At 41.9% G+C, this 288,358-nt stretch overlaps 9 protein-coding genes, 1 long non-coding RNA gene and 1 pseudogene across 26 annotated transcripts in view; 5 read left to right on the plus strand and 6 right to left on the minus strand.

Moving 5' to 3' along the window:
• The window catches only part of trip4 (thyroid hormone receptor interactor 4), a 55,975-nt gene extending 51,403 nt beyond the window's left edge, over nt 1-4,572 (minus strand). For all 3 annotated transcript variants that reach the window (XM_030377101.1, XM_030377102.1, XM_030377103.1), the window contains exons 1-11: nt 4,397-4,572; nt 3,930-4,114; nt 3,665-3,792; nt 2,761-2,979; nt 2,412-2,487; nt 1,767-1,872; nt 1,313-1,528; nt 1,049-1,178; nt 455-642; nt 235-359; nt 1-61 (exon numbers count right to left, since the gene is read on the minus strand). The exon at nt 1-61 is cut by the window's left edge and continues 31 nt beyond it. In XM_030377101.1, coding sequence (XP_030232961.1) covers nt 1-61; nt 235-359; nt 455-642; nt 1,049-1,178; nt 1,313-1,528; nt 1,767-1,872; nt 2,412-2,487; nt 2,761-2,979; nt 3,665-3,792; nt 3,930-4,114; nt 4,397-4,476 — 1,514 coding nt within the window. In that variant the 5' untranslated portion in view covers nt 4,477-4,572. The remainder of the gene's footprint in view (nt 62-234; nt 360-454; nt 643-1,048; nt 1,179-1,312; nt 1,529-1,766; nt 1,873-2,411; nt 2,488-2,760; nt 2,980-3,664; nt 3,793-3,929; nt 4,115-4,396) is intronic.
• Nucleotides 4,573-4,936: 364 nt separating this feature from the next.
• On the minus strand, nt 4,937-10,145 carry LOC115558939 (neuronal acetylcholine receptor subunit alpha-7-like; annotated as a pseudogene).
• Nucleotides 10,146-22,387: 12,242 nt separating this feature from the next.
• LOC115558327 (uncharacterized) lies at nt 22,388-27,009 on the minus strand. Its single transcript, XR_003979314.1, has 3 exons — nt 26,038-27,009; nt 23,011-23,179; nt 22,388-22,830 (listed from the first exon to the last, which is right to left on the minus strand). It is a non-coding gene; the product is annotated as an uncharacterized LOC115558327 (long non-coding RNA).
• On the plus strand, nt 25,539-32,891 carry cln6a (CLN6 transmembrane ER protein a). 3 transcript variants are annotated; one of them, XM_030376335.1, is made up of 8 exons: nt 25,583-25,723; nt 26,961-27,001; nt 28,734-28,851; nt 28,950-29,048; nt 29,213-29,401; nt 29,949-30,004; nt 31,424-31,546; nt 32,048-32,891. In XM_030376335.1, the coding sequence occupies exons 3-8, from the start codon at nt 28,849-28,851 to the stop codon at nt 32,316-32,318; spliced, it is 741 nt and encodes a 246-aa protein (XP_030232195.1). In that variant the 5' UTR covers nt 25,583-25,723; nt 26,961-27,001; nt 28,734-28,848; the 3' UTR covers nt 32,319-32,891. The 3 variants fall into 3 exon arrangements, with proteins under 3 accessions (XP_030232193.1, XP_030232195.1, XP_030232194.1); XM_030376333.1 differs by lacking the exon at nt 26,961-27,001 and having other exon boundaries at nt 25,539-25,723; XM_030376334.1 differs by lacking the exons at nt 25,583-25,723; nt 26,961-27,001 and adding an exon at nt 27,054-27,273.
• A 161-nt stretch (nt 32,892-33,052) lies between these two features.
• Nucleotides 33,053-35,012, plus strand: calml4a (calmodulin-like 4a). Its single transcript, XM_030376336.1, has 5 exons — nt 33,053-33,155; nt 33,281-33,311; nt 33,454-33,594; nt 33,939-34,127; nt 34,610-35,012. The coding sequence occupies exons 1-5, from the start codon at nt 33,153-33,155 to the stop codon at nt 34,705-34,707; spliced, it is 462 nt and encodes a 153-aa protein (XP_030232196.1). The 5' UTR covers nt 33,053-33,152; the 3' UTR covers nt 34,708-35,012.
• adamts7 (a disintegrin-like and metallopeptidase (reprolysin type) with thrombospondin type 1 motif, 7) lies at nt 34,961-124,144 on the minus strand. 3 transcript variants are annotated; one of them, XM_030376330.1, is made up of 24 exons: nt 123,737-124,142; nt 121,779-122,146; nt 111,140-111,326; nt 110,354-110,556; nt 108,793-108,876; nt 105,542-105,666; nt 99,743-99,892; nt 96,984-97,127; nt 91,209-91,353; nt 84,727-84,819; nt 84,054-84,199; nt 81,533-81,702; nt 81,180-81,313; nt 79,008-79,128; nt 78,335-78,579; nt 75,070-75,211; nt 61,120-61,246; nt 60,009-60,222; nt 57,848-59,647; nt 56,121-56,273; nt 55,350-55,523; nt 51,665-51,811; nt 50,237-50,399; nt 34,961-39,562 (listed from the first exon to the last, which is right to left on the minus strand). In XM_030376330.1, the coding sequence occupies exons 1-24, from the start codon at nt 123,843-123,845 to the stop codon at nt 39,414-39,416; spliced, it is 5,493 nt and encodes a 1,830-aa protein (XP_030232190.1). In that variant the 5' UTR covers nt 123,846-124,142; the 3' UTR covers nt 34,961-39,413. The 3 variants fall into 3 exon arrangements, with proteins under 3 accessions (XP_030232190.1, XP_030232189.1, XP_030232191.1); XM_030376329.1 differs by lacking the exon at nt 34,961-39,562 and adding an exon at nt 48,329-49,191 and having other exon boundaries at nt 123,737-124,144; XM_030376331.1 differs by lacking the exon at nt 34,961-39,562 and adding an exon at nt 49,407-49,978 and having other exon boundaries at nt 123,737-124,144.
• Nucleotides 124,145-124,477: 333 nt separating this feature from the next.
• Nucleotides 124,478-127,010, plus strand: LOC115558323 (relaxin-3 receptor 1-like). The gene has a single exon (XM_030376332.1). It carries the CDS (start codon nt 125,014-125,016, stop codon nt 126,172-126,174), a length of 1,161 nt encoding a protein of 386 aa, XP_030232192.1. The 5' UTR covers nt 124,478-125,013; the 3' UTR covers nt 126,175-127,010.
• Nucleotides 127,011-128,872: 1,862 nt separating this feature from the next.
• On the minus strand, nt 128,873-177,920 carry itga11a (integrin, alpha 11a). 5 transcript variants are annotated; one of them, XM_030377627.1, is made up of 30 exons: nt 177,607-177,919; nt 171,262-171,376; nt 163,699-163,811; nt 163,070-163,161; nt 161,640-161,754; nt 161,388-161,515; nt 161,015-161,163; nt 160,360-160,504; nt 159,673-159,838; nt 159,392-159,462; nt 156,230-156,374; nt 152,993-153,141; nt 150,642-150,785; nt 145,905-146,108; nt 145,413-145,543; nt 144,326-144,492; nt 140,353-140,492; nt 139,179-139,289; nt 138,956-139,041; nt 138,506-138,716; nt 137,527-137,625; nt 134,811-134,887; nt 134,258-134,341; nt 133,881-133,971; nt 133,673-133,786; nt 133,129-133,212; nt 132,828-132,941; nt 132,349-132,444; nt 130,879-130,992; nt 128,873-130,431 (listed from the first exon to the last, which is right to left on the minus strand). In XM_030377627.1, the coding sequence occupies exons 1-30, from the start codon at nt 177,653-177,655 to the stop codon at nt 130,369-130,371; spliced, it is 3,567 nt and encodes a 1,188-aa protein (XP_030233487.1). In that variant the 5' UTR covers nt 177,656-177,919; the 3' UTR covers nt 128,873-130,368. The 5 variants fall into 5 exon arrangements, 3 of the variants coding, with proteins under 3 accessions (XP_030233487.1, XP_030233486.1, XP_030233485.1); XM_030377626.1 differs by having other exon boundaries at nt 128,873-130,446; nt 132,828-132,938; nt 177,607-177,918; XM_030377625.1 differs by having other exon boundaries at nt 128,873-130,446; nt 177,607-177,918.
• A 16,168-nt stretch (nt 177,921-194,088) lies between these two features.
• Nucleotides 194,089-228,343, plus strand: coro2ba (coronin, actin binding protein, 2Ba). 2 transcript variants are annotated; one of them, XM_030376870.1, is made up of 12 exons: nt 194,089-194,372; nt 214,120-214,320; nt 221,844-221,960; nt 222,473-222,622; nt 223,295-223,459; nt 223,754-223,870; nt 223,976-224,080; nt 224,215-224,311; nt 224,735-224,847; nt 225,107-225,197; nt 226,295-226,434; nt 226,668-228,343. In XM_030376870.1, the coding sequence occupies exons 1-12, from the start codon at nt 194,358-194,360 to the stop codon at nt 226,800-226,802; spliced, it is 1,446 nt and encodes a 481-aa protein (XP_030232730.1). In that variant the 5' UTR covers nt 194,089-194,357; the 3' UTR covers nt 226,803-228,343. The 2 variants fall into 2 exon arrangements, with proteins under 2 accessions (XP_030232730.1, XP_030232731.1); XM_030376871.1 differs by lacking the exon at nt 194,089-194,372 and adding an exon at nt 212,118-212,340.
• Nucleotides 228,344-228,598: 255 nt separating this feature from the next.
• Nucleotides 228,599-234,718, minus strand: anp32a (acidic (leucine-rich) nuclear phosphoprotein 32 family, member A). 6 transcript variants are annotated; one of them, XM_030376873.1, is made up of 8 exons: nt 233,617-234,187; nt 232,140-232,289; nt 231,919-232,041; nt 231,137-231,335; nt 230,871-230,995; nt 229,611-229,671; nt 229,293-229,469; nt 228,599-229,248 (listed from the first exon to the last, which is right to left on the minus strand). In XM_030376873.1, the coding sequence occupies exons 1-7, from the start codon at nt 233,668-233,670 to the stop codon at nt 229,408-229,410; spliced, it is 774 nt and encodes a 257-aa protein (XP_030232733.1). In that variant the 5' UTR covers nt 233,671-234,187; the 3' UTR covers nt 228,599-229,248; nt 229,293-229,407. The 6 variants fall into 6 exon arrangements, with proteins under 6 accessions (XP_030232733.1, XP_030232732.1, XP_030232736.1 ...); XM_030376872.1 differs by having other exon boundaries at nt 228,599-229,256; nt 229,293-229,472; nt 233,617-234,178; XM_030376876.1 differs by lacking the exons at nt 228,599-229,248; nt 233,617-234,187 and adding an exon at nt 234,373-234,718 and having other exon boundaries at nt 229,351-229,472.
• Nucleotides 234,719-249,674: 14,956 nt separating this feature from the next.
• Nucleotides 249,675-288,358, plus strand: part of glceb (glucuronic acid epimerase b) — a 43,501-nt gene continuing 4,817 nt past the window's right edge. The window contains exons 1-4 of the mRNA XM_030376847.1: nt 249,675-249,834; nt 268,036-268,162; nt 275,817-276,357; nt 284,885-285,148. Coding sequence (XP_030232707.1) covers nt 275,832-276,357; nt 284,885-285,148 — 790 coding nt within the window. The 5' untranslated portion in view covers nt 249,675-249,834; nt 268,036-268,162; nt 275,817-275,831. The remainder of the gene's footprint in view (nt 249,835-268,035; nt 268,163-275,816; nt 276,358-284,884; nt 285,149-288,358) is intronic.

A 288,358-nucleotide genomic window follows, 5' to 3' on the forward strand; every position in this document is an offset into this window, starting at 1 on the left:
TCGGAGACGTTGACACAGCCCAGCAGGCAGCCAGTAGGGTAGTCTTTGGGAAACCTGGGCTCTGCAGTGATGACAAACAGACAGTGGTCAACAGCTTTACACAGCATCACCTCTGGAGAAACGGTCCCAGTAGCCACACATTGACACCCACATCCTCAGGGCGCTTAAGATTGAGCTAGCTCAAAGTAAAAACGCTAGAACTAGAGCGTCTGTAGTGAGCACGAGCCAGCGTACCTTTCTTGTAGAGCTGGCAGTACATGGACTCCACCTCAGCTATTTCCTGAGGAGTTGGCTTCTTGGCCGCAGCGGAAATCCATAGGCGGCCCCTGTGGGACGTGTACCAAGTTCGCCCCTCCATTCTAAAATGAAAAATGTGGCACATTTGGTACCCATAAGCACATTTGACTGTCCTATGGCATGTGTTGGTATTTGGATAGGTTGCGGTTCCGCTCACCTCTTGATGCCCTTGACCAGCAGCGAAGCCCACGGCTGGTGCATGCTTAGGCACCAGCCTCCATCAGAGATCTCCTGCAGCTCTCGGTCCTGGAGCCTCAGCCTGGATCGCTCTGGCCCAGCCTTGTCTTCCGGTAAAGCCACACCTTTCTCTGGTTGCCGCATGGAGCTGCCCCCTACGTCCACCCACTGGGAAAACACAAACTTTGTTTCAGTGGAAATATCGCTTGTGAAAGCTTATCATAATGATGAAAGTAAATACAAATTGTGGAGGGTCAAGTGCATCAATTTGGTTGGTTTGCATTAAAACATCTCTTTAAAAGGCCTCCAGGTGTGTCTAGGTGGACACACCCACTTGTGATGTCACTATGAAAACCATTCCTTCCCTGTGCCAAACGGCGTGTACCAGCTAATCACACCCACACCTGGAGCCATGACATGAGCCCTTTAAGCAAAGGCAATACGAAGCATTGGTGGATGTATTTAGAAAAGTAAGGACTTTTTTCCCAAATGTCTTCCACGGTTCAAAAACATTTTAAAGTAAATGCAACAGATAATGAATCCAACCCTGTAACCAAGGTGACTGGACACTCACTCGGGGAGCCGCCTGTACAATGTTAGGGTTGACCAACCCTCCGAGGGGCTGCTGCCCGCCGTGGTCCCCAGAGCGCCGTGGGGACTTCAAGAAAGAGTCAGTGCTTATTGCCTTTACAGCCTCATCCAGCCTGCAATCATTACACTTTGTCAGAGGAGAGTCTACCTGTCTTTCTTAATAATTGTATTTGTCCAGAAAAGCAGATAAATAATATAAATAAATCATGATCACAAAATCAAAAGAAAGATGGATGTCTATACTCACTTATTGTAGTACTGGCCAAAGTTCTCTCCCTCATCAAGAACTTGTCTACCAGCAAAGTCCAGGGTGATCTTCCTGTCTTTTCGCGAAGCATGGCGCAGTTCCCGTAGCTCCTCGTCCTGCTTCCTCAGCTTCTCCCGTTCACTTGGTGACAACCACTGGTTGGAATCGGTGGCAAAGTAGTCCGACTCATCGTCCAGGACCTGGGTTCTCCTCACACTGTAAACACATGAAAAACACATCAAGACCATGATGATGAACGAATGAACATAAACAATTTGATTCTTTGTAAAAGGTTTAACACCACCGTATCTTTACGATCCCCAACATGTTGTTTTAAATGTATGACAAAGGCATTGTAGCCAAGCCATTCTTCTGATTCTATAACCCCCACAATTGTTGCTATTACAGAAGAAAAATGGTGGTGATATTAATAGCACTATGGATTCCATAATACCTGTTCTTATCATACTCCAGAAGTTTGTCTTTATGTTGGAGCGCCTTTTCTAAGCCTGCGTTCATCCGAGCTTCCTGGTGTGGGAGATAATCTCTGTCTGAGGACTCTAAAAGACACAGCCCAGCACCATGAGACAAACATAAAGGAAAACATCAGCCCTTTAAAGTGTAATTCCGGCAAATATTTAACCCAGGGTCTTTTTCGGCATGAAAACACTTAAAATAAGCCCTCCAGACCCTTTTATCATTGATTAATGAGTATAGAGCTCCCCTGCAACAACACTGACAGCCAAAATGGATTCCAGGTTAAAAACAACAAAGTTGTTGAAGCTTTGTTTTATGTGTAGGGACCCTAGTCATGCTACTGCAGTGGTATTTTGCTATTTTGAGCAATATTTGTGGTTTAAAAAAATGCAGTTTTGAAGCGTTCGCTGTGCCCCTAGCCAATAGCATGGAGCCATTTGGGCTGTTAGCGTCGCTCCGGGCAAGCTCTATACTCATTGGTCAACCAAAAAAGTGTCAGGAGGGCTTATTTTACGTGTTTTCATGCCGAAAAGGACCCTGGGTTCAATTTTTGCTGGAATTACAATTTAAACTTTTTAGGTTTGTCCTCCTCAATTGAGCTCCTGCTTGTGTTTTCACCCACCCATGAGTTTCTTTCGCAATTTGAGGCTTTTGTTGGAGTCCCGCTGAAGAATCTCTTGCTCGTCTCTGGTGCACACCTTTATTTGTGGGTGAGTGAAGGTGTAATCAAATCAACTGTATTTAAATAAACAGAATAACATTCACAATAATACCATTACAATATAATATTGATATATCAATTTGGTGAAGTACATTTTGGGTACAAAAACAACAACAATACAATCATGTTGCTAATAAAAACCATGCATGGTGACTAGATTACTATTGTTATTACTTTTCTTTTCACTCTCTCGTTCTCCCACTAGGTTTCTCTAATTTTCTCTCTGCCTACCCCCGGGCCTCTCACTCACCAGGTTTCCACAGAAGAGACAAGGGCCTGAGCCCTCCTGCTCACACACGATGCGCCCGCAGCTGAGGCAGTTGTTGATGAGGTTGTGCTTCTGAGCAAGGCACTCGCAGCCATGGCGCCCCGGGAGCATGACGGTCAGCTTGCCCTCACCCTCTTTAGCGTAGAGATTGACAAACTTGTTCTTCTTCTTGGAGGAGGTTGTTAGGCTGCCTTCTTGGGCCTGTGGATGGAAGCAATGGCGGAGAGGAGAAGTGTCAGCAAGTGTTTGTATGTATTGAAGCTGGCAGCCTCCTTAAAACCATTTGCAGATAGATTGATATCTCTCTCCTCTGGAGCAGGCTAGATCTAATATATATACACACACACACACACACACACACACACACACACACACACACACACACACACACACACACACACACACACACACACACACACACACACACACACACACTTTGTATTTCAGTTAAGGAAAATACTTTGAATCAGATGTTGTATTTGAGTGTTGATAACTACAAAATAAGAAGAACTATTTCATTATAAAACTAGCACTTCTTAGTTATTATAGAATAGGGCCCTCAGGAACACGCCAAAACGTGACTTGGTGAATTGATGGATTAAAACGTCAGTGACTGGGTTTTACTAGTTGTACTTTCCTTGAACAGTGAACTATATAGTCCTTGCCATGTTCAAATCTCTTTCAACACATATGACTGACAGTGAAAAGGGCTTCTTAAGTAAGGATCAAAGCTACAACAACATTTTATGCGGCTATGGATGCAAACATTGTGAATGGACAATTCTTCCATTGTTGTGTCCCGTTGTTGTAATCCATTATTAATGTAGGTGAAACAATATTGTAATTTTTCAAGGAAGGATGATTTATATATGTGAGCTGTACTTACCTTTATGAGGTCAATGGGGGTCCTGACAGCCTCTGGTTCAGGTTCCGCTGGGCTCAAAGTTATGACCTCCTGCTTGTTCCGGCCCTTTCTCTTCTTTTTCTGAGAGTCTTTGGTTACGTCAAAAACATCTGGGCAAAAATAACTCGTGTCAGTACTAGTGTGTAGAACATAAAACGTGTCAGTGAATGTTAAATTGCCTTAATGTGAATAATCATTAAAACATTTAAATGTCAACGTTAGGTTAGTATTCATGGATACTACTAACCATCTCCCATTCCTGATTCCTTTGGAAGAAAATGAGCAGGGTTGTTGTCCGTGACGAGCCTCTGGGTCCTCTGCCATCGGATCAGGAGCTCATCAATAAAATGTCTCTTTCTCCCGTCTGTTCCTTGGAGCAGGTCTCCCACATATTCCTCTATCTCTTCCGCAGTCTCAATGTCTAAAATATATCTGAAAAGCACAATGATACGATTTATGGACGGTTGTAAACAATCAAAGTATTGCCAATGAGCTACACTGTATATATCAGTTCTGACAGCTAACACAATTAATCTAAAGTAGTATAAACATTTATAGTATGCAAGAAATCTTTAAATAGTGGGTAAGCTATTTACCTGACAGACAATACAGCTGTTTAAACTGAAGCGTTACCATTGCATATTTATAAAAACACGTTACTGCTGCTAACTAGCTAGCAGACAACAAGCAGCCAGCTTCTTATATTTCACTTACCGGACAATGTCGTCACATGCCTCAAGCCCGAACTTGTGGTGTAACTGGTCGACACACCAGCTAAGCAAAGCATCGGACATTTCAATAATCAGTAGAACCAAATGTAAAATATCTATATATTTCTTCACAACCGGCAAATGATACCACGTCGCAACACAAAAAGTCTTCCTGCCTAATCAGAGTAGTGATCGAAAGTTCCGCCCCGAACAGACACTCTCCCAAAATAAAACTGTAATAATAAAATTAAATATTCTGGAAAATATAAGATAATATATATGTATAGAATAAATATTAGACTTAATATTAAAACGTCCAATAAATACCTCAAATGTGCTAGTAATGTACGTTGGGGAATATGTACCTATTCCATATGGTCACTGGGTGGCAGCTCCACATTCTTAAGAAAGTTAGTTTCAGGTTTTTCTAGCATTTGCAGATATCCTGAATATGGTGAATATTGCTTTTGTCAGGCTATTGAATATAATGCTCAGTATTACTGAACAGATTTTGTTATCTCACTATTCACAGAAAATAGCGACGGTATTTTATTTTACATAATAAAAACGGAAACATTAAATGGGACATTTGTTGAAAAATGAAAAAATAAACCATACAAAGAAAGTCTTTACGAAGTTTAAAACGCATTATGTATTTGGTATTTTTAATCAGAAAAGATCTAACTTAAAATGATTATGCCTCAAGAAAATAAGTCCATAATGGGTGATGTTTCTTTAGTTAGTTAATTATTTATATGGTTATATTGTCTTTGATGAGATAATTACCATATTGGTAAAGCGATACATTCTTTATAGAGGCTATGTGAAGATATGCTCATGTGCTCACACAAACAAACACATTAATTAAATGTGCAACATATGACTCACTAAATTCAACATGAGCATTAAAAGGTTAGTACAGGACGATGGGTAATAATGGATGATGAAAACAACAACAACCAAATGTCTGCAATTCATTCTCCATACACAAAAACGTAATTGATAAGCAGTTTGTGTTCTGTATCTCTGTCTATAATACGTAACTGGATTGTGTTTTGTATTTCTGGATATAGGTAATGCAAAACTGAAATTTCATTTCGTATATATCATAGAGGATGTAGTTCTCATAGTAAATGATGCAATACAGAATTATACTTTATAGCATCATATTGTGGGCCTGGATACATGTTATACAGTTGACCCGTCTAAGACATACACTTGCTGGTAATCCATACATAATGATTATTAGACTGACTGGTATCCTACATCAAAAAAGGAAAGTTATCCATAACAATAAAAACATTTGATTGGTTTCACGATTGAATGTCTTGACCAGAAATCCCATTTTCAGAAACAGCCACTTCAGTTGAAGAACTCCTTAGAAATGGCCTCCACAAAGTTAGGCGCTGGCATGAGGAGGTCGAGGGTGCCGAGGAGGGTAAATAAATAGTAAGACGGTAGCGGTCTATGACAGACGCAGCAAACTTCCACTCGTTGCACAAAGGAAAAACCACTCGTTGCTCAGCATCTCCTCCTCGTCTTGGTCTCGGAAGCGCTTGCCGACGTAGTGCCCCCCCTTTCAGGATCTTTCCCCAAATCTTGCTCCAGGCTGCCCAGGAGGGACCTCTTGCCGACCTGGCCGGCGCCGCGTTCACAGCCCATCCCCGAGTCGGGGGGTGTGGTGGTGGTGGAGAGAGGCATGGTCTCCAGGCCCCTGAAGCCGATGTAGAGCGGGTTGCTGGTGGCCAGGTGGGAGGATGAGGAGCTGGCATTGAGGTCCACGCTGAACGGACTACTGCACGTGGTCTTGTTGTGGCGGCCCGGGTGCACCCTGGCCTCCCGGGGCGCTTCATACGCAGGAACCAGGCACACCAATTCAGCAGGACCACACAGGTCTGGGGAGGATCAGAATAAGTGTGTCTGTATGCTGATCTAAATTTGTCTGCATGCTGACCTCAATCTATGCTGAAGAGTTTACACTTTACAGCATAGAATAACCTCTAGGCTGTTAACTTGTTCTTATCATTAAGTACAAATGATTCAATTCTAAGTTTAAACTTTTCAAATTTCCACTTGCGTAATGTCACTTTCCTTCTGCAGCCAATTACTCCATTAAAAGAAAATTAATATCTGAACTACGAAATTCTCAAGTAAGTAAGTAAGTTGCTGAAGGGTGGTTGTCAGAAAGTAACTCACAAAAGACTGCCAGTAAGAACATTCATTATGTCTTATATATTTAAACATCGAATTTAATAAATGGAATAAGGGCTTTTTATTCGGTCTATTCTCTAGCATTTAGTTTCCATCACATTCATCTACCAGACATGATGGCATCTTTCTATAGCACAATAGGAGTGAACTTTACCTATTAAAGGGACTGAGTCGGAGGTGGCAGGCATGATCTCTGCCATGAGCAGCATGAAGACGGTGAGGGAGAGAGGAACCGTGATCCCTGAGAAAGATTGATCAAGAAGCAGTCATGCTCTCATAGTCCTTTGATGGCTGTTGAACTCATCACCATTGCCATGGAAACTGGTGTCGGGGAAAAGGCTTGAGCTGTTATGACTGGAGCAAATTAGTGGAACATAGACCACAGTGCTTGAAACAACACAACGCAAAGTTTCGAAATAGAAACTTCTCCTGCTCCTGATCAATCAGGAGCAGAATAATGAACATTACACATCCCTACCACAGCCCAACCTCAAGATAAAATAACAACATGCTGCTGCATACAGAAGAAACTTGTCGTTCCTGGGGATTTTGACCAATTTGTACTGTGCTACTTTGGTCTATGAATATTAATATGTCTTGTATATTTACATACAGGGCCGTAGCACCAAATCCTGGGCCCCTATACTATAGGTACTAATGGGCCCCCCTGCGCTAAGTTGTTGACGGGGGACGGGGGACGGGGGACGGGGGACGGGGGGGGGGGGGAGACGTGGCCGATAAGTAATTTATTTATTTATTTTTTTCATGGGCCCCCCCACTGCCTTTGGCCCCCCCACAAATGTCCCCTTTGTCCCCGCAGTCCATCGGCCCTATGTACATATAATATATAAATAAATAAATCAACCACTGTGCTCTATCAAGGAGGAGTAAGAGGAGAGGTTTGTTAAACGATTGCCAGTGGGGTGTACATCCTCCAAGGCCATGTTTATTATTCACCCGGCATCTGGCTGACAATGTCTCCGTGGGGTCTGTTGGATTACAAATTTGGTTTAACCTTGGGTAATGCTTCAAATTTGCTCCAAGCCACTTACCCATTTTTGCATCTTGCCTCCAGGCATTGTTGCTATGACTGAAAGCCCAACGATGACCATGGTGGTGGCAAAAATACTCAGCTACAAAATGGAGGGAGATAAGAGTATGAGAGTATATTAGACCTCCGTAGGGTCTGTTGGATTTATCAAATCATAAAAAAATATTAATCATTCATGACAACACACATCCACAAAAACACACACACACACACACACACACACACACACACACACACACACACACACACACACACACACACACACACACACACACACACACACAGATGACATGCAGACACAGGTGTGCACAAACACACCAAGATGTGCACACACGTATACAGACAGACAGACAGACAGACAGACAGATGCATGCACACACACACGTGCACACACACAAACACACAAATATGTGCACACAAACACACACAGACAGACAGACAGACAGACAGACAGACAGATGCGTGCACATATACACACACAGAGATGCATGCACCCAAACCCACACATGGTGTTTACCCAGGGAGATCTTCTCGCCGGAGGCTGAGGGCACCAGGAAGACCAGCGATGCCAGCGTGGAGATGGGCACGCAGGGGATGAGCAGGTTCAAGCTGTAGTAGAGCGTGCTCCTCCCCATCACCACAGCGGAGGTTATGTCCAGGTAGGGCTCCTTGCAGCAGCCATAGAAACGCTCGCTCTTACGGCCCGAAATCTCTGGGGGGGTGGGGTGGTGGTGGTGCGACCAATGAACGACCAGTCAAGAGATATGTACGATATAATGTGTTGCTGACCCAGTTACAGCCAAACTGCCCCTGTGTCTAAAATACTTTATGTTGCATGATAATTAGCATATACTAATTATTCATTAATAATTCTACTCTATTAAAAGATATACATATACTAGTTTGTATATTTTTCTTATCTGTTTATTATCTGAAATTTTGAAAATACTGGATGGACTGGACTATGGCCTTATGCCGCCAAAGAAATGTAGAGGTAGAAATCAACCAGGTGGGGTGTGGTTGGAGTTCTTTGCGTATGTTATGTAAGGATTTCTCTATTAGCTGGACTCCCTCATAAACAAGATGGTTCCTCTAAAGGGGCTCTCCTTTTAATAATCTTGTTTCTTATAAGTTGTACATAATGGATGAATATTGATGTGGTCCAGGGCCTTGCCCTTTGATGTGGTATGGTGTTCTTGGTTATGGGTGGGGAGTGGGAGGTGGATCCACCCGAGCCTCACAACCTGGGCTGCTTGCCTGTGCTACATACTCTATTTACTGACCCATCAATGTTTCATCACCAACGATATTGGTATTAAATATCAGTAAAACCAATTACAAAATGTATGTGTTTTTGTGTGGCGAGTGGTGGATTTTTGATTATTTTTGTAGCCTGTGAATCTTTTTATCATGTTTAGCTTTTATATGAAATTGTGGGAAAAGTATACATTTTCAGGCTTTTATAAATGCGTCTGATTCTAGAGATTACTATTCTGAAAGAATTTTGAGTCCAGGTCAATCTGGTGAGGAGAAATAAGCCTAATTCATGATTTTTTACAATATTGCACCTTTGGGTGCAGTACCACAAATTTGGGTTTATGGGTAGAGGGGTTATTGGTAACTGTACCTGAACATTTCAAGAGTTTTTGACTTATGGTATAGGCTGCAGTATGACTTTTACAGAATTTTAGAAAAAAAAAAAACGTCACAGAAACAATAGGGGCCAAGCAGCTTTGCTGCTCGGACCCCTAAAAACATCCTTGGATATAATATATCAGGATGTTTTCAGTGGGTTTCCTACCAATGTGCATGTGGCCTGTATCTAAAATGACACCTTAGTGTGAGGAAAGATCATGCTGTGCAATGGTCCCAGCCCGGTGTTTATGTTGTTATATTGATGAGTGAGAAAATCGTACTGATGCTGGAAATTCAAATTAACCAATCTGCTAACGGTAGCGTGAATTTAAACACATAGATTGGCGAGGTTCCCAGTCCAGACTGTTTGTGTCTGTTTGCAAACGTTCGCAGTGAACGCAAAGCAAATGGAAAACGATTTGAAAATGTTTTCCCTTTGTTTGGTAATTTGACCGCACCTCTGATTGGAATGAATGAGACATCTGCGTCTTTGGCATAGGCTCATCGTCTGGATTTTCCGAACATCTCCCAATCCCTATTTTAACTGAATATGGTATCCAAAGCATCAGACTCCAGCCATTCAGGTGGGCCACTTCCCACCCACTCTCCATTGGAAATGTAGCCTGTGTCCGCGTCCATCATTTGCAGGTCCAGAAACCAGCCCCATAGGTCCAGGAGCCAAACTTCGGATCACATCTCTTGACATCGAAAGGGAAACAGCGAAAATCAATATAGAACGTGCTCTAGAAGATATCCAGCCTCAAAGGAGGCGCATAACAAATTAGTTCCTCTCTTGGATCCAAACATCCAGCTCCCTACTGAGCTCCACACAAGTATATTACCAAACCAGATGCATGATGGGTTAAATATGTATAATGTGGTACAGGTGGCGCCCTGTTTTCTTCCAACTCTTCCCTGACATTTGTGACATTTGTGGTTGAGAAGAAACAGAGAGACAGAGAGAGAGAGAGAGAGAGAGAGAGAGAGAGAGAGAGAGAGAGAGAGAGAGAGAGAGAGAGAGAGAGAGAGAGAGAGAGAGAGAGAGAGAGAGAGAGAGAAAAGCTTAAGAGTATTCAAGCCCAAGTATCAGGGGGGCAGATTGCACACACACACACACACACACACACACACACACACACACACACACACACACACACACACACACACACACACACACACACACACACACACACACACACACACACACACACACACTCACTCACACACACAAAAAGAAAATACAATGCAGAATCCAATATACCAATAAGATGAAAGTGGGGAAAGAAATCCTTTGGGAGAGACAATAAAAAATTATGCTTTGAGATATAGCCAGAAGGAGTATGTTTGCTAATCTCTGTCACTCTTTATCGGTCTTGTTCTACATCTCCACCACTCTCACACTCAAATTAAGGTCTATTCTATCCCCGACCCCAACCCCCCCAAAGCCAATCTATTGGACACATTCACAACATTCAACTCATGTAAAACCACCAATCTGGTCTGGTAACATGGTGGGGAGCCCAATTACTGATGGCTTCATGCTGCCAGTAGCTTCAATTGACTCTGCAATCTTTCATTGAAACAAAGGCAATCAATAGACAAGGAATCTAGTGATGAAGCAGTTTAGCCCTTTATCGATTGAGATGGCGAGCAAGGGAAGGGAATGCAAGAGAAGAAGCAAATGGAAGGTAAGTCATTCAAAAGAATAAGAGGCACAGTGTTCACTACTGGTGTCTGGATTACTGCTTCATTCATTGTATTCTTCATTCTTGTGTTTATTTAAATAACTACATCAAAAGCAAAGCAGCGTGTATCCCGGCCTCTAGTTGGTGAGTTTGTGTGTATTGTGTGCATGCATGCGTGTGTATGTTTGTGTGCGCACATGCCTGTTTACATGTGTGTTCATGTAAAGTTATGTGGGTGAAGGAGAGGTCAGGTCTCCTGTAGATGAGTTGCCATTAAAAAGACGAAGGATGCAATTGCCTTTGCTACACTGAAAGAGACAGCTGAGGAATATGAGCAGGAAGTGAGAGGATTGATCTCCTCCTATGGTTTTCATGCAACATACACAAATGGCAATATGTGCTTTAATTTTTACTGTCTAAAATGGAATTCGACCCAATTTGAATAAATAAATCTTTAACCTTGAATAACTTATACGATTCATTGGGGGATTTAGTTCCATTCATGGTGAATCAAAAATATGTGTTATGGTAATCGTGGAGGAGAAGTGAACGTGCCAGGTAGACAAAGCAAAGTACAACTACAATAACAAAGCTGAAGGAAAATTATGTACAACTTTTGGAAACACAATTTGTGTGTTCCCCAGTGACCTGACACCTGGCGAGTGATCTGGTGGATCTCCGCTTGGAATTCTCAAACTCTTTTTGATAGTGAGAGCTGGTGCAGTCGCTATAGCAACTGCAATTCCAGTTGGTAAACTGTCAATAACTATACAGAGGGAACTTGGTCTAGTTATGGTTGCACTATTAAAAAAACTGAATACAAATAGAGTAATTAGTATCTTAAGTTACCGTGAATAGAAGCCGATTTTCTGTTAGCAACTTCCAAATGTTGTGGCTAAAGCATAGCCTAAGCTCAGGGCTCTACTTGAGCTAGTGAACATAAAATGTCACCTTGAATGAGGAATCAAAAGATTTAGGCCCCAACCCCTTAACATCGGAAGAAATAGTATTGGAATAGAAAGAAGAAATTGTTTTGGTTTTTGAGTAAAATGATTGCTTAAACATAAAAACTTCTCTCTATGGATCCGGTGCCCGAAAAACACACTTTTCTTAAACCAGGTCCCAGGGTGGATTCAAATAAAACGGACCTATGCGGCTTCGTGATACGCCTCTTTCGCACTAAATGCGTCCGTCGACGGTTTGACCGAGGGCATGTCTGACGTATAGGGGACTAGTCTTTGTAGACGCAGCCTAGCCAATCAAATTGCTTCCTGCTACAAAGCCGATTTGTGGATAGAAATACAAAAGATGACGCAAACAGGTGGCTAAAAACAATCCTATTGATTCCACATTTCTTTAGAAAAATCAGTAGTCGCGTGGAGTGTATTTGTATAACTGCGATCTGATTGCCTGACGGATCTGTCGCTGCCTGAAAAGTTGAAATTTTCTCAAGTTTTTGATGCAGGTCACCGAGCCGAATGGACGGACAGACCCACAATGCATTTCGCGAGCGCCCCATGCCAATTAAATGAGATCCGTCGACGGACGGAGGTAGTCTATTAGCCCGAGAGAGGCTAGTCGCCACGCACATCAAGCCCTGCCTCCCACCATCATTCGACCCTCACCAGTTTGCCTACAGGGCAAACCGCTCCACTGAGGATGCTATTGCCATCGGCCACCACTCAACACTGAGCCACCTCGAACACTCAGGTAACTATGTAAGACTACTCTTCATAGATTTCAGCTCAGCCTTCAACACAATAATCCTGGACATTCTAATCAATAAACTCTGGACTTCCTGTGCGACAGACCAAAGCACGTTGGATTCGGCCCCAATCTCTCCTCCCCCTCACACTCAGCACTGGCTCTTCCAAGGGCTAAGCGCTGAGCCCACTTCTGTAAGCATTATATACATCTGATTGCTCCCCCTCTCACCCCTTCAAACCTCATTATAAATCATCTCAGGTGGAGATGAGACGCAGTATAGAGAAGAGGTCCAGCAGCTGTCTACATGGTGTGCCTCCAACAACCTGCTACTGAACACAAGAAAAACCAGGGAGATCATTATAGGCTTCAGACGCAACAGTCCAGCCCCTGTAACACTCCACCTGAACGGCAAATGCGTGGAGAGGGTTCAATCATACCTCAGAAGAAATCTCATGGCCCACAAACACAAAAGCAATAACAAAGAAGGCCCAGCAGCGACTACACTTCTTGAGAATTCTCATTAAAATCCACCTCGAACAGAAGCTGCTGGTGTCCTTCTAACAGAAGTCATTCATTAAAGCTTACTCACTTATTGAATCACGTATGCAGGGAGTACGGAGCAGACAGGAGGATTCTGCAGAGGGTCATAGGCAGAGCCCAGAAGATCGTAGGCTGCCCTCTGCCCTCCCTGGAAGAGATTGCTAACTGCCTAAATAGGAACAGATCCATCCTCAAAGACGCTGCCCACCCTGCTCACTACCTGTTTAACCTGCTTCCCTCTGGTAGGCGCTAGAGGTCGATGAAAGCACACACCACCAGACTAACAAACAGTTTTTACCCCTGGGCTAAAAGATCATTTAACCAACAGTAGTCAATACTGCCCACATCCCACATCTCCGTCCCCCCGGGATGAAGAATCACACTACCTCTGAACATTATTTTTCTAATAGGATGTAACCTGCTGCTATTTTAAACATTTGTGCATTTGTGTGCAGGAGGGTTTGTTTTGTCAGGGAGGGATGGGTAGATGTTAGACAGTCTTTGTCTGTGTCCCGCGTTGCATACCCTGTATGAATTTTAATTTTAATGATTTTTTTTATCATTATTGTGTAGTGCATTAGCATGCCCATTCCATCCTGACATCATTGCTCCAAAATATTTCAGGGTTTTGAGAAAACAGTTAATTTACAAAAGGTACTCTTAGTTCATCATAGAAGGGACAGTATTAAAGAAAATGAGATTCATTCTCCACTTCTTGTAAATCACTAAGTTCACAAAGTCTCTGTTCCTCTGGGATATTCTTAAGTCTGCCGACCTCAAGTGCCAGGGGAAGGATTCCCATTCTTAATGGGCAATCAAGGATCTCTGATTTCTTGGTAAATTTGTTTTAACATATAATTCTGTTTCATAATTATGCTTGATTTGTACATATGTCTGTAATTTCGGTTTTAACATTAAATCATTTATCCATTTTTCATTGAACCGGACAAGTAACTTTTTTCTAATTTTGTCTATGCTGCATGATAAATTATTTCTATAGATATACTGAAAATCAGCTTCTTCAACAACAGCATGAATCTCTGCGGCCCATGGAGGGTCCTGGACTTTATTCCAAAGGAAAACTTTCTTAATTATCCTGTCATCTGACATATTAATTAAACTATACCACAGTCTAATCATATCACACTTTCTTCTTATTGTACCAGGAATCCAACCCATGTCACCCTGAGCAGCCAAAGAGAGAACATATTTATGAATACCCAGAAAACAACCTATAGCTCTGTTTTGCATTGCATCTGAAATCCTTCTTTCTTTAAATCCCCATACCCCAGCAGCATATACACAATAGGGGAAACAGATGCATCATAAAAATTGAGAGTAAGTAGAATAACCAAGGTCTTTACATATTTCTTACTTGTTTACAACAGAACCGAAAGCTCTGCCAGCTGAATCCGCCAGGAGCTTAATTCCATTTTCACAATTCATAAATTCATCAAGTGGAAATCCTAAATATTTATAAACAGATGCATTTTCCATTGGCATATCAGAAAAAAGATTTCTCACCTCTTAGGACGCCTTTTTTTCTTACTATGCATTGTTTTCCCAGATTATAGATTTTTGAAGAAGAATTTTTTCATCACATTAAATAGATTAGGGTTCAAATTGACACTATAACATTCATGTGGGCTATGTGGGGTAGATAACAACCAATCCAGTCTCTTTTATCAGCTGTAATACGTTATAAAGGGAAAATATGACACATTGGAGTCCTTTTCCTCCTGCCAGAAAATTATCTCAAGCCCTCTCTTGGTACTGAAATGTTTTATTTGCCTTAAAATGAGTTGAGAACATTCATGAGTATCAAATGACATAGATTATATCCCATCCAGTGTCTATTACCAGCTGAAACACATTGACATGGGTAAATATAAGACATTTCAGTCGTTTCCCTCCTGCCAGAAAATGATCTGAAGCCGAATCTTGGTACTGAAATGTTTTATATGCCTTAAAATGAGTTGAGAACATTCATGAGTATGAAATGACATAGATTATATCCCATCCAGTGTCTATTACCAGCTGAAACACCTTCACATGGGCAAATATAAGACATTTCAGTCGTTTCCCTCCTGCCAGAAAATGATCTCAAGCCGAATCTTGGTACTGAAATGTTTTATATGCCTTAAAATGAGTTGAGAACATTCTTGAGTATCAAATTACATAGATTATATCCCATCCAGTGTCTATCACCAGCTGAAACACCTTCGCATGGGCAAATATAAGACATTTCAGACGTTTCCCTCCTGCCAGAAAATGATGTCAAGCCGAATCTTGTAGATAAAATGATATTTCTGCTCCAAACTGACACTATAACATTCCTGTGGGCTATATGGGGTAGATAAGAACAAATCCTGTCTCTTTTATCAGCTGTAATACGTTTTAAAGCGAAAATATGACACATTGGGGTCCTTTTCCTCCTGCCAGAAAATGATGATACTGAAAAGTTGTGTATGCTTTAAAATGTGTTCATAATAATCATGAGCATCACCTGGCAGAAAATGATCTGCAGCTGAATCTTTTAGTTAAAATGGTATAATATATACAGCTTTTTATTTCATCACACTAATAATCAGTTTTTGTAGGAATCCAAACTTTTGGTATAATTACAAGGAAAAATCTCTGAACTTTAGAAAATATTAAATACAGGGACAAGTGAAGCTCTCATGTGATTTGCTGAAAATGAGGAAGACATTTGATTGGCTAAATAGCTCCCTGTTAAAAAGAAATGTATTTGTTAATCAAACAATATCAAGGGAGTCTGATGAACCACTTATTAATGCAGAGTCCACACCACAGACAACACATTGTTGTCTTGTTCTGTCTTGTTTTTTTAGCCACTCCCTCCTTCGCTGTGAACTAATTTCCCCTCTTGGGACATTTAATAAAAAACCTTGAAGCCTGAACACGAGACATGCTTTCAAAATTGAAAATCAGTGGATTAGCACAATATCTTTTATTTTATAATAGCTCCCTTGTTTTTAAAGATAAACACCAAACCGATGTGTTCAGAAACTCACCTTGAAGATTTCACAGCTTCTTGCTTCCCTGTAAAACACTTTTTCAAGATTCTTAGACAGAATAATAACAGTGAGCGTAATTTACAAACTGTAGCAGGTCAGAGAGCGTGCGGAGACCACAGTTCGTCTTCCCTCACTGGGAGCTTCTTTATTGGATGGATATAAACACTGTAGGAGCCATTCCATTGAAAGAACTACAGGCGTCGCACTTTCGTTTTTCTTTCTGTTCGATGACGCAATCACTGCGTGTCCCGTGCCTATATATAGTAATTGAACGCAGGTGCGCGGCTCACAGGAGACGCCGACAGAAATCGTTTTCAACCGCTCGGTACCACGCCGCATCTATACACACACAATATGAAAAGATAGGAACGTTTGAGGCAAATAAGCAACGCCGTTTTATTTTGAACCGAAGGAATAGTGTAGGTGCATGCATCGTCTTTAAGTTATTAATTTGTTACTTTGAATGGCACGCACGCACCCACCGCAACCAGCCGATCTCCAAACAAACTGTAACAGTAAGTGATGCCGCAGCGCGTTGAAATCCGTCCCAAGGCGTCCGTAAGGCTTCAATAATTTGCATGCTTGAAAGCCGTGACAAACACAAATATAAGCAAACTCCCCATCACATGCCATTTATCCTGCTCCCTCCATGTTGGTGGATGGGGCATGGCCAGAGTAACGAATAAAATAAAATGTATAATTAATAATAATAATAATAATAATAATAATAATAATAACTTTCTTTGAAGAAGTTACTCTACAGTACTAATTGTTATTATCATTGTTCATTCTACAAACCAGAGCACTGCAGTATGGTTTTTGCCATGGTGATCCTCAGGTCCTTTCAAGTCCTTTAGGGATGTGGGTATTTCGATTCCCTGGGGGACAACGGGAAAAGCCTCCACCACGTCTGTAGCCATCTGTTTTATTATAGAAATACAAAGTAGAAATGTTAGGTGATAAAATTAAGGATGCCATTATTATTATGGCCTTCCTGCCTCTTAGTTTGATAGTGTAAAGTTAGGTCCATGTTCTACCAAGCTCATACTTTTGTTATGATGCTCAGAGGTCCAGCCAGACATCTGCCACTCAGCTACCCCTGCCTAGACACTTCACCATTTTGATCTTACCCCTGCTACAGCCCGTGCCAGCCATTTCCACTTCACTGCCCAGGATTTTTCTAACAATAAATCAGTTTAACTTCATCCATTTTTATTGTCTGTGTTCTGCACTCAGGACAACCCCATAGCAGTCATGTTTTTACAACAAACAAGCCTAAACAAACAAATGTTTTCATATTCAAACTATTTATCAGGGGATGAAGACATTACCTTCATGACGAAAACACCACAGTTACAACCATCCTTTTGAATGCTGTGTTCGATTGAGGCTTGCTGCCACTTTACATCCACCCAATCCGTCTTCTGATAGCAGTTCTGCCACATCCTGAAGAACTGGCTGTAGTGATGGTTGAAAGATTCAAAACATCGTGATTGTAATTTCAATTCAATGAGGGCCTACTTTGCTACAAACAAACAAAAAAACGATGTTACATTACATCATTCTTAATGTTAAATAAAAAATAACACAAAATTGCAAGAGATTCACAATTCTTTTTGTAGTTAACTGATAACATTTATTAAAAAGTAATCTACATTATTATTAGCGGACCCTACCGAAACCGTTCCGCAGCAACGCCTGACTCTTTCACCTCATCTTGACCCAAGGGATCCATGACAAACACTTTTTTGTTCAACTTGTTGAGATACTGCAAGGAGAAATTACATTTCATTAGAATTTCACTATTGGCAGATTATTATTATTGAGGATATATTTTGTAATATGTTCATTAAGGTTATTACCAGGAATTTCCAGTGGTTCTTTGCAACATTCATGAATCCTATGACTCCATCGTAGTAGTCAAAAATAAGCTGTAACAGCAATTATTAACAAACATATTTTAGAGAGATTTTCATCTTCTAAATGTTTAATAATGTTAGCTTTGATACAATTTTAGCATTTTTACCTTGCGTAATGAGTGATTGGCCATGGCAGACCGTGCTCCAAAGACTATGACTCCGGCAGAATAGTGGTTGAGGATACATATTCTTTTCCCTAACCCTTTCACATTCAGCATGGCTCTGAGGTAGCACTCAATTGTCTGAAAAAAATTATTACATTAGTAGTAATTTCTCAGACTGTACAAAATCTAAATGAATACAAATGTGATGGTTGCTGCGTAAAATAAAAGTTTACCTCGCCCAGCAGCCACTTGTGTGGTGCTAGAGAATTGAATTCACTCTGGCGAAGAATTAACTTGTCAGTCTTGTCAGGTGATTCAATGACTGCAATGACCACTTCACTGTTCTTTTTGAAGGAGGGCACAGTTGAGGTGGAGCGGGGAACAGTGGAGGGGAGCACAGTTGAGATGGAGCGGGGCACAGTTGAGATGGAGGGGGGCAGGCCCGGTTCCAGAACAGAATGCCTTGGGGTGCATCTGAGATTAAAGGGGGTGCACCAGTACTATAGGCCTACTAAAACCAGCTATCCAGCTTCAGTTCAGACTTCGATTTTTTACACACAGGCCTTTCCTACCATAGACAAGCACTTCTGCGTAGTTCTACTGACATGTTGGGACAACAAACAATTACTGCTTAAAAGATGGTATCATATCACGTCTTGTGATGTGGAGAACATTTCAGCTGCAACATTAGCTTATTGATATCTTAGATAGCTTTGAATATGAGATAGGTTTTTGATATGTGTGATGTGTGAGGTGTAAAAAAGAACAGAATTCTCTAAAAAAATATGTGACTGCAATTCAAAAATAACGTTTATTTTTTATAAATTGTGGCAGGATATTTGACATAACAAATAATTGTACATTGCCACTTAAAAATAAAACAGATTTTAGCTGAACAAGGAAAGAACACTTTCAGACTTTGAACTTTGAACAAAAAGTAATCAGTATAATAAAGTTAACACGATTGTAAATAAATACAATAAAAAGAAATATTGGTTCTCATGAACATAATACATTTAATACATGTATTGGATATCCAACGGATATCCAACGGATATATAACTGTTGCTGCCGAAGAAGTTCAACGTCACTACCTTGCGCACCATAGATATACTATATGGGTGCGTGCATTTTGCACACGACGCCGGCATGACACACGATGCCGGCCAGCGGCCAATCACAGCAGCGCTGATATAGAGCGACAACATTGCGACCTCGAGTGTGATATTGCTTTATACAACAGTTATACTAGTAAAATTTACTGTTAATAATAATAATTGACAATAGATTGTGATTTGTTTGGTACGGAAGAGGATTAGGGCCACACATGTAAAAAAAAATTAAGTTCTGACTTTATTCTCAGAATTCTGAGAAAAAAGTCAGAATTCTGACTTTAATCTCAGAATTCTGAGAATAAAGTCAGAATTCTGACATTAATCTCAGAATTCCGAGAAAAAAAGTCAGAATTCTGACTTTAATCTCAGAATTCTGACTTTTTTCTCAGAATTCTGAGATTAAAGTCAGAATTCTGACATTAATCTCAGAATTCTGAGAAAAAAGTCAGAATTCTGACTTTAAAGTCAGAACTACGGGTATTTGTAAGGACCAACTTCCGTGGGAGAGACACTTTGCTTTATGCAGTAGGAGGAAACCTATGGAAAGACAAGAAGGCCACAATCCGGCCCTAGAATGGCGCGGTAAAAGTGCAAAACCTGTGCGGTTTGGCAAGAATTCCGTACGGTTTTGAATGACTAATAGCCGCGGCTATTAGTCATTCACTCCGGCTATTAGTTATTAACTCCGGCTATTAGTTATTCACTCCGGCTATTAGGTATGCAGAACGAGCCCTCCCTCTTCTTAGCTTGACCACTAAGTTTGAAGGCTGTCTAACCAATCAGTGAAGAGAAATACCAGACTAAAGTAACGCATTGTCGAGACTAGAGCTGCAGTGCCTCCATGTTTCGCCGTAACATAAAGCTGTGTTGTCTTTACTAGTTTCACTACAATGTAATGACCACCATTAGCTAGTGGAAAATACATTTGTGTCTAGTACACTGATATATTTGTATATGTTAGGCTATATATTGAGATGGCAGTGTTCGAAATACCCGTCAATATTCGGGGATGCCCTCATCCCCAGATTGTTCTCGATATGCAGTAGCCAGCTAGGCCATAACATTACAATATTTCATGGATGCAAGCAAGCCAAGACAATAAATCTATATCTATAGCCTACATGACAACACACACACACACACACACACACACACACACACACACACACACACACACACACACACACACACACACACACACACACACACACACACACACACACACACACACACACACACACACGTTAAACACACTGGTATAGCAATAGGAGCCTGCATTGGCTAAAGTTGTTGGGATGCACGTTATTTTATAACAGGGAGGGGCAAAGTTGTGCATTACAATGCAAACACGACAATAATTGGCACAGTTCTTGCGCACTCAGAAGAACATGAACTGAATAAATGCCAGGTATATAGCATATCGGAGACAGGCACACAATCAGTGCATTTGCAAATAAGAGCTTGCAGTATGACCGTTCTTGTGACATTATTTAACCATCCATCTACAGCTAATACGATCAGACAGATACATCATTGATCACATATAAGCCAACAACAAGCCCAACATCGCCACGGCAGGTGCGCTCTCTCTCGCACATTCACACAATCACTCCAACTTCTCCAACTCCAAGGCAAAGCTGTTTCACTAAGACCACAAACAACCACAACTAACCAGCCTACATATCCACAACAATGCACAACAATCAGTTCTATACATTGCGTCTATCTTCTGTATGGCGCACATGGCTAATGTGCATACTTGCACAGGACTGTCGGCTCCGCTTGTCAAAAAAATAGAACGTATTTGTGAATAAATGCTTTGAATTCTGAATACTGGACTTGGTGAGCTTGGTGAGTTGGCTATGGGACGTGCACTTTTACCGCGCCATTCTAGGGCCGGATTGTGGCTTTCTTGGACTTCCATAGGTTTCCTCCTACTGCATAAAGCAAAGTGTCTCTCCCACGGAGGTTGGTCCTTACAGATACCCGTAGTTCTGACTTTAAAGTCAGAATTCTGACTTTTTTCTCAGAATTCTGAGATTAATGTCAGAATTCTGACTTTTTTCTCAGAATTCTGAGATTAAAGTCAGAATTCTGACTTTAATCTCAGAATTCTGAGATTAATGTCAGAATTCTGACTTTTTATCTCAGAATTCTGAGATTAAAGTCAGAATTCTGACTTTAATCTCAGAATTCTGAGATTAATGTCAGAATTCTGACTTTTTATCTCAGAATTCTGAGATTAATGTCAGAATTCTGAGATTAATGTCAGAATTCTGACTTTATTCTCAGAATTCTGAGATTAAAGTCAGTATTCTGACTTTTTTCTCAGAATTCTGAGAATAAAGTCAGAACTTAATTTTTTTTTACATGTGTGGCCCTAATCCTCTTCCGTAGTTTGGTATTTAATCATATAAACGAATGAAATTGCTTCCGGCAACAAAAATAGATCACCACTGAGCGGTCAGAGTGATGTTGGATGCTCATATCTCAACGGTATTTAATGGAAATTGTCACAAGTTTCATTACAATTTGTTTTGTGAGCAAGTATTTTATTATTTTTATCATATTTATCTAATTTTTTTTTTTTTTCAATTGAGGGTGCAAACATTTTTTTGGGGGGTGCAATGCATGCTTATGCACCCCCGTAGAACCGGGCCTGGAGGGGGGCACAGTGGAAGTGGAGGGGGGCACAGTGGAAGTGGAGGCGGGCACAGTGGAAGTGGAGGGGGGCACAGTGGAAGTGCAGGGGGGCACAGTTGAGATGGAGGGGGGCACAGTGGAGGTGGAGGGGGGCACAGTGGAAGTGGAGGGGGGCACAGTGGAAGTGCAGGGGGGGCACAGGGGAAGTGGAGGGGGGCACAGTGGAAGTGCAGGGGGGCACAGTGGAAGTGCAGGGGGGCACAGGGGAAGTGGAGGGGGGCACAGTGGAAGTGGAGGGGGGCACAGGGGAAGTGGGCACAATTGAGGTGGAGGGGGGCACAGGGGAAGTGGGCACAATTGAGGTGGAGGGGGGCACAGGGGAAGTGGGCACAGTTGAGGTGGAGGGGGGCACAGTGGAGGATGGAACAGCGCACTTATGTGGAACCCTAGGCTTCTCCTCTATGTACCGAGCTAGGTGATCAGAATTGATTTTGGGGAACACCACTCCCCGGCTGTCCACAAGATCAACATTTTTTCCCTGGATAGTGGAGATTATGTAAGGTCCAAGGAGTTGTGGATCCAATTTCCCCCCTTTCCTCTGCTGGCTCCTCACATTTAACCTCCACACTTTCATCCCTATCTTGAAGATGTTGGTGGCCTTCTCTTTATTTTTTAATTGTCTTTGTTTGAGGTCACTGTTTTTGATTGCATTTTGAAGGACGTCTCACAGCTTCAGTGCCTCTTCAGTGACCTCTTCCACAGACATGGTTTGTTCAACACTGCTGTCAACCTATAACATGATTCTGATTCTAGAAGCCTTGTAGTGTTTTGATATATCCTTTGTGTTCCTATCGCATTGAACTTGTTGTTTTTTCTTTTTTCTTCAAACATTACAACACAACACAATGTTTTTCATTATAGCAGAAATTTACAATTTTATGAATTCAAATAATTTTCAGGTGAAACTCACCCTGTATTCAGCAGGTACTTGACATGGGTACCTCGCCTCCCTGCCAAACATTAAAAAATATGGCGAAAATTTGGTAGTCAACTGGCGCTTGGTTCTTAAGCCGAACATGACAGCGTCCAAATGCTTGTCCCAATCTTGGGGTTTGTCCTTGACCAACTTAGACAGTGCTCTGGAAAAAAATTAGCATGTTTTTTAAGACATTAATTATTATTTTTTCGATTGCATAAAAACTAAAATCAAAAATGTCACACAATTATCAAAACCGTACACTCAAGGAGCAAAACAATGGCCCAGATTTGCAACTCTATAAGCACAATTATTTTCATTAAACTTTGTTTATTAGTGTTTATTAACGTTTATTCCCGTAAGTGCTGTCAGTTAAACGCGTTATTATCGGCGTTAACGCAAACCAATTTTAACAGAGTTAATTTTTTTATCGCGCGATTAACGCAATCTTTTTATTGATTAAAAAAATAATAATAATCTTTTGTTATCCAAAGTTGTTATCCATAAAAAAACATTTGCACAAGGCAAGCCGATGCACTTCTCCATGTTGATAAGAGCATTAAAATGAGAAAAATTAATGGGACAAAGAAATCAAGGGATATTTAGCCTATAAAAGATATTGCGATTAATCGCCATTACTCGCGATTAATCATGAGTTAACAATAAATATTGAATCGCTTGAAAATCTCCCTTTCAACTGAGTCCTTGCAAAGCAACCATTATGAAAATATAAATATTTGATCGTGAATATTCAAATATTCGTGGATGTTTGTTTCACAACAAAAATCCACGAGAGACACGTGTGGGAATGTCGACCCGAAAAACGTCGATGTCTTGTCACCTTAAAATACATATCTGTGTTAATACAGCGGACAATAGTCCTGTAGTGTTATTGACTAGTATGACTGATCACTTTGCTGCCGCACACACGTTTCGAGGCGATATAGCCTAGCTTTAACATTTCAGTACCAAGATTCGTCTTGAGATCATTTTCTGGCAGGAGGGAAACGACTGAAATGTCTTATATTTGCCCATGTGAAGGTGTTTCAGCTGGTAATAGACACTGGAGGAGATATAATCTATGTAATTTGATACTCATGAATGTTCTCAACTCAATTTAAGGCATATAAAACATTTCAGTACCAAGAATCGGCTTGAGATCATTTTCTGGCAGGAGGGAAACGACTGAAATGTCTTATATTTGCCCATGTGAAGGTGTTTCAGCTGGTAATAGACACTGGATGGGATATAATCTATGTAATTTGATATTCATGAATGTTCTCAACTCATTTTAAGACATATAAAACATTTCAGTACCAATATTCGGCTTCAGATCATTTTCTGGCAGGAGGGAAACGTCTGAAATGTCTTATATTTTCCCATGTGAAGGTGTTTCAGATGGTAATAGACATTGGATGGGATATAATCTATGTAATGTGTAATGTGATACTCATGAATGTTATCAACTCATTTTAAGGCATATAAAACATTTCAGTACCAAGATTCGGCTTCAGATAATTTTCTGGCAGGAGGGAAACGTCTGAAATGTCTTATATTTTCCCATGTGAAGGTGTTCCAGCTGGTAATAGACACTGGATGGGATATAATCTATGTAATGGGATACTCATGAATGTTATCAACTCATTTTAAGGCATATAAAACATTTCAGTACCAAGATTCGGCTTGAGATCATTTTCTGGCAGGAGGGAAACGCCTGAAATGTCTTATATTTGCCCATGTGAAGGTGTTTCAGCTGGTAATAGACACTGGATGAGATATAATCTATGTAATTTGATACTCATGAATGTTCTCAACTCATTTTAAGGCATATAAAACATTTCAGTACCAAGAGAGGGCTTGAGATAATTTTCTGGCAGGAGGAAAAGGTCTCCAATGTGTCATATTTTCGCTTTATAACGTATTACAGCTGACAAAAGAGACTGGATTTGTTCTTATCTACCCCACATAGCCCACATGAATGTCATAGTGTCAGTTTGAACCCTAATCTATTTAATGTGATAGGACCTACTCATGAATGTTTTCAATTCATTTTGAGAAGAAAAAAAAATCTTCTTCAAAAATCTATAATCTGGGAAAACAATGCATAGTAAGAAAATACATGTTTTATTGTATAAAATAGACACACAGAAATAATTACGATTACAGTGGTTTAGAAACATTAAGAAGGATAAGTGACTCACGGACAATAGTGCTATTGATAATAGTAGCCTATGACTGATCAGACGTCGATCCCCGTACAACGTCGATGACTTGTCACCTTAAAATACATATCTGTGTTAATACAGCGGACAATAGTCCTGTAGTGCTATTGACTAGTATGATTGATCTGACTTTGCTGCCGCACACACGTTTCGAGGCGATATAGCCTGGCTTTAACAGGCTGTGCTCGCTCCCGCGGCTGAAATCACTTTCTGGCAGCTGATCTCTTTTAGGCACAACAACGGCACTCATGGCTTAAATGTTCGACTGCTGCCGCTAGCGCAAAAAGAGATCCCGTGATTGGATGCACGTGATTGTAGGGGGCGGTGCCGGTACTGCAACACGGAAGTGAAAGATAACAACATTTAATGGTTCATATTTAATCGTCTACAAGGATAATACGTAAGCAAAGGTAGAATACGGTTACAACAATGCAAGCTACTCGAAAACGCCAAACCAATAATATCCAGACTTCAACGCAAAATAGGTATGTGCTTGCAGACAGTTTTTCCGAACAAACCATGTAATAGGGGAAGTTAGTAAGTCTTATTATCCGTATATCTCTATTTCTAAAATGTGTCAATTAAATTGATGATCAATAGACGAACCCTTTACGGGTCCACCATCACCCTCCTTAAACTAGCCCCTAACTGTCCTACCCATGTATTCAAGATTGACATCAATAACAATGAACGTAAACTTCATGAATTTGTAGGTTGAACTCAATTAGGTTATTTAATTCAATAAATAACCTAATAATACTGTGCGCGTCTATTTCAACATCTGGCAAGGGCACCATACCCGTTATGTTGGTCGTTGTCAATCCAGATGTTCTGTTTGCCAACCATACCATAGCAGCAGAATGCATGCATCACACAGTGGAATTGCATTGCACCCCCTTTTGGTTGGTTATCTGACCTACAGCAGCAAAGAGGGTCTACTACCCCACAGGAATCCCCCTGCAAAAGTTGTAGAGTCCAGAAACAAACCCTGGGATATTTCTTGAACCGGAAAGCTCACTAGTCTGTGCTATGCACACATATAAATATTGTCATTAAAAATTTCGGGTTGCGAATAAAAATGAATAACTTGACCACAGCGGGTAAAAGAAAAACACAATATTGAAACATGTGCGTTACTGTATTGGAAATATATATTGAAAATAAATTCAGTTGATAGGTGTTAGGACCCATAACAACCATTCAAAAGACAATTTATGTTTATGTTGGTTCGTATTATTGTCGCCAATGTTATTTATTTGAAAACGTTCAAATAGTGTAGTGTTTTTCTAGGTATTGAAAGTCACCTCACATTAAACACACAGGATAAAATCATATAATGGGTACCTGTAAGAATAAAAGACATTTAGGTCGTTTAACGAGTTGAATTTTGAAACGGAGGGAGGGGAGTGAAGGGAACGGTGCACGCAAGCTTGAAAAGCTGGGTTCTGATGGTCAGTTTGAATGATGGCAGGTTTCGAGCCTGTCGGGTGAGGTAGGGGAGGGCATGCAGAAAGAGGGTGTGGTCGCTGCAAAGGAACTGTCGCCCGAGGTCCGGTGCTTTGTCCTGATCATTTGTAGTGTAGGAGCGTCCAGATTTGAGGAATCGGTTAGGGGTTTGGTGGGGGAGAGGAGGAGAGGGGAGGGGCGAGTTTATTAATGGCTTTGTTGGTGGTGAATAGTATTTTAAAGGGAATCCTGTATTTAACCATTGGGCCAGTGCAGGTTTTGAAGAACGGGTGATGTGATCTCAGCAGCCAGTCGAGGTGAGTATGTGAGCAGCGTGGATCTGGACGTATTGAAATTTAGGTTTGTATTTGGTGAACCGCAGAGGATGCCGTCGCAATAATCAAGCCTGGGAAGTTATGCAGGCATGGATGAATGTTTCTGCAGCGGCAAAGGACCGGGGACACTAGAGGCAGGCAGTGATCCTAAGGTGGAAGAATGGTTCCTGGTTGACGAGAGGACGGAACAAGAGGCTGGGGTTCATGATTCCAAGGTTGCGGACCTGGGTTGAAGGGATCTCATTTAATATTAAGTGAGTAGGCCTGGCAAGTGTTTGTTAGGGAATTTGGGCAGAAGATGAGGATTCCATGTATTGTAGTTCGGTGGCATCATGATTGTACGTCTGTACGGTAGACGGTGAAGTTAGTGGCTGAGCTTATGGTCTTGGAGGGGAGGTAAAGGTGACGGTCCTCTGCATAGCAGTTGAAACTGAGGATCTGTCCAAGAGGATAGATATACAAGATGAAGAGAAGGGGACCAAGCACTGAACCAAGGGCGAAACCATGGGGAGGAGTGGAGGATTCGTAGTTGTTTACAGGGTGTATTGTCTGTCAGAGATAAGAGTTACACCAGAGGACGATGGCGAAGAATGCAACGTTGACAGATGTTTGAATTACTTGACACCGACGTGGAGAGGCACTTAGTCCAGGGTATAATGTGCATTTCACGATTACACCTGTTCCAAGAATTTCTAGGAGGGAAAAGTAATGGCTATACTTCCATTTAAGGAAGACTATTTTTAGTTTATTTGGGTTCGCCATTCCTTTTTCTTGTTGACTCACTTGTGTCGTTGTGTGTCCGACACCTCACCCATTCCTAATCATTAATGCGATTGTCAAGACCTCTGAAGAATAAGTACCGCCTCCGAGGCTCCTGGTTCCCTCTTTCAAATGTCTATGGGAAATAACACCTACACTCTGTAGGTGGCGAAGAAGTAAAAGCTGCGTCACGTTTTGAACTACACACTTTTTCCATCTAGTTTCCACTCTAGTTTTGGATGGTCTGTGCCATTAAAGTAGCATTAATAATCGTTTACTACTTAAACGGCACCTACAATCCAAAAACCCAGTCGAAACAAGACGGAAAAAGTTCTTCAGAGGAAGATCTGTAAAGAGAGATAGAGAGAGAGATCAGTTCTTCTGATGAAAAAACTGCTACAACTATAGTAACGTGCAGCATTTTTTGGAAGTAACAGTAACGGCGTTATAATGATGGAGGAATAATCTATTAGAATACTCGTTACTGATAAAAGTAACACCGTTATTTCCATCACTGATCAAGAGAGAGAGAGTGAGAGAAGCGAGTGAGAGAAGCTTGCAAAACTGAACATTAATCAGGCATATTTTATTTGTGTATGCCTATGTAGTTTTCTATTATTCGTGGGAGCTACAGGGAGAGTCTCGAGGATCTACCAGTCGTACGCGATCGACGGTTTGGCGACCACAGAGGATAAAAATGTATGATTCACAAAAGTTTACAATATAGAAAAGGACAACACAGAATGCTACTCAAACATTGGGACTTTTCTTTTCAGGTCAATTTAAACCTCTCGAAGCAATTTCACAGTGGCTGACACTGTCAAATGAACTGCATTATTCAAGACAACTGAACTACACAGAGTTGTGGTCAATGGGATGCAGAATAATATTGCCTGTTGCATTTTTGTTCACCACAGAAAATAATACTAATGCTAATAATAAAATATTTTGACAGAAAAATTGTTTCCAGAGAAAATGCGTCGTCAGAAAAGAGTCCAAAGTTCCATTTGGACCTATGGCTATGGCTTACCCTGGAGAACTGGATCTTAGACTTCGGAAGGCCTATTATCATGGTAAAATATAAAACATACTGCCATGTCTTATCGCCATGATAACGCTTTTGTGTTTCTTCCCCTTATATTACTTCGTTAACATAAATGTTATGTCGTAGATTGTCCTTCCACTAGAATGGTTTCCCCTGAACAAGCCCAGTGCTGGAGACTACTTCCACATGGCCTACAATGTAATCACTCCCATCCTCTTGCTTAAGGTATGTCCTTTCACTATTATACGCAGTCCTTCTACACAACATATAACAAACCATAAATAAAACATCCAACATTCATCCAGTGATTTACAGATTTGAAACCCTGCCAGCACGGCTTTGGATCTCTTGTTAAACTGGACCACAATAACATACTGGTGTTTGTTCAGCTGGTGGAGCGCAGTCCTAAGGTGCTGTCTCGTTCGGCGGTCTACCTCTGCATCATCACACTCGTCATGGGGGCCAGCATCCACCTTGTGGGGGACTCCATCAACCACAGGCTGCTCCTGAGTGGGTATCAGCTCCACCTGTCCGTCAGGGAGAACCCAATCATCAAAGACCTGAAGCCTGCATCACTGGTATGCCGCCTCTCCTTTTCATGAAACTGTTGATTGCTCTGCTCAGTCGGAAACGATGCAGCTTTTATTTGTACAGTGATGGAACCCAGAACCAAAGAGTGAAAAAAATAAATTATAGGAATGAAGAAGGAAGCAAGGAAAACATAGATGTACTAAGAGTAAATTATGCTGCCGAAAAAAGTTTTTGCCAGTTCATGAGTTTATGGGATACAGCCAGGCACATGATAGATTGAAATCCTTGCCAGTGCATGAGGAGCCCAGATGTAGTACGAGTACATATCCCATAATCTCTTGAAAAGCTTGATTGTCAAGTGGTTTACGCTTGTTACAAGGTGGAGAGATGATTCAAAACATTGAGAAGAGTGCCATTGCAACCCTAGGTGGCACTATTGGATAAGACAGAGAAAATGGGCGATACCTAATTGACAACAGAAAATCTTCAGCTACTTACAGCTTATTGATTATTATTGTATTTGTTTTCGAATTGATTGCCACTTGGCTGTCCATGCTGTTATGATTCAATCTAATTATTATAATTTTTCCCTAGATTGATTCATTTGAGCTACTGTACTACTATGACGAGCAGCTGGGACATTTAATGTGGTAGGTGATGTCTGACCATGATTCCATTGAAGAACACCACTGTCAGATGAAATTAGATGATTCATTCTGTAGAAATGGTACGGCTTTCCTTTCCAGTAATCCTAAATAAATACTCTGCTGTGGGCCGTTCATTTTAGACTCTGAAATAAGGCAGCAAATCAAAGACCATTATTTCAATCCGTTGTATAATTTCATCAAAGTACATACACATGCGTGTTCACGATGAGGAGAATCCTGCTATTACGGAGGTCTTAGTAGCAGTGACCGCATACCCCACCACATTCATATACCATTCAAGCCTAACCTCCATTCATTACGCTGATGAGAAGAACGTCTCTATAAACAACTTTGAATCTGTAATGATGAAACAAAGGATTGCAAAATCTAAAAGATTACACTTTAATATTTTGTTGCCCGAATGAAAGTCTCTTTGAGTTATAAAAGGGCTGTCACTATCCATTGTTCCATTTATTTTATAAGCAGCTTACAGTGCTTGAGGGCAGCTCAGACAATGCAGTGAATACCTTGTGGGAGTAGCCCTGCTAGGCTGTGATTCCCTTTTGTTACCATTGTCTCAATTAGCATGTTGGATATGCAAATTCGAGAATGTGCGCATAACCCGCTAAGGATATGATTTGTCTTGTTTCAAGCCAGTTAACACTACAAACTAATTACGGGTAATTGTTCTTTTGTTCTAAATTGGCATTTTTTCAACCTGAGACATTGGTTATAATATATATAACTGTGAAATGCAACAACCAAGAATATTTTATATCAGAGCTAGAGGCTGAAGTTAAGGCTAGATCAAGCCTCATTGTGATTTTGTTTAAGTTTGGCCAGTATTAAAACGCTTTCCAGATGATGGCCTTAAATGTGAACTCCATAAGTTGTAAATACTTTTAAAAAGTAAGAGCCAGGCTTTGTATAAGTCAAGTCTAGAGAGCAGAGTTAATCTTACATGTGTGCTTTGCGGGGGAGATTTTGTCATGCGTTAGGCAGCTTTGCCTTTTGAAATAGCTGTGCGAATTAAAAAAAACAACAGAAGTTTAACACTGATGAACGACCAACTGAACATCCTAAGATCATATTATGTTCACCTTAAATACATTGGCCGATCATAAAAAGAGGAGGAAGTGACATTTGAAAGATAAAGTAATAAAAAGGCTTTGCCGAGAAGGCTGGACATTCTGTATTGGACTTTAGCTCTTTGCTCTACTGTAGCTACAGAAGATAGTGTTATACTGTGGTCGACATTGGTTTCTTTGAATCTGGTGACAATTTTATAGAACAATATGAAAAAGATTTATAGGAATAAAGAAATGTATTCAATTTGGTGTTTTATAAAGGGGCATAAACAGCTATACTATATATATCATCGTTCAACAATGTAGTCTCTAATCAATCCAATATGTTTTCTAGGTATATTCCCTACTTTCTTATTTTCTTCCTCTATTTCACTGGATGTTTTACGAAAACCAAAGAACAAAACGTCATCCCCCTCTCTGGTTGGCTGTTACTGGGACCCAGTGCGCTGTACTATTGGTCAGTCTGATAATGTTTCATGCTTTCCACACTGTTATTTTTCAAGTTGAGTTTAGAAATAAATCTTCACCTGACAAAAGGACAGATATTATGTTCATGACGAACGGTATTGGCTGCAGGTCTTAGTTGAATAATCGAGTTCATGGCCTCATGTCTAATCCCCCTCCTTTTTATTGGTATGGGCTTGTTTGGATATCATCCTCCTATCAAATGGAATGGCCTTGATGTTTTGATATTGGCCTACACTAATACACAAAAACCTTATGGACATATCTTTACCGACGGGAATCAGCAGGTTCCTGATAATATAATGAAATATTGCCTATTCTATAAATATTGTGATACAATATGACGATTAGTTTTGAGAGATTCCATGTTTTGAGTGAACTGTCCTGACGATGCAAGTGCTGTGGAAACAAAGAATTGTGATACTTCCATGAATCGATAATGAATTATTTTTCACCATCCCTAATACAATACGTTTCTCTTTACCCACAACAGGTACTTGGTGACTGAAGGACAGATCTTTGAACTCTTTCTGCTCATATTCGTGGCCATGGTCGCCATGGTAATGCTGCAACAGCGTAAAGGCTTAAGGCCAGACATCAATGGGCTGTTTTTGTTGGGGAGTTTTACTGGTACCATGGTACTGGTTGTTGTCTGGGTGACCTATCTGTGGAACGACCCAGATTTACGAAAAAAGTATCCAGGACTCCTTTACGTCCCAGAACCCTGGTCTTACTACTCATTGCATGTCAAAGATAGCCACTGATGGTCAGTTTTACAGTTTAATTACTGGTGAAACTTTTAATCTCACCAATGTTTGGATAGGCATCCACACATTGAAGTGGTTACTGTACCCGCTTTGTGCTGTTCTTCGTTAACATTTTTAATGGACTCTAAATGGTCTTCTGTGCAGGCTTTTTATTGGTGTCAATCTCAATCAAAGTCGTGAAGCATAATGCTTGACAGGAAGATATTCTTTGAAGGGAGTGGCAAAGATAAAGATTCCACCAGGATATTGCTGCCCCCCCATTTGGTTTGAGATGTCTGGGGTTTTGAGAAGAGGTTGTGAAATTGAAAGTTCAGGGCTTCTCACCTGGATTTTTTTAAATCTTGTTAGATAAATAAATGTTGTCTCTTAAAATCAATTGACTGTTTTAATATTTGTAATACTAACATTTAACGAAGCAACGTCATCAGACACTGGAAATTTAGGCTAACAATTTAATCATAGTTTGTTTTTTGGTTAGAAAACAGTGAATATTGGGACAAGTTTGTTTGCCTATAAAGCTGTTGAACGATTTTTGTAACCGTTGTAAATAAATTCACGTTTCAGAATTCATTTATTTTCTTATTCTTTGCAGAGTGGTGGTGATTTTACGGTGGTAATTAGATTATGTAAAGTAGAAGCAAGTAGTTCTTATCGTGTTAATACAGCTTTAAGGGCAGAACGGAGAAGGGCTGTAAACTTTGGGTAGATCTCCGTTACCACAGCAACGGCTATTGAATTACACGACGGCATACAGCTAGTGGACTTTGGAGCACAGGTGGAGACAGGTGAGTCACGGTTCACTGTAAGGAAACGCAGCCTTCGGCAGCAAAAATGGTAAGAGGAATAGGTTGTTTCTATCAAAAGTTAATTGTTTTTATGCTCATGCAATTTAAATGAACACTTTCAATTTAAAACACTTACCGGTGAAATGATTAGGTCATCTTTACCCCCCCTCCTAGGCAAAATTTTTCACTCCAGCTCAAATCAATGGTAAGCCAGATATATTATTTTGCTCTAAATGTCCGACATCTGTGCTTTGAATGTCATTGTTTTTTGTTTCCTATCGGGACAATCATTTGGATGACTTTCATTCAAGGCTAGAAATTCATCCGTCATTCTTTCTCATCTGTAGAGTTCAAGGAATGTTTCTCGTTGTATGACAAGAAACAGAAGGGCAAGATTGAGGCCGGGGAACTTATCACAGTGATGCGCAGCCTCGGGACAAGCCCTACTTTCAGTGAAATCGACAGACATCTCCAAGTTCACAAAATTGGTAAAGGATTGGTGCCAAACATTACACAAGCGACAATTACTCATGTACTCCCTATATGACGAGGCAGACGTCCAAGCATAGAAGTGTTCAAAGGGGTTCATAAGAAACTTCAGTTGTGCTTCGTCCTGATTTAATCTAATGTAATACTGTAAATACCTGCCAGAAATAAAAACCCATACATTGATTGAATAAATAATATCATTCAACAATGAGAAATTGTTGGTGTCAGCAGCATGGAAATGTTTGACCTGGACCCTATAATGTATCTAACCTATGCAATGGCGCAGACTTTAATACTGAATCAAAGATTTTTAGACTGTGTATTGTGTTGTGTCCTTGCTTAGCTAAGCAGGGCGAGCTGGACTTCTCTACGTTCCTGACCATGATGCACAGACAGATGCAGCAGGAGGACCCTAAGACAGAGATCCTGGAGGCCTTGAAGATGGCCGACAAGCAGAATAAAGGCTACATCCAGGCGGCTGAGTTGCGGGCCAAACTCACCAAACTAGGAGAGAAACTCACAAACAAAGAAGGTGGGTGCCCCAGTATTGTTTAGCTTTAATTGTGTTCATTGTTTCGAGACTTGGGTAAAACAAACCCATGGAAAACCATCGATAATAGAGATGGGACAATTTTTTTTCTGTCTGCAGTAGCGCTGAATTGGTCATCAGCAAAATAAAAATCTCCCCCAATAGAAAGTTACAACGAAAGTCAACTTACTGATTGAACTCACACACTCATTGCCAAAAAGTTAGGACTTGTCTACACAATGAATGGGGCCATGTGGAGAATTTTGTTTGTGAAAGAGCTTTGGAAGTGAACTTAATGAATTGTATTCAAGATCAGATATTCATTTGGGGTTCTTCTATGCTCAGAGATAACCATTTGATTGTGGGAAATTGACGTTTAGAAGCAAGCCATTGCCGTGTTTTTAATGAAAGTCTATGCCATCCATGTTTATAGGCACAATCAGTTGTACTTAATTCATTTTATGTTTTATTTATCTTGCTTTTAGTGGATGATTTGTTCAAGGAAGCAAATGTCAAATCAAATGGAACGGTCAACTATGAAGAGTTCACCCGGATGATGACTCTTCCACCTGTTGACTACTGAGTTGAGTTCTGTTCTTGTGGAGCACAGGCTCCATGTTCCAGCTGTGAGTTTTACCATGTAACACAACTTGTATTAGATATCATGTGTAATATGATTTGCTTCATGACTTGTACCATGTAACACAGGGATCCAAACATCCAAAAGTTGCAATTATTTATAATCGAAAAAAATTGATAGTGGCATGTTAAAACAAGTTATGTGAATAAATGAAAAGTTCAATAAAAGTGAAACTGAGAGACAAGTCAAACTGCTGTATAATAATATGCATATGATTGTCGTTTTAATAAAACATTGAAATTATTCCATGCTTTATTACCAAACATTTCATTTTGCTTTATTAAGAGTTGTATAAACATGGCTAGTGCAATGCTGAAAAAAAAATTAAACATAACTGATAAAGAAACATTAACGTCACCCATTACTGCATGGCTTACCACACGGTAAGCCTTTTGTCTCACAGTATACTTCACCTGTTAATAAGCACTGTACAAGCCTTTTACATTGTCTTTACACCTCAGTGCAAGCCAAATGACTAGCTTCTATTAGAAAAAGTACAATAGAGAAAACGAAAAAAACATTTGAAGAGGCTATAGGTTACAGGCAAATTCAGGTTGAGTGAATGTGAATCTGCTTTGTAATGTTCTCTATTGTTTACTTTGGTAGAATCACCACAACTGTGAATTAAGATGAACCTGTACAAAATCTGGAAGCTCATTAGGACTATTTCTACTTAAAGGTCCCATGGCATTAACATTTCACTTTATGAGGTTCTCTAACATTAATATGAGTTCCCCTAGCCTGCCTATGGTTCCCCAGTATAGAAATGGCGTTAGGTGTAAAACGAGCACTAGGTATCCTGCTCCCGCCGATTTGGACATTTCCCTGAATGTCGTTATCCGGGGACATGTTAACTCCCCTTTCTCTGCTTTGGCCGCCCAGAGAATTTGGCCTGCCAATGAGACAATGAGCTACGACCGTGCGAGCGCCACATGTGTGTGTGCGTGGGGGAACACTGTAATGCAACACTTCTTTGTTATATGGATTACTGTTCTGCTGTTGGAGCATAACATGTCGGGTTCAGTGACGTATCTTGTATTTCCACAACGAGACTCGTAGTGGGGGTTATCTCAGCCATGGTTGAGAAGGAATTGGGGGAAAGGAACTTTGGCTTTGTCTCCCTGAAGTAACCTACATGAACCGCGACATGGAGGAGAAAGGGTTTGTTGCCCGCGATTGTCTCCCGCCGGAGCCTCACTGCCCTCTGCCGAGGCGGTGACACCTCGGCAACAATGCCTTCCTCCATTGTCAATGGTGAGACACAGATCTTGTTGTAGCGATTTTATAAAGGCTACATGTTCTACTTATATTATAACTAAATAATTTTATATTTATATAAATATTTATACCACGGTATGGAGGAATGCTCGATTCTGATTGGCTGCAGGGTGTGCATTAACTCCTGATATACGGACACCTGCTAAGTAGTTCCAGTCAAATTGTCTGTTCACCGTTCTCAATTAATGTGCGAGCTGGCGTATCGTATCAGCCCGTCTCAAAAATGACTAACCGTAGCAACAAGAACGCAGTCAAAGCCGACGGACTAGAATACCTCCCGTTGCCAAGTCGTAGCTAATGTCCGTCCTAATTAGTGGAGTAGTGAACCACGATCAGTTGCATATGATCCTTACGTGAGGGTAATGGTTGTTGCAGGAATTAGTCAAACCCTCAGGCGTTGCCAGGGAAACAAAGTTATGGCTTGTGAAAAACGTTATATTTGGATTGTATTGTGGTCTTAATTTATTTTCTTTGGCAAGTGACCGTGGTATAAGGGGGTAATGCCCTTCGAGGTGTCCATTATCAGGAATTAATGGACTTCGCGCTGCGCGTCGGACGGTTCACGCCTCCGCGGCGTCCATAATTCCTGATAATGGACACCTCGTCGGGCAATATCCCATACATATATAATAGATATTCCAATATCTAACTAATTCAATATTAAACCAATGCATTTCAATCTGGAGATTTCTTTCGACTTAAGACGGGGGGGGCGGGCTGCACAATGCAGTAGTAGTGGATTCGTCAAAACAATAATCAGAATGATCAGATCTTTGCAGCAGATCCCCTCACAAACTCAAACTAAACACGTCCCTTAAACCCAGTGTCACACCAGAATGTAGTATAACTACGTAATATGATATCCGCCGGTACTCCAGCGAAGGGGCCCAGACAGAGGGGCCCCGACGGAGGGGCCTCTGCAGAGGAGCCCCTGCAGAGGAGCCCCGGCGGGAGACAATCCGGGCAACTATCCCTTTCTCGTCCATGTTGCGGTTCAATGTGGACTTCAGGGAGTCAAAGCCAACGTTCCTTTCCCCCCATTCCTTCTCAACAATGGCCGAGATAACCCCCACTACGAGCCTCGTTGTGGAAGTACCGGGAGTCCACACACGGCAACAATCCCTTTCTCCTCCACGTCGCGGTTCAGTCTGTACTTCAGATTGATGGGGAAGAACCAGACCCAGTCGTTTGCGATTCATAATATCGTCTGGAGGCGCACACAGCTTTTGGCCGCGATGATAATATATATTCTATGATATAGATATCTATGTATAAAATGATATTATTTAGATATAGAGCTCCAGGACACCTGCCGGAGCACCCAGAGTGTTCAAGAATATTTACATAAGGCCAAAAGCTGTGTGCGCCTCGCCATTGCGATCCATCCACTGTAAACAGAGCGCATGGTACCGTGGCCACAAGCTGCACAGGGCCACACCCCCACCCTCCTCCTTGACCCGCCTCTAAAAAACGGTACGTTTGAAGGAAAGCTCAATGTGGGACTGGCTCGTAGAGGCTGTAATTTTGCACCAAGGCTGAAATTCTTGAATGTCTTCAAGTACTGTATTAGGGGCCCACTAATAGCTATATAAAAGCATTCATAAAATAGCATGCCATGGAATTTTTAAGGAAAAAATAAAGTTAGTTAGATCCACTAAAGGTGATTTATTTTGAGTTTTTCAAGACAGTTTTGAGAACTGTAAATTTGTGCAGAGAGAACCCTTTAATGTGTTTATAAAAGATCTGTGGCAAGTATATGGCAAAAGGCCTCACTCTCCATATTAGGCATGACATAAAATAACCACAAAAAAGTGTGTTTTTTGTCCAAATACCTGAGAAAAGATTTTGCATTATCTGTTAAAAAAAATGTTTTCATAATACTAAACTACTGATTGTCTATATTTTTACCAAATGTAAAAGTGTGTCAGATTTGTAGTGTATTTTCTACAAACTTTATCCTTTTCCCTAGTGGCTTCAAGGTCACAACAAATGCAGCTGCATACAAAAAAAAAATCATTCGGGTTCCAATCCTCAAATAGGCAGATATTGAACTCTAAGGTTATTGATGCTGTTTTTTTTTGTGCTCTTGTCATCATAGAAGCAGATTAATATTAAGTGTGAATTAACCACTGGCAACCACATGCATAATTGACCCATTTAGATGAATGTCAACATGTTAAATTATCATGTTGCTATTAAATATCAATCTCCAGTTGTTTCTAAGTTGTTAAATATTAATAACTCAGTAACACAAATCAACAACACAATTAAATTACTCAATATAATAAATGATAATTTACCTGTAGTTATTCACAATTAAGTGGGTTATTGGTGGGAACCAAGGTTACCCAATGATTGTTATGAATGAATGATGATTATTTGATGGACATGAAACAAAAAAATTGTGCTGATTGTAATTACCTCGTTTTAAAGAGCTCCATAAATAAAAAGTAAAATGACTAAATTAAACGTGTTGATTGAGTCGGCAATTTGATTTGAGGCTTTTGTAAAAACTGAGAACATAACGCATATTTTGGATAGTGACAGCGTTTTGATATTGTATTGTTATTCTTATATTTATTTTGTAATTGCTTCCGAATAATCAATATCCTATTAAGGTTGGACAGTTAGTAACAATTGAATAGTAAAAGACAAAAATATTCAAGTAGATGAAAGGCCAAACCAAGGCTTAGTACTCTTTAGCACCAAAATGGTATTATGCAGCACCATTTTTCCATTTCCATTTAGGAAAACCATGCAAAGAAAAAAACCTATAAGTCATTAAGTCAAACATATGGAGCCGCTTCTTGAAGGCTTCGAAAATACATTAGAGACATCTGTGGGCTGTGCCGTAAGACCTGTACCACATATTGTGTAGAACCACTTTGCTGAATAACCCAGGTTGAGTTGCTTACTCCAACTGCTCACTGCAATAATGAGATGGCTACATTAGTTCCAATGCTGTAATGCAGAAAATAGAGTCAAATATAATTATTTGAAATACCCAGAGAGCAAACCTTTCAAACGTCAATGCTGCGAAATACACAAACAACTGCATTCATGTCGTTTTTATGTAATCTGTCTCCACAGCTTGTTATTCCACTGTTAAGCATTGGTACAGAAAGCACCTGATTGGGCCCTTCGAGGCGACCATACACTACTATTCTTAAACAGGACTCACAAAAAGCCACGGAGTAAACATGGTACACAGTAATTGCACACCTATCACGTGTGCCTGAACAACTTCATGCCTAATGCATGAGGCTGTAGACGAAGCCTCGAGAGGTCTGGGGGTCAGAGAACAGATGGAGTCTGTGGAATTCAGCTTGGTGCTCCGGGAGACCCTAGTCCACGTGCTTTAACATCTTGCCTCAACGGTGAGACGTGCGGCCTTGGCCACGGGAACGCTGGCCACAGGTCCTGCAGCATTGTGCCTGTACAGTTGGCAGGCGACAACGGCCCAGCCAATGCAGAGTCTGGCAGAAACGGAAGGTCAGCTGATCGCCAAGACAGACTACACCTGATGTATAAAGAGACAAGAGAGAGAGCGAAAGAGGTTACATAACCCACTAACAGAACTGAACCTTAATGTACCGTACATATGCAGCCGTAAATATACATATGCAGAAATAGAGAGAAAGAGAGCGAGAGAGAGACATATCCCTGCAACACAAATAAATATACTTAAGAAAAAAAATGTAGACAGAATGGAACGAATAAAGAAAGAAAGAGCGAGAGCGAGACAGACAGGTAAATAGATATTCATTTCACACATGGTGAAAGACGGTGTCAGACGTTGAAACCTGTGATGAAACCAATTAGTGGTGATGAGTTGTTTGAGTCCCACAAAGCCCAGCCAGCCATGCTGCAGCCAGGGGCGGACTGGCCATCGGGAATACCGGGGACATCCCCGGTGGGCCGATGGCCGAAAATATAATTCCACCGGCCCATCACTTTCATGTACCGGCCCATCATCGCATCAGCCGAAATGATTAACACACCGGCACAAGCATAATTTTCTCCAAGAGCTATACCTATCTTAATCTGACTGACTGACTGACTGACTGACTGACTGACTGACTGAGTTTTACTCAGTCAGTCAGTACTGCTACTCGCAATCGGTCTTCACACTCATGGTGACTATTTTTCGATTTTTTTTTAAGTGTCTTCTAATATGTGTTTTACAGACTTCGGAAGTCCAAAGTAAGAAAAGATCTCCACCTTATTAATAAACACCTCTAAATTGGTTCTTACACAGCCGAAGTGTTCTCAACTGTGCGGATTGAGGTAGAGAATTTGGATTTGCATACATACACGCAACGCAGCACCCAGTTCTACGCATGCGCTCAACCCATGAGGCCCAGTGATGCTGGTGGCGATACGATACAACGACCTACGGTAAGCTTACTGATCATGAATTAAAACGTCTCTAAAATATGTTTGACTTAGGACCTATGTTCTATGGCAAAGTTCGTTTGCATTGTAAATACAAGACAAGTCTGTAGCTGTTGCTAGCCCTCAGCCTACTCTACTCTGAAACAGCCAGCCGTTAGCCTACACCAGGGGTACTCAAGTAGAAATGATGAGGGGCCACAAAAATTTTTTTCAGTGACTCAAGGGGCCGGTCGGTATACGTGTGACTGAGGCCGATATATGCTCAGTTTTAGACGTAACGCGTAAGCACGTAAGATACATAACCCCCCCTTGCGCGGTAAAATATCCCCCTTACTTGCTTAAGTGCGTCGGCCAAAATTCCTGACAATGCGACTGAAACACACCCTACGCAGCTCGCAAAGACTGTGATTGGCCAGCTAACCACATCCTTTCAGGAGTCTCACATTTCCGGTTTTACAGCATAATAGCGCCATTTTTAAAAGGCCGTGACAGAAGCGAATGAAGAATTTTGAAGAAGGAGAAGAAGAAAACACAAGAACGAATTATGATAATTATAAATATAAACAAGCCAGCGATTTCCACTTCCACGCCCACAGATTCGTTCGTTGCTCCCCCTACTGTTCTGGCGGAGAATCCCCTTGCAACACGCGCAATCCTTAAGGAACCTTAAAGGAACCGTAAATCAAAACTTGTCTAAAACAAGTCCCTTGTGTAAATTACGTGCTTACGTCTCTGCGTCTAAAACGACCCTAAATCGGCCTTGACTGCTGCTGAGATGGACTGTCTGCCTCGAGTTTGGGAGGGCTGGAGCGGTCTGTGGGCTGGAGTGCTATCTGTTTATCGTTGCAACCCCCAGCCTCGTATTGAGATCGCGGCGCGCGGTTTCAAAATAAGAGCGCCCAACACGATATTTTTTTTTTTTTTTTTTTTTTTTTTTTAATAATTAAAAAAACTTTTCAAAACAGCTCGAGGGCCATTAATAGACACCCCGCGGGCCACAAAAGGCCCGCGGGCCGCTACTTGAGTATGACTGGCCTACACTCTAATGTTGTGTTTGAGTGGTGGGCTAGCCGGCTAGCCCATTGGTGCGCGGTCCAGATACCGAATTATGATAGCCCTATACTCCGACAACAAGAAAGTCATTAGTTCGACAGCCCACCGCCCAGGATAGGGTGGTGTCATTTATGTGCCATGGTGTACTGTATGATGATGTTATGATGTTCATTTATGAAGACGTGAAAACAGTGGTAGCACTGGCGTGCGAAGTGCTGCAAGATGCGGCGGGAACCACACCACCTCCACCACAAAAAATGAATTCAGTTCACAATTTAGTGGGTACTACTCTTGATACAGTAGAGTAACATCTGATTCATCATTTATTCTCTTTTCTATTCTTTGTCTTCTATTTTTTGTCTTTCTCTTCTATTAAACGCAGGTACACACCCAGTCGGATGAACTCTACCCATTACTGTGATGGACGTGGAGTATACTTTTTTTGTTAATAAATAACACCTTTTGGAAGTGTATAATGCGTCCACTCTCACTGATTGCTATTAACTCATTGCATGGCTTAAGAGGTATGTGGAAAATAGTTGCACAGTTGGAGTCAGGCTTTTAGCTAGGATTTTTTGTACAGCACTTGATCGTTTTTAGGTAATATTGCAATTACACTGATTTATTTATATGTTTAGTAATTTAGTTCATAATAACAGTGAGTGTAACTGAAACTAGGTAACAAGGTCAAAATTCAAGTAACAACTTTAACAAAGTTAAAGTTGTCCCATTTCTTCTTATTTTTTAGTAGACTATAGGGCAGACGCCCTGCTAGCTAAAAGCCTGGTTGGTGTAGACATTCGAGAGACCAAAAAGACTGAAAAGGTGTGTTATCGAATTTAGTGGGCCGGTCTGGTTCAAAATGCCCGGGCCGATAATTTTGTCCCAGTCCGCCCCTGGCTGCAGCCACACAGCTGTGATTCATTAGGCCACTGCTGTATTTTTTTTTACAACAAATGTATATTTCAACAGTCGCTGACGATGACCCGGGGATAACAAATGAAGAGGTGGAAGTACAATAAGGCATCACTCTCTAGAGCGTCTGACATTCAAGCAAGGTTGTGTTATTTCTTGAAAAGAGAAAAAGGAAGAGATCAACAGCGCGTGGAGAATGGCTGGATAATTCTGTAGCCCGATAAAAGAGTTCAAAGTGTCTACTCTAGCCTGCTATTAGCCAGCTCTTCTCCTGACGGGCAGTATATGTGAACGACATATCCGGAAATGTTAATTACCTTATATGTGAATGAGGAGTAGAAAGTTGGCATTTCACACCATTTGAGTGGAAGTGTTGATGACGTTTGATGTTTCTGTCTACATTTGCATGTCGTTATGTGTCCACCTAAATGATAATCAGCCTGTTTCCTTTTGTTCGCTGAATGGTAGACAAAATATTTAATTGTTGGCACTGCTTTTGAGTCATTCGTGGTGAACGCTAAATGATATTTCTTATCGTAACCCTAAAAGTACAAATCATTCAATAAATTACAATAAATTAGTTCAGAGCTGCAAGCGCATATAGAAAAAGTTTTTTTAAATTATTATTATTTACAACAAGTAGCTGAACATTATAGGGTCCCGGCTTTCAACTCCCTGTTCTCTCAGTTAAACACAGAAATCACCTACATTTGTCCCAGTGTTTGTTATATGTGAAATGAAGCAGAAAAATACTTTCTCTTTATCCGGTAACGCAGTCGTTCGCGACGCCTTTCTTCTTCGTCGTTTCTTCTTGTTGTCCCTACGCATGCTCCGATCTTTCATTGATCAATGCCGATGTTGTCAATGCAACGGAATACATGATGCATCGCTGCAGCAACATTTAAGATGATCCTGATGAGTTTGCCAGTTCTGCCTCAATGCTTTCTGTGGTCAAACCAAAACAAACTAGAGCAAAAGCGGCTGCACTTATATGCCTCTTGCGAACCTTGACCCTACGTCATATCCCGACCCCCCTAAACCCCCCATTGATTCTATTGATTTGCACATTTCAGTCATTAAACCCCTAGAGACCCCTGAGGGATATGCTATTGAGTGCTTTCTTTGCAAAACCTGTTGCTTATTTATTGTCCAGATTAAGCTAGTTCATTACAAACAGGATAAATATTACTTAATTTTTTCCTGTTTGTCTTTATTGCACTGTGGTTCGGAAATCAACGTAATTTTGATTCCTCTGTTTGTCTGGCACATATTTTGAATTTTACAATAAAGCTGACTTTGACTTGAAAAAATGAGCCCCTCTAGAACTACTACACAGTGATATCCAAAACAAGCATGTCAGATAATTGCAGAGAACACACAAACATGACGCCTGCATGCACCAACGAGAAAAAGAATCAAAGCATCTTTATGCATATTCAACAATGGCTTCTGCTCTATTCACATTGAGCTATTTCTGCATCCCTGAATTATTACTACTAGACTAGTATGGTTGACAGTACAATCGATGAGTGGATTTGGTTTCACAAATGAGAAAAATACGACATCAATACTGATTATATTACTATTGTGTTTTTTGAGAATGTTGATTGATTGGTGTTGGAATGTGGATAGAATTTTGTTTCCTGTTTGTTACTGGAGTGAAGTGATATTTCTTGCCGAAACAAAAAACATTGACTGAGAACAATACATATTCTGTATAGATGGGCAAATGGATGAATGGACCAGAAACCTTGGTTGTTACAATACTCAATGTACTAGGCAAGAGCAAGGCAGAAGCAGCTCTGCCATACAAAAGATTTCTATTTTCTGCAGTGCGCAAGGAGCAGTTGTATCTGTCGCGTGGAAACCAACCATATGCACTGGCCACTTTTAAATATGACTCCCACCCTTGGGGTTGTGACTCAAGCAGCAGGAAGGATGAGGGCCTTATGGGAAAGCCTTGTGGGAGCAGAGAGAAAAGGTTTATACATAAGTCTCACAGACACACACACTCACAAACCCAAACACTCACACAAACAAACACATAAACTACAAGATTGACTATCCTTGAATGTCAATCGTCAACAAAACTTAAATTGGTCCTCGTTCCCTGCATTGTCTTTTTTTCCCTCTGACAACTGGAATACAAGTTAATTCAAATATCAGTACCTTGCAAACAATGACTGGGAGGGACCGGAAAAAGTAAGAAGACGTAAGACCATCAATTGTAACCCCCCCCCCCCCCCCCCCCCCCCCTTTGTTGTGAGGCTTACTTCCTCTGTTATGTTCATGTTAATAATAGTTGTTGGAATGCAATATGGCCCATCCGCTTTCGCTGCAACCACAAAGAGGTTTGGCCTAGGTTACATTTTGGGGATGTTTTGGTACATCCGTCAAATTGTTTTATCCTATGTATCAACAGGTTACAAACTAAATTATAAGATACATGGCTTCTGTACATTTGGGGAATTTCTTGAAGAAATGTATTAAATTATTCTTTGCAGACGGGAAATTCAAGAGCCACTTCATGTTTGTGCATGAATGGAAGTGCATGAAAGAATGCGTGCGGGGCCAAAAGGGTCAAAACTCTGAATACTTGCCTACAATGAGGCTTATGCTGTGTTTGCAATTGCGCACTTACGTAAGTGCACTTAATAAGTGCACTTCATTGTCCCTACAGTACACCTACTTATAGGCGCAGTATGTACTCATTGCTACAGTGCACTGTCAAAACAACTGGAAATGAATTTGCAGTTTGACGGTTCTTCTTCGGTGGTATTTTTTTTCTGCTTTATCATTTCCATAATTCTAATACCTATCAATATCAATCAATTTCTATCGAATTTATCTGTATTTGTTTTAGAGCTGTGTAGCACTAATCAACTCAAACTGTAAAATTGAAATTTTATTGTTTTTCTTAAAAAAGTAAGTGCAAGTATAGAAGTGCGCAATTTCAGACACAGCATTAGTTTTGACCCTTTTGGTCTTCCATACCATGTGTGCATGCAAGCATGCATGCCTGCAGGTTAATTTTAAGTAGCAGCAGGTAGCTGTGCTCCAGCCATAACTGCCTGTCTCTACTGGTGTTTTCCAGCTTGATTCCCGATCCCTACTGAAACCTCAGTCTGCATTAGATAGATACAGTGCCACAGCAGCTTTAAGACAGACATGACACCACACATTTCCTCATATAGCTTCCATACTTAATAAGTGGAAATACAATAAATAAATAAAAAAGTGCAAAGTTATTTTTGTGCATTGTAAAACCTTATGTCCGCCTTACAACCATTGTGCCAACGTATCCCATCCCAGCAGCACGGCTCCCGGAGCGGAAGCCAACAGGATGCTCAGTATCGGGGGACGTGGTAACAAGGCCTGAAATAGCACAGTAGACAGAGGAGCTTGCAGGAAACAAGAGGCAAAATCCATACGACTTAGCTGTTCTTTGGTGTTTATCCTGGAGCCCTTGTTGTTAAGCTTTGTTTGGACATCGTTACCAGGCTTTTCACTGCAAATGAAAAGGCCCAGAACCTCCAATGGGTTAACTGTTGACCACTTTTCACCGGATTCCTGAACATAAACTCTAACAGTGATATGTTTGGGATATTTTGGGATAATTACAAAATATTTATTTTATGATTTCCTAATCCATTTGGAGCACCATGTCTTTTGTATAAATCATCAGATTTATACACCACTGAGCAGCTTGCGGCCACGATACCATGCACTAATGTTTACAGTGGATGTATCGCAGCGGCTCTGATTCATAATATCATCCGGAGGCGAACACAGCTTTTGGCCGTGTTCTGTAATATATTCTAGTACACTCCGGGTGCTCCGGCGGGAATCCTGGAGCTCTATATCTAAATAATATAGTATAATATATAGATATCTTTATATTATAAAATATATTATCATGGCCAAAAGCTGTGTGCGCCTCCGGATGATATTATGAATCTCAAACGACTTTTTTAAGCCTTTATCAAGTCTACCCGTTCAGCCTTTTCTGATGCCCTCTTATGGACAGTCCAACATTCAGCGCCACCACCATCCATGATCCCATCACTTCTCCCATTTCTCTGCCCTCTTTCCTCGCCAACTAAAATCACAATTCCTTAAATTTCTCCCCTAATTAAGTTAAGCTACACATTAAACAATTTTCATGGCCGATTTGGGAACAAATTTGAAGTCGGGGCGATTCCAGAAGATTCACAGCTCAAGTCAGGCAGTCTGCCCTGTAATGTGTTCAGAAAATACATACTAAAATACAGTTTTTTGCCAGGATCCAGATTTAGTTAGACAAGTTATTTTATCAGGGCAAGTCTTTCATGACTGGGCTGTGTGTGCAGTAGAAAGACGCAAATCACTGGGGGAATTTTTAACAGCCAATGAAAAGTCTGTATTTGAAAGAAGGTCCCGGAGAAAAGCAGGAAGTTTGTGCATCGCACCAAAGCAACAGCATTGTGCATGATGCGAATACGGTAATATTAGGGACAAGTGAGCAGATGTGGACTTAACAGAAGGAGGTTGACACAATTTTCTTAGTTTCCTTTTACGGTTTATTTTATTGCAGATCACTGCAAAAATAACCGCAGTAGTAAACTCAATGATATCCACTTCGATTTATATACTTGAATGGTGTCAAAATATGGTTTTGACACCATTCAAGTATATGGTTTTGACCCCATTCTTGTCTTATCTTGTTCTTTAGCTGCGGGTTGCCTAAAAACTACAGTTATGAGTGTGTGCAGACGAGACTGGAAAATTTGTTATTAAATCTGACCTGTAACAATATGTTTATTGTGTATTCGGTCAACATTTTTAATTCACTTGTTTTTATTCAGTTTGGGTAGTCTGTATCTGCCTGCTAATCAGTCAGTCAGTGAGTGTGGTCAAGGTGATAGGTTTTCCTTCTGCTTATTTTAGTATTTTCTGTTTTGAGCTCTTCCCCTGTTCAGTTTGAAGTTGCCTTTTGATCAATTTTAAACATGCCTCAGAGTGACTGCATTTTGAACTTCAGCGTATCCAACAAATGTGTTTTTTTTCATTTCATCCCATGAATGTTTTACATTCACTGGACATGGGCTGGAATGTCCTTCAAGGGGAAAGGTTCTGTGTTTGAACCCCGATGGTCCTGCGTTTTAACTCCAATGGTCCCTGTCTACCTGTAGAACTCCATAAGCAAGATGAGTTGTCACTTTTTGGAAAAGAGGGTCTGCTAAATAACCAAAAAGGGAAAGGCACATTAGTTCGTTCTCTTTTCTGCTAGCGCACCATTGAGCTAATTGCTAGCCATGTAGCAATCAAGTCATGCAAGCAAGGAGTGGACTTTATGTCAGGTTTACAATAAATCTCATGCATGTACAACATAATATTTTGTCCAAAGGAGCACTTTGTTTTGTTTTGTCTTGTTTTTGTTTTATTTATTTCTTATTGCTTATGTTTATTTATTTTTACACAATGTCTTGTTTTTTAAATAATGTATGATGACTATATACTCTGTAAGGTGACCTTGGGTGTCTTGAAAGGCGCCTCTAAATTAAATGTATTATTATTTATTTATTTTATTATTTGTCAGCTATTAGTGAGAGAAATGAACTGTGACAATAACTTATGAGTTGTAACTTATGAGTTGACTGCGCCTGCCTCCTTATGGGAGGATGTTGTTTTGGTTGTTTAGTTTCAAAGACTGGCCTTCTTCTACACTCTTTCCAATTATTGAATCTTAAGCCATTGGATAGAGGGTGACCTGAAGCCAATACATTCGATTTCACAAAGGCTTGCGATTAACCCAGTAGGGGGTTAGTTATTCATTATCTTAGCAATGACCTCCGGTTTAGCATCACTTTAAGACTTGTCACATTACATTTGCACAGTGATTCCATGGGAATTATTCTTTGTATCCATTTTCAGAAGGAGCGTATAAAAGTAAATGTTTATTCATTATAAATGAGCAGTATTATACAAGTTCGTCATGTCCAAGTTAACTTTTTAATTCATACTACTAAACTGCATACATTTAAAAGACTTACAGCACCAAACCAGATCAATACAGAAATGTGAACAGAGGTTATAGAATATTATGTATACAGGCAGTATAAATGTATATGAATGAGATGCAAGTATGTAGTGTGCATGTAGAACCCAGTATTGATTGAAGTTCAAAGCCGAGATTATTTCTACAAAATAACTGTGGCATCAGGGTTGACCACTGGCTATGCTGGAGAGAAGCCTCAAAGCTAGCCCGAGGGCTTCATTTACCCTCTGTGCCATGTGGCTTTCATTCATCTGCAATACAAATTACACGGCTGCACTGTCTACGGTTTTTCTGATGTCTGGAAACCGCTTTAATGACAACCTCTTATTTTCTAGCTGTGAACACACAGGTAAAATGCAGAAGCCTTGTTTGTTTATTTTTCTTTGAAGAGTAGTTTGAGAACTAATTTAATGGTCTTGCCCTGTACAAACAAATGTAAAGAAGACTAAAGAGCACTATGCTCCAATGATCCCATAAGCCAGCCTTCCATGCTCCAACGATGAAGAAAATACACGGCTCAGGCTGTCATAGCACCCTATTCCCTAAGGCGAGAATAGAGTAATCGTATTTGACCCACCAGACCATAGCATGGTTGTTCAAAAACACACTCACCCACCCACACACACTGTTATGCACTTCATTATTTGACAGTTTGACAGACAGAGTAGGGTTGACCCCTCTTACAAACCTGGATATACGAGGCGTGTGCAGGTTCACCCCATGGGAAGAGGTTGATAGTTTTACAATTTCTGCAAATGAATACTTTTGTTTTTAGGCTGCAGCTTGATATTCACTGAGGGTCGCTTTAATAACAGGTACGAGCCTCAATTGAAATTGATCAAAACTGGAAGCATCCACAAATTCTTCAACAGGAATTGAGTGAGTGTTTGGATCCAAAATGTAATACAATCAATTAAAGTAAGATGAAATACTCATAGACAAAGGGTTTTACCCGCACCCGATCTATATTTTTTGTTGGTGGTTTTATTCAGCGTTTAAAAAAGAATTACGTCTTGCAAAATGCATATTTTCTGTTACGCAGACTCCAAACTTTTATGGTTAACACTACTTCTGTCACAAAGAGTTTCATGAATAAACAGAAATTAATAGTGCTAGTATTATCTATTATCAAGGGATTTCCCTTGGTTAACAGAGTAATATTCAGAATTCAATCAAAAACATTTTATTCTTCAGCTAGAACATCACTTTCATAATGTTCTTCATTCTTCTGAATAGAATACTCATCCCGGCCCAGACAGAAATGTCATCCATTTCATTCATATTGCAGTAAGGCAGATAGCTGGTTCTTTGTTAATAGATATAATGGCCATGTCTGTGAGGACTATGAAAGAATCTTTTGTGCAAGCGTATTCAACTGTGCTGGATCAATCCTGGTAGGGGATTTTCTCTTAGTAGCCACAAAAATGACTTGAAGGCAGTGCTGTTTGTCGTCAAACAAAGACAATTAACTAGGGTTTCTATGGTGATTAGGGAGTTCTTGAATGCTCAGCAAGGTTTTTGGCTCTAGCTGAGCAACTGTAACAAATAATTTACGCAAGGATCAATAAATCATATTCATCTGAATCTGAAGCTCCTCAGGCATGTTTTGAAAGGTAGAAAATAAAATGCTTTGAGTTGACGTCAATGCAAATACGAAAGCAAGAAATACATAAAGGCAGTAGGAAAATCCTTAAAAAAAAAATTAACTGTGCAAAAAGTTGCATTGGCATTCTGTCCAATGACGAAGTAATCCCTGTAAGAACATTTTTTTCAAGTGTAGGGCACGTCACCTACCAGAAGAGGCACTCTCGCACTCGTGCAAGTTACACTTCTTGGTGCTTTGGGGCATGGGCTGAGGCTCACACTGTGCCTGGTCCATTTCGTCCTCCATCTCTGCCCTTGTGTCAACGCACTTGATGAGGCGATGCTGCACTCCACCCCCACATAGCAAAGAGCACTGCAAAAACATGATGCCTTTAATAAGTAGACCTTCATCACAGACGGTAGGGGTTTCGTGTCTGGGTCAAACACACATCACTTAATTTATATAAAGGGCGGGAGAGAGAGAGAGAAAGGGAGAGGGGGAGAGAGAGAGATAGACCATCAGGAACCGGACCAGAACAGATCCGTGTCTCATGTCTTATATCTGAGACTGTGTGGTGACGAGGATTTCAATCAGGGATTGTAAATTAGGTTTCAGTTTTAAGATTGCTGGATAAGAAACGTTTGGCTCTCAAATCAAGAGTAGGAGCAAGGTGATTTTCTGTGTCCCTTTGAAATTACATAATGTGAGAAATGGCTGCCGGCTGAATATGATGAATCAAATTACAAAGCATCAAATAAGGTGAATATTGGTGTATATGAAATCTTCCAAATTAAATGTCACTTTTACGTTGAAGCTCAACCTTATTGATAATTTTCCCTGTTTTATGTTCAAATCAATGCTGGATGTCTTGATATGCTCCATATGCTGCTAGAGTCTATATAACAATATGAATGAATGACATTGGCAGTTTATGAGGAGTCATAGCCCTTCCCCCTAAATAGATGCAATGACTTATAAGTCTGAAGCTTATTCATGTCTTTGATCCTATTTTTTAATAATTTCCTGTGATTGACAGTCACTGGATTTATTAATTACTTATTTATTTAATTCTATTTAATTCCATCTCATTCTTTTATGACCAATTCACCCATACATAATATAAGCTATATAAATTGTATAAATATAATATAAGCTATATAAATATAATCTGTAGCGTCCTCAGAAAAAAATAACCTTTGTAAACCATTGAACCATCCCTTTGAACCATTATTCACAACCATGTACTGAGAGCCTTTTTGTGTGCGCCAAGCCAGCTGTCATCCGACAGAATTTCTGAATAATTGTCCTTAGTGATACAACTAAATTGTGTGTGTGTGTGTCTGTTTATGTGTGGCTAACCCCATAGAGTTTGGGAAAATATTAATTGGCTTAAAAGCTGCTAATCACTGCACAGAGATGACCACTGTCGTAAAATGATCTTTTTAGGTAGGCCCTAACATAGGCCTACTTTTATGGGTAATATGCACCTTGTATAGGAGAATGTGTTGGTTGAGTGTACTTGCTTATGCGTGTGCATGCATGAATGTGTGTGTGTTGAGACCTGCCTGCCTGCTGGTGTGTGTTTGTGTGTGCTTGTGTATGCGCGTGTGTTTGTGCATGTGTCCTATGCTGTTTACCTGTCCCCAGGATCCAGTCAGCCACTGTGCACAAGGCTGGCTGTTGCAGGACTGGATGTGAGCAAGCTTCAGGTCCTGGTCACACTGCCCCTCCTCTGGACACGTCACCATGCGCTGCTGTTCCCCCCCACCACAGACCTCTGAGCACTACCCCCCCCCCCCCCCACACACACACACAAACACACACACACACACACACACACACACTTAGACATGCTGCTAGAGTGCTAACACAACATGGTGTCCGGTAAGCACATATCTATGCAAATTGAACATGCTAGATACGCTTTCCTTTGAGAGCTTGATTGGAACCTAAATTACAATCTTTATGGCGAATGAGAAAATAAACGTTGCAATTCTTTCCACTGAGGTTTCATTGTAGGATCCACCCTAGTGTCAGTCATATCCATTCTTATTGGTCAAGGTTGGATTCAAATCATGGACTTCCTGCACAGCACTCATGCGGCTTTCAACCGTTAGGGGCAGGAATTATGTGTGATCCCTTTAAAGCCTGGCCAGCATTTGGGAGAGGCTGCGGTCTTGATAGGCAGACTTCAAACGAATGCATCCATTTTGAGTTACTGTGTATACTGCTATATCTCATATCTTTTAGCAATCTTAGACAGCCGAACCTTCGTCAACGTGATAACAAGTTATAACCGTTTATGCGTTGCAAATATGCATATATTTATAGCTTCACCATATTTGATTATCGTAAAAAGGGATGAAAACATACATTTAATTAAAAGCCTGCTCGAATAAATACGTCTTCAGTTGGTTCTTAAAAATGTCAACAGAGCATGAATATCTAATGTAACTGGGCCAGGTGTTCCACAGTCTTGGAGCTACAGTAAGCTCCCCATCTCTTTGTTGGCTACTTCAGGAACAGCCAAAATACCTAAGGCCTCTTGTTGGTTGATAAGGGGTTATCAAGTCTGAAATGTTTACTTTATTAGACAATATTATGTATTAGTATGCGGGTAAAAGGACCTTAAAATAAAGGGGGAGCCACTGCAGGAGCCTTAAACATGAGTAATGTGCTCTCTTTTCCCCATCTTGTTCAAAGTCTGGCAGTAGAGTTCAAAATCATCTGAAGGTTACTATCAACCAATGAAGAGGGCATAGAATTGTCAAACTTGCTAGTAATGCAAATTGTATCTTGGCATACTGTTTTGTAATAAACAGCCTTACTTTGGCAATATTTCTCAAGTAGACTTATAGACTTATCTTCCCTAGTTTAGTTTACGACCATGCCGTGGTACATAAAAGTAGCAGTCACATAATTAGTGTTATGAATGTTTTTTTATCCTATGATGATGCCTCTTTGAAAAAGGTCTATGAGCATTGAGTTGGGTCTTAACAAGTCATGACCCTTCCAGCAGAGAGGCGTGGTAGTCAGACCTCATTTGAAAATATGCCCTAGCTTGACTTCAATGCTTGTGCTTTGTATAAAGCAATCCAGCTGGATGTGTCACCAACAGCCAGTGCATCTCTCTGTTGCCATTGCAACAGCAGAATAAAAATGACACAAAAATCTAACTGAATTTCTTAAAAAAAAAAAAAGATCTTAACTTCTTGTCATCAAACCAAACCTCTCATATGTAGATTGACAAATAAATATCAATGATAACACTGCATTTCAACGCTTTCCCCTGAATGCTGAAGGAAGGTTATTCATTCAGCCACATTTGAATGTCAGAAGATTTATGCCAAATGTATATCCATATTGCCTTTTAGTCGCAGCAAGACTACAAACTTAATCCTCAGCGATTGGTTATTATTTCCCACATACCCAACATAACAAACAGAGCAACAGAGAAACACTCTGTTGTATATATTAGACCTATATTAGACCTTCAGTTTGAAGAAATCTTGCTCTTAAATCACATTTGAGATAACAAATAAAACACCCATCCATGCACTCACCCTCACTCACACCCACACACGACAACCTTGGGTGTCAGAATTGACATCAGATGTGTACAACATCTGATTTTAATGGTGCAGTTAATGGTGCAGTGTGTAGAATTTAGTGGCATCAAGCTGAACAGACATGGCAGAAATCTAATAATCATGAATATGTTTCAATTACTTTATAATCCCTTTAAAATAAGAATCGTTGTGTATTTGTTACTTTAGCCCTTTATATTTACATATGGAGCGGGCGGGGGTTGGGTTATGCTCATGGTAACGGCAGCTTTGAGTTACTATTTTTTTTGTACTGGCGTTGTGTCTGAGCATCATAGAATTAAGCAATAGATCACGCCAGGCTGTGGTATGTGCTCATTATACCACTGTTAAGGGGCGTTGTCCGGCCCCGACGCGCAGCGGAGGGCCGGCGACCCCCTTCACAGTGGTATAATGAGCACATGCCACTGACTGAAGTGGCATTTAAAAAATAGTAACTCAAAGCTGCCGTTACCATGAGCATAACCCAACCCCCGCCCGCTCCATATACCACTGTGAAGGGGGTCGCCGGCCCTCCGCTGCGCGTCGGGGCCGGACAACGCCCCTTAACAGTGGTATAATGAGCACATGCCACTGACTGAAGTGATCTATTGCTTTTATACAACGGTTACTGTTATGGCGAAACGAAAGTCATAGACACACTACATTTAAAAAGAAACCAAGAAAGTCAAAATAGCCGTTTTTATTAAAGAATACCAAAAAGTAGTCCCTCCTGGCTGCCGCTATGCATCGACGGTCGCTATGCAACACACTTTAGCGTCCCTCCGAGAGTAGGCTCCGATAGAGCGGTTCGCCGGCAATTTATCCTATGGAGCAGTTCACTCGCCGTGTGCCTAAGTTTTCGATAGTCTCTCCATCGCCTTGCTCACTCCCGGAGTAACAACATTTACGCCCTCTCCATCATCCAACATATGTTTTACTTTGTAACCGTTTCTACTTCCAGGCGCGGAGTGATATGCACACTTTCACAAAATGATCGGGCGTCATAGCAGTTATGTATACGCTCATTATACAACAGTTGGGAACCAATCAGATCGCTGGATTTAGGTCCCCCGTTGTATAAGTGGAATTATACTACAGGTCCAATAAGCTAAAGACATCAACATTAACTGTGTAAGTGTCCGCAAAGCTTAACCCTCTCTCAGATGTGGCCATCAATCAGATGTGGTTACAAATCAAATACACATTCAAACTAACATTTTCTTCTATACTATTGACTTTAATTTCTAAGAGCTTTACGGATGGTCAGCAATAGTTGTCATTTTCAAGAAGAAATGAGCAAGGACCCTGGCAGGGACGCATGCTGGTTGTGGGGGAGAAGTCCCGTTAACACATGCCAACACACTCCTGCCCACGATCTCGGATGCCTTGTGCGACACTACGCACAAGACAAGATGTCAGCGGATGACTCTCGGTTTAATCAATAGAAAGGTCAAAAAAGTGCACTGTTGTAACCCGGCCTTAAACAAAATATATTAAAACAAAATTCATACTGCTCTTCTGTGAGTTCCCTTTACCTTAAACCTGCTATTCAAATAATTTTGCTTGGATTGCTTTGATTGCTATTGCAGTGAAGTAAAGCACATGGACTACCATGAGCTTTTCTTCCCTCATTTCTTCCCATGCAGCTCAGAACAGGACATGACTCTAGGGATTGGGGCCTACCATCCAGAATGCTGTTTACTGCTCGTACGCCGTGCAGGCGGTGCCGACTCACCTGGCCCCAGGATGAGGTGTACCACTCCAGGCATGGCTGCACATTACAGGGCATGTGTGTGCGGGGCCTTTGGGAGATGGCCTGGCAGTGGAATGGCCGGAGAGGCCTGGGGTCGCGCATGTCGAAACACTGGACCTCTCGGAGGGTCACGCCTCCTCCACAGCTCGCAGAGCACTGGGGTTTATGAGACATTTCAGGATACATCGTTAAGGCAGAACAGGGTTCCACCATTACTGAACCCAAGTCCATTTGTTAATCATCTTACAATGGCCCTTGTTCTGAGATCTTTTAATCAAAACGTTTTTACCGGGAAGAAAATCAATAAGACAACCTTGAATAATTTTCCAATTTTCCTGCCCTACAAGCAAAACATCTTTAATGTTTCAATGCCTGCCTTCAACCCAAGCCAGGAACAGCATCTTGTGTATAAAATTAGTCTTCAAGGCGCAGTTAATAGTTATTTTAGTCATTGCAAACATGGGAAGGAGCTGCTGAACAGCCACTCCTAGATCCTTGGCAGTTTTACTGTTGTGCACTAAAATCACTTTAAAATTGCTGCACCTTACAGAGTCCTTTTATGGTCTCATTTATTTTGTGCATCTTATATACACAAAACTATATACAGTATATATTTATACAGCACCTTATTTCCTGTTGAGGTTGGCTGTCCTGTTCAATGTGTGCACCTGGATGGAAACTTGACATATGTGCAATTAAAGCTTCCAGATTCTGACATTTCGATCTGTGCCAAAGAGGCCAAAAACAGCTGACCTTGCTCCATTCCCCTGTCCTCCAGGCAGAGCAGGGGCGCAGGTAGCAACGCCTGGCGGGCGCCGGCCTCTTGGCTGGGTCACAATCCAAGTCTATACCCGTGCTGCAGGCCAGTCGTCTCCAGATAGCCCCAAGGCCACAGCTGGTGGAGCACTAGCAGAGAACCAGGGGAACACATCACAATTCATGCATCCAGCATAAAAACAAACAAAGACTCCAAGATACAAGTCGTAAACATCAAGCATCGGGACGACAATATATGCTTAGGGAATGACACTTGGAGTCACCTTTACTCCGAACATCTCAGGGTCTTATCACGATTGATGACAAAACGTCAAATGTTCTAATGTTTTTCATTCAAAGACAAAACAGAGAAAGAAAAAAGGGATAAGCAACACATAAAATAGAGTGATAGATAGAGCTGTGGTGTGCGTGTGTGCAGGCACGTGCACAGATAGACCCCAAGTGGTGCTCAAGCACCAGCCCTTGTGCCCTGGTTGAGAAAAAGTGCCCTTTTTTTTCTTGAGCCCAATTTTTTTTTTTTTTTTTTTTTTTGAGTGGGTGATGAGATTGACTCTTTGGAGTCATACTACAGGAAGAATGTGTACTACACATTTATTGATACCTTGACTTCAGAGCTCAACAGGAGATTCCATAGGAGCATCACTGGAAGTCCAACTGGCTCAATCATACGGTCCTTCCACTCTCTAACAGTGTGTGCCAACTGGACAAGCACCCCAAACCCAGAGGCAGAGGAAGCTGTCCATGTTCTTTGTGACTTCTATGAGGAAAATGAGGACCAGCTGAAGACAGAGGTAAAGGTGTTCCACTCCAGCTATCCCTCGAAGAACCTGCAAGAAATCCTTGCCATTGTGGAGGAGAACTCTGGCCAGCTCATCTTTCCAACATTTGTGAAGATGGTAAGGATCTATGCAACACTGCCAGTGACAACAGCTTCAGTGGAAAGATCCTTTTCAAAACTGAAGATTATAAAGAACAGGCTCAGGAGTCTCTGTGGGGAAGAAAGACTCTCTGACCTTCTCCTGCTTGCCATTGAGCAAGACATTGAAATAAATCACAGTGAAGTGATACAAATCTTCCAAGACATGGCACCAAGGAGGATGCTCCTGTGAAGATCCTTTTATTTATCCAGAGCAGAGTTTTGATAAGTTTTAAGTTAGAATATTGTTTGATTATTTAACATACTATTTGCTTATACAATATGGCCTTGTTTTGTCTGTTTATGCCTGTTATTCATTTATTTATTCAATTTGATCATTTGATCTAGTTTGTTAACACAAATAAATATATAAGTTGAAAACCTCCTGTGTTTTTTTTATTTATCATTATTATTTTTAATTTCATAAATAATTTTGGCGATGGGTGCCCTTTTTTTTTTTTTGAGCACCTGCCCCCCAAAATTTCTGTGCACGTGCCTGCGTATGTATATATACATACATACATACATACATACAAATATACAAATATACATACATACACACATACATACATACATACATACATACATACATACATACATACATACATACATACATACGTGTCTACTTAAATTTCACGACAGAATATATATTTATCGGGCCAAGTCTGTTGCCATAATAAAGGCAAATAGGGAACTAGGGAAACAATAAAGAATAGGACCACTCTGATTAGTCCGCGCCTCGACCACAGATATGTGTGGAATCCCGTGGAGTAAGGGTGGAACTTACTGAGCTCCAGTTGCCGACGACCCAGTAGGCAGCTGCGGTGGCCTGGTTGGAGGCCGGAATTGGGAGCTTTGTTGGCCCCGGAACGGACCCTGAGGAAAGGTCGGACAGAGCGGACCCAGCAGGTCCTTGGGACGGCAGGGTCATTGTTTCTGCCTGGGTGAGTGAAACAGAGGTGGCTGGGGTGATCTCTGGAGGTTGGGTTTCACTTTTGCCCCTCGGTATCTCCAGAGGTACATTCATCTCATTGTCGTCGCCGTATGAGGAGGACGGTTCAAGGTGGGTACGAAGAGGGCTCCCGTCTGGCGCGGTTCTTTCAATCAGTGTGGGCCGGGTTGGCAGTTCCTCTGTGGACCCTGGCCAGGTAGAATGTGTTAGCTTGGACAGTGCCGGAAGCAGAGGGCCTCCATTTGGTGGTAAGGGCGTTTCAATAACTGGTAAGGTGTCGGCAGAGGTCTCCTGGTGTCCTGAGATTGAATGAGCCGTAACAGACTCCTGAGAGGAAGGGTACGCAGTGACCTTAAAGGAACAGTTGGTGAGCCTGGGATTTGCCTGGCCAGTGGAGTTTGACTCCCGCAGACGTTTATCATAGTCTGTATACTGCGACATAACGGCAGTCGGGAAAGTTGCTGACAAATCAAACCAGCGACTAGCAGCTGTGGGGATTTCTGCCGCGCCCTTATCTGGTCCCTCTGGAGAAGCTGGTGCGCTTTCCGTTTGAAATCGAACAGCAATTTCTTCAGAGGTTGAAGGTAACGGTGGCTCCGTGTTATCATTCGCAACCTGTGAGTCATCAATGGTAGTTTCGTCAGAGGATTGATGTTCAAAATAATCAGCATCCTCAATCTCCTCAGCACTGGCCAGGGACCCATCCGTATAACCTTGAGTGGCAGTTACAGGTTTCAACGTCCCGGGCGTGTTCCCATCCTCCTCCGCATTAAGACCCCCTTTTGAATGTATAAATTCCTCTTGCGGTGTCTCTGACTGTGCAGGTTCCTGCTTGTTCACGTCGAATCCAGGTAAGGTGCTCGGATCTTCGGGACTGCCTCGCCTTACTTGCCACTCTTTCGGTGAATGTGGATGCCTGGTTGGAGATAGCGGCACTGGCGGCCTTGCAGTCATCGTAGAGACTGGCAAGAAGTAGTCATCCTCGGGAAAGACTATGTTTTCCAGATCTAGTGAAATCTTTTCAGGCGTGTCGCTTTGCTTCTCTTTAATGTTTCCCGTGTGACCCTGTGTTGTTTCAATAGTAGCGGCTGAGGTAGTTGTTGCCGGTTGCCTCCTTGCAATGTTTTCCTCTGTTGTGGGTTCCGGCACGTGTTCTTGCTGAATGGGTAAACTCTCCTGCTCCTCCGTTACACTGTTCTCAGTGTCAACAACGTCATACGCCAGGTCTTCGTGGAAATTAATAAAATTATAGTCATAGTAGAAATCGTCAACTTTTACGTTTTTCTCGATGGGTTGGTTGCCCTTATCAACGTGATGGCGTGGCGGGAACTCTGCCTCGATCACGTTGTCCAGCTCATTGTGGGCCCTGGGCTGAGCTCGGGTGCTGGGTGTTTGCTTTGGTGCACTATGACCAACTTCAGGTATGGAGTTGATCTCGTTTACCCCCTGATTGCTTGTCCATCCACTCCCGGACCAGTCGTCTTCTCTCCCAAAGTTGTCGGCAACGACTTGACAGTCCCGAACATGGCAGGAAGAGGTGACGGGGGGTCTCCTGTGTGAATCACAGGCCACACCCGTGTTCCAGGAACAGGTCACGTTACGCTGGTGCACGCCTGTGCCACACGTCAGCGAACACTGGAAACACAACAAAACATAAGGCGATGAGCAAAGGCAGTGCTGAAAACAGCATCCATTTATTGTATCTTTCTATCTTCAAATGAAATAATGCTGACAGAATAATGAAGACGAGGCTGGATGGATTATTTTCAGTTTACCTTTAACAGAAGAGAATATAAATAAATATGAAAATGATTCAGCGAGCAGAGTTTGACATATCCTGGTTACAAGCGATGAGTGAGATGAGGTATAAAGAGCGACAATTAACTCAAATGATTCCATTTCCTTCACATACACTTCCTCATTACTAGAGCTGGAACAAACCCTCACCAGGGGAACTAAGTGATATGGCAGCAGAGGTAACTTAATTTGGCCTTACGTCTGCCCAGCTGCCTGAGATCCAGTCTGCCGGGCAGGGGACGTGTGTGTTGCAGGAGGTGACAGACTCAGGCTTTGCCATGTGTTTGCACTCAGTGTGCTGCAACGCTTGGCGTTCCTCCAAATCCACTGCTTGGATGCAGAGCACTGTGCGTTTAGTCAAGCCTGACAGCCCGCAGCTTGACGAACACTTCTGCCACTCCCCCGCCCACCAGCTACGCATCGGGGAGAGAAACAGATATTCACTGAAGCAGAGAGAGAGAGAGAGAGAGAGAGAGAGAGAGAGAGAGAGAGAAGAGTGAAGAGTGGGGGAGAAAGAGAGAGGGGGGAGAGGAGAGAGGGAGGGGACAAGGGAGGGATGGAGAGAGATGGGGAAGAGAGGGAGAGAGAGCATGAGAGAGAGGTTGAGAAAGAGAGAAAGGGAAGAGAGAGAGAGGGGGGAGGTTGAGGAAGAGAGTGAGCAGGATAAAGAGGAAGAGGGGGACTGAAGGAGAGAGGAGGAAGAGGAGAGATGGAGGGATAAAGATCGATAGAGATGGCGATATAGAGAGCAAGACAGAGAGAGAGGAACAGAGAGTGATATATATACATAGAGAGAGAGATGAGAAATTTCAGAAAACCTGCAGAAAAACACATTTTCTATCTAAACGCTGCACATTATTCTTCCCTGCCAGCAAAACAGAGGGGTAGGAAAAGATGAAGTTATCGCGATGATCTATATATAAGAAAACTGTACTATAGTACTTAGCTGTGTAGCAACTGCAGTCGCTGCTATCATGGCTGTAACACAGGGAATTGGTTAGCCTAGTGATTGTTGTACTTGCACTTGGTTCTACGAACATCCTTTCTGTACCGACAGAGATATATTGATGCACTTCTTATGACAAATGTACTTATTGTAAGTCGCTTTGGATAAAAGCGTCTGCTAAATGCCCTAAATGTAAATGTAAAATGTAAGAAGACAATGTGATATCGTTCAAGGACTTAATCAAATCTTTTTTCGAGTGTCTCACACACACACACAGACACACACACACACTTTATGTTTGGGTGTTTTGTGATGTCAAGTACTACAGGTGGGGGTATTTCTGTTGCGGGCAAGGTTAACTCACGTAGGGGGGCACTGTTCTTTTTGGCATATGGTCTGTTCATCATCCGGCCGGATGATGGCGTCACAGAAGTGCTCCTCCACTATCCCTGAGGTCCTCTCCACACAATGGACGATCTGCCGCTGGACACCTGAAACACGCACGCACATAATTGTAAGGAGAGTACCAAACGTTTTAAAAAAAAAGTATTAACTTTCTTTTAACCAATGGGGTGATTGTATTACGGAATAAATTCATGGAAAATAAATTAGGGTTTTCATTGATCGACTCTGTTATTGCTTTGGCGAGTGCTGTAGTAATATCTTCTTGATGAGCAATGGCAGCAGGTTGCACACTTTCAACAGTCTGTGCCACAATAGCAGGTTGTACATGTCTGCATCACAAGATCCCATGGTTGCAATTGAATGCACTGCAATTGTGCATTTTATATATATATATATATATATATATATATGCACACACACACACACACACACACACACACACACACACACACACACACACACACACACACACACACACACACACACACACACACACACACACACACACACACACACACACACACACACACCTCTATGGCGGACTCTCTGTGGCTGCCATACATTGTGCAGCGTCAATAGATTCTAACAGAGCAACAGCAGGATGCCGGTGAGATATTTTCAGAAAAGTATCTCCTGTGAACTAACTCTCTCTCTCTCGCTCTCTCGAAGACATGGTGATGAGAATGAAGTTTAAAGGGGACTTATTATACCACCAGGTGTGAGTGTGATTAGCATACAAGCCGTTTCGAAAATTTTTCGAAACGGCTTGTAAGGCTAATCACACTCACACCTGGTGGTATAATAAGTCCCCTTTAAACTGGGAACACGATGGCAGCATGAGAAAGAGGCCAACAGGTGAACCACACCAAAGACAAATGAGAGAACACTGGGGGACTGGCATGGAAGACAGGCCTGCAGACTACATCATGAATCAAATATAAATGGGTCATCTTCAGCAAACAATTTTCTTTTGCATTTTAGAAGGAATTTCCAAATAATTTCTACAGCTCAAGCAGTACAGTTTTGTGATCCTCATCACAGCATCCCGCTCCTATCACAGGAATCTAGAATCAATATGTTCGGGGGTTGTTGAGAATAATGTGTTCATAAAACATGTCCATGCAATAAATATAGGATATATGCGTGCATATTACAGAGAATTAAATAATGACCGATAGATCGTAAACAAGTGCAAATTGATAGGATAATTTAATCTGAAAAATCGGATTGTTGTTTTGACGTAGAGGGTGCAGTGTAACCCCCGCCCCCTTTTCTGAAGTCGAAGAAAATCTCCAGATTGAAATGCATTGTTTTAAATGTTGCTCTGTGTAGCACGGAAAAGTCAGAGAAACGCTCCCATTCAAAATGCATGGGTTTACATTTCTTTCTGTGTAGCATGGAAGAAGTCGGACAATCGTGCTCTTGGACACGAATCAATCGATACATTTTAATGAGCACGAGCACGAAATCGCGTGATTTCAGGTTTTACAGTTAACATGTTATCTTACGCTATTTATTTTAATTAGCATGAACTTTGCTACTATTTGCAAAATGAAGTTTACATGAAAGTTTACAAATGCGTTTCATTTATGTCAAGCAATGGCTCATATGTGCATCAGTGGAAGCAACTGTTTCCGACATTAGTGCCTCTACTCTGTCGCTCCTTTAGTACAGACGAGTGAGCAAGCAGGAGTATTAAGAGAGCTGAAGGAGATGGGAGAAGGAATCATCCTCTCTGAGGACTGCAGGTCAAACATAGCATTCCGATGGCAACAAATAATATTCATAATACAATTGTCAATTTTCCCTGCCATAACAGATACTTTGGAACTCCTAAAAGGTAGGGGTGATACGGTACACGCATTTGTACCGAACCGTCACCGTACAGGCATTTGCTCACCATTGCTGTGAAAAAAAAAACGAGCTGTGCAAACCCAGCTCAAGGACACTATTTCAACAACCCCTGTCTGGGGATTCAGAAATGCAAATGCCATGACCAAGTTTATTGGTGTTTTCATGTTGCTGATCTACGGCCATCTCTGTTGTTGACAAACAAGCAGTTTTTTTTAATTTTCTTCTTAACTATGAAGCATACCGTACCGTGACTTAAAAACCGAGGTACGTACCGAACCGTGACTTCGTGTACCGTTACACCCCTACCCAAAGGTCACCCTCTCCTGGTTATTGTGCCAAACATGGGCCATAGACTCCGGTGGAAGACAGAGTTAACAAGGTTTAGGACCGTCAACTTTTCCTGGGGCCCGTTTCAGAAAGCAGGTTCAACAAACTCTAAGTTAAAACCTTAACTCTAGGTTGACCAACTCTGAGCTGTAAAACTCTGAATTTTCGGTTTCAGAACAGGTGATAACGCTTAGTCACTCAACTCTGAGTCAAGGTAACTCTGAGTGAAGCTCGTGCATGAGGATATAAAAAGCCCTTATCAATGGAACACAGATAACATGATTCACCATGGCAACAAGTACTAACAAGCCTCGATCCTCCTACTTCTCCCCAGCGGAGTTGCAAATCTTAATGACTGCATATGCAGAAAGCGAGCATATCTTTTTACTAAAAAGCAATACTATGGCAGCAGCCAAAAAGCGGGAGCTCGCGTGGAAAAAAATGGCTGACCGAGTCAGAGTATTTGAGAAAAAGAAAATGTTTTCTCTTGAATGTTCCACTTATTCAACAATTATATTCCATATGTGTGTTTGTGCGCACAGGTGCAACCCAACAGGCCCCAAACGGACTTGGCTGCAACTAAAAATGAAATATAAAAATGTAGTTCAAACAGATAAGGTATAATTTAAGTACAAGCAATTGTGATGTTGTTTAGCCTGCCCTCATTAAACAGCATTTAGTGGCTGCATTCAACATGTGATAGATATATTTAAGTAATTAGGGAAATCTGCTAAACAAAGAAAAATCCCAACACTGCCAGTATTTAATATTGTCTATATGAAAGCAACACCTAAATGCCTTTTATACATACAAGTCTCCAAATTTGTGTTTTCTGGTTATCTTAAAATTTGACCTCCATTATAGCCAACAGAAAAAAGGCAGAGTCAGTTAGAAATGATTGAAGCATATCATGTCTCTAACTGCTCTTCCATCTCGTGCATCAGCAGGGGGGTCAGGATTATTATCTGGATCATTGGGGGAAAGAGTAGGACATTGTTCTCCTCTAATAGTGGCAATGTTGTGGAGAACCAAACATGCCACTATAATGTCACAAGCCCTTTCCGGGGTGACCCTGAGCCTACGAAGGCACTGGAACCGGGCCTTGAGTATACCGATGGTCATCTCCATTCTGGCTCGTGTCCTGCAGTGAGCCAAGTTGTAGTGTTGCTGTGGGCAAGGGTCAGGGTCAGGGTAAGGGGTCAGCAGATAGCGCTGGCAGGGGTACCCTCTGTCTCCGAGTAGATAACCATCAAACTCTCCTATGATAATACAAGATACACTTTATTGTTTCAGTTGTAATAGGAGGAAACAAAATATTGATCATAGGATATAACTATATACTGGATATATAAACTATATATATAAACTCACCACGGGCAAATCTGGCACTCAGTGTAGACTCACAAAACATTCGTGAGTCATACACAGACCCAGGCCACTTTGCTTCCACATTATTTATCATGTGGGCTGCGTCACATATGATCTTCACAGTGGAGAACAGTAATTAGCTGTATAGTGAAGCATATTTCATTTGGAATGTTAAAGGCTACTATTTAGGCCTACCTGTACATTAATGCTGTGGACAGATTTCCTATTCACATACATACATCACATCTCCTTCATTTATTGAAGGAGCTATGATAGGAATGTGAGTGCCATCTATGCAGCCAATCACACCTGGAAACCCTAAAATATATCAAATTGACTGATTAGTGCTTCAAGTCTCAAAGCTTTATGACATGAATGAATTACTGCTTAGACTGATACCTGCAATTCTGTGGAACTCTTCTTTGAGAAGTCTGGTGGGTCTGTGACTTGGGAACACTACAAACGTGCATAGTAGCCGTTTCAGTGCAAGTGTCACATTTCGGACAGCCCGACAGACAGTTGCCTTGGACACATGCTCTGCATCACCGACGTTATACAAAAAACTGCCGTTGGCAAAAAAACGAAGTGCAATACAAAGAATTTGCTCGGAACTGAGAGCGTGTCCACGATGTGTCATGTGAGCGATGTGAGGGCTGAGAATATTGTTTATATAAATTATTGATGATGCAGAGAAACGGAAACGCTCAAACAGGTAGCTACTCATCAGGGAATGATAAAACATCCAAGTATCTGCGCCTCCACATCAACTGGCTCTTCAATAAAAGGACACGCCATGTCTGCCACTGCCTTCAGTCTGCAGGCTTCAACTTAAGAGCCGGAGAAACTCGGGGTTAGTTGAAGAAAACCTGCCAGCGAGCAGGTTAGGTTCACGGAGTATGTTGCCAGGGTAACTGACTCAGAGTAAAGCTGAACTGGCTTTGTGAAACTGAAAAACCAGAGTTTCCCTCATCTCAGGGTTAACTAACTCAGAGTTTTCACTAAACCTGCTCTCTGAAACGGGCCCCAGGTCTGCCTAGTATAAAAACATACACTGTTCTTAAGCTGTGCTTCTGTGTGATCTAATATCAGTGAGTAATGAGTAATGAGAGTAATGACGTTGTGCCGTCGTACCTCCCTACTCCTGCACTCCCCTCCTGCTCATGCCAACCCCTGGAGGGAGAAGCCAGAGAGAAGGAGTGGAACCAGGTACAGAATAATTGTAAAGTACAACATACAGACTAATGGAGCTTGTGTTGTTTCTATTTGGCAACACATAATTGGCATCATAATCAATATTCTCTATGTGTGTAGAGAATATTCTGGGGAAAATTGACAGTCCTAAAGGAATACTAGCAATGATGTTTACTGAAATATTTCTGCATGCAGGGTCAACCGCATCTGTGAAACTGGGGAGCATAGCTACTCCTTTGGGAAGGATGTTTTAAAATGTTCCCACAGCGTCACACCTAGACCCTGGAGCATTTTACTTTTTAATCTTCCGCTTTACACCACAGCGCACTAGGTAACTTTTCATTTCATGTACAGCAGGTCACGTCAGCCAAGCAGTAAACAGTAAAAAGAGTATCGATTTTGTGACTAATTACAATAAAAAAAACGCCGACCACAAATCGTGCAAAAATGCTATACTAGCCTAAATGATATTCACATGACACAAGACCGAAAACTATATGGGCCCCTATTTTAACAGTCTGAAACGCAAGTGAGAAGCGCCAAACGCAAGTAGCTTTGTGGGCGGTTCTATGGCGATGTTGCTATTATACCGGCCGATAAATGACTCTTGCGCCCGATTCAAATCTAAAAAGGGTTGCCCTGACGTAGCCTAATTACCCGTAGGTGTGGTTTGGGCGTAACGTGCAATAAACCAAGGAGAGGGCCATGTCCCATCCCCTTTAAGAGCCATGAGCGCATTTGAATCTGACGAGTTGATATTTTGACAGCGCGTTTGCAGTCTCCGATGAGACAGATGCATGACCACATGAATTTTGAACTTCAAATAGAATAGCGTTTTCTTCCACAACTGCAGAAATACTGAGTCCTCAAATAAATGTTGGCAAAGAAAACTTAACACACATGTGATATGCGGTAACTGTGGTTCTATTTAATGATATATGCAATACATTAACAAACATCGTTTCTTACGATGTTTGTTAATTGTATGCATTATCGTTATCGACTTGTGTTCCTAATATGCATGTGTCCCCCGGTTAATATACATTGCCATGGACTATATCATGCACTACATGTTTAGTTTGCGTGCATTTAACCAGATGGATGCACACACGCACGCCAGCATTCATTCATTCTTTTTAACACTCACTCGCGGTAAAAGAATGTTTTCTCACGATCAAATACTCATCAATCCTTAAAGTTATGGGCTTGTACACGAATTCTGTATTAAGAAAATATGTGTTTGCTGTACGGTGTGTGCAGATGCATTGATTTAAAAGTACAACTTATTACCGCTGTATCAGCTGTTCTTTTCCAAATAATTTACCAAGCATGTTAGAAGAATGCTAGGTAGATGAGAGCTGAAATAATCTACATCGATAACGTGTTAGTTATGACCATTCTAAAAAAAGTGACACTAAAAAAAATATTTTAAAAATCAATATATAGCTTTTTTTTAGCAACAAAAGAAAATGCATCTTTTAGTATTAGAGCGCCGATGACGTCACTGGCATGGTAGGACTAGGTCGTTGCTGCAGACACGCGAACGTCTTCTACACTAAACGGCGGAAAATAGTGATTTTATATGGCTGGTTACGCGTTTGAGCCTGTGAGGGACATGCCTGTAATGTCCGACTGCCAACCGGTGGAGAGGGATCAATTTCAGGCTCCAGCTCCACCTTCGGATCGTGTGGGTGTGACTGGTGTGCGTGTGGGTGCTGCCGGAGCATGGACACTGCCATTGAATCAGTCTGCTGCCGAGAGGTCCCGGTCAACCTTGACCATCTAATGGTAGGATTAGGTTGCATAACCATGCATAGGGCATTTCGGATGCTGTGCGGCGAGAGAGAGGTCTTGGAAGTGGCCATGCTCTCTAAGGGATGTCCGAGTGGAGACACTGGAGTGCCCAATGAATAGCAAGTAACAAGGCGAAAACTATCTTTCCCCCTCCGTTTTCCTTTGATGCGTTTCAGGAATATCTCCGTAAAGAAGGACTCATTGCGGAAACGCAACGAGCTGTACAAACATTGCAGTACCTACATATTCAAGGCGCTGGTTCTCCAAAAGAAAAGTGGAGCGCATCAAGCCTGCGATCATCCAGCCTGCGCGCCAGTGGCGTGCACAGGTTGACCCAACGTGGTGCTATAGCACCGGCCCTTTGCCCCCTGGCCCAATCAAGTGCCCTTTTGAAAATAGTAAAAAAAAAATCAGATTTTTATTTTTATTTTATTTTTAAAAGGTCCCATGGCATGCCACTAGGCGTGATTAGCCGCTACAAGCCGTTTTGGAAATCTGCCCCTTATGACATCACAGATGGGCGTCTCCACCTAGATGTGTAACAGATAGATGAGCAACTTTTGCTACAGTCCACTGGGTAGGCTGGTAGACTGATCTATCCACCAAAAAATGCTATTCCAGAAACAATGGTTTTATGAGAATGTGTGGCTGGAATACTCTCCCACTGCTAATTCAATCCAATGTTATAGTTGTCTGCTTTTCCTTTCTGAAGAAAAGTATACAAACAGAACAGCGTGGACAACTGATGGCATAAGAAAGTGGAACACTGCTCTTGAAAAAAATCAAGCAACACTCACAGAGATGCACATGACAAGCATGATGGACCACTTTCCAAAAAAAAAGACCTCCAGTCTGCAATTTATGTTTTAGATGTAAAGGTGGTGGAAGTTAGAGAGATAGAGAAATCCTGACAAGATTAATTGATTGTTATGGAGCTCCAGCAGCTGTCAGATACCCGATGGGCTTGCAGGGATAAAGCACAGAAAGACCTTCAGAGAAATCTGAAAGCTATTTTGAAGCTCCTTGATGACATCGGTGACAGCGACCCACCTAACCTGGCCAGAGGAGATGCTCAGATGTACAGAAATGCCATCAACTTCATGTTTATTCTCTGTCTGGAAATCGCCACTCCAGTGTTCGAAGTCACTGCTGTGGCATCAGAATCTCTGCAGGAAGAACACTTGCACCCCTCCACTGCCTACAAGGTAAATGATGGTGTGCTTCACACATTGCAAACAATGAGGTCTGAGGAGAAGTTTGGGGAAATATTTGGATGTGCATCAGAGAAGGCAGAGTCTCAACATCCCAGAACCTACCTAAGTCTCTGTGGGGAAGAACAGCTCTCTGACCTTCTCCTGCCTGCTATAGAAAAAGATACCAAGATCAATCATAGTGAGGTCATCAACATCTTTAAAGACATGGCACCGAGGAGGATGCTGCTTTAGAGAGTGGTAATGATCACTCTTCACTCCAAAATGACAATTAAAAAAAATCTCACACTGCTATAATAAGGCAGCCGGCAGTACCACATGCTGCATGCTTCATTCCCATGTGTTCTAATGTGCTTTTGAGTATGCTGCCTTTAGCTCGAGACCCTCAGCTCCACCTCTAGACTGTGCACACCTGGAGTCCTGCCGTTGTCTGCTGTCGCCTGCTGCCCGGTATCCCTGCCCGTCAACTGTTTAGCAGCTCTTTTGTTATTCTTTCTTTTGTGTTGAGCCAGGAAGCCTGCCATTATGTTTGTTCCCACTTTTCTCCTGATTCTGTGTTGCTAGGGCCGATTAGAACTCGTACTTTTCTTTAATTTCGAAAGTTGTCTTTTGTTTCTAGTCAGGGATAGGCTACGTTTTGTTTGTTGTTTATGCCCGTGGATCTCCCTGAATACAAGCGCTTCAGTTTGGCAATAAACACCCTTAACTTGGACTACATGACTCCTACTGTTTTTAACATGGTACTATGTTACTCCCCTTACCCCTAGCCCACTTAGGGGAAGTAACACCGCACAAAGTGCCCTTATTTTTCACTGAGCACCTGCCCCCCAAAATGTCTGTGCACACCACTGCTGCGCGCTGTATAAAAACATTTAGATTGAGCAGAAATACTTTTTAAACTACAGTTATTAATTAAATTGACCAAGGGGCTGTATTCAAAGCTACAAATATAATTTAAAAAAAACCTGTAACTTTCAACGCAACTCTAACGTCGCTTCAGGCGTCCACACGAATCCTAACAAAACTGCATAGGTCCGGTTTTATTTAAAAACCACCCTGGGACCATGGACCTATTAAAGAAAATGGTTTATTATCTGCCTAATAACATGGTTATTAAAGACATGGTTTCACAAAAAAATCGGCTCAAGTTAGATGCACTTTGGGAGATACACCCGCGGATGAGCATAGATGCGAGGCGGATTCACGAGTGTCACGTTTACTTCAGGTGGATGGTGGAGGTTTACTTTCTGGTGGATGTTGATGGATATTGCACAGATGGATATTGCACAGATACATCTTACTATGAAACTACTTCAAGTTTAACTCCATCTGCATCAGCAATCGGCTAGTCGGCAAACACCAGGGTGAGGAAAAGGGGACATTTGTGGAACTTCTGTTTACAGACCCACCGTGGTTTAATTAGCAGCTTGGAAACATAGATCTGTGATATCGTCGGAGTAATAGTTTATACACTTTATGGTCGGAGTGCTAGCTTGTGGAGATTAACATGACTGGGGCTATAGGAGGGTTAGTCCGCTTTAAGGCGGAGCTCAAAACATGAAAACATGAGCAAAGGAAGGGTTAAGGCGTCCTAGAATTGGTGTTGCATCCCACTCGCACGAATCAGGGACACTCATACCACATGCCACATATCACGTGATGTGCCGACTATATCAAAAGTGTCATCTGTAACTCCTACTACAACTCCACGAGTGGGCTCATGGGAGATGTAGGAGACGAGCGGCGGGGTGGTAATGACTTGGCCCACTGAAGCTTTGTCAAACACTCGTTCTTCAGGAATTACCAGATCGCTCTTGAGTGCATCATCATCAAGCCAAATGAAGGCTAACGCTGTAAGATCAAGGTAAGATCAAACCAGCCATGTATCAAGGGCTGGTTTCCTATTCAAAGGTAGCCTGTGGAAATGTATGATTACCCCAGCTGCTGTGGCCATATATAATTCATTACTGCAGCCAGGGGCAATGCAATAAGATGATGCCCCTGTAGACCTGGTTGTTTGCTTTTCCGTAGCCATTTCAGCGGGCCTCAGAGCCTGACTCATACCTGCTATGGCTGCTAGAGCCACAGAGTAGGAGTAGGTTACCATGCCAGTGACGTAGCTGATTGTTGAAATCCAACATGGCGGCGCCCTGTAACCCCTTCACCATCCAATTTAATCCCTTTTAGCAAGTTCAGCCATTTTTTGTTATTGTATCAATGAGAAGGCAGACAATACATCTGTTATATCAACTGAACTTCAAATTTCAGTTCAGTTCATCTTTGAAGTAGCATCTGAACAACATGCCACTGAATTTAAACCAGGTATTCCCTGGTTTGTGGCGGAATTGTTTTCTGAAACTGCAAAATAGCACCAGGGAACATTTGCGCCAGAACACGCCTCCTCCTCTCGCTGAGCCGCCCCTTGGGGTGCAAGGTCATTCCCTAATTTAGCCACGCGTGCCTGTGGAGGGAAAAGAACGCTCCGCGCCTGTGGCAAACTAGCAACGACACATGCGTCAGTTTAAAAAAGTCAATTGCGCTGGATGCAAGAAAGGGCCCTATATCTTGCACTGTAATCACGGACAAACACAGGGCATCATGAGGACAGCCAATCATTTTATCCTATCATATTTTAGACAACTGCAGCCGGCGGGCAAAACATCTGGCCAGGCTTTAGAATGCATGCCTGATAATGAGCTACTCCACATCTGCCTCTATTGACTCCTAGTATCGGCCTGCATCAAGTCAACCCTAGGTGCTGCCATTTAGGGTGACGTGTTGATTTGCCTGACCTACATTCGATTTTTTGGGATCTTCTGGTATTTTGATTGTATGATTTGATAGTAGCTCAACGTGTTACTGGCTGTGGATACAAGTGTCTGCTGAATGCACAAGATCAGATGGACACATTGCTATTCCAATCAATTCCCTCACTGTCACATCCTGCGGTTTCCCTCTGCCATGGCAACTCCTTTTGCTTACAAATACTGCTCAAATCGTACCTTCTCCATGTAAGATTACCTCCCCTTTCCACATTTGTTGTGGACTGAAAATACTTTGCCCTCTCCAACAATGGCAAGTCCCCTAGTCTTGGTTATTCTCAGTGGTGTAGTCTACGTGATACGCAGGTATACGCCGTATACCCACTAGGAACGCACCAGGATTTGCGTATACCCACTTAAAAATGTGCACGGATACGTATCAATCGTCTTGTGACAGATCTTTCACTTCTGTGTTTATTTTTCGCAAATACCGGTTGGGTATAACTGCAATAAAATACTTTAAGCAGGGGAAGTTATCTCCTACATTCACCATTCATAAAATTCCCCCTGCGCGCTTGCGCTCTGCCCTGTCTCTGTTACGAAGTGCGAAGCTGCCCCTGCATCTCTGCACGTTAGTTGGCGGGCCGAGCCAACTAATCTCGCGTGTGTGTATGTGTGTGTGTGTGCGCGCGTGCGCGCGTGCGCGCGTGCGTGCGTGCGTGTCCAGTCCTCCCATATTAATGTGTAAACCACATAATAAGTAGTCAACAGAAGACAATGTTTTAATCCCACTTTATATCTCCTTGTTACTTTTAGATGAGAACCCCCTGGCCAGCCTTTCAGACTGGGTGTCAGGCTGGGGAATTTAAAAACAGGCATCCTTGGTTAGAGTGGAGGGAAAAAAAGTTAGCTAAATGTCAGCCAACATACAGTTGGTATACACAATTGAAATTCATAATGTTAATCACTATTCAAATGAGAGTATATCTAATTCATGGTCATTTTTAAGGTGCAGTAATTTCACACTTTTACACAATTCAATTACTGTATGGTATGTTAGATAACAACAGTAAGAGCTCAAATTAGAGCAATTGAAAGAGTGAAACATTAGTCTCCTGTCATCTCCTTCTCATGCACTGGTTAGCCATGGTTGTAAACAGTTCATAAATTATTTTGAGTAGATTTTGTCCTTGTTTAGCATGTGCTATTGCTACTATCGATATACAAAGGACAACTTTTCATTTTTGTGTTCTATTTGTTCATACTGTTCATACATACAACTGATAAACCTACTCAGCTTTCCATGATTGTTGATAATCGTTAAGTCTACAACCCGCTTAAATCAGCGGGTTGTAGACCCCTGCGTTGGTGAGTGTGGTGCGACACCCCATAAGCGCCACACACGTACACGTACCGGTGGGACGGGTTTGTACGAGGCTGGGAGGGAATCATCACAGTATACCCACTACAATAAAATAGACTACACCACTGGTTATTCTTGATAACGACCAGGACCCTTGGAGGTTTTTTTAGAAAAACCATGTACGTCAGAGTCGATGCTGCCTGTGTGTAAGAATGCAACAATCTACCAATGAATTAACCATATCAAATAATTTGCCTTCAAATGTAGGAATAAATTGTTAGTATTCATGAACATATTTATCCCAACCATAGAGCTTTAAGGGTCTGAAGCCGCTGTCTTCGGAATTCCCACTGTTGAGCCACTTCTTAGATCAGAATGTTTGGTGTTGATCACTGCAATTTTTTAGTTATTTGCTTATTATTTGCTTAAGGTTTTGGCACATTGCAATAATCAGTTGATGACCTACTTTCTATCACGGAGCAGTATCACAGAGCAGTAAACTGATGACACATGATATGACGTAACCTATTTTCATTACTTCCAAATGAGACCCAACACGTGCATTATCAGGTTTTCATCCCATTGTAACCTTTCTGTAAAATGCAAACAGGTTTTAACTACTTTCAGTGAACAAAAGTTTTTGACATTTGGGGGATTTTGTATGAATGTAAAAGTTTGTTGGACCTCGAAATACCAACTACCCTTCCAGGCAACAAAAGGACAGACATTTGGATCCGTAAGATATCTTCAATTGCCTATTGCGACAGCGGAAAGTAGGTTAAAGGAGTGACCTCACACCTAATTGGTCTATAGCGCTATTCCGAAGTCTGACCCATCACCAGCATTAGCCTACCTGTCCCGGTTACAAAACCTTTACATAACTTAAAATTAGGCTTGCTTAGAATTGTGTTTTTATCTTTGAATTGGTTGGAAGCATGTCTACCTGTGCCTTCCAAGGATGCAAATTCACGCAAAATGAAATTGTCCTTATGTCCTATATTGATGCCCCAGTCAAAATGCTTAATTTTGGCGCACCTATATGGCACAATGCAATGCAGAGTGTTGGCTGTAGAGTAGATAGCACTTTCACCATTATGACACCATTGTTCAAATAGTTATACAAAAAGCATTCAGCTTCTACAGCGTGGTGTTAGTGTATACTACAAAAATATTTTAGAATCAGGTCATATAGAATGAAGTAAGAATGGCACTCGTTTGCCTATGGGTTAGACTCTGTTGGACTAGGGCTGGGCGATATGACGATATCATACCGTGGACGATATGAAAGCGTCTACCGGGAGAGATTTTTTTTTTTTTTATATTGCACTGCACTGACTGAAGCAAGGCAGGTGTGAGACTCACCTGTTAACTTGAAAAAAAATCTCATTTGTATTGAAGAAACAGTTCTATTTTTACCACCAGCTATTTGCACAGCACATAACTTTATTTTATGTGTATAATTAGTATTTAAAATATTTGTGTGATGCTGTGATTTTTATTTTATATTACACTGCACTGACTGACAGCCAGGCAGGTGTGAAGCACACCTTTAAAAAAAAAATGTTATTTGTATTGAAAAAACAGTTCAATGTTTACAAGATGTTTGCACTATCTGACACTGCAGTTAATGACAGATTGTTCGCTACTTACTCCTTTGTAAGCATGGAAATTCAAGTTCAAAATAAAAGAAAAAACTGATCAAATGTGAAGTATGGTTATTTTAAGCCATTTATTATTTTAATTTACTTCAAAAATACCATATCGTGATATATATCCATATCGTGATATAAAATTACTCATATCGTGATATTAGATTTTGTCCATATCGCCCAGCCCTATGTTGGACCCATAGATGTCAAGCAAAGGACTCATTACATAGTACTGCCACATTAATCCTGGAAACAATGTGGAGGATTCTTCCCACTGCTATAACATTATGTATGACATGACATCGTTTTAAGATTTTTTTAAAGGGAAGCATAACATGTTTTAATCATAGAAGTTTAAACAAAACAAGTAAATTAGTTATTTTCCCTTACCGGCCCCACAAGAAGCACTGCACTCAGTCCATGACCCAAATTTCCAGAAGAAGTCGGACATGACAGTGGTGTTGTCCTCCGAGTACTCCTGTCTGATTGTGTACTCGTAGCGCACCCCCGGGTTGGTCTCCTGGAACAGCAGCTGGACAAGATAACATCCCCGGTCAACAACAGGTGTGTATATTGAGGCTACAAACCCACTACATCAATTACATCACCTTCTAAATCAAGTGGTATTCTTTGCAAAGTTACACTTTGCAACTAGTGGCCCTATTTTCTCTATGGAGGCCATATTTTTAAACAATCACTTTCAATAAAATGATCAACACTTTGAAATGATTTATAGACCACATGGCTATTCACTACTGACACGTTCAATACCACTTCCTCAGGATTAACAGTAGCGCTAGAAAATTGTATAAATAAAAAAAATATTGCTCAAATAATCAGAACCAAATACATGTGTCCAGCTAGCTAGTTCCCCTAATATAATACTAAAGTAGTATTTCATTCTTTCAAGAGATACATTGTTAAAAGACTGGAAGGCCAACTACATATTTATCATATACAAACATTCAGGCTTCACTGCAGCACAGGGAATAATTATTTATTGCAAATAAAGGGGAATGTTCTATATACTTCGAAATGTACTTTGAATGTGTGTATTAATACAAATACATAATTGTATTTAAATGTTTACTTGAGTGATATGTGACAGTATTTAGTTTGCCTCGTCTTTTTTTCTTGTATTTTGTAACTTCAAAAAACAAAATGGGTTGGCCATTTTACCCTGCCCCTCTTAAAACGTGGTATTTAAATGCTCGCTCTCTCTCTCTCTCTCTCTCTCTCTCTCTCTCTCTCTCTCTCTCTCTCTCTCTCTCTCTCTCTCTCTCTCTCTCTCTCTCTCTCTCTCTCTCTCTCTCTCTCTCTCTCTCTCTCTCTCTCTCTCTCTCTCTCTCTCTCTCTCTCTCTCTCTCTCTCTCTCTCTCTCTCTCTCTTTGACTGTCCATACAAATAGCTATTTAGCCGTGGAATTTGAAAGAACATCTTGTTAGTATTAAGATCAAGGATTGTTCAGGTGGTATAAAACCACCAACAAGGTAATAAGTTAGTGAGTCTAACCTCTGATCATACGTTTGAGAGAATGAATGGTGACGGAGATAAAGGTTTTATGTTCTATCATACTTCTACTATAGACCTCTGAAGAGGTCTATAGTAGAAGTAGTATAGTATAGCTAACGCGCAGATCCGCGTTAGCATAATGCTTCTTCATAATAGTTATCTACTTTGAAGGCACCGACAATCCATAACCGAAGTGGAATCTAGATGGAAAAAGTATGTAATTCAAAACCTGAGCAGCTTTTACTTCTTCGCCACCTACAGAGTTTGTCACATACTTTTCCACAATATAATTCAAGTAGTTTTCCACCAACAGCCGGTGGTATTAAATGGCATGTTATGATTAACATGACTGTCAGAGTCTGGCTCCATCTACTTAAGTAGCCATTCTCCTCCAATTTGCTTGCTTAACAGATCCTGCCATGCCCATCTGCCATCTGCAATCACTTCCTTCACCTGAGCTTCCTTTTTCATCTTTCCACCTTCTCTCTCTCTGTGTGTGTGTGTGCGTGTGTGCGTGTGTGTATCATATTGACAAGGATTGTTCAGGTGGTATAAAACCACCAACAAGGTAATAAGTTAGTGAGTCTAACCTCTGATCATACGTTTGAGAGAATGAATGGTGACGGAGATAAAGACGGTTTTATGTTCTATCATACTTCTACTATAGAAGAAGTGCACCTCCTTCCATAATCAGTCTCTCCCCATATATACCAGTTAACTTCCTTTGATCCCTTGTTGGATAATTATAATAAAATTAAGTGTTGTCCCTTTAGGCAAGGCTGGTGTGGTGTGAATTTAAATTTGTATTTCTAACATTGGTTACAGTGACACCAGTGGGCGAGAGAAAAATACATGTACACCTGCATCTACATTAATGGTAATATAGTTCCTGTGGACATTACCTTGAATACTATTGATGATATGCCCCGGAATTGATTAATCATGTGATACAAGTTATTGCTCCATTTCAAGACATATCTTGCAAATAATGGAATTGGATGTAAGCGTTTTATGATCTCTTGGGGACTTTTGGCATTCTGCTTTTTTTTCATGATCATCCCTTACAACAGAATGTTAGCGTGCGTTTAACTTCTGGTTGGGATTGTTGTGTGACTCAACCATAAATCCTGGGAACCACTGATATAATTCATTAAGCGACCACCCTGCTGCCATTCACATTATCCCAGATTGAATCATTGCCAAGTTAGCGCACTGTGTTCTAGTTTTTATAACACTTATTATATTGGGTTATTACTTACATAAGTGAGTTGATGTGTTATCAGCTCATGGTTGTGGGGGCATGATAAACTGCCAGCAGTATGAACCTATCCCCCTGTTCTCGTCAAATCAAGTCCTTTTCATTTTTAAAGCCCTTATTCACAGTTAGTCTAAAAGGGCTTTACAGGCCAAATGTGACCCCTAACCCTCCTCCCCCAAAGTGAAAAAAATTATGCATAATTAAAGGAGGAAATCTTAAAGAGGAACCTAGAGTGGAGGATTCCTCTCTCCAGGGATGCTAAGGAGTGAAATGGGGTCCATAATTGACATAGTATTACAAGCAAACATAACTTCAATAGTATTGTCCATGGTGCCGACCCCCTGGTTTGATGCCCAGGCATCTAGAGCTAATACACAAAGAATTTCTCCTTCTGCTCGATAAAGGCTAGATTTGGTACTTTATATAATCCTAAAATATAAATTGCCACAAAATTGTCAACACGTGTGCAGAACATGCCTATGACATGTGCAAGAAATACGCAAAAAAAACAACTCAGATCTAATCCGAATATTGCGTAAAGCCCTATGAACAGAGTTTATAAAGTTAAAGCTGTATCAATAAAATGTAAGAAACAGCCTAAATCACTACCTATTACAATAGAACATTTTCACAGAGGCAACATCATAGGATAAACACTGGTATCATTCATAGCATTATTTATAGCTTTTCCCATTAGATTTACCAGGGTATGGGTAGCAGATTAGTCAATATAAGTCTACTACCAATGCCCTGGTACACAAAAGGAGCCAACCTGTAATTAGTGTTATGAGTGACGCCTGTGTTGGCGCCGCTGGCCCCGCTGACCCCCCCCGCCCACACACACACACACACACACAATGACTATGACTCTGAAGTAAGTCCCACCTGGATCCAAAGTGGCTCCTTTGTGGGACCAGGGGAGGTCAGGTTCTCCAGGTGACCGGTTCTTTCGTACGTGAACACGGTTCCTGCCGCCTTGTATTCTCCATTCCACTGGATGGTCCAGCCACCGTTGAGGAAGTACGTGTCGGGTTTGTCGCTCCGAAGAGCCAAGAAATTCCCCGCCGCAGCCATCTCCTCCACTCTGATGTCCCGTGCTCCCTCTGGGATCAGCCCGATGTCTACATAGCCTGGCGAGGTCCACAGAGGTACATTACACTCTATTACAGCATCAGAACCCTCCTTCCTTCATCCTGGTACAACTACAAAAACCTCTCACCAAAATTGTTTCTCTCTGGGATCCAGATATATCTGACAAAGACATGAGGACACAGTGATGGAAACATGTCCCTCTTTGTTGATATTTAAATAAAGTCTGATGAATTTCAAAGTGGCCTGAATACCAGGGCTTATTATACTAAATCTCTATTGGCCTACTGAAGGAATTTTGGTTGTCAAACGTTCACACAACCTACTTTTCATTTAGACTAAATCTAACTAAATGAAGGTGTCCAAAACTGAAACCAATGGGACAAAGCTGCCGTCGGTCCATAAATAAACTGAAATCGCTCATGAAAAAAGTTGTTGTTGTTGTGGAACCAACAATACATTGACGTACCCAGGCCTTCGCTCTTCTCAAAAGTTTTGGTCACTGTTTTGCAGGTCGATCCGTCCCCCTGGCACACGCCACATCGGTCCTCCAACGCATTAGAATCAATGACAAAGTCACATCCCACGTTCTGGAACACATGTGCAGTAAACCATCAATGCAAACTAAAGAAAGTAATTTGTGGAAAAAGACGACACTGATATATACATATGTATGTTTCAATATTTATTGGTTCATTTACTGGTAACTATGGAATGCTTTAATTAAATTCAGTCTAGAAGTGATGAAATGATTCTAGTCACTAATGGCAATTAGTTATTTAAAAAGAAACATGGGGATTCCAGGGGCATCTCAAAATAAAGTAGCCTAGTCCTTCTAGATAATCCTTCTGGAAAGAGAATAAACTGTTTAAAAACAAAACCAGACTGTTTACCTCCTCAAGTGAATGAACCTAGGCTATCCCCAGTCAGATCTCTCTCCCCCTCTCCCTCTCTCGCTCTCGAATTCATTCAACTCTGAAATAACTTGAATGGAACTTTAGATGCTAGGGATAAGCAGCACAGAGTAAGAGTGAACATTTGGAAACCTTTTTATTTTAAATCTGTCCTATAAAAGGTAAGCCACATAATTATTTATTTACCCCATTAGGCCACAAACCACTTCATTATTATGATTGTTGGTTTGTATTAATTGTGTCTTACTCAACATGGATGAAGCACCCTCTGACATTTTGACTGTAGATAACCCTTAAGGACATACTGTCCATCACGGCGATACGATCCCATCGGTCCATGAGCTAATTTTCATCCAAAATGTCAACATTGTCGGTAGATGTTATAGGAGTCAACTCAACACTTGCTTTCCCAGCGAGTAATAACCAGTGATAGGTTTGTCAATGGCTAATCTCGGCTTCAGCTGTCCTAGTTTCCAAGTTTTAGCAGAACCTCTGGGTAGACCAGGGGCAAAGCTACACAGCATGAAAGAGTTTGACATTTTCATACCATTTAGTTTGTGTGTTCAGATATACCAAATCCGCATTTAAACTTTGAACCCCTGCATAATGATTTATCAAATTGTTTATCGACAGAAGTTGTGTTCAACAAATTGGCTTAAAACAATTATTTTGCTTTTTTTATATATATATATATATATATATATATATATATATATATATATATATATATATATCCGTCACCATTCACCATCTCCGTCACCATTCAATTCTCTCAAACGTATGATCAGAGGTTAGACTCACTAACTTATTACCTTGTTGGTGGTGGGGGGGAGTGGGGGAGGGGGAGGGGGAGCGCATTTGAATACCACGTTTTAAGAGGGGCAGGGAAAAATGGCCAACCCATTTTGTTTTTTGTCAGTTAAACGCGTTATTAACGGCGTTAATGCAAACCAATTTTAACGGCGTTATATATATATATGGTATGGTAGTTATAAGTTATGGCAGGTACTGTATATATAAATATCTTACTACTATAATAGCAGGACTGTGGCACCAGTTACTCAAGTTGGTCAGTGCCAAGGTAGAGTTGGAGACCACAAGGACGGCCTGACAGACAACATTGTGTATTCAGAACTGCTCTAATTGCACTGTGGCTGACGAAAAAGTGACTCATATTACCCTGTGAAAATTTTTGCAATACAATGGTACCAGTTCACTTCACTGTGTGGATGGGTCTACTTATTTATTTTGTGCTTCTATCTCGCAGTTTTATAGAGGAGTTACTATAGATTACATCGTACATATGTGCGATGACAATCAATGGATTCTGAATCAAACTCATTACCCACGAGAGGTTGAGCACGCGCAGCGCACGCGTGGACACTATATATATGACCTGTTACCGGTTATCTCTGACTATGTCATCATTATTTTTATTTCTGAATCTGAACCAGAGGAGTGAAAGACATTAAATAAATGGCACTCTATGTGGAATTTGAAGCAACTTCAACCAGGACCTCATTGTTTATCCACAAGGTTTCACTTCCTGTTGTTGCTCTGGGATTGTCTCTTTTTCTTGGCCTATATTCGTTGGTAAACAAGCTCTAATGGAATTTTCCTATGATGACACCACAGTGACATTAAATACGAATGACGACATATTCAAGAAAGAGACAAGGAAAAATATGAGGCATAGGAAGTTATATCGGGAACTGTCAGTGTTCTACCTTACAAACACCATTGATGCACATGTCTCGACTAGTGTTGGTTTCGGAGCACCGCGTCCCATCAGCTACAGCATCCAGCATTTTCTCAGAGAAATGCTCATTCAGTGGACGGCAGTGCAGTTCGCATGCATAGTCTGACAAACACGAAACAAAAAAAGTTTGGATGCATGACGGCAAGTGCTGATGTCACAATATTAATCGATTCAAAAATTTCCCAAAAAAATACAGTTCCTGACTTAGTAAAATATATTACATTTATGTTCTGCTGCAAAAGTAACTAATCTTTTTAACCAGTTAAAACATTTAACATGATATAACAGGCTAACCCTGTGTGTGTGTGAGCGAGCGCTGACCTCTGTTGTTTACCGCCACCCACTTGTGGAAGTTGCCCTTGTATGCCATGGTGTTAAAGTGCCCACACTGGAGGTCCCTGAAGCTGGGTAGTTCGCTGAAGCACGGCGTCTTGTTACAGGTCCTGTACCTCCTCCGCTCACCAAGACAGTACCTACCTCCATACTTTGGCCTGAATAAAGAAAACAAACAAAAAAGATTTGCTGCCTAAAGCGTGGATGTATGTACTTATGCATGCATTGAAGTATGCTTTCTCTGCTGCAACCTGATAGTATTGGATTATTGAATGAATTAAAAAAATAAATTCAAGCCCATTCAAAAATTCACCAATTCCACTGATGGTTTAGAAAATGCCTTGGGTATGGTGATGCATGGTGGGAAAAGGTTAATGCATGCTTTGCTTGCCGACACCGAGCACAGCATGGCTTCAAGTTTGCCTTTCCTAGTGGAGCTAAACAATAGGGCAGATTGTGGTGCAAGGTCGAACGTGTTAATAAAAATAAATAATGGATCCGTTTTTTTATAGCGCTTTTCTAAATACTCAAAGACGCTGTACAAATAAGAAAGGAATACATACAAACATAGACACTCGAACTAAAGGGAAAAAATAAACACCACAACACTAGGCAACACATTAAGAGAGCGGCAGAGAGTGGAAGATGGCGGAGGATGATTTGTCAAATGTTGTAGGTGGTCCTGAAAAGATTCAGGACCACCTGATTCAGTTTTAAGTTGACTTTTAAATGAAAAAAGTGTATCAGAGTTTCAGATGGCCAGAGGGAGGGAGTTCCAGAGGGCAGGGGTGGCTCTTTCCCCCAGGGTGCGATACTTCATCTTGGTGATAGAGGTGAGAAGGTTGGCATCAGCGGGGCATCAGCGGAGCGTAGGCGGCGAGTTGGGGAGTGGCGAATGAGGAGATCTGTTATGTACGAGGGGCAAAGTTGGTAAGCGCTTTATAGGTGGTGCGGAGGATCTTGAAATTGATGCGTTGTGTGAAGTTGACGGCGGATGGGAGTAATGTGTTCCTCTGGAGGGGGAGTTAGTAAGCAGTCGGGCAGCAGAGTTTTGTACATATTGCAATTTTTGAAGAATAGTGGAGGGGAGGCCATACAGAATGCTATTGCAATAGTCGAGTCTGCAAGTGATGAAGGTGTGGATTTCTGTGTCGGCAGCTCAGGATGAAAGAGTGGGTTGAAGGCGTGCGATGTTGCTGAGGTGGAAGAAGGATGTTTTTCTGACGCTGTTTATATATGACTTGAAGGAGAGCGTGGGGTCCATGATGATGCCCAGGTTTCTGACCAGGGGGGAGGGAGTGACAAGTGACCATCGATGCAAAGTGAGAAGTTCTGGGAGGTGGGGATGATGGTTGATGATGGTTTTGGGGCGAATATGATGATTTCAGTTTTTTGCCGTTGAGTTTGAGGAAGATGTGGTCCATCCAGGCTTTGATGTCAGTTAGACAGTTGGTGAGACTGGATAGGATGGCAGAAGTAATGGCTGTGGTGGTGATGTGTAGTTGGGTATCGTCGGCGTAACAGTGTAATTGAAGACCATGGCGGCGGATGATGTGACCTAGTGGGAGCATGTAGAGGAGGAAAAGGATGGGGCCAAGCACTGAGCCTTGGGGGACTCCATGTGAGACATGGATGGTGTGGGATTTGTGGTTGTTGATAGAGATGTATTGGAATCTTTCAGACAGGTAGGAGGTGAACCAGGAGAGGGCGGTGTCAGTGATGCCAATGGATTGCAGACGGCTGAGGATGGACTGATTGACGGTATCGAAGGCAGCACTGAGGTCGAGGAGGAGAATGGTGAGGGAGCCGGAGTCAGAGGAGAGTAGGAGGTCATTGGTGACTTTAAGTAGGGCTGTTTTAGTTCTGTTAGACCCATGTAAAGGGATTCAAAAGATTAATTTCCACACGAAAAAAAAATATTGTTTCAAGTTCCCCCAGTTCCTCTTTCCTTTTATTCCATCTTATAATAAATGTATTTGAGAAACACGAAGATGACCTATACCACAATTTACTCCCTCAATGCCCCTACAGAGCTCCTAATAAAAAGTGCCACATCTGTATACAAGACCACATCAAACACAAGTATAAAAGCATCGGACTTTCGAATGCAAAGGCCTATGGCTTGATTGATGTGCGGTCAGCTCGTCTGCTCTTGTATTAATCGTAACGTAGGTAGACACGTCAACTCGGGAATTGAAAATCCAAGGCAGTGTTGTACATTAGTGACACAATAACTTCTCTTACGTGGTTGGGATTGCATTGTTAGTTGCAATTCATTACACCTTTAATGCCTGATAATTCATATTATTACAAATACAGAAAATGCAACACACCCTTGGCATATATAGGCCTATTGTATAGCCTAGGAAATAATATAAACAGCTCCCGACAAAAATGTCAACACAGTGCCTGGTGTCAATGCAGCATATATGCCAAAGGACTCCCAGCGAGAACTTAAGTCACATATAAACTGGTTATTAGGCTAGATTGATGGAGTGTGGAAACGTACACTGGGTTATCACAGTCCCGGTGGGCACTCAGCACCCCTACCCCACAGGTCCGGGAACAAGCCGTCCACCCGCTCCACGACGACCAGCCTCCGTTCACACCCTCAGGTCTGTGGCCGGCTGGTATACATTCACCCCTGAAGCACCACTGGGGGGGGAGAGGAGGGGACCATCATACTGGGTTTCATCCTCACTTCCCCATAAATTACAGCTAACTGCACAATCCAATAATAATTACCCCAAAAACTTGAAACTGTTTGATAAATCATTATGCATAAGTCATACAGAAGTTGTTTAAGACATGTGCTAGATAAATAAAATTCATTAATCACACACCCACACACACGCACACACACACGACAATCTCATCAATACCAAACTAAAAGTAATTTAAAATGTTATTAAAAAAGTTAATATCTGTGTCGTTTAGAAATGTTTGAATTAAACCCATCCATAACTGAAATTATTGCTTCACAATTTGTAGACTTCATTTAACAACTTCAACAGAATCTATCTATGAAGATTCCATTAAACATCAACAAATAGTTCTTTGTGGACCTTGAACAATCTTGAACCAGGACATCATTGTTTTTATCCACAGGGTTCCATTTCTGGTTGTTACTCTGGGATGGTTTCTTTTTCTTGATCTATATGCGTTAGTAAACAAGCACTAACCTTGCCCTCGCCGCAGTTGGTTCCATCCACAGCACCGTCCATTTTAGAATGACATGTACTCCCTACAGTACACCATAATGTACTGCACACATTCTGAAAGAGGATAAACAAAAGATCCCGTCACAAAATAAATATGTTCTCAGCGAGAAACAGCTCTGGACTTGAATTATCAAGTATTTTTAAGCTACTTTATTAAGGGAGACTGCTACAACACGTGGGGAATCCCTCGAGTGCCGCTTGTATCTTAGGGTTTACTGTGATCTTCGAACGAAATATCGTTGGTCCAACCTCTGCCCCTTAGGAACAGACCGTGGCAGGATGCAGAGGTCTCAGGTTTACTTATTGAATTCTTGCCTTATCAGTCGAAAAAGTGCTACTTCACATTTGACTTGTAAGGGCAGTCAAACAATATTTTCACTGAACAGAAACACCTTAACCCGAGTTAGTTTTTTATTGTTATTATTGTATGCCCATCATATGCCCACTTCTCACCTCATCAGTAGCACATCTTTGAATTCTGGCTCAAACCAGGCGTTTTCAGACATGTGACTCACTGATAACTCCCTTCGTTAGACCCTTTTTATAGAGTCAAATATCCCTCAAGACAGGTTCACAATGCATGGAACCAGGCACAGAAGTGTTGATGAGGAGCGGTCTACGGAAGATTCTCTGGAAGCCTTTTGCAGATACAATTTGATTATTTCCCACCGCTAGCGCTGGTCCCGAGACTTCGATAAGAACCAAAAGGTCAACTTGCAGAGCTATCAAGAGACAATTACTTGTTGTTTGGGACAATCGTCTCTGGCTATTGTTAGTGTTTCCCTGACATTTCTGGAAAATATATGGACTAGCATCTTGTTTTATAAGTGAACCTTTTTCCCTAAATACTGATTCTTATCCTTGGCTGTATAACATTGACTTCCAAAAAATTTTGAACACAGGAAAATATTTTTTTTTATTGTTTAGGTCCACAGGAACAGAACAATCTAAATGGAATTGTAAATCCTGTGAATTATGTCCTTGTTGGTATAGTTAGACACATCTGTAACATGACTATTGGAGTAATCATTTCAAAGATAAACCTAGCAATGCATTGGGAAGGTCACCTTGTCTGGACCGTGTTGATTGTAGCATTATGTTGTAAGTGAAAGCAGGAAGAGTATTCTAGCCCAAGTATCAGGGGGGCAGATAGAAGATGGAGGGCAGAGACATCTCCAGAGGCATAAACTGAGGTGCTCACACCCACGCACGCACACACACACTCACTCACACACACAAAAAGAAAATACAATGCAGAATCCAATATACCAATAAGATGAAAGTGGGGGAAGAAATCCTTTGGGAGAGACAATAAAAAATTATGCTTTGAGATATAGCCAGAAGGAGTATGTTCGCTAATCTCTGTCACTCTTTATCGGTCTTGTTCTACATCTCCACCACTCTCACACTCTCCTCTCCGTCTTCAAAAAATGACAAATTAAGGTCTATTCTATCCCTGACCCCAACCCCCCCAAAACCAATCTATTGGACACATTCACAACATTCATCTCATGTAAAACCACCAATCTGGTCTGGTAACTTGGTGGGGAGCCCAATTTCTGATGGCTGCATACTGCCAGTAGCTTCAATTGACTCAGCAATCTTTCATTGAAACAAAGGCAATCGATAGAGAAGGAATCTAGTGATGAAGCAGTTTAGCCCTTTATCGATTGAGATGGCGAGCAAGGGAAGGGAATGAAAGAGAAGAAGCAAATGGAAGGTAAGTCATTCAAAATAATAAGTGGCACAGTGTTCACTACTGGTGTCTGGATTACTGCTTCATTCATTGTTTTCTTCATTCTTGTGTTTATTTAAATAACTACATCAAAAGCAAAGCAAGGTGTATCCCGGCCTCTAGTTGGTGTGTTTGTGTGTATTGTGTGCATGCATGCGTGTGAGAGATAGAGAGAAAGAGAGAGAGAGAGAGATAGCCAGCGATACAGAGAGATGACAGAGTGAGAAGAGATGGACACAAAGGTGAGAAAAACTTTAATATAAGAGAGGGATAGAGGGAGAAGAGATGGATACAGAGGTGAGAGACCAGACAACATGGGTAGAGAAGAGAACACCTTATTAATCATAATGGAAAATAGAGTTGAAAGAAGAGATCAATGAAAATATATGCCCCTCTCTGATATTCCTTTGCCTACAAATTAGTTCAAAGCACAATTGCTTTTCCTCCTTCCCAGCATGATCCATCAGCTAGACAGTTGTGGAATATTAAGCTGCAGATAAACCACCATGATCATAACAAAGGTGCTCCTGTAATGAGAAATCCAACAAAATATGTTTTTGTTTGCAAAACACCATGCCACCGATGCCTCCAACTGTGAGAGCGCTTGTCCATTACAGCTGGTGTCAGAGTAATGCATGTTTATTCCCACGCATAGGCCACCTTCAGTGTTGTTTTAGTGGCAGAAATTAACACCAGCACCGACCAATAACGGATAGATTTGACCTTTTGGCAACTAAAAGATTCAGGGTGACATTATATATCATAAACATTTCCTGACCAGTAGATTCTTTCACTCTGGCAGCTGCAAAGGCAACATACTAATAAGGAGGTCCAAACGGGTGGACCATGCTGGTACAGGATCACCGACACCTTCGCCTTTTTTCAACTGCCATAAGAAAATAAGTCCCATCTGCACACGGATATCTGATGAACTGAGAGAAGCTAATCTTCTCTCAGCTCCAGCCAGGATCTTGAGTCAAGTGAAGACCCGCCTCATAATGATTGTGATTGGACAAGAGTTCATCTTTCATTCACTTGCAACCTCTCAACTGAGCCCCCTCTTTGTCCTTGTTTTAAGTTTCACACAAATGGAAGGTAGCATGCACGCTATTGTTTGTCATGAGGCTGAGGTTTTGGTATACAAAGGAGGCATATCCTACTACAGCGATATTTAATTTCTGGCCATTTAAATGGAGAGATATATCGAGAAACTCATCTGCTGCCATTTGATCATATTTCATAATGACCCTCTGACTCTAGGATCTGTGCATTTCCTGGATGCTTTGAATGTACTTGTGTGATCCAGTTTCCCCCAATATCCTGCCAATATGCAGTCCCGTATTCATCAGCAGTGCGATTAAATTCCTGATCTTTGTTCCCCTGATCTTATCTATGTGAATTTCGTAGTAGCCACACCAGAGACTCTGCTGTTTGTGCTATCTGCATCCTCCAGCCATATCCCCAATCGCGTTCAGGTTTCTCTGTCCATAGATATATGTGGACACCTACCTGTTCCTTCAATCTTTTCACTCTCAATGTCCCCTGTAGTTAGCTTCCTACAATGGTGGAGGAGAAACCTCCTCTAAAATGAAATATTTAAAATGGGGTATCAAATGTGTGCCAATTCCAAACAGAAAAGCATTGGTCAAATTTGAATGGTGGCTTTTTCCAATTGCTCAATATCAGAGGATATATAGCCAAGGGCCAACTACTGAACTTTGGCTCCGGACTCAAGAGTCCAGATATGGCTAGCTGGAGACTGCATGGATTAATACGTTCCTATGATTGGGGTTACCCTGTTCCTAACAGTCGTACAGACAGCCATTACCAGCTCTTTAATCACCCGAAACGTATACAGCTGGTGCATATGTAGGCCTAACTCAATAGGGAGATTTGCTTTGCCTCAAATAAGTCACAAAATGTACACTTTTTTGTAGCTATTTTATAATTATATTAATAGAAACCTTCCTATCATCGATATATTTTTTTATGTCATAGTAATGCATTGGATTGATTTGGTCATAACAAATTTCAGCACAAAGAACCTTGAGGTGGCAAGAGAAGGAAGCCAAGTTGATAACCCTGAAAGTTTTTACACTGCCAAATATGTCCTTCTTATTCCCGCCTTTTTCCCGGCATGATCCGCACGTCTACACAGACCGAGGTAATATACCGGCTTGATTTCGCACCCCAATTTACCCTCTTGGACCCTACATATATTTGGGGATATGCGATTGGACGGATTTGCGGTTTCAGAGGCGGGACTTGGGTAGAGTTGTTGAATGTGCGAACCACAGCCGGGATTTTTTTTTTTAAAGCAGGATACAGCTGAGAGAGAGCAGGTTAACTGGTTGTAATGACAACAGACAATATCAACATGAGTACTTAAAATTGGGAAGACGGTGAAATCCGCGAGCTGCTGACCATCATGGGAGAGAAGGTGATGCAGTCGTATTTAACAAAGACGTTGAAAGATGGTGCGATCTATGGGAAAGCATCAGAGGATCTTTCCTTACGAGGCTTTCGTCTGGATAAAAAGCACGTGGTAGGCAAAATAAAGAATATGTTGGTGTTTTTGCACTTGTAAATAGTAGCCTTCACTGAGATGTCGTCTACTCATTCGTGCATGCAAGTGGCTTGAATAAAAAATAAAAAAAACATTTGGAGTGTGCAAATTATTCTAAAGAGGTCTTCTCTCCCTGCGTAGCCCTGCCTACTCCCAGTGATGGTAGCAATGCGTTACTTATGGTGTGTTCGAGATGCCTCGTACACCATCCGCACGAGTTGCAAGTGGGGAAATCTCCCAGCTTTCTTGCGGCATTTCATGGAGGAACTCTGAATTCTGAGAGTATACAGAGTTTAGTGAGGCTGACCGTATGCCTCGAAAACAAAAATTGGCTGTGTCCGTAAAGAAATGTATTTTCTTTGTATTTGTACCACATTGGTCATTTTAATGACGATTTTAAATGCTCTTACACACTCGATTACATTGCTACTTAATTCCGGACACCAATTTATGCATTGCACGGTCTTGCTGTGCGTGCCATGCAATGTAAAGTTGTATTGTTTGTCTTCAAGCTCGTTTGCTAAATAGGCTAATGTAGCTTACAATAACAATGACTAGCCAATGATATGACACAATCACAAAGACAAAAGGGAACGCTATAAATGCTACAAGCCAGGAAATACATCAGAAGAGCAACTTTTGCGGGTGGTGTATACAAGGTATCTGAAACGCATCATTAGTAACACGTTACTCTAATCTGACCACCTTTTTCAGTAACGAGTAATCTAACACTTAAAAAGACCTATTAAAGTATCCACTGTGCTTTAATATTTTTGTCATTTTCCTTAGTAAAATATTTCTTCTTGCCTCCCGGTTAGTGACAAGTGTCACATATCCGCAATATTTTTGGCAGGGGGTGCAGAGGTGCAGGGGGGGGGGGGGGTTATGGTCCACGTAGAGTTAATCTAATTCTAACCCTATTTTTTCAGGAAATTGTTTTCAATTTCAACTTAAATTGTCAGGAGATACATTGTTGTCGTTGCGCTTCTAACAAAGTGAGCATTGGCAAAACCGGTTGCATTTATATTTGGAGGCAGCAGGGGGTTTTGTTAGCAGCTGCTGAATGTAACTAATAAAGTTGAGCCGGGTTTTCCCTCCCGTTACCTGCCTTCTCTGTGCCCAAGCCACCCCCAACTCCATGGCATCACGCCGCTCCTGGTTTTTGACATGCTGTGCCACCAGCGCACCTGTGGCTGATTACCAATCAGTGTCTGATGCAATCTGCTACAGGATAAACGATTTAAGCCACAGGCGGCTGGCCGGCAAATGCTGATTTATCTTCGTTCATGGAGCCACGCTACGCCTGCCACAGTCAGTTTTTTGTCTTTAATTTGTTTTATTACCTCCTATACCTGCTTATGTTTCTTCTGAACATCCTCATAAAATAGACCTTCCGTCCTTGGAATGTTCGGCTCTGTAGTCAGAAAACCTGACTATACTCGATCTTGGAGGGGCGTAAATCTTAGGTTTCTTGGTCAAGAAACCATTGGTCGTTGGCAATTAAATTAACCATATAGTGTTTTTTTTTAGGGTTAGGGGGTTAGAGGATGCAACATATTTGCTTTGAAGAATGGACATGCGGTTTTGTTCTCTGCAATTTGTATTGATTATTTAGAAATTAAATTTGACTGTTCTTTAAGGGCGTCTTCCCAGAGCATGATAATTGAGCTGCTACTTATATCAGACATTATTATATACTACACGTGAACCTCCTAAAATGGCGCAATAGGATTGGTTCGCAATCTCGGGATATTGGGAAATATCCCATGATTGAGATCTCAAACTCGGGATATTGTTTTCATAATGGGGAGCGCACATGACGGTCGGCTCGTCACGCTAATAAAACACAAAACAAATAAACCTCTAATAAAAACAAATAAATGCCGGCAAAAAGAGTTATCTTGTTTATTTTTGGCGTGTTCACGTATAGTATATACTAAAACAATTATTCCCCTCAGGCTCCGTGAATAGTGGGGAATAGCATAGCCCAACAAAAAAAACAAAAAACTGTTAATTGTTAAAAGAATTAGAAGAAATGACTCTACACTTTGATATTTTATACCAGTGAAGTAAAAATCTGAAATGTGCAATAGTGGTTATGGGGCTTAAGCTGGGAAAAACGTAAAAAAAATGTGGTCTTACGTCTACATCATCGCAAAGCAGAGATTGAGGTCCGTACTGCAGGCGACACTGGTGCGCAGCGCTGTACAGCAACCCCGGGGGCATGGGAGTCTGAGACAACTCGTTCCTGAGTGGTGGGTCGTCCAGGCACCAGCCCCAGCCGCGACTGTGAGAGACACACCGCTGAGAATACAGTCTTTCCAATTAACACACAAAACAAACACAAATATTGATCTGAGGTTGTTTTCGCTAGACAAGCATAACTTGGAGTAGAGGGTCAAATGAAACTGCATGGTTTTGACGTTTAAATGGTGATCATCATCATCAATGAGACTTAAACATTATGCTGGACAACCCTGTTAAGGCAAGGGGCACTGTTTCAATCCTGTGCAGGCTATGTGTGGTGTTTTATTTACCTCTGTTACTGCTTTCTTTGCCCGTCCTATGTGTCTGGTTTGGAGTTCCCACTGTTTTTATGGGTCCATGCCAAGTTAACAAATGACTCGCTTTTGAACTGCCTGCTGAAGAGCCTGAACCGATTCTAACTGGTGCCCCATTTTCTGTTGTTTTTGTTGAGATAGGGAGCTAGGCTAACCTATTGTTTTCTGTTGAACTATTTAAAAGATGATTTTATTTTGAGGTAAGTTGAATAAGCTTTGCTGTGCAGAAAAGTGCCCTCAGAGACATGTGAGGTGAGAATATGCATATATTCACGCAGCCTAGACACCCCAAAGTTTACGAATTGATGAAGGTCAGTTTGATATGACGGCACCGCTAGCGAAAATCTGAAAGAAAGAGTATGTAAAAAAAACTTGTGATGAGGGGCTTTTGAGTAGACAGCAAATGTGAATAACAGACAGGTTAAGGATGTACCAGTCCAATAGCTGCGTGATACCCGGGTTGTGATACTCGGGATGGCATTATCTGCTCGACTCAGCGCTACATTAGATGCCATGATACACTTCAGTTGAACAAGCCATTTTCTGCATTTTATTCTTTGCTGTTGTATACATAAATAAATGAAACCACAAACAGGATTCTGAATTGTAATTATGGGCTTTCTTAGAACCTAGAATGTATGGTCAATTATAGAAGTTGACAGGGTTTGGGCTTTAAACTTGTTAACCTGGGCACATTATCAGGATAATGGGTAGGCCTATGTATGTAGAGCTATGCACGGTTTTTGAAAATCTCTGTACCGATTTCAGACTTTCTCACTGAGTATTAATTTGTGCAGACACCTACGCAGAGTTCTATTCATGTGCCCCCCATTGTGGCAGTTTGTTGTCCCCGGCTCACTCTTACCAAAATGATGCTTATTATTTCTTCAGTTTTCCAATAAATCTGTGGTTCAATTTTGAACCAAATGTGTTTTATTTGAATCTTTTACCAAAATCATTCAGAATCTACAGCTTACCTGGGACACATCTCCTCTTATTGTCCCTCATCCCTCTGACAGAGGATTTAATAGAGGTCTTCATAGAACCCTCCAGATAAATGGATGGCAAGCCCTTCAATTCTAAGTACCAGGCAAATAATCAGTTTCCGACCCTTTTTTCAAACCTGAGAATGAACCTCTGACATGGTTGATACATTTTCTAAGGGCCGTCAAGTGATTTCCATCATTAGTGTGTGGGCAATTAAAATTATCAGCGAACACAGCTATTACTTGATATTATTGGTGTCTCCTTTTTGAAACTTCAATTGTTGTTTTGGCTAAATGTATTTGTCCCAATGATGCACAATCAATGTGTGCAGAACTCCTTAAATTAATCAAAATCATTGAATTAAAACTATAACCTAAGGTTGATTAAGTTGCATGGGCTCGAGTTGTCATACTGAACGACATTTGAGAGCTTTTGGGAATAAGGCTGAGATTGAAGAGGGAATTCTTCTGTCGCATCAACGGGTCTTTTAGTGTCTTTTGAATCAACATTTAAAACGTGTTCATTTTCCATCAAAAGGTCCTCATAAGCCCTCGCCGACTTGCTTGACAGAGAATATCATTCTAGATTAGAAACATATTTTAGTTATTTTTAGTTAGTCAGACATTCATATATTCCTATACTGCATGGAACAAAACTGTCAAATATCAAATTTTAAATATGACTTGATATGATGAATGAATAGGACTTACAGAGATTTCATGATAAAAAAAAAATATTTGTCTTTTCGTTTTTTGGAGTGATCTGACTGGCTGGGGTTTTCAAGCAATCTAATTTGCCAGGGTTTTTAAGCGATCTGATTAGCTTGGTTTTCAAGCGCTGTGATTGGCAGGGGTTTTCAGGGGATCAGTCCGATCAGACAGATTGGCTAGGGTTTTCAAGTGATCAGACAGGCTGGTGGGTTTTCAAGCAATCGGATGAGCTCAGGTTTTCAAGTGATCAGACAGGCTGGTGGGTTTTCAAGCAATCGGATGAGCTCAGGTTTTCGAGCAATCAGACTGGCTGGTGTTTTCGAGTGGAAGCAGTGGAGGAGACAGTGGAGGAGACAGTGGAAGAGACAGTGGTAGAGACAGTGGTAGAGACAGTGGTAGAGACAGTGGAGGAGACAGTGGAGGAGACAGTGGAAGAGACAGTGGAAGAGACAGTGGTAGAGACAGTGGTAGAGACAGTGGAGGAGACAGTGGAGGAGACAGTGGAGGAGACAGTGGAGGAGACAGTGGAGGAGACAGTGAAGGAGACACTTGAGGAGCCATTGGTAGAGACAGTGGAGGAGACAGTGGAGGAGACAGTGGAGGAGACACTTGAGGAGACACTTGAGGAGACACTTGAGGAGACACTTGAGGAGACACTTGAGGAGACACTTGAGGAGACACTTGAGGAGCCATTGGTAGAGACAGTGGAGGAGACAGTGGAGGAGACAGTGGTGGAGACAGTGGTGGAGACAGTGGTGGAGACAGTGGTGGAGACAGTGGTGGAGACAGTGGTGGAGACAGTGGTAGAGACAGTGGTAGAGACAGTGGTAGAGACAGTGGTAGAGACAGTGGAGGAGGCAGTAGAGAGGATAGTGGAGGAGGGAGGGGAGAAGACAGTGAAGAAGGCAGTGGAGAAGACCGTAGAGGAAATAGTGGAAGATGTATTGGAAAAGACAGTGGAGGAAACACAAACAGTAGAGGAAATAGTAGAGGGAACAGTGGAGGAAACATCGGGGAAGACAGTGGAGGAGGAATCGGAGAAGACGGTGGATGAGTACATAAAAAGGAGGCGGGGTAGGAAAAGGGAAAAAGCTTTTAGTGGACCAGCCGCTTATAGGTGGACTATTAAAAGTGCGTGGTCAACCAAGTCGCCATTCAACCCACACACACACGTGTTCCTATGATGACAATTACAGACCTCTACATGCTTTGTAAGTGGGAAAACCTGCAAAATCGGCAGTGTATCAAATACTTGTTCTCCCCACTGTGTACACACACACACACACACACACACACTGAACAATATATGATATTGATGGAAACTGTTTTTTAAGTATCCATAATGATTGCGTTGGGTGAAGGGTCAACACGTTTCACCCATTTATTTGATCACTCCGCAACCACCACACATAATCTCACTCCAAACTTTTCGTGTAATTAGGAAAACCTCCAATCGCCTCGTTTTAACAAATAAAACTGCCTTATCTGTGGCGGGTATGCATATTTCAACAGGGAGGCATTTCTTGGCTGCCCTTAATTGAGCCTATATCTGTAACCCCTCTCTTTCGAGTGCCATGGTCGAAATATTACACCTGTGGAACATACTAAATCCACTGAATTACACTTAAATGTAGGTATCAAAACTAAAGTTAGAACCACAAACAGGAAGAGCCATATGCAGTCGTGTTCTTGGCTTTCCTTCAGTGGTGACTTCTCCAAACATAAACAAGGAGAAGGCATGTGTTTCAGAGCGGCATGCAAAAAAATAAATAAAGACAATAGAAACATAGATTTGTAAGATAAATATTACATGCAAGCAACATACTTTTCCCTTCTGAAGACGGTACTTTGAAGGACTCAGTTTTGATGTTGTTATGGGATTGTATACAACATGTTTGATTGCAGCGCAGTCCCAAGACAGCACTGACTCAAGGAACAAGACCGCACTAGTACGGCTGTGGTTAAGTGTTCCAACACACACTGCTTAGTTACCAATGTCCACCACATAAGACTGGACCAGTGAAGTCCCTGTAACTGTGTGGAACTTCTAAAAACATGCAGCCAACTTTTCTTTGGATCAGACAGCCTGCTAAAAAGTGGTTGAGTCACATTTAAAAAGAATGATTCGTTATGGGGCTTTGACACTGACCATTCAACAGCAGCAATTAAAATGTTACCCATCAGTGGCCCAGGACTGCATTCATGATTAGAGGATAATGAGTGTACTGGCCATTGTTGAGTGTAATGCTGTCATTCTTCACGACGCAGTTTGTGGAAACAGCAACAGTAGCTTAAGGAGCACTTGAAGCTTTTTAGACAAGCTGTTTTATATGGAGGTTATGAAATCATTTTCATTATCAATGAAAGAGCACAGGCTTGCATGATCCAGAGTTGTCGCCTCAATATAAATTATGTTTGGGACAATGAGCACTGAAGAGGATGCTTTTAGAAGGAAATATGTGACAAGGGTGTCCCTCTTCTGAAACATGAACATTTGCTCTCCTTTCTCTCTCTGTCTCTCAACAGTGAAAGGTCATTGTGTTTATGTGCAGCACGTCTATTTGATAATAATCAAAACCAGCATGACCTTCTGCATTCCACATCATTTGCCCAACACCTACGACCCGACCTCTCCTCCTGAAACAGACTGTGTGGTGGGCCCGGTGGGGGGGGGGTTGACCCCATAGCAGAAGGGTGGTGGTAGGGGGGGGGAGACAATAGGAACCTTTGTGCTTTACTCCACTACCCTTTTCAATGAAACAGATGGCAAAGGAGGATTCTTAAGCATGTTGCCATACTTTTGTGGATGCACTGCACTAGGTGAAGGACAAAGCCAACCACAATAAGGCTGGTGATGGACAAGGTCGACGAGTCGACATGACACAGAAGAGCAGCCGGCTAAACATACTGCCTACTGGGGGAAAGGGTATTATACTTGCCCTGCACTGACCTGCATGGGGGAAAGAAATCCTGACATGGAGACATGGATTAAGATGGAAGATGAAAGGGGAAGCGGTCGAAACGAGAGCAGGAAGAAATAATAAGAGGAGAGGGGGAGTCTAACGAGCTTCGTAAAAGGGTCTCTTGGAAACAATTCCTTGTTTTCAAGGTGACTCATAACGTTTCTAAGAGCCGTTTAATGTTAATCTTCTATTCATACCTTAGATCAACAATATAAACATTTACGAAGATAGGTTCTTCTCTTTTCAATTGTGATTATTTTACTGCTCAGCAGAGCAGACATGGCCCTTTGATGCTTTCACAATAACATTGAAGTGAATTTGTAACACTCTTTTTGTGTAAGTGAATGATATGGTGGAGATAAAAGACTAGAAAAAAGGGGAGCGGAAAGGCCGTTTGAATGTGGGGGAGCAGAATGGAAGATGAAGGTCAACACTAATACCGTTGCCTCAATTTCCAATAGATTTTTAGCAAGACGTATTTTTTGAGCACCATTTAGGTTTCCATTGCTTAATTTAACATATGTATCTACAAAGAAAACCAATATTCATATTAAAGTCATGCTTATCAAAGCCCACAGCTTGATCGTCCATAAGGGCTCCCCATGAGACCCCTACTACTACTACTGCCAGACCCCTACAGAGATCAACTGGTAACCCCCATTGGCTCCTACAGCCTCAGATGTTGCTATGGCTTACTCCAGGAACCGGGTGATGTACTGGCGACTGCAGCGGGACCAGCTGGGCCGCAAGGTGCCGTACAGCAGCTGGGGAGACATGATGAACGGCTTCTTCCCGATGGGCTCGCAGTCGTTGCTGTTGCCATCATGTTGAATCCCAAAGCTGTGAAAGAATCACGACACACACAAACAAACAAGGTGCATAAATTGATCAGGGTGGACAATAAGACCAACAAACACTTGCTTTTGAAATATATTTCACTATATACACACACACACACACACACACACACACACACACACACACACACGTATATTCAGACACACACACACACACACACACACACACACACACACACACACACACACACACACACACACACACACACACACACACACACACACACACACACACACACACACACACACACACACACACACACACACAGGAGAACAAATATTTGATACACTACCGATTTTGCAGGTTTTCCCACTTACAAATCATGTAGAAGTCAAATTTTTTATTCAACTGTGAGTGACAGAATCTAAAACAAAAATCTAGAATATCACATTGTATGATTTTTCAGTAATTAATTAGCATTTTATTGCATGACATAAGTATTTGATACATCCGAAAAGCAGAACTTAATATTTGGTAGAGAAACCTTTGTTTGCAATTACAGAGATCACACGTTTCTTGTAGTTCTTGTCCAGGTTTGCACACAATGCAGCAGGGATTTTGGCCCACTCCTCCATACAGACCTTCTCCATATCCTTCAGGTTTCGGGGCTGTCGCTGGGCAATACGGACTTTCAGCTCCCTCCAAAGATTTCTATTGGGTTCAGGTCTGGAGACTGGCTAGGCCACTCCAGGACCTTGAGAAGCTTCTTACGGAGCCACTCCTTAGTTGCCCTGGCCGCGTGTTTCGGGTCGTTGTCATGCTGGAAGACCCAGCCACGACCCATCTTCAATGCTCTTACTGAGGGGAAGGAGGTTGTTGGCCAAGATCTCGCGATACATGGCCCCATCCATCCTCCTCTCAATACGGTGCAGTCGTCCGGTCCCCTTTGCAGAAAAACATCCCCAAAGAATGCCGTTTCCACCTCCATGCTTCCAAGGTTGGGATGGTGTTCTTGGGGTTGTACTCATCCTTCTTCTTCCTCCAAACACGGCGAGTGGAGTTAAGACCAAAAAGCTCTATTTTTGTCTCAGACCACATGACCTTCTCCCATTCCTCCTCTTGGTCATCCAGATGGTCATTGGCAAACTCCAGACGAGCCTGGACATGCGCTGGCTTGAGCAGGGGGACCTTGCGTGCGCCGCAGGATTTTAATCCATGACGGCGTAGCGTGTTACTAATGGTTTTCTTTGAGACTGTGGTCCCGCCTCTCTTCAGGTCATTGACCTGGTCCTGCCGTGTAGTCCTGGGCTGATCCCTTACCTTCCTCATGATCATTGATGCCCCACGAGGTGAGATCTTCCATGGAGCCCCAGACCGAGGGAGATTGACCGTCATCTTGAACTTCCATTTTCTAATAATTGCGCCAACAGTTGTTGCCTTCTCACCAAGCTGCTCGCCTATTGTACTGTGGCCCATCCCAGCCTTGTGCAGGTCTACAATTTATCCCTGATGTCCTTAAAACGCTCTCTTTGTCTTGGCCATTGTGGAGTGGTTGGAGTCTGTTTGATTGAGTGTGTGGCAGGTGTCTTTCATACCGGTAACAAGTTCAAACAGTTGCAGTTAATACAGCTAATGAGTGATGACGTTTTCAGCTTGTGCTTGTAGGCGGGCACCTGGAGAATATAAGACTGGTGTGTGGAGCAGGGGTTTGCAAGCGTCGCAGAGCTGTGCATGTAGGCGTGATCCGAGCATATTCCGCCTCCCGTGTTTAATGTGTTCATAGAATTTTTGCAAAACTTTCCTAAGCTCGGTTGAAGTCTCCAACCACTATGAAGTCTCCAACCACTACTACATTTCAAATTAGGTGTTGGAGAGTCAATTTATATTTTTTACTTTCTTTGTCATTTCAGTGCATCACTAATCAACAATACTCTAGCACTAATTCCATCTGATGCTGCTATAAGGGTTGGGCCTTCTAGACCTAACCCTTATAGTAGATCAGATATCGCCCAAAGTTTTCTGTCATCTGTCAGCATTTGGAGATTGCTGATTGGTCCCAGAGGGAAGATAAGCTAAATCAGGAAGCCACTGCATTGATTTATTTATAATTCAAAGAGGCCTTGAAAATGCGTCTGTTGGGAAAATGATTATCCACTACTTCAGTTTATCGACACCAGCACCGTCTTCAGGTATTAGGCCAATTAGCAACAGCATCAACTTCCATTGCCTTCATTTTCATTTTCCCTTTGGTGGTTGAAAGTAGTTCTATAGTGCAAAATAAACCTTTCCCAGAGTTGTAGTCAATACCGGGTTAACAGTTACCTGGCCATGCCCCTGTAGCTGTACTGACCTCAAATACGCGGTAAAACATTAACCTGCCATCACCAGACTAATTGCACACCGCAATTAGTCTGGAACCTCTCCGTTCATTTTCGATTTCCAAAGGGCGTCACCAATTGACCCAGCGCAAAATGCCCCTGGACGCAATTGGATAGACCTACAACAAACTATAGCAACAAAACGGGGGATGCAGCACTGAGAGAACAACAGTACGTTCAGTTCACGTTCGCCCAAAATATGAACGAGTTCATGAACTATCGTTCAATGAACGCGTTCAGGCACAACACTGCCAACCCCCATTGGGGCCCCTTCCTTACTTGTGACCCAGCTCGTGGGCGACGGTGAATGCGAGAGGGAGCCCAGTGTCCTCGTTGATGCTGCAGCTGCGGTGGGGCTGACACATGCCTGCCACATGCGACAGACCCAGCGTCTCACAGGGCTTGTTGATGGATGTACAGATATCCTTCCTGTCAAGAGGAGGGGCAGGACAGGGCGGGGGTGTGACAGGAGCAACAACAATCGTTTAGCTTTTTATTCGCTCCTAATCCTATCTCATATGTTTTATCGTTGCACTACCACAAAGAACAGCTATTTGCGACTGAAAGGCGAGGTGAGAAAAAAAAATCGCTCTCCATGCCAACAGTAACTCTAAATGTTTCAAGACAGAGAGCTTATCCTCAAGGTTAACTTTAGTCAGTGGTTCATTTGAGCCGGTGTGGTTACCAGATTGACTCGGCTGCCAGATCGACTCGTGGTCCTGCGCTTACAGATGACGTATCGACACTTGACGTATCGACACAAGCCAACGGACAAAACCTGGAAGGGTTGTTTTTATAAAGGGGCTCAATCATGGATATAAAAAGAAGGCTCAATCTGTTTTGGTTCTGATTTCATTGAACGCAGCCCGTTCTTTCGCACAAACAAAGCCATTGGAAACACGTCTAAAAGCACTGATGAATGCGTAACCCCTAGTGCCTGCGTGTGGATCGCTGTTTTGACTCTGTGTGTTGGGAGTGCTGGAAATAAAGCGGATCGCCCCGTTCAGTGAATGGAGTTAACAGATTCTTCTTTCATATATAACCCAAGTATAGGCAACAATAATTTGTACATTCGATTATTATTCATAGATTAGAATAATCAAAAGGAGATTGTTAATACTTGGGAATAACATTGGAATTAATTAAACGCACATTTAAAAGACAGCGTTTACAGGAAGTGCGTCATTATTGTGCATCTAGGACCCCGAGTCGATCTGGCAGCCGAGTCAATCCGACACCCACACCGGATCCTGCCGGAACAATATCCGGCGCCTCTTAATTTTGGTCTCCCTGCGTTCCGGTACTTATTTGGGCAGATCCGGTACATCTCAAAAAATAAAATAAAAATACAAACATGTTTAAAATGAAATAATAATATGCATATATTAATTTACAGAACAAATCCGAATAATTTCATGTTGTTTATTAATGTTTAACGTCATTTGAAAGTGTCGGAGATCTGTTGACGCACTGAAAAGCTGCGGGCCAACCAACCACGCAGAGCAGACACTTTAGAAATTCGCCGCATCTGAGGCGCAAGCAGAGATAAAAAAAACGGTTATCAGCATGACCACATGCGTGTGCGCCACACACAAGTTAATAGAAATTATGATAAATTAAATATATAGAGCAGGATTGTGAAGGTTTACAATATCTCATGTCAATTAACAATCTGCTAAATGTGTCAGCATTTGCAGACTAACTCTTTTTAATTAGGATATTGATCCTGCGCGCCTCCTATTTGCAACGGATTTGTTTAAGATATAAAACCATTTAATTGAACATACACACACTAAAACAGATTTGTTTTTAAATACCTAAATATTTGGAAACGAAAATTCCTGTTTCCCGCAGTGTGCCTCTCTGGTATTGAGCGGGTCTGCAGGGTCGCACTCTGCACAACCCAGTCAATAAAAGTCACGGTCACGCGCGACTGCGTAATCAACGCTTGCCAAGCATCGGGATTGATGACAAAAAAATTGCACAAAAATGTACAGCTTCGCTGTACATTTTGACGCCTCGAGAAATGCGATCAGAACGCGGAAGACTGACATGTCACGTCTCTGGCAAAGGCTGCCGTATTTAAAATAGCATGCATATGCATCAGCTATATTCTCATTTCATTTACAGAGCAATCCCTGCAAAGTATTTAGGTTAACTATATAAGAGACTGATTAGTGTGCGTCTGACGGGGCGGGGGGGGGGGGGGCATGCCATCACGATGGTGACCCTCCATCGTGATGTCAGTCAGCCATCACGACGGACGATGACATCGTCCAACGTCACAACCCCAGTAGGCAGTATTATTTTATTTTTTTTGTTCCATTACCTCTAACCACCGTACTAAGCACCCGGATCCATCCCCCCTCTGCGTTCCGGTACCTCCCACTTTACCAATTAAGCACTGACTTTAGTCATTATGTTGTATGGCGGCCGTCACAGGAAATGTATGATATCTTTACACGCATGGATTCTGGCTAATCTGGGAGTGCAGGGAGGATCAAAAAGATTAGAGCTGTCAGTTAAACGCGTTATTAACGGCGTTAACGCAAACCAATTTTAACGGCGTTAAAAAAATTATCACGCGATTAACGCAATTATTTTATTTAAAAAATATATAATTAATAATTATTATTTTTTTTTTTTTCTTTGGCTCAAATCAAAGAAGCAGTAGCCTGACTGCTATGTTCAAATTACATTTGTTCAAAGCAGTCGTTTAATTGCACTATAGGCTCTTTTTTTGTATCGTCCTGTTTTGATCAGTATATGCCAATGCAAGCCGATGCACTTCACCATGTTGATAAGAGAATTAAAATGAGAAGAATTATGGGACAAAAAAATCAAGGGATATTTAGCATAGAAAAAGAATTTGCGATTAATGGCGATTAATCGTGAGTTAACTATGACATTAATGCGATTAATCACGATTAAATATTTTAATCGCCTGACAGCTCTAAAAAAAATAAAAAGAAAGGTTGCTTTTATGTTCACATATCAGGAGACGGGTCACCAGAGCAAGGAGATTGTTCAGTTTAACAGCTTTTATCTGTCGATTCGCCACAATCACAAACCAGGACTCTTTTCCTTTTAATCCTTCTGGTCTGAAAATGTTATCTGAATATCCCACCATTTTCCCACAATGCCGACGACCATATTGTTTTCCCATCTTAAAGACTTCGGAAAAAGGTATTTGTAGTGGGAGTAAATTGGCCCAATAGAATACATTTGGATAAGCAGTTATAAAAGTCAAGTACATATTCCCTCAATAACCTCATGTATAATCTATCCTCTTAGAAATGATTGTAGATTGCACTAGCGTTGGCTGGTTAAAACATTGGTATGCAAGGACCTTTTACAGTATTAGTTTGACTAAGTTTTCGTTCATTAATTTGATTAGGAATGGCTTAAATTAATGATAGCTGCCATACAACTGCCAACAGCCTTCGATACGCCCGAGGTGTATCAGTGTACTTTGATTTTACTCACTCTGATCTCTTCGTTACTATAATTGTATTGGAGAGAATGTAAAATGTCGTCCACCCCTAAATTAATGATTGATCTATTTAAAAGATTTTGTCGGTTTGTTAAGACCCCAGGTACATTTTTGAGATTATCAACTAACCCAGCCACTATCGTCTCACAGAATTTACAGTTCAGTGCACGGCTCAGTCTTTGAGAAAGAGCAGTGGCAAGTAAACACAGATTGAAAGCTATGAGGGCCCTATTGGAGAAAGCCACCTAGCCATGGCAGTTTGTATGCACTTACCTCGGATGGACAAAACAAGTCAAAATCTGTTGGGATATGAAAGGTTTTCAATTGATGGTCACTTCCCAATTTCTAAACGTGTATTCAAAGTAAGATGAGGTAAGTTGAACAACAACAATGGCTGATTTACCTCTGGACATGGACAATGTTAACAATTAACCTTGAGTCTTAACAAACCGGACAATTCCATCTAGCATTGATTTTGTCCAACCCTTTTGTAAAGGTGAGAATACAGCATCCTACATTTGAAGAATATTATTCAGCCTTAATATCTGTATCACCTGAAAATACCAAAGCAGATCAAAAAAGGTTGGGATTATTAACAAACCCATGCAACTGATGTGAAAGGTTTGTCACAAGACCTGGTGGAACAACCATCCTCTATGGCAGAGCCGATGTTTGCTATAACAATGTTTCATGAATCACAACTAAATCTGTACAGACAAATTGTCCCCGCATATTAATTAGGAAACCACATTCTATGTATACATTCTATGTACACAACAAAAACATTTAAATTATAAAGTAAACTGACTAGATCTGAGGTGTATAGACTACTATAGAGGTGACATGTATTTGGTTTACACCTTAAATAAACAAACAGACAAAAGGGCCCTATTTTAACAGTCTGAAACGCAAGTGGGAAGCGCAAAGCGCAAGTAGCTTTGTGGGCGGTTCTACGGCGCTATCGCTATTTTACAGGCGGATAAATGACACTTGCGTCGCGGCGCAAGTGTCAAAAGGGTTGGTCTGAAGCAGCCTAATTACCCGTAGGTGTGGTTTGGGCGTAACGTCCAACAAACCAATGAGAGTGCCAGCTCCCATCCCCTTTAAGAGCCATGAGCGCATTTGAATCGGACGAGTTGATATTTTGACAGCGCGTCTGCAGTCTCCGATGAGACAGATGCACATGAATTTCAAACTGCAAATGGCTCAGTTTATTGCCAAATAATATGGCCTAATTCACACATGGAATAAGGGGTTTTCTTCCACAACTTCCTCGAGTCCTCAAATAAATTTCGGCAAAGAAAACGTATATGATATAACATATGATATGCGGTAACTGTGGTTCTATTTAATGATATACGCAATACATTATAAACATTGTTTCTTATTAGTATTGTATGCTATCCTAATATGCATGTGTCCCAGCGGTAATAGACATTGCCATTGATTGTATTATGCGTTACGTGTTTAGTTTGCGTGTGTTTAAACAGAGCACACACGCGCGCCCGCATTCATTCATTCTTTTTAACACTCACTCACGGTAAAACAATGTTTTTCACGATCAAATACTCATCAATCCTAAAAGTTATGGGCATGTAGGCCTACACGATGTCTGCGTCAAGAAAATATGTGTTTGCTGTACGGTGTTTGCAGATGCATTGATTTAAAAGTACAACTTATTACAGCTGCATCAGCTGTTCTTTCCCAAATAATTTACCAAGAATGTGCGGCTAGGTAGATGAGAGAAGCAAAGTGTATGCACGAGGTGCACAAGCAATCCGTATGCATCGCATGCGCATGTATGCATGCGCCCTTAAAATAGCATCTGAACAACGCGCCACTGACTTTAAACCAGGTATTTCCTGGTCTGTGGCGCAATTGTATTCAGAAACTGCAAAATTTCGTTTGCGCCAGAACACGCCTCCTCCTTCCGCCGAACCGCCCCTTGGGGCGCAAGATCATTCCCTAATTTACCCGCGAGTGGCGGTGGTGGGAAAAGAGCGCTCTGCGCCAGTTGTAAACTAGCAACGACACATGCGCCAGTGACTAAGTCACTTGCGCCGGATGCAAGATAGGGCCCTAAAAGTTCCAATCCAATTTCCTTTCCATCATCCACCACTCACCACACACTCTAGGAGGGAAGAAAACGATGGAAATTCAAACAATAGAAATAGGTGCTCCGGACCAACGCAGTGTCATACGTTTCCTCTCAACATTGTATTCCCTACGGTTTGCTGTGACTCAAACATTCTGGTTCACAATATCAGACCGACTGTTTTGTTCCTTAGGTGAACTATTTTGGGCTACCACGTTACCATGACGGTACGACCATTTTGTATATTTTTGAATTATTATTTATATTTCTATATTATATTGTATGCATAATTTATATAACCTTGGTCTTCTATTCATCTCATTTGTGTATATGATTCAGGGTAACTATATAGATTCTTTACATCCACCTGCAGCTCTTTTTGCCCAACTCCTTGTTCCCTCACAGATACATTGTTAGTGTAGTTGTTATGGTGATGTTTGTAGTTGTTATGGTGATGTTTGTAGTTGTTATGGTGGTGTTTGTTGCGTACCTTGTGAGAAGCACAGCGACGTCATGGTGGAGCGGGTGGTCGTCTCCTTTCATGTTCAGTCCTTTCTGCCACTTGCAGAAGCTGCTCAAGCTGCTGTCAGCATGGTGCGTGATCTTAAGCTCCTCCTAGCAACAGATTACATGGAGGGGAACGGATGTAACAACTGCATGAGGAGTTCAGAGACAGTGAAGGAGTCATTGGGTACGGGTCATTATTGTTGTTGGATAAACAACAAACACTCGAAGACCAAACAACAAAAATATACATACTTCAAGTGAACCGAAATTGCTGAATTTGTAAGGGCAAGTCGAACAAAAGAATACATTTAATAGTCCTTATTTTCAGGCTTCTAATAGGAATATACTTTGCTAGTGTAGCGGAGTGGATTTTTGGTATTGAGCTCTCTGTAAAAGTCTTGGCCATTCTTGAGCTGTATTAATTACCTTGCAGTGCGCATGCGTTTGCGCTGTGTGGTGCATGAGCGTGTGTGAATGTCGATAAAACACGATAACTACATGCTGGAAATAAAATGCTGCCAGCAAAATATACTCTGATGCTCTTTGAAGCCAGGTGTTTGAAGCCAACACTTCAAACTCAGAATAAATGCAAGACTACAGCCGTTACCGCTGCCCCGCAATTGATAAGGAGAAGCTAGTTTGGAATCACAAGGAGGATGCATTCATCACATCATCTGTCTAGAGTCACTTTTTCTTTTTCCCAACTCACAATTTACATTGACTCTATGCTCCCCCACACATCCATCTCCGAGCGCATACGTTTAATTCAATTCCCCTTTGTTGTTTTCTTGCTGTGAACTCTACATGGGTGACACATTGCCTGTGTGCCTGTGCGTGTGTGCCTGTGCGTGCATGCGGTTGCATGCCCATGCGTACATGGTTGCATGTGCCTCTGCGTGTGTGCACTAGGGCCCGACCGATTCATCGGCCTGCCGATTTAATCGCCCGATTATAGCCTTTTTGAAAATAATCAACATCTGCCAAAAAGACGCCGATTACAACCGTTTTTTTTTTTTTTTTTTTTTAATTAATTAAATGTTATTGCGCTTAGTATCCTGCAGATTGCGCTCCTACTCGCCTTGCTAACTAACAACTTTAGCTGGAGTAAAAAAGAGGAGATTGAATTTTACCGCACAACATGAAAGCACGCTCGCTCAGGCAGCTGCACGCTCACCTCAGCAATGTACACAAGACGCGTTGTTTGAGCATGCTGTGCCTGTTTTTCTTTAGGTCCCAGGCCATGTTAATTTGTTATACTGTAGACTCTAACGGTGAGACCATACTGCTCAGCACGCACGTGTTAGTCACTGCTCACGAGCGCAGCACATTGGGAGTTAGTTATTTATTTTACATAACACTCATTTTTGACTGTAAATGTATTCTAAAACACTCAAAGGTTCTGCATTCAATTCACATATTCGTCAAAAGTGTTTAAAGTATATTTAAGGTATCAAAAACTACGTTTTATATGCGTTTTTTTGTTTTGTTTTTAATCGGCCGATTAAATCGTAATCGTAATTTTTCTCTGAAAATAATCGCCATCGGCACTCAAAAATCAATATCGGTCGGGCCCTAGTGTGCACACAATGCTTTATGCATGTCACACCCTCACTTCGATTAGGTTTTGAACTCAGGATTAAAGAAGAATTACTAAAGCAGACTGCAGAAACATCTCTTCCCACATTGAGCCATGCTGCTGACGGGTGGGTGGGTGGCGCTGGAATGGGGAAGGTGGGGGAGGGAGTGGGTGGTTGACAAATGATACATTCCGGCAGACCTTAAACACATTATTTCTCGTTTTGAAACACTTCTACTACCGGACACACATGCCGGGAAATCAATGAAGTCAAAATAATCACATAATTAAATGCATTTAATTTGTTAACCCACTCCCAACAAAATACTTGTAAGGAGATGCAAGATCATTGACGAGAAATTCAAAGAAAAAAGACTGGATTGGATGATGGCTTTCGTGATCAGTTGTACAATACATCCCCCCAATATAAGTAAATGCTGCTTGTCAAACTATAAGAGACTGTTTCTATTGGGTGATTGTTTTTCCCATCACAGTTCTTATAAAACCCCAACCCCCAGTGCAGGGATTAGACAATCGACTGGCTCACCACTGTTGCTGGATAGATAGGCTATTATTTGGTGATATTTGGTAAGCCTTGTTTAGCAATTGAGGAACGGCTTTATCACATAAATAGGGTTAAATAAAACAGGAAATATGCTGAATGAAATATCAAATTGGGGGCTTTAATACACTAAACACAAAAATCATTGAAATGTGCCATCGATAACCGTGTGTTTCTATCATTGAATCACTGATCATAAATCAGTGATTCACATTGATTTATGACTTGGTGTGGGACTTCAGACCATAAGTGAATACCTGCGCCACTGCCAAGGCCAATTCAGAGCAAATCAGGAGATAACCCTGAGCTGCGGTGGTTGGGACCACATGGGAATGCGGAAAAAGACGCAGCTGGCATGCAGCGATGAAAGAAAGGCATGAAACGCCACCTGAGGCCATACTGGGATGGCCGATCACCTAAGGTGGGTAATCAGACTGGAAAATGCCAATGGGAAAAATGACCTTATTTACCTTGCAACGCTAGCATTGTAGCATTCCGTAAATTACCAACCAAGTGTGGAGATAGAAGAGAATGATTGCCGCTGTGTTGTCCTTTCCAAAACTGTATAACCTTAAACATGACATCACACAAATGGGCCATGAAGAGACACATCGCAGTCTGTGGGAATCACTGCAATGCCTGATTTGGTCTGAATGAGGCCTTAAGATGACATCAATTAAGGAGCTAGCCATTGTATCTAGCATGGGATAAGATAAATAGTGCTATGCCCAAAGGAAATGTTCTGTTTTCTGTGTAGGATCATATAGACGGATTGCCTCCTCTTTCTAATGCCCTATGCAATATTCTGCAACTGAATTTGACCTCTACAGATGAAGTACATTATATGTATATCTCTCTCTCTGATGGTCCATCACAGGGAGTAGTAATTAGAGGGCCCTTATCGTACCAGCAGTGGATGGTTATTAGTAAGTACAAGCAATACAAAATCGATCCTCTCTTGACATCACACGTTGGAGCGTCCACCCAGTCGGATAATGAAGAGAGCTGATTTCCAGCTAATCAACATCCCACGTGGTGTTCAAAGAGACACCCTTTAACTTATGCAGTAAGGAAGAAAATATTTTTTTCTTTGTACCTCCTCCTCCTCCAGTAGGATGAGACGAACAACCACAATATGGATGGCGTTTCCGATGCTGGCATCGCGGAAAAGTCCGGAAACCTGAAACACAAGCGTGACACATTAATAATGAAACATGTGAGTGTTGCAAATAGAAAAGAAAATCCAACATAAACGTGATGCAAAAAAGTAGGCCTCAATAAAAAATAAAATAATAATAATATTCAGTCCGCATGCTTCGTTTCTCGGTTGGAGTATTTAGCTCAAGGTTTCTAAAGGCTGCTTATCCGTGAGACGACTGCAAATATGAAATATAATTTAACCATCTCTTGGTGCATAGTCATGCATATCTTAACATCATCATCTTGTCAAGTAGTATTATTAATAATATACTTGGTAGATGTATTACACTTCCACAAATTAATACAAATATCCCAAATGAAAGTAAAAACGTCAACAGAGGAGATGAATTGTAAATTACTGCAGGGCTGCTGCCCCCAGGTTCCCTGGGGTTTAAACATCCTTTGTAGCTTACTCGCTGAAGATTATTAATAATTACTCGTGTTCAGACGTTCAACTTCTTCTCAATAAAATCATGCTTCCTCCATATGCAAAATGATGATAACAGTGAAACAGATGATTCAATGAAAAGGCAAGAACACTGTCCAAAAGTAACTTGGTTGCGTAGAAATGTGTGGAATATGTTTCTTTGCACAATGCGTTGAATGTTTTATGTGAAGTGGAAAATGGTTTGCAACCATTTTAATATCTCTCAAGGTCAACAGGAAAGGGTGAAGGACTCAGGAACAAAACTGTTAAAGACAGAGAGGGCAATATACGTTTCATTTCCTGCTAAGCCTCAGACTTGAATGTCAGACTTCCTGTTACTCCAACTTCACTTTAGATTCTATTGTGCTGAGAGAGGCCATTTCATAGATGACATGGTAAATAAAACTATTTTTGAACATCTATAGTTAAATGTTTGGAAGAGTGCAATGATCAGGTTTGTAATTTGTTTATATGTTATGCCTAATAACTTCCTCAGCATACTTATATAATAACAATGATTTAATAGAAAGTAAACTAAATTATAATTGTGGACTCCCTCTAGAATATGCCAGTGAGGGGGGCCGAACTCATCCGAGACAAGCATGCCATTTCCCATGTTTTACTCATTATGCCCGCTCTTCTGCTGTTCTTTTCTCCGTCTCTCTCTCTTTACAACTCTCAAATCATACAAGAACAGCCTTAATGAGGCAGGCCACTGATTACACATTGAGAATCATGTTGGGGAAGTGGTTGCACATTTCTAATCGAAGTATCTCGTTTAGTTTAATAATACATTGTTTGCAAGTGCAACAAACTCAGAATCAGAGTCACTTTACTTCAGTTTTATCAATAAATATAAAAATGATATAATAGAAAATAACACAGCGCCACTATTTAAAACCCCTTCCCCCAGAATAACTGCATGCATTTCTGGTGAAGTTGCCAACATGGCGAGTGCACCAGGGGATACTTTCCTAACTTGCTGCACATCTCGCCCTGTTGCCTCATTCGTTCAAGTTCAAGTACTCACAATATTCATGACGGCGAGCACATAGCTCTCCACTCCCTGGCTCCCGTGGTACTCCACCATCTTGGGGTCAGCCACTACCAGCGTCTCCACCCATTTCTCGGTGGTGACCGAGCGCTGGCGAACCCTCCTCCCTCTGCGGGCGCTGCGCCGGGTCTCCCAGCGCCGCCGCTGCCCTTCCGTTTCCTCAAGACCTCCGTGAGGATCTACGCATGGCCGCCGATAAACAAGAACTGTTTGAAGTCATTGGTACCCAGTTTGAAAACCCCTTTCTCATGAGGCATGGCGTTCTCTACATAATAGTATGAGGATTTTGGCCTGAGCATACTTCTATCATATTGCACCTGCAAGAACATTTCAATTCGAATGGAGTTTTCTCGGCAGAAAATGCCCGTACGAAACAATCTAAAATCGTTCTGTTCCGTTTTGAACGCTACTCTGAACTCACAAAGGCTCTAGAAGCAGATTTGATGAACCTTATGGTTATTCATCAGAGGGGCTATACGTTAAGTTAACACAATGATATTTAATAACAATTCCCTTTGCTGCAATGGAAAAACCTTGCCATGATCCATTGATTGCATATGGTAATGTCGAAATAGAGATGACTGCATATGCTTTTCTAGAATGTAGTCTAGATAGACGCCTATCGTCCTTGTCCACACAGAATAGAGCAATAGAGAGAGAGAGCAAGAGAGAGAGCGAGCGAGAGTGTGCGTGAGAAAGAGATTGCATTGTGCTTGTCAACTGGCGGTGTGCTGAAGGATACACAGAGTGGGTGTGTTATACCTTGGACGCCACAGGTGCTGTTGCTGTCAGCCTGCCGTGTCCCTGAGACGGGCCGCTCCGCGGGGCTCTGGTTCAAGGGGCTGTGGCGCTTGGAGATCAGATGAGCCTGCGGTTCCTCGGAAACACTGGAGGTCCGTTCCACTGGCTGGATGAAGAACTCCTCTTCAGAGACCGTGAACAGCCCTGTCTACGCACAACACAGGATTATTCTAGTGTGTATTTGTGTACATTTGTGTGTTTCCCAAGAGCAAATCGAAACAGCTGGTATTTCTTAATCTGAGTGCTCTTCATACCTGTGGCCACTAAAAGACAGCGCTTCGCAGTTGCCTTGCATGGGTTAGTGTTAGGGTAAGGTCCCTCACCCTTAAACCCGTGTATGTATGTAAATCTCTGGATATTTTGAATTCTTATAGAAATGAATGTCATTTGTGAATTTTGATAGGGCATTTAATCCATCTGTCTGTTTACTTACTTGTGGAGTGTGTGTGGATGATGAACGGTTTAAACAGCCTCACCTGGCCCGAATCAGATTGATTGGACTCTGGGGCTGGTTGAGGCTGCAACCTGTTGCGCATTGAGCAATCAATGTGCAACAGGTTAAACCAGCCATCACCGCACGCATTCAGGAAGACCTCCTGCGTCGCAACATGGGGCACTAGCGTCATGTATCATGACTGAAAACGGCTATTGTCGGCAAACCTTACAATAAACTGTCTTTCAACACCACCACCCTGCATCCTTCTTGGCCCATGTATTCCACAAGTGTGTTTATTTGCATGTGTGAAATCTTTATGGCTGTTAACGCTTCTAGATAATAATAATTCATTATATTTATATAGCGCTTTTCAATGACCCAAAGACGCTTACAGTGAAGGGGGGGGACCTCACTCACCACCACCAGTGTGTAGCACCCACTTGGGTGATGCACGGCAGCCAATCTGTGGCAGAACGCTCACCACACACCAGCTTGAGGTGGAGAGTGAGGGAATTAATGAGTCAGCCAATTGTACAGGAGGATTATTAGGGGGGCCAGAATGAGCCTGGTTGGGCCAGGACAAGGACCCCTGAGTGTCGAGTGCCGAGCCCCAGTGGTGGTAGCGGTGGGCCCCTGAACCTTCGGGGAAAGGGGCAGCAGCCACAAGTTGATGTTGGAGAGACTGGGACTGTTGGCGGGAGGACTAAAGTGGGACAGCATTTATATTAATTTGATACAGAATCTGATTCAATGGCTTGCATTATTAATGCAAATGATATTAATGTAAATGATAAGGTTTCAAGCTGTTAAGTATTTTAAGAAGCTGCATTACCCTCACATAGCCACAAGGGGAGCAAGACCTTAGGTAGGTGAAGAAGCCGAAGCCATTACGTCACCCCGGCCACGCCCACTGCATAGGCCACACCCACTTGACGTCCTCTATCGGATGATTCGAAGTGAAGAGGCCAGAGATAAATAGGTAGACGGCAGAGAGCCACCGGGCCTAAGCCCGGGGGCTTGAAGTAGATCACGGTATTTTCCTCTCCACGCGTTAGATACAATTCCCTCCCTTAAGCTTCATAGTTTACCATACCGAAACATGCCTACTTTATAACAAATAAAGTGAGTTAAAAGCAACCCGGGATTGGACTATTTTCTTCAAAGAATGCTGCAATAAAGCCACCAAGTAAATCAAGACAAGATTGTTTCCCCTTTTAAAATTTCAAAGGAGAACGGTTCGCGTTTAAGCGTTTGATTGTCCATATTCATTGTATTTCGTACCATATCCAACCTCCCTCCAACCATTACCCTTTTGCTTTAGCTCACAGGCTGTGGGCTACAGCTAGGGTTAGTTTACATGAAGCAACCTTTCTTGGATCTCCATAGCATAGTTATCCAGCAGTCCTACTAGGATATTCGCGGGAGTGAATAAAGAATAAAGAAGGGCATTTATATACGTTTCTTTCTACAATGGCCCATCTACATTGTGTTCATTTGAAACCTTCACAGACACTTTACTTACTTTAGGTGACTATTTTAGACCGAGTTTGTGTTCACCAATTATGCACTGATTCAGCATAGATCCCCTGATGCTAATGAGCCGACACGCGCACACGCACGGCTACGCAACCTGAGCTGGATGACGTATAGTCCATGCGACGACCATGGACATAATAAAGGCGACGAGCCTTCTTTCCCATTAAACGGTAAACATGGCGTCAAGCGGTTCAACTGTTGGTGTGTTCTCTGTGTTGTTGTCCATTGTTGTTAAAACTCTGACTGGCGGCAGACTTTATTATGGTCCATGCAGCGGACGCTTTGTGACGACGTATTACGACGTGATGACGTATGTACAAGAGCCTACCGTGGCCAGGCCACAGTTGCGACGGCCACGGCCAGATGGCCTAGTGTGAATGCAGGCCAGAGAACAATGGGGCCAGTTGAGCACGGTTAGGTGTGGAAAAAGGCCAATGGCCACGGTCAGATGGCCTAGTGTGAGTGCACCCTAAAACACCCCGTTGACCCAGATCTGAGCTTCTCTAACATCACCCTTGAGAGATAGTCATGGGGACGTATGCTGTACGATGTGTTGAATCATTGGCAGCTATAGCCTACATGTAGGTAATTTATGAAGCCTAACCTGCATTTTGCAACAACAGAACGGTAGTATTATAAAGATCTGTAGAAGTACATTACATTCAATTTTTATAATAAATGATTTATAATTAACGTTCGCAATTATGTGGGCAGGATTTTTTGTCTGAACTGGAACAGAAAAATGTGGGATTACCATAAATTCTGACCAAAGCCTATGTTGAAATAGGCATTGGAGTTGGCCCCTGATCCAGTGTCTTGCCCCCTAAATATGAAGAGCTATATGCCTGATTCCATCTCACTTTCAGCTGCCTGCCTGTGTTTGTCAGCTGCCTTGTCCCCATCTATCATTTCACATGGATGCCTTACCTTCAGGACCATGCAATGGTCCATCTGATAAGACTTATATACAATGAGCAAGCCATAGCTGCGCATATATTTAAGATGCGTGGTTAAAATTAATCGATCAAGGTAAATTGCCCTCAAGCGGTTACTACTTTGAATTGTTATTCACATAAATCCACATAAATGGACATAAACATAAGCATAATAAATAATAAATATCTTTGCCGAGAGAAACCTCAGTGTCAGCTACATTAATCCAGTCTGAATTTCGTATTCCTGGGGCCGGTTGCCCCAACAGGGCTTACAGCCTAGTCTTAAACTAAGTCAGTCGTAACTTGGCGTTCCACATCAGACCTTATTGTTACACCGGTTGAACCAACTAGGCTTATGCTTTCTTCTCACTAACACTGGGCGTAAATCCTACGGCTAGTCAAGAGCAGCTGTAAGGACAAAATCAAGGCCATATATCGTAACAACACAAACTAAAGTTAATAGATTCTTGTCCTTTGCATTTGATTTATTTGCATTATTCTTTCTAGAGGAGGAAATTAATTGGAATAATTAATTTGTTTTATATAAATATATATACTGTATATATATATATATGGCATATGTCCTGCTGACCTCAATAATACTTGGCAGTAAACTCAATGTACACATAACTCTGCATCGTTGAAAGACAAATAGATCCTGATAGGAATAGCAGGAAAGCACCCTTATTACGACATATATATATTATCTATAGAAATATAATTAAAGTATGATCTTCATCTAAATAAATGTCATGGAAATTGTTCAAATGCCTTATAACCAATTACATAAATCAATAGACAATAGGGACTGCTCAATCAAGAAGGCAAAAAAGATGCCTACTTGTGAATAAGGTAAGGGAATATAAAAATCCAGCAGAGAAACACTAGGTCCCTGAGGTTCCAACCCACACTGTAATTGTTTTAGTGTTCTGTTCATATATTTCCCATCAGAGATCTATGTGACCTATATAATCAAAACTACAGAGGATTTGACAGCTTCTATCACAATTATTGATTTAGTTCCAAACTGTGTGGGTGCACGATGCAAGCAGCAGATGTCCTATCCTTGGATGGATGCACTCATTCACGTGATCTGTATCGAAAAATGATTCCCCCTGCGAAACGATTATCAGCACCACCACTTTTTCCACAGCTGCAGTGTAACATTAATACGTCAGAAACGTGTACAATTAGGGCATTTAGCAGACGCTTTTATCCAAAGCGACTTACATCGGTTAATACACACATTGACACACCAACGGCAGAGTCAACCATGCAAGGAGACAGCCAGCTCGTCAGGAGCAGTAAGGGTTAAGTGTCTTGCTCAGGGGCTCCAGGGCGCACATGTCTTGTAACCGCCCCCTGCCAATCAAGGGTCACAAGATAAGCCCTTAATCCTAAAACATTTCTTATTGTGCAGAAATGGAAAAGTTTTTTTATTTGTCCACTTCACCTCCCAACAACATCAACTTAACAATACACTTTACAAAGAAGAGGGACAGAATTTCGTGGACCGCCCAGGACTGGTGGTCACACTCACGACCAGGAGGACTATTTCAACCGGCGAGAGATGAGGAAGGGGATGTGCCAACACATCAAGGATAAGGTTGTAGAAAGCCTTGAGTAAGTGAACTACACCAGAGGGATTAAAAGACTGTCAGTATGTTTGTACCTACTCCATGCTGTTCTAACACTCCTACATCCATCTCATTCAATCCAGCTCCAGGAGCATCACAGGTAGAAAAAATGTGTCGATACCTTACCTCTCCATGCGGGTCGGCCCCCTTGTGAACAAGGGGTTGACAGTGTTTTTTTATTTACGGTTCAACAAGCAACCATTTTCTTTCCCACTGCATCCATGCGTTTTTGTAATAGTAATATGGAACGATTTAAAACGAAAATACAACAATGTGTTCCCTCTCTCTGTGAATCAATAAGCTCTGCCGAGATAAACCTAAGTGGTGGCAGGGAAATTGGGAGATGGGGCGCCTTTTTTTCCTTTGAAATAAGACGGGTGAATTTATTCTTATAATAGATCACATCATTCAAACGCTTGGCAGCTATAGATAAAAAATTAACACAGTTTGATAAGAAAAATTTGATAGACTATTAAAGGAGAATTGCACATGTCATCTTCAAACACGACTTTGAAGCAGCCATTTCAATGAGGATATAAGACAGCCTGGAGCCAAAATGTTATGGTATAAGTATTGAACGGATATATGCAGTGTAAAGCCAGGATGATTATTGTGAGAAGTGAAGCGAATTCTACTGAGATGTCATCTTTTTTAAATGTTAGACATTCTCGGAAGCAGGCCAGCCCTTAATAACAGCGATGGGGTCTAAGGGGCTTATGGTTTCCAACCCATTTCAGGTATTGGAGCAACTTAAAATTAGCTCTAGCAATCAAGAAATACAAAAGTAATTTCTCCCCATTACATAGGTCATTTCACTTCATAGGTCTTATTCTGTTTTTCATTGATTGCTATGTACTGACACTGACCATGCAGTAGTATTAAGAGAGTTTGGTAACACTTTATTTGAAGGTATCTACATAAGAGTGACATGTCACTGTCATAACTATGACATGACACTGTCATGAACTTGTCATAAACGTTATGAACAAGTCAAACGTTTAAGACTTCGGTCATGTTCTCTTTATAAACTAGAGATGACACTGCATGTGCGTTTTCTGAAGAAAATGCATGTTGTTGCATGAGCTAACTTGTCGTGTGCGTAATATTCCATGAGCATGCTAACATGTTATGTAAGTCAGGCTAATGACCAAGCCCGGTAATTACCTGGGCCACATTTAAGCAGACTTGAGATTGATTGAATAATGGGGGTTCATTTGCATAATCAATGTGCATAATTCAGCAGTTTTTAACTGAATCAAAAAATCAAAATTACTTTAGGCCAGGCATGTTTATGCCGCGTTTCCACTGCAGGGTGCGGAACGGATCGGTTCGCAAAGGTGCGGTAGGGAGGGGGCGGTATAGCCCAGCTCAGTTCCGAGGTCGCGTTTCCACCGCCGACAGTACCCTTTAAGGTAGGCCGGATGTCGATCGCCACGGCAGCTACGTAAACATCGTAAACAACGTCTTCCTCCCCAAGAATGCAGACGAACGTCTCCACCTCCTTGTTCGCCCAAGCAAGCGTTTTACGCGACATGTTAATTGTAAAGAATAATACCTCGAGGCTACTGTTTGTTTGTTTTTATCCCCACGTCGCCCGGAAGTGATGATTCTGTCGACCAATCAACGGAGGGGGTGTGTAGCTAGAATTTCCCGGGACTCTTTCAGGCGTCTCGTCTCGTTTTCAGTACCCCAACGGTGGAGTACTGAAAACAAGGCCAAAACGGATACAGCTAAGTCCGGGTCACGCCCACTTTTGCAGTAGGGCCGAGATCGTTTATTGGCCTGTGGCATGTGCCACCGCGACCACTGACATACCATGGCATATGCCGTTCTGGAACGGTAACTGCCGTTCTGAAACGGTAACTGCCGTTCTGAAACGGTAACTGCCGTCGCGACCACTGACATACCATGGCATATGCCGTTCTGGAACGGTAACTACCATTCTGAAACGGTAACTACCGTTCTGAAACGGTAACTGCCGTCGCGACCACAGACATACCATGGCATATGCCGTTCTGGAACGGTAACTGCCGTTCTGAAACGGTAACTGCCGTTCTGAAACGGTAATGCCATGGCATATGCCTTTCTGGAACGGTAACTACCGTTCTGAAACGGTAACTGCCGTCCAGGTGGAACGGTAACTGCAGTTCCCAACAATGGTATGTGACACCAGCATAACTCCTCCGTATAATTTCAAGACAGGTATTGCCATAAATGTAAAGGTATATATATTTGGTATTTATTGACACAATATCACAACATAACGCCGTAAATAAAGGGATTTACACGTTTCTCTCGTCCGTGCTGTTGTAAGGATATTTCCGATCTGTTTGTTGTTGCTTTTGTAATGACAGATGCTTTTGAAAACAGCCGGACTTGCTCCGGTGACGGTAGTTATAGCCTAGCCTTCTAGGTGGCCATAGAGATAGTCTATTGCTTTGTTCCAATATCCATACTATCCGCAGTCATTATACTTTATTTTAGTATGACTTATTTTTTATATAGTTTGAGTACGTAGTGCGTTGCCAGTTTCTACTGGCACCTACCGTTTTTCCGCTGGCATGCCACTCATGTAAAATGGTATTACCAGTTTCTACTGGCACCTACCGTTTTTCCGCTGGCATGCCACTCATGGAAAATGGTAATTACCAGTTTCTACTGGCACCTACCGTTTTTCCGCTGGCATGCCACTCATGTAAAATGGTATTACCAGTTTCTACTGGCACCTACCGTTTTTCCGCTGGCATGCCACTCATGGAAAATGGTAATTACCAGTTTCTACTGGCACCTACCGTTTTTCCGCTGGCATGCCACTCATGGAAAATGGTAATTACCAGTTTCTACTGGCACCTACCGTTTTTATAAGAATGATTGTGTAGCTGTGAATCATGAGTGGTATGTGTGTATGAACGGGCAAATACCACAGGAAAGGAATATCTACTGGCAAACGGTAGGTGCCAGTAGAAACTGGTAATTACCATTTTCCATGAGTGGCATGCCAGCGGAAAAACGGTAGGTGCCAGTAGAAACTGGTAATACCATTTTACATGAGTGGCATGCCAGCGGAAAAAAGGTAGGTGCCAGTAGAAACTGGCAACGCACTACGTACTCAAACTATATAAAAAATAAGTCATACTAAAATAAAGTATAATGACTGCGGATAGTATGGATATTGGAACAAAGCAATAGACTATAGCTCTATGGCCACCTAGAAGGCTAGGCTATAACTACCGTCACCGGAGCAAGTCCGGCTGTTTTCAAAAGCATCTGTCATTACAAAAGCAACAACAAACAGATCGGAAATATCCTTACAACAGCACGGACGAGAGAAACGTGTAAATCCCTTTATTTACGGCGTTATGTTGTGATATTGTGTCAATAAATACCAAATATATATACCTTTACATTTATGGCAATACCTGTCTTGAAATTATACGGAGGAGTTATGCTGGTGTCACATACCATTGTTGGGAACTGCAGTTACCGTTCCACCTGGACGGCAGTTACCGTTTCAGAACGGTAGTTACCGTTCCAGAAAGGCATATGCCATGGCATTACCGTTTCAGAACGGCAGTTACCGTTCCAGAACGGCATATGCCATGGTATGTCAGTGGTCGCGACGGCAGTTACCGTTCCAGAACGGCAGTTACCGTTCCAGAACGGCATATGCCATGGTATGTCAGTGGTCGCGGTGGCACATGCCACAGGCCATTAAACGATCTCGGCGTCTCTCCACTTTTGGCGGTGGAAACGCAACCCGTTCCGCACCTTTGCGAACCGATCCGTTCCGCACCCTGCAGTGGAAACGCGGCATTAGGGAGCATGTCTACCAAATATTGGGTCATTTGGATGTACGGTTTAGTCTTCACAATCTTTTCAAGGTTTACCAAACTTTATTTTCCAACTGCCTAAAGGGTCAGCATGTCAAATAATGTCAAATTCCAATTCTTTGGCAGACGTGGTGTGAGGCGTGGCAGTTTAGGTTTGACCACTAGTTATAGCGCCACCTGTGGCCACAGCGATGCAATTCTTCTTGTAGACCTCCTTACTTACTCGTAACAAGTTAACATATTTCTATTTAACTCTAAGATGTTGAGGTTTGGAATGGTTAATTTTAGCATTTTTACCCATTCACCTTGAATATTGAATAATAATATTATAAAAATCCTAGGATTCGCTCACTTCTAATATATTAACAATTCTTTGCCATTTGATGTGTTTTTATACCTATAAAACTGTAAGAGGAGATAATTAAAGAATATGACGCAGACAAATAATACGATAACAATTGAGTGGCTTTGCACCAATAATCTCTTTAGGGATGCAATATCCAATGCATGCATTTAAACAACATCATTAGCATTGTTTCAAGGCCAATGGCAATAATTGATATCCACCGGCTGAAAAATGGTAAACCCTACAGGTAATAGATTTTGATTCAGCTGTTTATGGTTTTTGAATGATCGATTTTTTCCATCTTGGCATAAAATAACATACCTTCCCAACCCCCTGATTTCAGAGTTTATTCTCCAAACTGTCAGATAGCCGAGTGTGAGTGGATCACCAGAAAATCGCCTTGAAAAGACCATCAGAACTCTCGATTGGACTTGTCAGGCGCTTGCATTTGTAATCAAGTATGGATTCATTCATAAATTACCCATGCCGAGGCAGATACCAGTGAATATAAGGAACATGAAAGATCTAATTTTAAATAACTCATATTGAACAAGATGCTTTGACAGTCACTGCGCGTAAAAAACACCTCAGGAACGCTACAAGTAATAACATGGGCGCCTTTGCATAAGTCACCAATGCTGTTTGTCAGTTCTACCACACAGTGTGTTATGTGTGTCAAAGACCGTTGCGTAAAAGAGTTTATGGACAGAGGGTATCTAGGGGCAACCGGGCCGTTCATTATGCGTATAACTGAGACAAGGTTAGGTGTTAATTAATAATTAAAAGCAGATCTTGTATTATCAATCCGACCTCCTCCCCTTACTTTTTAGTACCGCCAGTGTGTAACCATTATGATTGTTGATATTATAGAATAAGCGATGTTGTAAGCCACCGTACAAATGGCATTTTAGCTATATTTCAAGTTGATCCCTCCATATGATCATTCTCAAAGTAAGGCCAAATCAACTTTTAATGTTTAGTCATCTGAACTTCAGATGCATTCATATTTATTATGCCATGTCACTGACCATGGTGAATTAGAAAAGATTCATACAATTAAAGTTGCAATGCATAAAATTTGAACTAGCTCGTAGATAGAATTAAATAATTAATATCACAAAATAAAAATTATTTTCTACAAATAAGCAATACTGGCCAGACTTTACCTCTCTCTTTGTTTTTCAAGAATCGTAATATTGACACACCTAAAACCCCTCCAACCCAAGTCACAGCCGAGCTACGCTAGTTCACATCACACAGATGCACAGCCAGTCAGAGTGGACAGAACATTGTTGCTGAGTTTTCTTCCTTTTTTTTGCCGAATTCTGAAAGCGTCCCGCCTACTTAATTGTGTGGGGCTGATTCTTACAAATTTCAACTCAAATGGAGGAAGAAATGAATTTGCAAACATTTAGGAGTTGTGGAGAAATGTAAGTGAGACCGAGAATATTAGTAAATGAATGTGTAAAGTATTGCAATATATGGGCATTTGCGGCGATACGATGAGTCGTGACTTAAAAATGTATAAGAGAAGGGGAGTAAAGTAGGCGGTAAGTTCGCCCCCCATAGTTCCAGAGCCCCTGGCGTGGATTCTGACCTTGGTGTTGCAAACAGTTCAGATTCTACACCAAAGATCATCAAAGATCTAACTATTTCATCCTTGACCCCTGTTGACACTGACCTCCAGATGATCTGATGTGATTGATATGCGTCCGTCTATTACAGCAAATCAATGTAATACAAATACAAAACTTAGCTCTTTGCTTTAGAAAGTAAAGTCTTGTCATACTGCCACAAAATCCAATGAGTAAAAAGTAAACATGACATGACACTAGTATTATAAAACAAATTACGGGACAGTTTGTATAGTGTCCACTTACCAGTCCATCACAGGTACTTATAGCAGCTTTTCCTTTACCAGTGGACTCGTCCCACACCTCCCCTAAGAAGTGGCACAGAGAGGGGGTGTGTCTTTGAAGCTTAGCCCCATCCAGGCCACCGTACCTCCTCTCTGTTAAAAAGCCAGTGGCCAAGAAGTGGGAGTTGAGGCTGAGGTTAAAGTGCAAACTATTGCCTCTGTGCAACAAGTGGTAGAAGACCCGCTCTGGGCTCCTCGTCTTCTCCAGGACATGTCGTCGCTGGATGCGGCTCCCATGGTGGGGCAGGAAGTTGGACAGGAAGTGACCTTTGGCGTCCACTCTTGTAGGGTTAACAACTTCATATTCTGGAGGCTTCTGGGGAAAACTCCCTGAAAGAGTTATAGAAGGGACAGAAAAAAATGAGTTAATCAAAGCTTATCTGGCAGTGAGGTGGAAACTAGCATATAGGAAACTATAAAGACGACTCATCATCTACAAATTCAGTTCAGCTATGCCGACAATATAAATAGTATTTACAAATGACCATCGCTATGCCAGCCTAGAGTAACAGACATCTTTTATCACAATCCCAAAAATACCTCCCATACTGCCTGATCAGAAGTGGCTTTATTTTAGCAATAGTCAATCTTTCACACAAAATGACCAATCAATTGTGTAGATTTGAACTTGGGTCTGATATACCATTACAGCATGGATTGAATAAAAAATGAGTTAAATTAAATCAGTTTAAAATGTAAATGTAAGTGCAATGCTACGTATTGCAAAGAGAATGGCGATGAAACGGCTAACGGAAGAGATGGAGTTCAGTGAATAGTATAATGTCAAGACTTAGCTATTTTAAATCAAGGGCAAGTGCTTGGTATTGGCCCCAGTGGAGGCATCCACACAGCCCAAGTTTGGGCTTCAGTGAAGGTAGCCACACTTTTCCCAGTGATGCTCATTCGTCTCGAAAACTTTTTTTCTACAGTACACTTTATTTTATCAGCCCAATGCAGGTATGCCTGTGCTTGAATACTGTGGAGTTCATCTTTGAGTGAAAGAAGATAAGTAATTCACGAGCAAGGCATTTGTCTACACATTAAAGTGTTCTTTGTATGAGCATGACCTAGTTCTACTGGATAAATAGCAAATCCAAGCAAATTCCCTCCCACTTTTGACAAGACTCCCCTTTGTACATGCAAATAGAAAACATAGAAAGTTTTTGTTATACTCTAAACAAGGAAAGCTAACTTTCATCCAACTACATGTTTCAGATAGAATAAATGCAATTCAAATATTGTACGTATTCATATCAATAAATGTAATATTTAAAATTGAAGAGACAGTCTCTCACATCACAATATTATATTGTGATGTGATTTTTTATATTTTGTCTGCCATTTAGTCTGTCTGTTATCCGGAGAAAACATGTCATATTTCATGTGTTTTATGTCATACGCATTTTAGCCAAACAAATTTGGCTCCTTTCTATCTTGGTGTCTTGCATCTTATGAATCCTGCCAGTTGTAATGGGAGTAATGGAGTTTAATGCAAGCAATAGATATTTGTGAAATTAAGTTAATTATACAAACAGTAATTGACAGATTATTTGATTGATAAATAAATAAATAAATAAATAAATAAAGAGAGAGAGAGAGAGAGAGAGAGAGAGAGAGAGAGAGAGAGAGAGAGAGAGAGAGAGAGAGAGAGAGAGAGAGAGACTTCGTTTCACTTCTTGAAACAAAGAGCTGGCGAAGTGCCCATAGTGTAAGCGTAGCTTCAATTCTATATTGAGTCTAACCCACTTGGCAAAGAAAGTGTAAAACCAGCTGTGAATAGTTTGAGTGCAGATGTGCAGACTGTGTGCATCTGCTTCTCCGCTCCGCCCTGACATTGTCATCCATGTATGTAGGCCTATAGTATAGTGTCCATTCATGTTTGCAAATTAGACTTTATTGACTAAGGACGGTCTGGTTTACCTGATTTGTGGATCTTGGTGTTTTCCACGACAGAAAGAAGACCAAGTGCGACAAAAAGGTGAATGAGAGAAAAAACTAGTCCAAGCCCGGTGTTCAAGTAGATAGTCATGTCGAACCGTCAGCTACATCTGAACAACATCACATTACGACCAAGCGTGCCTTAACTGAACTATGAATTATTTTTGGTTGCGTATTGCTACGGTTCACAAATAGGCTACACGGTTCTATCAGATGTCTCCGTTTTCGAGGGTAGTCCATATCCGTCCATGGAGATGGTTTGATATTTTTCGTTGTCTCGCTTTGATTTCATGCAGTTGTAGCCTACCATTTCACATCCCCCCCTCCATCAGTCTCCTCCCGACAGACTGACAGCTATAAACTTTCCTTTGCAAACAAAAGTTTGCAGAAGAAGAGCCACCCCCACCGAGGGGAGGGAGGGAGGGAGCGAGGACCTAGGACACCAGGACGTCTCTCGGGGCCACGCAGTTTAAAGCGGTATGATACACAAACACTCAACACAAAGAGAATCAGTGCGGGCTTCTTATCATACGATTGTATGGCCACGTAGGCTCATACAAGGTTTTCATGAGACACAGTTCTTCGGGCGTGTCAAAATGATGTAGGCATACTTGCAGTTAAACGGTTTTACATTCAGGAACGGGATGATTTAAATGGAACCCAGTGGACTTCTGTTCCTGCTGGCAAAGTCAGAGGGATTCGATAAACAAGTTCCAATGGGCATGGACTCAGTTCTCCATATGAAACTGCTGCCCAATCTTATTACCCCCTCTAGTGGAAGGATAGGATGGCGGCTGCCCAGCTCTGTTTGAGAATTAGATCTCATTGATTAAGGTCAAAACAGGCCTGCGTAAATCGTTAATACAAATATAGCCTACCGTAGGTCTATATGCAAATTTCAATCAATATATCAACATGGGGAGAAAAAACAAAGAGACTAGGAAGCATGTATTGTTATTACAGTTAATTTATATTAAATCACATTTTGTTCTCCTCTGTGATGCAACAACTTACGTCTCACAGCACCAACACCAATCCAGACCGTGCAACCACGTCACGGGCGCGCACCTGTATAAATCCAGACTGTCACAGAGACGCACCATGCAGACGAAGTGAAGTGGCAAGATGCCCCAACGCAGCTTATTCCTTTAACAGGATCAAATTAATTAGGTCTTTCATAAATGAGCGGACCATGTTGACATGCTATTAGGAGACGCCAAGAGTCAAGGTGCCGGCAACAATTTGCTCTATTTTAGGAGATGGACGACGTGCTTAACCAAAGTAGAACAATGAACAGAACTTCACCCGGAGGTGATCCATTCGGCAGTCTCGAGGACATTGATATGACTGCCGACGGGAGCCCTATCCTCCGGATCGTCATCTCCATCGTGTATTCTGTGGTTTGCGCGGTGGGTTTAGTCGGGAACCTGTTGGTCTTCTTCCTGATGAGGTTAAGACAAGGTCGGAAGAAGTCCAGTATAAATTGTTTCGTTATTAATTTGGCGGTGACTGACTTCCAGTTCGTGCTTACTCTGCCTTTCTGGGCAGTGGACACCGCGCTGGACTTCAGCTGGCCGTTTGGCGACGCCATGTGCAGAATCATCCTCACGGTCACCGTCATGAACATGTACGCTAGCGTCTTTTTTCTAACGGCCATGAGTGTGACCAGGTACTGGTCTGTCGCCTCAGCCCTGAAAAACCGAAGCTGCCGGGCGTCTGGATCCGCCAAATGGGTGTGCGCCGTGCTTTGGGTATCCGCCACAGTGGCCACGGCGCCCACAACCATTTTCTCCACCGTGACAGTCGTAGCAGGGGAAAAATTATGTCTTCTCAGGTTTCCAGAAGGACATGACTGGCTGGCGCTCTACCACATTCAGAAGATCCTGGTCGCGTTCATCATCCCGATGCTCGTGGTCACGGTGAGCTATTTAATGCTTTTACGCTTCATCCGTCAGAAAACCATGCGCAACAACAACCCAAAACGAAGGTCTAGAGTCACAAAATCTGTCACGATAGTGGTTTTATCTTTCTTTCTTTGCTGGATGCCCAACCACGCCATCACACTTTGGGGGGTGCTGGTGAAATTTAACGCTGTCAACTGGGATAAGTCCTACTACATGGTGCACACCTACGTTTTCCCGGTCACCGTCTGCCTGGCGCATGCGAACAGCTGTCTGAATCCAGTACTATATTGCCTCATCCGACCCGAGTTTCGGAAGATTTTACGGAATCTATTCTGGAAACTCCAAACTCCGTCCATAAAGAAAGAATGCGCATTACGCACGCTGTCAGGGAAGTTCCGCGCGCCGTACGAGGAAACCCACGAAGTTATTCCGCTGCAAACCACGGACAACGGACAGTTCCAACTGTCCATCCTAGACAGAAAAGGGTTATCCTGCTCGATCTCGTCCAACACTTGAAATTTGTCTGCTGGTAAAAGACTTGCGAGTTGTTTGTGAACGGGATGAAGGACTTTTTAAGTAGTGTGTTCACTTTTGTTTAAATATACCAGGTTGCATAGGCATATACGTTTGAATTATTAGAAGAAAATGATCCTTCCAACATCCAATAGCTGATTTGAAATGTCAACGGTCTACATGTCACTGTCTACACTGTAGACTTCAAAATGTACGCAAGAAATTAACACACAATAGGCTACTTGACACATAAAGACACCAAAAGTGTAATATACACATTCATTTATCAAGATTATGTCTTAGGACAAGACCAACAGGCATTTGATTTATGTCCGTCTTAAATGGCACCAACCTACTTTACTACCAACTGTGATGTTGATAAGCCAATTCAAGCCATTTCACTATACCCTCTAGCGACACAGACTAGAGGGTAGATGAAATGTGAAATGGCTCAAATAAGGGTCCTTAAGGTTTGGACCTCGATACTGTTAACATAATATGGGCCTCTACATATTATCTGCTAATATCTTTGTACATGTGGTGATATTTGGATTATTATAGCACGCAAGCTTATACATTTTTATAATTAATTTCAAATAAGATCAATGCAGCTCCAATCCAATTCATCAATGCATGGAGAACCCTGATTAGTGTAGGTGGTGGTGGGGGAGGAAAGAACTGTGGCAGCTTACACATTGTATACGACTTGATGACATGAAACACAGTGAGGATCTAAACCTCTGCCAACCGCCAAACGTCTACATTAAGCTTCTCCTGTACAAAAAAATCAGCCTGTGCCAGTGGCGTAACAAGGCAACGACGGGCCCGTATGCATGATGTTCAAGGCGGGCCCCCCCCCGTTACGATTGTTGACGGGGGGGGGGGGGGGGGGGTTCGGAGCGATTGTTGACGGGGGGGGTTCGGAGCGATTGTTGACGGGGGGGGTTCGGAGCGATTGTTGACGGGGGGGGGATTGTTGACGGGGGGGGGGTTTCGGAGCGATTGTTGACGGGGGGGGGGGGGGGGTGGTTCGGAGCGTTTGTTGACCGGGGGGGGGGGGGGGGGGGCAATTGTTGACAGGGGGGACGGGGGGATTGTTGACGGGGGGGGGGGTTTCGGAGCGATTGTTGACCGGGGGGGGGGGGGGGGGGTGGTTCGGAGCGATTGTTGACCGGGGGGGGGGGGATTTTTTATTTTTTATTTATTTTATTTTTTTGGGGGCCCTGATTGGCCCCGGGCCCGTACGCACCCGCATACCCTGCTTACCGATAGTTACGCCACTGGCCTGTGCCATAAATAATGACTGTTGGGTGCCTCCATTGAAATTGATTTGACTATTTTACTCTCTGATCATTCTGATCATATGATTACATAATTGTATTTTGAAAAAAACTTTCCATAGCAAATATACAGTAAACAAATTCCCAAAATAGCCTGGATCCCTGCTCTATCCCCCTCCATTCAGCCCCACCTGGTGTAATCCAATTTGGGCCAAGGACTCAATCTATACGAAACAGACCATTCCCCTGCATATACAAATATATGTGACTGAAGAAATGCTGTTGTTTTTTGTGTAGTATTTCTGTTTTGTAAAACAATTTGAAAGATTTTGACAAGCAAATAAAATATAAGTAGGTCTATATATGTAATCTGTAATGTGTGCGGTGATGTGTGTGTGTATGTGCATTTGTGCGTGTGTGCTGGTTGTTTCTTTATTAAACCTTCACAGGGAAAAGGCTGTGTGTGTGTTTTTGAAATACTTTACTAGGTGCTTCACGACCCAACCTTCCAGCTTTACTTATTTTCACACAGCATCCAAGATAATGGACCTCCCCACCCCCAGCCTGTCAGAAGCAAAGGAACTTGCTATCGCACATATTGCACGTGTGGTAGTCAGCAGCCCTGAACACTCTCTTAACCAATTCTTCAAATGACTCCCATCTGGACGCAAAAATAGGGTACTAGACTGAAAAGAAAAAGCCCATTTTAAAAGAAGTTTTGTCCCCTCAGCCCTCATAGCACTGAACATGAAAAATCTATTTTTATATGTCGATTTTTCATCACTGTATATTGTCCATGTCATGTTTATTTCTGACATGTTTTTCTGTGGTATACGTGGGAAGAGGGTTTATCTGTTATCTGTTGTATATGTGGGAATTTTTTTTATTTTTTATCTGTGTGCTACTGTACTCTTTTTAAATGTATGCTGCCCTGACACCAACTTGACTTGACTGTGTGAAAACAAGTATCCCTTCTCTTGAGTATACCGGGATGCCATATATGAAACATATTGGCACACAAACTTTTCATTCAACATTGGTAGAATAATATACTCCAAAAATATAGATGCTCTGAAATGTCATGAATTCTGATTAAAAATAAATTGGTAACACTTTATAATAAGGTTCCATAATAAATTGCAAACTATTCATTAACTAATCCTTTGTTATTTGGCACAAGTTAATAATACTTTCATTAATTAAATATAAGTTGTTGCATAACCCTAACCCAACCCTAACACACGACCAAATAGATATTTTAGTAACAATTAACAAATATTAACAAAGGGTTAGGTACTGACTAGTTTGCTTTTTATTATGGCACCTTATTATAAAGTGTTACCAATAAATTTGTAATCATAATAGGTGATTAATATTAAGTTTCTCAGTTGATTACACAAGTCTATTACTGCTCAAGAAGCCTGATTTGATTGGACAGCTTTATTTTTATTCAGCAGAGTTATTTCTAACAATACATATATGCAGAACATAAACATAAATATAAACATTTGGCAAATAAAACTTTATTTCATGAGTCTCATTATCTTAACACTGTTGTGTTCATACACACACCCTTCCCCTTCAAACAGTTGTTGAAATGATTCTACTTTACATTCTATGGCAACAGCAAACCAAATAGAATCCCAGACCAGATCGACTTCCCACCCAAAGACATTAGAGCACATTAAAGGCTCTATTCTCTAGGTGTATTATCTCCCGTTTCCTGGTTCATCACAGAGGCCAATGACATTTTAATTGGGTGAAACCAGGATGTGGAGATCAGCAACATTACACAGCTATGCAGCATTAAGTCTACACAATGGTTGCAAAGTGATTCAACCTCTAGTTGGCACCTAGGTACTCATTCTAGTTACTTCAATTGTTATTCATTCCCACATCTGTGGACTTTGTGGTAGACTTGACGCATGCACCTTTCAATGAAGGCTATTTGTTCCACTCTGAGACGTGTTGATTGACACCCGCTCCCTCAACCTGCTTGTGGTGGGAATACAATACTTAGAAAAAAACATTGTATGTGATAAAGTATAAAAGAACTTGACTATTTACAAAATTCAAGTTAATCTCTATATATTACATAAAAGTGCATCAGAAATGGAAAAAAGATAATTACACTGTGTGTTCCCAAGGCAATGTTTAAGGAAGGACGCAGGCCAGAAGGAGAAAATGTTTTTCGCAAGATGTGATAGGCTGCAGACAAGATCTTCTGAAGCACACACGGCATAGGAATTATCTTACAAAGGCCTCTTTAAGATTGGACATTTAGATATCTTTCATAAATAATGAGGTGGCTTACCAGTTTAATGCCTCAAAAGCGCTTTTGAACTTCCAATTACGTGGCCAAATACAGTACAATGGCTTAACACTTTATGGTACCATTCGGGTGGTCCAACACCCTTGAGGTTCTCGCACGTATCCATGAAGACGGTGAATAAATACACATTTGTAAAATACAAAACAGGATTGGAAACTGAGCTTTCCGCAATGCAGCAGATTCTCAAGCTCCCAAAATCGACCAAACTCACCGACCAACCAAACTAATCCTGTACTCAGAGCTCCGGGTGCTGGCCACTTGATAACCAAAGAGCCCTGAAGCTCTACTGAGGGAGAAACATGGTGGCCGGCCACCCAGGCTCCAGGGACAAGACCCCACTAGGCCGTGTCACAGTGCAGGAACGCTGGGTTAACACGCCACAGTGCGTACTCATGGGTGTCTCAAGGCGGGGCTGATCGGCTCGGGACGGGTCCAGTGCATCTTGCCCATGCGGAGTCGCGTGCCCCTGTCCTGGGATCGTTGCGGGGGCCTGGAGGGGGGGGGGAGACTGTGGTCCCTGAGTTTTGGGTCCCCTGTGATAGGGGTGTCCTGCGGGGGTAAGAGGGGGAGGGAGGCTAGCGTACGCTATCGCTCTTCCGCCACCTTGCCGTTCACCGGGTGCTGGTCCTCGTCTTTCCTTTTCCGTCTCTGGAAGAAGCCCAGCTGGGCGGGAGAGATGGTTAGAGGACATCCATTACAATGACAATAACAGCCGCGTTAGACACCATCTGCTGTTTGCCGTGGTGAAATGATCCATCATTGCGCTAGCAATAACACATTATGTCACTGTCATCCAAATTAATAAAACAAAACCAAGTCAATAAAGGCACACTACTAGCCAATAATATTGTGACTAGTTGATCCCTGTACAAAAGGGTACTGGATCTGATCCCCAGGCCACTTTGAGCGAGATGCCTAGCCCCCTTACTGTTTCTTCAGTAAATCTGAAATCACTGTAAGTCGCATTGGATAAAACCATCTGCTTACTGACGAAATATTCATATAATTGGATTGTGTCTGAGCAACGTTTACATTAGATTAATCCCATTTGCGATGAAGCATCATGGAGCCTGTGTTGTGTTACGTCATGTTTACCTTCCATAATGCAAGGCTGAGCAGGGCTAACAGTAGCAGGCCCCCCAAAGTGCTTCCTATGATGATCCAGATGGAGATTCTGTAATCTCCCTCCTTCCTGATCTCCAACACGATCTACAGGGGGAGACAGAGAGACAGAGCCACAGTTGGGAAACGCAACTGCAGCTATTCTGACCCCACCAGTCACTAGACGAGAATCACAGCAACCACACAATTATCAAATAACCAAGATATTGTGGGAATAGTAATTACTTCACAAGCTCATGAAAATAGGGAAAGATAAGATGGTTCTTTATTAATCCCATACAGGGACCCCAAGCAGTGGAAAGATAAAGAAAGATAGAGATAATGTCATGTCAATGTCATAGTTCAGTTAGTTATTTTTTAATGATAACGCACACTTAATAATATAATAATAAATGACTGGAGGGTTAAGACTAAAACCCGACATGAGAGAATTCAGAGATTTTCTGTGGTCTAAATTACACCCGATTTAGGAAAATGTTCATTCCCTCACGGATAGTAAAAAAAGCCAACGAAATCCACGAGGCAACGCACTTCAATTTTCCAATAGCAACTGAGCAATTTAGCAAACTGCTTACCCACAAAAAGCAGCGTGCCAGATAAGGTTGTATAACACTGGCCAATAGATGGCAGCAGACATTAGCATGTTGGCCCCATTCTGTGATGTACAAATGGAAAGCACTGCTGGTCCTTTCGGTCCCCCAGCACCACGCAGCCACGTAGGCTGCAGTAGCAACATGAGCACACAGGGATTCTGCTGACCACCCCTCAATGCAAAGCCTTACTATACCAGCCAGTAACCACAACCACTGTGGTAGCGCTAAGAAATCTTCAGCAGAAACAATACGGTAAGACTTTATAATAAGGGTACATTCATTACCCATTGAATACCATTAGTTAATGCAGTAGTAAGCATTATTATATATCAGACAGTACTATTGGAGTTGTGGTTAGGGTTACGTTTTTGTAGTTTAGTTATTTTAGGTTGAAGTTACTCTAGTTAGGGTTATTGTTAGCATTAGTGGGTTAGTTAACATGTTTTTTTTTAACATGAACACCATGAGCAAATTATTACTTGTTAATGCTTACTAGTGCATAAACTAATGTTTATGCAGTATTCTTCCTGCAGAAGTGTAGTGATGTTTTTTGATATATTGTACCCTGATTTTAACAACATGTTACCAATGTAAGTTTTATGTATATTCTAAAATAGACCTAATCAAAACAAAATCAAAGCCATAGCCCATAGCAGAGGCTTTTTTTCGATTGAACCAAGCTTTGTAGTACAGTGATAAAACAGCAGCTAAGCGTCAAACACTTAACAGTCTCTCCTTTGCCGTTTCCCAGAAAGGCTTGAATCAAAGCTGGTGTTCAAGTCTGAGCACCACCAGAATTGATTTGCTGCTGAGGTCTTTGTATTTGTTGTTGTCGTTGTTGGTGACTCACATGTCTGAGTGGTCTGTCCTCATGTAGGAACAGCGGGCTGGTTGAGTCCAGCACAACGGATGCACTCGTCACAAGCTCCAGGATTTTGAACTGCAGCTGGAGGAGAAAACAACAAACCCAGCGAGAGAAAAATGTATTATCATTACCATGAACAGATTGGATATAGCATAATTAGTGCTCTGGCATCTGTTTCTCCAGTAGGTCTCCCACGTGTACTTTCAGAATGTATCCCATAGGGGGCTATGTGGTGATCACGAATATTATCCTCAAGGCTTTTGCTTGGAAAAAAAAAAAAATTCTAATATAGACAAGAAAACAGTGTAATGTATAATTTCCGTGCTACTTAAAGACAATAAACAATGACATCACGTCAACCTGCAAGCCAGTACGTAATACAATTACATCTCTCCCAATCTGGCAACCTTCAGGAGGGCGAGTAGGGAGACCTCGGAGCTCCGTCGCTCTGCGACCCTGCTCACCGCATGTAGCGTGTCTATCCGCAGCACCCCGGAGATCTTCACATCCACCTGTCGGCAGGTGTCCAAGTGGACGGTGCACTGGATGGGCAGAATCAGGCTGTTGGACTGGTTCTGCTGAGGCGTAGCGCACGTCATCCAAAGAGGAACAAGAACAAACAAGGAGGTATTCACGTTACCTCATGAAACCATGTAGAGATGTGTGGTGATGATTATGTCAATGAGAAACAAGGTGGATCGAATTTAATATATAGATAATTATAATGAATATATTGAATAAATATTTAATATGTGCTATATATACCAGACGTGTAAAGCGGGACAGGTCCTCCGGGGAGGCGCGGCTCTGGGCGACGTGCTGGGGGGGAACACACTGGGTCCCGTCTGTCTGGGGGGAGACATCACACACACACACACACACACACACAGCCACCACCACGGTCTATGGTCAGCAAGCACGTCGCCAGCCTAACTAGGCCCTCACATCCAGCTCCACAGTGATAACAGAGGATCAGTGAGGGGCCAAATAACGCACGCTTTGGCTCGCTCTGCATGTTTAGAAACCACGGATCATAACAACCCCAATGTGATTATTATTGCAATTATGGGTTGCATATATATCCTTCTCAACAAGCCTGAGGCTTTCTTTCCCAGACACAAAGACAGAAAGACAAACATGACACATGACCTATAGAAGGACAGGAATTATAGGGTGATGTCCACAGAAGTAGATCAAGGTGTCTAAACAAAATGTGTTGTCTGTGTCTAGAGTTCATGCAAGGTCCCTTAAAGAGTGAGACATTAAAGATGAGTGTTGACGTTGAACCAGCTCTACCTACACCTCCTACCTGGTCAATGTAGAAGTCGGCAACACGTAGGAGCTGGTTTCCATTCTTGGTCATTTCCGGGATTTCGATGTTGAGCTGCAGATCTCTGACTGGGAAAAAGCCTAAGTTCTGGATCTGGTAAAAAAATAAACAGTAGAATGTATTCAAACAGTGCCCATGAGTCGCAGCGCATTGAAATATACAGGTGGGGTGGGGAGTCGGAGCTCACCTGGAAAGTGAAGTTGAATGGCGGACCAACGACTCCAGGCTCCTCGAGAGACAGGTCTGACTTGATGTCATAGCGCCTCGGATAAGAATCCCTTCAGGAGAATGAGAGAGAGATACAGGGCGAGAGAGATACAAGAGGGAAACATAATAGAGGCTTCACTTTCATGGCATTAGGTATTTAGTGTCCTGTTGTAAGTGCACATTATACAAATCATTAGTGCGGAGCCCTGAATGCTGGATCTAAATGTACATGCTGTCAACTCCCATGAACAGTAGAAGCTAATAACTCCGTAACAGACACCACTAAAGGCTTCTCTCAAGAGTAGAAAGTAGAGCCAAGGGAAATGTACAGGAAGAAAATATATGCAAAAGACACACCTGGTGAACAGAAGGTCCGTCTGGTATTTCAGTGAGTAATGAATGTCATTGAGGTTGTCAGACAAGCTCATCTCCTCTCCATCACTTTGAAACAAAAACAGAGACATTTGATATTGAATACTGTTATTTAAAGATGTGGAAAGCATCTGAGATAAGTAAATTGTTGGACTTATGCCATTGTTTCTCCTAAGGGGGATTAATAAAGTTGTATCGTATCGTTTATATAATCTGAAATACCTTATTGAAGTACATGTCTGAATTGTTTGCATCAAAGCAACAGCATTTGCGACATCATGAAAAATACAAAAAAGACTAGTTTCGACAGGCAAAGCGAGTAACCATGAATAACAAACAATTATCCTTATCCTCTGCTACAATTTCCATACTGAGTATTGCTTTTCAATTAATGGACTAGAACTCTTGACAAAATCAGGAAACGAAAAACGGTTTCCAATATTTTGGGTAAAATTGTAACATCAACTAAGATATATACGGCCATGGGAGAGCTATACACATCTGTGTTTAAATGTTAACTTGTTTAAAGCAACCATACCTGGAGGCCTGGAGGCTGATTCTCACATGATCCAGGAAGATGGAGCGACTGAACTCAAACTCCAGTCGAAATGTCACCTAAACAGAGGAATCAAAGTGGTGGTCACTTTATGGTTTTGTCTTTGATGTAAGCCCGCCTTTTTGTTAAGTACACAAATTGAATGGCACCCGGTTTGGGGGAATAGCCGGATGTATTTCAAGAAGTCCAGGGACTTTAACAAATGTTTTATGGAGGAGATAATGACTTCCAACAAAGTAATATCCGTCGTCTAGCCAATAAGGTCAGGAAGGCCACAAGGTAAACCTTAAGTCTTGGCAGGGCCACTGTATCTGTCATAACACCAAAGAAAGCTTGTGGTGCCCTTTTCATTTTGGATGAAAAGGGCACCCGAAGTATCCCCGATAAGGTATCAAAGATATCAGGATACATTTTATAAAGTCTGACTTTTGTCTAGTGAGTTTGGTGGGAATCCAGCAATACTATGTACTGTTGTACTAAAAACCCACCATTGAAAGAAATTGCTTAATTTAGGCAAATGATGTAGCCTTTGATACAAATTTCCATGCTAACTTAAGTCTAACCCAAGACAAAGGATTAGATCAAATCTCAGGGGAGGACCTTGTGCAGGGGATGACCCGCGAGAACCAAGTAGGAAGAACAGACAAGAGCCGAAGAAACAGATAGATGAATGCAGAACTAAGGTGCATTTGAACAAATGGAGTGGAGGGAATTGTTTAAAATTCCCCAAGCGCCGTTACTGTAATGGATTCCTAATGGAGGCCATCTGGCCCCAGAACCACAACTAACAAGGTTAACTGTGGCTTCCATTTGGAATTAAGACTCTTGTGGCATCAAGCATATCATACACACACACACTGTACGCCATGCTCTATTCACATTTTTCCCCATTATCACACATTCACTCATACACACATAGTACACAGTAGCAAACAAGAACACCTGTGTGTACAACAGCATTGACAAACGCATGTGCTTAAGAATGTGGGCAGAAACTAGTTTGAATGGGTTTATAGAGGAAAATAGCAGAACAGGGCTCTTTTTTCATCCTCAACATTTGGGACATAGCACAGGGATGGGCAGTCTACATTATCCTTAACAAATCTATATACAATATTAAAAATCGATTCATTAATTGAAATAAGGGATGTTCATTCATTATAAAAGCCAACAGAAAGATGACATTAATTTGTATGCTTTTGTCGGTATAAACTAACCGTCCTCTTTGGCCAGAGATCCTGTTTTTTCCTGCAAGCACAACAATAATGGCCCATTTGGCAGCTGCAGTTGCCGTGACTCTTTGCTGTATTCTAAAATACTCAACCTTCAAATTTTGTATACCTATATAGTATTAAGAGCTTTGGTTCCTATAGTGAGTGATGAACTATGGCCCCCGAAGGCTTGAAGGGGGACTCAAGCCCACTATAAGCTGATATTGGCCACTTTGTAGTCAAGGAGATAATTGCCATTTGCAGTGAGAAGCTGGACCGTTCTATCACCCTCGCCTTCAATCGCCCCCCACTTCCTGTCAAAGCTCTCTCTTCTCCACCATGTCATCATTACGGTAGAGCCATTGTGTCTGAGCATGGACAAGGCGCCCTCCAAGTGCCTTGACCTTCGCTAGAGTGCGACGCATCACAAGGACACGGCAGAGAGCCTTAACACTGCTGTTGCCACAAGCTTACTGCATAACCAACAAATGGATGTATGTGTGATGCCAATGATGGTGGTCCAATGACAGAAGGATAGGCGATGACATCACCAAACTAAAGGTAATGAGCTCTAATGAACCAGATCGAATGGGTTGTTTCCATGTGGTTCTGAGTTAACCACGTTGGTCTGAAGTGCTGAAGCCTGTGGACTTTAGGAAGCTGTGGTCTACTTTAGTACAATCTCGGATCCAGCAGTGCTACTTTAGCAGAATTTCTTGGGGGGAAGGCACATACAACTTCAAGGGTCAGAGTTATGCCTTGTTTCCTGTTTTGTTAAGGATACATTCTACTCACTTCTATTCACTTCGGAAGGGGAGTTAAATAAGTGTTATTTTAAGTGCAAGTGGTAAATGTTCATTGCCAATAGCTAATTGTGTAATTACAGATCCCTGCCTCAAGCAACATGTTTGGTTGAAACAAATATGAAGCGTAAGAAAATATGCCGCATTCACCCAGGTTTGAACTCCTCTGTGATGATTTGTGAGACAACGTCTCCAGTCCTCAGTGGCCCAAGCATTAAATTTGTGATCTCTCTGCTAATGTTCCTTCTGATAAATTAATTAAAGAGGGCTATTCAAATTAATCTGATACTCTTCTACTTGAACTGTATATGCAATTCCCCCTGCCTCTCCTTCGCATGCTTGCTGTTTAGCTAGAAAATATATAGGCTTCATGGTGATATCAGCCATCATCACATATATTATGCATCGCCATGGTGACCCCTTGACAAGCATTAGTAATTACAGGTTCTTCGTCGCTCCTCTCCTCTCTTGTTGCATAAATGTATTCCATAGCAGATGATGGATATGTTGAAATGAACAGATGAGATAATGTATGTTATTCGCTGAAAAAGCACTTTCTATATTCAGGTTGAAAATATAACAGGTAATATTTATTCCAGTGTGCTTCAGGTCAGAGTCGCGGTGCGGACAGCCAGTGACCGTGTGGGAGTGGGTGGTGTGTGGGGGGTTTGAGGGGGGGCTCACCTGGGTCTTGGCTCTCATGAAAGGCGCACTGACATTGCAGAGCCTGACGTTCTTCAGCCGAGCCTCGTAGTGGCACTCCACACGAATGTCCGTTTTGTCCTGCATGGAGAACAGCTCTTTAGAACCACTTGGGAACACATTCAGTCACATTCATGCGCTACAATAATATAGTGAAAGACATTAAATTCATGAGCTGCCCAGATTTATGTGCTTTTACTCTTGGCAGAAATCACCCATATTATGCAGTATTTATTCTAATGACCTGAAGGCACTGCTTTTAGTTATTTAGTTAAACACGCAGTGTATGCAGTGACTAACATTCAGATAAATGTCGTTTAGCAGCAGGTAGGGCTGAGGGGGCCTCTTGCTCAAGGACGCTTACAGGTTAGGCTGCGGACATTGGGGATCGGACCAGCACCTCTTGGCTTGGAGAGTAGACAGTCTAGCCACTATACCATCCTGCTTTTCTACCTCAAAGGGATGTGTGGCCACATCCGGGTGGTGAAGCCACCAGTAATATTTACACACAATATGTACTCTAATGTACCAGAAGTAATACCGGCTTTATCATCGTAAGACGACAGCAGGGTTAAAAAAGAATGAATGACCTAGGCCAATAAAAGTTACATTGGGACGGTTCAACTTCAACTCACCATCCCGTTAGGGCCAGTGCTAAAGAATGTGATGCGCTACATATAAAATAAAGAAAGTTTAATGATAAAATGGAAATGGTTCTGGAAACGCCTCTATGTATGCATTGAGGGTCCTGTTGCCATTGAAACCAGGATAGTGTTGAACAGAGATGGCGGTCAACAGGAGAAAGGGATTGTTGTTTTGAGGTGTATTTGTTTAAATATATGATTAACCACGTCAAGTAACAAAAGCCATTGCTTTATTTTCTAACGATACTGGTTTTGAGCCCTGACCTACAGCAGAGTAAAACAACAGCGATGGTGGGAAGGCTGGGAGACCCCGTTACCTTGACGATGAGGCTGGAGAAGCGCAGGTTGTGTGTGTAGGAGATGTTGAGGCGAGCCCCATAGGCGTTCTCCCCTTTATTGTCCAGACGCACGTCGACCACCACCCTCCGCCGCTGGACCTCCATCACCCTGACCGCTGGGTCGGCGTCGCCGCCAGCCAGGCGCCGGCAGTAAGCGCCACTGGAGGGCAGCGGCTGCTCGCAGAACTTCCTGTGAAGGGAGACGAGGTAATGGACAGCGAAGGAGAACGAGGGCGAAGACGTGAGACGAGATGAAGGAGAGAGAGGCAACGAGACGGAGAGAAACCGAGTGTGTGTGTGTGTGTGTGTGTGTGTGTGTGTGTGTGTGTGTGTGTGTGTGTGTGTGTGTGTGTGTGTGTGTGTGTGTGTGTGTGTGTGTGTGTGTGTGTGTGTGTGTGTGTGTGTGTGTGTGTGTGTGTGTGTGGCTACCTGGGAGTGATCAGATCCGTGACGCTCTGCAGTGCCAGGTCAGGTATACACCGATCATCCTCATCACAGCCATTCCAGAAAGGAAGCTATAGCAGAAACACAATTTCTCTGAATTATTTTGAATACGTTATTGATCGTTTTTTGAATTTCACATTTTGAGAAGAGCCGTTCAATCAAGCCATAACATGTCAATACATTAAAGTAAAAGAGCACTTTATTTTACCTCAGTCTTTGAAACAGTTGGCCAAGTGTCATCTAGGATAGGGCCTTGGTCTAGATCTTGCATCCCCACTTGTACAGCAAAGACTATAGGCCGTACATAGTCAGTAGTCTCCTAAAATACATAGCCTTGTTAAAAGAGTTCACAAAACATTACATAAGTGCACTAGGCCTTGTCCATGGAACTTATTAGCACATATTGTTTCTACATTTAAAAACATTGGTTAACATTTTGAATAACTGCAACTTTAAAGCATAAATAAAGCATTAGCAAAAAGCGGATTCCTCATTTATGAAGCATTGCTCATTCATTACTGCTCATTAGTAAGCTGTTCATAATCAGTTATCAATTATTATCAAGATAATTTGATAGTGGTTTATAAGATAATTTCTAAAGGGTAGGTTAAAGATTTACTATATATAAGTAATGTCTTGATAATGCTTTATGAGCACTTAATATTGCTGACCTTCCTGAATAGTTTAAGTAGTTAGAAAGCAAGGATTTTGAGTGAGCTTATCTAAACTATTTTTGCCTTGCTAAGCATTCATAAACGACATGTAAAGGCTGGATCAATAGATTCAGGTAGTTAAAATGCATTAGTTAAGTCCTTTTTGTGAGCTCATCTTATGTGAGGACTATCTATGCCTTACTAAGCAATTATAGTTTACATCTAAATGCTGGAAGTGCCTCAAGCACCATTGCAGCAGATTAGGGCATATATAGTCATCACAAGAATAACTCACACAAGAAGTGTAACTAATGTTTTCTAAATACCTGACCTAATTATGAATTGCATCAATATTTGGAGTTCATCTTGCATTATTACTACGTTCAATATTTAGCAAATCCTCAACTTATTTTTTTTTATAATGTCTCGGAACAATGCTTTATAATGCTGAATTCACTAGTACACGGGTTGTTAAGTACAGTTTGTAGCATGTCAACACAACATGCAATCAGAACACAGCGATCGTCTTTTCTAAACAATGCATTATTTACTGAAATCGATAAGCTAAAGAGTGAGAAAAAGATCAGTTCACTGTAATCAGGGTTAGCTAATTACTTTCAACTGGCGTTGAATGCCTGCAAATTATGCTTTCTGGTGGTTGCCCAACACTGGAAGGGTAAATGCGGTTAGATAATAAGTGGTACGGGTTAGAAAGAGTGGTCGCCTTACCAACACATGGAAGTAGATGTGTTCACAGGTCTCTTTCCCAGGAAGCAGGGTCAGGTTTTGAGGTTGCAGCTTTTCCAGGCTGTCCATAATGGCGCGGGGGTTGAAACGACGCTCCGCAATAGAGACGTTGTATTTGATCGCTTATTGGCAACAAAAAGAGAAAAAATAAGTAAATGCATAACTTTTTATTATACCATTCTTTATTCATAAAACAATAATAATAAAAATATACTGTATATTACTCTCAATTCTTTCTCACTTCTTTACTCAGGGCGTTTGTATGTATTTGCTGTAATCATAGTGGAATTTTTACCACTAGAATGGTCGGCTGTCTGAACTGGCACTGTTCTCAACGGAACTGTTCAAAGTGAATGAACTGTTGACTTTGAATGCAAAGGGACACGTCATTGCAGTACAACGCCATAGGCAGGGCCATAATGATGTCCACTTTAGTGCCAAACCAGCAGCAAAACTATTGTGGGCCCAACCCGGTAGCACGATTGTCCGTGCTCTGACTGGGATACGATTGAAGACATTCAAGAAATTCAGCCTTGGTGCAGAATTACAGCCACTACGAGCCAGTCCCACAATGTGCTTTCAACAAACGTTCAGTTTTTTAGAGGCGGGTCAAGGTAGAGGGTTGGGGTGTTGCCCTGAGCAGCTTGCGGCCACAGTATCATGCGTTAGTTTTTACAGTGGATGCATCACAATGTCTCGAATATCATCCGGAGGCCACACAGCTTTTGGCCGTGTTGTGTAAATATTCTAGCACACTCCAGGTGCTCCGGCGGGAGTCCTGGAGCTCTATATCTAAATATTATGAATCTCAAACGACTGCTTTGGGTTCTTCGACGTCTCTGGTTCCTCCACTTCCACGTCAATCTGAAGTACAGACTGAGCGGCGAAATGGAGTAGAAAGGGATTGTTGCAGTTTAGGGACTCCCGGTACTTCCACAACGAGACTCGTAGTGGGGGTTATCTCGACATGGAGGAGAAAGGGATTGTTGCCTGAAGATTGTTGCTCGGGATTATGGTGCTATGCGTCATAACACCAACCGCAGATCGGTTATCCAAATTAACAAAGTAGTGTACAACACTTGTGTTACAGTGTGCATATTCAAATACACACATGTGGAGCTGTCACGATCTGAGCTCATTGTCTCATTGGCGGGCCAAATTCCCTCATTTTGGCGGGCCAAAACTACTACGTTTTCTGTCGTAAAATAACGTAGTTATAGTACATTTTGGTGTGGGACTGGGTTTAAGGGACGTGGTTGGTTTCAGTTTCTGTGGAGGTCTGCTGCAATAATTGGAAGAATCAGATTGTTGTTTTGACGTATCCATAACTAGAGGGTAGATAACTAGATAACACCTCTTAAGTAGAAAAAAAACACTCCCATTCAAAATGCATGGGTTAACATTTCTTTCTGTGTAGCACAAAAAAGTCTGAGAAACACTCCAATTCCAAATGTATGGGTTTACATTTCGTTCTGTTTGGCACGAAAGAAGTCGGACAATCGTGCTCTGGAAAAGGATTCAATAGAATATCGTGTGGTACTGGGTGTGTTGGCAACACTTTAATGAAGCCTTAAAGGGAACATATTATGAAAACAACACTTTTCCTTGGATTTGGGGTGTTGTTTTGGGTCTCTGGCGCTCCAACACGCATACAAACTTTGAAAAAAGTCTGTACATTAATTTTTGAGTGAGATATGCATTTCTGAAAGTACCCCGCCTACTGTTACCAAACGAGCGAGTCAGTTTCGGTGCCCCCTCCCTCCTACGTAGGAAGGGGGGGACATGAATATTGCCTCCCACTTCCCCACACCCCTCCATTAGGAGCACAGCTAAGATTTTGTGGACCAGTGGACGAGCAGCTCCGGCAAGGGAAAGCACCATAATACGTCTCCTTTAGGAAATCAAGGTGCTTTTAACCTTTCTCTGCCAAATGACATGCAGCTGACACTTGACATTATGGGACAATATCAAGTAAAACTATTTCAACAAATCATTGATTGGTAAAATAGGATTCTCAAATGCCTTTTGAATGCCAGATAAAGTGCTTAAAAGCTAGACGCGTCATCTAATGGGGCACTGTGAATCCCTTTCCAACTCTTACGAAGAGTATATAAATGCAATGAACTTCACCTTAAGTTGTTCCACACTTAATCACCTAGTTCGCTGCATGACTGTGAGGTGTGCAGGTGATGGTTGAAGGCAATATGGAGTGTATAAAACAAGGCATTCGTCCTAGGGCAGACATTAAGGATGTGGAGAATTAGGACAGCACTTCAGACTAACCATCCCTGTGTTACTGATAATGGCCACAGAGTACATCCCCTGCCAGTTTGCTGTTCAATTTACACATAATAAAGTCAACGTTTGTACTTCTTTGATGCTTAAAAAGCTTTTAACCGAGAGGACATTGGTATGAGGTAAGTAGGTGCTTTATGGAGACCGTAGTTTCAGTTCATATACCAGAGAGAGCCGACAAACAACAGCACATCTGCCATTCATTACCAGACAGACAGACAGGCGTGCACACACACACACACACACACACACACACACACACACACACACACACACACACACACACACACACACACACACACACACACACACACACACACACACACACACACACACACACACACACACACACACGGCTAACAAGGGGAAAATGTAATGAATCCACTGGATATGGCCACAGAGGAAAAGATAACACCCCCCATCCCCCTCCCCACATACACACACTCGTCTCATGGATTTCATCAAGACGTTGAGTCGACGGGGGTTAACTGGAAACGCGAATGAAACCCAAGCGCCGTCCCATCTCCGTTCTGTTCAAACAAACAGGGAGCAGAGAGTCCCCTGCAGGTGTGGTCAACGGGCGGCCACAGGCAGCGGCGCCCAATCTGCTTCCACCAGGGACACCTGCACGGCCCACATCAGTGTAGTCGCCCAGTTATTGAACCATGATAATAAACCACTCATTTAAAGGTGCTGTGTGTTAGATTCAACAGCTTCTTTTTGAATGTAGATATCCATGAGACAAATGCTCAACCAAATCTCTTTTGTTTGACTGTAGGCCGCTTCCGACTCATTTCTGACCAATCAAGGCATCTCTTCCCTGATCGGGGAATCTCTATCTTGCCTGTCAATCACTTGTGTGCAGACAGCGTTACCCTCTCAACGGCGTCTAAACATTAGGGAGGGAGGGAGGGAGGGAGCCGAAAATACTGTTCTCTTCTGCTCTTAGTCTTCCTGTCATCTCTTAGATTCCGTGCACAGTTATGGGTCCATTGTCAGTAATGGGGTAAGAGTGTAAACAAATAGATGGAGTTCTTCAATGCAGACCTATGTGACTTAATCTGATCTTCTTTTAACCAGATCCTAAGTCTAGTAAGGAGTGGTGTACACCTCTTTCTGGAGGGATTGAGTGGCTGTCTTGTTAAGTAGCAAAAAGTGTAAATTGGGTTGAAATCCGTCCTCATGGCCATCCCGTTTGGATGTAATGCCATGCTTGGATAGATGAACACATACAGATCAATCATAGTTTGCAATGCACCAGTCCAGTCCAGTCCACCTGAATATAGATGAGATGCCAATAACAAGAAAATCTGCTTATATGGTGCTATAGCTTTTCTAACACAGAATCAATCCCTCTAAAGTCATATATGATGTCAATGCCAAATTACAACCACATTTTGCAAAAAATAAATGAATGTCAGTTGCACCTTTGATATAATAACGACACCCTCCCTAACCCTATTCAGGGAGGGTTCCCTTTAAATCTGTAAAACAATGAATTAAACATCACAAGGGACATGTGTTGGAGAGAATGCGTTTCAGACTAAATTCCACATTGTCCCTGCTCTTGGGCATCGGTCCAAATAGGCTGCTTTAAAATTGTACAGGCAAGGGAGTGAGGGGCTAGGAGGGGGGAGGGGGCTGGATTAATGTTTCTTACCGATTTCCTGCGTGGGATTTAAGGCCGTTCTGCCGGTGACATTGAGACAAACAATGGCCGACATGCAGGTCACATCTTTGCCACCTCTCTGGCAGTCCTTCACGAAGATGTTCACCTTGTTGGGCTCGAACCTGATGTTGGCGTTGATCCTCACCACGCTGCGTGACCTGTTGATCAATAGCCGGGTTGGTTATGCTACCATCATGTCCGTCCATTATGGCACCCATTGCACACCTAACCCTCCCTTGAGAACCTTCCCTTTTTTCTCGTTTTCTTGAATGATATTTAAGGGACTTGCTCCTTCTTTCCTCCTTTTCTTTGGGGGCTAAGCTTATGTGGGGGGGGGGTACAGACTGTACCTGTGATTAAAGGGACTGCATGGGAAATTTTGACATACATAAGTCGTTTCAAGCATTTAACATGTTTTCCATTTCACAAAATAATTAGCCCTTCCCTGACAGCCTGTGGAGGGTTGAATTCACAGGGGTCAGAAATAATAATGAATTTCTGCTTCGGACAGGTAGTCCCTTTAAGAACTACACATATAATTGACTTGACTTTAATCAGGTTTATCAGTGGGAATGTTCACAATATAGTAGGAGATTAAGACTTCCCATATCTTTAGTTATTAATTGACTCAATGTATTGGCAAAAGCCATAGCAAAGGTGTTAGATAAGAGGTAGTGAGGCAGCGTTTGTGGGAAATGGAGGTCCTATCTTTGGACAGAGATAAGCTAAATACACTTTTTCGAAAATCTCTGAGCAGAGATTAACCCTTTACATCCATTAGCATTTATCACAATTTATTCAGACTTTTTTTAATTGATCTATTAACTTGCATACCAAAACACATACCACCGGGTTATATTGTAGGCCAACAATACGTTACTTTATGTTACGTTTAGTTCAAGGCCAACTCTGTATGGCACACCCTGGATGGATCAACAATCAAGGAGTCTCTCCTATTGCTTCTATATATCAAACGCAATAGCCACTACACACACGCACGCACGCACGCACACACACACACACGCACAATAGCTTCATCCCGATGTGCCGTGGTCGGACTTAAAGGGGCAGTACCAACCAGAGAAGAATGGCAGCACCATAGGAGCCCACGGCCAGGTCCACCAGCCCGTCCTCGTTCATGTCCATCCTCCCGTGGATGTTCTGGCCAAAGTAGCGCAGGCCGGCTGCCAGGTCAGCAGCCGCTATCCTCTGGACCGCAGCAGAGAGGGAGAGGGCAGGACGAACACATGGCATTACTCTAAATATCCTGTCCTCCTGCCCAGTATCGACAAGAGGATGTCCACGGGGAAAAGGGAGCGTTGTACTATAATATTACTTGAATTACTACTGGTGTTATTTGTTTGAACAGCGCTCGTTAATGGTTTCAGAGCTTATGAACTCCATGATAATGACATTCATCATATGCTGTGAATGTTTACAGCCACTACCGTTGAGTTTATAAACCTCCACTACTTTTGGACTGTGCCTCTCCATAAACAAACCCAAATAAATCCTGGTAGTTAGAACTTCCACCCAGCACCATCGCTCAGAGTGATTATGATGAACTTACCTGTTTGTATTTGCGAAGGATGCGATTCTGCTGGCTGAAGAAGAGATAGATTGCCCCCTTGTGGTCGTCCTCTAGGGGGGCTCCCACCACCAGGTCATTGAATCCGTCCCCGTTGAGGTCAGGGACAGGGGCCAGCGATGAGCCAAAGCGAGCATTCTGTCCACCGTTGTGGATCTCCAGCGCACCCTCAAGGATGAACCGGTTCTGAGGGAGGGAGGAAGGGAGAAACGAGACAGAGTGCAGAAAAATGTAACACCGTTACTATGACTTGTCTAATCAAACCTGAAAAATAAACATGGAAAGGGAACTTATGGGAGAAAATGACTGAGGTTAAAATAAACTATGAGAAACATCTTGCCCACATGATTGACACCTGTGTGGAAAAAGGCAGAGTTAATCAAGGGCCCTGTTCCAAGGGAATTCCATGTGTCGTTTATGACACATGGAGACACCTCCAGATAGCCCTCTGTGAGGAGCCCCTTATCTCATCATTCATTAGAGCTGGCCCTGGGGTCTCCGGTGAGGTGACTGCTGAAGCAGTGATCCCTCTTTAGTCAATGAACTCAGTCCAATTCTCAGTTCACTTAGATATTAAGGTTGTATAGGTATACAAGTATATATTGTAAGTATTGTTACAATTAAAGCTAAACGTTAAACACTTTATTAATATTTTATCTGGCCCATTTGAAGGAAAGGTCAACAAATGCCTACATCCTGAGGGACATTAACACGTGTCACTCATTCACACTGTTTGCCTTTCAACTAACACTAATGCCCCGTCCACACAGAGCCAAAACGGGCGAAGACGATCCAGTTTCGTTTTATGCGGTTCAGGAGTCATTGCGAAACCGCATCGAGCTGTAGAAACGCTGTAGTAAATATTCAAGGCGCTGGTTCTCCACAGAAAGAAGTGGAGCGCATCAAGCCTGCGCGCATACGGCCTGCACTCTGTATACAAACATTCAGTCGTGAGGAGAGTCAGCCTTTTAAATTGAGCAGAAATACTTTTTAATGTACAGTTAGTAATTACATTTATCAAGGAGCTTTATTTAAAGCTACAAAAATAATACAAATAAAACAATAAATAAAGAATTCAACGCAACTCTGAAGTCCCCCAGCTGGTGGGGGGGCGATGACGTCAGCATCTGCGTTTCAGGCGTCCACACGAATCCTAACACGAAAGCGCATAGGTCCGGATAGATTTGAAACCACCCTGGGACCTGGTTTCAGAAAAGAGTGTTTTCGGCCACCAGGTCCGCCGGATCCTTCTGGACGGTCGGCCCGAACGCACAAGACTTATGCCGTTTCACCTAAAAATTGGCTCTGTGTGGAAGTGTGAGTGTCATGTAAACGCACTGAAGTCAGTCATTGCGTTTACATGCACCGCATAATCCGATTACAGCCATAGTTCGACTATACATGGTGGTGAGAAAATCGATTTATTGGCCGAAGCATGTCATACCCCGGTACGATAGGTGGCGCTGTACCCATTTTAACTAGTGGTAATAGAGCCACCGGCTGAACTCTTTACGTCACCAGCAACAACAAACTCATTCGAGAAAGATGTCTTCAGTAGACAGCTGTCAGTTCAAGTCCATGTCACTTCTCCGACACTCCATGGATCCGACCTCTCAATAACCCGAAATACTCCCATTGGTGCCCAGTTGTCCGACGTCCCTTTATTTAGAAAAAAATAAACCCTCTACTCCGACATCCCATGTTCCAACTATATGGGTTTTTGTGGAACACCTCCAATAATCGAATATCTGAATCAACAACATCACGTGAAATTACTTTTCTCAAGCCTATTAACACATTTCAATGTTGCATGCCATGTGGCTGTCTGCCAGGGCTCCGACGCACTCTTTCAGATTCATTATATCTGAGAATAACGCCGTCAGTTCGGCCGCGCAATGAATGAATAAAGATCGTAAACACATCGGAAGAAAAAATATATATATTTTGACAGATGTACCTGAAGTTACTACTTTACAACCATGTTGATGACCAACATCACACGGATGAAAACAATCTTTTCACATCCGTTTTCCTTGGCAGCATTTCAGGAATGTCTCCCTATTAATGTACTCATTGAAATAGTGAACTAGCTGTAGAAACGCTACATAATCCAGGCCTATGTGTGGCACTGATTCTCCACCAAAAAAGAAGAAGATGAGGCGGAGCATGCGCATCAAGCCTGCACACTGTATACAAACATACAGATGAGGAGGACAAAACGAACATCAGCACTTTTACCCAAACTTGTCGATTGGGCAGAAACTACATTTTAATGTACAGTTAGCAATTCAATTAAAGGGGCTGTATTTAAAGCTAGAAAAAATACGGCAAACAAAAACAAATTAGACGGAAAGCTCACCTTGGGAGGGCGGGCAACGACATCATCGTTTGCGTATGGCGTCCCAATCCTAACACGAAAACGCAGGGAGACGTTTTTCACTTTTTCTCTATTTCACCCTGTGACCTAGTTTAAAAAAAGTGTGTTTGCAGGAACCTAAAACGCCGGGTCCATCTGGACGGTCGGCCCAAATGTGAAAGACTTGCTTTTTTACACAAAAATCGTTTTAGTACGGACAGGGCCTTAATCCCTCCAACCTAGTCCTTCTCAACCTCAACAATCTCAGTATCAATGTGGACAAGTGCTCGGGACATCTTTCATAAAACCAGATATAAACACTCCAAGGACCCCGTGCACAACTCTCATAACCTGGTCATCATGCGCACATACAAACTCAGCATATTGGCCATAAACACGACCAATATGTTCAGACTACAGAGAGGTCTCACAACAAGAAGATAAAATAAGCCTATCAAGCAGGCACATATGGTCAGGAGATGAGTTCAGGTTGTGGGTGCGTTATGACTCCTTGTTCCATGGCTTACCTCAGGGTTTCAGCTGACAGAAGCGTCTTCTCTTGAAATCAATTCCTTTAAACAACTGCTCTGACTGCTGTCCTGAACTCTTTAGCAGCTATCAAACTCAGCTGTTTGTTTTTCCTCATTGCATTTCTTCTCAGTCTGCTAATCATTCGCTACATCAATATACAAAAGCCATGAAAGCCGGAGATCAAATGAGCTTCTAGCCTGCTTTATATTCCTTTGTTTTCAACCAGAGATTATAGGAAATCTTTAATTTTACGGTCTTTCACTGTGATTCTAAAAGCTATTCTGAGCTGTTGCTGAATCAAAGGAAAATCGCTGGATTTCCATAAAGATGTTCTAATTGCATGTCCAACATAAAGCGACTTTGGGGGATGTGGTGGGATAGTAAACCTCTGAAGAATGAAGTTGTATTTGAAATTAGAATCCTATGCGTGTGACTGTGGAAATTAATTTTCTACTTTGTGTTCCAACTATTGATTCAAAAATATTTCTGTTTCAGCCTATAAATTATAAATAATAGCCATGATTTGAAAGGAAACTGCTGATGCAGAGAGCGAACTGATCTGATGGTTGTGTGGTCAAGCGAGACATTGAGGTTGACCACACAAGATAGTGTGTTGAGTAATTTGTTCTGCCTCAGACAGATTGACAACGTGGGGAGAATATCACCATCACTTCATGAGTTCCCATGAGTAAATAAAAAAAGGTTAGCCTCTCGAATGAAATTTTGCGTATTCAAAGTTTACACATGAGGATTACAGCAGCCTTGAAGTATTTAAACGAGAAAAGCTAGTTTTACTCATCCATGTTCCATGAGAAATGGCAAATATTTATTAATCATGATGCAGGCATTAGTGCAACAACCTCCACTTTGATATGGACATTGTAATAATCAATCTCTATCGGTGATCATTGTTGCCCATCGTTTCTTTGCTTTTGGAGTCCTTGTATTTTCATGCAGGCATATTTCTGCTTGTCAGTCTGTGTCTGCAGGAGAACTAAATACTGTGGACTGTACTGGCAGTACATTGACGAGAGTATCCAAGCAGCTGGTCTGCTCTATCGAGCCAACGTTGGGAGTATTTTGAAACCTGAAGAATAATGGAGCAGGTCAACTGACAGTTGTGTCTCATATTGACCAGGGACAGCCCAGACAGTTCTTCTGCCTTTCATCCAACCCTGAATGAAAAGGGTTGGAAGACTTCCTCCAAGAGGTGAATTCTTTCCTTTCTCAATTCATACAAGAATAATAAAGCATGTCAACTAGCACTGTGTCAACTGGCAAGGATATCAGGCCTGCATGACGTGGAGTGGTTCGTCTACCTGCAGATCCAGAGTATTTCGCTGGTGACCTGGAAGGCACCCGGAGTTTGTCCCACACATAGTGTGAGGCAGTCTGATTCACTAATTTTCACAATACGCAGGTCACTTGGTTAGGGTCCGCTGGTCTCTACCAGTGTCTGGAACTGGAGGGCCCAAGAACGTATGTTTGCACAGGTTCTGACCACATTCATACATATGTGTGCCTTACTTTGCCAACATAGTTAAAAAATGTACACAAATTGTCCTTGTTGTTTTGCTTGTTGTGCTTATGTTTATATACATATATATACACATGTGTATCTACTTTTTGTGTATTTGTGTGACTGCTTCCTCTTCAATTATTCGTGGGAATTGTTTTGCAAAGGGAAGCAATTTGGTTTGTTTTTTAATGTTTTTTCTTTTGCTTTGCCTGAACAATGTGAAGTTTTGTAAGTGCTAGAGGTGTGTCTGTTCAAATGCTTGTGTAAATGCACACCTGCGTGTGAGTGTGTCTGTAGGGTGGCGTATACACACCAGCTCTGTGACTCTGTAGATGTAGACCTTGCCCTTCTCCATTCCTCCACTGAAAAACATGGGCGCCGCCACCAGGAGATTGTCTGTCACTCCGTCTCCGTCTATATCCAGAGGGGCTATCACACTGCCATAGTAGGAGCCGATCTGCAGGAATCACACACACACACACATTAATTTGCCATTCTTTTTTTTTTTTAAGTGCCTCTGTGTTCACCCTGCACTGTGTAGTAGTTAGTCCATCCCTTACTCGCCAAATGAATGGCAAATTAAAATCACTATAAGTATATTCTATTCTCATATAGAAAAAACAAAGCATTTGCGCTCGATGCTTGACTAATCAGCTGTTAGATGACGAACAGAGTCAGGAAGGGAAGGTGAAATACGGTTCTGTATTGTGTCAGTAGCGTGGGAGGCCTGTCTAGACGCTACAGTAAGACTGAGTGTCATTGGCTAGAGAGTCAGTGACTGCCTTCCAAACAGGAAACAGCTGTGTGTAGAAACATCCTTTTTTGCAGGATAAACGTATTCAAGCAATAACTTCTGGATGTGATGTCATAAACTCTCGGAGACCTCGAAGGCCTTTCTGCTGACAGTACTGAGCATTGCTCTAGTAACAGTAGGCTGATAGTAGTAGTAGTAGTAGTAGTAGTAGTAGTAGTAGTAGTAGTAGTAGTAGTAGTAGTAGTAGTAGTAGTAGTAGTAGTAGTAGTAGTAGTGTATATATATATATATATATATATATATATATATATATATATATATATATATATATATATATATATATATATATATATATATATATATATATATGTGTGTGTATCCATATATATTCATACACAATTGTCTATTATCTTAACTAAATCTAAACTGTTAATCAATACATTACATTACATTTATGTAGCTGACACTTATATCCAAAGTGACTTACAATGAGTGCATTTAACCATGATGATACAGCTCAGAAATTCCAAAGAATCATACAAATACATAAAATTAATCATAGTAGACAACAGCTTCAAGTGCAACATTATAGATACATTATCAAGAGATAGAGAAAGGCATCTTGAATTGTTGCTTTTGTCTTGGGTCAAGGCGCATTCTGAACAGAGGAGTTTTCAGAAGGAAGATGTGTAAGGTTTCTGCTGTCCTGAAGTAGGTGGGGAGCCCTTTCCATCATTGTGGAGCCAGGCCACAAAACAATCAATATCTTGTTTAGCGGCAAGGAAGTGAGGTTTGCTGCACCCTTGTAGCAAATCTAAATCGAGCAGCAACACGTGCAGGGTGCGGAGGAGTGGAGTACTGTGAGAGAAGCTTCTTTCTAGATGAGCGGCAGAGGTCTAGTGGCACATGTAGGGGGACCAGCCAGAAGGAAGTTGCGGTAGAATAGACGCGAGATGACAAGAGCCTGGACCAAAACCTTCGTGGCCGTCTGGGCCTTGTGGCCTCATTACAATACAATTTCTTATACTGACTGAAGCGTCTTCAATTTAAATTTGTATTGATAGTAACTTTATGAAGAAAAGCTGATTTAAATGAACTGCAACAGATAAAAAGGTCTGCTGAAGAGAGCCAAATCAAGTGGGATATAAAAACATTTTTTTATATGTTAAGAGTCTGATGACTGTTATGGACACCTTCACAGAAGGTTCAGTTCCCTTGGATGGCAAAATGTGATTCTGAAACATTTATGAGCGTGTGGTAAAACCGTTGAAGACTGCCAGATGTAGTCGCCTGGTAACTGGTCTCCACGGTGACAAGTAAAAATAAGGACGCACAGATGTTGAGTTGGGTAGAATGCTTGCCTTTGATGACAACGGCAGGATTGAACCTACATAACAGTTTTTTTTAGCTAGATTTAGTTATTGCATTTAGGGTAATTAGGGCAAAAATAGTTACGTAATCGTTTTTTATGTTTAGAATGAGGTTCACACTTCTACATGTTAGTGTTAGGGAAATAAGTCGAAGTAGTTACGTTTAGGTATTGGTTAGAGGGGGTTCAAAAATCGTTAAAAATGGGAACGAATGGAACATGGCTATATTATGTTAGAGAATAGACATAGACGGACATACTGTAGTCTGAATTTTCCCTGAGTTTGTATATCCCCCAATGCCAAATAAACTAAGTCAGACAGTACAGACCTCATGAGTACCTAAACTGTGGCAGTGGAAATCATTGGCATAGAGCGGTAGTTAGCTTGATTCTAACACAGGGATCTTAAAGATGTAACAGAGGGGACAATGTTAAAACAGTATTCATTTTTCTCATGGAGCATTCACAATATTGTAAATTGGTACAATGTTGCTGGAGAAACACTTTGCTGAGTATAACATCAAAATGATGTAGAGTATACCTGCTGGCCCTTGAGTGAATGCAGAATGGTGAGGTTTCCGGTGTTCTTCAGGGTGAAGATGATGACTTTGCCAGTGTGGTTGAAGCGTGGGGCGCCAGCAACAAGCAGACGACCACTTCTGGCCGAAACCACAGATGTGACTGCATAACCTGGCGGTACAGGGAAAACGCACTTTAAGACCAGCATAACTGACACACTATGGACATTTTAAAAGCATTTTTTATGGGTGATGGTACGATAACCATAATTTATTGGGAAGGTATTTGTGGGTTTATCTCTTTTCCTCTTGCTAGGCCCTATAATACTCTTCCATGCTTCTCTTCTTGGAAAGATGGAACGTGTATAGCTCAATACCTACAATTGACAACTTTTGCATTATTAAAATGACAGCAATAATCCCAAAATGTAAATATATATTTATTGCTAAGTTTATTTAACAATAAAAAGTGTGCCGTATTCTCTCCCCCGCACATGTTAAAGTGATTTAAAGCACCATTGTCGTGGTACTCAAGGAACAGTGTTAACTTTGACCTCAATGTCAGATGCATAAATATGTCATTGGTAATTGCCAAATATATTATACTTAGATGATATAAGCACTCCCCAAAGCAGTGTCAATCTCAAGGTGAAGAATGATTTATATTATCCACACATTTAAAAAACAGACCAGCAGTGGTACTCAGAAATAAAATAAAATATAACCGCAAGCGGTGATTAACGGGGTCCGAGCAAAATTAAAAGTCAAGAACACACTAATGGAAGATATATAAATGCAACATATAATTGTCATATTTAAGGGAAGATGTTCCACTTATGAACCTGAACTGCAGCCTCATTCACATGGTCAAAATGTCTATTGATAAGCACACAACATCCAGAAAACTCAAAGCACACATTTCTCAAGTGAATTAAGGGCTTTCTTCAAAGCATATACCTGAAAAATCTTTGACATTCAGAAGAAATTAAACATTTGTAGTCAAGAACACTAACGGAAGAAATATAAATATGACAGAGTTAATTATGAAGGAAAAATGGTTAACTGAGAAGTTCCCCTTAATGCCATACTGTGCCACAACTTTTCTCGGTTTTGGGACCTCAGTGATGGAATGAGCTCCCTGCAGCTCTCAGGACCGCAGAGTCACTCACTATCTTCCGAAAAAGACTCAAGACTCACCTGTTCAGAGTCCACCTCAACACTGCATAGCCACCCCCCCCCCCCCTTCTGGCCACCATTGTACACTGTATTGTATTGTACTGTACTGTATTGTATTGCATTGTATTATATTATAGTACTTAACTGTGTAGCAACTGCAGTAGCTGCTATCATGGCTGTAACACAGGGAATTGATTAGCCTAGCGATTGTGGTACTTGCACTTGGTTCTATGAACATCCTTTCTGTACCGACAGCGATATATTGATGCACTTCTTATGACAAATGTACTTATTGTAAGTCGCTTTGGATAAAAGTGTCTGCTAAATGCCCTAAATGTAAATGTACTGTGTTTTGGCAGACCAATTCTTGGAAACTAATGAGCCGGAATGTTGATTGCCTGATGAATTTCAGGTGCTGTTCAATGTTGTGCTTCTTAAATGAGTGGCATTGACAGAATGTCATGTTCAGCTTGTTCATAATGCTCTAATCAGGATTTGAGCTCTCAACCTAAGGATCACCAGTACACGGCATTATCCCGTTGAGCCACTGACATTCCTGACCTGCATGAAGCCTCGTTCACATGGTGAAAATGACTATTGATAAGCACACAACATCAAGAAAACTCCAAGCACACATTTCACAAGAGAATTAACGGCTTTCTTAAAAGAGTACAGATCTGAAAATTTGCACTGTTAATAATATCCACCTAATGATAGCCGTATGATAGTTACACACAAAATGTTCATATAGGCAAAATGGGTTAAGACTGTGGACGTTTGGCTTTTCGATGAAATTGTGGGAAAAGTAAAAAAAATTAGGGCAGAAGACCAGGGTGAAAAAGATGCATCTGATTTTAGAGATTAATATGATGAAAGAATTTTGAGTCCAGGTCAATCTGGCCTGGTCAATCTAAGCCCAATTCATGATTTTTTACAATAGCGCCACCCAGGGTGAAGTACCACAAATTTGGGTTTATGGGTAGTGGGGATTATTGGTAACCATACCTGAAAATTTCAAGAGTTTTCGATTTACGGTATAGGCGGCAGTATGACTTTTACAGAATTTGATGGGAAAAAACAACGTTACAGAAAAAAAAAAAAAAGAAATATGTATCTGTGCAAACAGTTACTGTGAGTATTATATTGATTCATCAATACATTAAAGGTGTGTAGGCAAGATTTAAGAGCTATAAATTGAGTATAATCTGTTTGAAATGGTATAGTATTCCATTAGCTCTGCCTGAATGATATACTCTGTGAAATATCTGTTTAGAGTTCACGTTGCCTGGTTCTATATGAGACCATTTTGATTTAAGGCCATTCCAAACCAATCAGGGAATCCATCTGGTCTGTCAATCAAATTAGCGCATACAGCATTATATTCTTATTGGTGCAGAAAATAAAGGGTGGGAGGGAGCGGAGAGGGAGGTTGAGTTTGTATGTGTTGATTAGTTAACACATCTTGCTCTCTTCTGCCCAAGGATATGGGGATATGCAATGTATTAAGCTAATAAAAAATATTATCCACAGCTGCCTCTTGAAGGGTCATCAGATGTAATCTTTAGCAATTACATTACATTGCAACTATTAAGCTCACACCTTTATCTGAAGGGACTTACAATAAATGCATTCAACCATGAAGATGCAACCCAAAAAGTGCAAGAAGCTGCTCTTTTTATGCAGTGATATCAGTTCCGTGATCCCTCCCTTTATTTCCAACTCTGCTAATTCATTTCCATTTGGGTATTTCTATGAGTTAGTTGGCATCAGCTCCTCATCATCTCACTATGAGTGTCCAGCAGTCCGCTATAGATTATAATCAGCCAACAGGTGTGTTCAGCAGTTTCAACTCATTAAATGTATTCAAGTTTGGAACTAAAGAAAGCTGTTGGCGTTCAGATTCTGTTTGTTTTAGAATGTCAAACAAACCTGTCACCTGATTGGACGATCTTTGAGAGGTCAGCGATAACCGGGGTCATGTTGAAATGGGTTTGAACTTTGAGAACAGCACCAAGGTGGAGAATAGGTTCAGTAGTGCCACCCATGATATAGTCTCACTGGAGCCGGCCGACCCTCCTACTCACCGAGGTAGGCCCCGTGGTTCTTCAGCTCCTCAGGGAACTCCTGAGCGTAGGAGGACTTAGGGGGGATCACCTTCCCTTGCCGGGTCTCCTTAAGCACGGCTCCATTCCAGTCATAAGCCCCCACGGCTCCCACCAAGATGCCGTCCTGCAGGGAAAGGGACAGATGAACGGCTGACACTACGTTGTGTTGAGATACCAGAGCTAGTCCATGGGACGCTGTGCCGCCATGCACCTTCACACACTGTATGTATGCAGACTCATATTGGAAAAAAGGGCTGCTGTTATTGTTCTATTGTTTTGTTTTTTTAATTGCATATTATATTTATGGGACAGCGTTCTAAAAAGATAGTCGTTTGAAGGCTATCATGAAAACAACAAAAGGCATCAGAGATAGAAGACTATCCCTGGAAAGTTAAAATAAATGCTGAAATTGACAACATTCCACCATCATGAGTTACATGGTCTCCACGGTTGGAGAAGAGCCAACCAGTCCAGGGCAGACGATGGTGCTACGACACAACGTGTGTCTACGTTGGCTGAATGATTTTGCCCCTTTTTTGCCAGCCTTTGCTTTAAAGCATTAAATGATACAGAACCTAACTTTATGCATCCACAACAAACACATTCAACTGACCCTGACTTACATCCTTTTCCCAAATGTGTTTAAATAACAATGTCATGATGAATAGATAATAGCAGATGGGCAGTATCAACAGACTGAAAACATTTGTAAAGAATCAGAGGCAAATATATGAACCTCATGGGAAACATCATCTTGAGTTCCCTAAAGTGAATGCTTTATTAGTTTGGTAAATAATTGCCCACTGGAGGAGATGTAGATTGGAATTACTAACGTGGTAAGCATTATTAACCACACTTTGACTCCATGAAAATAAAACTTTAAAGGTCCCTAACCGGCTCAGTTACATGCCGATCACAATATGCCGAGAAAGTATTTTCCAATGTTAGCATATGTTGAATCACTTGTTATTCTTTCTCAAGAAATGGAAAAGCCTTGTTACCAAACTGGCTCTAGCACAACGTGAAACGTCTGTCAGCAATGTAAGGTTTTGTGGTTCTCTGTTTGGCCCAAATGGTCACTATGGTAATTGAATCAACTTCCAAAACAACATTATGTACCAGTTATTTTGCCATTTAAGGTACCGAGCAATTCTACAATATGTCCTAGCTTGTTTTTTTCAGTCATCATTATTTCAGAGCAGGCCATAATTGTGGTTCAGTGGCCTTTCCGGTTGCCAATTTGACATCAGTGCGGGGAGATAATAGCTAAGTCCAAGAAACATGAATGAACATAATAAAATGCACACAGGGTACACCCAGTAACTTATTGAATCCAAGTCAAGCTCGAATTGCTTGGTACCTTTGTTAAATGAAAGAATCAAACCCTATTAGATACAAAGCTCTATAAAATCAGTAGTCCATGTGTATGGTCAGAAGCTAATGTTAAACACCATTCTTGAGGGGCCGTGAGCATAGTAAAACGGTATTGCTAAGACACATGCCACATCTGGATATATATGACATAAGCGATATTCCGATGCTGGCACATGTCACGTTCAACGAAACCATCTGGGCTCTGTGATGGCATGCTTTTCTCTATTTAAAACCCAACTTTTTATTTTTGGTTGGCAAATAACATTTGATCCTGCTCTCAACACTCCAAGTTCATGGTTGACTACCAGCCTTCAAGCTTCTCCAGCGCCATCCCTGGAATGCAGCGTTGAGGACGGAGTTTCCAGTCATTCCTGCCGCCCGGCTGCAACCTCTGGTCTCTATTTATTGTTTTTGGTCTAAAGCACCAGATATCTTTATTGCTCCCTAGACAAGTAGCGCTGTGCAGGAAAGCTGGAAATAAAATATCAAAGCTGTAGCATCAGCGCTAGTCAACTGTGGAATAATGGATGAGGGGGAGGGGGAAAGTCATAAAAAATAAGGAATTCTTGAGAGAAGTACACTGTGTATACTTTAACGTGTCCCTGTCACATCGCTCTGCTTAAGATGTGTTAGTGCAAGCCTGCAAGCCAACACACCTGCAGAGATCCACTCTGGGATAGCATCAAAGAATCATAGAACTGAAGAAGAAGCAGGAGAGAAAAAGATGCCTATGGTCTGGGAACCAAAAATAAGTCAAATGGGCCGCTGTCTCAAGCGTCTCTCAACCTCTGACTAATATGTCTCTCCCTGGGGATACCACTCTATCTTATTCCTCTTTGTTGGGTGGCTGAGGTGGAAAATACTGTGGTGGATCTACTGCCAGGGGTCTCTGAAATCATTATCAGTATGACCTGAAGCACAGAGAGAGACAGAGAGAGACAGAGACAGAGACAGAGAGAAAGAGAGAGAGAGAGAATATAGGCCCCGTCCACACAAAGCCAATTTTTTTGGATGAAGCCGCTTAAGTCTTGTGCGTTTCGGTCCGGGGCCCGATGCCGCACATTTCTGAATCCAAACTCGGAGGTGCTTTCAAATCTATCCGGACCTATGCAGTTTCGTGTTAGGATTCGTGTGGACGCCTGAAACGCAAACGATGACGTCATTAGCCCCCCACCAGCTGGGGGACGTCAGAGTTGCGCTGAATTTCTTATTTCTTATTTTATTTGTATTCTTTTTGTAGCTTTAAATAAAGCCCCTTGATCAATTTAATTACTAACTGTACATTAAAAAGTATTTCTGCTCTTTTTAAAAGGTTGAATCTCCTCATGACTGAATGTATATTCATATATAATACAATGGCTAGGGCGTTTAGAACGGTCTACCGTCGTTGCTTCTTTCCCCATAAAAAGCTACAGTCAGTGTTTAATGACGTTGATTTACCTTTGAGCATTTCCTCTTATAGGCTACTGTGTAAATTGTTGTTTAGAATTAACGTTTGTATCAAGAAAGAAAGACCCATCATCACAGCTGTTGCCGTTGGACATGGCTAAACCCTGCTTTGCACATGCCTTCCCGCATCAAAGTTGGTTACTTCAATGCATAAATATTCAGTGATAGAAATTAAATGGCTTTTTATTTTCAAAATCCGATGAGACAGATTTACTTCAATAGAAAAAAGAAAAGCCAGAAAAACACATGGAAGATGCTGTTTGTCGTTGTTTATTAGCAGCTGGTATGTGGAGATGTGGTTGCAGATATGAACCTTACCTCTACGTTGTGAGAGGAGAAGCCAGCCTGGGACATCTGGAGACCAAACGCTGTCCCATTTTTACTGGTCCCTGAGGAAACCCAACAGGTTTTGGAAGTTTAGCAGTACCCAAGAACACAGAGAATTCCTCACTCCCATAAACACATGATGACAGCACAAGTGCACTTGAACCACGTGTTAAAGGGATATTGGCGTTTTCATACGGTATCTTATAATGCTTTATTAAATGTTATGCTTAAGTTCCGAGAAACATTGTGGAAATACAGTACTTTGCACATACCTTCTAAACTGAAGATGCGTTCTCCAAGAGCATCCACGATGTCCTTTAAGGCCGACTCATCCGTCACGTTAAAGAAATGTTTGTCGTCCGGGTCACTAGCAATGTATTTGATTTCATTGAGAAAGGCTTCAGGATTGATTCCCCGACGGTTGTAGTAGCCAAGAACCTATACAAAAAAATACAGAGGTGAATTCCAATCCATATAATATATCCTTACTGTCAGCTATCTTCAATCACAAGAAGTACTTTGTTAGTATTCGTAGATTATTTCTGTGTCCGATACAGCCATTTAAGGGCACCATGTCAATACAGTCAACAATTCCACTGGTTTCACCAACAAAATGAGTTCAGACCTCTTATTAGACGCCAATAAACCAACGTCACCACCAGCTTTGACGGAGAATGTCATTAACCATACTGATTGGCAAGCATCAACTGTGGTCTGGAGCAGCTACAGCTTTTACTGCGGTGTAGCTTTGAGTTTGGCTTTATGACACTTTTGCAGCACATATTTTGCAGCACTGAGAAGAATACTCAGACACTGACGTTAAGTCCCCTGCTGGAGACCTAACTGTGTTAGTGCTGGAGCTAGGCTCGTGAACCAATCAACCTTTGAATCTCTCGATTGTGACCCTAAAAAGGTCTCCGGTAGCCTAGATGATTAGAACAATACCAGTGAACACTTACGGCAATTGCGTAGCGAGTGATGCCGTCCTTCTCGCAGTCCTCGATGACCTGCTGGAGGTCCGGGCTGTCATGAGACTCTCCGTCTGTTATCACGATCATCACCTTCTTTGCCCCCCGACGGCCGCCTTGTTTGAATCCTTCTGAGCTGTACAGATACATATTCAAAGATTTTGAATTTTATTGTAGATATCTTGAATAACGTTAAAAAAAAAAAGGGTATGTTGTCTGCAGTTTGAAATGTTAAAGGAATTTACTTAGGACAACACCTCAATCCCCCAGCAAAACCTGGTTTACAGCCTTACTCGAGGCAACAGTTACTTAATTTAACCCGATGGGCGGTCAAGGATCTGGTCAGGGAAATGATCCCCCAATTGTCCCCGAAACTTAGAAAGCACTGACAATAATAAACAATCTTTTAAAATGGCACACAACTTTTATGTTGAATTTTTCTAAATAGGAAAATCAAAACGCCTGTATGACTGCATTCTCTTGTTTACTGAGGTGAGTGATAGGTTTATTCATTATAGGATAGGATATATTTATATATATATATATATATATATATATATATATATGATGGTCTTTTCTGAACAAATATGGATGATATTGATGTGGGTGTTGAGCAGGGGATTGTGGGGGTTGTGAAAGGCATTACCGCGCAATTTTAATGCCGAGAGCTGTGTTAGTCTCCTCTCCTCCACGTTGCTCAATCCTGCGCGCCCTCTTCACCACCTCCTCCACAGACTGGTAGTCGCTCAGATGGAACTCATGCACCACCTTTTCCCCATACTGAACAACTCCAACCTGTCGGTCGAGAAACAGCTGCATTGAGGTGACTCTCACTTGATAACGTTTTCGAACAATACATTTTTTTTTTGGTTGATAGAATTATCCTATAGTAGCACACAGGCAAACAACTTGAATTACAAGTAGACTTAGGCAACAATAATCACGTTATAATAGTTATCGTTTTTTCTAAATGCAACACATCCAATGCGGGAAATCCTATCTAAGCTTAGCATACACACCTGAATTTGTCCCGGTCCGATGTAAAACTTCTGCAGGATGTTGATGAGAAAGGCCTGCACTTCATACCATGGGTAGATGGAGTTGGAGCCGTCCAGAACGATCATGATGTCCATGAAGGTTTCACATCCTGAATGGGAAGAATATGGAGATGGAGTAATGCGTGGAGTACAGTTTCATCTCAAAACAACACCAAGATCATTGTCTGTCAAAACCACAGAAAACAAAATAAAGAATGAAAGCTTTGGTCTTACTTTGAAAGGCTGGAGCAATGGTTCTGGAGAACTTAAAGCTTGAGTTCACTCTGGAGCAGATCCCAGTGCTGTAGTAGGAGCTGCCACACTCGTAGGACCACAAAGGCCCACAAGCCTGAGAGATCAGATATGTGTCATATAGGGATGGAAATTATTCATGTCAGTGTCCCGATTCTTTGCTTTCTCAATGTCACACTTGTTTTTGGTTCACTCAAAATTATTATAATATCGTATCTGTTACAGTGTCTGCCGTGGATTCTAGTGGGAGCTGGGATCACTCTGTGTGGTTTGTCTTTCTTTGTTTATCAAGTTATGAGCGGAGCTAGCGGACTCCAACTTCTCCGGAGTCCCCCTTTCTGCACCTCAACCAGACACACCTGATGATCATCTTAATCAACACTTCCTGTTTATATACTCCGGCCTCTCAATCATTCATCGTTAGATTGTCAAACAGTCTAAGGCCACGTTTACACGTAGCAGGGTATTTATAGAAACAAATATTTCCCCCCCTCCGTTTTGAAATATAACATTGTGCACGCAACATCGTTTTCAAAAAAGTTGTTGTTTACATCAAAACACATAAATACGCCGTCGAGCACCATTATAACTATGCCAAACATATGGGCGGCAGTGTAGGGAGAAGGATAAAGCCAGGCAAGCCAATCAGAATCCTCAGAATCAACAACAACGAATAACACGAGCGTCTTCCTGTAACAAACAAACTGTAAACATAGGGTGCTCATATGACGTTAAGCATTTCCTGGCGCATAATGTGACGCTTCAGAACCTAAAACCCCGCTTCTCCCCGTTGACACGACAACACATAACCGGCGTTTTCAGAAATCTCCACTTTAGCCGGAGTTTTTAGAAATGATCGTTTTCTGTGATAAAAACTGCGTTTTCGTGTAAATGAGAGGCCAAACCATGTTGAAATATCTGCGTTTTCCCTTCGTGTAAACGGGGTCTAACTCTGTTAGTAGGGTTCCTGGTGCCTGGTTCCTAGGTATCTTGGTTCCTGTAATCGAGATTATTGTGCTCCTGCCCAGGCCCTCCCTCTACCGCAGCGCTGTTCTTCCTGATCCATACACCGACCCGGCTAGCCTCCTGCATCTACCAGCTGCTGCTCCTTTCCCATCAGACAAACATTCAAACTACTTCAACCCGTGTCTGTGTTGTGCGTTTGGGCTCCCCAGTTCCCTAGGCTCCCGGAGTCTAATATTAAGAAGCATGCTGGATTAGTCTCCCAGCCACAGATCATGGAAAGGCGTACAGTGTATCTTGCGGTTAGGAGATTCCTGGGCCCCTTCGGTTGAACATGTCTGTTTACTATTATACCCAATTTTCTGCTGAAATAAAAAACAGTCGGCTCCATTAAGACATTCGACAACTTTTGGCTTGTTAAAAAACGAAATAGCAAAGGGGGCACTGACCACAAAGCTGTTGTCGTTGGGGTTGGACGTGAGGGTCATGCCCAGTCTCATCTTGTCCTTCCGCTCCGAAACATTGGTCAGAGATATCCTTCCTTAAGGAAAAACAACAGCATTCGTGTCAGCCCTTTGTAAAACAAAGCTAAACCCCCTCAAATTGGGTTCTTGATTGTTTCCAGATTAAACCCACCTCCCTTAGATCCCGGGTTTAACTTGCCATAGCAGTATGTGTGTCTATGAATATATGGCACACGTGTTTGATAGTGCATGCGGTGGTGCGATGCGGTGGAACACACATGTAGAACGTGTACATAAACCTGGAAAATAGCAGGGATAGGTCGGAATTTACGGTCTTTTGGTCTCACCATAATGAATTAAAGTGGATGCAGAAGAAAACGCAGGGAGACAATTAAGCAACCAATCAGACAGGGACAAGGAAATGCATGCACACAGAAAAACACAATAACCCAACAGTGCATGTTGATGAAAGGACATATGACAAAGGATGGGGGATGTCAGACATATTTGTGTCATTGGTAATGGTATTTCATATTATATCAATGTACACATGCATATTGATTTCTCCACTTCTAAAAAAATGTGTGATGAGTGCGAGAGTGTTAATACTGTACCTAGGTTTAGCTTGGAACAGCTGTTTCCATTGTTTTTCTTGCTCAGTGGACACTTGTAAATATCCCCTGTCTGGTACGGTCCATTCATTTCATTGGGAGCCCCGACTAATAACCTGACAAAATTAAACATCAAAAATAATTACATACAACTAGTCAGTATCAACTCAAAGAAACACAAGACTATTCAAATACAACCCAAAGGTTAAGGGGCAGCTGACATGGTGTCCGAACACGTCAATATCCCTGACAGGAGTTAGAAAGGGTTACCAATGAGAGCAAGCCTGGGCCATCTACGTTGTTAAATAGCCGTTCAGAAAACAAACCAGATGTCCATTACCTCCAGTGACACGCAAACTAAACGCATGGATGGTAGCCTGCTGTGCCAAGGGCCTCGGTCAAACGCTCTATCCCATAGGGAGCTGTAAAGGTCAGCCAACGCTGTTTTTACACAACCGACCCACATACCGCACACCAACACAGGCATGCAGATATACACATCACACAGAAGCATTCGCTAGTTCAATAGACCTACAGGGACCCTGGGTCGCCAGGAGACAACCTAATCCCAAACAAACTGGTTAATGGTCTTCAGACAATATGTTTTTCCTCAAATAGAGGAAACGGCAGCTCTTAGGAGATGTTTGTGCGGTGACGTCGTTGGGAAGAAGTCTTTGTAGTGGTGTACTAGGACCAGGTAAGTGCGGTGCGTATCAACATCAATATAAGGTTTTATTTGACTTGATGTGATAGAGCACATAAAACTGCCCGAGTGTTTACCTTAGAGTCATGGGAGTCGATGGAAGCCTCCAAAGGAATTAGCAATTTTCCTTTAGGATTTAATCCGGCCTGTGTCTTTTTATGTTTACCAGCTGTTGTTGTTTGGTTGCAGATGTTTCAAAGTCTACTTCTTTTTCGTATCAGTGTATCTAATGGTCTTCATATGCACTCTGCTTAATAGTCGGTCTCATAAGTCTCTTGATAGCATTCTTACTGAAGTAATCAACATGCTATGCCACACCACAAATGACATTTTTAGAGTAACTTCTCATCCAAAGTTCCAGGGATGAGAGGCTAACTTTAGCTGACTTCTGCAGGCTCCTCGACACCATTGGTGTGCATCATAGAGCCCTCATCATTACAGAGTCAGGGTAAGGGTTAGACCCTAGAGCCACGTGTGCACACACACAAACACGCACACACACAAACATACACACACACACACACATGAGAAGAGACACGTGATCAGAGACATACACAAACACACGATCAGACATACACACTCACTCGTACAATCAGACGGACACACAAACTCACACACACAGTCATGCTCTCACACACACACACACACACACACACACACACACACACACACACACACACACACACACACACACACACACACACACACACACACACACACACACACACACACACACACGAGGTTTGGCCTAGATTAGTATGAATGATGCATTTGAACTGAGGATGGAGCAATGCTGAGCATTAACCATAAAACTGCCAATTCCAAGAAATTTCAAGTGCAGCTTGCTTGTGGTGAAAACATGATACATACAGAAGAAGTCAATACAACACCAAACTTACGCTCACTCACAATGTGTATACGGTCTGGTTACGAGAGAAGTTGACAGGTAGTGTTGAAAAATGACTCAAGACTTGGGTAAACAGCGCAGAGTAATTAAGTGAAATGTGCACGACTATATGAGTGTGTGTGTATGGCAGGGAAACAAGGAACTTGCAACCATCGAATTCAGTGAGGAAGCAGACTTTTTTCCATAGAAGAACTCTAAAAACAGTGTCACCATGCTCAAATGACCAAATTCCAAGTTGTATCTTGAGACTCAATACAGTACCTGAACTGAACAGCTGCATTGCAAAGGTCAACTTGGAATAGCACCAACTAAAATCATACAAGTAGTGGTAGCAGGCAACAACCAAATTCTTTCCCCCAAACGAGAAACACCCGACACCATGATAACAAAACCAGACGCCTGGCAAATCGCTAGTGAGGACTTTAAGGGCGCCGCATGGCAAGCTTTCTTTGGCTCTATTTAGAATAGGCCCCCTATAAAGCCTAGAGAACAACATTTGACAGTTGACGACAACATTCACACTCAGGGCCATACAAATCATGATCATAACATAGAACACAGTATTTCTATATTAATTTGGTTCTCCATGTCGATAATCGTACTTCATGTTAGGTGGTGGTGGTGGTAATCAAAGACACAAAAAGATTGTGAAAGCTTAACAAAATATTATTTAACTTAAATATGACTCAAATTAACTCTGGATAGGGAGAAGTCAGGCAGATTACATCTCCTATCAGAAAGTTATTTGACAGAAGCATTCTTCATCTCCAGTTCGTGCGGACTTGAATCACAAAGTCATCGCAGTCACATCCTGTTATATCAATGCATATAAGGAATAATGCAGACCCTAGAGTATCCAACTCTCAGAGTCTTGAAGACCCAGACATCAGAATTAATATTTGCATAGCTATTAATACTTTTTATTGATTTCCTCAAGCACCAAAACCAAAATAAACTTGAACAGTAATTCAGTTCACGACATGTCTACCTTCATGAAAGAAAACCATTGTTGCTTTTTAGACCAGTTTTTAGAGTTGCCCTCCTTGATTTCACCAGAATCTGTTCAAGCAATCATCTTTTCCCCTCGCTAGGGTCGAACAGGCATCGGAGCTGAGGTCATGGTAATGACGCAGAAAAAAATAACATTGGTGCGTGAATATTTATATTTACCATGGTTACAGAGGATTAGGGTTTGAGGACGTGCACATCCAATGCTGTTATTAATGTGCATAATGTTTGGAAGGAGCAGATGCATGCCCCGTGAAACCACATCCAGGCCAAAAAAAGAAAACCGCTCATCAAACCTGAGGTCTGTGTGTACAGCCTCATTAGGGCCTCGCTCATCACATTCCATGTTGGTAAAGAGAGGAAGAAATTTTCTTATTACGGCTACAACCCCAGAAGCTGTAGCTCAGTGATCCTTCGTTATATTATGCACTTTCAAAAGCAAAAATAGAAATAAAGAAAGCAACAGGGGGAGAATTCTTCCATGCCATCTGAAAGTCCCCATTACAAGTTTTGCTGTTCAGTACTGTTTAATCATGCGTCGGTAGACCTCCATCCCCCCAAGATGCCGAGGTTGAGGTCTGGACGAGAGCTCCTGACTAAAAATGTTGCATAACATAACCTCAGAAATGTGAAGGAAACTCGAAGGAAACTCGCTTGGCTGCGAAATAGAAAAACGTTAGGGAATTGAACCTTTGTACGGTAATCAGTCTGATTAGGACATGTGCCAGCCCCCACCTGCAGCCCCCCTCTATCCCTTGTTTGTTCTTCATAGTGAATTTCCATCTGCATCAAGTATGACAACTGCACAATGTGTGCTAGTTTGTCTTAAATCGACCCAGACGTCTGAGAGTTTGCAGTCAGAAGTGTGGTTATGTGAATCAGAATATCTAGAATACGATGGCAAAGAAAAATAAATAACTCATATGTATATATATTTATTAAATTCAAAATATGACTACATTATATAATATTAGAAACTCCATCTGACATACTCTGCGTTATGTTTTGTGCAGACAGTGCTTTTCGCCGGTCAAAGAGGTCAAACTAAGTAAGCCTTGAAGCAGCCTCTATTTGGGACCAGGTGAGCAGTGGATCACCCCCACCACCTCCTCCTCCTCCTCCTTTGTGGTTTTCCACTCTTGACAATGCAGAGGAGTAAAAGGTCAGGGCTTTACCGGAGGGACCCAGAACCGACCCTCTGAGAAAACAAACGAAAGGGAGCAGGAATAGAAGTTGGTCGCTGGATCCTAGTGGTCAAGGTATTCAGGTATTCTCTGGGGGTTGAATGGCTCCAGGATTGTTGGCTCCCTGAAGACAGTGTCTGCCAGACTGTTTAGAAGCCCGCTTTGTCAGACGGACCAGCAAGGCAGTGACATACTGTTGACAAACCGCTGACCCTTTGGCTGGATGGGACGGCTCTGGTGTTTAAGGACAGCATCTGGCAAAATACCTTGATAAGATATCAGGAGCTGCTTAAGGCGCTAAGTGAAGAACTCTGGGATATGTCCTCTGTTAATGTCAGCGGGGATGGAAGGATTAAAGAAGACCGATTTTCCACTCACTTTTTGTTTTGTTTTTGCTCTTAGTTAGTTTGGTTTGCCTGTCTTGCCTCAGAGTTCAGGACATAAAGAGAACCTATTGTGGAATGATCCTGTTCCTATACAAATATAGCGCTGTTTTTTCTGGTAGTCAAAAGTTGAAGTTCAGAGGTTGAAGGTGCTGCTTGGCACATATCTGTATCCACATGGACAATATAATTTAGCAATGTAAATCTCAGTTTTATTGGTAGCTAACTCATGGGTGAAAGTTCTTGAGTGAAATATATCATATTACTTGCGTCAATATGGAGGAAACTTTAGACATTCCAAATTGATTTGCAATTACAGATGCACAATCACCCTGGGAACCCCTCTCAATCGCCCTCTCCCTTCATCATTCTCTCTTTCATATATTTCCATATGACTCATACAGACACACGCACGCACAGACATACACAAACAAACACACACACACTTGAGGTTTGTTTGGACTAGACAAGTATGACGGATGCATATGAACTGGGAATCCAGCATAGCATCACACACACAGACAATAGTTCATGAAACTACTTAGAACTGGCTTGGCGTTGACATTGAAGTCTGTTTCTCATCATCTTCCAGGCCTGCACAACTTACAAACTGCCACTGTTATTTTGTCACATTAACAGACAGACAGACAGACAGACAGACAGACAGACAGACAGACAGACAGACAGACAGACAGACAGACAGACAGACAGACAGACAGACAGACAGACAGACAGACAGACAGACAGACAGACAGACAGACAGACAGACAGACAGACAGACAGACAGACAGACAGACAGACAGACAGACAGACAGACAGACAGACAGACAGACAGACACACACACACACACACACACACACACACAAACACACACACAGTGTGGGGTATGGGCGTCAGTGATGTTGAATAAAGATAAGTTATAATGTAAGTTAGGGTAAGCCATTTTGTAAATAAGGGCTTAAAATATTAATAAAATACAAGATTGAGGCTCATGTGATATGTAGAATTTTGCTGTGAGTGATCAGGGCTGTATCATTATTGTTGAAATAGCATTTTATTCAACTTAAATGTAACATGATTTAGTTAAAAGAGACACAAGCAATCTGTCCTGAACGGATCCCATAGCTTTTAAGCCTAATAGTGGTATTTGTTTAGCATTTGAATTTATGCCAAAAGCCAACATCTCTAATTGGTTTCACACTCTTGACAACAAACCACAATCTGTTTTGCACTTAGTGCTGAAATGTTTTAAGTGAGTATCTCCCCTGGGCTGTTGTTCCCCACATGACAGCCACATTAAGATCCATCCCATGGGATCATTAAGTATGGTTGACAAGTTTTAGCGCAACCTCTTTACTGTCGTTCTGATTTAAGATTAAAGATGTGACAGGAAACAACCTAATTCGACCTTTATATGTCAGTCTTTTTTACTTCCTTCTCTGCTTCCCTTTTCATGCCTTTCTTTCTTCTTTATTCTCACACAAAATGGAAAAAGATCTTGAAAGCCTTAAAAAACTGGGGCTTGGATAATGAGTTGTTAGAGACATTATTAAAACTGTATTAATATACGTTTAAGTTGCTTATGAATAGGATAAGATTTAATTTTAGATTTTTAATCTAATACATCTACAATCAAGTTATATTTTAAAACTTGAAACTCCCCTTCTTTCTTTCCAACACTCAGCCTAATTAACTGACTTGTGAATGATAGAAATCCCTCCATCTCGATCTAAAGAGAGACATAGAGTTGAGTGGAGAAGTGACCTACAGCTTCTAAGCTTCCATGGATCATCAGGGTCTGTATGTGTAGGCTCATAATCTGCTAACTATACACAGACAACGCCAACTACAACAGTCTCAAGATCCCATTTGTGCAGTTTACTCCACACACACACACACACACACACACACACACACACACACACACACACACACACACACACACACACACACACACACACACACACACACACACACACACACTGCTGATCCCAGACCGCCACAGGGATGGAAGAGGATGGAGAAGGTGCCAAGCAGAACAGTGAAGCACATTGGCCCAGTACAATGAACACTCTTTATATGAGCTCTATAGAGGTTAAACACTGCTGTCTTTGTATGGGCCGTGCGTTTTAAGTCCGTCAAATGTATCACATATTGTATCCTTTATTTATGCGCTGCGTGAGCTGATGTTGTCACGGAGGTGAAGAGGGCTTAGATGGCTGAACCATTGGCATGGTTCTTGATACCACTGAAGTAGTAAAGTCGAATTGTATGTGTGGTCAACATGAACTATGATGCCTACAGTGACTCGTAGGGACACATATGCGCACCAAAAGATTATGTGTGCGTACGCATGCGCACACACAGACACACACACACAGACACAAACAGACACACAGACACACACACACATACACACAATGAATAAAACATTTTCCACACGCATCCAATCACACAGAAGCCTAGCGGGATTTGGGCATTGCTCCATAGTGTGCTGGCCGGCAGACATACTGGAGATGCCAGAAACACAGTAGTTTGGCCTCCTGAAGATTCCGATTGGACTAATAATAGTGTGCAGGAGACTGGGGCCCACTATGAGGTAATATGCTGAATGTGAAATATGGAATTATCACAACCAAAGATGAATGTTGCGAGAGCAAAGCTGAAGCATCTAATCTTGATGACAGCGCAAGAAGTCATTCACTGGAACATCTGATTAAATCAACTCTAGTAATTTTTGTGTGACAACCAGGTGAGACTGTTAACGTTAGCCAAGCAAAATACTTCACAGCAGTGCTGGCGTGTGTGTGTGTGTGTGTGTGTGTGTGTGTGTGTGTGTGTGTGTGTGTGTGTGTGTGTGTGTGTGTGTGTGTGTGTGTGTGCGTGCGTGGGTGTGTGTTGTTCATGCACATGTGCTTCAATAGCAGATGTTGACATTTTGAATTGCTCAAGCCATGATTGTTTGACAGAAATTGAAGGTGGCAGAAGGCCTCTTTTTCCATAGTGTTTCCACAGGGAGATAATGTGACAAACAACTGCTGTTCAACTGCATCCCGATCCACTCAAGACTTTGCAATTGTGTCCCACTATTTCACCAAATAGCTAACTAGGTAGGTGACTGACTAACTTACTAGCTAATTATTAGGCTAACTAATTATTAGCTTGTTAGTTCAAAAAATGAATTACCTAGCCAGCAAGCTAACAAAAGAACTAGCTTAACTAAGTGTTAATCAACTCGCTAATTAGGGAGCTTACCATCTAAGAAACAAACAAACTTGTTTGCTAACTAACTTACTAAATGGCAAGCTTGCAAGATTACTTTTTTGCTTGTTAACCAGATAATTATCACACAGATTTAAATCATAAAATAAACCACTCACCATTTCTCTCCTCCGGCAGATGTGTGCTGCTGGACAGTGTATCCAAACTGGGCCTGCTTTGGACCTTTGATGATCCTGTAGTTTTTTATGTCAATGTTGAAGCAGTCATGGAATCCTAGAAGGAAGAAGCAATCAGACAAAAGTAGTCGCATTAGTGGAGCAACTACGATGAACTACAATAATACGCCTGGGATGTTGCTATTCATCTGATAGGCCATTATATTGACCAGTGAACTGAAGCCCAATTATGACCTAAATGACCATTAGAGATACAGTCGGCCTACCTATAGATAGAAATAGGATAGGCCACCCAAATAGTTGCTAATTAAAATTACTTCCATGCTGTGTGTGCGTGTGTGTGTGTGTGTGTGTGTGTGTGTGCGTTTGTGTGTGTTTGTGTTTGTAAATTATTCTACTGATGAAATGGACTGCATTTAAATAGCGCTTTTCTAAACATTGGCCACTCAAAGCCCTTTACAATATTGCCTCACATTCACCATTCATGCACACATTCACACACCGACGGCGGAGTCAACCATGCAAGGCGACAGCCAGCTCGTCGGGAGCTAACAGTCAGGGTTAGGTGCCTTGCTCAAGGACACCTCGACCCTCAGCTAGGAGGAGCCGGGGATCGAACCAACAACCTTCAGGTTACCAGCCAACCCGCTCTACCTCCTGAGCTACTGCCGCCCGAAGACATACAAATGATCACAGTCAAAGCGAGGCTTCAGGTATTCCCAACAAATTTAAACCTGTCAATCTGGTACACTTGTTCCCACTCACCATTATGTATACAGTACATCAGGGACAAGAGCAAGTAATCGAATCCAGTCACTCATATTAAACGGCTGCCATTTTTACAAAGGTATTGATGTATCCAGGCACAATAGGATTGTCGACATTGTATCAAAGAGTTTACCATCCTTATTATCTCCAACAGTGTCAATGCATATAAATGGTGTTGTTAGACAACGAATGTGCTCCAGTTGCTTGGCAGAACCATCTGTGTTCTCTCATTTAAATGCCACCAGGCCTGCTATTACGACCATTGATTTGAACAACAGAAATGTGTTGTTTTGATTCAAGTCTACTCTGGCACTTCTCTTTGGCAGCCTGGGCCACCCACGTGCATAGGCTTGTCATTAGGGGTCTCAGGATAGTTGGCTTTACAAAAGCAAGGGCAAAAATACTTGCCAAATACTGATCAATATCCTCCATTATTGGAAGTCGCCACATTTGGAGGAGAAGGTGCTGTAATCTGCTGTTTGAACGGTCAATCTGACCCACATTGCTGGATTACGTCTGACCAATGTTTTGTATATTTAACATTAATGTCCTTTTTGGTAGGAATAGGTTGGAGTAATTTAGTGAAGATAACGTTTCCCATTTCTAAATGGAGGTCAGGCCCTTACACCTGACCCCCAGCTCCTTAGAATAACAAACACCCACAAGTATTACACATGAAGACACACGTATGTAGCAGATATCCTAATTCTAGTAACCTCTCTGACCTCTCTTTCTGACACCCGATATGCACATATGCACACAAGGTCAGAACCACACCCAGACCCTACGTACACCTTGAAGGGATACTAAATCTTTGCAGAGCAGAAGGTGTACGTCATTCAGTTTGATTGACAAGGTCACTGAGACGTCTATTATAATTGCCTTAGCTATAGGTTGAATGGTGATCAGCCAGCAGCTAAAATCTTAACTTAATCTTGACAGCAATTGGGCCAACAGGATCACATACAAAAGATGGACGTTATTGAAACCAAAAAAAACTACAGTGACAGCAGCCGCACTTATACCGCCTCTTGCAAACTTAAACCCCCGTTGATTCTACTGATGTCTAAATTACATGGATGTCCGCATATAAAGCATGAATCACCATCAAGTGTGAAACACCCTCAGGGTTGAATCTCCTGATATACAAAAGCGTCAAAATGGTTTGCGAGGTTGCTAATGCTTGACTTTGTATGTAATTGCGCCGCTGCTTTGCTTTTGGTGTGAACGCATGGTTATAATGGCTAAAGGATGCCCCGTTTTCATTTTTGAAATTATATTAAAATCGAATAAATGTCATTTGTATACCCCTTAATCACAGGTGTCAAAGGGGGTAAAAGGCGATATATTTATGACACCCCCTAGCCCTATGTTTCTCAGTTTGTGTAAAAGTAGAAACTTGCAAGTAGTGAGAAGGACATGGAAATGAACATGGAGCAGGCCAGCTTTTGAAATGTCAAGGATCTGGGTTCAAGACAAGTCAAGTGAGTTTCTTTTTGTTCCCACTGCTAGGCGATGTTCTGCTAAATGTAAGCAACAAGAGGGGGGACTCATCAACAAACTTTTAAAGTCCACCAACAATCATCATTTTTTATTGTGATATAATTGCATACAGACAAGGTCAAGTCAAAGTTGGTTCAGTGGGTACCTACATTTGGAAGTGCTGGAACTTTAATGTGATGGGATAGATTCTACTTTTTTATGCATCTACTTATTTACTTATTGAGTTACTATTGCTAGTTGGTCAGCCAATAAACAATACCTAGAAGCAAAGAGCAATAGATAATGTGAAAATAATAAGTGTTACCTTAGTGTAACATTTTCCTGACTTTTTGAGAACACCCATGAATATTCATGCAGTTTCACCTCATCTATGATTTGACAAGCCCCAAAGACCTCAAAATCCCATATACATTCCAAGACAACAGCAAATAAAATTCCACAACTTGTGGTATTTGTGTGCGGTCTCTCAGTTAAACAGTCCAAAACTCTTCTGATCTACAAAGATGGTGTTACATGAGGCAGCTGTTTCTTTGAGAAGAGGGTTTTCTTAACAGAAAACAGAAGTAGTCAACATTCTTCAAATAGGGGATGCACTCAGAGTGGTCTAAAATCGCAGAACCACCGTGTGTATATACTCCCACAGTAGGAGCGCAGATACAGGAACAGAGGTATTAGAGAATATGTCAACAAAGAATATACTCAGAATCAACTATAAATAATGACTAGCATTTAAAAAACTCTCAATATATCTATATTCCATATATATTCCCTAGTTTTGTAGGCAAGTTTCTCTTCTGGTAAAAAAAAAGTCTGCAGAGTAGGTCATCTGACTGGTCATCATATGACTGTGAACAGCTAGTCGGATATTCTGTGTTGAAGGGAACCATCCAACATTTGTTCCACCTTATGAAAACCTATATTCATGGCATGGCCATCTTGCGTGCATTCCATTAGTCTAAATATGGGTTCGTTTTCTACACTGGTCATTTCCTGTTCCATGAATGGTTCACAGATCAAGTTGGCCTCTGATTCCACCCAGCAAAAAAAAGTGAAAAACTTCTCAGGAACTCTGTTCTGCAAGATAAAATACACAAACAGGCAAAAATTATTCAGCCAAAAGAAAGTTCTTCCATGACTTTCAAGCATGGGGGCTTGTGCAATAGACGTTGGAGACCCATTTGGTCTTACAAAGAAAATAAGAAGTGCAGGGCAGGAAGAACCACCATGGCTAGAGCAAGGCACAGGGGCTTAAAGCATGAGAATGGAGTGCTTTCCACTTTTCAATCCCAGACCCTAACGTGGCACAGCAATTTAATATTCCCAAGTAATATCAGTGGCTTCTGATGCTGGGTCAGAGAGCCATGTTGGGTTTCCTGTGTACCGGCTGTGGTGCCCAGATAAATAAACCTCAGGGCCGGTGGCTGCTTGTGCGACCCACGCTCGGTCCACTGCGGCCTTTGGCCCAGTGCCAAGCCCCAGGAGCTCCGACCACATACCCAATGACATAGAGCAGCCCGGCTGCTTCAGAACCAGCTCCACACATAGAGGGCCAAGATGGGGAATTAGAGTAGTGCAGAATATAATTACGGGATTAAGGCATTGTGCAGAATGCACAGTAGGCCAGTTTTCCCCTTTTCTTTCTTTTTAGATATTTCCGTTGCAGCAACTAAATGTGGTGGATGGCCAGAGGTGTGTATTTGCAACAAACAAAAGATTGGAATAAGCTAATTAGTTCATATGATTCACATTAGCAGGAAAACGTTGTTCTCATTCCTCAATCTGCTGTGTATTTTCGTATTGATTTAATATCATTCTGGGTTTACGGTCGCACAATTTCCTCTGGAAAGTGACGCCATCATGGACAATATACTTCTGACTATTTTGGCAGGTTGACACTATAAAAGGCCAAGGTAAATCCATGAGGGGGTCTTACAACAGATGTTCCTGAGACAGAACGTCCAACTGGGCTTGTCTTAACAAGCTGTCCAACCTTTTTAGCTAATCCAAGAGCCCTCCCAGTGTTTCAAACAGTTGCTCTCTGACAGTGAATGAGGCCAAGCAATACAGGATGCACTGCATAAGGGCCAGCTATCACACACACAAACAGCTGTATGCCACTGTTCCTTTCTGTGTAGGAAGCAGCTGTGATATATACACAGTGGACCTAGCTAAACAATTTGATGACACTGAGGACCAACAATTTTGGTTAGGTCAGTTGGACTTGTGATTTAGTGGTGACTTTGACGTTACGTCATAGTCAGCGGATTTCTCTATTGTTGTTTAATAATTGTATTATGGAGCCGTGCATCCCCTGTCATGTCTCCTGCTACACTTGTAGGCTGATTTCTATATCAATAAATATATTTTCTACGACTTTCAAGAATCAATATAACTCAATAGAGATACATACATTGATACATACATACATCTGGCAACGTGTATTAAAAAGTATGTAGTCTCAGAAGAATGCAGAAAGGAGACCCAGGGCTTGTTTAAAAGGTAGTTAACATCGAGTCTGCTGTCAAATTGACTGTTCATCTCCCCTGTCTGCCTTCCAAGGCTGGATCAGACATCCCTAACCGGGTCCGTGACAACCCGGAAAGTGGAGTACACCGTCTTTGGAACGTTGACTGGGTGATATATGTGTATACAATCTTTTTGAAGCCAGCAGCTTGTCCTCACAGAGCTTTAACATTTCTCCCAACCCCTGCCAGCTCTTTTGCAAATCGAAGCCCCTGCTCCAAGAAATTCCACCAAATAAAACAAATATTTACAAAAGTGTCCCTCCCCTGAGATCAGGGAGGGACACTCCCCCTCGAACACTAAGGGTTGTCCTACACGTCCAAAGAAATGATGAATGTGTTTCTTTGGCCAGGAAATTCTATTCTCTTGGACCTGTAAAGTCTTTTCTGAACTGTACGGAAGAGAACTAAGCTGAGAATGTGTTATATTTCCAAGAAAAGTAACGTTTATATTTTCATGATGATAGCATTGCCAACACAAGCCATAAGACCAGAGCCCCAATATATGAGAGAGAGAGAGAGAGAGAGAGAGTGAGAGAGAGAGAGAGAGAGAGAGAGGGAGAGGGAGAGGGAGAGGGAGAGAGGGAGAGAGAGAGAGAGAGAGAGAGAGAGAGAGCGAGAGAGAGAGAGTGAGAGAGAGGGAGAGGGAGCGAGAGTGAGAGTGAGAGTAATAGATAATGTATAGCAAAATGGAAATACACACAAAAAATAAACTAGAACCACATTTTTAATAACACCCAGTCCTGCATCAGGTTCTAATACTCAGCACTTTATGGACTTTATGGTTGATGGAAAAATCTCCCTCTCTCCCTCAACGTGTTGCTGCTATTGTGATTTCCCTGGTAATTGACCCCAGTTTGGGACACATGCCGTCCTCTCCCAGTCAATGGAAACTCTGCCCCGCCTGATTCTGAATAGATAGCATCAACTTTCCTGTCAGAATCAGACGTCTGCTTCTGATGAAAGTCAGTCAGAGGAACGCTAGCCCGAGGAGACAGAACACACCTTCAAGCTGTCGCCTTCTACATCCCCCGCCAATGTGACGTCAGGAGAAGGAGCTAGAGGCAGTGTAAGGTGATGTGAAGAAGATACAGCCTTTTTATTTTCACTGAAAACTTTTCTGGCTGCTGCAGTGTCCGCCAAAGGGCCCCAACACTCAGCGGTCAACAATGTAACCCTCCGTTTCTTTTAAATTAAACACATCTCAGGACGTAGTCTTATTTTATCTATTTCTATTTTTTGGTTGACTGGACCTTATGCCCAAACGATACAACACATAAAGAAGAAGAAGTACCAAGAACTAAACAGAAAAATACTGAAACTGAAATGGGTGTTTTCTTTTCTGAGAGTTGCTCACATCCAAATCATCTTCAGGATGTATAATTGTGGGCATGAGTGCCATGTGAGGACACTGGGTTAGTTAAAAACAGAAGGCAAAATGACAGGATCAAGTAAAGAACTTGTCACACACACAAAAAAACTAGTCACACATAAACAGACAAACAGACACATGCACACACAAGTTGTCACTCACCTAGCAGCTGAAGGCAGATCCAAAACACGATGAAGCAGTTGTACTCCATAAGTTTACCAGTGTCTATCGAACTATATATACAGTACTAATGTGTGTGTGTGTGTGTGTGTGTGTATTTGTGTGCGTGTTTCTAAGTATGGGTATCTCTATGTGTGTTAGCGTTTGTTAATGTGAAGGGCAGTGCAGATGTATGGGTGTGTGTGTATGCGTGTGTCAGAGTGTGTTGAGACAGAGAGAGCCAGCCACATGCACTGTTAAAGACCCGGCTCTCATAGACTGCCCTGCTAGTCAGACGGCTCCTATATCTCCTGCTGGAAGGAGGAGACGAGAGGCAGGCTGTGGCAGGAGAGGAAGGAGGTCCCCTCAACCCCAGCATGCAGGATCCAGTGTGAGAGAGAGTGTGTGTGTTTGTGTGTGTCCCTGTCTGTGTGTATTTCTGTGTGTGTGTGAAGCTAGATGCAACAAACACACACGCACACGCACACACACACACACACACACACACACACACACACACACACACGCACACACACACACACACACAAATAGTAAATGTAGCAGTTCTAGTCTTGGTTTTGGTGTGGAAAAGCTTTAGTTGACACCTACAAGGTGAATGTAAACAGTTAGTTAAAATAGGGTATATGCTGTTGATATGACACATTAATGGTGGTCTGGATTTGGTTTGCACAATTTGGTTGACACATCTGAATATAGCCGTGTTTACGAATGTACCAGAGACGAGAACGGTGCGTTCCGTATTAATAAAAACACCTGAAACGTAGTTTAATTAATACAATACAATACAAAATAAATCTGGAACTCAGGAATCAGGAATTAAAACTAGCTTACCTCATTAACTTGGCAAAAGTCAAAACTAATTATTCAATGCTGAAATCCATCAGGCTCAGTAGCTGTGTGCCTTAGGAAGAGAGTACATACAACGGGAGAGCCAAACCATATTTCAAAAACAAAGTAAGTCTTTGTCCGGCATCAAGCCAATCAACTATCGGCCTATTACAAAGCTGAAACGCTATGCACCACACATGGCATCATTGTGGTTAGACCATAACCCCACCACTATATTAACAGTGGCATTCCAATCTGAGGTTTGCATGTTACCTCATACCCTTGCAGTTCAACCATCCAATCCCAACTATGCATAATGATCGGAATTGCGTAATATCGTAAAGTTAGCTATAAGAGGTACTAGCTGCAGTAGTTTCCGCTAATATTCAAAAGTGCAGAGTAACAGAGGCAATAGTTCAAAAACAGAAGGAAAATAATCAATCAATCATGCAACAGAAGACTAACGTCTCGGTTGCTGAACATGAGGCTAATCAACATGGTTGATTTGCCGTAGCATTGCTTTACCATACTGGTGCTGCTCTCTTCAGCTTTATTGGCTTTACAGATGTATGTTAACCTAGGCATATTACCTCCCTTAGCCTAGAGGCTTGCTCAAGGCTGACGGCCAACATTATGGATTGCATGATTTAGGAGCAACAAAAAATGATTGGGTCCAATTAGAAAGGAAGACGTTGATGTCTGTTTTATCTATCAAGGTTTGGATCAGATAATTGCAATACTTCTATAATAAATCAACCTCTGACCCAGTTGCATTTCGAAATCTCCTTTTTCTATTTTTTAAGATTACAATTCTCTCTTTAATGTAGGCCTACACACTTCTGCACATTAGTAAAACCAAACATTTAGAATAACCAAGCTAAAAAAAAAACAAGGAAAACAAGGAAAAGGAATCAAAGCTCTCTTTCATTCAGGGTCCTTAAAAGCTCATTTGAGGGTTTTCTTTCTGCTGCTCCTCATCACTTTGTGCTCCTCTGTAAACTACGGGCTCTCTTGCTCCCTTTAAACTCAGGACATTAACTGTTCACCTAATACTGGACCCCCCCCAGCCCCCCGCCCCCCCTTCCCAACCCCTCGCCCCCCGTCCAAACCCCCCGCCCCCGCGTCCCCCCCTTCCCAACCCCTCGCCCCCCGTCCAAACCCCCCGCCCCCCCGTCCCAACCCCCCGAACCCCCCCGTCCAACCCTCAAACTGTGTTGACAACTGTAAAAGTCTAAATTCTTGGGTGGCAATGCAAATGTCCAGGGGAAAGATGATATGCTGTGTTCACACAACATAATTATGCAATAAAACCTATTTACTGAGGAATACAGAGAGAGAGAGAGAGAGAGAGAGAGAGAGAGAGAGAGAGAGAGAGAGAGAGAGAGAGAGAGAGAGAGAGAGAGAGAGAGAGAGAGAGAGAGAAAGAAAGAAAGAAAGAAAGAAAGAAAGAAAGAAAGAAAGAAAGAAAGAAAGAAAGAAAGAAAGAAAGAAAGAAAGAGAAAGAGAGAGAGAGAGAGAGAGAGAGAGAGAGAGAGAGAGAGAGAGAGAGAGAGAGAGAGAGAGAGAGAGAGAGAGAGAGAGAAAGAGAAAGATTAGCATTGGGGTAGCATAATGTTGATCTTTGTTCTTCTGATTTACTCATCAGTATAGATGTATATGTACATATAAAGATGGATAGGATCCGTAAATGTGTGAACATAATATTTGTAAAAAGATCTACAGTGAAAATAATTGTACAAGAGTTTATAGAGCATAAACAGTACGTTTAATTCAAAAGAACCGCATTACCTAGTATTGTGGGTTACGAACTCGGAGCTTAAGAATCTCCAAACGTTAGCTTGCATGACAAATGAAGAATGAATAAGGAACCTACAATATGAAATTAAGGTCTGAATAGAGGCAGTGGGCCAACGGAGTCAAAGGAGTTGGACTTCTTACTGTCAGTGTTTCCAGGATACACTATAGGGGCGGGTTAGAGTTCTCCCTGTTCTGCTGACCAAAATGTTCTAGATTTTTTCTCTCAGGAAAGGGCAATACGTTGAATGGTTGGAGATAAAGGATAAAGGGGGCGGCGGGGGAGGATAAACTAAGGGGGTAGAGTTGCGTGTGGAAAGTTAAGATCTAATACCTTTTCAATACTTCACCATGACTTGTAATCTGATCCTGCGTCCAGGAGCTGTGATCCGCTTACCTCATCGTTTACAGAGTTCCCTTCAACACCCAAGGGCGACTGCTAACAATTACCAAACTCACCCTGTGGATTAAGGGTTAGTGTGCGAATAAATAGATGTCTGTTCAGGGACAGACCCCCCCTCCTCTCCACCCTCTCCCCTTTCCTCCTGCAAAAGCCGGCCAACAGGTCAAGTCCACAGGGAGCAGATGGAAAGGCAACAAATAGCTTGCAGGCTCTGTGGAGGTTCTGGGCCCTCCACATGTTGAGATACACATCCATCACTGCTCGAAACACCGTCATTGTGGAGACAGGAGGGAGACCTTCTCAGGCCTGGCCTCCCGTCGCCTTCTGCTTCTGTTTCTTCTGGGCCATGAGAGAGGGGAGCTGCATGTCCAGTGGTTGAGCTCCAACTCGTTAGACAGCTGCACATGGGCCTGAACAGTGATTTAAAAAGTATACCGTTTTGAACGTGTAACGGAGAGCGTGGGGCTTACCGCCGCGTTATTATAGCCTTTTCTTTTTTCGATCAACCCAAATTGGTCTGACTTTATTGCAGTGGCCCAAGACTTACCGAGACCGTGGTCCAAAGCCATGCAAGTCAGAAAGTCATGTGGGTTCATGTGACAGATGGCTTGGCTTTGACCACCTTCCTGCATTCTCCTTCATTGTTGCGTTCACATTACAATTTAATTCCCATTGATTGATTGTCATTAAGTGTCAACATGGCTTTTTCGTGCCAAGAAAAATGGGCTAGATGACAGTTGATAAGTAAGAGTGAGACCAAAATCAATGTGCATCCCTAATCCCACACATAAACGACTAGTATTAACCCCTGAATTTGTAACAATATAAATTACCCAACCAGCCTCAAACTCATTATAGTGCTGAACCATGACACGTGCCATCTGCATAGGCGGCTTATGTCTTGCTATCCTGCCGCGGATATCTCCTGAAAAAATACCAATCCAATTAAGATGATTTCCAGGAGTGCTGCATGCGCTCTCAAGGTTTGTCTTATATTAATATATGTGTGATGTGTGTGTGTGTGTGTGTGTGTGTGTGTGTGTGTGTGTGTGTGTGTGTGTGTGTGTGTGTGTGTGTGTGAGTAAGTGAGTGCAAGTGTCCTGTTGTGAGGACGTTAAGGGACAATCCCACCACGTATCCATCCTGTGGTTCTGTAGAAATCATCAACTTGGAATAAATATGAGAAGTAACATCCAGTGGCTTTTTGCAGAGCTCAGTAGGAAACATTTTCTAAACATGATGTAACCAGATATGCTAGGTTCTTCCAATTGCTGCATATAAAAGCCCACAAAGGGATTTGGTGCTTAAGTAAACATGCATGTTGGTCTGGGTTTAAAAATAGATACATAGTATTCTTTCAAACATATTTTTCTTTAACTTCAAGGTGCTGTAGGTAAGATTTGAGAGTTGTAAAGAGAGAGAGATAGCAAGAGAGAGTTCAACCCAAATCATTAAACCCCCCTACGTTTGTCCACCCTTGAGAAGTGCTGCATTCATGAACCTGTGTTTCATAGGCAAGTTCATTCCCTAAACCAATCAGGAAAGAGATCCCCTCATTGGTCAGAAATGAGCGGGGACTGGTCCAAAATCTGCATTGTCTCAAGCAGGCTTAGTGAACTAGAAACAGAATCTCAAAGCACATTTCACTCTCAAATAACAGATGAATGGTTATGCCAAATATGCTCCAATAATAGCTCTCAAATCTCAAATACAGCACAATCTTCATTCGGTAATCTATGTTCAAGATACGCAGTTAAATATCAGTTGGAAATCTTTTTAAGTGAACCAATCAAAAGCTATCAATGACTATTGTATGAACTTTGCAATCATGGAAATAGGGTCCCATTATGTACTTTATGCTCCGATGTTGGAATGATTTGTGTGTGAATGACTTCATCCCTTGAGAACCAGAGTTGAGATTGGCAACCAAGAGTAATGGCATTCGATCAACAAGCCAAGGCATAGGGTTTGGAAAAGGTGGATGACTGGACATGAGAAATGGTGTGTTGCAAGGAGCAGTGGTTCACTCTGTCTTCTTTTATTAATGTACTAAACGTTTAATAGGTTATATGACTGGGTAAATTGTGCTCCACCAATACATTAGTTCACATTCATTCTCATTACTTTGAACGTTGTAGTTTGTCCATCTCAGAGAACCCAGCAGAATCCTCAACCCAAAACTCAAATAGTTCCCTAAATTAAAAAAATCAATGTAATTCTTCCCAATAGGATATCTAATACAGCATCTGCTTCAAAACAAGACACTGAATTCAGCAGTCAGTGTTTAAATGGTTTTAGGCGCATAGTGTAGATGTTTCCCAAGGATGTCATGAAGAATAAACACTTTATCATGGTCTTAAATTCAATGTGACATCTATCGCTTAGAGTCTCCCATTCCCCAGGGTGAGACAAAAAGGGGAAATACACAATAGTTGACATCACATAAACAGTATTATGGAGATCACAGAACAGCTTCTGGGAAGCTGAAACACAAACATGCATAAGCCTTTTTAGAACTGACACGTGAACAGTCCTGGATTCTATTGTTCTTCCCAGCAGTAGCAGCTAGTTAAATGTGAATGGATCCATCCATTAACAGTTTCAACTAACATTGTTAATTTGTATTCTTTAATGTAACAGCCCACTCATGAAAGGCTATTTAATTGTCAACCGCCTTGAGTGCTTGGATCTGGATTCTTTATCAACACCTTCACCATTATATTTTCCGTTATAAATTTTCCTTTCTAAACCGTCTTAGACAAAAAAGTAGCCCTCCACCCTTCCAATCCATTCCATTCCACATTACATTTATAAACCTTTATCAAAGCGCCTTACAAAGTGCAATCATTCAAGATACAACCAAGATACGGCACGAATAATCATGCGAGTACATACAATTCATAAAACAAGCAAAGTGTTTCAAGCACTACAGTGCCAAGTTGAAGTACCACAACCTGTACTATAATCCACACAAATCTTCATCATTCTAAAAAATAGACAAACAGCATAGACAACATGGTGACAACATAACCTGCAACTTTACAACATTACCTGCTATATTGTTTATTGCATACAACCTGAATGAATTACCAATGAAACACACAAACATTGCCTGACCAACTTCCTTTGTATTTGATTGTGCCTGCCTCTCTTATGTTTTGTTACGTAGGCCTGCTCAGGGACCATGAACCCATCTTCCTCCTTGTGCCTTGCTTTGCATTTCTGAGAGGTGGCTACAGTTCCCATCTGCCAAGGGTGGAGTTCCAAAGAATATAAGAATTACTAAATGAGGGGGATATTATCTTCAGAGGAATTGTGGACCCAGGCTAATATCAACAGGTTCCAGGGTCAACTTTTGGTGGGAAGAATTTGTAAAATCTCAAGATGAAGAGTCTAGTCATGTACATTATGTTTGTATAGCCCTTAATCACAGTGACACTCTCAAATCTCCAGGGCTCATCAAAGAGCATCTTTACAATTGGTGAAACCCTCAGTCATGAGTCAATATTTCTCTTACGAACAGTAATCGACGGTGAAATGCGATTAACAGGCAGATATTCGGAGGAGAAGGAGTTTGTGTGAGTGTGCATGTGTGTGTGAGTCACTAACTTTTCCAGATCTCGGGATGAGGACTTTGTAGTTTGAGTTGTGCCAGTAGCAATAGTGGGATATAGACTAATGTGGAAACTGAAGCCACACACCACAAGAGGAATGACAATGGAACATCCCAACGCTCTTTCACAACCAGGCCGAGAGGCAAAGCCTTTTCTCTCAACGCACACTGCAGTCATGCTAGGAGCCACAGAGTGACCTGTCTTTCAGCAGGGCTGGTCAGCCTGCTCCTCAATATTCAAAACAAGAGACCGGAGAACATGGCACCTTGGTGGTTGTCCGGCTGCCAGACGCTAGCAGTTTCCCGATCACTCAACTGCAACGTAAACTTCCCCAGAATGTCAGCACATGTTAGTATATGCTGCCGATAATGGCCTCACAGGGACGTAACCATCAGCTAACTTAGCTCTTCTGATGTCTTAGGTTTTGTTGCTTTGATTTTCAGTAGCTTGAGCACTCATCCAGTGTCTGCAACTGAATATACTAATATTACTGCTACCTTTACTTCTACCATTACTACTACAATTACTATTTACTTTTTTACAGACTAGGAGTTAAACTGAACCTTTTTCACACCTTAGTCACCACACTTGTATCCAGTGGTACTACAACCCTATATGGCACTATTATCTAAGGGATAATGTATAGAACGCCGGTCATTATTGGTATTTTTCGATAATGACCGGCGACGTTCTAGACATTATCCCGCTTATTACACGGCTACTTGCCAAAACGAAAAAATAACTTCACATGGTGTGTCTTTTTACAATTGATTTGTTACCAGCATTCGTTTTGTTGATCAGCAGAGAAATAGTCCGCCAAAGACGTTGACGTCGCTTAGCAACAGAAGACGCTGGGGTTGATAAGTTACCGGACTACTTGCGGACTGATACCAAAGACGTCATCAGAGCCAAAAAAGTCCTTTGTTTTCCTTGACAGCGGTCAATTATACTTAGCCTGAGTGAATTATCAAAAATAATTCACTGCCGGGTGGTTGTGAAGGGCCAATGCAAGTGAACGGAGCGTTCCACGGCATTGAGAAGACCCGTGTAATAAATAGTAATAATACCCTACTATGGTATAGTGGGGTTGAGGCACTGAGGTTCTCATTTAAGGCCTTCGGTGGATCACATGGTGCTGCGGTCTAAAACAAACCTTCACCTCCGTCACGTCGTCAGTGTGGCGGAACACGTACTCCTGTTTCAGTGCGTTTGCATTTACGCTCGTTTGCAGACAGATGGAAAAACTGTGCTGGAGGAAAATGTCATTTTTTTCTCGTCCCTTCTTCCTCTTGGTTCGCAATGGAAAAACAAACACTCTTTATAATTAAGTATTAGGTTTTCAAAAAGCTTCTGCTGCAGGTTGCTGACTAAGATGCCAATTGCCCCTTTTAAATATATCCATTAACATTGTGAACTATGCTCTTAAGTGACAAGTCGTCTGCGGATGAAGCAACACACATCGCAGAGCTGGAGGGCGGCTTCTAGCGTGAAGCTCTTTCTGTTCTCCCAAACTGAAGTGTTTTTCTGTTCTCCCAAACTGTAGCCGCTACTGTTAGCACTGAGGTCGGAAACCTGATTATTTTTGTTCCAGATTTGGCAGCAAATTTGCAATGGAAAAGACGGATTATTTTCCCCTTGAGTTTCTTCTCATGTGCACGATGTCATTGGGCAAGGCACCGCTTTCTGAGGTCAACTATTTAATGATAGCTCCTCCAGGAGTGTCTCTTTAGATGAATAAAAAACAATACAGGCTCATGTACGCCCAATTTGAAACAGAATATCATGAAATCGTGAGGTGATATTCCTCACATATCACCACAAATTGTCACCTAATTATTTTAAGAAGATGGTAATGTTTGATTAATCGGGGCTCCATTTGACAACTCTGAACAAAATATTTGTGATTAATATTCAACAATTCATAATTTATATATAAAATGCATATTGTAACTAGATTGGGTGCCCAAGCCCTCCCGCCGGCGATTTGATTTCACCCTGCTGCAGAAGGGTCTGGAGAAGAGCAATACATTTCTTTCTGCTTCCGATACGTTTTTGTGGGAGCAAATCACCAAACTGGCTTCTCCCCCTGGCGTGGTTTTGGCTGATTTAACACAATGACAACAGGGAAGCGACGGCAAGCAGCCAATTGCGTACAGAGTCAGTTGAACTAGGCCCGTTCCATGCCGTTGATCAAGCTTCTTGCGCTGAAGAAAATGGCCACAGCCTCCCCAGACCAACGTGTAATCTACGATTGAGCTTGGTCTGGCAATAACCAGGCTGTATTGTAACATAAAGTCAAGAATAGTATAGTATAATCATTTATTGGTAAAATTCACCACATTTTATGAGAGAACAAAATGAATAATTAATATAACTATAAAATGCAATTACACAATAACTATAGCATGAGATAATTTTTGTTCTTCATTAGGTTGTATAAAGTATGTGGGCCACAACCTGAATATCAATCATCTGGTCTGGGTTCCTCTTTGTAGACAGGCCTACATATAGCCTAGCCTGGCTCCGCCCGCCTAAGTACTTCCGCTCAATTTGAATTTCCCTTCAGTACTAGGTCTGGACCTGCTGTATGTAATTTGGTTTTCTTGTGCCGCCACAGCGGCCACCAATCAGCGAACAGAGGGCGTGTCTGAGAACAATGACGATGAAGTCGTACACCAGTTTGAGTTGTTGTTGTAGGTCGGTAGTTGATTTACAATGTGCAAATTTTCCCTGATAAATTAAATTCGACGAACAAAACCTGCAGCTGTCGTTGACGGACATTTCCGTGCAGACGCGCAAGGTGTTTGGTTTGTGTACAACCTGCGCGTGATTCCCGGCGCATGACATACGTCACAACCAAACGTTAGCGATTGGTTATGGCAGATCCAGAGTGGCACTGGGCAGATCCAATCATTTTAGACTTCAACAGACACCCACCTTCAAGTGAGTTAACGTTTGTCAATTGATTAGGTCCAGACTCTCTGTACAAATGAAATGAAATGAAGTGAAGTAAGAGAGTCTGGTAAAACCAGGCTACATATAGCCTATACTGAGAAAGATCTCACAGACATGATAAATCCTGCAATAGACACGCTGCATAATAAACATTATGGTCACCGCGGCGATGATTTGTCTTCCTGAAATCCTTAACGAGATTAGGCACTTTCAGGCCGATCCAAAAACAATCAAAACGGAAACAGCATGGTGCCGCAGGGCTTGACAGACAGTCGGTGTCCAGGAATGAGATGTTTGGATGGAAATATCTACTAAAGACTCTAAGAAATGTTTTGCACTGGGTTCCTACTGTTGTCTGATTTACAGGAGAAGTAGAGCCTTGATCCTGTTCACCTAGTCTCTGAGCAGTGCTCACCCAGCAGCCTTCATCCTGTAAAATAGCTTTAATGTGACCACTTATGTTCAGTGACACACTGTCTGCACAACCGCACAACCCCAGGGACACGATGTAGGATCGCAGGGGGTTAAGTTGTCAGAAATCGATGGTCGTTATGTATTTCGGATGCATTTATGTTTAGGCAAGTGAGTTTGCACACGTATATATGATATATGTGATTAGTTATTTTGGCAAAACAGCCAATTATGAAAAACATTATTTGGAAGGTTTTTTAGGGCATTAACTTCCATCTGCCGGAATAGTGGAGGAATAGTGGAGAACATCTGTAGAGCATCCCTTAATACACTGAGAAAGGGAAAGGATTTTTTCACAATGATAGCCATGCATCTTTGCAAATATGCATACATGGTGCCTTCTGGGGGATGCAGGTTTTGGCACCAATAAATCTCTCACGCTTGTCTTTACATTTGAAAGCAGAAGCGAGGTTTCACTTTTTGGATTTGGCATATTTGAAATATTGATTCAAGTATACAGATTTTCTTAATATCCCCATAGCCCACCACATCAAATCTGTCCCCGGCGAAAACTCTTGATTTATCTTGGCTCTTGTGATAGATATTTGCCATTGGTTTAAGTTGGCTGGCACCAAACAGATAGAGCTGACTCCTTTCTAATTGCAACAACAATCAAAATCAATCAGAAAAGCTCCTCTTAGCACTGGCACTTATTTCCTGTTACCATGTTGGACTTTTATCGTCCTCGTGGGGTCAGCAGTAGGCTGACCCCACGAGCACGATTTCAACAGCATTCCAGGGCTGTATGTGATAAGCCCAGTCCAGTTATTATGAACCCTCTGGATTCAACAGGAGCTTTGGAAGCACAGGAAAGGAGCAACACTAATTTAAGTAAGAACAGCAGACTTATCTTGGATCCCCAAGATAAGTCTGCTGTTCTTACTTAGAGCCTGAAGACAGCATTCTCTTTGAGGTGTAAAGACTGTTGGACCACACAAACATTCTCACCCCAAACACCACCCACAACAGCACTACACTACACTACCACTACTCCCAGTTTAAGGTTTTTCCCTTTCCTTATCTGTTTTTGTTGTTTCAAGCAAGAGACAGGGGGTGTAAATTGCACAAACCAAATCACCAGAAGTTTTACATTACTCCTTAATCCAGGCTATAATCGAAAACGTTAGTTGAATTAACCTTCTATAACCAGACTGGTATTCTCACACATGCCCTTTCAATTGGGCCCCAAATGAATACCACATGAAGACTATACGTACTGCTACTGTTACTAAGACTACTTCTAATACTATTACATATTAAAAAAAATAAAATAAAAAAATAAAACATCAGCCAATCTGACTCATGTTTCATCAACAAAACCAAAGAAACAGCAAAAAGCCCATGTTTATAATGTCAAACCATGATTTATCTTTGTTTATTGGCTGAATTACTCACACTATCTGAGAGTCTCACGAATCTCAGATAGATAGTAAAAGGTTTTTAGTTTAACTGCTGTTTCCAGTGGTGAACTTCTTATGAAACACAAGCAGACAGGAGTATATTATTGTAACTTGAAATGGCCTTTAAGGGACTTTTAAATTAGCAGCCATTATCAATTTTTTTCAGAAATATCTCTATTCGACCAAAGGCAAACTGCTTTTCCAATGTTTTCCTCTACTTAGGTCTACTGCTTTGAACGACTACTCCTAAATGCTTCCACATGTCAAGCTTTCATGCTGCTGCTGTCATTGACAGTGCATGTGTGCGTGTGTGTGTGTGTGTGTTTGTGTCTGTGTTTGTGCTTTGTGTGTGTTAGTAGTCTGCACATCTGCATATCATGTGTTTTTGACTGTTTTTTTATAGTAGACATCATGACACAGAGACGGCTGCTGAGAATGACATGTTGAAATACATCTAAAGAGAGAATAATATAAATTAATTTCTGTCTCTCTCTCTCACATGAGTCAAGGTCCATTTGGACAAGAGGTGGGCTCAGTGGGGGTGTGGTGACAAGAGATGTTATTTTCGGTCTTCTCCTTCTTCCCAATGGAAGAATCCATAAATCTGCCCCTTTAACCCACAGGTGAAATAATAGAACAAATATGAGTTTCTCGGAAGGGAAAGAGTTTTTGGGAGGGTAGGGGGCTTATACACTCACTTGGAAAAATGCTAAGAATGAGCAGAAAAAACGTAGTGACTCATATAGCGGAGTGACTTTGTGCTACTTGATACATATACAGTGTCTACTTTCTGAATGGGCCTCGTATTTATTTATTGAACCAATTATTCTATGGCACACATACACACACACACGATCAGAAACTCTGGTTTGCTTGATCACATTTATAGCTGGATTTATATGGAGCCCCCATGGGAACCAATTAGGGGGAGTTTCTAGGGGTGGTTACCTGAATAGCCCATCTTTTAAGCGATTCAAAAACCAACCAGTGCATGTTAGACCAAGGTCTTCCCTCGATAGGACATTCACAAACTTAATGCTGGGTGGTGAGGGGACAGTAGGGAGGTGGTGAGAGATTGGAGTGGTGGTAATTGGGACAATTAGGGCATTTAGCAGACGCTTCTATCCAAAGCGACTTACATCGGTTAATACACACATTGACACACCGACGGCAGAGTCAACCATGCAAGGCGACAGCCAGCTCGTCAGGAGCAGTTAAGGGTCTTGCTCAGGGACACATCAACACTCAGCTTGATCGACCATAGGGGTGGTGGTCGGGCACTGGGACGGTGGTGTTGGGACAGTAGGGTGTTGGACTGTAATGGAAATAGGTGAGAAGGGGGGTAGTGAGGGGACAGTAGGGTGGTGGTGAGGTTTCAGAATCGTGGTGATACAGTAAGGTGGTGGCGAGAGAGTAGGGTATTGGTTAGTCATTCGGGTGGGGTTGTAGCAGGGTGGTGCTGGAAACAGTGGGCTGGTGTTGAGACAGTAAGGTGGTGGTGAGTGGACAAACCATTTTGATGTGTGAAGGTACAGAAGTCAGCCCGTGTAGTCTACACCAAACCCCCCTCTCTGATTCATTCGCCTGGAAGATAGAGGAAGTGGTTTGCATGCAGACTGCGGCTGGCTGGAACACTTGGGAAGAGGAAATCTGAGCCTGACATCTTTAAAAGTTCCACTAGAGTAACAATTTTTGCGTGCAGGATTAGGGGAGGAGGGGGGGGGGGGGGGGGGGATCTTCTGGAAGCTAAAGTGGTTGATGGGGGATCTGGACTGGCTGGGATAGACGGCGAGGACAGGGATGGGAGGAGAGATCTCAGTAGAATGATATAGTGTGTGTGTGTGTGTGTGTGTGTGTGTGTGTGTGTGTGTGTGTGTGTGTGTGTGTGTGTGTGTGTGTGTGTGTGTGTGTGTGTGTGCGTGTGTGTGTGCGTGTGTGTGTGTGCGTGTGTGTCTGTGTGTTGGTGAGTAATCGGTTTTAGACACGGGAAGCTAGTGCCTCCTGTTGATGGATGGATACACCAAAAATAAATATTTTTATCTTATATTTGTAATAATAAATAAATGACCCCTACAACAAAATTGTAATCAGGATTTTAGGGTTATTAGAATATATAGGGTTGAGTTCAGGGGTTGTGGTAATTTATATGGAAAATTTGTAATAATCTTGAAGACAATGTGCAATAGTGAAGGATTTATCCCAGTATCTAAAATATTGTAATTTATGCTGTTAGACTATGTATAAACACTATTCACATTGGTGTCATCAGGAGAAATAGTGTAGCTAAAAAATAGTAGTAGTATGCAACTTTCAACTGCCAAGATTAATCGTCCACTATCAATGTGCGATATCTTCAGTAGTTCAGTCTACGACACGTTCATTGTATACAGACCCATAATGAGTGTAATGAGCGACACCTGTGTTTGTCCTACAACGATGCCTCCAATCTTACAATTTTACGTAACTATGTACTTTAGCCACTAGAGGGAACCAAAATACAACGCATCTACTGTGTAAATCAAAACTGGCAGCGTCCGCCATCACAAGGATATCGGATTATGATTTGACATATTGATTAATCAGTCAGAATCACCATTTCAAACTCAATTTCAAATAATGTTTAGCGTTGTAACACAGAATTGTACATTGCAATGTGGTTGACACAAATCTTGTGCAACAAATAATGGGTTTTCCAAAATGAGTAGACCTGATAATACGGAGTGTTGGGTCACAAATGGGGATACCTTCTGAGGGACGTTTTATACATTTTCACAGTAAGTAATGTTACGTTCTTCAAGTCTCACTGGTTTTAACAAACACATTTAAACTTTCAGTAGGTATATTCTAAAGAGCAATGATCACTGTTATAAGACCTTTCCCATTGGCCCTACATAAATCATGTAGGGCAGGCTATGTGTAGTGTCCAGTGAAATTAAACAATAAAACAACAGTACAATTAATAAAAACATTGAAATCATTTCAGATTGTGCAGGCTACAATAGGATCAATGAACCTTTTAATGGCAACTGTTTTGAATTCAAAGCATATTCTGCCTGCAGGAAACAGTATTATTGCAAACAGGAAACACTGTAAGTATAAACACGGAGGACAGCCCTGAGATTTCCTATAGGAAGAGACATGGGAAAGGAGGGAGAAGACCACACAGTGGGGGAGCGGTTTAACCACAATGAACTAACAGCGGCTCTGCTCATATTCAAACAACAATACACAATGTAATTCTGTATCCGTCTCTTGCCCTTTGCTCTATTTCCCTTCACATACAACGCACCCACACACACACACACACACACACACACACACACACACACACACACACACACACACACACACACACACACACACACACACACACAAACACACACACATTTACAAAGGATTAGTCGACTGATAAATGCATCAATATACAATAATAAATAGTACAAAATAAATACCAATTACTTCTATTCCACAGTGCTCAAAATAGTTACAGGGTTGAAACCAACAGGAAAATGAGATCTGAAACATTTTTGAGCTGAAGAGCTTTTGGCATTTAGCATAAGGGCCTTCATGTCTACATGCTGTATACATTAACCATTACTACTAGCTTGCACTTTTGACTCGCCACAAGGAGGAGTGGAGGAGGAGTTGTCAGAGTGAGATGAAGAGAATAGCCCTGCTGAGCTCTGTCTGACAGAGAGAGGAGGATAATATAGGTGAATAACTAGCCACGGTCAAAGAGACAGAAAGGAAGGAGGCAGAGAGGTGGTGTTGGGGACAGATGTCTTGGCTGATTGAACAACCCACACAATGACCTCCCACTAGACCCACAAATGGATGAATGTTTTACCACGCCAATCAGAAGGAGCACGGGCACATCTTGTGATGAACTTAGAAGAACCCAACTATATTCAGGAGCAGACTGGAGCAAGATACTCTGAGGTCAGTTCCCTCCTGGGAGCATGAGAGCATTTCTGAAAAGAAATCAGTACAACTCAGAAACTCTCATAAGGGTCAATTCTCAGAGGTCATCAAATGCAGATTGCTGATGCTTGAAGCTTGCAATTATTTAACTCCCCATGTACGTTTATGTACATGGGGAGTTAAATAATTGCAAGCTTCAAGTAATGGTTGAGACCCCAATCCACAAGAGTAAAAGGGGATGAGGGAAGGTGTTTGAAAAAATGGAGGAAATAGGCCCCTCCTACTCTGTCTATTACAACGGTCGGTATGGAGAGGGCCTGGTCCAGATGTGAGATCAGAAGGTACTCTGTCGGATTAAACCTCCTGTCTCCCTTGCAACTAAACCCATGTAACTGAAATGGATATCACTCCCTCCAAAGCATGCTCAGATGCATATAACCGCCATAACGCATGTCAAGAATGCACATGTGAAGCCCTCCATTCCTGGCAACCCACAGTTAGAGACAGAGACAGCTAAACCATGGCAATAGAAATGGAATCTCACCATGTTTTTTTACCATCATCTTACCAGATCATGATACAGACATATTTATGACAAATTGTATTTATTTTTTGGTTTGTTTATGTTTGTGTGGTCTGTGGATGACTGTAGTGCGTCCTGCGGTTCAATGTGAACTTGGTATTGGTTCCATGACCAGAGGATGACATTGAGCCCCTGCCCGGGTTGGCAGACTGCGACACAGCAGCCTATCCCCCTCCCTCCTCCTCCCCCTCTGCGGTCCTTCTCCTCTCCTCGTCCCGCACCACAACTACACTACCCTCCCCGCCATGTCCGGGCTCCCGCCTCATCCATAATCTCCATTAGCCTGTCACTAATCAGATCAGGAATATATGGCGTCTCTGTTGTTTCCAGAGAACCGTGCTAAACTGAATCTGTCCGCACTGTCCGCATCATCTGTGTGAGTGTGCAAGTATACATTTGAGTGTGTGTGTGTGTGTGTGTGTGTGTGTGTGTGTGTGTCTGAGAGAGAGAGGGAGAGGAAGAAAGGGCCAGAGGGAGAGGAAGGGTGTGAGAGGGAGGGGTGTATCCGAGTGCAGAGCTTCTCCCGCGTCATAGCAACCAAACCGCTCGCCGGCTACCAGCCCCTCGCCGCGCCGCAGAGCAGCAATCAGCTCCTTGCTACTTGGAGAGCTCCAGACGCTAACCCGTCCCTCCCCTCTCCTCTCTCACTCTCCCCTTCTCTCTGTCTCTCTCTGTCTCCTCTTATTGCTCTCTCCTCACTCCTGCGGCGTTGCTCTGGGCTTGACGGGGGAGATAGCAAGCAGCTCCTGGCTCAGTGATTCTGCATGACTGTCACAAAGGTAAGACACTGGACTGGAGTGCTGTAGGCTGGGAGGGGGGTTGGGTGGGTATTGGTGTGTTGATAAGAGCTGTGAAGGTGACTGGTGGATGGGTTGGCTTCTCGTGCGTGCAACAAACCTATGGTTTGTACTGGTCTGTCAAAGGAGTTTAAAGACAAGTTAGGCAGACTGCTGTTTCCTGTCAGATGTGTGTTTGTTTGTGTGTGTGTTTGTGTGAGGGTCTGTGCATGTGGGTGTATGCCCATGTGTTTGTACACATGTGTACTTGGACTGGCATGTGTGGGGGGTTAGTCCTACACATGGCTGGTGTTTTGGATACAGTTATTATTTTTGGTTTGATAGATACAGATAGAGGTAGGTAGATTTAGGAGCAGATACATACACGTTTCCCACTCCTCCTGATAGCATAAAGACTTTTCCAAACAACTTGATTACACTCTCTGCATGATAGAACATTTCCATTCCATGCCCTGCATATATGTCTTGTTTGGACTTTAAATTTTTCCTCTATGCTAAAAGCAACGAGTAAATATGCAACCGACAGATTCTGTGTTCCGGTTTGTCCTCTTAAAGATTGGATGAAGATGTTGTACTTAATTGTCCCTTTTGATATATCAACTGGTATTGGCCATAAGTACACAACACAAAAAAAGTTTACGAGTAGTTCTTAGTGCGTGTGCGTATAGCCTGAGTGTGTGTGTGAGGTGTCTTTTTAATTGGGTTCCAGACAGGAATATCATACCCAAAATGTAATCTCCTTCCAATCCATCATTTATATTGCCTTTGTAAGGTCATACTATCTCAGTTTGGATCCAGTAAGGATTCTATTGCTATTACAGGTGTTCTAAAGCCTTTCATGACATGGTTGCCAGTCATGGCAAATGTACAGGAAAACTACAGCTCTCTGTGTATTGGTTCTCTCTGCCCGCCCTCTCCAGGGAATCCAGCCCTGCACACATGCATGTCATTCAGTGGGAAAGTACTTTACAACTTTTTTAAGCAAAGCTTTAAATATTAATATCATAGTTTTTTAATACAGGCTGCATTAGGTTGTCTTTATCCCAGATTATATATATATTACAGAGATTACGGTATATTGGGCTAATTGTGCTCTTGTAGACTTGTGTGTGCGCGCATACACGTGCTTGGGTGTCTTGATAGTGTGCCTAGACTTTATAAACAGCAGTAAATTAAATCCTCTTAATGAGTAAAGAAGAGAGAGAGACGGTGGAGGGAGAGACTGATATAGGAAATTAGTACAACCGTGGTGGGACTTAACCTAAATAGATGACCTGTGGTGGTACCGGACAATGGCCTATTTACTCACACTTATGGTGAAACACCTGCTGTTGGACACACACACACACACACACACACACACACACACACACACACACACACACACACACACACACACACACACACACACACACACACACACACACACACACACCCACACACACACCTACACTAACTCCCTTCTACTACCAACTCTTCCTCTTCTTACCCTTTGCTTCAATCTGTGTATGTGTGCTGAGCATGGTGTGTGTGTGTGTGTGTGTGTGTGTGTAGCAGGGGAGAGTTCTGTACAATGTGGAGAGTAAGCGTGGTCTTCAGGTGAGCCCAAGTTGGACTGGAGCTCTGCTGTTTGTCGCTAACCTCACCCACACAGATCCCCCCCAGAGGTGAAAATAGATGCGTCTCCAAAGAATTGGTAGAAAAGTAGATAAATCTAGCAAGGTGGTGTGATGAGAGGGGATGTGGTTGTGTGGGAGTATAGGCGAGCGACTGAGAGAGAGAGAGAGAGAGAGAGAGAGAGAGAGAGAGAGAAATTAGTAGCTGGAGCTCTGCCTGGAGACAGAGCAGGAGTCACCTTGAGAGGAGGAGGAGGAGGAGGGCATATGGGGCTCCCATGCTGACAGGGCAAAAACCTGTGATGCTCTATGTTAGTGTGTGTGTGGTACATGCATTTGTATTTTGTTGGGAAAGTGTTGACCTTTCCAATTGCAGGCAAAATGCACTTCTACCCGCACAGTAATGAGGAAAATATGACCAATACTACTTTGAAGATTCTACGTCATCCACCAAAAAATTAGGAATAGAAAGATGCACATTTAAATGCTCTGGTTGTGTGTGGAAATAGACCGTAGTAGGATTAAAACCTTTTGGCCTTGACATTCCAGGGACGGCCAGACAGAAGACCTTCAGGGGCTGGGAGCTTAAAGCTCTTTAGCCCACTCAGATTGCGGACGTAAAATTACCATTTATTATTTACCAGCCGCTTTTTTAAAAGGCACTTATACTGCAGGTAGGGGTTAGGGGTCATTCATTTTCGGGAAAAATCACTGTGCAGTTAATTAGCAGTGATGGAGACATAACACAACCAGGTGGGCACGCAAAATGTTACCCGTTTTACGGCGCGATGCCATGACGATCGTTGAAGTTAGGGCAAGTGTACCGTCCAAGATGCAACACTGGCAAGTTTGAGAAAGAAATAAACAGAGAGACATATTCGTCTGCTGGTAATGATGGAGCATGGCGTCAATTGCCTTTTTTGAGCGGGTTTTCACCCGTTTAAAATACCCACGTATGCGTTCTAATTTAAGTGGGAAAAAGGTGTGGAAGATTGTCAAGTGTCCGTTCTCAGCTGGACATGCAGGAAGCAGTAAAGGAAACATCCCACCTTTAAAGGAAAAGCCATCTTTCTTTAGATGAAATGTGCAGTGGGTTACAGTGATGGATTAGTATCACTGTATCACCTGGTGCAACTCTCTATTTAAATCCACAAGATGTTAATATGGAGTCAGATTACACTCTTTGGGTAATTCTCTTTCCATACCAACATTTGTTTCCGTATTGTGCGGAAACAATGTGTCTTGATTCCCGTTCAAACTGAATAACATTCAGAGAATGGCAGCAACCACTGTCGTTTTACACAGGGGCTAGACAGCTGGGCTAGAGGACAATGACAGGAACAGCTTGTTTATGAGAATAGCTCCCTAGGATTTGGTTGAAATAAGAAGCCATTGTGGCTTCATGTAGAATTTATTTTGTCTTATACCTCAAATTTTGTGCAAAAGTGTAAAATAATCTCAGTTTTTAAATTTATATTGATTAGAATCTTCTAAGAATAATGATTTGTGGGGTAGACAGATGTAACTAGTGACATTAAGCAAAATGATAAAAAATATGAACCATATAGTTCAAAGATGATTTATGTGTATGTGACATCATTTGTGTGGGTGTGGGTTTGTGTCTGAGTGTGAATGCTCCACTTTCAACACTCAACCGAACAGTTGAGCCAAACCTCATCTCCATTCCCACCCATCTCATGGCCCTTGGGACGACGCGTGTGGCCCAGCGCCCGGCCCTTGCACCCAGATGTCCCACTGTGGCATCCCGTTGGGCTGTCAAGTCCACGGGGCTCTAGGGAGATCCATAATGGCCGCCGTGGGACTGCTAAGGCCATGCAACACTGACCCCTCGAGGAGATGGAGGTCACCCAAGCCAGGCACTTTATGGGCGGTCAAATCCCATCGGGGAGGCGGGGGATTGATTTCCGTTTCATATTCAAAGCGAGCTCCAAAGGGTTTCACAAAGGGAAGGGACCCATTCAAATGTGCCAATAAGGAGTGTTGGCAAGGCTTTGACACGGCCACAACAAGGGGCAGGGAGCTTCTGAATTCCTCACTGGGCTGCTGGAGGGTTGGGATCCGCATAGCAACCCTTAAAGCGGTCCCGTTGTCCGCGGTGGTAGAATACAGCCAGGGCAGCACGCCAAGAATCAAGCAGGGATGTGGGGGGGGGGGGGGGGGGGGGATTGGTCAGAGAAGGATGCGGTCTAGAAGCACCCCTCTTTTGTTACTTAGACACAAGCAAGAAAATCCAGACTAACGGTTATGGGGATGCTAAGTTGATAAATGATCTATTACCCGAGGACACAAACAAGCAGGCACGCACGCACACACACACACTGACACATGCATCTCTCAGTGAAGGCTGGGCATTAACCTTGTGCGCTATTGCCATGGATTCTATGTTGTTTCAAATAAGTTGTTAAGCTGTGCTCCGTGTGTTTGCCGTTAAGGAGCTGCAAACACACCAATTATGAAGGAGGGACCTGCCCCTCTGAAGTAAGGCATACACACATGTGGTCGAGAAGAACTGACGTCTGACACTATTTTCAGGATGTATACGGTGTTGGCTCCCGCTCATGGTCGCTGAGGCTGGCAGGTGACCCGCTCTATGATGAGTTTTAATATACTAATGAATGGTTTAATGTGCAATGACATCCTATGATTAGGATGCATGTTTTGTGTTGTAAGTTAATTAAATGCCAAAAATAAAACATTAGCCGTCGACTGCACCAATCCTCTGCTGAGCCAGACACACACTTTCATAAACAACATCTGCTGCCTGCTCTCCGGACACTTCCACCACCGGGAAACTTAATTGAGATGGAATCACACACACCCAGACACACACACTACACGCAGGCATGTTATATCCATGACTGAATTACCTGCCTAGCAGCCTAAGAGCACCACTGATATCCAGACTGATGCCAAGGCAGTAACAACAGTGCAGACTTTATTTTGAAATACTTTTTGTACAATTGTCGAGATCATCCGTGTTACACATGATGGAATGCATGGATTGAAAGAGCGAGAGGAAGACAAAAGCTAGAGAGGGAGAGAGCGAGAGCGAGAGAGAGAGAGAGAGAGAGAAAGACAGAATATAGAGGAAATGTCCCCATTTAACATGGGAAGACATTCAGAGTGAATGAATGTTTGTGTGGGTACGCGTCTTGTCCGTGTGTGTGTGTGTGTGTGTGTGTGTGTGTGTGTGTGTGCGTGTGTGTGTTTGTATGTGCGTTTCTTTTTAAGATTCCCTATGGCTCTTATTACAATAGTTCCACATTACTCCGCTCCAATTATAGAAAGCCAGGTCATAGGATGTACTTCCTGTAAGGTCTTGGGAGGGGACAGTGTGAGCATTGAGATACCGGCTTCAACATTTTTGTGTGCATGTGTGTGTGTGTGTGTGTGTGTGTGTGTGTGTGTGTGTGTGTGTGTGTGTGTGTGTGTGTGTGAAACTCAAACACTCCAACTGTCAATTCATGTCCATGGCTATCTTATTGTCGTGAATGAGAAGATAGAAGAAGCAATTAAAAGTTGAATTTGGTAATGCAATTACTTCAGAATAGGGATGTCCGATATTGGCTTTTTTGCCGATATCCGATATGCGATATTGTCCAACTCTAAATTTTCGATTCCGATATCAGCCGATACCGATGTCGATATTTGGGTTATTTTTCCTCAAACCTAATTTAGGTAACATTACATATCTCCTGTTGTGGAATTAACACAACATGCTTAATGTTATTGTGATGCCCCACTGGATGCATTCTTGAATGCAACAAGGCTTTGAAAAGGTTAACATTGTCTGTGCAAAATAAGAAAAATACTTCAACTTAATTTAAGGGAAAAGTGCCATGTTTATTTTTATTTTTTTAATGGTCTCAGACAGCAGTTTGGATTACACTCTCCCTGAGATAATCTTGACAATGCCCACAACAAATAGGGCAAACTTGACTTCACAAATGATAAAACATTGTACCTGAACAACTATGTGCAACATAGCAGTATGTTTCTTTAACTAAAACTCAATAACCTTAATTGAATAAATGCACAAATATGAGTCAATTACAATGTGCACTGTACTGCACAATTTTGAAAATATTTATTTGAGCTATAAAAAAAAAAAATTATAAAAAATAAATAAATAATAATAATCGGTTTTAAGGCAAAAAAAATCCGATACCGATATTGACAGATATTACATTTTTATGCTAATATCGGGCCGATAATATCGGTGAGCCGATAATATCGGACATCTCTACTTCAGAATGTAAAAAAGTCTGTGTCATCCACTTCTAAACAACTGAATGTGAAAGCCAACAATCAACTGAGGGCAGTTTTATTAAGGCTGGTTTCACAACCGCTAAGCCTCCAAATTCACTAGCTAACACGACAACCCATAAGGAAAATACTTCAAAGATAACTATTTAATTTCCCAATAAGGTTTTCTCTATGGAAGCACATGTCAGGCAGAAGTTTCTAGTGTGTACCACTGCAGTGCAAATCCCAACATGAGCTGTTCATTAGGACTGCTGCTATCCCAGGAGCAGGTCTGGCATTCAGTCACCTACATCACATTCTCAGCAGGAAAACACAGAGAGGCAGCGGTGTGTGTCTGTGTCTGTGTATGTGTACTTTTGAAATATAATTTAGCATTTTTGTAACGCTACTGTACAGGTGTTTGAGATGTGCTCAAACAGAGACAGAATGAATGTGGTGGGAATTAGATGTGCGTGTGAGTGCGAGAGAGAGTAGAACGAGAAGGTGTCAGAGGTCAGCTAGTAAGCACACATTAACAGAGCTGGAATACTGCTGCCTACGCATCTTTCTTTCTCTTTCTTTTTATTTCACACAGATACACACATACCAACACACATTCACAGACACACATACAAACACACACATTCACAGACACACACACACACACACACACACACACACACACACACACACACACACACACACACACACACACACACACACACACACACATATATATACATATATATAGTCTGCCAACTCATGTGAATCATCCCACACAAAATATTGCTTTAAGGTCATATTAGAACCACAAGTATTTCTGTTGGTGGCAGGTATTATTGTAACTTTTATACAACAAAGTTTGGTAGGATTTGGTTCAGGACTATGCTTAGATTACATTTTGGGTCATTTATTTTTGTGATTACATGGTCTTCTTCGTAAGGTTATTGTGGTAACAAACTGCACCAATGTACTAGCTGTATTATTGAATGATCTTGGAATAATGCTGAGTGAGTAAACATCCTGTTTACTCTGTATGTCCTGTTCTGCCCTTTTTGTCTGGGAAATGATACTATTTTAAAGCAAGAAATGTCAAATAGGACACTGTGGGAGATAACATAACACTGCCTCAACCAAATATTCTGTCTGTTCTTTCATGTTTTCCATGTTTATCTAAATCCATTTCTTAAACCCTCTGCCTCAAATCATATTTAAAATGTTTTTCTGTGGTCTATCCAATATTGGATAGGCTACTACTTATTTAGCAGTACTTATTCATGACTTCCGGCAGGGTCATGTGACCAAATGGCAGGACCAATAGGCGCTCATCATAAAGGCATAAGCCTCTTATAGGGATCATGCAGTGCAAGTGCTGCTGTAACGCTGTCCTGCCATCGTCAGCATTTCGACTGACGCGTCCCGCATAAAGCGATCAGATAAATCCATTAGGCCTGTACTGTGGTAGGTCAGCCTGCACTATAGTCTTACACAACCTGATACATATAGTCTTTCTAATGACTGAACTGATATCTAATAAAGCACAGTATAAGAACACAACAATTCTGATTAGACTGATCTGACCCTCTGAGCACTTTGAGTTCACAAAATATTTTAATCAAGTTGGATTTAAATAAAATATCCTGGAAGTCATAGTTGAATCTAAAAGTGCACTTTTTACTTCCATATAGTTCCATATATCAACATATACGTGACAAAATAATAATATGGCAAAACCAAGTGAAATGAGATGCATATAACTACTTCCTGACTCAGCTCTGCTGTTGTAACAGCAACCTGATCCACAGTGGACATGATGACTTGCAGTCCACTTGTTTGATTGCTTTATAGAAACCCAGGCAGGTTTGCTGGATGGTGTCGGTGTTCTTCAGAGGCCGGGGAGGGGAGGAGAACAGCCAGCTGAGGGGCAGCTGGCCTTCACATTCCAGCCCTCTGGTGCTTGGCCACGGGTGCCGAATTCAACTGAGACCAGAGATGTCTGGGGCGGCTTCTGGTGCCAGGCTCTTTGTTTGCAGGGTGATTCATGGGCAAGGGAGAGATATGGTTTCTTGGATGAAAAGGGGTAACGGTTGTAAAGTAGATGTAAAAGATGAGTTGCAGTTCGACTGAGACTGTTGGTGATATGGTGAGCAGATACCCGGTGGAACCCGGTTCAGTTCAGTTTTTTTTCCAAGTACAATAAAACAGCTGACAATGAAAGAAAGGAAATGCATTGACATTTGACAGTTTTTTTTAAAACCTTTAACCTATATCCTTTCAGAGGCATTTATTATGATTAAGTATCAGCAAGGCTGATAGGCAAAGGCTAAGCAGCAGGTGTGTTTCAAATACAGGTGTGTTGCGTTCTTACTGCAGCGTCTCAAGGATGCTTCAAGCGCCCTGCCCCACTCCCAGAGGGGATTATTATGGGGTGGAATCATGAGCCTGCAGAAACCATGGACTCACAGACTGCTACACTGACAGCAATCTCTGGCATGTCCTCATTGTTTGGCCTATCAGACAAGCTAAGAGTTAATGCTTAGAGAATACTGCACCAACCCTCTTGGGGATAGAAGATGCTGTTAACGCCTGAGCTTGCTTAATGGGTCTGCAAGAAAGAAGCCTGCAGGATTCCACACCGTCAGGGGAAAAGGGGCAGTTTGCCGTTGTGGTCTGTAGTGTTGGTTGTGGTTGTGGACCACGTCCAACGGGGGAAGGGTGGAGGAAAGACGGGGCTGCTGATGGTAGCAGGAATAAAAATCAGGTGACATAGGGGCTGCGTGTGAGGGGTATAATAAAAGGCAAATTAAAGCCAATACAGTACAACGTGTAAAGGTGTACATTAAACACACCATTTAAATGTATTCATGTTGCAATTTCTGTACAATTTCCAAGATCTCTGCTCTTTATTGTAGTTTTACCAATTGCATTGTTTACCAAAACTATGCAATACACCAAGTCTTCATCAACCTATCAGAATGAGGACATAGTAGTTTTGACAGGAGTGAACAGATATCCAACAGGGAGAAGTCGCTGCCGATAGAGAATCCATTAAAAAGTCGTGGCCAGGATTAAACCTTTTGCTCCATAGAGGATAGTTAAACGAGATCACAGCTTAATTGCTGGTATTGGAACTGGGACACAGGCATACTGTACCGTCAAAGTCAAGTTGAAGGACAAGCGAGAACAAATCAATGACCGGCAAAAAGGGCAATCGTTTTATAGCAAGCACAAGTTCCATAGCCCTAGCAGTATCGGCACATTGTTGTCTTCATTTAATACCTGGGTTCATAATTTGCAGTGTTGAATCAGTGTGAGTGAAATATGTTCATGAACACATGGATGAATAAAAGTGACAGTGCTACCATTCTAGCAATGTGTCTTTTTACCCCTGGGTGATAGTATCTGAGTGAGGGGGAACATTGAAATAGGACGCGTTTACAGCACGTTAACCTACAGCCATGTATACAGTGCAGATGCCTCTGAAACATGGTAAAACACTCTACCACTCTGCTTTTTCACTTTTTTGTGCCTGTGTGCTTTGTTTACGTGTGTGTGAGCCTGTGTGTCTCCAGATAATCCTTTTTAAAAAAAAAAGTGTGCAGTACAATATTCTGAGGCTGCGCAACTCAGAGGGAAAATAAGTCAGTCTGAGGGGTAGGACGGAAGGTTCCAGGGAGATTTAACAACCAGAGCAGATGATTCCTGGGGCTCTGGTCTTAACCACCACTCCATGTCTGGGAATGTGAATACATACTGAAGCTACCCTGGATGCCCTTCTCTCTTCCTCCATCTCCCTCGCACCTCCCTCTTTGTCTCTTCCTCTTATTTTAATACTTTTGCTCGAGGATGAAAAGGGATATTGAAGTCCAGAAAATATGTTTGTATGTGTGTGTAAGTTTATGTGCGTTTGCATGTGTTTGTTTGAGTTTTCATGGGTGTGTGAGTGTGTGTGAATGTGCATGTGTGTGCGTGTGTACACGTGTTTGTGTGTGTGTGATTGTGTGTATGTGTGTGTGTGTATGTGTGTGTGTGTCCGTGTGCATGTGTGTGAGTGTATGCTTGTGTGAGTTTGTGCGTGTGCATGTCTTTGTGTGTGTGTTTGTGTGTGTGCGTGTGCATGTCTGATTGTATATTTGTGTATGTGCGTTGGTGTGTCTGTGTGCGGGCCTGTGCGTGTGTGCAGGATAGAGAGGAAGAGAAAGTCAGGAACAGAGAAAGCGATAGAGTTCCCTTCCGCTAATGGTATCGTTAGAAGATAATGTGTGACACTGAACAGCGCCCTAAGATTGTAACACTGTGATGGAAGTTATAACAGCCAAACTATCTGCTTATCATGTTCTGTGGATTTGTCCCCTTCTAGTCTCATACCGTCACCACCAGCTGTTGTTAAGCTGTTCGCTTGAAGGTGCAGCTTGACTTTTCTACTTCTGTAGGCCTCAATGGAAAAACACCCTGGGGCTAGAACTACTGCTAGCTTGCAGTTGTGGGTGGAACCTGCCTACTACTGTAGGAAAACCCATTAAGAGTTCTTTGCAAGTGAGTTTGTTGAATAAACGGGAACATCTGGAGTTTGCCCACCGACACTTGATAGCGAGTTAAATTATGCTAGTAAACCATAAAACAATTTCCTTCTGATGGGTGTTAATATTACAACAAGCTCAGAAACACGTCTCAGGCCATGCATTCTTTATCATTTCTTCTTTCCATCCATCTATTCATTTTTAACCATCCATCCGTGTCCATCTATCCATCGTTTTTCAAAAATCTAGTTGACTAGTGGTTAGGGGGTCCTAGTGGGTCTAGTTGACTCTAGTGGTTAGGGGGTCCTAGTGGGTCTAGTTGACTAGTGGTTAGGGGGTCCTGGTGGGTCTAGTTGACTAGTGGTTAGGGGGTCCTGGTGGGTCTAGTTGACTAGTGGTTAGGGGGTCCTAGTGGGTCTAGTTGACTAGTGGTTAGGGGGTCCTGGTGGGTCTAGTTGACTAGTGGTTAGGGGGTCCTGGTGGGTCTAGTTGACTAGTGGTTAGGGGGTCCTAGTGGGTCTAGTTGACTAGTGGTTAGGGGGTCCTAGTGGGTCTAGTTGACTAGTGGTTAGGGGGTCCTGGTGGGTCTAGTTGACTAGTGGTTAGGGGGTCCTGGTGGGTCTAGTTGACTCTAGTGGTGAGGGGGTCCTGAAGGTTAGACAACACAGAAACAGAGGCCAACTCTCTCTTGGGGGGGTTAGTATACGTTCGCGGGCTGGTTGAGAGACTTCATCCATCCGCTCTTCAGCCATCCCTTTGTAACCGGAGGAACTTACATGTGCTTTAGTTGTGATGCCTTTGGTCCTGTCCGTCAACAATTAGGAACTATTGATCATTTGTAGACTGTGCTAATGTAGAGGCTCATGAGGCTGAGCTTCCTGTGTGACGGCTCTATCTTGGGCTCTGACTAACCATGTTAGGTTGCTTGATGGTTTCCTGTCGGCATCAACACTGCTCTGCTCTGCTCTCATCTGCAAGATAGATACTGTAGCTCCTGTGAGTCAGGAGTGCATGAGATAAGTTTCACCGACTACGTAATCAACCGACTGATTAAGCCTAGTTAAATAATACCGTTCATAATAAAGTGAGAACTAAAAAACCTAACGTTTCTTCATTATTTATGTATCACTCTTTTTTAATTTTGCCGGTGTTATAGATATAATATATTGTGGTCCTATGCAATCTAGGATTGGCTGTAATATCTATTATGTAGAATGAAGATTTCGATTCATGTGCCCAAACAGATAGTTTCAAACAAGGCTCAGCTATTATTTCTGGATTTGGCCTACCTTTATCTAGGTCTAATGTTGTGCAGAGAAAGGACAATCAGAGTGAGATATAGACCTGCAGATAGAGTGTGAGAGTGATTTTGCAGAGAGAACCTTCAGTATGTTGTTACTTGACAGACTAAAGCAGGAATGCCTTGCGTGCGTGTTTTTTTTTTTTGGGTCCAACTTCAAACCATTGCACCTCGTCCATTTTGGACCCACCAGAACCTTCACAACGTCACCCTCTTAAAGTAATGGCCTAAGTCATATTTTCAAGTTGTTCAGAAAACAGAAAAAACTGAACCATATATAGAGTATATGATATTTATGAATCATTTCAAACACAAAGGTTATGACAATAGATTACTATTGATATACAAATAATGATGTCAGTCAATTGTGTAACATAAGAGGATAAGATGACTTAGGCCAATTTATGAACATGCCTTTGTGATTTACTAAATTTTGAACCTGACTTGGGCCAAATTAATTCTGGAATAAGTGAGGCAAAACAGTGCATTTCTTTTTTTTCCCACTACTGTAACAGACCATGAGGAAGGGTAGGCCTATGTCACTTACCAGTATGGAACGAGTTCTGCATCATGGCAATAACTTCACTAGCTTGGTAGACTTTCTTTTTTTTGGAAGTGGCCGCCATCTTGAAACGCTCATAAAATTGCCTAAGTCACTCTTGTCTAGTGACTTAGGCAAAATAAATTGGCCTAATTCACACTCTTGACATAGGCCATTACACTAAACGGGTAGGATCACATGATCTGTTCAACTGAGGATGTTGGGGATTTTACCAGAGGTTGCTAGCATCACAAAGAGCTGATTTAGGCAAGAAAATCATTTTGGCAAAAAGGTGACTTAGGCCATTACTTTAAGATGGTGACGACAATATGGTATGTGGATATTTTATAGTAATTGGGATAATTTTGGTCAACCAATCCGAATGTACATTGTGTATACATAAAATAGCATCATCCAACCGGTCATGGGGAGTTTTAAATTTAGGTCTACCCTTCAGAGCACCAATGATGGTAGCCAGTTTCCAAGATACTCAAAAAAAACGAACATCCCCTGACGATGTCAATGACCCTACCTAAAAAATTATCCAAACATTTTGTCAGCAATTTCATCAAAGTCGTAAAAGTGTCTGTGGCCATATATTGGGGATGGATTGGTTCTATTTTTGATGATGTAAACGCTTCTCCGTCCGCCCGTGCCAATGTCTAAAGCCGAGTGGCATCCTCTTTAATCTCCCAAATTGAACCTCGGCCCAGTTCTCCTCTAGATGAAAGTGGTCATCAGTGAGGTTACTTTACACATTCCTTGCTCTTGGCCCCTAAATAATAAAAGTAGAATCACAATTAAATTTAATTATCTGACCTATTATAGCACACAGAGAGACAAATAGTGTAGGATAGCACAGTGAAATTATGGTATGTTATTATTACAGTTACAATTTTGATAAAATTCCAGGTCTGCCAAAATTAGGTTATTTTCTGAGGTTTTCTTGAGCTACACACCAAGATAGTACATAGTAGTAGTTTAAAAAATGCATTGTTATGCAGAACAGTGGCATCCCATGTCTTCTCGTGCTGATGACATATGTGTGGCAGTTCTTCTCTGGCATTAGCTATTAATAATAACACTAAATCCTAATTAGCCTGTGTGTTCCCACCCCTCTGTCCATGGGTCAACTGACAAAAGGAGGATGACCCTCGTCACATTTTGACGCCATCTGTCATGGTTAACACCGCCTGCTCGCCTCTTCTCTCCTTTGTCTCTGCCTGACATCTTTTGTTTGTGTCAGAGCTGGATGCTATTTTTTGCTATTAAATGTGTTAGCATTGAGCATTCATTTAATTTGTACAGTATTTTATATTATATTTTTCATTTATAATATAATGTAACTGGTTTCTTGTGGTTGGGTTTAATGAAATTCCATATATGTTTATTAACAACTACTTTATTGCATTACTAATTATAAGTTGATGTGCCCTAGACAGGTCTTATGTATTTATAGTATAGGACCCTTTGAACCTTTTTACTTTATTTAAATATTTAAGTATATGTGTATAATCTGTTAAAAACAGAATCACGTGTGTGTGTGTGCGTGTGTGGGGGGGTGTGGGTGTGGGCAGCAGGCAGGTGGTCTGACAGAAGGAGTGATCTTGCCTTGGTGTCTGGGCCACACTGCGTGAGATTAACCTCTCCTGCTGCTTCATTCTCTGTCTGACTACTCTCCGTCTGTCTACCTGCATATCTGTCTGTCTGTATGAAAGTCTGTATGTCTACCTGCATGTCTAAATTCATGTCTGTCTGTCCGCCTACCGGCATGTCTGTCTGTCTGACTGTCTACTCACATGTCTGTGTGTGTGTATGTATGTGCGTGCGTGCATGTCTGTGTCTGTGTGCGTGTGTATGACACATGTCTGTCTGTTTGTCTGTCTGTTGGTCCTTCCATCTGTCTTGATAGTCTTCTTACCTTTACATCTCTTTGTCTTGTTTTGTCTCTCTTTCTCCTCCTCGATCCCTGATATTCTCTTTCCTTCTGGTTTGTCTTCCCCTTCAGGCTGTCTCCCTCCTGGGAGAGACAGAAGGAAGAGGGGGGTGTTAAACCTTGCTCTATATCTCTATATTACTCCCTCGTTCTCCCCATCTCTGTTCTCATTTGTCCTGGTTGGGGTTCACTCTTATCTTGAAGCTTTTGTTCAGCCGCCTTTTTCCTTTCTTTGTCCGTCCTTTTTTTTCTCACTCAATTCAAATAACTATTAATCATACACAGCAATGGTTAAAATAATGCTAAGTCAGGAGTAGGAATTATTTTAAGATACATCGAAAGAACAAACATGGTCAATTATAAAAACATAAATATTATTCAATTCAAGTACTATTTTATAGCAATAATAAGCATAAAACACACCCAGCCCCCCCCACACACACACACACACACACACACACACAATCTTTATCTTCGTTTCCTTCGTATCATGTTATTCCATCCATTTTGTCCCTCTGTTGATTTTTATTTCACATTGTGCCCCCTCCCCCTTCCCCTCTGTGACGGTCCTTCTGCATTAACCAGGACCATGACCTGACACTCTGTGCTCCAACAAGCATGTGACAGCAACTCCACTGGGAATGGAGAACCCAATTCTGGACATATTATTAATTTAAACCCTTCCTCAGACTATGGGAAGTCAAAGTGTCTTTTGGGGTAGTGTGTGTGTGTGTGTGTGTGTGTGTGTGTGTGTGTGTGTGTGTGTGTGTGTGTGTGTGTGTGTGTGTGTGTGTGTGTGTGTGTGTGTGTGTGTGTGTGTGTGTGTATGTCTTCATCAAAACAACTTGTTTATTTCATTAGCATTGTTAAACATAATTATAATTATTTACTATTCAAGAGTCTACGTGTTAGACAGATAACAGTCCAGAAAGCCACATATCCTGTCGACAGATGAGGGGGTACATGGATCCGTGTAGACTAGCAAACCCCCCACTCTCCTGTATCTCACACATGCACGAAGAGAGCCAGTAGAGTGGAAGCTTTCATCACTCTGCCAGGAAAACGTACTCTGAGTACCATTACACTTTGTCATGGGGCACATTTTGTGTGGGTGTGTTTGTGTGTATTTTTCCCTAAGCGGCTTCTTGAGTACGCATCAGCTGCCATTATTGGTAGACAATATGCAGTTATTCCAACACACAAACACACACCCCCCCCCCCCCAAACACACACACACACACACACACACACACACACACACACACACACACACACACACACACACACACACACACACCTTATTATTATAATCAGTAATCAATAAAGTTGAAATAATGCACACTGGTCAGAAAGCCTTTGCCACCTTTTTTTGTCTGGACCTTCAGTTTTGTTGTGAACATAACAATGATTCTCAAGATTAAGCGGTAGTGGACTGTTTAAAGAAAATCAACTGCCAAAGAGTTGTGTCATGCTTTGAAAATCCAAAATATCTATCTGAAAAGCCTCTCCACAGAGGCTTTCATAATACAGAAATCCAGCCTTTTCATGCGGTCATAATGGTCCCGTCAGGCATTGCCATAGCCTAATCAATCACAGAGTATTCCGGAGATTGCTGCCAAGATGTGACACTTGAGAGCTATGAAAGTCACAGAGTCCACTTCACAGGCTGGCGAGGGGGGTGCACGCCAAGGCAGCCAGCAGAATCTCCCTCTCCCTCTCTCGCACTCTCTCTCTCGCAATTCCTCGCTGACAGAGGACGTGATGGACAAAATATATACATGACTGTACCCAATTAAGGCAAATGGAGAAAAGAGAGAGGGAACACAGGCAACATCGCCTTCAGCTGCCTGCCTCATCCTCATCCTCATCCAGAACAAGAGCTCCCCCAACCCCCTATGGCTCTCTACGGTTCTGTCCTCTGTACGGGGCTCTCCAAGGGCCCCCCACTTTCTTTGCTGGCAGAGGACAGCTGGGATGATGGCTGGGGAGGATGGTTGTTCCGTGGGTAGGGTTGGCTGGAACCAACTGAATGGGATTGTTGTGGATCTGAGTTCATCCGCTTCCGCTGCCACTGAGCCTTGTAGAGTGTGTGTGTGTGTGTGTGTGTGTGTGTGTGTGTGTGTGTGTGTGTGTGTGTGTGTGTGTGTGTGTGTGTGTGTGTGTGTGTGTGTGTGTGTGTGTGTGTGTGTGTGTGTGTGTGTGTGTTCGTGTTCGTGTGTGTGTGTGTGTGTGTGCGACTACACAGCTGCAATGAGGGTTGCAGGATTTTTGACATTGAACATGTCACAGCGAAATGAAATGTCAATGAGGCTTCCGGATGGCCCTCACAGAACGTGTCTGAGGGTGATCATACAATGCATAGTATTATATAGCAAATATATACTATTAACAATGACAACAATACCTCTGAGCCATATCTCCCTATCTCTCTCCGTCACTCTCTCTCTGTCCTATGTTTTCTTTACGAAGAGCGACAAATGTGCTTCTCTAAGATGGCAGGAAAAAGAAGAGGAGATGGATGAAGAGAGGGAGGGAGGGAGGGAGGACAGGGGAGGGCAGCAGCTGGCATTAACAGAACCTCTGCCTCAGGGTACGCCGTTATAAAGTCAATAAATACACCAACTCCCGCTCTCGTACGCTCTGCCCTGCAGAACGCTGCTGCATACAAACATAACCACCGACAGGCAGTACTGACGATAGCATGTCATTATGTTTGTCTCTCACCTTGGCCCTGGGGGGACGGACAGAGAGTGGTGCTGCAGGGTTAGTGGATGGAGAGAGAGAAGCTGCCTGCTGTGCCACTGGGGTTAGCCACTTCACTGGGGAGGGAGCAAGGCTTCCCCAGGCTGTAGGCTAGTTAACACGGACCATGGCTTGTGGAAGGAGAACTCTGAGTTGGAAGGAAGAGGAAGATGTGTAATAAATAAATTGTTTAGTGTTTATTGTTTCTCTATCTCTCTCCCTACCCCCTTTGTTCCGTGTATGTATGTATGTATGTATGTATGTATGTATGTATGTATGTATGTATGTATGTATGTATGTATGTATGTATGTATGTATGTATGTATGTATGTATGTATGTATGTATGTATGTATGTATGTATGTATGTATGTATGTATGTATGTATGTTTGTACTTGCGTGCGTGCGTGCATGTATGTCTGCATGTATGTATCTATCTATCTGTCTAGCTCTCTCGCGATCTGGGAGGGAAAACACAAGGCCATTTCGAGACGATACCAACCGAAATGCTCTTAACACCGTAACACATGAAACACGTTGATGTTGAGGCGCCACTAGAGATATAGAAAACGTATGGGAAGATTGTCGAAGGCAAACTTAGTTTAAACTAACTCACTCACACACTACCAGACAATTTGACAAACTAACTCAGTCACTCACTTCTCACTCTCTGGCTGATTGGTTCGTTGGTTGGGTAGCTAAGTAACAATTTACATTAAGGAAGAGAAAGGAAAGGGTGAGTGACAGAGGGAGCTAGGAAGGGAAGGGAGGGGTATCCTTCCAGTTATCGGTATCAGGGAGAGGACGGGGAGGAGTGAGGGGAGACAGAAGTGGGAGGGGACACAAAGAGAGGGAGGCATGCGAGAAAAAGAGGGAGCGAGAGAGAGGGAGAGAAAGAGAGGCAGGACGAGCCGAAAGTGTCAGTCTGGCTGGTTATGAACAAGGGAAGAGGAGAGGAGGGTTGATTGGTTGCAGTCTGAGAAAGCCTCAACAAGAGTGGCTATAAAGTCACTGTGCCCACGCCCAGAAGGTAAGAGGCAATTTTTAATGAGTTTAAGTTCCAGTGAGCATTATATTGTGTATTATTGCAAAACAGATGGCAGAAGATTATGTTTTTTAAAAATGTCTTTCACAGTTTATGAGGAAAACATGGATTTATAACACTAGTAGGAATCCTGATTGGAACAGCTAGTCTTGTGACCAGAGCCGATGGATACAAAAAAGCTTCCAGTCCGCGTTACTGATGTTTGTATTCCTCTGCGTCAGCATACACACATACAGCCACACACAGGCTGACACACACACACACACACACAAACACACACACACACACACAAATGCACAGAGAGGAACAAATGCACATGCATACACACACATGAACAAATACGCGCACATGCATAGACACACACACACGCATGTGCATACACACAAACACACACACGCACACACATATTCTCTCATTCACACACACCAACACACACTCACACGCCCCCACACAGTCACACATATGCACACACATATCCTATCGGTGCCCTACTCCAGTGACCAATGAATGAGCATCCTTGTGAGGGCCTGCTCCGAGCCAGTAACGCGTCTCTCAGCCTCTCTCTGTGTGGAGCTCCGGCCCTCAGGCCCAGACCCTCTGCTGCTCTACTGTCCTCTTCTGTTCTTCCTCTAACAAGCTTCCTTTATGCCGTGATGTGATTCACAACAATCTCTCTGGGATGGTCTCAGAGGGGGGACTGGCTGACTGAATGTTTGGGGGGGGGGGGCGGGGGCGGGGGGGGTGGGGTGGGGGGGATATAAAATGTTGACCAATCATAGAAGCTTGTTGCATTGAAAGTTGTTCGCTTTCGCCACCTTTTTTTTATCCGGAACCTTGTTGTTGAGGGGACTTAAACAACATTAGAAGGAGAATGTTCTGTTTACGTGCATACTTCAGTGCCCAGCAGCACGGGCCCCCAGAACAATGCTGCATAGATGTCTGAGGGGCTGGTGTCACCCGGCCGCACCACCAGAGATCTGAGAACGGCCTTGGCTTCCTGTCTAAGCACTGATACAGAGTCAGAGGAGTGTCTGGCAGGGATCTTGCCGCAGTCTCCGCAAAACAACAAAAACACCACTGTTTAGCACTAGCTCCTTACATGACACAGTAGTCCACCACCACCATCTGCTCCGTCTAATAAACCAGGAATTGGATCAACACATTCTTTCAATGGACTGAGAAAATGAAGCTGCGTTACGACAGGGTTTTCCCTCTCCGCTCCAACAAGGAACACAGGCAACATTTGAAGTTCCTCTCGTTCCTGAGGGATTAGGCTAGTTGTACGAGTCAAAGTGTCTTTTAACTCTTGATAAAGTCTCCAGTCGAGGACACATTTATTTCCTGCTGCCCAGTTGGCAAGGCCAAGCCTGTGATGATCACACTTGCGAAACCGACAATCAACAGATATTTGGTAAAAGGGTTTCATGTATTGGCTTAACTTTCAACCCAGCCAATACATTTAACATTCTACAATGGATTATTTGAGATTATTTTAAACATAAATTGGAAAGTTTCTTTGTGAAAGTGCTCTATGCAATATTGAATATAAATGAAAAATACTTTTTAACATTCATGAAAACGTTTTGTTACGTCGAATAACAGAGACCATAGTCTAAGCTTACTCTATTTAATCAACACAATACACCACTGCACGCAACAGTGCAAGACATTCGTTGTTTCTTCTGTAATTCTTGAGAATGTATTATTAACTATGTATTAGCATTGGTACAACTTTTAACATCCTCTGATATGTTACTCCCTCAGATGTCATGGCGCCCGACCTACCGAAGCTCCAAGTTTCGAAACGTCTACGGCAAGGTGGCCAACCGGGAACACTGCTTTGATGGTATCCCCATCACCAAGAACGTCCACGACAACCACTTCTGCGCCGTCAACTCCAAGTTCCTGGCCATCGTGACCGAGAGCTCCGGAGGTGGTTCCTTCATCGTTGTGCCCGTATCCCAGGTAACTTGTGTTGACTCCAAACACATCCACAAAATCCTATGGGTTTGCTGAAGCAGCAAAGGGCCTGTGAGGAGAACTTTACTGGCTCATGATCCCGATGTGAAGTTTAAGAAAATGTCCTTTAAATGTTAAGGACAGTACAGAAGGTAATACAATAGCACTTTACTAGAAGTACATAATTCTTTAATCTATAGATTATGAGCTCTAACAATGCTTCTTGCCCCAAATGCGGACTGTGTAAAACCAGCAAATTCATATATTTTGACACATGCTTTTAGAGCATAAATGAACCCAGTTTCTTTGAAGATAGTATGTCATCGAGCATGAGCATCCTAAGGAGCAACGTCGTATATTAAATGCCCCTCACACCATGGTATACTATAATGGTATAAGGAGGGTTAAGCCTCTCGGGCGCAGCCAATACCGTTAACTGCTCCCCCGAAGGAGCTCCTCACAATGGCGTTCACCGGTCGGCGGCGACATGCAAAAACAATAAGATACTATACAGCTGCGGCAATTTATTTGAGGGGGGGCTGAACGTTTGCATTCCAAACCCCTGTAGGGGGGTCTGGGGGCATCCTCCCCCACAAGATTTTTTTGTGATTTTCACAAACAAACAAAGCATTCTGGTGCATTCTGACAAAATAGTAAAGGCAAAAAAATAACATTTACTTACAAAGACGAATGGGGCCAGGGAAATAAGTTTTAAGTTAATTTTTTCCCCCTTTTAGAAATCAGCAACATTAAGAGTGCCGATACATCAACAATAACTTTGAATTACACACAAGGTAACATTCTCTCTCTCTCTCTCTCTCTGTGTGAGTGAGAGAGAGAGATAGAGAAGTGTGTTACAGCCAAGTAACTGTGTAATTGTGTTGGTAAATGTCAATCATAAATATATCTACCGTCTGCATTAGTATGCATTTAGACAAATACAATGAAATATGAATTCCACAAAATTCATGTAAATGTACAAACTTTTGTGTGTGGTTGTTGAAGACACACTTAAGGCATGATACCAACATTGGTTTGCAGAGGACTACATACAGTACAATATGCACACTGAAGGCCTGATGCCACCATAGGTTTGCAGAGGACTATATACAGTGTGTACACTGAATAGGTTTGCAAAGGACTACAATATGAACACTGAAGGCCTGAAGCAACCATAGGTTTGCAGAGAACTATATACAGTATGTACACTGAATAGGTTTACAGTGGACTATACACAATATGCAGACTGAAGGCCTGATGCCACCATGTTTGCAGAGAACTATATACAGTATGTACTGAATAGTTTTGCAGAGGACTATATACAATATGCACAATGAAGGACTGGTCCCACCATAGGTTTGCAGAGAACTATATACAGTACACTTGAAAGGGTTGGGGGGAGGTTGTGAGGGTCTGCAACCAGTGTCCATCTCAAGGGAAATACATATAGGCTAGTGGAATAAATAGAAGTTGCTTACCTCTAGCATGGCTAGCTTCACACAGTTGTTCATATGCACTCTTGCTCGCTTGTGTTTTTTTTATCCGTTCTGACAGATGTTTCAGGTCTGTCAACCCTGTCTGTGTCCATGAACTATCACACGCACTTGTTTTAAAAAGTATACAAGGAAAGCAAAAAATTGCATTGGCATACCCACAGCTAGTTAGCCAAGCCTGAACCATACTCTGGAAAAACTTCTCTTGTAGGCTCTATCCTTTTCTCTTGCTTGCTGGGTTATGTTCACTTCTGGCTTTTCTGCTCCGAGTTCTTTTACTTGCAATTTTGCTGCAAATGTTCTTCTTTCGAAGGGATTCATAAGCAAAGACTTAACTGAATTTGGGGCTAGCTGAACTCACGGGGAAACAGCGGTAGCAGTACTCAAAGTCGCCATCTTGGTCGCGCAGTGGACGGTGCACTGCGCTTGGGGCTATGTCTTGAGCGCCCCAAAGCCATACAATTCGACGACGCTGATTGGCGAAATTATGTACGGGGTACCATTGGCTAATAATTCAGGGATGTAGGGCTGAGCGAACTGCGCCCCACGGAAGACATCTACTTCACCAAAATGAACGTTGAACATGTAAGTGAAGTAAGATTTAATTATGGGGGATTCTAAAGATATTCTAAAGTAAATGCATTATTCGAATGCAATTAAAATAGATTAATGCTCAAATGAGAGGGCGCCCCAGCGCCCTCTATAGGCCAGCAGCCACTACCTGTTTTATCTACATCACAATATCTTTTCAGCATGGTGATGAAATAGCATATCTTATTATGTTCAAGTTCATAGAAGACGTACTAATAAGGTTAACACGCTTTTGGGTTCGCTCGCACTTTAAAGGCAGACTCTGCCAGGGTGTGTTGTCGGACCCCAGGCATGGGGCCTCTTGCTAGCACAATGCAATCCAGTCCCCAGAGGAGCACACTTCCAAACATCACAAGACACAGATACAATAACATTGCTACAACTAGGGGAGCTGTGTGTGTGTGTGTGTGTGTGTGTGTGTGTGTGTGTGTGTGTGTGTGTGTGTGTGTGTGTGTGTGCGTGTGTGTGTGTGTGTGTGTGTGTGTGTGTGTGTGTGTGTGTGTGTGTGTGTGTGTGTGTGTGTGTGTGTGTGTGTTAGTCTTATCCTGTGTGTTGGCATAGTAGTATGTTTGTTGCCTATGCCAAGTCTGTAGCAAAGCCTCGTTACAACATGTAGTTCAATCCCTTTTTCATGTTAATAAATTCTTTGGGATCCAGGGGTTTAGATTTGATGGATTTAAGATTCCTCCAAAAAAGTCAAGGTCTTCTATGTTGTTCATCATATGAGAATCAACTAAGTATTCATTCTGAAATCTTACTTGTGTCAGTAAAATATGCAGTGAAAATGTTTTAAATCAGTCTTAACTGTGACTAAAGTCTAAATGAAATGAGGGGGCGCTTCCATGAGCTGTAGTCCTGCTGTGTTACTGGAACCGAGAGACAATATGCTCACAAATCTCAATAGTCTCACAAAATGTCCTTAGATTATCTGAAGTCTCATGGCAGACAAGCTCAAATCAGGGTGAATATGGTCTTAATTTTCTTAAATTGGTGAACAAAAACTTGGCCAGCGGTGGTAAACTGTAAAAAACCCAAAAGATTGAGTCAATACTGTGACAACTGGCCACTGTAGAAACACACTTTGAAATCCCGTTCTGAGAGCTTCATCCTCTCTATTGTTATAATATAGTAAAAGCCTATATGAATACAATGATATTAGCCCAATAGCCCTTACCTCGGTGATCATGAAGTCACTAGACAAGATCATGGTAACCCATTCCAGTTTGCATACAAACAAGGTAGTACAGAGGAGGCAGAGGTTACACTGGTGTACATCTTATCTAAACATCTTGCCCAACCAAAAACTAATGCCAGGGCTCTTTTTCTTGATTTTTCATCTGCATTTAACACCATTCAGCCAGACATAATTTTATCTAAAATGATTAAGTTTCAGATGAACCCCTATCTTATTGACTGGTATTTTTCCGTTCTCACCAACAGGGTTAAGCTAGTCAAGGTAAATGACGCACTATCCTCTCAGAATACCAGTGTTGGAGTACCCTGTGCTGTATTAGCTCCACTGGGCTGTGTACCTTGTACACTTCAGACTGCGCCAGCAGTGTGCCAAATCAATATATTTAACAATATTCTGACGACTCCACCGTAGTGACCCTATTCACCCAATCCCAGGAGCATACACTGTACCAGGTAAATGTGGATTGCTGAGTCAAATGGTTTGATAAAATCTTGCTCATCATTAACAATGTGAAGACAGAGGAAATCATTTTTGGAAAACCATCTAATCTTCAATTTTCCCCCGTGAAGATCCATAATTCAGAAATCAATTTAGTCCCGACCTACAAACTCTTGGGTGTCATGATAGACAGATATCTATCATGGACCTCCCACATGGAATTTAGTTGCAAAAAAACACAACAGCGTATCTGTTTCCTGCGGAGATTAAGTTTACTTGGAGCAATTAGCCAAATCATTTCTTTGTTCTTTACGTCAGTGATTCAGAGTGCAATGCTTTATTGTACTATAGCTTGGCAGCTTGGCAGCTTTCAAAGTCAAAGCTAAGGCAAAACTATATCATCAAATTAAAATTTGTTCAAAGATCATTGGACTACCTGTAGCACACCTCTTCCAGGAAGCCCACATCAAGTTCAGCGCTCAGCCTGGCCAGATAGTTCCTTCTTTCAAACACAACAACATTAAGATACAGTGCAATATTTATTTCATAAAATGTCTCCAAGTGATGACATTTTGGATATATTTATGTCGACTCTTTGTAATATATGTATGCTTTGCCTTCTGTCACTTGATACTGTCATTTGTGGCTATGTTTCATGTTTCATGTTTGTCTATCGATGCTTTGTCTCACATGTATGTCTATATGTTTGTCTATTGATGCTATATGTATGATTTGTATGTATACGTCCAATTTTCCTTAAATTAGTTGCCCAGGGATGCAAAAATAATTTCAGCCCAAACAGACAAATAATGTTGTAACGTATCGTATATACTATATTACAGTATCTCACTTCTCAACTGATAAAGTCTGCATAAAGAATTTATGTTGGCTTTGAACTACTCTTATTATTAGATACAGAAAATAAATCTATAATTGTTGAGTGAAAGTAGAATACTTAAACTGTGCCGGGAATAATAAAGGGAAACTATTTTAACAGACAGAAGTATGGAATGTGTGATGTCATCAGTCACATTTTAACCACTGGAAAATCAAATCCTGCCTGCCCTATTTGGCAGATGTGGTCATTACACACTCTTTAGAGCTGTGTGTATGTGTGTGTGTTAGTGTGTGTGTGTGTGTGTGTGTGTGTGTGTGTGTGTGTGTGTGTGTGTGTGTGTGTGTGTGTGTGTGCGTGTGTGTGTGTGTGCGTCTGTGTGTGTGTGTGTGTCACTCAAAATGATCAGAGAAAAAGCGGACAAAAAGAAGGAAAATTATCTTGAAAATAGCTGGAATATTTAACAATCCAATACGTTTTTTTACACTCTCGCCGCATTTATTTTTCCTCTTCAAACAAGCGTGTTTGTGTGTTTCTTACACATAGATAAACACATCTGCCGCCTAATGAGCAGCGATGTGGAGTAGGTCTGGTGTGTAACGATGCCACGCGTGGAGTTGCCCATATGGCCGGGCATCAGTCCAGAATAACCAACACCCAATCAGAGAAGGGAGGGGGGGGCAGCATCTGGCCCCTCCAGTGGCCATTGAAGGCTGGGTTGCGATTGAAACACCTTTTGAAGATTTGAATATAGGAACAATGACTGTTATTTATAGGCAGATAGCACTGGTTGCTGCAGAGTGCAGTGCTGCTGCATCCTTCTTGATGGTGCAGTTCCCTGTATCCTTTGTTGCCACATTCTCACAATGTTTACCCCTCTCTAGCTCTCCCGCTCTCTGTAGGGAGTCAAGAATAGCAGAGCCTACGTGGGTGGGAATAGCACAAGTGGTGATATATAATGGCACAGATGTGTGTATCATTTGGTATTGAAGGAATGGTATTCAGTGTTCTACAGACGCACTGTTCTGCACTGTTTTTGGGTGTTAAAATAAACCACGTCCCTGTATGTCACTGTTATAACCTGCCAGTGTAATATGTAGACCAACTCGGAGTTGTCATTGTGTGTATATTCTTATTTTTTATGCTCTAGTTATTTAATAAGGAACAGTGGGTTTTATCTACGGAAAAGGATTAGGGCCACACATAAAAAAATATTGAGGTCTGACATTATTACTTAATATAATACTTACTATAGAAGATGGCCCTCAGAATAAACGCAACCTACATAAAACATTTGAATGTGGGACCATATTTACACTCTTTTTTGTATTATATCTTAGTGAGCCCATTTCTGCAACCCTTTAATTTCAAACTGCACCCATTAGATATAAAAATCTAACTGGTAAGGAAATGTAAATACTAATTATAGCACGGTAGTCCCGACTGACACAACCTGACCACCTCTGTTGCAAGGTTGTTACTTCCGTGTTACAGTGCTTGATCCAATAGCGCAATAGAAAGTTATGGTTATATATTATATATTATATGATAATATTTTATTATCATACAATTATGATTGCACATCAATAACAATTTCTCTTTCCATTGGATACACTTAGTCCTAGATAGAGCTTCTTTCTATCAGTCACATTGGACATAAGATATACGCTCTATTTCCCCACGTAGAGCAGGTGTGCATTTTAAACTGGCATGTTGTGAGAAATCCCCAGGAATAAGCAAAATGTATTCATTAAGCCGAATACGTTGAATGACTCAGCTGAATTGCTTTCAGTGCAATCATTTAATTGCTGCCATCTGGGAGAGGGAGTTGCCAGCAAAGTGAATGTTCTCCTAGCTAAGCCTCATAGCAAGCATTATGAATTAGCATGCAGCAACATTCATCAAGTTGACTGCTCTAATTAGGAGGCCTGGAGAGGAGACCCAAGCAAGCGGATTTCTAAATGTTTTTGGAAATTTATACTGATGTCTTATTTATGGCCCATTTTGCATATTGAAGCGATCTTCAGATTGTATTAAAAGCCAACACAAGAGGTCATAGCTGAGCCAAACGTATGTGATACCTTTTGAACACACACCTGCGGTGGAGCTAAGGGTTGAGCCGCATAGTAATAACTTTAAATTGACAGTGCCAGTAGAACATCTGTTCAATGCCATGACTCAAGCTACAAACCCTGAGCTTCACTAAAACTAGCACCCCCAATAGTCAACTAAATATAAGCCTTTGGCCAGATAGTGGCACAGTGGTTTTGTGATGCAGATGAACATTTAAATTGGTATATATAGCGTACATGAAACCATATACTGCCCTACAGAGTCATGTGGTTATGAGTAAAAGGTTTAACATAAATCCATGTAAGCGCTTTGGTTTTTCATCCTGTAGTTTTTCTGGGGATCACAGCCAGAGGGAGATACTGTTGTGTGATGATTATGAAGATGATTATTTAAAGCACACAGCCACAAGGGAGGCAGTGGGGTTTCAGTGTGCTGGTTTATGCTCCTATTGAGGGCACATGAGTACCAATACTGGACACATATTAGTCCCCTCTGTACACAAACACACACACACACACACACACACGCGCGCGCACACGCACACGCACACGCGCACACACACACACACACACACACACACACACAGGGTTCTGAGGACAACATGACGCTCTCTGCCTAATCATTGATGGAACCAGAAAGAGGTCAATGGCTCCAGAGAACATCAACATTATTGACCCCATGAACGATATATAAAGGACTCACAGCACTCCTTTTGGGAGCCATTGCCTCCCTGTGGTCATGTGTCTCACTGCAGAAGTTTGTCCCTTTGAAATACAGTTTATCCCATATTAAGCATTACATTAGCATTCTGATGTTACAAGGACATTTGTTTGAATAATGCGCTAATTTATTTGGCATATAATGTATTGTTTATTTTCTATTTGTTGTTATATCTCTTTTCCAGTATGGCCGAATAGACCCTCGCCACCCTAAAGTTTGTGGTCACCAAGGTAACGTGTTGGATATCAAGTGGAATCCGTTTTTTGAAAACATTATCGCCTCATGTTCTGAAGACACATCGGTAAGTAAGACCTTCCTAATGTGTACTGTTCATATTTTAGGTGCAAACTCTAAATGCATTATTGTTCAGGCTAAGGTGAAGAACTATTGATTTACATTTCCACACCCTCTCAAGTTTTCGTCTGTATGCAGTGTTGTAAGTAATGCAGTCTCAATGTCTGGTCAGTGCAGCTCTGGTTGCTGCAGGGTAATCTCTCGTGCTGATCTCCTATACAAGCTCAAATCCGCCCTAATCCTAAAGCCACTGTCCACCTTACTCTGATGCAACATCTTTTCTATCACAGGAATCTCAAGCTTTATTATTGATTAGGAAGCAATGTAAAAACAATGAATGTGAGCTACTTCATAATGTTATCAGTCAGCTATGAGCTTGTGTGTGTGTGTGTGTGTGTGTGTGTGTGTGTGTGTGTGTGTGTGTGTGTGTGTGTGTGTGTGTGTGTGTGTGTGTGTATTGTACTGTACAGACTCGTATCAGGTGACTTATGCTCTGCCGCTCCGTCCCCGGCGCTGCAGGTGCGAATATGGGAGATTCCGCAGGAGGGCCTGCGGCGGAACATGACCGAGGCGGTGCTGGAGCTGTACGGTCACAGCCGGCGCGTGGGCCTGGTTGAGTGGCACCCCACCAGCAGCGGCATCCTCTTCAGCGCCGGCTACGACTACAAGGTGCCAACCCACCTGCCACATCCACAGCCACTTCACAACCCCACGCATCGAGGCGGGAAGCAAACACTAGAACAGGGGGGACGATATATTGTGATCGTCAATCCGAGAGCTTGCATTTCTTTTGAATTCACCGTTCATTTCTGATCTGAATATCAATATAACTGATTATGCATACACCATGCCACTTATTTTCATCAGTGAAATGCGGACCTCCTACCAGATATTTCAAAAGGTCATGCGGAGGAGTAGCTTGAATAACATTACCATATCATATTCTAGATTATGTGACTCGCATCTACTGTTGGCTGCTCAACCTAGTCCATTTTCCAGGTACACTCAGAAGCACTTTCCTATGATAACATGAACAATAACATATTTCCGTCAGTGTTTTTTCCCATGGCCTCCCGGTTCATTAAGTTTCTCTATACACTTATCCTGACTGATTTTCTCAGAAAACTAATTTATGTAATTGAACACACGCATTGAGGGAAGGAATGCCTAACCCCCCCCCACTCTCTCTCACAAACGCACACACACACACACACACACCACACACACACACACACACACACACACACACACACACACACACACACACACACACACACACACACACACACACACACACACACACACACACACACACACACACACACACACACACACACACAGGTGCTGATCTGGAACTTGGAGGTCGGGGAAGCGGTGAAGATGATCGACTGCCACACAGACGTGATCCTCAGCATGTCCTTTAACACGGACGGCAGCCTGATGGCCACCAGCTGTAAGGATAAGATACTACGGCTGATGGAGCCGCGCTCTGGCAGAGTCCTGCAGGTGAGGGAGAATCCTGCTGATTGAGACCCATGCTGTTAATGCTGCACTCGTCAGATTGGAGAGTTGTAGTATTGTATTTTACACTACTCTGATTGACGGGCAAGAATGATTGTCCGATCCAATCAGGGAAGTAATGCAATAGACTCTCTTGAATCAACTCATCGACTCAGACAAAGGCAGGCCCAGTCCACTGGATATTCTTACTGCGCATTATAGGTCTTAAATCCTAAACTTATTGAAGAGTGCACTTTTTAATGGGGCTTTAATAATGTTGTTGTTGTTGTTGTTCTGTAGCAAGCCAACTGTAAGAACCACAGAGTGAATCGTGTGGTGTTCCTGGGGAACATGAAGCGGCTGGTAACCACAGGAGTGTCACGCTGGAACACCCGACAGATCGCCCTCTGGGACCAGGTCAGCACCACGCAGCGGGAGTAGAAGGACAGTGACTGTGTGAGGTGCATCGGTACTGCATGTATAATGGTATTGACTGTGCGTCGGTGTGTGTGTCTTCCTAAGGAGGACCTGTCGATGCCGATGGTGGAGGAGGAAATAGATGGTCTCTCAGGACTACTGTTCCCGTTCTACGATGCAGACACACACATGCTATACCTGGCCGGCAAGGTGTGACTGCGTTGACGTATTCGATTTTGACACATAAACAGTATTGCTAATCTTGCCAATGCAATTTCATCCGAGGAATAGGGAACAAGCGTCCTTGTTATTTGTTTGACCAACGCTGTGTAATGATTTTGCAGGGAGACGGCAACATCCGTTACTTTGAGATCACCACGGAGAAGCCCTACCTCCAGTACCTGATGGAGTACCGCTCCCCGGCCCCACAGAAGGGACTCGGTAGGTCCCTCCGTCAGTCCTGTCTTAATTGTGACCGTGCTTAACCCACGACTCCAATGAACATTTGGCATTGCTGTCGATGGCACGTAAACTCACTGGTTCTACAGGGTTCCCCACAAACCATTACTTGAATATCGAGGAATAAATATTCACTCTTGACTTGCACACAATTTTGTGCATAACAAGCCATTGACAAGCCATCATGTGTATTTATGTCTTGTATCAATTAAAAAAAATGTGATTAAGAAAGATTGTTTTATAAATAGGTAGTTGTTAAAACATTTGTGGTATGGGCCCTATTCACCTTGGGGCCATATGGCGGGCATTTTGGATTTCAGCAACCAGTTTTATCCGACAACCAGTTAGCGTTAAGAACCGAGACTTCATTGGCAGACTCTGATTAATCGTTTGTGCTCTTTACAGGTGTGATGCCAAAGCATGGTCTGGATGTGGCAGCATGCGAGGTGTTCCGCTTCTATAAGCTGGTGACCCTCAAGGGCTTGATTGAGCCCATCTCTATGATCGTGCCGAGGAGAGTGAGTGGGAGAGGACTGCAAATTTTCGAACCAATAGAACCTATAACTTTCCAGCTGTGTACTTGTTTTAAATACCTTGCATCAGCATTATTACCAATAACGCATGATGTATAATACACTTAGTTCAACACTTCTGTCTACCTAATGGGATGTGGTCTATTTAATTGGGTAGGTTGATGCTCTTAGAAGCACATAGTAGTACGATGGCTATACATTGATGTTTTGGAAAATAATGAGTCTTCTACTTCCTGGTTTAAAGTCGGACACATACCAGGAGGACATCTACCCTATGACCCCAGGAATTCAACCCGCGCTAACGGCCAGCGAATGGATCAGTGGCATCAACAGAGGTAAAACTACACACGAAAGACAACAGCACACCATGTAGTGCTGAAAATGCAACTATTTTGATTAAGATACATCATTGTTCGTCACTTAAAGAAACAAATATGTGTGTATACAATTAAGTTAGTTGAATAAGTTAAAATAGTAATACAAATGCTTAATATTTTGCTTTTAGATAATAAAACGAATAGAATAGATAATTTATAAATACACTAAGCAAACCAAGCTAATTTAAGATCACTTCAAATAAGCTTTAACCGGGTAAAATAGCATTTCATAGACATACTGATTAATCGATAATTAATCAGTATGATTATTGTATTGATGATTATGAGTATTGATTGAATGAATCAAGACAACAATCAAATTAACTGTTAGTTGGAGCCCTACACTCTAAAGTGGTTTAATAGACCGCTGTTGTTCAAGCCATAATAAGAAGGTCTGAGCTCAATGTGGGCTTCGTAGGACACAGCAATCCTGTGATGTTCTGCGTGATTCACAGTTGGATTGCAGGTACATTTAAAACAGTGTGTTCATTTGATATAGCCAGCTGTTATATATGAGAACTAAGTTATCGTTTATATAGTACCTTTAATGTGTATCTTCATTTTACAATGTGTGCAATGCTTTCCAAGAAACAAATATGTGTGTAGCTATGGTGATTACAACTCCACAATTAAAGTGTTTAACTGGCCATCAAGCCACGTCTACTTCCTCATCCCTGTGACAATAACATTGGATAATTATCAAACAAGTAATGCAAAACATAATTATTCAATGAATTTGGGAATATGTCCTGATGACTTACCCATGGCAAGTTTATTTATTATGTAAAGCTGATGTCCTTAATTTAGTCATGAGGACCGAAATGAGTGTCTATGTGTTCTTAGTGTTGTTAGTCATCTAATATGAAGAGGATTGCATTTTCTTAGATCCGACCACTGATGAAGGGGTATTTGTTTGTGTATTTCGACTGCTGATCTGTACCAGTTGTCGTTTTGAACACAAGCTCATGTGTTCAACTGTGGCACTTCGGTTGCAATTGATCAAAATTGCATGTGTGTGTGCTCATGTGTGTCTTATACGTCTATGGTTCAACCAGACCCAGTTCTGATGTCCTTGAAGGAGGGGTACCAGAGGTCAGACCAGCTGGTGTTCATAGCCCCCGCTAAGGAGAAGAAGAGCGTGGTGGTGAATGGAATTGACCTCTTAGAAAACGTACCACCCAGGACCGAGAACGAGGTGTGTGTATCTGTGTATATTTGTGTGTGTGTGTGTGTGTGTGTGTGTGTGTGTGTGTGTGTGTGTGTGTGTGTGTGTGTGTGTGTGTGTGTGTGTGTGTGTCCATCCTGTGAGAGAGTGGTTGGTTGGCAGGGAGGGGGGGTTGATGGTGTTAGGGGTTTGCATGGATCGGAGGATGAATGGCGTGGGTCTGTGTAACCAGTACAAACGGTCTTCTCCCTTGCTCCCTGCAGCTCCTGCGGATGTTCTTCAGGCAGCAAGAGGAGCTGCGGCGACTAAAGGAGGAGCTGGCCACTAAGGACGTGAGGATACGGCAGCTGGAACTGGAGCTAAACAACCTGAAGAACGTTAGCCCAAACAATGTCTGACCTCTGACCCCCCCCCCCCCCCCTATTCCCCCTCCGGACTGACCATTCAGATCCTTATGCTACCCAATCAAGCCTCTTTTAAGCCACTACCCCTGTCCCCCCCTTCCAGGCCCACTGTGAGCACCTTGTGACTGACTAACTTAACCTCTGCTCTGGTCTGGGTGGCGCAACAAAATTCATGTAATCACTGCAATCATGTTAAATAATCAACCGTTTCATGGGTTGTCACCTTATGATTCCTTATGCTTTTTTTTTTCATCCAGACAATACTTTGACTTTTAAGGAAGTTGCTACAAGTCAATAACACACAAAAACAAAAAAACAAAAAAAAAAAACAGGCACATATTCACATATACTTACTACACACACACACACACACACACACACACACACACACACACACACACACACACACACACACACACACACACACACACACACACACACACATACACACACACACACACTCCTCCCTCCAATCTGTTTCCATTTGCTTGCGAAAAAGCAAAAAACAACAATCAGGGAAAAGGACTGTTTCTCCTGTTGCGTGTTTCCTTCTTCCCCAAGGCCTTAGATCTCTGGATCACAGCAAGTTGCAGCCACACCTGTGTCTATAAATGACAGCAAATTAAGATAGTTTGCTTGTGTCAGATGTTGGCGGGCTCTGAACATTTTCAGACAGAAGGAACCTAGATGTTTGTATGAACTTTCCTCTCCTACAACTGTATGAAGCAAATATTTTCTGGTGTATAGTTACTAGCGGTCTGAAGCATTGTTTGTCCAACCATTGCTTTTTTAGGGATGCCTTTAGTGTGTGTGGGGGTTAATGCTTATATTTTGATATTGCTTTTATTTATTTGTCACTTTTTACCCTTTTCTGCTAATAACACACAGTATGGCTTTGAGGGGAGTGTTGTATGTCATGGTGGGACCGATGTTGATTGCGTTACTCAATTGGGATCTGTGGCGTTATCTAGAATATCAAGCTGCCTCTTTACTGCTTCAAAATAACGCTGCAATGAGTGTGTTTGTCTAAGGTTACCAGGACAGTACATGTATGTTTTTGACGAAGAAAGCCCACGACTGCTGTTTGGATGGGTTTGAGTATTTACCACCGATATCTGGAGAACTTCCCTCAGACTGAACTAATGCGACTCTGAACATTTTTTCATCCTCATACCTTCCTCTTCACGTCAGTGTTTTCCTTTACATGAGGTTCAGAAAAGTTGTGAGATTGAGAGAGATTACAAGTTGAAAAGAAAGTGATTGTGTTACTGTACGTGCAGCATATAAACTGCCACTCAAGAGTGTCGAATCTAAGATGAAATCAGACTGCTGACATCGCTATTCCAAATATACCCAAAACCTTTCATATAGGGATTGTGTCGGTTGGCGTTTCTTTGTGTTTCTATGCAAAATGGCAAGATTCAATTTTCTAATTTCACAAAAAGATTATCTCCCAAAGTAGCTCAAACTGCATTATCTCTTACAGGATTTATTTCTAAAAAGCAACCACAATAAATGAACTTGGATATGGTGTAGAATGAGTGTTTAATGGACCTAATTTTCTTACACCCTCGAAATTCTATAATGCATCAAGCTGAATGAAGACATTCATTTTGATTTTATGAACACTAAAAGTAATTTCCATTGGAATTGCAGTTTTCCCTATTCCTCACATTCATGCCATCTGCGTGTCACAAACAATAGACCAACATTGAACATTGCTCTTTATGTAAAGATTATGCATACAAAGTATGTTCAAGTCCAATAAGTATTACACTGCACATTTTAGATAAAGCCGCAAACACAAGTTTATATTTTTATTACAATTTGTTGTTTAACTCATTGTACTTAATGTCAGCCAACATCAAAGAGAATACAAAAAAATAGATTTTGGTCATTATTTACAAGAACACGTAACTTCCGAACTATCAAAGCTGGGTGGTCCAGGAGATTGGAGCATCTGAGACAAAGGTAGATCTTTACTTGCTATAATTTAGAAATGGGACCTGGAATGGTCACACTGTGCATGTTCAGACGAAGTTTTCCACACCACAACAACAGTATTGGCATACTTGGGACACCACAAACATATAACTTACTTATAAAATGTACAATACAAAGAATAAAATAAGATTAAGACGAGGAAAGAAAAGGACAGACGTACATGAGTTCCAGTGGTTGAGTTTTCAGACATGCACCTTTTCTCTATGTAAGGGATGGTTCCATTTTAAAATATGCAATTTATCAGAAGAAAAATTCCTACACAAACAGGGATAATTATTAAAAAATGTCATATTAGGTGTCGTTACAAAATCGTATCGCCATAAAGGAGCTTAAAATCCACAATTAAGATCAGAGAATCAGAAACTCTGACTCATATACTTAAAATTAAGTTATTAACCCTAACCCAACCCTCTCTCACACACACACACACACACACACACACACACACACACACACACACACACACACACACACACACAACTGACTGGCCACTAACATGAAGTACTCAAATAAACTCAAAAAGATAGTACAAATGGGACTGGGAAGTGAGAAGGAGGGGAAGTTAAACAGTCGATACACAAAGTGAAAGCAATCCTCAATCGTCTTCCTCTTCCTCTTCTTCATCAAGTTCCCTTTTTCTCTTCTGGCCTTGCTCTTCTTCTAGGAGAGAACAGAGCAAAATTAGTTTTTAATAACTTAAATATGGTCTAGGAACCCAACTGGAAGCCATGGATCTAAGGAAAAAGCTAAAACTCTGGACAATTATGATCAACCAGCAATATAGCAAACGTAAATTACCACCATCTTCATCTTCCCCATCATCAACTTCTCTGTCATTCAAATCATCGTCGTCCTCTTCCTGAAAGACAAGTAGAAAGTACTTTGAATGATCTTGAATAATGTAACAGTTTTACAACACATGGGTCATTACAGTGCCCTGTACTACGAACCTCGATTAGTGGGTTAGCGAGGTATGTTGCGCTCAAAGCCTGGGTTAGCTGTGACATGAGAGTCAATCTCTAGCGTCGCTGTAACACCATGGTGACTTATGCTATCAACCAAAACCTGGTCGGGAGCAGGTTTTCCGCCAAGTCTGTCGGGTTCGATCGGCATGCGCAGCTTCCTAGCCCCTCCTTCCTGTGGACCGCGGAGCCCGTTTCGTACAGGGGCTCTACGACAGAGGCCCTTTCGGGACCGATCCCTAACCATTGCCTGAGAATATACTTAATGAGAGATACAGGTTCTCATCATAGTGTCTGTCAGTCTTAAATTTCTGCGTACGGGGTTCGTCCCCCAAGTGACGCGCAGTTATGTGAAGCTTAAAAAGGTCCCAATTGTCGTTCATATGAAATACTTATTCACTAAAGGTTATGGAATTATATTTTTGTGCTAATTTCGAACTTGAACCCATATTCTCAAGGCCGTGCTGGCACCACATCTATGGCGGTAAAAGGCATGATGCTAGACAGGCGAGATTTGAACCCCGGTCTCTGGCGTTCAGGTCTTATACTAATCCACTACGCCACCACAGCTACTTCTCAGCGGTTGAAAATATATGCCATACATTTCTTACATAGGTGGTATTTAAAGTGAATTCCCTAAATTATAGAATAAGGCAGGTTGGACGTTGCATTTTGAAATCATCATCACTCTATTCGGATTAATGGTGAACAATTCTGCAATGACGAGATAAACGCCCCTTTCACGTGAACTCGCATTGAACTTCAAGTGGAAAACCTGGCTTGACTACTATAATCCTAAATGAGCGTCGCAGTACCATTTAACTCTGATCGCGAATTGCGTCTCTGTCAATTCAGGCTTACCCAAGATAGTCTGGGTATGTTCAGCGAGGTTCGTAGTATACCCCACAGGTCACTAAATAAAATTGGATTGCGATGATTAAAAATGTAAACACACACCGACAAGACACGCATTAAGCCATCTGTACGTTCGGGACTACTGTAGAAAAATGGCAATGCACCTTGGCAGTGCAACCTGGTGGGCTCTATGAAATAGACTTCTACAAAGTGCACCTCAAAAAAATAAATAATATCCTACCGAATCTGGTTTTTCATCTCCACTTAAGTCATCTTCCTCCTCTTCATTCCCCTCATCTTCGTCTTCCTCACCCTCGTCATCGTCATCGTCTACTGGTGCAACCTCTTCATCCTCCTCATCTACGTCTGGGAGAAAGAGGGAAAGGTGTAAAAATTACGCTACATATTTAAAAAAACATCAATCACCGATAATGTTCAGCAGAGTGAATGACGGCATCATAAAATTCCTAATATTCTACATCAAAGGCCTACTGAATTCAGACTCACCATCGTCGTCGTCATCGTCCCCATCCAGGCCCTCTGCGTACACCTCTGCGTCAGAGTCCGGGGCCTCCTTGTCACACAAGTCATATCCGTCCAGGTACGTGAGATGAGGGAGGAGCTTGAATACATTGTCTCTGTATTCATTCAGGTTTGTCACTTCGCAGTTGAAAAGGTCTAGGCTCTTCAGGCTTTCCAATTCTTTCTGTCAAAATCAAGAGAAGGTGAAAGTGTATTAATGAACCTGGAACTGGCTTTGGGTCACATCGTTTTGAGGTTACAGCCAGAATTGTCAGATTAGACCTCTAGGCAGGAGTAAAGGCCAAGGTATACTACCCCGACTCCGTAATCTGACTCCGTAACTACGGAAACCTCTCAAGCCTTCGAAATGACCCGTTGGGATGTCAGTTACGCAATGCAATTCGCCGCGCGATCGATCTTAGTGGCGACTACTAACCATGTAAATATTTTTATAAATAAACTTCCAAAGCTTGTCAAATCTTATTTGACATTTTATTGGTCCTTATTGTGCAAAGTAAACATGCCAGGACATGCCATTTAAGTAAAGCCAAGAGGCAATACATATATTCTTAATATGGGAAAATAAATGGGTCAGCATGTAAAGAAAATATATTTCCTCCCTCATCAATTGGAAAGAACATCAACAGGCATAAATGGAGATTGTAAAACTACCAAAAAATATTTAAATCAAACAGATAGGCACCATGAAAAACCGCAAAAGCATATCCTCCTTAGGGAGTTCAAATCTTGTAGGATTTGTGGCTTACCAATGGCTCTATTGTGCTGAGGTCTTTGATTTTGTTTCCACTGAGGTTGAGGTGTGTTAGGTTGGGGCATTTGGCAGCCAGCACCTCCAGTCCACCTGAGATTCTGTTATCACTGAGCTCAAGCTGGTGATCAAATGAACAAAGAGCGCATTTAATGTACACGTTACCCGAGCATTGCTAGGATGTACTTCATTGTGTTAATCTTAGAGAAAACTCCATACCTTTTTCAACTTAGTTAGCTTTGGCAAGTGGGCGACTGTTGTCAGTCCAACGTTGATTGTGCTTAAAAATTCTAATTCTTCAAATTCATCTGTGAGGCCCTCAAGCTCTCCATCATGTGAGCGGCAGTTGTCCAGCACTAGCTCTTTCACCTGCAGAACAAGTCAGCAAGAAATAGAAATTGGGATATATTACAGCACTGAATTATGTAGCTTACTCAATGAGATGTTGGTGATTTGTTAGTTTATTTGCAAAACCGAAACACATTTGTTTATATTGCGTTGGAATTGGCGTAGACAACCACAGATATTATATTTACATGCAATTGCATTCGTTTCCGAATAAATTACGTTTCTCATACTGACCGTCAATATAATTTTCGTTATTAAAATAAAACAAAATGGTGATGTATTTTTGGCAGTAAATTGCACATTCGTATGAGAAAAAAACAAAACAAAACACACACACACACGCTGTGTAAGTAGGAGGGGCTGATACAATCCGATTACATAGCTCGCTGACAACGATAAAATGTTACTTACGTTAACATTTTGCGGATGGAATGATACGTAGGCTATTACATGAGGGTTATATCTACAATGTGTATGTGGAATCGAATATTATGTACGTCGAATTTATGAGAATGACATGAAGGGTGACTTCCAATTGCCTTTGTTTCTGGGTAAAATGGCGGCATATCCCATTTCTTGTAAACTAGACTCGAGCAACACGACTCGGAAAACGAGCTTTGAATGGACAAATTCCACAAATCCAACAGCCTCGTTTCTTTTCAAAGCAACCCCATACACGTTAGTCCTTAACATAGACTTGCCAGGTCCCTTAAATCACTTTATTTCGCCATCGGTTCATACTACAGAACGAGTTGTAGAGTAGCCTACACACACTGCAGCTCTGTATCCGATTATAGTGCACTTCCATACGATAAATAGAATATGGAAAGCGAGTGTTACTGCATTCTCTGACTATATATTTATAATAACGATGTATAGTAGGTATGTTGTTTACATTTTGGACATTTACTATCTGATCCTTTGCGTTCGACACGTCGGTATAACGTTGCATAATAAAACAATACAAATATACAACTGTTTTGTGATCATCTCGTACTCGTTCTATAAACCTGAAACAACGCGTTTGTAATAATAATGACACGCCGCAAAGGGGCGCGTTCGGAGCTCAAAAGTTACAAATATGGCTTCTCCAGCTCGCCTTGTTTATACTGCTGGCACAAGCTGCGGTGCATTGACAAACTGCACAATCGTATTGTACGATTTTAGATCCACAAAGTTATAGCATTAGTTAAACAGCGATAAAAGGCTATATTAGTGTCCACAGAACAACAATGTAACATGCTACCATCATTTTAAACTTGCAAGAAACTTTGTATCCCCATGCAAGACATCAAACGAAAGATTCTCCATTAGCCCAGTCTGAAGCAGTATCAAGTCTTCCTCTTACGTCTGATGGAGTGCGGTTTCGCAGCTCTAGATGAATTCTCTTCTTCATTTCCATTTCTGAATAGTTTATCCTTGATGTGCAAAAGACTATTGAGTATAGTTATCACTGCCAACAAAACTACCACCTCTTGAAATAGACTCTTATTCATTCAAACTTGATCTTCTCGGTAGGCGGGAATGTTTTACGATTGTCGTCACCGTTGACCAATTGCAGGTAGCAGATCTACAGGGGCGGGATTTACAAATCCACTAACCAATAAAGTAATTTATAAAATTGGGTGGGGTTTCGTTATGAGTGTTAGTTAATTTAAGTTTTCATGAAGTGTATTATAATGTGGCATTGCATTTGTGATGTTCATTGCTCCTCCTAACCCCAATCGCCACCACGTTATTTTTTTGTGATCATCCTAGAGTAAACCTTAATATGAAATGTGCTGTAAGTCTATCTGCACGTATGATAATAACACGACGTGTAAATGTAGGCTACTTGATATTTGAGGAATAATCGTACCTTTATTAGCCATACCATAATAGGGACTTCTCTTAAGAATAACAGTAATATAACAGTCTTACGTTTTCTGATATTTAAATAAGGCTTCTGGCGACGTGAACTACACTTCCGTTTAGAAACTCACCATGAGCCTGAAAGAAAAACAAGGTCACGTGACTGCCTCAACGCCATCTTGACATTAACGTGGGCAACATAAATCGACATAGATTTGAAATAATTAAAATCAACAAAAGCTTTACCTATTACCGGAGTCCGTTGTTTATAGGACGTCGTCATTGTTAAAGAAAAGTGCGCATAGTATTTGCATGACCACGGTGCTTGTGCGCGCACTTGTTTGCTGTCTTGAGAGTGAGCGCATTTCTTTGAAATCTCTGTCGCATTTCTTTGTCATGATTCATGGTTTTTCGACAACCTCGCGCTTGATTAGAGTCTTCCTCCAATCTCGACGAGAATTTCCACATGACGCTTGCAGGATAGTTTGGAACCATTTTGAGTATTGCTTTAAACGCAAAGGCGAGTGCTATATTTCCGTTGGGTGTGTCCTACTTGCTCAAGCTGTATCTACCGATGATAACTGCATAGTGCGTGCATGTATGCGCAGTCCCGACGGCCTTTCGTGTTTCCCGACCTTTCACGCCTACACAAACCCACGCCTAGTTTCACCAACCGCACAGAGGGTGGTTAACGTTAAGTCCAAATACAACATAACTGGTTTGAAACATTTCAGCTAGAATATTTCGAACCAAATAAAGGCCTACTGACAATAAGCTAACTGGTATTGAACACAATCATTTGAATAAACTATTTGTAATATTTTTTAAATTGCTGTTTAGTATGCATTTTTATGTTAGTTGCATGCAGTATGGGGATACTAGATAAGATTTGCAGCCTTCAAATGATCAGATTTTCCTCAGTTATTAACCGTGCAGTTGACTTTCAAGGCCGCTGGAGTTCGCTGTTGGTGTTTTCTCTCCACTTCCCTCTGATGCTATAAGGTCTCGCTGCAGCCTGTAGTAGGAGATGGACATACACGTCCAACTGCTCAACTGCTACGTGATAGGTGCATGGTTTGATGCCAGCGATGTAAATTATGTCCCTTACTCCCTTTTTAACCATCGATATAGTGGGACATTTTTCAGATGTAATGGAAAGAACATCAAAAATCAAGAACTAACAAGCTAGTGCAACAGGGTTAGGGTTAGGGTTAGGGTTAGGGTAGTAGTGGTTAGGGTTATGGTTAGGTAGTGGTTCCGGGTTTAGGTTTTGAAAGATGAGATCGAAACTTTCCCACGCCCGGAGATAAACCACGCCTCCCCAGAGCTGCCGTGTTCGCAGCCATTGGAAGACGGGATTGAGTGACGTAGCAGTTGAGCAGTTTGATGTGGATGTCCATGTCCTACAGGCACTTCTCTGATACGTTTGAATGTCCATCGTTTGGAATACGAATCTGCAATCTGCAGCCATTTATATGGTTTTTTTCCTCCAAAGTTGTTTGAATGACATAGCTCAGGAGTGTACGTGATCCTTATTTCATGCATTAGTGTTTATGTTCGGATGGACAACCTAATTCGTAATTTCGATGTAGGTTGCACTTGCAGTTTACTAGTCTACCAAAAGGGATTGCTCTTAGTCCAGAAAGCATTTCTAAACCGCCCTACTCGCCTTTATTATATCACCAAGGACGTTTTAGCGTCGTTGCCTATTTTGTCTTTGCATTCAGTAGCCTATGTGTACATTTTGTAATGACTGATTTAAGCAAGTTAATCATGCATCATATTAGGAAGTCTTAAATGTAGTGTACACAAAATATCATCTGACGTTTATATTCGGATATAACAAAACACAAAAAATCAGTTGTTCAAGTTAAACACACACTTTCAGTCTGTATTCCTAGAAATTAGGTAGAAGTTTGTTTGCTTAAAATTAAACAATGACTTGATTTTGAACAATTTAGATGGTGGCATGTTGTGGTAGAAAGGCGTATAGACAAATAAAATCTAAATGTGTATAATTCAAATTTACCAACATATTGTATGGTAAGTTAGTGTTTGTTTTATAGCTGTGTTAATATATTTGTGAATACTTTTGAGCATAAATTCTACTCAAAGCAATCTTGTCCACAAACTAACAGGAGACCACCCAGCACAATCTCTCAAAAAAAAGCTTATACTACATCCATCCACCTCAAGAAAACATTCCCACAACAATTTAAAATCTGAACTTTCTTAATGTAGGCAGGTAAGAGGGAAACGTGTTATAACTTATAACTACTGGAAAGAGTTCATGCACTGAAATGACATTGAATTTGTCTGATTGGCTGATTACGGCTTGTAGGAATAGGACATGTAAACACATAAAGTTGCAATCTTCTGTTTGGAAATTCCAACACACCTTTGGATTGATGAACCACTAATTAATCCAAAATGAACCCTGTTCTTCAGAACTGATCTTCAGAATGTTGCCAATTTTGCTAAAGTTGATGATTTCAATGACACTGGCCGCAGAGCCCTACTACACATAACCTATAAGCCCTGCCATTTAAGTTGGATGCCATTATGTGTGGGAGTGGCAGCTAAGGATCAAGCTGAGGTGTGTGCAGAATGTGAAACACCTATTCCGGAGGTCATTACAGCAGAATTAGCGTCCTAGCATTGTGCCAGGGCTACCAGATGGTCCACAGCATGCATGGAAGTCATTCCTTTGGCTGTTCGGTTAGTGAACCCTTTGGCTTTTTCACTATATTAAATTCACTTTCAACCGGATGTGCCCAATGCCTTCCAAATGCTAATTTAGATAACAATGCACTGTACAATTAAGAAATAATACTAATAGTCCTGTTTATGACTCACATATGTTCCTCGAGCTTGCTCTGTTAACCATTAAGAGCCCTGTTGATCACCTGGGATATTCAAGTGGGAATAATAGAGGTGACTTTTAAACAGGTACCAGGAAGGGATTGGCGCACTGCATTGGTGACAAAATCTATTCTATATTTTTCATTTCAGATGTTTCTCCTCAGGATCCCAGCCTGAGGCCATTGACATATGCTCAAACCCACCGGGATAACAGACTCTCAGCTGGGCCATGCCTAGGATGTTGATGCTCTTAAAGTATGTCAGTCAGTGGACTTGAAGAATATCAATGAAGTTTGTTGTCGGATGTTGCACGTGGATCTCCACCTGGATTGCAAGTGAACGCTTGTCCCATAGCGGTGGGCAGACAAGCTCTTCCCAGCCGCTTCCAGATGCTAGCTGCTGTCCTAATGGGCCGGGACCAGTTCATGGTCTTGACCTGCTAACTCTGATGATAGCTACCAACCACCTTTAAGCTTGTCTTTTTTGTATGCATCGAAAGATTTTTCTACAAATGCACCAAAATTTGGTTTGATTGAGAAGTTTTATTTTGGTGAAGAACAGATGTTTCAGGATTGTCCATAAATAAATCCATGAACACCCACTTGATGTATAGCCTAAAGTACACAGCTATATAACCATCATCAGTTTGTATTTTTATTTTATAGCAGGGCTCAATGTACAATTATGGATCCCATTCCAGTTTAGCAGCATGTGGGGTAATTTAATGGCGTTACAGAGACTCTGCCATTATTTTTGTAAAACAAATGTGGTTGTATGTGTGTACCAAAAATATAATGATGTTAACGTCTGAGCACAACAAGTAAAGGAGAAACGAGCATACCCTGACTTATGCCTGTAGCCATTCATTATTCATACTAATTAATGTCGGCAGTTGGGAGCACAACCCTGTAATGCAACACTGATGCAGGCAAGACATACGTGCACACTAATCCACCGGGTATAAATGTAGACCTACGGACTTCCTCCTCTAAACCACCTTAAAGTCTCTTATCTTTAGACTCTATTATTCTTGTTAATGTTGCCATGCAATGCCAGCGTACTTGGGTTTGTCTTGGGGATCAAACCAGAATAATGGTTGTTTCTGAATACAAAAAGGCACATTATTAAGTTTTGTCCATTAATGGTCTCTTCCCTGGTAAAGAAAATCGTTGTCAATTTTCAGTAGTCCAATAGCTGTACAACAAAAACAAACACACAATCAAAATGAAACTTGCACATGCCAGTTAGGTGATATCAACTGTACACTTTGTTTTCTTAATAATTTTCTTAAAAGGCCCGGGGCATTCCCCTATCGTTCTCAATGGGTCTTCCTTTACAAAGCAGTGGAGAAGATAGATGGGAAGTAAACACAAACTTGATAGCAGTGGAATGAAGGGAGAAAGAAGGTCACATGCTGCTTAGTGTTGATGGTAATGCGCTCTGCAGCCTTGTACTACAATTAAAAATTAATGAGCTTCCTCTGGCCCGCTCAACTACAGCGGCCAGCCTTTGTGTCTGTTTCCCTGTCAAGCCTTTCTATCCATTTGTTCTTCCTTTACAGAAACACTGGTGCCATCATTCATACTCATAATAGCTTCCTACAGGGTTGCAATACCCAATACACGCAAAAATATATCTAAATAATAAAAATGGCTTTATTAAATTATTAATTATATTCCTGGATTGCCAGAAATAGTCCTATGAGCAGCAAAGGTAGCCAGAAATAATAATATTTTTTTTATAACGGCATCATGTAATCATCTTACAGTAAACCATCCTAGCCAGTGCTGTCAGACAGGCAACTTAAATAATTCCTTAAAAATTCTGCATAAAACAGCTCCTCCTCTAGACTCATTCATTATCGAACGTAACTGCAGCAATCAGATCACGAGAAGCACCGCACGAGGTGACCTTCTAATCCCATTTAGGAAAAGCACATTTGGTCAACAATCATTTTCTGCTAGAGCAATACAAAATGGAATTCACTGCCCACCACTATCAAAGTTATGCATACATACTCCCCCTTTACAGCACACCTTAAAACATGGCCATCCGACAACTATAACTGCACACATTAATCTTGAGACACGTGAGAGGTGACGTTCATGCCCTGCCTTGTATGTGCTTTGAATGTGACCTCTGTTGCCTCTTTTCCCTTGTCCATTGTTTTTGTTGCAACTGCCTCGATGTCTTTGCCATCACCTGTGCTTGTTTGTTTGTTCTTGCTCCATTTGTGTGCAATATGGTAGTCTTTTCCCCTTTTGCTTAGGCCTGTTGTCATTATAAATGTAATGTAATGTATTTTATTCTTATTTTCTTTTTATTTTACTATGTATTTTAGGTTGCCTATTGACAATTGGCCGGGGACTACTGGCTAAAGCTGCTACTATTACTGTACAGTTAATCAAAGGGGACTGTCCTCGAAACTATAAACAAATAATAATAAAATATGAAACATGCAAATGCAAGGTGAATCGCACTAATCCACAATTGTGGGCTTTTAAATGTTCTGGTAATGCTACAGCATACTAATTTGTATTGTTTAGTACTCACCTGATGGTGAGGCAGTTCAGGGAATGGGGGAAGACTCTGGACAGACCTGGTAAGCCCAAACGGGTAGTGCGGGTGAATTGGGAACGTTTGGAGGAGGCCCCCGTCCTACGGATCCTTCAACCCACACCTCCGGTGGAGCTTTTCTGGCATCCCTGTGGAGGTTGGGGGCATTGAGATTGGGCAGTGTTCAAAACTTCCATTGCAGAAGCTGTGCCTTTAGCCTCAAGTCTTAGGTGCCTCAAGGGGTGGTAACCCTCGGATACAGCGGTGGACAACTGTGGTCAGGGAAGCCACCCGACTGAAGAAGGAGGCCTTCTGGGATAAATCATCCCGGAGGTCTCCTGAGATAGTTGCAGTGTACCGACAGGCTCAAAGGGCTGCAGCCGCTGCTGTGTCAAAGGCAAAGCAGCGGGTGTGGGAGAACTTCGGAGAGGCCATGGAGAAGGACTTTCGGTCGGCACAAACGTGTTCCTAGAAAACGATCAGGCACCTCAGGAGGGGTAAACAACTCCACAGTGCCCCAGGGATTGATGAGATCCATCTAGAAATCCTGAAATCTCTCGGTGTTGAGGGGCTGTCTTGGTTGACACGCCTATTCAACATTGCTTGGGAGTCCGGGACAATGCCAAAGGAGTGGCAAACCGGGGTGTTGGTTCCCCTGTTAAAAAAGGGGGACCAGAGAGTATTGGCCAATAACAGGGGTTTCACACTACTCAGCCTCCCTGGTAAGGTCTACTCCAAGGTGCTTGAAAGGAGGGTTTGCCCGATAGTCGACCCTCCAATTAAAGAGGAACAATGCGGTTTCCGCCCCGGACGTGGAACTACAGACCCGCTCTTACAGTAACTCTCGCAAGGATCATGGTGGGGGCCTGGGAATATGTCCATCCGGTCTACATGTGTTTTGTGGATCTGGAGAAGGCGCATGACTGGGTCCCCCGGGAGATACTGTGGGAGGTGCTGCGGGAGTATGGGGTGAGGGGGTCACCCCTTAGGGCCATTTGATCTCTGTGCCTCCGAAGCGAGAGCTGTGTCAGTTGCGTTCCCGGTAGATGTTGGCCTCCGCGAGGGCTGCGCTTTGTCACCAAAACGGTTTATGATATTCATGGACAGGATGTCGAGGCATAGTCGTGGTGGTGAGGGGCTGCAGCTCGGTGGTCTGAGGATCTCATCGCTCAGCCGGTGACCTTCAGTACTCACTGTATCGGCTTGCCGAGGGTGAAGCGGATGGGATGAGGATCAGCTCTGCTGAATCTGAGGCCATGACTCTCATGACTCCGGATGAGCGGTTTTGAAGACGAGATGACATGAGATACACAACTATGACTTGTACGTTTATGGTTTACAAGAAATATTGTTTGATTGCAGTTTGTCTTCCCTAAGAGATCTTGGATCCTAATGTTATTGTGTGCACATTACTGATTTCTCCACTATTAAATAACATGTTGGTGTTGTGTGCGTGACTGTGTGTGTGTGTGTGTGTGTGTGTGTGTGTGTGTGTGTGTGTGTGTGTTTGTGTGTGTGTGTGCGTGACTGTGTGTGTGTGTGTGTGTGTGTGTGTGTGTGTGTGTGTGTGTGTTCGTGTGTGTGTGTGTGCGTGTGTGTGTGTGTGTGTGTGTGTGTGTGTGTGTGTGTGTGTGTGCGTGCGTGTGTGTGTCTTTGTGTGTGTGTGTGTGTGTGTGTGTGTGTGTGTGTGTGTGTGTGTGTGTGTGTGTGTGTGTGTGTGTGTGTGTGTGTGTGTGTGTGTGTTCTGTGGCGAGAAGGCAAAGGGGCTAGATATAACTTTTATGGGATTAAGAGCTTTGGTAATTTGCATGGCCTCTCTATGTGTTTTAAACATAAGGAGCACATTTACATCATTTAACATCAATTATTCCATTAATAAGGGAAGAGTATCAAAAGGTCTCACTCCATTTGTTGTTCTTTAAATTCCGCAATTGCAGCCTTTCTTCATAATATAGCAGCCTTAGCGTTATGAAAAGGAAACACTTAAAACCAAGTTATAATTCATATTTTTCTTCTAACTAAAAATGCATATCTATTAAAAGTATTTGATGTACTTCTTGTTTATTGCTTAATCAAATGCCTTTTTTAATGCCTAAACAAAAAGTCAGTACTATTTGGGAAATGATTTTCTGTTGACCCTCTTTATTACAATTACAGTGTGGGGTGTTATGCTGAATCATCTTATCACCTTTAGCCTCCAAAGTAATCTTTTATGACACTGGCAAGCTGTTTGATAACTAGGGGGGGGAAGAATTCTTGTATTTGAGGCACTAAAAACGAGTCCTTATGGACTCACCAGAGACATAGCAGATTTCATTGCCACCAAATAAAAGATTTCTTCCTCATTCACAAACCATTTAATTTCTCTAATCTGTATTTCCCGCCTGTCGCAGGCCAACAATGGAGCTGAAATTTGGTGGACAATATGTGTGGTTGCAGGGGAGACATTGTTTGTGGTTCTTTGTAGCATCCTTTCTTACTGACAGCCCTGTACAAGTAAAACCAATACTGATATTCACAGTTGTAATTATACCAATAATAATATAACAAAACCAAACTTTTTGGCCCTTATGTTTACACCTAAATATCAACAGAGAAACCAAACAAAAAAACACAGCAAAAAGAAACCCCAGCAGATGGGTTCTTATGGCAGCTTTGGCTTTATATATATGTAATGGGCTGTCAATAACAAAGGATGCTAGAATTATTTTGATTCAGCAATTATTGCGTTTAGGCGCTTTTGAAGGTACCAAAAGCGCTTCACATAGTAATTATCTGTGTGTGCGTGGGGGGTGCGGCAAATCATCCACTACTAATGTATAGCACCTTGGTGATGCACGACTGCCAGTATAATGCAGAACACTCAGCCCCCACACACTGGCTGGAACGTTTAGGGGGCCATGTTGCTACTTGAGTCAGGGTGGGAATTTGGCCAGGAGACCGGGACTGTAAGCACCCCTATTCGTGCGATGTGTGCCAAAGGATCTTTAGTGACCACAGAGTGTCACGACCGAGTCATGGTACTTTTCAACATGAGATTCTCTGTTTCTGTACTGGAGCATTGGGGATATTCCATAGCACCCCCTACTGGCCTACCAACACCTCTAACAACACCAACTGTTCTCTGATCCAAGGATGGATTAGGACGAGGCCTGCTGAGCTTCCAGATAAGCCAGGATTGCTTTATGCTATCCATGGTGCTGCCTAAAATGATCCACAAAAAAAACCTCTTCACTGCAACCTCCCATATTTATAATGTTATATATTTAAAGAAAAATGGATTGCCAAGCCCACAGTCTTCTTGTGGCTTGGAGTCTGCATCGATGATCAATGCTGTCAGCATGACTGGGGAGCGAAAGAGAAATGGAGTGAGGCGGGCTCTATGGAGAAGCCAACAATGGAGTCACCCTTGTCTTGATGAAAAATAGTGTGAGTAAACCTATTAACGATCATATTACAAAACCACTATGCATTATCTTATAGGGGATTTTGCTTAAAGCCGTAATAGGTTTTTGGGTAGTATATTCCTTTAAAATGAAATACATTTTGTTTTCGTTCTGCCTCCTCTACCTTGTGCAAACGTCAATCAATCATCCTGTTGGCTTGCTGTGAATGGGTGTCATTTTCTCCCCTCCATTCAGGTCCATGAAAGCAAGGAGGACTAACCCCCTGTCTCAAATTGCAAACCCCATCACTATACCTGATGCTGTGTACACCTGAGCATGAGCTACCCATTCTGACAAGTACCAAAACAACATTGATCTTGTAAATATGAGAAATAAAGGGTGATCTCATGTTGTGATGTTCAGTAAATGTGAGCTAATGCGTGGAGCTTGGCAGGTTAAACATGGCAGAAACTACCTGCCAGTGGTTTCTCAATCCACCAAACCGGCTCTCAGAAAAAGGAAATGAATGTTGAAGCTTTTTGATTGATTGCAACTAAAATAGCTGAGCTTTCATCCAGCTTTCATCATAAGCTGCTGGCTTCAGCAGCTCCAAAAGTGAGCATGGTAAAGATGATAAAAGTATTATATCAACAAATTTACTGAGCAAACTTTGCATGCCTAGACACTTTTAGCATAAAACTACCATACTGTCCATCATCCATCTTTGCTGCCGTTTAATTAATTTGTATAAACTGGAAACTGTGTTTTTTTTGTGTTGGTTGTCGGTTGAAAACTAGAAAAGTTCGAGAAAACTCATTTTAAACATGCATTATCAAAATAATTCTTGTTTTCCTGTCTATTCGTAGAAATGAATAGAAAGCTAATTATTATTATAATTATCATTCATTTATTTTCATTCTATGCACCGTTTATACAATCTCTCCCTTTGTCCATGAGCCCCTGCATCACAACTGCTTAAAGGAAATTAACAAACACTGTAAGCCATTGCCCATGAATGTTTTATGACCCGGGGAGACCGGAGACAATGAGAGACAGGAGAAGCACGGTGACTCTGCTGCTGGGGAATCAATCAACTGTCACTCATTCAGCAGCCATGGCAGGCGAAGAATGTGAATGCCGTCTTCCTCGGCATGTCATCAGCTGCTTATGGGGAGAGGGGTCGGATGGGGGAGGAGGGAGGACTAGTACGAAGCAGTAGTGAACCCTCAGGCTGATGAGCGGCAGCCAGGAGAAGTTGTCATTGTAAGCAGCAAATCCAGGAAATGGTTGTCCAAGGTTGGATTCTTGTTAAATTCAAGGAGGTCCATGCATGTTGATAATATGACTACAGTCCACTCCTCCTCCACCACCAATTTTGCCCATTCCTTGTCAACACTAGCCCCACCACACAATGATGGCCACTATTTATCATAATGCTAAAAGGCTTGTGTCTGTTGAGTTCATTACACATGAGTCAGGGTGTGTCCTGATGTGTCTAGGTCGTTGCTTCCCAGATGTCTGCTCCGCTGCTGAAATAGTCTCTGGATGTTTGTGAGACAGAATTGCATAGGTAGTCGATATCAATGGATAGGAAGGAATTTGTTTATCGGGTTGCCATGGATACCACAGAAGGTCAAAACATGGTCAAAAAAGGTAAAAAAAAAAATCAAAATACGATTTCTCTATGTTTTTTTGAGTATCTGTTTATGTGAACTCCGAATCACCATACATACAGTAAATATGTTGAGCACTTGCCATCAATTTATATTTTACCAACAAGTTTGGAAATTAAACACATTCTTAATGAAATCGTAACATTTTCCACAATCTTTTACGTTTCCCTAATGTTAATAGTATCTAGACCATTTTCCACTTTCAGACATTGCATTTTTAATTCGTTACCTTGGCTTTTTTTTTTGTCTAGCCACTCAGCTTACTTTGCTTCTCTCATCAACTTAAACGCCTCATCTGCTGTGTATACTCCCAGCCTGGTGGGTCTAGTTGTACAGAAAACTTTTCCCCTCACTGCACCCGTACAGACAAAATATGGTCTGAACGGTACACTTAAATTAAGCGGGTCATGTATTAATTTGCCATACCAGATTTATATCAAAAGTTATACGTTTCTTGCATGAGGGATTCAAACATTCTCTATTGTATTGATTATAGAGGAGATGCATCGTAAAACCATCCCCATGTCAGCTTAAAATAATGGAGTTAGGTTTATTCTGAATTTCACAGATAAAGTTTTTAGAATGTCTAGGGCAATGGTGAGACTCCTATCTTCTCATATTCCTCCTTCTTCTCCTCATCATCCTCCTGCTTCTCCTCCTCCTCTTCCTCTTCCCCCACAACCTCCTCAGTCCTGTCTGTCAGTTATTTCTCTTTTTCTTGTGCCTCGGGTGATATCAGATAGGGGAGAGCAACACATTAAAGCAGTGCCTCTTCCACCCCCCAAAGTGAGAATGAGAAACTGCAGCAGAATACCAATAGCTACAGATCAAATAGGCTGAAGGGATTCTGAGTGACTTATCTCAGCCTCTCAGTTAGCTGGGTTGGAGTCAGTGCCTGCTACGACCCATACATAGGAACTGAGACCCAGTGAACCTGTGACTGCAATGTAATGAATAAAACACATGCACGCACTTGCATGCATGGACGCATGGTCCAACACGCACGCACGCACGCACGCACGCACGCACGCACGCACGCACGCACGCACGCACGCACGCACACACGCACACACACACACACACACAAAAATGTGCATGCGCAAAAATGTATGCATACATCCACACACACAGCCCCCCCCGACAGACACACACACACACACACACATCTGCCTTACTCCCTTCTTCGAAGTAAAGAATTAAATGTAGTTCTATATTACATTAATAATAATAATAATAATAATAATACATAATTTAAATTTTTACTTCACATTTCTCAGCACCATTTAAGATTGATTTAACAGCAATTATTTAAGATAAATAAATGTCCTTTTTGTATGGTATTGAATCTGAGTTCTTGTGCTTTTTAACAAGCTTTGAGTGCCTGGTTACAAGCAAGAATGATGTATTTTGGTGTTTTGACGTTGATTTCAAATAGCATTATATTAAGAAGCCTGATATCCCGCCCCTTGTTTGGGACACATCGTCCTTGACAGTACACGTCCTTAGAGACTTTCTGCCAAGCTGAGAGCCAAACATCTCTTCCATTATATTGTGCTTATCCAACCCCTAAACACTTTTATTAAAGGGGGAAATGTTTATTTTGTCCCATTTGTTTTGCGGTGCTGGGATTGAGATGGAGAAAGAGGCTGGATTGACTGAAATAGAATTAATCTGCACGGTTGAGTCCCTGAACTACTAAATACATTAAATCTCATGATTCCCTCTGCATTTGGATTTTTTGGTTTATTTTTTACAACATCTTTTAACCACTTTTAAAGTCCTTTGTTTCCTTGTATTCCGGTGGTGGCATGTTTCTGCACAGTACATGCCCGGTGGCATGTTTCTGCACAGTACCTTTAATCGATAAATATAATTTGTTAAGGAGGCAATAGCATTGTAGTAGTCCATCATTATGGAGACTTGCTCTGTCATCATGACAACAAAGCCAAGTTTTTTTTTGAAGATGGCAATATCCTCTACTATTAGTATAGTCCTTGATAGCAATTACATTAGAACAGTAGTCTAATGTTTTAGTGTTTTACTATGCATCACATTGTGTTTTTTGCAACGGCATGGACTTGGTTACATAAAGATGGAATAAGCTTCAATCATCACAAAGCCTGCTTATAATTTAGCCCTGAGGGATTATTTACTTTTCATTAATATTCATGAGAATACAGCTGAAATTGGAGAGAGTGATAATGGGATACAATATGAGCATGTATCCTAATTCTTGCGATGTACGTATGTATACACACCCTCACTTTTTGTGATGAACTCGTCTTCCAGTGTTTTTTGTATCTTTCAAACTACAACAAGATCTTCTTACATTCTAACTTTTTAAAATTTTCACAAAATGTTTTCATTGGCTTATTTGAGTTGATATTCTTATTAATGTTGTGTCTGTTGTTAATTTTTGTAGTAGTCTATATTCTATGTCTATTTGTATCATTAAGTATCAACACGTATACATACGTGTACTTGTTTGACTGTCATGACACTCTCATGACACCAGACTAAATATACATATACATTTTGTCTCGTGTCGACCCAAAATCATTCAATCTAATTATATGTTATTGTTTAGATAAAACCAAGAAGGATATTAGATTTATATAAATAATTTAATATAGCATAGACCAGTGGTTCTCAACTTTTTATAGCGCGTACCACCTAAGAAAATATTTGTTTCCCCAAGTACCAAGACTATTATAAAATATAACAAAATACAGGCCCTATTCATCTACGCACAGCCCATGCATGAGGCACATTTATTCTACAATATTATTTATGGTAAACTGTTGTCAGCTGTACAAAGTGGTAGTACTAGAACAGACAAACACACACACACACACACACACACACACACACACACACACACACACACACACACACACACACACACACACACACACACACACACACACACACACACACACACACACACACACACATACACAACCACAGCAAGTGTGAACATGAAGAACAACAACTCCATACCAACAACCTGATGACAAGTGAAGAGAAGTCTTTCTCACACTGATATGTGGTCGCAAAATAAAATATACAGAGTTCAGTGATGGTGTGATTCAGATGCCTCGGACGCCAGCTTTCAGAGTCGGAAGTTGGGAAATCTCCCAGCTTTCTTGCGGCATTTCTCTGAGGCACGCCCCCTTTTTGTCTTCATCTCTCGGAATTCTGAGAGTAGGCCGAGAGCAGTGATGACGCTCTCAACAAAAATGGCTGCGCCCGTAAAGAGATTGATTTTCTTTGTATTTGTACCATATTGGTCATTTTCATGTCGATTGTAATTGGTCTTACACACATGATTACATTGCTTCTTTATTCCGGTCACCAATTAATGCATTGCACGGTCTTGCTGAGCGTGCAATACAATGTAAAGTTGTATTTGTTTTCGAGCTGGTTTGCTAAAGAGGCTTATGTATGAAGGTATTTTTGTAGCAAAAGGCTTTAGCATGGGTAAACTAGAGTCACAAATGACTAACAGTAAATTTGAAGTTGTAAATATTTATTTTGCATGTGTACACTAAAGTCACAAATGTGTAACAGTAAATTTGAAGTCGTAAATAATTGTTCTACCAGTGTCAACACAAAATAGGGGCTACGAGTTCACAAGTCCTTTCTTAGAGATGCACAAATCCTATTCTGTGCATCACAACTTCAAAGAGTCATGCACTTGACACTTTTGCTACAATCATTGCAGCGCAATTGGTGCAAAACACATTCACACATCCGTGTTTCATAATCTGAGAACATGCACAAAATTTGTGCAGTCGTAAACCCAAATGTGAACTAATGTATCAGTAGTTGCACATCTGTGAAATATTTCCTCACAAATGAAATTATATAGAACGCTATGTTCAATGAGCATTTTAATGAGCGAGCACAAGTCCATCGATACAACTGCTCAAATCTGCTGCTACAAGTCTCAGCTGTTGTTTTTCTTGATACTTTTGCAACACATCTATGTGGTACAAGTGTAGCAAAAGTGAACGCATCCGTATGACGCAAAGCGTTCGTGGGCGCGACAAAATTGCAGCATTAACCAATGAAAGTCACCGGCAGGGGGTGCATTTTTGTAACTACACTGGGACCATCCAAGCAGGCCATTAGAATACATTGAAGGACACTTGCGGCATGTTAACGGAATAATTGGGGGGAATCTAGTTAAACTAAGTAATTTAATTTGACATATTGTAAGATACCCAACTCCGTCGTGTAGGATGCCCTCTTGTCTACTTTCAAGACTCCAGAAAGTAAGAGTTTGCTTGGATTGTCCCAGTGTAGTTTGAAAAATGCACCCCCTCCCGGGGACTTTCATTGGTTCATGCTGCAATTTTGTCCCGCTCACAGACGCTCTGCGTCATACGGATACAAATCACTTTTGCTACACTTATACCACATACACGTGTTGCAAAAGTATCCACAAGAAAAACAACAGCTGAGACTCGTAGCAGCAGATTTGAGCAATTGTATCGATGGACTTGTGCTCGCTCATTAAAATGCTCATTGAACATAGCCATCTATATAATTTAATTTGTGAGGAAATATTTCACAGATGTGCAACTTCTGATGCATTAGTTAAAATTTGGCTATGAAACACAGGTGTGTGAATGAGTTTTGCACCAACTGCGCTGCAATGATTGTAGCAAAAGTGTCAAGTGCATGACTCTGTGAAGTTGTGATACACAGAATAAGATTTGTGCATCTGTAACAAAGGACTTGTGAACTCGTAGCCCCTATTTTGTGTTTACGCTGGTAGAAAAAATATTTACGACTTCAAATTTACTGTTACACATTTGTGACTTTAGTGTGCATATGCAAAATAAATATTTACGACTTCAAATTTACTGTTACCCATTTGTGACTTAAGTTTACGCATACTAAAGACTTTTGCTACAATAATACCTTCATACATCTCGTACCACCAGCGGCACGCGTACCACAGTTTGAGAACCAATAACAAAATAGTAACAACGAGTTTCATTGGTTTCTCAATGCACCCACCCTCTCGCATTATCTCGCGATGATTGAGAAACAGCAGCGAGAGGCTCCTCGCTCTAATGTGTGGTCACACACACTCACTGTTGTGGAAGCAACGCATACAAGCTGGTGAACACAAGAGGAGACATTCTGAGAGAAATCGTCCCCAGTATAAACGTAGTGGTCCAAAGCAAGACATTCTTCGCGGCTCTTCGCTGGATTCTTTTTCTTGAAGTGAGTAAAGTTATGATATGTCTTGTTTTGTTCACTCCTCTAGTCCTGTCGCCTGTGTAACGCTAGCATATATTTTTTCAATTCAAACAGCAATACTTACAATTCACTATATCATCTGTCAGCCACAGACAACATCGTAAAACCTAGTCAACCACGTACATGTCATTACACGAAATCATGTTGAATTTGGAGGCGCTTAATATAGTGCTGTTGACTGAGGAATGTATACTCATGTTAGCTTGCATGCTAACATTGTATCTTACTAAAGTCCTCCTGTTGGCTGACTTGCTCCCCAAGGATAATGGTTGCAAACACAAGCGATATAGAATATTTTTAATTTTAGTTTTAAAAGGACGCCCCTCTCTATGTATCAGCAAATGTGAGCTATGTGATTTATGGATCACAATGTGTTGTGTACTTTCATTGTGAAGTAATTACTTGTAATATTGCATCTTGCTCGTGCATCTTCCGCTTTTTTGAAGTCGGTCGTATCTTGCCTGGAGTTTTGTATCAAGCCAAGGAAGAAATGCTTTTGCTTTCCAAGCATTTGTGGCACAACCTCACCAAACACTTATTAACTTTGTCTCACCATTGTCTCTGCGATTTTATTGGGACGGAGTGGTGCGTTGTATTGTACAGCAATTATATATTTTAAAAGGATCGTTTTTAAATACAGAGCTCTGACAATCTATCTTTTTATATTTTATAAAGGGCAATAACTGTTCAATTAAATGTCGCGACACCATGCATACATAAACAACACGTATAATTGCATACATTTATTCTGCAAAAATTACCTTTATCTAAACGCGCTGCATTTTCATTGTTTCTTCCACGTTTGACCCAGCAATCTCGGTGTCCCGCTCTAGTGCCTTCGATCAACCCATCTATTTGGCCGCAGCATGAAACGACAATGTCGTTCTTCTGGGTTGGCAGCTGTCTTATAAAGAGAAAATCATTTAGTACTTAAAAGCCGATGTATATATTTATGTTTGTGGGTTGAATCTTATTTCTCAGTTGTAATGTATATTCAGCTAAGATCCGTGACAGTCAAAATTGATCCACTAGCTCCCCACGTTCGGATATAATCAATAGCTCCAGTTACGATACTGTGAGTTTTGTAAAGTCATGCCTGTCTCAAGTGGATTCAACTATCGCAAAATGAATCTTGACTGACCAATCTTGTGTTTATGTCTCAATAAAGAGCAAGTCACGGCATCAGTTGGCTCCTTATGATGGTTATTCGCTATAGCTGGTGATTGTAGTCCATGCATTTATCCTTCAATGCATTAAACCTTTGAATCCTTTAATCTTATGTTGCTGTTTGGCTGTGGTTGTTAAATAGTGCTAAATTGTTTTAAAATTGCAGAAAGTAATGATTATCCGTCACCTGGAAAAGCAATTGCCCTGTGGCGATGTTTCATAGCAACGCACGTTGGTGCTGCAAGCCCCAATCTTGTACATTTGCCCTTGCTATGTATTAAAAATGTATAGATAACGTGCATAGGCTAATTAGTTAATCTCAAGCTAATGCTCTATATTTATTGAGAAACTGAGCCGGGAAATAGGTTAGTAGCATCGGTCATCCGTAACGTAGCAGAATCAGGTCTTTAGGCTTTTATATATTTTTGGGTGGATTTATTTATAGAGCTTTATTTAATAAATCTTTAGAGATATGGGTCTTGACTGATTGTTGTTTGAAACTCCTGATGGTCTTCCACGAGTACAGAAGAAGACATACTGCCAATAATTAAGCAACAGTGTTTAAGTGTGTAATTTCTGATCCTTCTTTCTATTTTAATTGCGTGATTGAAGTGTAGAAATGCCACCATCTCCATTGCTGCAACAGTCATGAAACGCTTTCTAATCATAGTACTAAAAATAATGTAGTAACATATTTGTAAGTATTGCTTATAGCCTTTTCTGCTATAGAACTTTGGACACTTGTTTTACTTTGTTCCAGCTTTGTAATGGTTCCTTTAGTGGCCTGTATTACAATCTTCAGGTGGCAGAAGAAGGGGGCTTATCTGCAGTGATTTGTCTGTGAAAAACAAAGCAGATGGCCACTCTAAACTGCTGCTTGCCCCCATGCTAGGTATTTGAACAAAAAATCCTCTTTATATTGCTTTTTTGCTTTTCATTGTGCCCAGCAAAGCTATGTGGCAATGGTTAGCCTAAACATGCTGCTTTGTGTTCTGTGAACCATTACAATGTTGACAAATTTCTTATCTTCAGTTAAATTTTACTGTTCAAAATACAAAATGTTTGCAGTGTTAAGTAGCTGCAAAACGTTTCATTATCTACGGGTGTATATATATATATATAGGGCATTTTGGTGTTTTGATTAATAGGAATTTAATGTTTCAGTTCGTTCTAATTTAGTATTCCTTGCAATGGGGTGTCTAGAGACCAGACAGTAGAGTAACTTTGTATGATCTTCAGTTATGAGGACACAACCTTTCCATCCAAACTGCAGGAATGTTCACTGTGCTTAATCATTACTCCAGTTATGTGGAGATTGTTTGAATTGGTCTAGCAAACTTCTGGAGCGGTTGGCTCATGCTCAGGCCTTTGTCTCTCATACAGGGTGAGTAGTGCTAAGCCTAGTTCATCCCGCGGTGCCTCATAAAGGGCTAATGTAACAAGCCCTGCCCTGTTTTTAGCTCCTAGCTGGACTCTTCCTTTAGGCTGCACGCCACTGACCATGATCAGTGGTCTCACTGTGACAGTTGGGAGGGGGGCCTGTTATGATAGTGATGGTACTCATACTTAAGAAGAGGTGAGAAGAAACCACCCACAATCTAATTAAAAGTGGGCTAATGATCGGCAATGTGTCCAGTTCGAATGGTAGCGTATTTGTCAAGAAATTTAGGAAGACCTTTTTTAAATGGAACCTATCTAACACCAAAGATTGAAAATGTAAAAGACTGTTTGAAGCTTATGTTATACTTCAGTAATTATTGTAGCCTAAATAGTAGAACTACTTGTCAAGTCAAATTTCTCAGATTGCTTATTTTATTATTATTATTATTATTATTATTATTATTACTTGCAGTAGTAAACTATGGCATTTCTTCAAAGTTTGCATTTCCTGGGACATGGTTGATAGCATGTGCATTAAAGCACACATCCATATTTGCTGTTTGTTTCTAGGCTTTTTTTGTAGTCAGTCATTTATTTATTTTTAGTACATCAACTGGATCGTGCCTGTATCACAATATACTGTGTTTTAACCAGTACACCAAAGATAAAAATAATGAAATGCACTGGGTCTTATCACCTTGCGATATGTTTTATTTTCCTCTCACTTTCCTATGTTTTCTAAAACCACCATTTTGACAAGCTGCATACCAATATTCTAGCCATTTTATAACTGGCCACTTCTTGCAAGAAACTCATTTTTTCCTTAAAGCCATTTAAAGTTGAATGCTCAATTATTTAAAGTAGTCATCCTTTGGTCTTGCTGTGCTTTGTTTAGCTGACACATAAATTTCGCTGCTAGCTTTCAGAGCATTGAAGTGGCTCCAGTGGCCTGAGTTAATGTGAGCAGGCGACTACCCCATCCTACCACTTCAGAGCACAGTAGTCTTTCTGTTGGAGCCCTTGGCATAAAGGCCTTTTGCCACCCCCACATAAAGCATTGAGTTTATAGTCGCCTTTCGTTATCGTGGAAAAATGCCATTGAACGTTCTCCTATAGATACCGTAGGTTGTGAGTTGCATCACAACTATAATCACTTTTTTACCCAACATTTGTGTTACAGCCAATGGTATGCCAGTTCTTCTTCCTTGTCCGGGTACTTTTCATAAATGTCAAATGCTTCTTTGTCAACACAACTTGGTAGTTTAAATTTGTATTTTCTTTTTTTGACATTCCCTGAGAGAAAAACTTTTATAGATGTTTCAAAGAATAATTCTTACCAGTGAGCTTGAACTCTATAACCATCCGATGTTGCCAACTGACCAACTTCAACTGCACACATGTGTTCATGCTGTTGGGTATGCTATGTGAGGCTTTATCAGCCTTTTCTATTGTACATTTACACTGAAGTTTGTAGCCAACTAACATTTGGCCTTTCAGTTTCAGCTCTGCACTGGATGTTGCCAGTCGGCAGTGTCGAAGCGGTCTGTGGACTCTGCTTGTCTGGTCATGTAACCTCTTGTTCATGTAACCTCTATACTTGTCATCCAGGCAGTGTAGCCAATTCAAAAGCGCATGCCCAGACAACTAATACTTATCTCTCTGAAGGCCAAATCCGACCCAGGTATGGCTCCCTTCACCCATTCTCTTGGTTAAATACCAACCCCTTCCACTACAAAAGAGAATGGCCTAAATCAAACAGACGATGAAACAAACGGATACTAGAGATGTGAGTTTACCTGTTTTAGGTCACTTTAGGTCAGCACACACACAAAATAAGTAATAATAACAAAAAAGGATAAATTGACGGGAGACATCCCTCAGTCCAGTCACTTCCAAGCTACAGCTGAGGCTACGTTAGCCATTATCCATGCCGTTCATTGTGTGAATCGGCACATACAATTATGCATTATATGTGCATGTTTGCTTCATTTCACCAACATAGGGTTTCATGTGCTGCTGCTTTAGCATACTTGGATTGTCTTTTGTCCTAGTCGTACATCATTTATAATTCTAAAAGTAATCCATCCATTCCTGAACGATTACCATAGTTAAAGCCCAACCAAAGGGCTAATGAAGGATTGAGGATGTCGTCCTCATGCTATCTGAATAACTGGAAGTATCATACCAGATACCTGTGTCCTTCCCCCAGAGCCGTCTTTTAGGGCTGCTTATCTCTGCGCAGCATCACTCCGGGTTTATTACAGTGCTGCCTGCAGGCACTTCATTTTATATTTTGACGCCATTTTTCCTTCATTCCCCCTTCAAGTCCTATGAGGGAAATTGTGTTTTTCAACGGCTTGATTTGATTGGTTGGCCATTAAGTTACTTATTTTCCAATTTGTTGGGGGTTAAAAGGGTTTATTGTGCTTTTGAAATTTGGTAATTTCTGGATAGATGCATCTGCAAATTGGGGTAGCATCATGTTAATTTAAGGTTCTAGTGTGCTGTAAATATAATGGATGGAAGATGCAAATGCCATTGTATTCTTCTCTTTACCAGCATGTTTCAGTTGAGGCTACAAATATTAGATTCTTCGGTTTGTTGTGTCTGGAAAGTAGCATGAGGCAATTTAATAGCGGGAAAGGTGCGCAACAGACTCAAAGCTTTGATTTTACACTGAGGTAATCGTGTATGTTTCTTTTATTGGCTCCCCACTGATCCCCAAAAATCCATATCTTGTCTTGTTTTAGGATAGTTTAACTTCAAACTTACTATTGCATTTATCATACGGTCGACCTTGATAATGTTATTTGAATTGTTACATTAGACCGAAAGGGGAGCTTTCGGTCTGATGTATTGGGCAGTTAATTTAATAACTTGTGTAAGGCATTACCTTACTGTGCACTTTTTATGCATTGCTTTACTGGGGCCTAAAAAAAAAAGATTTGGTTCCTGTTGGTCGTCAGTTGAGGTCATGGGTAGGTAGGGAATTTATTTTATTTTTTCCAGCGGCAGCGAATGATAGGTAGGTTGTTTTCATTTAAAAACGAGAAAATTCGCTCATCCTTGTATAGAATGGAGAGGTGCTGTACCAAAACGTAATTATAGTTTGCATCAAAAAAAAGAAAGAAAAAGCTTATAAAATATTTTGGGTCACACACAAATTGACAGGGTCGGTCGGAAACCGGAACCAAACAAAAACATTTTTTAGGCCTTTATTCCTGTTCTATTGGCATTATGTTGCATTTACAATTTTATTTTGCAAACTTTATTCTGCAACGGTGAAGAAACTATAATAATTCCAATTATTGACAATTATTAGGACTAGTTTGTTTGTAATCAATTCCTATCCATTTTTCTGCTCTTATAATAAAATATGATTATTATATCTAACTGCATTTGTGCTGAGTGAAGCAGCGACACATGCAATAACCCAGCAGATGCTCCTGTGGGCTGATAGTAATGAGGTATCAGTGTTTCCCTGGTCACTGCCACTCATTTATTACATTTGTGTCAGGGTCATTGTGTCGTCTCATTTCGTTTACACCTTCACTGCCTCATCACAAATGCAGGCCCTGTCTGTTTGCCTGCAGTAAATCCATGGGTTGCTGTCTTTGGTTAAACGTGGAAGGGGATTTGCCATTCTCTGTACATTTTTGGGCTCTCTGAGGAATTGAAATAAGGGGCCTTTTCTGTACCTCTGTCAATGTGGTTCTTTGCACTGTCCTCTCCACCCTTGGTCATTATTCAGTGCTTGCAAATCCCTGTAAGCAATGTGACATTGTTAGAGCCGAGTCTGTCTTGTTGAAACCTGTAATTTCCCTCTCTATTTAGACTACCATGAAGTAAATTACTTGTTGCACCTAACTCTGCCTGTCGGTCCACTTTTAGCCCTAGAAGACTTAATAATACTTGTAGCTGTAGTTTTACGAAACTTGTAATACTAAAAGGTGCCTCCTCCATATCATTGAATAAATACATGGACATTGTAAAACACTGAGAATCATTTATTGGTTGCTGATCATTATGTATTGGCTTGCTTTTTGTCTTTTTAAGAGATTTGTGAATGGCATCTGGTAGGTAGACTTATCATTGGGCATGCTACTCTGAAATTCATTCGGTCAAGATAAGCGATGTAGGGCTTAATTTCAATGCAAATACATTGAAAAGTGAAACCGTGTTTGTTTTCAGAGGATCTGTGTTGGGGCACACCCATTGTCAGTTGGGCAGCCAGTGTTAAGGGGGCTACACACCGCCCAGACTCAAACCAATGGCCAACTGCCTTTATCCGACCACTGCCTTGCCTCTCGTCTGAGCCGTTGCATTGAAACACACTGAGAAGACTACTCTCTACTACATAGTAGCGTGTGCGTTCTGAGCTTGTGCGAGATGCAGGCTCTAGTCTCGTGGCGCTAGTCCGCCCCTCCCACACACCACGCTGATACGCTGGTTGTAAGTAGGGATGGCCAAGGTTTTTCGAATAATCGATTATTCGAAATGACATGGGTATTCGACTTTAGCTGTAGCGGATTTATTTAATTTTTATTTAGTTAATTCAATATTATTCATTAGCTATATTAATGACATATTGTTCATAAACTTTATGTTTATGAACAATATTTAAAATATGTAAGGTAGAAAGAAAAAACACAATTGCAATACATTCGATACATTTTTGTGCCTTTGCGCATCACATCGTTTAAACTTGCAGGCAGGGTGCACACTAAAATAAATGGTGACCAAAAGAAGCGAAGTGTGGAAATATTTTGACCAGTTTGGTGAAAAAAAATTTGCAATGTAAGCACACAACCAATCAGAAGCCAGACGCCTCAGACGCCAACGCTCTAATACTTTTCATGTTGAATCAGACCAGACACCGTCCGTGCGGTTCGAAAAGCTTCCAACACAGCTGAATAAACAGAAAAGAGTCTGCCTAAACGTTTCAGATGGCCAACGGTTGGGCCAGTGTGTAGCAGCCTTTAGGGAACTGCAGAAGATATTGCAATAGGCGACATGTTTATTCTTGTTGCTGGTAAGATTCCAGCACTTTGATATCAAACTTAATTCTTGACCCTAGTGAATTAAGACGTTGTTAAACGACCATGCATAACTTGGTCTTTAGTATTTTAACTTTTTGGGTCCAGACATTGTTCCCAAAAAGATAGTTTCTAGTGTTGCACTGAAACTTCTTAAAGGACAGTACTGGTCTGCGTGATCAACTCATCGTACCAATCAATCCTGGCTACACTTAAACATCGCTAACATTATAATTTGTCCAAATTGTGCCCAGATTGCTGTGTCCACACACTTTATCAGATGCGAGCCTGATGATCTTGGGATGTGGTCTATCTCATTAGATCACAAGGTGAGCAAGATGCGATCTGGGATTGTCTAGAACTGACAGCTAATGCGTCCTGGCGTGATCAGATGATTAAAGTCGCATTGAAACAACGTGTTAAACAAAGTGTTAACGAGACTAGCCCGACTGAGATGTAAACTCTGTGGCTGTGCATTAGTCAATGCAATGAATACCAAGGATATTGTTATTATATACCAATCTTTTTTGTTTGCGATCCACTTGAAATGGCTCTGCACACAGCATCTGAGCTGAAAAGACCAGCTTAGCAAAACATAATGCTCTTCTTACGCATATCCTAGCATTTCTATGCATTTTGCTCCAATACAAACGTGTCACAACTCTAGGTTTGGGAAAGGCTGATTTAGTAAATGAATGTCAATTTGAGAGGGAGAAGTTATTGTTAAATGTATAATGATAAATACGTCTATTTCGTTTGAATGATTACCTGTCTGGGAGGGGTATATTATCATATAGCATCAAAAGTCTTTTTTAATCTGGCGGTTTTGGCTATTTAAAATTCTGAACTAGTCGGTGGCCTTTTGAGAGATCCAAGCGGCTTGTGGGGATGCAAACCTTGTCTCCATGCGGGAGGCAGCCTCTGTGCAGCCCCCTTCCCCCCAGACCTCACATCAATGTTGCCAGGCGCCTGAACTAGTTCAAAGCTCCTCTACAGAAATACTGTGGCTCGCTGTACGAGATTCAAGTTGTTGGTTTCGTGTCATCTAGTGTGTCATCTAATCTGTTTGTGGTTGTGTTTTGTTTGTGCGCTAGGGCTGCAACTCTACTCAACTCAAATAATTGTATCTATCTTATCTGTCTATTATTCTGACTATTTTTGTGTATATTCAGACTATTATAAAGTAGGGCTGGGCGATTAATCAACATTCGATCTCGATTTTTCGGGTCGAACGATCACGAAACGAATATAATCGCGTTTTCGAACAGCTGGATACATATCTGTACATTATTTTAGATTTAACATTTTCTTTTTGACCATTTTGTGTATTTTTTTAAGGCAAAAATTGAAAGTTCTTAGTTAATAAGTTTATTTGGGAGAGACATGCTGAATAAATATATCATGTTTTCAAACTCAAAAAGAATCGTTTGAATAATCGTGATTTCAATATTGACCAAAATAATCATGATTATGTTTTTTTTCTATAATCGAGCAGCCCTATTTTGCAGCCCGCTCTGATGCGCGAACTTCAAACTGCTCAATGATCCAATGATTTTCCCACCTGATAACAAGATGCATTCATTTGAGGTTTCATAAATGCTTGGGAGCCTATTACAATTGCACGTTCCTTTTGTTTTTTTGATGTGCCTTCTGGGTTTTCAAGTCTGTAGGTTTTGTCCAAACGGATGTAAGCCCAGAGTTCACCCCAGAGATCTCTGCAGACTCTTGACAGCTGCCGAAACTCCATTTGTTCCAAGCCTTTAATACTTTCATCTTGTCTCCCTCTTGCGAGCTAGACGATGCGGCTTCCCATCCTGCCAACCTCGTCACAGTTTTTCTCCCCTGTCTGTATGGAGAGCGAAGCCTGAGTGAGACTGAGAGGATCCATGGGTTTCCAGGTTCCTCAGTCACAGGGACTGTGTCCCGCCTAGCCTCCCAAGTGCCTGCCTGTCTTTTTCTTTGCCATGTCCATCATCGTTTCCCTTCCGCCATGGCGGAACAACGCCAATTAATTCAGAAACTGGGCTATAATACAGTTGGTGTTAGAATTGCCAACAGCTTTATAGTTATTTTTTTGTATAAAACTAAAGCAAGCAGCATCCTTATTTGGCTAAATAAGTTTGGTGAGGTTGTTGGAACAAAATGACATGACTGCAGAGTAAAGAAACAAACCCATACCACATCAAAAAAAAATCAGCACCTCCATGATTTATTTTGCAAATTAAGTAGGCTGCTTGCTTTAGAATATATTGTTTATGTGTGTATAAGGGGGGATATCTGAGATTGAATGCATACATTATACATACTGTAAATTATAAATGTATGATATTGCCTTTTGAACATCAGCCAGAAGACTTGAATACTTTATGTAAGGGCTATAGTCAACCAAATGATATCTTCGTAGAAGTCTGCACTCTACTCGCTGCTAGCCTAAATATCAAGTAACTGCTGTTAGAAAGTCAGTGGGAAACTTTCAGATCCACTCTTTGTCCGATGCCAACTCTGTGACGGCAGAACTTCAATGTTAAGCGGGTCGCACAGTCATGGAGCGTCATTCAACCCTATCGACCGTTAAACTGGAAAGTTGACGGATTATCGCAGACAACATGAACAAAAAAAAATGTTTGGAGAAGAGTATATATATGTTCAGTAAGTTACAAATAGCAGTGTTCTATTCGTCTTATAGTTGATTAAACAATATGATTATTAAATCAGAAACTACAGAGCCATGAATTAAAAGTATCACAGAATTATGCTATTTCTAATACAATATTAGAAAGGGAAGCAGACAACCAACCGTTTATCCAAATACAGTATAAGGCGGGATAAATAATGTGACGATGCAGGGGAGCAGCGTAGAGCGCTGTCATTTTCAACAACAGCAAAGATGGATCTTGCTGATGTAGAGCGGTCTGTTGATTCCGCCATTGAAAGTATTAGACAAACACACAGTGTGTTTGCACTACACACACACAGTGTATTTGCACTAAAAGAAGAACAAATAACTGCATGTAGAGCTTATGCTGACTAGCTCTTTTCAGCTGAAAGTATTTTTTCTGTTAAATGTTTTCGTTGCACAGTGCTGCGTCAACCGTTTTGTTGCTATGGTTTTAGGCCCATCCAATTGCGTCCAGAGGAATTTTGGTCTGCGCCCGTTGGTGACGCCCCTTGGATATCGAAAAATGAACTGAGAGGTTCCGGACTAATGGCAGTTTGCAATTTGTCTGGCAATGCCCGGCTAACACAATATAGCATGTCACTCAAAAATTAGGTCTGCATTTCACCCTCCTGCCCCTGAAAAGTAATGGATTAAAAAGCGCCTTTTTAAAAAAAAAAAATATAAAAACACTGACACACTTCTTTAAGGCATATGCTGTATGCAAAGTCTGAATTTAAACTGCAGAATTTACAGACTACGCACCTAAAAAACTTTACTCTTCCAACTTGTCACTCTGTGACAAGTTGGAAGAGTAAAGGTTTCTTAGCTTGGTAAATCAACCGACTATTATGTGCAGAGACATTCAGTACTGCTGGGTTGGAGGTGGTTGGATGTTGCTTTACTGCCACATGTCTGGTGTCTCTGCTGGGGCCTCAACTATTGATGGCATGGGCTGAGCAAAAGGGGTTGTCATCTTTGGACATACGTGTAAACAATCAAATGCATCAAACTGGTAAAAGCAATATCCCTCAGTTGATATTTGTTAAATGATAGAATAGAATGGAATTCTTTCTTGGAATAAACCAGGATAAATGTTTCTAACCCATACCACTGATGGCCACATTGGCAGGCTTTCTCTAATCCAGAATGAGCAGGAGACTCCATCTCCTTTTAAACTGCATGTATTATTGAACCTATGCTAGGGTATGCGTAATGGCTATAAGCCTGGAAAAGCACTTGCCTTTCCACCATTAGCAGATGCCAGATGGAATATTGTGTCTTTCCTAGTGTTCTTCATGTTGCAAATGTCTTTTCTTCTTTCTCTGCACGTTTTACCCATTTATAATTTAGATTCTGGCTTGTATGTGTTCAAGTCAACGGGTTTGCCCTAACGGGTTTGACCTGGCTGACTGATGAGCGCTTCAAAGCATTTATCTCTGCTAACATGGAGCCAGACAACACTGGAAAGGAGGGTAAGCCTTTTTTTTCATAGCATATTTCTTGTATGGCTTGGTTACAAATGATCCAAAGCCACAAACCAGTGCAACTCCAGTCTAGTGAATACTTCCTTTAGTGGAAGTCGTCTGTGTCATGGATTTTCTTCCAGGCAAGAATTTTCAGCTGTTTACCCACGTGTTTATTTCCCTATGACAAAAATGACAGCTACAGTTTGTGTGTGGGAAGTGATTGGTGTATATATATTCATAGTACCCCTGGGTGTAGAGTGTATATATCTGGCTGCTGTCACTGAGATAGAGGGGTGATTGTTGCCTCATTGATTCTCTTTGGTATCAAAGATGGTTTTTCCTTCTGGTCTTGAGCTGTTCCCACTAGGGGATATTGGTTCATTCGTAAGCTGGTGTTTGGGTGACAATGACTGACTGGCTGAGAATGGGTGTATGTAATGGCGAGTGTAAGACCATTACGAAATGGAACGCAGGATTTATGTTTTTAGTTGGACAAATAGAACCATACTTTGTTAAATAACTTTCTCGGTTGTAGAGGTTTGTGCTTGTTTTTGATTTGATATCTGTATTCAAAGTTTGTGTGACACAAATCTTGTGCACACATGATCAGGGTTTCTAAAAAAAGATGGAAAAGCATCGCCAAATCTGAGCATACTTTGCAGTTTATTTGTTCCTTCACTTTTCAAACTCAAGATTCTTGGACAGTGTTCTGTGCATCAGATGGTCAACGATTACTGGCACCCTGGCAGCATGGGCACTGTGAGCGTGTTTGGCCAGTCATTCAATTCCCAAAGGAAAATGAATGCATTATGAATGATCACCAGATGGGTCTCCATCTCTCTTTTCACCACACACTGGCTCCAAGTCCTGATAGATAACTACTTGTGTCAGGCTGGCAGCAAATGAGAAGTGTCCGGAATATTTAATGGTCCAATACCGTCCAAAAAGTTATGTCCTCTGCCTAATACTTAATATGTATTCGCGGGAGAGAGTTGTGAAGTCCATGTTCATGATTCATATGTACGGTTGCTTAAGAAGGGGTCGATTTGTGTTAAGCAAAGGCCAAGATGGTTTCTTCTCAGTGCACATCTAATGGAAGAATGGAGCCAATCCCCCTTAACAGAGTGTCTGAGTGTAGTTTAGCTTCCTGTTTATTGAATCTAATCTATCCTTCATTAAGCGGCTTGTTCTTTTCCCAAAACTTCCGTGTGTGGGTATGGAGCGGCTCCTCCTTGCATGCTGGGTTGCTTTCCAGATGTTCCCCCTGGTGGTAGCAGGGTGAGACATCCAGAGGGGGTGCCACGTTGCTCAGGGAGTGCTCAGATAGCAGGCATTACGCAGATCAAGCAGGAGTGACCCGCTGCAGGCTATTCGGGACGGCTGTTCTGCTTGCTCCTTCCAGCTGCTTGCTGTACCCCTGCCTCAAACATCCACCCAGGAACCCACAGGCTAAGAAACTAGTGGTAGTCTCAGCAGAGATATTATTTTGGGTTGTTGAGGAATGTCTTATTACTTGTTGTCCTTTTTTTGGCGTAAGTTGGATGTGATTGTTGAACTTATAATGCCCTTTTAGGTGTTTCATTCTCTCCTAGAGTTGTGCATATGTTTGTTTAATTTACTCAGTAGCGTGCCGTGGGGTTTAAGTCAGGGCCTTCAGTAACGAACTCCACCAACGGCCAACCCCCAAACACTCAGACATGCACACAAATTTCATATTAGGTGCCGATACAGCCAACACGGCCACAATATGCGCTACTGCATAACATCCACAACAAGACAGTTGATCTTCAGCAACAACAGCGCACATGCACACCACTTTGCATTACCTTAGAGCTAGAGTAATTCAGCATCCCCATCAGATCTTTCCTTATGTCACTCCGCAACCAGATTCCACATCACACACATGACACAAAAACAAGTGTTCACAGTTATTGGTATGTTCGGGCATATTGCTGGGCCCTGGGGCGTTCTATTACTGCACATCATTTGATTGGCTGTTTACACACGTTAGTAAATGTATTAATCATTGGGAGATGGCAGCTTCAGCGAAAGGCTAGCAATACTTTTAGTGCTGGCCCTGCTGGTCCATGTAACCTAGTTGTGACGCATTATTCAGCTGAGCTCAGCCTTACAAAAAATTCCTTCTGGAATTATGTTATAAGTACTGAAAATAATATGGAATTTAGATGCGTGCAGACACAAATTAATATCATTTTGAAAAAAATAATATATCTTTATTATTTAGGCTTTGACAGGGCCAGCAGAGAAGGCCCTGCTGGCCCTGACGGCCCACCACTGAATTTACTTATTTAAGAACAACATTCACCATTAATCACCATAGCAGCGTGAGATTCACCCCTCATCAACCCGAAAAAAACTCAGATTTCAATGCATTGTAAAGGCTGTAGTTCATGTGATGATGATCCACAACATTTATTCTGTGATGGCTGGCACCCAGCTGTTTTTACAGTATGCTCACTGAACCTCTAGCCAGTTCCTTTCCTTTTATCTTCATGTCAAGACGGGAGAATAAAGAATCAGTTGAACAAAAGTAAAAGTTTGGTCTAATTCCATGACGTGTACCTTTTTTAAACTGCACCATATCTACTATCAAGTGTATGGCCCTTTCCCATTCCTTTGCTCTAAAGAAAATCTCAGCCCTAGCCCTTGCTGTTGCGCGTGCACGCACTGTGGAGCAATGTCCCAATACCACTTTAAGGTAGCTTTAAGGGGTAAGGGGGAGGGCTAACATCCCCTCAAAATTGAGATTTTCGATGGGCACCCTCAAAGCGATTCAGTTGTGACTTGCTCCCACAATACCTTGCGAGAAAACGGAAAATCCAGAAATATCCTAGACAAGATGGAGGACGAAAAGATGCGACAGGATTGGAAAAACACAAATGTATGTATTTTCTCTGTAATTAACTAGTAATTATTTTATTAATTATACTCTGCAGCCCGGCCGCGGGCTTCGAAGCCCGGCCAAGGACTCTCGGAAGATCGCGAAAGTCTGTGGCCGACTTTCGCGGAAGATCGCGAAAGTCCCCGGCCGACTTTCACGGGCCGCCCAACCCCGGTTCTCGGCCGGGCTGCAGCCCGTGATCTTGCTCTGCGGCCCGGCTGAGAGCCGGGGTCGGGCGGCCCACTCTGCGGCCCGGCCGTCTGACTTTCGCGGGCCGCCCGACCCCGGTTCTCGGCCGGGCTGCAGCCCGTGATCGTGCTCTGCGGCCCGCCCGAGAACCGGGGTCGGGCGGCCCACTCTGCGGCCCGGCCGTCGGACTTTCGCAGGCCGTCCGGCCCCGGTTCTCGGCTGGGCTGCAGCCCGTGATCGTGCTCTGCGGTCGGGCGGCCCGCGGGGGTCCGACGGCCGGGCTGCAAGACCGGGCTGGATATCATGTCGTATGATATCCAGATCTTCCATGTTCTAGTGACTCCAGGTTAAAAATAAGCTTTATACTAATATATTATATTATATTAGTAACATTCTATAAGTAATATTATATATACTAATATATGTAGTGACCACAATATAATATATTATATTATATTAGTAACATTCTATAAGTAATATTATATATACTTATATATTATATTAGTAATATTACATGGTTAATCAATGTAATTTTTGGCAGTACTATATTGTGTACATAGCTATTATATATTGTACGTAACATATGGCCATATCACCCAGTTCTGGCATATAATTCCTAATTCCTTCTTATTCGTTTTCTTTCAGGACATCGTTGAGTCCACTGCCACCAGCCCCCCCACCTCTCCCTCATGCTCCTCCACCCCAGGCACCTCTTCCACCACCCCAGACACCCCTTCTAAGAGGAGAGTGCCAGGGAGCAGGCGAGGCATGAGGAGAGCGAGGCAAAGTTGGCGGAATGGTGGAGAAGATGTGATTCTCCACCATTCTCTCAAAAGCTGAGAGAGGGTGTGTGTGTGTGTGTGTGTGTGTGTGTATTTTTAGGTGTGCGTGTGTGTGTATTTTTAGATGTGTGGTTCAGTGTTTATTTAAATAAAGTGTTTCTTCTAAAGTGTTCTTGTTCTTAACCGATTATCTAAGGGTGCACTCACACACCTTTAACATGTAGCTAAGTGACATTCAAAATAAAGGTATATTACGAGGGACAAATAGTATTATTATTATTTTATTTTTTTTCAACACTTTATTTAAACATGCCAATTACAAAATATAAATACCATTTCAGGTTAAACATCTTTACAATGGGTCTTGCTCGTTGCCCGAGACAATGGCAGCCAGTCTGTCTCTTGTAACATTACCAGGGGTCTGGTTATCTGCTAGGAGGCACGGGGAGGCCATGACGACGTCACAGGGTAGGGTTGTCCCATTTGGTAGGGTCGGTTAGGTGTAGCAATGAGGGGTAGCAATGAGCATGAGCAATGAGGGTTAGGGTTGAGATGTAGGGTTGAGACAGTGAGCAAAGAAACGGGATTGGGCCATATCTACTATCTTTTTCGTGTGTGTGTATGTGGGCTGTCCTTCAGTCGACAGCCTCTTATTCCCATGGGATACTCTATTTAGCTCACAGTTAAAACAATGTTGATTGTAACTATCGGATATAAAGTTTATAATGGCTTCAGTCTGCTTTGATGGTTCAGTGGTTAGATAAATGGAAGCATCTGAAGGGGAGATACACAGGTTTTTATCATGTCTGCCATTGGTGCAATGCTTTATCAGGGACTAAATGACGATGAGGGACAATAAAAAGACACTCCAAAGTTAACCACCCTACATCAGTCCATGGGAGAAGCAGCGGGTCATCAAATGCTGCTGTATGTTGAAATGATGCCGATCATTTGATCAAATGGAGCTGGGCTTGATGGTGCCGAACGACCTAAAAGCCAATAGTGTTCCTATGCTAACTTGACAAGCCGCTTTCTCATTAGCAGTGCACCAAAGGATTTGCTGGCTTTACAGACTAGTTAAATTACTCCTGTTTCAAACCTGATTAATTGTGGAAAAGTTTGAATGAAGGACAAAACTGGTATATTTTTATTGTATTTAGCGGTCCAGCAGCTTTCCTAATTGAATGAGGACCATTTTTTTCTATTCTTCTGTTGGAATCTTACAATCCATTTTCGTCAGTGTCATGCAAATGTTAATAAGCAATTCGTAACATGAATAGACCAATACAATCTCCCCAAGCTGTGCATACATCGTCACCTAACTCCTCCGTTCTCGATCTCCAACAGTGTAAGACACTGCAGTCGCTCAGGCAAACACTTCTGTGATTCCAGATGCAATCAACTATAATATTTCATTTTAGTGCTTTGTCAATAACACTATTTCATAGAGGGATCAATACGTTGTCTGAGGTTCTGATGTAGCACCGTTTTTAGTTTAGCAGCCTCTTTTTAACTGGAGCTGTTTGGAAGCTTATATTGGAGAGATTAATTGCTGTGTAAAGCATCCCCTCTGTCACTCCATGCACATTGGCTTTGATGGATTATCACCACAATAGTGACCTTGCTTAAGGAATCGCTTTAAATTCATCAACACTAGAATTACAAATACATTTTTGTTTTCTCAACCCTTATTATGCATTCAGTGCCTTTTCAGTCAATAAACTATTGATCTTAGGGTATACATTTGCCTCAGTCAAAATGCATTTGCATCATTCATTTTTGTTTTGCAAAATATTTTTTTTGTTAAAGCTGCTTAGCTGCCCAGGGCAATCAATCTCTTTTTTTCCTTCTACTTGACACCATTTCCCATAGGTTTAGTATTTATCGAATGAATGGGCAACTTACTCAAAGAGCAGATTGGCTACGGTACAGGAGCATATATTCAGCCAAATGGCCTTTTGTACATGTAAATTAATCAGTCACTCCCTTCAATTTTGGCTTAAAAAATGTCAAACTGTGTAGTCAATAAATGTGCAACCCTACAGCTTTTGATTATTCCTACTGATGACACTGGCAGATTTATGCCAGCATGAGAGGCTTGCTATGATTCCAAAATCCACTCGATAACAATTCTAAATTATTACACTTAAATTGTCCCTTCATTTAACAACTTTATTCACCCTGTTCCCTAGTACTTCACATTCCATTCGAGAGACGGTTATATGTTAATGTGAACAGCAGGAGGAAGGCTTGTAAATGGAGCAGAAAATGATCCACAATCCAAAATATCCAATGATTTCAAAATTTATAACAATTAGCAAACAATGCTTGCCTTTCTCCTTTTCATTGCAGACCACGTATGCCTGTGGATGTGGCCTTATTCATGTTTTCTTATGGATGCACCATTTTAATTTTCTATTTTTATAGACTAGATCAATAGCGAATCGTTTTTTAATGTATTGAAAATACTACTTGTTTGACGCAAATTAGACAGATTAACTGGGTTCGAATTTAGGATTGTTGTACCGTCTATAATTTATCACACATCACCCATCTAATGACTTATCCCTTGTCTGTTTAACAGATAGAACAAAGAGGCCGCGGGCAGAGACCAGTGTTGGGTGCTGGGAAGACCTGCTGGGAAGACCTGCTGGGGCCTTGTTCAACAGCATGTCCAGCTAGTTACCAGCTTCTTGGTGAATGTTTTAAAGGTCAGTACTGGAACGCTTTTCACAAACACACAGATTTGTAATTCATGAAGCCTTGGTTCAAGCTGAATTGGGACTATTGTTGGTATTCTTCAAAATGAGGGAACTTCAGGATAGATGCATTCCAATTTTTTGATCAGTTATTTCCTCCTTACACTTAGGGGAACTGTTGCATATGTATAATGTTCAGATACAGCTTTCAGCTGTACATTCCCTAATAATACTCTTATGATCTGGGGAGGAATATCGTTTTCATCTTATTCTTCAAGAAATGTGTGGAACTTTGGTGAAGCTATTAACAAAAAGAGTGCTATTCTTATTTATACAATGCATGTTTTATTATGCAGTTTATTTCCAAATCCTTTACATTCATATTGCATAAGGAGTCTGTCAAATTTAGAGGGGAAGAACTTTGTAATATACAAATATGCGTTTATGGATTAATTGTTCCTAATTTGTAAAGAAACTATTGGCAATATAAAAAATATATAAATTCATAACAATGGTTGCATTTCATCAATGTTGCTTTAATTTATTCAGATTTCCTAATCTTGATGGGAAGGTTAAGTTGCCAACAGTGGCAACAAAACCGTGCAAAATTGGGGACAGTGCCCCAGATCTGGTTGCCCTAGGCAACTGAGCTTGCGTTACCTTTGAGCATTGCTCAGTCAGGCCGGATCTCCTTTTCGAGAAAAACAGATTGAGAGGCATTTATAAGTTCCTGCCGGCCAATTCCATACATTGTTTAATTATGTTCCCCTATTGATTTGTCTATTCATCTTTCTCTCCCATCTCTCACACTTTTCATACATAGTACGGTAATTGCTTTGTAATAAATGTGCTGTTATGGCTGTATATGAACACATTTGTTAAGATATGATGTATAACATTTTTTGCTTTTCTTTTTTCATTCGCACTGCAATGCAGTCGAGTGTGCCATAGACCTGAGGTAATTAAAAATGCAACAGCATTTGAGCAAATGTGCTTGAATATCCCTCTGTGGTTCAATGTTTATGAACTATAGCAACCCAAACTCCTTGAAAAAGTGGAAATAATTATCAAAGTGCAGAAATATCTCCAAGCTGCTGTGACACTGGCGGCCGGTCAGCTCTTTACCCCACCTGAGCCCAGCAAAGTATATACAGTATCGGCCTCCTGCTTGCTGTTGTCAAGTCAAGGCAATCCGCTGTGAAACTGAAATCTACATTACCAGCACTTGTGTAGCCTGGGGCAACTTTTGTATGTGCTGGATCGTTGGTGGTGGATTCGTAGTATAAGCAGGGTTATTACACACACACTATTATAAACAGAATTATACATAGATGTATGAATAATTTAGTGTTCCATAGCAATGTGAATTCCATTAGCCTGGCAGGGAGGAAAGTGCTATTGAGACTGTCATACTCGTGCGGTACAGTCGAGAAATGCTTAGGTTTTGGGAAGTAGGCAATATAGTTAGACCATATATAGCTAGTATAAGTCAATGGTAAACTCGGGGTCTTAAGGTTTGTTTAATGCCCCTAAACAAACTTAAAAAAATAAATAAGAGCGAATTGTATCAAATAAACAGTATGTCCTTGCTCTGTTGGGCATTTTCTGTAACTATTTAAAAATTGTGTGTGTGTGTGTGTGTGTGTGTGTGTGTGTGTGTGTGTGTGTGTGTGTGTGTGTGTTATCATATTCTTGACATGTTGTAAATTCCAATTAGCATTTCTACAGCCAATCTTGCTCTCAGCCTCGCTTTCCCGTCCCTATCAAACTCTTTAGCTTTCTCACCCTCTCACGCAGTCTCTGTGTTTCTCTCCCTCAACTAACGGAGTGCTCAGTCGGAAAACCATGACCAGAGTCACACCTGCAGAGGAGAACAGTGTAAATGTCAGGGGTCTAGTTGGGGCAAGAACACCTGGTCCACATGCGAGCTGGATTCTGCTGTTCTCCAGTCCCCCAAGGGCATCTCTGCACTCCCAGCCCCTTATCACCATGATGGCTGCGTGGTTTTTTTTACACCAGAGGCCAGCAGTGTTCTTTGGCACCCATCCCTGAGCTGGATGCTGCCCTGGGAGCCACATGTTCAAACAGGTTACACTGAGGCTTGTCACGCTACGGGCGCAGCGAAAGGTTACTAGGCAACATGGAGTAAAGGTCACTGAGAAGGAAGTACGGTTTCTTTTTACTAACACGTTCTGTGTGTGTGTGTGTGTGTGTGTGTGTGTGTGTGTGTGTGTGTGTGAGATTTGTCTCCATACAATTCAGAAATGTAAAAGTATCTAGTCATTTCAGTGTCCAGAAAACTTGGTGGTGCAAATCTTGCTTGTATTATTCATTCTGGCACAATACTCCAGGGCAGTGGTTCTACGTAAATTGCATAATTAACCATTTGGTTACGTAACCAAAACTACCATTCTATATTAAACGTTTGCTGACATCGTTGCATTATAGGGCAATTTCCTCGAGGGAGAAAAAACATTTATATTTCTGTATTTGTTTAGTTGACAGTCCCAAGCTGGCATCTTAAAACGCACACCCAAGATGAAATGAAATACCCCTGGGCCAGCAAGAGGATCAGTCACTGTATTTCATGAAGCAGCTGTCAGTGCTTCCAGAGATGCCTGACATGTTAACAATTCATCACAGCTGCTGTCTGACTTTAGCTTTACAAGCTAACCGCGATCAGGGTCCTGGCCAGTGGTTCCCTTCCTAAGAAATTTCTGCAGAAGAGCTGTGTACAATCGGGGCCTCTGTGGCCGCCTGCTTCTTGACCCCAGCCTGCTTTGTTTACACTTGGCCCTGACTGTATCAATGCCACGGTTTCATTCTCCATGCTTCTAAAAGCGTCTTTTCAAAACATCTCTGTACTAAGCATGCCTCAAATACACACCAGTGGTGTGTAGAATGGTGTTCGGTTCCTATTTTAATGCTCGGCCAAGAACCTCATATTAATTTATTTTCTGTTGCCAATTTTCTTGGCAATGATGCATGCTCGATAAACATCTTCTATATTGTAACACCAGTAGCCTGGGGCTCATTGTGTCTTTATCCTTTTTGTTATTATTTGATTAGACTGATTTGAAGGTGTTCATTGACACCATTGATGGTATGAACAGTCCAATAGAGCAGAGAACAAGCTTAATGAGCAACTGATTTTTGTCCAATATAACGAAAAAAAAAGATCCCAAAATGTCCCAGGTTCAAGCAACATGCATAGTGCTTAATGCCTGCGCCCTTTCCCACGGACATTGTTAACATCTCTGATAGGTAGAACAACGTGCATCTCACGTTGGACCTAAGTTCTTCAGTGGCAGTGGCAGGTTGGAGGCCCTTGAGTAGAATCCCAAAGAGACTATTTTAGACTCTGGACGCCTTGTAGGCCTGCACCAGTAGCTGTATATATTATTTTAGCCCTGTCTCGGTCCACGAGTATAAAAGAATATAAAATGTCCCTCTTTATAGTTGTTTTGAGCAAGAACATCCATTTGTTTCTGAAAAAATAGTATCTAGTCACCAGCCTCCAGATGCCAGGCTGAATAAATATATGAAAAACATTGTGCAGCCAGCCATTTTAATTGAGCACAGTTTCACAGTTTGTTATGTAACCGGTAAGTTGTTGTATTCAGATGTTTGCATCTGGGTTTTGAGCGCATCATTTGAGCTGATAGTGGCTAATGTCAAATGGCTGAGGACTTGAGGACTTGACAAATAGTCGTTAATCAAAAAGTGAAAGTCTAGAAGATCTATGGTACCTCATCCTTTGCCTTGGCATTCTCCAACCGACTATAAGTGAGCAACTGTAAGGATGATAAAATAATGTCTGAATCCCCAGTGTAATAAGTGAACTGGAAATTGCCAGTTTGTCTTTGAGGCCATCGTAAACAAAAATCTGTTCTGAAAGGTATTTGAATTTGTCAAAAGCGGCTATTTCTTCCTTCCAATTTCCTGAACCATGACATTATGCAGAAATTATTTTTTGTTGTCGTTATTTTGCCTTAATCTTTAGAGGACTTTTGTTTTATCTTGCAACAGGATTGCACTCCACATCCTGTCCAGCTGTTGTCTTTATTTTTAGTGACCGCATTTCAGTGTACTTTTCCTTCCATACTAAAGTTATTACCGAAGGGATTACTGTGCAGCCAAATTTACAGAGATGAGCCGATCACCACTGGATAATACAGTGGCCCAGCCATATCACATGTATATAAGTGGATTTGGGTCAAAATGCACTATAAGCTATACAAATACTGTCTTGTCCGTGGGATTTCAACAGCTGGCCTGCCTGGGATTCTTAAACAGTTTTAGGAACAGTCCAGAATATATTATTTTTTAAATCTTTACATGAATATTTGAATGGCTAATGGGATTTACATGATGTATAAAGATAGGAAACATTGTGCTATTTTTGTTTAGCATTGCATGGCAATGCTGTTTATAAACCCTAGGCACTCAAGATGTCCCTGAGCAGAATAGCCCGAGCTGCTGTCCATTGTGCCTCAAGCCGGAAGGATGGCAGCAAAGCCACCCCAAAAAGAGCCAATTATCTGTGGTCCGTCTCTGTGACAAGGTGGCCCCTGCATATCCCGATGAGAGCTGAGGCTATAGCCCAAGCTCCTTGCCCTCTCAGCAGTGCCAGCGTTCCCAGCATCGGCCCCGTCTTTCATGTTACCACCATGCTGGCATTTCTGAAAATATCAATTCAAGGACTTTTTTTGTTTTGACATTTTTCTTGTTTTTCAAAGTAGAAAAATATGCCAAAGGTGAGGTTCTTTTTTTTGTTGTTGCTCAAAACTGCCAAAAGTAAAAGGAAATGGAAAACCTGCATCAATAGTTAGTAGAGATGCACCCATCGATCGGGCACCGATCATTATCTGCCGATATACGCCATAAACACATGATCGTATACGCCATAAACAGCCGATCAACTTGAAGTTTGGCTTTTGCAGGAGTCAAACACATGACTGTGTACGCGACGTGCCGCCTTGAGGTTCAGTAACTGACACAGTAATTTAATCTTCCTTTAACATAATTAATCTTGACTCACAATAAAGATACGCTCAACTTAACCATAGAAAAAGCTTTTTGTTGACTGGGTTATAGGATACAATAACCAGCCTGCATCTCAAAAGGCTTCATATTCTCCCTATGTTTTTTTTTTTTTTTATAAATGAATTTTATGTAGGATTGCGCTAAAAGTAGTAGACCTAGACGTGTCGTTATTCACACATCCTCATGATAGTTTCAACTACTGAAGGATTAATAACCTGATAGGAAAAGGCTGCGCCCCACTGATTCCTGCTTTGTGTGAAACTAACTTGCTGCTTTAATGGTAGATGAGCAAGAGCGATTTTCAATACGATTGTCTCTAAACGGCATAAGCAAATCATTGACTATTGAAACTATTGAACTATGGATTCTAAGCAAACATTTTTTGAATATGAAATTTTTAGTTGTCTGCGGGCTGCACTGAGTGAGGATGCGGGCCTGCGGGGCGCCAGTGGCCCTACCCTGGTGTAAAGGGAGCCTATGTGAACACAGCTGTGTATCTGGATAATGGTTTAGCGCCACATCACAGGAGGCAGAAAGAAAGTAGGCTACAAATATAAGCACCTCCCTTGTAGCCTACACGCAAATGTTGCCGTCCGTCATTATTTGTTGTGCAGAGCTAAGTAGGATAATGGCTGCTGCTTCCCGGTAGTCCTTCTTTCCTCTGCCTGCGAATTTTGCTACTTGCAGAGCGTACATTTGATCATGTGTTGGATTCAATCTTTGTTGGATGTGTATCATCCATACAGTCTATGGTCCGTAATATTACACCCTTTCTTCAGTGCGCTACTGAGAGTGTTAGGGCCAGACCCGTTCCAATAAACAATAACCTCACCAATTCCTTATCCTTTGTTAGTAATGTTTAATTTATTCACATTCCTTTAAATCTTATCTTACAGAAACGGTCAGAAAAATAGGTAGCTCCATTTTAGTTAAGTCCAAACTAAACTCTGTAGTACTCTGTTTTTACATAAATTATTGGAGGAAACTGACACCATTTAAGCTCAACTAATTAACAATAACTTTCATATAAAACTCACTAAGGACCCTTTATATAATCAGCACTAGGGTGGCGTGATTAATCGAATTTTGATCGCGATTTCATTTTAGCGTAAAACTATCACAAAACTAATATAATAGAGTTGAAACAATTGTTCTCTCTTTAGTTTTTTTTATTAAATGTTATCTAGAATGTGCAGAATAGCTGGATACATATCTTATTTTAGATTTGAGCTTCAGGGAAAATTGTAGGAAATTTAAATTGTAATATACATCTTACACGGTTCATATTGTATTACATAGGCAAAGTCCTGCCACAGCATGATGCTGTAATTTGCTGCTTATTTATCTAATTAGATGCTCGTTAGTAGATTATCAGTCACGCTGTAGCTTTTCCTAGACTACATTTCCTGGTGTTATTTGTATTGGAAGCCACAGTTATTGTAATTTGACTTTGTTGCTATGGCATATCGCCCCTATTGTCCCATTAGCACGCTTTAATCGCATTGACCTTTTAAGCTGTGGCTGGCCAAAGCTGAGCCATTGCGATGAGTTTGGGGGAGTGTCTGTCGATGATGCATTTGCAAGCTCCCTCGGCAGCGGTGAGTGTAATTAGTGTGAGGGAAGAGTTGGACCCCTTTTGTTTATTGATTTCTCACTGGCCTTATGAAAATCAATACCAACATGGCAGGCATGAACTATGCTAGTGTGCGAGACGCCGTTAACAGTGCCTGTCGAATCAGACCTTTGTTCTTCTGGACTCACACAGACTTCAAATGTTGATTAGTATTAACTTTAATCATAACTTTATCATTGTGTGTGTGCAGAGCTCAGCCTCGGTTGCCAACGCTTTGTATTTTATCGTCCTAGTCAACGACCAGCTGTAGTTAAGATCTGACCTTTATGATGTCTGAAGGTCAAAGCACATAGGCATTCTTGGATTGTGAATGATTGTGCATGTGAACCTTTTGTCCTTTATGAATCATTCAAAATTAAAATATTGCAGGAGGTCAATACGTTTTAATATCAGAACCTTCTGTTTGCAGTCGCGGGACCCCTGTGCATCCAAACCAAAGCACATCCTCATTGCGTGGCGGTGTTTCATAAGTGGCTTTAAAAATATTTAAAAGGTTATTTATGTATTGGGTTGGTGGAAGCACCTTTGGAGGAGGGGATGGAGTATGTTTGGATATTAAGTTACTGCAATAAGCTCATCTATTCTAAATATGCGCCTCTGACATCCACATAGATAAATGACTGATGACATGAACAAATAAACAGACGTAAATCAGATGCGATTTTTTTCTCACTTTCCACTGAAATCCAATTGCTTTATTTCTGATACCTGGCAGGTTCACGCAGCACATCTTCCATGTGTCTTGTTGTTCCAGTGAATTGTTTGCCTGTGCACTATCATTTAAAAAGTGAGACCAATCTGTGAATGACCTACTCCGTAGCCGCATCCCAGGCCGTCCGCCTACATAGCTGACGACAAGCTAATTAATCCTTTTCGCTAAACACATTCTAAAATGGGTTCCCATCTCGCCTGTCGATCCGATACACAGTGAATTCGCTCCAGCGGCGTACTTATTTGGGCACTTCTAACGCAGCTTCCCCTATGCAGGGATAGGCGGTGACCATGCGCTGTCTGGCTGCGCGGGTGAACTACAAGACCCTCATCGTCATCTGCGCCCTCTTCACCCTCATCACCTTGCTGCTGTGGAACCGCTGCTCCAGCGACGTGCCGCTGCGCTTCCTGCCCCGCTCTCCCCCCGTCGCACCCAGCGCCAAGGCGGGCGATGCCAGCATCACCAGCCAGCAGCAGCAGCAGCAGCAGCAGCCCCCCCAGTTGCCGGAGCCCCTGCCGGTCGCGGGCGGGTGGGTCAATTACGAGGAGATCGACTGCCTGGTCAACGACGACGTGACCATCAAGGGGCGTCGGGAGGGCGGCGAGGTCTACCTGCCCTTCAGCTGGATGGAGAAGTACTTTGATGTGTACGGCAAGGTGGTGCAGCACGACGGGTACGACCGCTTCGAGTTCCAGCACAGCTACTCCAAGGTGTACGCCCAGCGCGAACCCTACCACCCCGATGGCGTCTTCATGTCCTTCGAGGGCTACAACGTGGAAGTCCGCGACCGCGTCAAGTGCATCAGCGGCGTAGAAGGTGAGAGGTTGTTCTGCTTTGCAGTAGACAAATATGGGGAAACCTTGTGTTGTACGACTTCAAAACCGGGCAAAAATCTGTTTGCTTCAAACAAGTTTAAATACTATCAAGAGCTGTTTAGTATCATTTAACCAGAGGAAATGGGCAACATACATTTTTGTTCTTTGACAAGGAAAGCATGAGTATTTATTTAATTGGCATTGCACAGTGTACATCCGGTGATTTTTTTTTTGATCGTCCCCTGCTATGTGCTTGCTCTTGGAAGATAGAAATGCTTCTAAAAATAAGCTGTTTTGTCCTCGCCATATAACTAGAGGCTAAGTAAGTATTCTATGTCAACCACTGCGCTGGTCTTTGTACGTTAGTGTGCGTTATAGCTGTGCTGCAGAGGTTGAGTGTGTGTGTGTCAACGAAAGGGCCTGGTTTTTGACCGAAGAACACTTGTTTAATCCAATGAGACCTGGGTTCATTAATACTTATTTACCTCGGGCCATAGCAAATCCCCTGAAACAAAGCCTAAGGTAATCAACGTCCTTGCGGTGAATAATGCCCGGTCAGCGAGTATTCATTTAATAAATTAAATTGGAATTGATTGTTGGAAATTGCACTGATTGAATAGGAATGGACATGGCATCCACCTAATCTATTTGATGTCCCATTGGAATTATTGATCAATCCATCACAATAGCTGATCAAATCTCCCTAAGCATATTTGAGCAGCTCTGTAGCATGAAAGGACCTTTTCCATTACAAGGTACGTTATTTGATTTGATGGGATCTTAACAAGACTTCGGCTGCAGGAGAAATGGAGTGCTCTGATTGAAGCACTGTTTATGTCCATTGCGGCTTCTGTTCTCTTTTTGGATAGGGATAGTCCAGCCTATGAATTGAATGAACTGATTTGCGTGCTCTTTGGGGAAGATCCTTCCTTAGTTCCTTAATAATTTAAAATTTAATTCTCTAATTGTATAGTTCAGACTCACTAACAAAACAATATTACCTGTTAATCAACAGTGTAAATTTACTTTATAATATATTAGTGTTGCACAGTATATGATACTAGAAAGGTATCACTGTACCCTCACGCAAAAAAACGATAGGATACGATTTTTTCTTTTGCATCGATACTGTCCTCACTAACCCGGGCAAATATAAAAACGCAGATTCGCATTGAAAACGATCTCTGTCCACACTATCGTTTTCGGAATCTTTTGCATCCATGTTCCACACTGAAATGATTTTGATAAACAGTTGTTGTCATGGTTACGCGACTCCCCCCATGCCTCTCTGTTTAGATTACAGGCGTGTGATCAGCTGATAGTTGCAGTTGATCAGCTGGCTTATCATTTTCACTCACAAGCAAAAATATGGCTCAAACCAGAAGTTTTGTTAAACGCCACTCCAAGTACAGTTTGAACTAGCGTCTTTGCGTTATTTTCCCATCGCTTAAGCACAGCAAGTACAGAGCTCGCCTCCGGCGTTGGACTAACGAATATGTTTGAGACACATTACATTGTACAGAAAAATCATCATTTCCATTTCACCAGCCATTTTTTGATGAGCGTCTCGGTCTCGGTCTCGAAGCTTGTGGCAGCGTCATGGCAACCAAACGTCATCGTTTCTGAAAGCCTCCGTCTACCCTGACCACACTACACCGCAAACCTTGTGTTTTCACATTCATCCACCTCAGCTATCGTTTTTGAAAAGCATCGTTTTCAGTGTCGGAATTCGCCGTTTTAGTGTGGACGGAAGGGCTGAACGGATAAATATTTTTTTGTGGATTTACCCGGGTTAGTGTGGACAGGGCATGAGATGGCGACAGGTTCGGAAGCGCATGCCGACGGTCCTCGGCTTGTGGAGAAAAAAGACGGGAGAAGTGAAATATGGAGTTATTGTATATAACGGATCAGAAGTGTCCATGTAAACGCGGCTATTGACACTTCTGATCCGATTAGATTTCTAATTGGAATAGATCTATTCCTATCATGCATATTCGAATGTATTGTATATGGCATTTACAAAAGTGGTAAGCATACGGCCGTATGTCTCTCACGCACAACCGTTATGTTGGTCTGGACTTATGTGATATATGTAAGGGGTAATGTTGTACAGAACGCCGGTCATTATCGGGAAAATAAGCCCCGACAGGGCGAACCGGACCCCGACGCGAAGCGGAGGTGTCTTGCTTTGCCATGAAGGGTATTATTTTCGAAAATGACCACCAGTGACGTTTTATACAATATCCCGCAATTACACGGCTCCTTGCCAAATAGAAACCATGCCTTCACCCGATGTGTCTTTTACAATTACCGTTCGTAGTGTTGATCAGCAGAGAAATAATCGTTGTAGACGTTGACGTCGCTTAGCAACCGAACACGCTGGGGTGGATAAGTTACCGGACTACTTGCAGAGTGATAAGGAGGTGGTGAATCAGGCAAAAAATCGACTTCCGTTGACAGCGGTCTATTTCGGTGTGCATACATGTACAGATTAACATTTCCGAAAGAGATGGCAGAGTCACATTGGAAACTGCCTGTGCCTGCACCTTTTTCTTCTTCAAAGTAGAAATACTGCCACACCACTGAAATGACTGTTCCACAGTTAGCTCTCATGCGTATGTGATGTGACTAATTGGCTACTACTGTTGTTTTCACATGACGCGCTGCGCGCATCGGATCATATTTCTATCCCCTCCGATACCAGATGTGCGTACTGGGCCATTATCTGCTCGATGCCGTGGATTGGATCGGGACGTCACTAAATTTTGATATTAAAGCTAAAATATTGGGGTTTGCTCTGTCAATAAAGATGCAGTCGGAGACCATAAACGCATTTAAATGGCCTTAAGGGTGTTTTCAAATTCCCTGTAAGTAATGATGTTCCATACCCAAGTACACCGTGGAAGGCACCTATTTGGTTTGCGTACTGCCAATAAACACAAATAAGAAGTAGAAGATACACTTTTCATTTAATTATGTTTAGGGATGTACCGATTGTGAAATTCTGGGCCGATACCTGTTCTGGGCCAGGGAAACAAACCCTAACCCCCCACACACGCACGCACGCAGACACGCACCACACGAACACACAATGGCACAGGGAGAGGCTTTTATGATTTGTATGAAATCAATCTGTTTATTTCAACAACTGCGCCATCAACATTCAACATCAAAATTATTTCAACGTGGGCTTAGGCAGATAGGCCTACATGCGCCGAAAACAGAACGCTAATTATTTTACTGAACACAGCCTGCATGAAGGTGAACTAGACACATCTTTAGAAATGGAAACTATGGCCAAAAAAATAACTTCACACTGTCTTTTACAATTTATTTGTTACCAGCATTCGTAGTGTTGATCAGCTGAGAAATAGCCGCCGTTGATGTTGCTTAGCAACCGAGGACGCTTGAGGAGTGATACGACAGAAAAAGAAAAAAGCCGCCTGTGTGCATGTGTGGTTTCTTTACAGATAAAAGTGAAAAAAAATGTCGGCCGTGTGGGAGTATTTCACTGTCTCGGAGAAAGATCAGCGATGTGCATTTTGTAAGACATGTTCCAGTGACATTTCAAGAGGAGGAAGCATTAAACATGTAAACATTGGGCACTGCCATCTGTAAATGTCATCTTATTTTCCGATAGGCCGGTGGCAGTCAACAACGCGAATATCGTCCGTTACCGATGTTCGTCCGATACATCGGTGCATCCCTAATTAGGTTTTCGCTCCGGTGTAGAAAAGCGTGCCGATCGCTAGATCCCAACTCATTTCAATGGAGTTGACATTCACACTTTGCCTACGGTTATTGATGTGTTGGAGAAAACGCCAAGGAAAACCCTCTGCCTGCTTTCCTACTTCATCAGCGATGGCGGTGCACTTCAGAGGCTTAGATTGGTGCATGTTGCACCCAAACGCAGATGTACAGAATCTCAGTCAACCTCATTTTTTGGTACAATTTCTAACACCTGATGCATATCATCCTCCAGCACCCATGAAACTTACTCGAGACCACTTTTTCATGTGGTCCCAGGCACTGTTTGCTGATACGTGCTCAAGTACAGTACAGGGTTATCACTAATCAAACAAACTAGACTTAAGAGTCAAGTGTGCCCCGGGTGCCTGATGTGAAAGCACCCGGAGAAGCCTTTGTCTTTCATTGCTCAGTATTGCGGTCAAATTGCAAGTTTGGGTCCACTCAGGTCTGAAACTTCAACAGAGAAAGTGTTAAGAATGTTCTTGTTTTTCTGTTACCCCGGTAATGATTTCCCCATCCTGTGCATACCTGATGAAATGTTCACTGATGGTTGTGTGATTCAGTAACGTTTCGGTATATGCCATAAACTCGGGCCTCTCCTTCTATCTCAAATTTCTCAGTACCATAAATATGCTTGATTAAAGCTGCATCCAAGATTTCACCCATTCCACCTATATTTCTTATTTGATTTATTTTTTATTGAGCCATACAAATTAAAATTGGTAGTTGTCAATCCAGTTAAAAAAATATTTTGCTGTTAATTTTGCTCCTTAAAAAGACAATGGCAGTCTAAAAATGCGCTTTGCAAAGTTTATTGTCATCATTATTGGCTTCCACTTACCTCTCTCTTAACTTGAATCCCTAATAGATATTCATTATTTTGGTTGCCTTGGTGCCTGTTCCCCTGCACAGTAACCAATGGCAGACGCTAGCAACACCCGGACATAGGAGTACTTAAGAGGGAATTAAAGGACCTACCACAAGGTAATTGCTACTTGGCAACCAGTGCAAAATAATGGCAATTCCTATGTAATTATTGCAAATGTTCCTATGGTAGGAAATGTGCTGAAAAATCTGCACCTGTTTTGAATCATGTTTCCTTGAAAAAGTTAGCTACTGACTGTTTTCCAATGAAATATCCTTCTCTGCATTTATCTTCCCATTTTTAAATGGTGAATAATTTTTAAGACATTTCACAAGCGCAGTGTAATAACTGGCTGTAACCTGCTCTTCTGTTGGAAACTAAGAACATCCTTCACAAAAAAAAGAGCATCTGTGCAGCTATGTGACGTTCAGTCAGCCTCACTCTAGGCCATTCAGGCCAATGCTAGCATAGGTATATGGCTGACTTTTAAAGGGTGAAAAATGAATAAAGGCACAGAACTCTATTCTCCTAAACAGTAAATCCAAATCGTTCATTTGTGTGTAATGCTCCGGTTTCGGCTGATGACTGGGCGGTCATTCCCCACAATAAGGGCCCTGCTGGGTGGCAAATTGTGCTCCCTTTGCTTCATTGTGTCCCCCACCACAGGTGCGAGGCTGTTCATTGTCAGGGTGGAAAATGGGTCAGGCAGGGATTGAGCCCAATCCATTGGTTCCTTTGAGCTGTTCAGTGGGGAGTCGCCTCTTCAAGTCTTGTTTTTTTTTGTTTCTTCAGGAAGAAAAAACACACACAAGCACATACCAGAACCAACTTATACACACACAAATAGAGATGGCACCTGTACGACACGATTTTTCATGCTCCATAAATTAAGCCTAAGGCTAGTTACTATTCATCACACCACATGCAAAATAATATCTACTCACACCTGTTTTTCTTAAACTTCCATGCGAGAAATTGGCACTCCATTAATCAGTCTTTCACAGTCAGAACCACTTCAGGGCTGAAACAAGGTCACAACACGGGGCATGGAAAAAAGTATTTAACAAGCCCATCAGCATCACATATGCTCTCACCGTGCATTCTATCCCTCCTTATATCTCCAGACCCTACCATGTATCCTGTCTGTTGTCCCCCGATCCTTCTAAATGACCAATCAAGAACGGCCTTGTTTCGATTAAGCTGCAGCCCAACTGAAGGGTTACCGCAAATCATTTGATAAGGACTTCTCAAACATGATCACTTAAGGATGGATCTTTTCATGGTCATACGGTTTCCTTTATGAGATGGAGTCCCCCCAGTAGGGTTAACACTACTGCTTGATTCAAAGACATTAGAAAGTGTTCTAGATGAGATGGAGAAACAATGGGCCTAAAAGCCATTGCAGCCAGGGGGCCGTGGTTAGAAGAAAAAGCTAATGACCCCACCAGGGGCATCTTAAATCAAGAGCTGCTTCTATCTTTAGCTCTTCCTTCATTATCTCCCAAACCACCATTTTTTTTCCCATAAATCTCCTTCCTGTTCCACCTCGTTGTCACACCCCATTCCACTCTGCAAGAGTGTGTGTGTGTGTGTGTGTGTGTGTGTGTGTGTGTGTGTGTGTGTGTGTGTGTGTGTGTGTGTGTGTGTGTGTGTGTGTGTGTGTGTGTGTGTGTATATGTGTACACGCACTGTACAAAGTAAGCGTGTACGGGCTCAGGCACAAGTAACACGACAATACAATTCCAAGTCTCACTCACTTGGAATTGTATTCTCTCTCACTCTAGCCTCCCCCCCCCCCCCTCCCTAGTTCTCTCTTCCCCTGTCCGAGGATGATATAGTAGTTGTATCTAGAACGCAGAGGAGCACTGGAAAAGTTGTACTGAAAGAGTGCGTAGAAAAAAAGAAAACTAGGCCAGACATCATCTTGCACAACCTAATTCAGTTCCAAAGTTTTAAGCCTGTACACAGGAGTCCAATGCCACTGAACTGTGCATTGTTCGCCGTTTGTGGAGCAAATGTGTGCCACAGAACTGCCCAGCCTCAGTCAAAGCCCCTACAGTCTTATCCAGCACCTGCTAAGACATACCCACCACCTGATAACTCCATCCACCCAAGCAGAGCCCAGTAGTTCTCCAAAATGATGACACGAAAGAAACGTGCTGGTCGTAAAAGGGAAGTATCGGTGGCTGATCCTCCTTGATTGGTGAATGGTTACTGTGAGGCGGGAGTGCTGTTCGATTGGGTGAACGCACCATGCTTGAGTTAGTGTGCAACTGGAGGCCGGTCAGAAGTTATGGGATGGTAAGCAACACATATTGCGTATAGTGAAACTGTTGAAAGGTTGAAAAATAGGCAGGCAAACTATTAATTCATTCAATATTTTAATTGGTTAGTGGGTAGAAATGGCTCCGAGTTGGGAAACTAACTTTTTGGTGCACGACCATATGGGTCTGATCTTGGCTGAATCACACAAACTATCATGATGAAACAAAGAACCGCATGAGCATGCTTGGTTGGTCAGATATATTCAAATATATGTGCAAGTGGACTATATATTTGCATATTTTGATTGCCATTGCAGCTTTGCTTTCCTAATGCTGGTCGATGGTGTTGTCTGGGAAGGTCTCTGATTTATTTGGATCACTTTTTTTTGCCATAACATTTGTCCACGTGAAATCCTAATGTTCCCAGACTTAAAGGATCCTGGGGGGCTAACCTCTGCACATGATTCTCTCCAATCGCTATACCTTTCTGCAGTAAAGCGTGTTTCATTTAGGATATTTACCAACTGTTTTTCACAGAAAACCCATTGGGTCTGAATACAGCTCCTCTTCCCATGTTTGCTTTTATTCTGCTCTGTTTGATAATGTGATTCAAATCATTCTATTGAAGATTCATATTGTATTTTATGGAAAGAGATCCTTTTTTAATTGAAGTCTAAATACAATAGCCATTTTCCCCTTCTTTTTCCTACACCACCTCCTATCTTTTTGTCTCTTTTTACCGTAACCTCTCCCAGTGTCCATGTTTTGTTACCCTTAATGATTATTCCTTAAGGGTTCCCCAAACCTCTTTCCCCTCTTTATTTTCTATCATTAGAAGAGTTTCTGTTTATGGAATTTGGTTTAGGGCACAAGTATACCGTTGCTTGTTCAATCCGTCTAATTGATTTTATTTGTCTGCATTAAATCAACAAAAAACCAAACAACACAATGAATTATTTGTGTAGATGAACCGCAGAACAAACATCGTAATAATTGCGATTGGTCACTGCTCTGTTAAAATATCCATAATAACAGGGATGTTCCAAAAGCCTTGCTCGATGAGGCTCATTAAAAAAATTGCTACGGATATAACCTGCGGCATGATTAATCTTACAGCTACTGACAAATAAATAATAATTCTATTTTGCAATCATTGTTAAGCTGCAAGCTCCTTCACACCTACCAGTCTTTTTTACCAACTTAACGGAATACAGGCCGATGTTGAAGGTGCAGTTTGTAGTATTTAATGGCCTCTAGCTGAATGGACTAGCAGAAATGGAATACAATATTCACATTACTAGGTTTTTAATCACTGTATAAATGGAAATAAGAATCATGTTTTCGTTACCTTAGATTGAGTCCTTATATCTGTTCATGTCTACATAGAAATTGGCTCCTATTCAACGGAGGCTGCCGTTTAGCACTGCCATGTTTCTAATGTTTGAAATGTTTTTTATCTTTCTTGTAAGCTATGATCTATAGTTTTAAAGAGTAAATAACTAAATACATTGTATTCATCTATCAAGGAACCTCATCACTTGACTGTTGGCTTCTCAATGCTCCTCAATGTTTTATTGTGGTCCACTTTGTCCTCGTACCAAAAATGACATCCGTATCCACCACCCCCCCCTCCCTCCCTCTTTTCCCAGGCGTGCCCCTCTCCACCCAGTGGGGTCCCCAGGGCTACTTTTATGCCATCCAGATCGCCCAGTACGGCCTCAGCCACTACAGCAAGAACCTGACGGAGCACCCGCCCCGTGTGGAGGTGTACGACACGGCGGAGGACGAGGACGAGCAGCGCCGGGACGGCCGGGCGTCCGCCAGCGCCCCCTGGACTGTGGCCAAGGGCTGCAGCCTGAGCCGCGTGCACGACAAGGCACGCACTACCGCCGTCAGACAGTTCAGCGCCCCCGGTGAGCCACCATCCCTTCCACGCGTCTATCTCGTAGCTCCTGGCAGGCAGGTGCTTGTCTCTCCTGCAGACTGCACACAGCAGCTGGGGGTGGCTCGGAGGAGCAAACACGCGAACAGAGTCTGACGACCTGCTGCTGAGGCCAGCATATTGGCGTGCTGGTGGGAGGTTTGGGGGTGTAGTTTTTTTTTTTTTCCAAAGTGTTAAGAAAACAACATAAAAAAAAATTGGAACCATATTAAAAGCAGATTTTTTGTAACAATTCCAGCCTTTGGTAAGTATCATTATTTAGCTGACAATCTAACTGTATAGATTGGTTAATCTGTGCTAGATTAAATTTAAATCATTGTCATTGTACCTCCAATGAGAGCAACTACGGGGTAAGCGGGGTAACATAAACTTGTAATGCAAAATAGGGATTGGCTATGCCCCCGTCTGCACTCGACGGGGAGTGGAACAGACCAGAGACGTTTTTACTCAATTAAAAATGTCATGAAAACCTTCTTCCTGGAAGCCTTTGGAAGGTTGCGAAAACCTGGCGCCCATCTGACCAATTCCACTCACCTACCGCGAGACGAGCCAGACACTCATGCAGTATTGAGGACGCTCTGCCCAAGAAACCCCCCCTCTGAAACGAGTCTCTGTTCTTCTCCATCTGCTGCCAACTCTGTTATTTCTGAAACAATGATGTGGAAGAAGTGGAGGGGCCCCTCCTCCACCCCTCACATCCTCTCCTCTCCTCTCCACTGCGCGTCCATTAGTTTTCATCATGACCCAAATACAATCACATGCAGGCCTTGTGGCTTCTAGCAGCCATACAGAAATGTGATTATGGCCGCAATTTTATACCGGCTGCTATCGCTTCTGTTCGTATAATTTCAATGTTCCGCCATTGGATGTATCCTTTATCTTCTATATACATCTCCTTGTGTTTCTGCTCTCACTCATTGCCGCGCCTCTTCTTTTCAATCTCCGTAGCTCCCTCGCATATGCTTGGTTTTTCAGTTGAGCTCACGCTCAGCTATAATCCACCCGCCAGCCACCCCCTCCCTCCTTTATCCTTCTCCTCCAACCTCCCTCATCCTCTCCGCTTCCTTCATCTTTCTTATTTCTCCTTTTTACATTTCTCCACCCTAGACATTTCCCGCCCTCACTCTTCTGGCCGCGTCATCCGTCTATGCCCCGACGCCTCCCCATCGTTGTTATCGCTTCACAGATCCCCCCTCCGGCTGTCTTCGTTCCCCTGGCCTCCCCTCGCTTCGCCTCGCCTCCCCTCCTCCATCATGGGCTATCAGTACCAGTACCACCTCCAGCCCAATTCCTTCTCCCATCCGATTCCATCAGATTCAAGTTTTGCACTCATCATCAATTCTGCTTATGGTACTTCAGTCATCAAAAAGCTGCATGCTATTTTTATTTCTTTTTATATTGAGATTATTAATCATTTAAATGTCCTCTCCCATCCTTTTCCCCCCCCCCCGTTTCTTTTTTTTTTTATCTCTGCTGCCATCTCCCTCCCTTATCATAATTTGACATCTAGTTTTTCATGTTTTCTCTCTTGGCCACTTGAAAAAAGCCCTGAAGTCTCCCAAAATCCACTTTAGAGCACTGTAGTATTCTGCGTTGCCGCTTTCAATTCCTAGATTTTTGGCTCGTACTTTTGTTTGTTGCGTTCTGTGCCTCGTCTTGTCTTTTTATTCTGCAACCACTTTTTTGCTTCTAGACTTGCAATGTTCTCTGTCCTGATAGTTAGCATGGCTGTACCAGGTGCTGTACCTTAAGACGGGAGTGAGATACAATGGTTGATATCCATTATGGCTTCTTTCTCGTTGCAGAGGTTAGACAACGCAACCCCTGCATGAATTAACTCCTTAATGCCACCATCGCATACACGCATTTCCATTTCCATGCCTGCTTGGGAAGTGTGCAAACATTTTTCGCTCAGCTCACAGGTGCCGAAAACGCACGCAAGCACGCAAACGCACACATATCTGTCTCATCCCTCATTGCTAAGCATACCGGGCGCCATGTCGGGGAGATGGGATCTGGTCTGCTCCTGGCCCATCCCTTATTGATGTCTGGGTATTCATGGGGCTGCAGTACAAATCCACTTACTCTGTGGATTGCCTTAAGTAATGGATTTATGAGTGCATTAAAGAGTCGACCAGAGGCCCCTGCCAGGTTGTCTGTCTGCCTCCACCTCTCTTTGCCCTCTTCTACCCTTTTCTCAACTCTATTCTCCAGTGCCCTTTTTAAATGGTTCCCTCCGCCTCCTCTACACCAAAGCAGGCTCATTGGCCACTGCTGGCTCCATGGGGACCGCCTGTGGCTCGCAGCGCTGTCTCTCTGCTGCCACCCATCCTCCGCTACTTGTGCTGCTAACTCGCCTCCTTGACTCCAAGGTTCCTCAGGGAGCCCTGATGGCTTGATTATAGAGGGCCGCGGATCAGACAAGTTAAGCGGGGCAGTCTGTTTTTTTCATCCAATGAGTTCAAGAAAAACCCAAGTGATCAACTGAATGGCCTAGGGAGGGCTTTTGGCAGAGGTATACAGCAACAAATCAGCAGCGACACACGCATCACAATATGGGTAATAAGGCAAGCGTCTCTTAAACAGTAGAAGAAATGCTCAATAGGTCTCCATCGGCAGATACATTTTGTGCTCGCATGTCAGACGATGCCATAGACGGCCATACCGAGCACATGCATGGTATGGCCGGAGTCACTAGAGCACATAACAGGATGGCAACATATGGTTTGGCAGGAGCAATGTGTTCTTAATCGTCCTGGGAATGGATGCAGGGATGATGCTAATGGGAGAATTGTTGATGTTATGAGAGCTGCATTCATTTCTACTTTATACCGTCTTGCCAGTTGCTTGTCATTGTCACTTTATCTTCCATATTCTCTTCTGCCCTCTTGCTCGTATTTTTTTTCTCCCTCTCTTCCCTGCCTCTTCTCTCCTCTGCGAGTCTGGTATCCATCTAATTAAGCCCATTGCACACTGACACTTCTGTATTGTCATCCCAGGAGGGACTTGTCTACCTGTCCGTTTCTCGGTCTCTCAGTCTCTCGCGCTTGCTTGCACACACACACGCACCATATTTCTCTCTCTCTCTCTCCGATCTTATGCTCGTAGCTACCGTTAGCCAGGCTTTCTTAAAGGAAATCGCACTTGGTGACAAGGTGCGAGAGTTCTGACAGTGTCTTTC

The sequence above is a fragment of the Gadus morhua genome, chromosome 14 (assembly GCF_902167405.1).
Source record: "Gadus morhua chromosome 14, gadMor3.0, whole genome shotgun sequence".
NCBI classification, from domain to species: domain Eukaryota; kingdom Metazoa; phylum Chordata; class Actinopteri; order Gadiformes; family Gadidae; genus Gadus; species Gadus morhua.

Coding starts and splice junctions, on each gene's coding strand:
- itga11a (XM_030377625.1), bottom strand. CDS start 177,655: ATGGAGTACAACTGCTTCATCGTGTTTTGGATCTGCCTTCAGCTGCTA. Junction 171,377..177,606: donor GATCTGCCTTCAGCTGCTAG/GTGAGTGACAAC, acceptor TCTTCCTTCTAG/GATTCCATGACTGCTTCAAC. Junction 134,342..134,810: donor ATCAGCCTCCAGGCCTCCAG/GTATGGTTGCTT, acceptor TTTGTTTCAAAG/TGATGGAGAGGAGATGAGCT.
- anp32a (XM_030376872.1), bottom strand. CDS start 233,670: ATGGAAATGAAGAAGAGAATTCATCTAGAGCTGCGAAACCGCACTCCA. Junction 232,290..233,616: donor GAAACCGCACTCCATCAGAC/GTAAGAGGAAGA, acceptor CTTGTTCTGCAG/GTGAAAGAGCTAGTGCTGGA. Junction 232,042..232,139: donor AGCTAACTAAGTTGAAAAAG/GTATGGAGTTTT, acceptor TTTGATCACCAG/CTTGAGCTCAGTGATAACAG.
- calml4a (XM_030376336.1), top strand. Junction 33,312..33,453: donor CACTCCAGCTCAAATCAATG/GTAAGCCAGATA, acceptor TCTCATCTGTAG/AGTTCAAGGAATGTTTCTCG. Junction 33,595..33,938: donor TCTCCAAGTTCACAAAATTG/GTAAAGGATTGG, acceptor GTCCTTGCTTAG/CTAAGCAGGGCGAGCTGGAC.
- LOC115558323 (XM_030376332.1), top strand. CDS start 125,014: ATGGACGACGTGCTTAACCAAAGTAGAACAATGAACAGAACTTCACCC.
- cln6a (XM_030376333.1), top strand. CDS start 25,668: ATGCAAGCTACTCGAAAACGCCAAACCAATAATATCCAGACTTCAACG. Junction 28,852..28,949: donor TCGGAAGGCCTATTATCATG/GTAAAATATAAA, acceptor GTTATGTCGTAG/ATTGTCCTTCCACTAGAATG. Junction 31,547..32,047: donor CCCAGTGCGCTGTACTATTG/GTCAGTCTGATA, acceptor TACCCACAACAG/GTACTTGGTGACTGAAGGAC.
- coro2ba (XM_030376870.1), top strand. Junction 221,961..222,472: donor CATGTTCTGAAGACACATCG/GTAAGTAAGACC, acceptor CCGGCGCTGCAG/GTGCGAATATGGGAGATTCC. Junction 222,623..223,294: donor GCGCCGGCTACGACTACAAG/GTGCCAACCCAC, acceptor ACACACACACAG/GTGCTGATCTGGAACTTGGA.
- adamts7 (XM_030376329.1), bottom strand. CDS start 123,845: ATGACTATCTACTTGAACACCGGGCTTGGACTAGTTTTTTCTCTCATT. Junction 99,893..105,541: donor GTCGCTGTGCTTCTCACAAG/GTACGCAACAAA, acceptor TCCTCTTGACAG/GAAGGATATCTGTACATCCA. Junction 84,200..84,726: donor CCAACTGCGGCGAGGGCAAG/GTTAGTGCTTGT, acceptor CTCCCCCCCCAG/TGGTGCTTCAGGGGTGAATG.